The 288,358-nt window shown below is 36.2% G+C and overlaps 1 protein-coding gene and 1 pseudogene across 1 annotated transcript; both read left to right on the top strand.

The window, feature by feature from the left end:
* The first annotated feature begins 11 nt into the window (after positions 1 to 11).
* LOC129551776 (zinc finger CCHC domain-containing protein 17 pseudogene) lies at positions 12 to 706 on the top strand (annotated as a pseudogene).
* Positions 707 to 19,532: 18,826 nt separating this feature from the next.
* Positions 19,533 to 136,840, top strand: SI (sucrase-isomaltase). The gene is made up of 47 exons (XM_088843151.1): positions 19,533 to 19,650; positions 21,979 to 22,073; positions 23,870 to 23,987; positions 24,273 to 24,382; positions 25,308 to 25,459; positions 26,674 to 26,845; positions 28,076 to 28,175; positions 29,353 to 29,465; positions 32,012 to 32,137; positions 34,598 to 34,729; positions 34,815 to 34,934; positions 37,837 to 37,950; positions 45,156 to 45,240; positions 49,101 to 49,218; positions 50,640 to 50,811; positions 54,516 to 54,632; positions 56,515 to 56,669; positions 57,637 to 57,721; positions 58,614 to 58,670; positions 59,343 to 59,467; positions 61,262 to 61,350; positions 66,088 to 66,137; positions 67,076 to 67,246; positions 72,475 to 72,630; positions 82,101 to 82,307; positions 83,940 to 84,094; positions 85,554 to 85,722; positions 86,774 to 86,870; positions 86,984 to 87,096; positions 87,183 to 87,308; positions 88,632 to 88,760; positions 89,495 to 89,605; positions 98,907 to 98,969; positions 100,912 to 101,028; positions 102,450 to 102,537; positions 103,494 to 103,632; positions 107,090 to 107,223; positions 108,146 to 108,180; positions 108,268 to 108,384; positions 112,029 to 112,177; positions 114,358 to 114,442; positions 114,525 to 114,581; positions 115,186 to 115,310; positions 118,355 to 118,443; positions 133,310 to 133,359; positions 133,829 to 133,996; positions 136,772 to 136,840. The coding sequence occupies exons 1-47, from the start codon at positions 19,533 to 19,535 to the stop codon at positions 136,838 to 136,840; spliced, it is 5,442 nt and encodes a 1,813-aa protein (XP_088699277.1).
* Positions 136,841 to 288,358: the final 151,518 nt, after the last annotated feature.

A 288,358-nucleotide genomic window follows, 5' to 3' on the forward strand; every position in this document is an offset into this window, starting at 1 on the left:
GAACATTAAGGATGAATTCAGGAAGACCCGAGACCATGGAGAACTTGCCTGCTCTCTACACTGTTTTCCAAGGAGAGGTTGCTAAGTCACAGACTATGGAAGCTTTATCAAAATTCCATGCTGTTGGAAGCAATGTCTGGTTCAAATTCACATGTCATCCTATCTCGTGGATAAGCCCTCTGAGATAGTAGATGTTGGAGACAAAGTGTGGGTGAAGCTTACTGGCCGAGAGACAAAAAATGATAGGATAAAATTATCCTTCTCCATAAAAGCTATCAACTAAGGGACTCGGAAGGACCTTGATCCCAATAATGTTATCATTGAGCAAAAAGAGAGGTGGAGGCAGTCCTTCCAGGGTTACACTGGGCAGAAAAATCACCCTTGAGGCTGTCCTGAAAAGTACCTGCAAGAAGTGTTGCTGTAAAGGCCACTTTACAAAGGATTGTTTCATGCAACCAGGTGGGACCAAGTACTCTCCTTTGAGGAAGAGGAGAAGGAAAAGGCAAAGTCAGCAGAGTTTGAAAAGCCTGACCCCATGAGAAATTCTTCTAGAAAAAGAAAAGTGAAAAGTAAACATAGAGACAGGAAGCCATCTGACTCTGACAGCTCAGACTCTGAGAGTGATACAGGCAAGAGGGCAAGGCACACATCAAAGGACAGCAGGTAAGCAAAGAAGACGACAAAGCAGAAGAAGCACAAGGAGTGATAATGGAGAGTAGAGGGGGTGGTTGAAAGAAGGACCCAGGAGCATGTGGTTTGAAGCCCTGGCTCCTAGAAAGACTCAGTAGTGACAATATGGCCTCCCACCCTCTTTTCTCCCATGGGCAATGGCATCCCTCGTGCCCCAGGCAAGTTTAGGAGTTAGTTATCAAAAGTATCTGCCTGAATGAGTTGTTTCCTTATCACTCTTGGTCTCTTTGCAAGTGACCCCTGCAGCTCACCCATTCATTCACCCAATTTCATTTAGCAAGAGGTCTTATTACGCTCTCCAGCTGCCACTTCCAGAGCCAGATTCCTGCACAGGAGTCCAAGCTAGAGCCACAGGAATTGCTGTAGGGGTGAGTCTGGCTGTAGATGAACAGAGTGATTGGCCCCTCCCTGTTGGCCTACCTACCCTGGCCTGATTGGTCGATGGTCTCTGCTACATCCAGCATACAGGCAGAGGGAGACTGGCAGTATGAGGGAGAATATGGTAAGAAGTGGTGCTCATTTTTTCCATTCCCCTAAAATGATTCTGCTAGGTTAGAAGTGAAGGCTGGTGGTCACAGCCAGGAAACGATTGTTTGCAGTGACTTAGCTTGTTTGTGACATTCCATCAGACCACTGAACCAGACATCTCAAGCCAAAATCATTGGTTTACTTTGTATTTACTTCAGTGTGAGTCAACTGGTTCCATTTCAGGTTTCTGCTTAAATTCCTAGTACTAAAAAAGACTCATTATTTGCCATGTCAATAGATTTGACTGTTAATATCTCTCCTCAGTATAAGCTATGCATGCAGTTCTTGTTTCTGATGTTATCCAAGTCATATCTGACCAATATCAGTAGTCTTTCTAATCTATAAAATGCTCAAATAGTAATCCTTTTATTCAATGTCTTCCCCCTTTTGTCCATTTCAGTTATCCTAACTGCAAAATTTAATGTAATTGTTAGTAGACATAAGTGGGCATATTAGCAGTAGAATTATAGAACTGAGGTAAAGAAAAGGGGCTGGTGATCCAGAAAGTATATAAGCATCTTTATAAAGAACAAAGATATAGAAACAAACCCTCTTGTCTTGTTGGAGGACCACTGAGACCAACAGAATGCCAGTAAGAATCTTGGATTCCACTCATAAAGAGCATATGTACACTGGCACCCCAGGAAGGGTAGAGAGAGGTCACTGTCCAATCACACACCTTAGCCTATAAGCCAAGTTAATGCTCAGGCCCTGCTCACAGCACAGCACTGGATCTAGGGTAGCCATAATTGGGGCAGAGACTCAACAGTGAACCACAGAGGTGATCCAGTTGTAGGACAAAGTCTAGGTGGGGTGGCAGAGGGCACAGAGGATCCATGCTACCTCACTGAAATCCTCAACCCATATATGCGCCTGCTGGTACTTGCAGGGTCTGAGTGCTGAACCCTGGGCTTCAGAGGACTGGGGCTGGCGTCACAGAAACAACCTGAAGTGGCTGGAGTGTGATATAGTCCACAAGGGGTTGGATAGGGCGTGGTGGGGAGGTGTACATGGAGAAAGCATGGCCCCATCACAGAAGCAAAGTCTCCTCACTAAGGCGTGCAAGGAGGGAGGGCCAGGGTCCACCATAGCAGCCTCACTTTTGGCATGCTTACAGTACAGTGGGCATGTACTGCCACTGAAATCCCACTATTAATGCACAAGTGAGGAAAGGGCTAGATCCACCATAGCCACCTCTTTCTTGTTGCTGCCTCTATGAGCTCTACCAGCAAGATAACAGCTACTCCAGTGTCTGGGATGGGTCCAGCCTCAGAATCTGTGGACTTTGTGGGAGTGTGCACACAGAAGCAGGGCGAGGGTCTGGGTTGCTTCCAGTGCTCCTGCAGCAGGTCCAGGTACTGTGCTCTGGGTTCCTGACTTCTTCAACGGATTGGCACCCAAGGATCCGTGCTGGCAGCTTTGTGAACACAGCAAGCTGAGGGACACTGGGAAAGATTGCCTGCATTTCAGCAGTGGAGGTGGGGCCAATGGCAGTGCTAACAACAGTGTACTTTGTGAGCACAAACAGGCAGCACCACAGAGCACACTCCCCAGTGGACAGCTCTGGGAAAGGCATACTCAGAGGCTCCTCTGCCGGTGGGAGTGCTCCAGTCCTAGCTATCTCATACCTCAGAATGGATCTGAGGGCTGCTACGCTAATAAATAGGAGGCAGACCCGACCCCTGATAATGCGGTGATAACTACAGAGCAAAGAGACCTGCTCAGTATACAGTTCAGACTCTCAAAACCAGTCACACCTGCTATCAACAACATAACAATCAGCACACATTGAGTAAAGATTGCAGTAGATAATCGTTTATCCTAAATTCAGGGAGTAAAAGAAATATAAGTAAAATGAAGAAGCAGAGGAACCACTCCCAAAGATCAAGATAATTCCCCTGAAAGAACAAACAATAGAAGGGGACTTTGGGGGAGAAGGGATACATGTATATGCATGGCTAAATCTCTTCACCGTATACCTGAAACTGCCAGAACATTGTTAATCGGCTATATCTTAATGCAAAATTAAAAATTTAAAGTTTGAAAAAAAGACAAATCAATCCTGACTCTTTTTAACTTTCAAAAAAGAAAAAAAAAAAGAAACAGACCTGTTCAGTTTAATAGATACCAATTTCAAAAAGGAAATAATGAAAATAAGGAAGGAATTAAGAAAGGCTATTGATAGAAATGAAAGTTACTGTTAAACAAACTAGAAATTATAAAGAGGAACCAAGAAATGTTGGAAAATTCACTCACCAATTCAAAAGCTGAGCTAAAGGCAGTGAATAGCAGAATGAACAATGTAGAAAAACAAGTCATCTAAAAGATAGAATAATGGAAACCACTCAATTAGGACAAGAGACAGAACACTAAATTTAAAAAAAAAAAATGGAAGCAATAAAGGATTGGGGGTGGGAGGAGAAGGGGACGACAGAGAATGAGATGGCTGGATGGCATCACCGACTTGATGGACATGAGTTTGAGTGAATTCCGGGAGTTGGTGATGGACAGGGAGGCCCCGCATGCTGTGATTCATGGGGTCGCAAAGAGTTGGACACGACTGAGCGACTGAACTGAACTAAACTGATGGGATAATAGAAAGCATGCCAATCTACACATAATAGGAATCCTGGAAGGAAAAGAAAGAGAACAGGGGACTGAAAGCGTATTTGAAAAAATTATGAACGGAAACTTCCCAAAGCTAAAGAAGGAAACAGATATCTAGGTATAGGAAGCATTCAGGGTCCCAAACAAGATATCTGATACCAGAACCAGACAAAGAAACTACCAAGAAATCAGTCAAAAAAATCTTTGATGAATATAGAAGCAAAAAATTCTCAACAAGATATTTAGCAAACCAAAGCCAACAATACATAAAAAAGACCATACATCATGACCAGGTTGGATTCATCCCAGTATCACAAGGATGGTTCAGCATAGGCAAATCAATCAGTGTGATATACCACATCAACAAAAGAAAAGACAAAAACCACATGATCATCTCAAGAGACGAAGGAAAAGCTTTTGATAAAATTCAACATCCATTCATGATGAAAGTGAAAGTTGCTTAGTCATGCCCGACTGTTTGCAACTCCAGGGACAATACAATCCTTGGAATTCTCTAATCCAGAATACTGGAGTGAGTAGCCTTTCCCTTCTCCAGGGGATCTTCCCAACCCAGGAATTGAACCAAGTCTCCTGCATTGCAGGTGTATTCTTTACCAGCTGAGCCACCAGGGAAGCCACCATTCATGATTTAAAAAAAAGCCACTTAATGGAAGGGGAACAGTGACAGACTATTTTGGGGTGATCCAAAATGACTGCAGATAGTGACTGCAGCCATGAAATTAAAAGACATTTGCTCCTTGGAAGAAAAGTTATGCCCAACCTAGACAGCATATTAAAAAGCAGAGACATAATTTTGCCAGCAAAGGTCCATTGAGTCAAAGCTATGGTTTTTCCATACACATCATGTATGGATGTAAAAGTTGGACTGTAAAGAAAGCTGAGCACCGAAGAATTAATGCTTTTGAACTGTGGTGTTGGAGAAGACTCTTGAGAGTCCCTTGGACTGCAAGGAGATTCAACCAGCCCATCCTAAAGGAGATCAGTCCTGAATATTCATTGGAAGGACTGATGTTGGAGGTGAAACTCCAATACTTGGGCCACCTGATGTGAAGAACTGACTCATTCGAAAATACCCTGGTGCTGTGAAAGATTGAGAGTGGAGGACAAAGGGACGGCAAAGGGTGAGATGGCTGGATGGCATCACTGACTCAATGGACATGAATTTGAGTAAACTCCGGGAGTTGGTGATGGTCAGGGAGGCCTGGCATGCTGTAGTCCTTGCAGTCGCAGAGTTGGACACAACTGAGCGACTGAACTGAACTGAACTGAATGGAAGTGGGTATAGAGGGAAAATATTTCAGCATAAGAAAAGTCATTTATTGTCCATTGACTGAGGAATTGATAAAGAAGATGTGGTAGTATATACAGTGGGATATTAGTCAGCCATTAAAGAAGAATGAAATATACTAACACATATATATGGAATTTAGAAAGATGCAAATGATAACCTTGTATATGAGACAGCAAAAGAGACACAGATGTATAGAACAGTCTTTGGGACTCTGTGGGAGAGGGTGAGGGTGGGATGATTTGGGAGAATGGCATTTAAACACGTATGTTGTCATATGTGAAACGAATCACTAGTTCAGGGTCGATGCATGTTATAGGATACTCGGGGCTGGCATGTGGGGATGACCCAGAGGGAGGATAAAGGGAGGAGGGAGGTGGGAGGGGGGTTCAGAAGTGGGAACTTATGTAAACCCGGGGCGAATTCATGTCAATGTATGGCAAAACCAACCAATATAATATTGTAAAATAATTTGCCTCCAATAAAAAATAAATTAATTACTTAAAAATAAAATAAAATAAAAAGAAGCATCCCTGCAAACAAAGTTAGTGGAAGTGAAGAAATTTCAGCTTAGCTATTTCAAGGAAAAAAAAAAAAAGAATGAAATAATGCCATTTGCATCAACATGGATAGTTCTAGAGATTGTTATACTAAGTGAAGTAAGTCAGAGAAGGAGAAATATAGTATGATATCCTTTATATGCATAAGCTAAAAAGAAATATAAATGAACTTATTTACAGAAACAGACTCACAGACTTAGAGAACTAACTTACGGTTGCTAGGGGAAAAGGTAGGCAGAAGGGATAGACAGGGAGTTTTGGATCAGCATGTAAACATTGCTATATTTAAAATGGATAGCCAACAAGGTTGGTAGCATAGGGAACTCTACTCAATGTTATGTGGCAGCCTGTATGAGAGGGGACTTTGTAGGAGAATGTATACATGTATTCTTGTTTCTGAGTCCCTTTGCTGTCCACCTTAAACTATTACATTGCTAATCAGCTGTATTCCAATATAAAATTAAAAGTTTTAGAAAAAGAGGGAGGACTAGAAAAATGGCCCACATTAAAAAGAATCTTTTTAAAAGAGCCTGTGAATAGGTACAAATGTCCCTTGTCTTTGGCTTTCAGGGTTATTTTCACATTCAACCTCTAGCAATTCAGTACAAATTTTAGCTGAATTTTCCTTATTGGCTTGTGTGACAATGGTGTCCATGTAATTTGTTTAAGCAAATGTGTTCTGCCTCCTTGCATTCTTCTAACTTCAATTTCAAGTTATTAATCTTACCTGTTACCAATGAATTCAAGAAATGTTATGGTTTTGCAGGTTAACTGATTTTTGTTGTTTTAAAATTGTTATCATTATGATCTTTCCAGATTTCTATATTCTAAGCAGAAGTCCAGATTCTGAAGTATAAATAAACTTTTTTTTTTGAGAAATCATATTGTTAAAATTGACCTGTCATAAAATAGAATTCCTTAGCAACTCAGTGTTCATGGAAGAAGCTGATAAAGTATGTCTTGGTGCAAGTGTTCAGTTTTGTGCTGGCAACCTTGTGGCTTTCCAAAACATTACATATTTTGAGTTGTTTTCCTGTGCTACTTGGGAAAGAGCAGAACAGTTCATCAGATATGTATATTACAGGTAACATACAACACATGTATTCTTCTTGGATTAGAATTTCTGTTAATATAATTCAAGTAATGTAGTCCAATCACCATTATATCTACTACTGTGGGCAGGAATCCCTTAGAAGAAATGGAGTAGCCATCATGGTCAACAAAAGAGTCCGAAATGCAGTACTTGGATGCAATCTTAAAAATGACAGAATGATTTCTGTTCGTTTCCAAGGCAAACCATTCAATATTACAGTAATCCAGGCCTATGCCCCAACCAGTAATGCTGAAGAAGCCGAAATTAATCGGTTCTATGAAGATCTACAAGACCTTTTAGAACTAACACCCAAAAAAGATGTCCTTTTCATTATAGGGGACTGGAATGCAAAGGTAGGAAGTCAAGAAACACCTGGAGTAACTGGCAAATTTGGCCTTGGAGCACGGAATGAAGCAGGGCAAAGGCTAATAGAGTTTTGCCAAGAGAATGCACTGGTCATAGCAAACACCCTCTTCCAACAACACAAGAGAAGACTCTACACATGGACATCACCAGATGGTCAACACCGAAATCAGATTGATTATATTCTTTGCAACCAAAGATGGAGAAGCTGTATACAGTTAGCAAAAACAAGACCAGGAGCTGACTGTGGCTCAGATCATGAACTCCTTATTGCCAAATTCAGACTTAAATTGAAGAAAGTAGGGAAAATCACTAGACCATTCAGATATGACCTAAATCAAATCCCTTATGATTATACAGTGGAAGTGAGAAAAAGATTTAAGGGACTAGATCTCATAGATAGAGTGCCTGATGAACTCTGGACGGAGTTTCGTGACATTGTACAGGAGACAGGGACCAAGACCATCCCCATGGAAAAGAAATGCGAAAGAGCGAAATGGCTGTCTGAGGAGGCCTTACAAATAGCTGTGAAAAGAAGAGAGGCAAAAAGCAAAGGAGAAAAGGAAAGATATAAGCATCTGAATGCAGAGTTCCAAAGAATAACAAGGAGAGATAAGAAAGCCTTCCTCAGTGATCAATGCAAAGAAATAGAGGAAAACAACAGAATAGGAAAAATAAGAGACCTCTTCAAGAAAATTAGAGATTCCAAGGCAACATTTCATGCAAAGATGGGCTCGATAAAGGACAGAAATGGTACAGACCTAACAGAAGCAGAAGATATTAAAAAGAGGTGGCAGGAATACACAGAAGAACTGTACAAAAAAGATCTTCATGACCAAGATAGTCACGATAACATGATCACTGACCTAGAGCCAGACATCTTGGAATATGAAGTCAAGTGGGCCTTAGAAAGCACCACTACTAACAAAGCTAGTGAAGGTGATGGAATTCCAGGTGAGCTATTTCAAGTCTTGAAAGATGATGCTGTGAAAGTGTTGCACTCAATATGCCAGCAAATTTGGAAAACTCAGCAGTGGTCACAGGACTGGAAGACGTCAGTCTTCATTCCAATCCCAAAGAAAGGCAATGCCAAAGAATGCTCCAACTACCACACAATTGCACTCATCTCACACGCTAGTAAAGTCATGCTCAAAATTCTCCAAGCCAGGCTTCAGCAGTATGTAAACCGTGAACTCCCAGATGTTCAAGCAGGTTTTAGAAAAGGCAGAGGCACCAGAGATCAAATTGCCAACATCCGCTGGATCATGGAGAAAGCAAGAGAGTTTCAGAAAAACATCTATTTCTGCTTCATTGACTATGCCAGAGCCTTTGACTGTGTGGATCACAATAAACTGTGGAACATTGTGAAAGAGATGGGAATCCCAGACCACCTGACCTGCCTCTTGAGAAACCTGTATGCAGGTCAGGAAGCAACAGTCAGAACTGGACATGGAACAACAGACTGGTTCCAAATAGGAAAAGGTGTACGTCAAGGTTGTATATTGTCACCTTGCTTATTTAACTTATATGCAGAGTACATCATGAGGAACGCTGGGCTGGAAGAAGCACAAGCTGGAATCAAGATTGCTGGGAGAAATATCAATAACCTCAGATATGCAGATGACCCTACCTTTATGGCAGAAAGTGAAGAGGAACTCAAAAGCCTCTTGATGAAAGTGAAAGAGGAGAGTGAAAAGGTTGGGTTGAAGCTCAACATTCAGAAAACAAAGATCATGGCATCTGGTCCCATCACTTCATGGGAAATAGATGGAAAAACAGTGGAAACCGTGTCAGACTTTTTTTGTTTTTGGGCTCCAAAATCACTGCAGACGCTGATTGCAGCCATGAAATTAAAAGACGCTTGCTCCTTGGAAGGAAAGTTATGACCAATCTTGATAGTAAATTAAAAAGCAGAGACATTACTTTGCCAACCAAGGTCCATCTAGTCAAGGCAATGGTTTTTCCCGTGGTCATGTATGGATGTGAGAGTTGGACTGTGAAGAAAGCTGATCGCCGAAGAATCGATGCTTTTGAACTGAGGTGTTGCAGAAGACTCTTGAGAGTCCCTTATACTGCAAGGAGATCCAACCAGTCCATTCTAAGGGAGATCAATCCTGGATGTTCATTGGAGGGACTGATGCTAAAGCTGAAACTGCAGTACTTTGGCCACCTCATGCGACGAGTTGACTCACTGGAAAAGACTCTGATGCTGGGAAAGGTTGGGGGCGGGAGGAGAAGGGGACGACGGAGAATGAGATGGCTGGATGGCATCACCGACTCTGTGGACATGAGTTTGAGTGTACTCCGGGAGTTGGTGATGGACAGGGAGGCCTGGCGTGCTGTGATTCATGGGGTCGCGGAGAGTCGGACACGACTGAGCCACTGAACTGAACTGAACTGAATGTAGTCCAAACCTAAAATTTACCCCAACTATTAGTTTGACTTTATATTGTAGGTATAAATTCTCAGACATTCTGGGGGAAATAATTACAGTATTTGTATTGTAAGCTTGTTTTATATATTTTGAAAACATCAGAGAAGTTTGCTAATAATATAAAACATTTTAACTCTGGTTTGTTTTCTCATTTTAATTAGGCAATTTTCCTATTGTGTCATAAACAGTTTCGTAACTTAAGACTTTTGTACCTAGTGCAAAGTCTCACATATTTTATGAGGCACTGAGCATAGAAATGGGAGCACCATTCATCACTTTATCCTCTTTAATGCATAGCTGGCATATGGCAATGTATCAATGGATTAGAATGATCATAAAAATCTCAGAATTTTGAATGTTAATATTAGAGCTGGGTAGAATTTCTTAGTTCAATGGTTGCTCATTGCCTTGGAAAACTTATGAGTTAAATGAGCTTTGAGTCTATATTTTCCTCCTAAAACTATTCATGAAACTATTTCTGATATGGGTGAATACTAAAATGAATATTGGAAAATATCTGATGTAATTTTAGCTGAAAGTGTAAAAAGGTTACATCTTGGAGATGCTCACTCATAGGGGTTACTTCATTACCTTCAAATAATTTATATTTAAATTTATTTAAAATTCTCTATTAGTAATTGCCAGCTAATAAATATTTCAGCTAATAAATATTACATTATGGGTGAAGAAATAAGAAAATGAAGTGTTTAGTCCATGTGTCATTGAAAACTTACTGTCATTGTTGAAACCTTCACAACAATGTGTAACTTTACTGATTATTCTTAATATAGAAATTACTTCAGAAAGGTTTAGAAAGTTGGTTTCAAAGAAGGCTTCAGTGTTCTTATTTTATATGCCAAAGAAAAATGACTTTAAGTCTCTAGTAAATATTTATTTAAAGTGAGTAGATCTTTCAACTTTGCTGATTATTCTTAATGTAGAAATTGCTTCAGAAAGGTTTAGAAAGTTGGTTTCTAAGAAGGCTTCAGTGTTCTTATTTTATTTGCCAAAGAAAAATGACTTTAAGTCTCTAGTAAATATTTATTTAAAGTGAGTAGATCTTTCAGTGCTAAGCGGATCAGATTCATCTTAGAACATCCTCTAGTCACTTTATTTTTTTTTTTTATTTACTGTTATGCATGAAACTACTATTTCAGGAATATATAATTAGTAGCCATTTGAAATAAATCATAGTCTGTTTACTTAAATATGAATGAATATTCCATCATCATAAAGTGATTTTTCCTACAAAAGATTGCCTAGAATCAAAAATATGGAAATAGGGTCAAATAGTTATTAATAAGTTGGAAACTTTAGGACAGTTTTCATAAACCAAATATCATTTTGATATTTATATAGTTTCAATGATATTTGCAATAAATACAATAATAATTAGATTACTCTCAGGCATTCATTTTTATTAGTTGTTCCATTTTATGTCAACTGCATTGACTGGCATTACACAGACAAAATATATTTTACTATCATAAGATTGGAACTTAATAGATGACAATCTATCACGTCAATTTTTTCCAGTGATGACTGAATGACATTTTTCAAATTTTATTTTTTTTTTTGTCTACTCTGGATCTTTGTTGCTGTGCGCTGGCTTTCTCTTATTGTGGTGAGTGGGGATACTCTTTGTTGCGGTGTGGAGGATTCTCATTATGGTGGCCTCTCTTGTACATAGAATGGACTCTACCTGTGCAGATTTCGGTAGTTGCAGCACATTGGCTCAGTAGTTGCAATTTGTGGAATCTAGAGTGGTGGCACATGAGCTTTGTTGCGCCACATGCTGTGGAATCTTCCTGGACCAGAGATTGAACCCAAGTCCCCTGAATTGCAGGGCAGATTCTTATCCACTGTACCACCAGCTAAGTCTTAAATGACTTATTTTGAAAATTAAATTACTAGTTCTTCAAGAACTTATATTCAAAATGACCCAGTCCCTTCCCATCCAAATCACTCTTCACATTTCAAGAGTGTAAATTTGACAGAAATAAAATCTTTCCCCCCAAAATAGCAAAGCATGAGTAATAAAGTATAATGAATTTTTATTTCAATTTGGCAATCCTTTGCAGTGATTCTGTTAGTCCCTTTAATATTTTATTATCTATTAGTTCTAGATATTTATGCATATGTATGCATATAGTTTCCTGATTTGCGAAAATACTTGGCAAGCCACACAATTGAAAGCCAAAGGAGGTCACAGATAGTACACATAATCCAACTAGCAACCTTTTGATTTATAGTGGATACTCTTAACATTTTATCATTAGAATTTACAATTCAGTAGCCACTCCAGTACTCTTGCCTAGAAAATCCCATGGATGGAGGAGCCTGGTAGGCTGCCGTCCGTGGGGTCGCTAAGGGTCGGACACGACTGAGCAACTTCACTTTCAATTTTCACTTTCACACATTGAAGAAGGAAATGGCAACCCACTCCAGTGTTCTTGCCTGGAGAATCCCAGGGACGGGGAGCCTGGTGGGCTTCCGTCTATGGGGTCACACAGAGTCGGACACGACTGAAGTGACTTAGCAGCAGCAGCAGCAGCAGCAGCCAATGTCTATTCTTACCATACGTGTTAGATGTGTATAAAGTGCTCTAATAAAGATGCTCAAATCTTCAGTGATTTAAAGCGGACAGATTATTTTTCTCCCATTTAACATTTAGAGGAAATTTAATGATCCAGGGTAGATAGGTTCGTCTGGTCTACAAGGTGATCCTGGAGTTTAAATCTCTCCTAACTTCTTGTCTACTGGGGATACATGCTCAAAGCTGGCTTACATAACCAATATATGTCTGACTCATAGAAAGAATTAAACAGAGGATATGGAGGGAAGCAGTTTCTTCTTAAAAATGTAATGTGAAAGTTGCATGCATGAATTCTGGTCTCATCTCACTATTAATATAAGTTAGTTAATTGTAGAAATTAACATCTGAGAGATTGGAAAACGTAGTCTGTAGGTAGATATGCATGTACTTTATTAAATTTAGGGGACTAATGGCAACCCACTCCAGTATTTTTGCCTGGAGAATCCCATGGGCAGAGGAGCCTGGTGGGCTGCTGTCCATGGGGTCGCACAGAGTCGGTCACGACTGAAGCGACTTAGCATGTATGCATTGGAGAAGGAAATGGCAACCCACTCCAGTGTTCTTGCCTGGAGAATCCCAGGCTTGGAGGAACCTGGTGGGCTGCCGTCTTTGGGGTCGCACAGAGTTGGACACGACTGAAGTGACTTAGCAGAAGCAGCTGCCTTAGAAGAAGAAAACAGAAAAAAAAAACTGAAAAATTGACTCTGCTGCTGGTAAGACTGATAAACAGTGTTTTTAAGTAGGCCACATTGTTGCAAAAATTGACTTTTGAATGTTCCCCAGCTCCACTTTGTTCTTTCCACCTCCTGTACCAGGATTAATTACTGAATTCTCTTCACTGTTGGACATTATCCAATCAAGGTATAGTTCCTCCCTCTTCTCTATTTTTAATCGTCATTTAATATAAGTCTGGGATTCCCAGGTGGTGCTAGTGGGAAAGAAATCACCTGCCAGCACAAGAGACTAAGAGACATGGGTTCAATCCCTGGGTCAGGAAGATCCCCTGGAGGAGGGTATCACAACCCACTCCAGGATTCTTTGGCCTGGAGAATCCCATAGACAGAGAAGCCTGGCGGGTTAGAGCCCATAGGGTCGCAAAGAGTCGAACGTGACTCAAGCGATTTAGTACGCACAATGTAAGTCCAGGTAACTTATATTTTATATATATGTATATATTATATTCGGAGAAGGCAATGGCAAGCCACTCCAGTACTCTTGCCAAGAAAATCTCATGGATAGAGGAGCCTGGTGGGCTGCAGTCCGTGGGGTCGCTAAGGGTCGGACACGACTGAGTGACTTCACTTTAACTTTTCACTTTCACACATTGGAGAAGGAAATGGCAACCCACTCCAGTGTTCTTGCCTGGAGAATCCCAGGGACGGGGGAGCCTGGTGGGCTTCCATCTATGGGATCACACAGAGTTGGACACAACTGAAGTGACGCAGCAGCAGCAGCAGCATATATTATATTGGGGCTTCCCCAGTGGCTCAGTGGTAAAGAATCTACCTACAGTGCAGGTGCCACAGGAGACATAGGTTCAATCCCTGTGTCTGGAAGATTCCCTGGAGGAGGGTATCACAACCAACTCCAGTATTCTTGCTTGGAGAATCCCATGGAGAGAGGAGCCTAGCGGGATACAGTCCATAGAGTTTCAAAGAGTGGGACATGACTGAAGCGACTTAGCACAGCATGGCATATATATTATATTATATTATATTATATTAATAAAAGTCACTTAATATAAGTCCCTTAATATAAGGCTTAATATAAGAATCTGCCTGTCAATGCAGGAGACCTGGGTTCAAACCCTGGGTCAATAGAGTTGAACAAGATTGAATATCATGCACACACACACAGTGTAAGTACAAATTCTACAGTAAACATTGCCAGCTTTGTCTGAGACACCCTGCCCTTCCTTGTTTGAATCCAGTCATGTTCCTGATGGTTTTTGCTGTTGAACTTTGACAAGGGAAGACTGATATAGATATACAGTTTACAGTCACTGCTATATGTTGCTCCATAAAATGTTGTGTGTAGTGTTGTGAATTAAGTGAAGAAGTCATTGTCCTTGCTAAGTGTGCTCAGTCTCATGTGGGCAACATAATCAAGCATGCTGTGCTGTGTGTGCTTAGTTGTGTCCGACTCTTGCGACCGTATAGACTGTAGCCTGCCAGGCTTCTCTGTCCATGGGATCCTCCAGGCAAGAATACTAGAGTGGGTGGCATTTTCCTTCTCCAGGGGATCTTCCCGACCCAGGAATCAAACCTGGCTCTCCTGCATTGCAGGCAGACTCTTTACCGACTGAGCTAGGAGGGAAGCCCTAAGGAAGCATGGATAGTGGTAATATATAACCTAAAGCAGTACTGTAACACAGTTGTAAAATTCAGTTATGAAGGGGAATGGGAAAATATTAACTAATGCTCTTGAGGACAAGTAGAAGAATTCAAATAGTCCCTTTGATAGAAAAGTGATGTCAACTGATACTACAAAGATAGATAGAGCTTGAACTGAAGAAAGGCAATCCAGATTCTGGACCAAGTAAGCACAGGTGTGAGAGTGAGAAAGGAAGAATTTAACAGATAGCTATGGCAGGAAAGGGGGTTGACTGAGGATGTCAGATGAAATGGCAAACACAAAATTTAGAGTGTAAATATAAAGTTGAGAAGTTTAGATCTCTATCTCCAGGCAGTAGGTGCTATTGGAATACTGCACTGGGATTAAAACAAGTTGCATTATTTTGTTGGGGAGTGGTAGATGAATACTTTAGGGAAAGAGAGAGAAAATCAGACTAACTGGATTCTGGAAGAGAAGTTAAGCCCCACCTGGGAAGCCCCATTCATTTATATCTCTCTAAATGTGTATATCTATTTCTTTCTATCTACCTGTATGTCTGTATTTTAGTTTCATTGTTCAATCATTCATTACTGTTTTATAGGAGCATGATTGACCTTTGTATATCAACCTTATATTCTGTGACCTTGTTCCACTCACCTCTTGGTTCTAGAAGATTTAAGTTGATTTAATGAGATTTTCCACTTAAATAATTATATGCTATATGAATTGAGAGGAAATCACTTTAATCTTATTTCCATATCAATGATATTTATGTACTGAAAGTTCTCCTTTATATCTCCCCAGGTTTTAAGAGTAATCCATGTGTACCCTTCTTTTACTGTTTCTGTTTAAACTCATATTCAGGATCAAGAAACTAGTTACTCTACTCTGTGTGACCACATTATTTTAATATAAATTACTTTGAAAATGTAGTGCCCTGACTACATGCAGACCTTGTACTAACCATTTCAGAGTCAAATTGTACTCTGTGGTAGCAGAGCTGTAGTAATGATAATGGACTTGTGAGCACATATAATTCTTATAATGACCCTATGGGTAAATGTTTTTATTTCTAATTTGTAGATAAAGAGACTGAGTCTTGACATAAATTAACAAATGTGCTCAGTTTCTAGACATATGTGTTACAGCTGGTATGTGTACGCAGGGCTCTTGTTTCAAGTCCTTTGCCCTTTAACATTATTTTAGCTTAAAACAATAGTGTAATAATTGATATCCTCTATTTTTTCTGTATGAAAAGTTAAGTGTTTGCAATAATTTTTGATAATAAAATAAATGTTATAAGTAATAAATAAAATGCTGTTTTCATTTCTGTACTACTTATTTATATATCTATACTTTTACACTTCATTCTTATAGATTTTGTTAGTTCTTCAACTTTAAGTTTAAAAACAAGACACAAGAGATAACTTATTTAATCATGGCCTTTTATGAAATATTATCTGCCAGTTGTCAGTTCCTACAAGTGTTTTTCAAATTCTAGCTTACAAGTATGTTTCAACTTTCCAGTGAGAGTTTAAATTTTGCTCAATGAGATAAAACTGTAAATGAAACAGCATCTATATGGTAAAAGAAATACAATCTTGAAAAGGGAAATAAACACAATAAATAAGTACTTTTATGTTCTTAGGCTAGTTCATAGCTTCCAGAAATCAGACTGAGAGCACAATTATTAATTAACCTAGATTCCCAGGGAGATTTACACAACAGTTTTCAGGGTTAAGTCTTTTTATGATTGCACATTGAACAGAAGTTTATTAAATACTGATAGGCTGGTTAGAGTGCAATAAAACTTTATGAGTAGCTCAGTTTATAGCTGAGCAGTTTTCCCTGATCATTACTTTGGCAGCCTTACTGAACTCTGGTACATCAGAGCAGAAAGAACAGACTATGAAATAAGGTAAGTTTACCTATCATATTTCTTTGTTACATTTGAGTTTTCAAATAATTGTGTGTTCCTTTAATTCATGTTAGCAATATTCCTATCTTCAATTGTTTAAAATAGCAATGATAACATATTTTCATTTGCTATAAATGTATAGCCCCTTGTACTAAAACAGGAAAAAAAAAACATTTTTTAAAATGTTTTAAAGATAGAAGAATATTTTCTTTGCACAGTTATTCATTAAAAGTGTCAGACCCAAGTAAAATGATAGCAAGTTTAGTTGAATTGTTCTATTTAGATGAAAATAAATATAAAATGTATTTTGAAATTTAGAGATATACTGTAGACAGGATAAATATATATTTAAGAAAAATATATGCAGAATGGAATGCTACACTTATAAAACACTTAAATCTTTTCTGGCTAATTTTTAAAAGACCAGTCATTAGTGATCTTTAATGACATTGAGACATGTATATTATCATATGTGAAATGAATCGCCAGTCCAAGTTCGATGCATGATACAGGATGCTCAGGGCTGGTGTACTGGGATGAACCAGAGGGATGGGATGGGGAAGGAGGTGGGAGGGGGGGTCAAGATGGGGAACATATGTACACCCAGGGCAGATTCATGTCAATGTATGGCAAAACCAATACAATAATGTAAAGTAATTAGCCTCCAATTAAAATAAATAAATTAAATAAAAATAAAAAAATAAAATTAGTAGTATTACTCAGTTTGAAAATAAACATACAGAGAAAGGGCATCAGTATACAATTTCTCCAAAAATATTTTGCTTAAAATTACTGCAATCCAAAATACAATTACTGTAATTACCATCTACAGCTTATGAACAATTTTAGTACTGATCATTTATAAGTACTCATATAAATAATTTAATTTTGGTACATTTTTGTTCTGATTTATTATTTTGTTCTAATTTATTTTATTGTTATTGTAATTTTGGTACATTTTTGTTCTGATTTATTTAAATTAAAGAGGGTTAGCATCATGACATGGAGAAGGCAATGGCAAGCCACTCCAGTACTCTTGCCTAGAAAATCCCATGGATGGAGGAGCCTGGTAGGCTGCAGTCCGTGGGGTCGCTGGGGGTCGGACACGGCTGAGTGACTTCACTTTCACTTTTCACTTTCCACTTTCACACATTGGAGAAGGAAATGGCAACCCACTCCAGTGTTCTTGCCTGGAGAATCCCAGGGACAGGGGAGCCTGGTGGGCTTCCGTCTATGGGGTCACACAGAGTTGGACACGACTGAAGTGACTTAGCAGCAGCAGCAGCAGCAGCATCATGACAATATGCCTTTTTGTTTTTTTTTATATTTCCCTTAACAAAAGAAAAGAACAGTCATTTTTATTGGCTTCTTGATCTCAAAATGAAATTACTTTGTGTGAGAGTTAAACTTATTTCAAGTTAAACATTAAATGCATTTCTGTTGTTTCTCACATAACATTGAGCAACCGTGATTCATTTTCTAAACAGCCTTTTAGATCATGTTGCTTTATTTAAATTTAGCTTACATTCATTCAAGTTCCCTGAAGATTACTGATACAGTAAACAGCTTACATATCTATAACAGGAAATCATAAGCTAAAATTGAATGCTAATCTTTAAACTTTCAATCATAAGGTATATTTCTAAAATTGAGCTTATACTAATTTGATGTTAGGATCTGAACTACTTTCATGATTCTTGCTATTAGGAATATAACAATACAATGGAGGAAATTAACACGTGCTTAAATAATTGCAATAGATACACTATATACTGTTGTAAAATGGGAAGAGAATAGATTTAACTCTGCTTCTAAAAGTAAGAAAACTTTCACAGATGACATACTATTTGAACTGGGCATAAATTGGAACTAGAAGAGTAGGTATGGAAGAACCGAAGAAAGATTAAACAGCATGTACTAAGACATGTTATCCAGAAAAAATATTTCATTGTTGGAGATAAGGGTAAAATTCTGAAACTATTCCGGAAGTAGAATCAGCAAGACTTGTTGAGTGCTTTATTGTGGTAGAAAGATATGGAAGAGAGAAAAAAAAAAATTTAGATCGGGACAACTCAGTATATGAGTTGGAGAAAGGGCGAGTATAAGAGGGCAAAAAGAAAAATTGATTTTTAAAACCAGCAATTTATAATAGCAATTACTGTGAAAATTCTCAATTTCTATCTAGGTATTTTCCATCGAATTAAAACATATAACAACATAAAATATAGAAAAATCATGGAAGCTTAAAAATAAGGACAGATTATGATCAAAACTAAGTTAAACAAATAGGCTTTAAATAATTACTAGAGAAGAGCTCTTCCCTACCTCCATTTAGGCACCTCTGGATGGTAACCCAAATACATAATGTTATCTGAAATAAATACATTTTTGATTTGAGGGTCTGGTATATTTTGCTATTTGAGAGCAGAATTTGGTGATCATGTAGTTTAAATGCTTTTTGAAAGCAACAACTCCTAAATATATAGCATATATACATATATATACATGTGTGTGTGCATGTGTCCTGTATATATGTATTTTCTACAACATTTTATATTTGTATTCTTTTATATGTTTATATCTATTTTATTTTCCCCATATTTATATTTATATTCTTTTCCATAATATACTTATAAGAAAGCAGTGCTGGAATTGCAAAGCAATAGTTATAGTAGGAAGTACTGGGTTTTTTTGACTTTGAAAAATATTTTCTCTAAGCCTGAAGTTCATAAAATAACAGCATCTCCTTCATACAGTTGTTGTGGAATTAAGGAACACAATACAAGTATAAGCTTTCCTTGACTTGAGAAATGATCTAAAATGAGAAAGCAACTAATCCTTCTTGGAGATCTTTTTCCTTTTATATTTTCATTTCAGTGTACTACTATAATGTCCATCGCTAATTCTATCTTTTTACTTGAAATTGCATGTGTTGTTTACCCTTTTGCAAATGTTCGTTATTTTAGATTGTAAACTGTTAGAGCTGTCTGCAGCTCTGCTTGCATTATGCTTAGTAGAAAAAATATGCAATTTTATGATAATTATGGTCACTAATTGTATATTCTACATTTTCAAATGTATATTCTTTTTCTTTCTTTAGATGGCAAAGAAGAAATTTTCTGGATTAGAAATTACTCTGATTGTCCTCTTTGTTATAGTTACAATAATAGCTGTTGCCCTAGTTGTTGTTTTAGCAACTAAGACACCTGCTGTTGAAGGTAAATTATATTGAATATACTTATACATTATAATGAGGTTGAGATAAAGTTTACTCTATAATAATTATGTATCTTGAAAAGTAATCTATAATATATAATCTATATAAGATGAAATACTTGAAGAAAGATCTCAGGTAAGTTACATTTACTCTAACTTTTTCTAGCCATTATATTAGAGATATTTCAATGAAGTGTCATTGCAATTAAGAAATTCGTATGCTTTGATATTAATGGCCTTGCTTTAGAACTAGCAAATAGGCAAAAGAAACAAGATATTAATAAACAGCACAGTAATCTTCTGTAGTTACCAGTGAGGTTCTTCTAACTAGCGGAAAATCTCATTAGTCGGGTTTTGCTCTAGCTTTGAGACACTTGCAAGCTGGGTTAGGAAATTTAAGGGGTTGCTTCATTGACTATGCCAAAGCCTTTGACTGTGTGGATCACAATAAACTGTGGAAAATTCTGAAAGAGATGGGAATACCAGACCACGTGACCTGCCTCTTGAGAAACCTGTATGCAGGTCAGGAAGCAACAGTCAGAACTGTACATGGAACAACAGACTGGTTCCAAATAGGAAAAGGAGTACGTCAAGGCTGTGCATTGTCACCTTGCTTATTTAACTTATATGCAGAGTACATCATGAGGAACTCTGGGATGGAAGAAGCACAAGCTAGAATCAAGATTGCTGGGAGAAATATCAATAACCTCAGATATGCAGATGACACCACCCTTATGGCAAAAAGTGAAGAGGAACTCAAAGGCCTCTTGATGAAAGTGAAAGAGGAGAGTGAAAAGGTTGGCTTGAAGCTCAACATTCAGAAAACTAAGATCATGGCATCCGGTCCCATCACTTCATGGGAAATAGATGGAAAAACAGTGGAAACAGTGTCAGACTTTATTTTTTTGGGCTCCAAAATCACTGCAGATGCTGATTGCAGCCATGAAATTAAAAGAGGCTTACTCCTTGGAAGGAAAGTTATGACCAACCTAGATAGCATATTAAAAAGCAGAGACATTACTTTGCCAACGAAGGTCCGTCTAGTCAAGGCTATCGTTTTTCCCGTGGTCATGTATGTATGTGAGAGTTGGACTGTGAAGAAAGCTGATCGCCGAAGAATTGATGCTTTTGAACTGTGGTGTTGGAGAAGACTCTTGAGAGTCCCTTGGACTGCAAGGAGATCCAACCAGTCCATTCTAAGGGAGATCAATCCTGGGTGTTCATTGGAGGGACTGATGCTGAAGCTGAAACTGCAATACTTTGGCCACCTCATGTGACGAGTTGACTCACTGGAAAAGACTCTGATGCTGGGAAAGATTGGGGGTGGGAGGAGAAGGGGACGACAGAGAATGAGATGGCTGGATGGCATCACCGACTCTGTGGACATGAGTTTGAGTGAACTCCGGGAGTTGGTGATGGACAGGGAGGCCTGGCATGCTGTGATTCATGGGGTCGCGGAGAGTCGGACACGACTGAGCGACTGAACTGAACTGAACTGAACCTCTTTGTCATAGACTTTTTTTTCTTTTAAAGAGTGAGGTCATATGAGAGAAACAGAGAGAAGGTGAAACAGGCTTGAAGTGTTTATCATTTTTCCTGAATATTTATATCCTAATTTAGAGTTGATGCATGCTACTTTCATCCACCTGATCTACTTTTTCTTTCTTTATCATTCTCATCTGATTAAATCAGAAGTGGAAAATGTATTGCAAATTATCTTATAGTCTAACAGGAGTTAATGTTTTCTGCTGCCTCTTGTTTTATCATCTTCTAGTAAACTGAAAGCTTGCTACATTATGAAGCAATCAAATTTATCTTCCCCATCTCTGGTTGCTAGCAACCAGAGTTGGGATTTTTCTTTTTCTTTTTTTTTTTTTTTACCATTCTCTTCTTTCTCTTCTGTTTAAGTATCTTATTCCTCCTAACCTTTTTTTTTTTCTTCTCTAATTCTTGTCTCCTTCTCTGCATCCTCTCCCCATATATATTCCCCATATATATTTCTCCATCTTCCTTCTTCATCTCTAAAACACAGTTTGTGAGTATGGTGCAGGAAACATTTTGTTTCCTTTTGAGTCTACTTTTTAAGACCTTCTGTGAATATACTTTGATTTTCTTAAGGAACAGTCAAAGGGCTTTATACAGTTTTAAATATTGTTTGGATCATTTCTTTTTGGTAATTAGGACTTGAATTTGTAGGGTTTTTTTAAGTTTAATTTCATTATATATATATATATATATATTTGTGTTTACTTTCAATGTATTTGTTACTTGAAAATTTGAAAAGTAAACTTAAAACCATGTTTTGTTTTATTGACCTGTTTCTTTCTCAGAAATCAGTGATTCAACCCTAGGCACATGCCCAAGTGTACTGAATGATCCTATCAACCAGAGAATAAACTGCATTCCAGAACGATCTCCCACACAGGTCTGCAACCAAAGTCTTTTATATTTTTATGAATAGATATATAGTAAGATAATTATTCAATATTGGATATATTCCATATTTTAAAAAGTATAGCCTTTAATTAGGATGCATTTCTTTTTATTTATGTATGAACAGATGAGAGATAATGGAAATTACTGAGCCTGCTTTTTTGTACTTCAATTCAAATTAGCAAGTTAATATTTTTCCATACTTAAAAAGCTATTGTTAAATTTATAATTCTTATGAAATTCTATCTTCTCAAACTACTTCTTAAAAAGTATGACCTTTGATAAATATAGAACTTTTAAGAAAGAATATCTATACTCTATGAAAGTGTTTGTGATGATGACATTAACAAGAAGAATCTGTGCAAAATAAAGTAACATTGATTCTTGTAACTAATTTTTTAATTTTTAAAACCTTTATTTTTTTTATTATTTGGGGAGAAGGAATTCAACTGGAGAAAACTAAGTGTAAATAAATGGATTCACCTAACCCTAAGTTGACTCTTCCTTAGCCATGATAACTGGTATGGGATTAAAAGGTCAATGAGTGAATATGTGTATCTGTGTATTCCCATTTTGTTATGTTTATATCAAAAGTTACATATACTTTAGATTCTGTTAGGTAATGACCCTCCAAAATGCTCAGTTCCCATTAAACTATCATTTTTTATAACATGTATGCATGTGTATGTGTGTGTGCATGTATGTATGTATGTGTGTATGTGTGCTCAGTAGCTCAGTTGTGTCTCAGTCTTTGCGACTCCACAGACTGTAGCCTGCTAGGCTCCTCTATCCATGGGATTTTCTAGGCAAGAATACTGGAGTGGGTTGCCATTTCCTCCTACAGGGGATCTTCCCAACCCCGGATTGAACCTGTATCTACTGTGGTTCCTTCATTTACAGGCAGATTCTTTACCATTGAGCCACCTGGGAAGTCCCTGTGTATATATGTACCTGATGCCACTTTAATTTGATGTTAAAAATGGGAGAGAATTTAACATATGTACCGTTAACTGGTAAACATGGAGATTTAAAATTTTTTTTTCAAGGCAAATAGTCAAGATAAAGGGCTCACAAGTATTCAAATTATGAAAATATGTTACACTATTAAACTTAAATATTAAGTAGATAATTTATTATACCAATGTTAACACACAGCATCACCATGTGACTCAAATTTTACTATAAACATATATATTTTTTCTTTCCCTTCATGTAATCTTTCCATATAGATTATAATATTAAGAAGAATTTATTATTTTACTTTATACGTTAGATGTAATGGCAGCCACTAGTTGCAAGTTTAAATAATATCAAGCTAATAATTATCTGGAAATAAAGACCTTAAATATTTTACCTAGGCTAAAATGTAAGACCATATCTTCTTTATAGCCTCACCTGCAACTTGATACATAATTGGTGCAGAATAAATATTTTAGTTCTTCTTCACTGACTACATGGCAACAGAACAGACTACAATTAATTATCTGGAGGGCAGGAATCTTGAAAATAACATGACCTTACAATAATGTGTATTCATATGTAAATTTGATAAGTCACAATTCAGAACATCAATCTCTGATGTATTTCAATTCATCAAATATTTACATTTCTTCAAAGTGAAAGGAACAAAAGAATAAATGATATTTTAGTACATTACATATTTGAAGAAATAAATTTTTAAAATATATTCATTCACAATTATTGGAATGAGTGAATGTTTAAGAAATAGAGACCAACACATAAGATAACGTACTAATCCTATAATTCCTTTAATAAATGTTTTATCAGACACTTTGTGCAGCTCGAGGTTGCTGCTGGAGGCCATGGAATGATTCTGTTATTCCTTGGTGCTTCTTCGTAAATAACCACGGCTATAATGCTGAGAAAGTAACATCAACAAATGCTGGTGAGAAGTGTTCTATCCTGGTGATCCAACATATTTTAAGTTGAATAAAAAAATATTTAAATTTTTTCTTTGGAAAAATATCTTAAAATCAAATAGGAACATGTACACAGAATGTTCAAATTTGGTATGTTTAAGAACTTGTATTTCATGATTCTATCTTCCAAATTAAAATAAGAAAAGGTTATTTGTGAGACCTACAATAAAATTAGAAAAAATATGAAAATATTTAGTGATTGCTAATCATTATAAATAAAACCATAATTCATATAATTTTTTTTCTTTAAGGACTTGAAGCCAAATTAAAAAGGAAAGCTTCACCTACACTCTTTGGAAATGACATTAACAGCGTTCTCCTCACAACTCAAAATCAGACACGCAATCGTGTGCGGTTCAAGGTTTGGTTTTTGAGTTTCCTAAAGAAAAGTTAATATTAAAGAGCATGTTATGTATATACCCTGTAACCCACCAAGACATTTTCCATCTTAATAAATGTCTATTCCAAAGAAAATAACTTATTGGAATAGTTACTCCACTTCTCTGAGCCTTCTACTCGGACAGAACACAAGAACTAGTTCCTCTGGCAGTAGTTTTTAGAGAATTTAATAATATAGTCAATGCAAAATATTTGATACAGTGTCCTGAGAAGAATTAACACTCAATAAACTGTAGTAATTTTTGTTATTGAACTACAGACTGTGATAAAATATTAGTTTAGAATTTAATTTAAGGAAGCTGTTAATTGTTCTATATATGTGTGAAACACTCACAAGTTCTTTTTACTGGTATCACTTCTAGTCATGATTTTAAAGAAACTAATTTCTGCTTTACCAAATTTTTTGCGAGTATGGTCTTTTGGATTGGCAGTAAAAACAATATATCCTTTGTAAAATATCTTTCAGCAACAATTTCACAAAAAGTGGTTTTTTTTTAAAACAAAATTCAAAATACTTTCAGGACTTGTTAGTGAGTGATCTCAAAATACTGCATGGATAATTAATATTTAAATTCACAAAAATCTACTATTTAAGAATCAATATTTAATAATAGTCTCATGTTTTTTATAATGGTCAATAAAATTTTTATTTGATATAGTACCTTTATAATTAACTAATTCTATTAATTCCTTAACAGTATTTACAATTTATTCTTTGCATAGCCATTCAACAATGTAAGTTGTTTATGACTAGATTAATAACATCTATAGAATCATTAAATTTATTGTTTTGTATTTGGAACTTGTATTTAATACCTAATTCAGAACTGAAAAATTCAGTAACAGTTTTGAATCAAATAATGCTAATTTAAAAAAAATCTTTGCAGATCACTGATCCAAATAATAGAAGATATGAAGTTCCTCATCAGTTTGTAAAAGAATTTAGTGGAACTGCAGCTTCTGATCCACTGTATAATGTGGAGGTTATACATGATCCATTTAGCATTAAAATTTCTAGAAAAAGCAATAATAAAATTTTGTAAGTAATTATCTTATATTTATGTAAGTTTAAATAATTGGTCAATTTTATTGTATTATCATAGAACCACAAAAGTCTCATTTTTAGGGCATTTTCAGAAAGAATAAATTTCCTTCCAAAAGAAGGTGGGTATACATGTTTTTAAATATTATAATATCAAAGAAGCTTTAATTTCTTATGGATGAAGTGTACCAGAATATGAATGGAAGTATAGAATGGGCCAACCAAAGTTGAAATGAAGAGTGCCACTGATACAATTTTAGCCTTGCATATATTTTGCATACCTAAAAATCCTTATATGTCTTTTCCTTGTTACCTATCATATGTTCTTTCATTTGGTAGGATCAAATAGTTACTATTCAGAGAGGGACAAATTTCCATAGTATTAGAGGATTTTTCATATATGTGTATGAAATTAATTGAATAAATTTACACATAATAAATTTAAATAGCCATATATAATAATTGAAACATTATCTGAATGCCTTCATTATAAATGTATTTTGAGGGATATTTCTGGCAAAAAGTTAGTAATTTTCAATATTACTGCTCTTGAATTTCCAAGAAAGTTTAATTGGATGATTATCAGGACTTAATCAGAGCAATTACTTTTCTTAAATATATTTTAATAACTTGAAGTTGATTTTATGTTAAATCACAAAAGAAATGCTATTTGACATTTCTCATATATATTTGATATATATAAAACATGAAACCTTTCTTTTTTGGGAAAAATTATTTTGAACTTAATTTTAATACATGTATAGAGGTATACATGTAGAGAAACTAGTATAGTACTATAGTTTAAAACTCTGTCTCTGAAGAAAGTCAAAACTGGGTTTGAAATTTGGCTCTGCTGCCTACCAGTTTGTCATCTTGAAAACATGAATAAATTTGTTCATATTGTTCTATTTGTGAAATGAAATTTATAATAGTGGTTGTGCTTTAGTATTGTAGTAAAGATAAAAGGAGATAAATGCATGTGAAGAATCATATTGTTGATGATGAAGCAAATTGTATTGATAAAATTAACAAGTTCTGGTTATGGTACAATTCATTTGTTCCTAAGAAGTAAACACAGCTAAAGACTGACATATTTAAAATGAAATATTCTGGATAATAAAATAATAAATAATAATAATAAAATAAAATAGATCCATATTTAGTAGAGCATTTTATATATTTTTAGCTCTTTTATTTATTTCATGCTATAGGTTTGACACCAGCATTGGTCCCCTCGTATACTCTGACCAGTATTTACAGATCTCAGCCAGACTTCCCAATGAATACATTTATGGTCTTGGGGAACATATTCATAAGAGATTTCGTCATGATTTATATTGGAAAACATGGCCAATTTTTACTCGGGATCAACTTCCTGGTGATGTAAGGAACTATATTTCTTGTCATAAATAAAATAATTATATTTGACAGGAGATTATTCTTACATTTTTGAAATCATAATTTTTTTGTTGTCAGTGATAAATATTCCAGAAGCTTCTTTACTTTAGGGGTGAGGATTCATATCAAAGTCCTAAATTAATAAGTGAACAACAGATTTTATGAATATTTTAAAAGGTATTTCCAATTTATGAATATTTTCCTTTGACTTTTCACTTTTATATTTTATCAATCACTTTTCAGTTACTCTTGTATCTACACTATCTAGGACTAGTTATTACATAAGAACACTTCCAAACGCATACCATGTTCGACATGGCTTTGTATATGTGCTGTCTGTCTATCTAGTGGACATCATGTCCTGCCTCTATACCTACTTTTTCTTCTTCCATAACACGATAATCTTTCTTAGGTTCACATATTTTCACAAGAAGTTAGTTCTTTATTATTTTTATACATCATTGATAGCTCATTTGATCTCACCTCATAAGAAAAATTCCCAAACTCCTCCATGCAGAATTAATCTTTACTTTTTAATGCTTTATTCATATTTTGTTATGACACCATCACAGTTATTATTTGTATATACATATTTCTGCATTTCAGAAGTATGCAATTTTTTATACAAATACAATAGCATTAAAAAATATTTTATTTAGTTGGTTCATGATTGCTTTGAGTCAAATGTTACTGATTTTTAAAATTCTAGTGCTACTTAAATGAATGTCAGTTGTTTTAAAGATCCTTATTTGGTACAAAAGTATTAATAAATTTTGCCACCCCTCAGCTCTCAACATCTATACTGAAAAACTTATATAAAGTAGATATCATCTTGGAATTCCTGGCAATACCTTGGGGCGCACATGAGACATGATATATAAACATTCCATTACCATATCACAGATAGCGTAATTTTTAGTTGAAATATAGTTGATGAATGGCTTATTAAAACTCATTTAATCATCATAAAACATAAAAGAAAGTTAAATAATCTATTAATAGCATGACATATAGTTATATACTTATATCTTAATGTATTAATATGTAAAATAAGTTTTGTGCTATAATATTTCATATGGTATATAGTAGAGAAAATTATTATAGAATATAAGGAGTAAATTACAGAAAAATATAGGAATACATAAAAGCCATTTAAGTATACTTTTTTATTTTAAATGTATTTTAAGTTTTAATTTTCAAATTTATGCCTTATAGAATAATAATAATTTGTATGGCCACCAAACATTCTTCATGTGCATTGAGGATACTTCTGGAAAGTCATTTGGTGTTTTCTTAATGAACAGCAATGCAATGGGTAAGAGTGATTTATTTGATAATATGTTCAAATGAGACTTGAAATGTTTTAACTGCTTTATTTATTCCAATCATAGATATATTATAGCAGAATAAATTTTGTTGTTAGTGATTTAGAATGTGAAATTATTATAAGCAGGTTTTATAGTTAGTGAGGGCTTCCTTTGTGTCTCAGGTAAAGGATCTGCCTGAAATGCAAGAGACCTGAGTTTGATCCCTGGTTTGGGAAGATTCCCCTGGGGAAGGGAATGGCTACCCACTCCAGTATTCTTTCCTGGAGAATTCCATGGACAGAGGAGCCTGAGATATGGATTTTTGTGTGTGTGTGCTTCTATTTTGGGGGAAGTATGCTATATTATGGTATACAGGCACTTCCTTTTCCCTCCAGAGCAACATGGAATGTATCCATGTAAATGACTGTTCCCATTTCCATAGCCTTGATTGTTAAAATAAGTTCTTATACCCTGCAGATTAAAAAAACAAAGGTCTATATGGGGATAAAAAGAGAGAAGAATCATGTTTCAGTTTATCATAACTCAAGTAACGTAGAACCTTTTATTTTCTAATGTTGTAAATAATGTAATACCTATATTTGATAGATGAAACAGTGATAATTAAAAAAAAACTACAAAAATAATAATATTCCAGCAAGAGCAGTGCTCCACATGGTTATCCAGACAATTACTATGTTCAACATATAGAAAAATTAAAACCTTCATAGTTTTATTTTATAGAAATCAACATGTGATATGATCTTTCACAAAATCTTCAATTAAAATAGCTCATTGAGATGCAACTTTAAAACGAAATATTTTTTATTGTAAAAGGACTGACCCTCTATTCCCTGCTAAGCAGTTTCTAGGGGAGCTTTTGCCAACATCTATAAAAGGAATATCTGGAATAACCTATCATAAACTTCATATATGGTGGCATTTCACTTTTCTCCTGTATTCTCATCTTCAGTTCAGTTCAGTTCAGTTCAGTCGTATAGGACTCTTTGCGACCTCATGAATCACAGCACACCAGGCCTCCCTGAAATATCATATTTTATCTTAATAGTTAAAAAGATTCTAAAATTATGTGATTAATGTGGAGTACTTTAAGTAGACATTGCAATTATTTTCTCATTATGTACATTTTTACTATATACATATGCTTTTCCAATTTTTGTTTTGTAGAGATTTTCATCCAACCTACTCCAATAGTAACTTACCGAGTTATAGGTGGAATTCTGGACTTTTATATCTTTCTGGGAGACACACCAGAACAAGTAGTTCAACAGTATCAAGAGGTGTGTTGCAGGTCTATTTTAAAATTATTTTCTACCATACTTTTCTTTCATCTAACATATTGAAATGATTTTAGCTTAGCTATTGGAGGCCTCTTAGTTGAATATATTTTTATATCTTACCATTTTTCTTATATGAGAAGATACTTTTTATTTTTGTTTTTCTTGTATGATGGCACCTAGGTATATTTAGATGTCTATATTTCTGATAACAAATTGTTTCTTGCTTCCAGGAGCTGAGTTCAGTATTTGAATTTCTTTGTGATGTTACATATTAAACCATGACCTTATTTGATGGGATAAAACAGAATGGGGTATCTTATCTTCATTTGATAAGAATTTTGGAGCAACTGAGTTTTAAAAAAGGGCTAGTGACACTTGCTGTTAATCTACAGTAGGTGAATCCCAGTAAAATTGGCTCTGACACTCAGATTTAGAAAGGCGGATTTTGAAAACACAGTCTGAAGTCTTACACCTTAAACATACTATCTAAACAGCTTTCGTTTACCTATTAAATAACATGCTATTGTACATGAGCCCAAGAAGGACTTTAGAAAGGTGAAGAACTCAGGACTTCTTACTTTGAACCTGACTCTAAATGTTTCTCCCATGTAAATTGTTATTCTGTGACTATTAGCATGTATAAATCTTGGTGTTATCATGAAAAATAAATCATTTTTGTAGACATAAAATTTAAGAATCATGCCTATTTTTAAAATCTCATTTTATTGATAAATCTTCTGACATATAATTCCCATTTCCTAGAATAATCTCAAAAGAGAAGCAATTACTATCAAAAATTTAGTTATGATCTAAAAACCTGAACTAACAGTAGCTAGAGCTTTACCCAATTGAATAATTTACAAAGTCTTGCAGTTCCCAAATTGCTGTTCATAAATGTGAATTTCAGAAATGCACACAAAATTTACAGTCTCCATTATATGAAATCATAGTTATTGTGTATGGTTGTCACACTATCAAAACAGGGGACAGGACATTTTTGAAAGAGTTTTAGATTTGATTTGTGAAATATTAGTTGGGATAGTTGTCTATTACATGCTGAGTAAAGTCTGTGGTCAGCACTACCTGAACTTGAGTCATGTTTGACATGCCAGTGCAGCATTCATTCATTAATAATACAGTTATCCACTTGCATACATCATTTTATGGGTAGACCTGTAAATTCTTGAATTTAAATTAAAAAAAAAGACGTGTAGAATATAGCACTATTAATCAGTGCTGAATTTCAATGGGGTCACAAATTAGATAGAGAATAGGTAAAAGTAACTATCTCTTGTTTGAAGAAGAACAAACTATCCTTTCTGTACAAATTAACTCAATGGTGTCAGGATGTCAAAATTGAAAACTTTAATGCATTTTAATGACCAGATCATTTTATACATTTTAAAGATGATATATACATATAAAGTATAAGATGAATAGTACATAAATTAATATAATATATAGCAACACCTATTTTATATACTTTTATGAAAATAAATTGTGTGATATATATAACATTCACACACAAAAATTTCAATCACATGTGTAAATCTTTAAACTTTTATGGAACATAATATGTTTATGAATAGTGTAAACACACTGAGTTTTGGCAGGGTTTTATTTGATACCAAGTTTTAAGAGAGAAATTTAATGCTTAAATTGAAGAGAATACAATGACCCAACATTAGTATTTTTAAAAAATTTTAAATAGTAGTTTTTAGACGTACATGATGAAATCACAGTTCTTTCCCCTAAAATGTATACCTTAACGAGAGAAAAGCCATCATGCCATATAAAGTTATTTGTTTTAATACAACCTAATACTTTGTTTTTAGTGAAAAAAATACTATCAGTTGCACTCGTATATCCATGTGCAAAATCCTGTGCTCTGTTGCGATAAGATACTGGTGGTCTATTGCGACTATGCACTGAGCCTGCTTGGGCTACCAGAGAGTGGGAGGGGAAGGGCCCATTTAGTCCTTGGGGGAAGGAAGAAACCAAGGCCCTACATGTGACTATCAAAAGTACCTTATGAAATACTTTGTGGGGAGCCTTGTAGGCATATATTTTATTAATATTTTTGCAAAATAGGAGAGAAATAAGTGTCAAAATGTAACAGAATAGGAATTGTATACTTTTAAATTACTTTTCTTACATGTTATCATTCATTCATTTTGTTGCTGCAGGAAGTGGGAGTGTGGTAGACAGTTTTATTGTTCTCTAATCTCTTTAATGCTATCCTTTTATTCTCTTCTTTAACTTTCCATGCACAGCAAAATACACTTTTATAAATGCTACTTTTTAAAGTGCTACCTTTCTGATGTTTTAACACAAAATAAAAGATGAGTGACTGAACATAAACTTGCTAAGTGTTTCATAACACAATTCTAAGAGAATATCTATTTTAGAATGCAGATACAACAAAATCTTTGTTTAAAATATGTAGTTAAACTCAAATTGATACTAGAGATACATAATTAAAATCATGTTAATATTAGTTTCTAGTGTTTGTTATTGAAAATAATTAAATATCCATTTACTTCAAGCTCATTGGAAGACCAGCAATGCCAGCTTATTGGAATCTTGGATTCCAGCTGAGTCGCTGGAATTACAAGACACTTGATGTAGTGAAAGAAGTGGTACAAAGAAATCGGGAAGCTGGCATACCATTTGTAAGTAGGATGAAGGGTTTGTGGGAATATATATAAAGTTAAATATTTTCACATAATAATAAATGCAGGACATTGTCAGGATTACTACCATATTTGCCAAATATGAGTTCAGTTCACTCACTCAGTCGTGACCAACTCCTTGCGACCCCATGGACTACAGCATGCCAAGCCTCCCTGTCCATCACCAACTCCTGGGGTTTATTCAAACTCATGTCCATTGAGTCGGTGATCCCATCCAACCATGTCATACTCTATTGTCTCCTTCTCCCACCTTCCATCTTTCCTAGCATCAGGGTCTTTTCAAATGAATCAGTTCTTTGCGTCAGGTGGCCAAAGTATTGGGGTTTCAGCTTCAGCATCAGGCATTCCAATGAATATTCAGGACTGATTTCCTTTAGGATGGACTGGTTGGATCTTCTTGCAGTCCAAGGGACTCTCAAAAGTCTTCTCCAATACCACAGTTCAAAAGCATCAATTCTTTGGCACACAGCTTTCTTTATAGTCCAACTCTCACATCCATACATGACCCCTGGAAAAACCATAGCCTTGACTAGACGGACCTTTGTTGGCAAAGTAATGTCTCTGTTTTTAATAAGCTGTCTCAGTTGGTCATATCTTTTCTTCCAAAGAGCATGCGTCTTTCAATTACATAGCTGCAGTCACCATCTGCATTGATTTTGGGGCCCCCCAAAATAAATCTGTCACTGTTTCAACTGTTTCCCCATCTATTTCTCATTAAATAATGGGACCAGATGCCATGAGTTTTTTGAATATTGAGTTTTATGCCAACTTTTTCACTCTCCTCTTTCATTTTCAATAAGAGGTCTTTAGTTCTTCGTTTTCAACCATAAGGGTAATGCCATCTGCATATGTGATGTTATTGATATTTTTCCCAGCTATCTTGATTCCAACTTGTGCTTTATCCAGTCCAGCATTTCTCATGATGTACTCTGCATATAAGTTAAATAAGCCAGGTGACAATATACAGCCCTGTTGTACTTCTTTTCGTATTTGGAACTAGCCTGTTGTTCCACATCCAGTTCTAACTGTTGCTTCTTGACCTGCATACAGATTTCTTAGGAGGCAGGTCAGGTGGTCTGATATTTCCATCTCTTTCAGAATTTTCCACAGCTTATTGTGATCCACACAGTCAAAGGCTTTGGCATAGTCATTAAAGCAGAAGTAGATATTTTTCTGAAACTCTCTTGCTTTTTCGATGATCCAGCGGATGTTGGCAATTTGATATCCGATTTCCCTGCCTTTTCTAAATCTAGCTTGAACATATGGAAGTTCACAGTTCACATACTGTTGAAGCCTGGCTTGGAGAATTTTGAGCATTACTTTGCTTGCATGTGAGATGAGTTCAATTGTGTGGTAGTTTGAGCATTCTTTGGCATTGCCTTTCTTTGGGATTACAATGAAAACTGACCTTTTCCAGTCCTGTGGCCACTGCTGAGTTTTCCAAATTTGCTGGCATATTGAGTGTAGCACTTTCACAGCATCATCTTTTAGGATTTGAAATAGCTCAACTGGAATTCCATCACCTCCACTAGCTTTGTTTGTAGTGATGCTTTCTAACGCCCACTTGACTTTGCATTCCAGGATGTCTGGCTTTAGATGAGTGATCACTCCATCGTGATTATCTGGGTCATGAAGATCTTTTTTGTATAGTTCTTGTATTCTTGCCACCTCTTCCTAATATCTTCTGCTTCTGTTAGGTCCATACCATTTCTGTCCTTTATTGTGCCCATCTTTGCATGAAACATTCCCTTGGTATCTCTAATTTTCTTGAAGAGATCTCTAGCTTTTCCCATTCTATTTGTTTTCCCCTATTTCTTTGCATTGATTACTCACAAAGGTTTTCTTATCTCTCCTTGCTCTTCTTTGGGACTCTGCATTCAAATGGGTATATCTTTCCTTTTCTCTTTTGCCTTTCACTACTCTTCATAGCTGTTTGCCAAATATAGTTATAGGTTACTAAGTTGCTTATTAATGGTGAAGTACACTTTATGTCCATACACAATGCCCAGGTGTACCTGAATTTTGAGAACTGATTATGAGTTATACTAGAATAGAGCATATGTTGAAGTACGAACAAAATTATATTGTTTTTTAACTATACTTTTAGAATTTGTATACTTTTAACGTAATAAAATTTTATGTATTTTATTTAATGTGAAGATTTTTGTTATTTTATGCAATGAGCCCATATATGTACATATACATGTGTATATGTCATAATACATACCGAGTTATCATCATTTAAACAAATGTGAATAATCATTAGAAAAACTAGCTTTATAAGACATATCATTGTGTTTTTAGTGAAATAAAAGAGATCTAAGTTCATTTACCTCTTAATCATTAAATTTATAATAGAAATTCTTTGGACTTTAGCGTTGATGTGATTAGAGGATTCTTTCAGTACTGTTTATTGAAATATACTCTGCTAATTTTTAGGATACACAAATCACTGATATTGACTATATGGAAGACAAGAAAATCTTTACTTATGATCAAGTTGCATTTAATGGCCTCCCAGAATTTGTTCAAGATTTGCATGCCAATGGGCAGAAATATGTCATCATCTTGGTAATAACTGAACATATGTATTAATTTTTAGTATTTACACATTTGAAAATTAATTGATTTTCTAGTTTCTTCTCTCTATTATTAGGACCCTGCAATTTCCATAGAGAAACGTGTGAATGGGGCACCATATGAATCCTACGATAGGGGAACTGCCCAAAATGTGTGGGTAAATGAGTCAGATGGGACTACAGCAATTATTGGAGAGGTAAATAATGATATTCATTAAATTTGTGTTGCTCAGATTTTCTATTGTACAACAACAATTGTTTCTGAGTTGTGTATGTATGTGTGTTTCTCAGAGAATTTGCTTACTTTCAAATCTAGATTTGCTATTTTAATTGCATAAAGTTTTAGGGTAAATATTCCAATTATCTCTAAAACAGTTTTTGTAAGAAGGCAGATAATTTTCAATGATAAGCAATGAAATTAATTATACAAATATGATAAATACTTTGATTACAGAAATTTTCATAATGTGATGTAAAACAATTGCATGTATAAATTGAGTAATTACATGTTGGATAATAGGATTTATGGTGTACATCTTTACAATAAAAGCATTAGATATCTATGATTAATGTTATTTTTAATACTTTATATTTGAATAAAATCCAATTTGAGATGGCTTTAACATTTAAATTTCCTTTTCCAATTTTAACTTTCCTCATATCACAGAACTAAGAAAGAGCAGTGTGAAGAACATACCCAGCTCCCAAAGGCATAATTTTTAATCAAGATAAATATTCTTCTAGATATAGCTTTATAAGATATACCAAAAACCACAATGTGTAGATACTTTGACCTGATAATTCCAATTCTGTGATTTAGTCAAGGGAAATGAAACAGGAGAAACTATCAACTTATAGAAACATATTTATTATAGCTTTATTTACAAGAATAAAGACTAAATAAGACAACAATCAGTTCAGTTCAGTCGCTCAGTCATGTCCCACTCTTTGCGACCCCATGAATCACAGCACGCCAGGCCTCCCTGTCAATCACCAAATCCCGGAGTTCACTCAAATTCATGTCCATCAGGTCGGTGATGCCATCCAGCCATCTCATTCTCTGTCGTCCCCTTCTTCACCTGCCCCCAATCCTTCCCAGCATGAGTCTTTTCCAGTGAGTCAGCTTGTCGCACGAGGTGGCCAAAGTATTGCAGTTTCAGTTTTAGCATCAGTCCTTCCAATGAACACCCAGGATTGATCTCCTGTAGAATGGACTGGTTGGATCTCCTTGCAGTCCAAGGGACTCTCAAGAGTCTTCTCCAGCACCACAGTTCAAAAGCATCAGTTCTTCAGCGATCAGCTTTCTTCACAGTCCAACTCTCACATCCATACATGACCAAGGGAAAAACCATAGCCTTGACTAGACGGACCTTCGTTGGCAAAGTAATGTCTCTGCTTTTTAATATGCTATCTAGGTTGGTCATAACTTTCCTTCCAAGGAGTAAGCGTCTTTTAATTTCATGACTGCAATCAGCATCCGCAGTGATTTTGGAGCTCAAAAAAATAAAGTCTGACACTGTTTCCACTGTTACCCCATTTATTTCCCATGAAATGATAGGACCAGATGCCATGATCTTTGTTTTCTGAATGTTGAGCTTCAAGCCAACCTTTTCACTCTCCTCTTTCACTTTCATCAAGAGGCTTTTTAGTTCCTCTTCACTAAGACAACAATAAGACTAAATACATTTATTTAAAACAATAAAGACTACATTAACCATCACTTTTTTAAAATCACATTCACCAAAGTTAAAATTTCTGATGAAACTTTTCTTGATTATGAATTCCATCAGGAAACAAAACCCAATATTCCTCCCCTAGTGTCATTAATGGAGAAGGTAATGGCACCCCACTCCAGTACTCTTGCCTGGAGAATCCCATGGATGGAGGAGCCTGGTAGGCTACAGTCCATGGGGTCGCTAAGAGTCTGGACATGACTGAGCGACTTCACTTTCCCTTTTCACTTTCATGCATTGGAGAAGGAAATGGAAACCCACTCCAGTATTCTTGCCTGGAGAATCCCAGGGACAGGGGAGCCTGTTGGTTTGCCGTCTATGGGGTCACACAGAGTTGGGCATGACTGACGTGACTTAGCAGCAGCAGCAGTGTCATTAATATCTTAAAAAATACATTTTGTTAAGACCTGTACCAGGGCTTCCCTGGTAGCTAAGTCGGTAAAGAATCTGTCTCCAATACAGGAGACCCGGGTTCAATCCCTGGGTCAGGAAGATTCTCTGGAGAAGGAAATCGTAACCCACTCCAGTATTCTTGCCTGTAGAATCCCATGAACAGAGGAGCCTGGCAGGCTACAGTCTATGGGGTTACAAGAGTCGGACGCGATTTAGCTTCTAAACCACTACCAAGACCTGTTCTATTGAATATGGACAGATCTGATCACTAATATGCATAATTTGAATATAAAGCAATATTATTTGTCCCAATACATCTGAAATTGAATTTATCTTGCTGAATGTCATTATTTTACATGGTAAGTAAAGTAATATGAAGACACATATATCATAAAGAAGCATCTAGTGTTTAGCAGCATGGAACTGGATATGAGAGTGCCTGGATATGTGATTGGATATGAGGTTCCCTCTGTAATACTTATTAGCAAGTGACTTTGAAAAGCTCTTCTGTTTATCACGTCTTTCATCAGCAAAATGGGTTTAATTATACTACTTACCTCATCTGTAAAGCGATGATAAAAATAGTACCTAGTTCCTAAAGTTCCAGTGAAGATTTAATGAAGTAATAATTAAAAACAGTTAGAGTAGTCCCAAGAACATTATAGTTGAGTGACTAAGCACACACACAAATATAAATAAATACACAAAGAAACCTTTTACCTTAAATTTCTTGGGAACATATGCCTTTGGAAATGCACTAATATAATTTCTTTTATCACACAGTGAATATGTCTGTGCTTTCAAGTAGACCTAAGATTATTGTAAATATAGGTGGTCCAGGGATCACACATACCTAAAGAAGTACAATGTCACAATTTTAAGAATTTTTTCTCTTCCTCTTCACTCAGTCTTAATTTCCATTATTTATGTTTTCTTTTACTTTTGTATATATGGGAATAATTTGTTCTTCCAGGTATGGCCGGGATTAACAGTATACCCTGATTTCACAAATCCGAGCTGCATAGAATGGTGGGCAAATGAATGCTACCTTTTTCATCAACAAGTAAAGTATGATGGACTTTGGATTGTAAGTAGTTATTTTAGACTTGTGATTTTGGACAATGAACATAGAATTATTTTTCCATGAAATAAATATAAGCTCAACAAGATGTACTTTATAATGTATTAAGCATAAAATAATGCTATAATTTTTCTAGAATGTATAAATATCATACCTGTCATGTTCATGGATCAGAAAAAGAATAAAAACTAAAAACTATTAATTGAGATTTTTATCATCTACTAATACTCTTTATAGAATAAAGCTTATTTCTGTAACTAAAAGCAGGTTTTAGAAAAGGCAGAGGCACCAGAGATCAAATTGCCAACATCCGCTGGATCATGGAGAAAGCAAGAGAGTTTCAGAGAAACATCTATTTCTGCTTCATTGATTATGTCAAAGCCTTTGACTGTGTGGATCACAGTAAACTGTGGAACATTCTGAAAGAGATGGGAATCCCAGATCTCCTGACCTGCCTCTTGAGAAACCTGTATGCAGGTCAGGAAGCAACAGTCAGAACTGTACATGGAACAACAGACTGGTTCCAAATAGGAAAAGGTGTACGTCAAGGTTGTATATTGTCACCTTGCTTATTGAACTTATATGCAGAGTACATCATGAGGAACGCTGGGCTGGAAGAAGCACAAGCTGGAATCAAGATTGCTGGGAGAAATATCAATAACCTCAGATATGCAGATGACACTACCCTTACGGCAGAAAGTGAAGAGGATCTCAAAAGCCTCTTGATGAAAGTGAAAGAGGAGAGTGAAAAGTTTGGCTTGAAGCTCAACATTCAGAAAACAAAGATCATGGCATCTGGTCCCATCACTTCATGGGAAATAGATGGGGAAACAGTGGAAACAGTGTCAGACTTTTTTTTGGGGGGCTCCAAAATCACTGCAGATGCTGATTGCAGCCATGAAATTAAAAGACGCTTACTCCTTGGAAGGAAAGTTATGACCAACCTTGATAGTATATTCAAAAGCAGAGACATTACTTTGCCAACCAAGGTCCGTCTAGTCAAGGCAATGGTTTTTCCCGTGGTCATGTATGGATGTGAGAGTTGGACTGTGAAGAAAGCTGATCGCCGAAGAATCGATGCTTTTGAACTGTGGTGTTGCAGAAGACTCTTGAGAGTCCCTTATACTGCAAGGAGATCCAACCAGTCCATTCTAAGGGAGATCAATCCTGGATGTTCATTGAAGGGACTGATGCTAAAGCTGAAGCTGCGATGCTTTGGCCACCTCATGAGAAGAGTTGACTCACTGGAAAAGACTCTGATGCTGGGAAAGGTTGGGGGCGGGAGGAGAAGGGGACGACGGAGAATGAGATGGCTGGATGGCATCACCGACTCTGTGGACATGAGTTTAAGTGAACTCCGGGAGTTGGTGATGGACAGGGAGGCCTGGCGTGCTGTGATTCATGGGGTCGCGGAGAGTCGGACACGACTGAGCGACTGAACTGAACTGACTGAAAGGGTTATATTTTTATGACTAATAATTTAAGTTGAAAACATTTAACAAAATTTGTAGTGCAATTTCAAAAACATTTACTAATGGCTGCAGTAGTTAAGCAATTGCAGCAACATGGGGTTGAACAAGCTCTTATCCTTTAGAAACTTTCTTTTAATAAGCTAGGAGTAGAACAAATCAATACTGGCAATAAGTTAAATGTTTTTTTTCAAGACAGATGATAACAATAAACAGACAAAATTGTATGTTTACTGGTAAAGTTATTAGAGGAACACACTAATGTTTAAAAGTTTCTTTGGATAAAATTTTGTATCTGTAGCTATTGATACCTGCTGGTAGGTTTATGATTTAAAATAATAATGATTATAGTCAATGATTTAATGTCTTTTGTTTAAGACACTTGGCTTCCACTGTGGCTCAGTGGTAAAGAAATCCCCTGCAATGCAGGAGACACAGGTCTGATTCCTGGGTTGGGAAGATTCCCTGGAGAAGTAAATGGCAACCCACTCCAGTATTCTTGCCTGAATGGACAGAAGAGCCTGGCAGACTATAAAACTATAACAATATTTGGGGAATGAAATTACTTGGTAATCCGAGAACTCTGTATTTCAGGGGAAAAAATCAAATAATTTTGGACACTGAACATAAGCCATGTTTTACAAAGTTATTACAGCTGTACAAAATTTTGGAAGGAAAAATAATGGATATCTGGGGATAGCTAAATTTTTTGACCTTTGAGGTCATAGCATCTCCATTTTCCTGAAATTTTCACTATTAATTCAATCATTGAATTATTCATCTAATCATTTATTTACCCAATCAATTACAGTTGTTTATTTTTCACCATCATGAAAACATGGAGTTGACTAAAAGATTAGTATACCCTTCAGAATTCTTATGATGATAACAATGAAAATGGAAAGGCATTTAGTTATTTGACAGAAAATTAGTGAGATTGCAATGATGATATATAGCTGCTGGTATTTTATTTACATGATTTACTTTCTGTCTTTTTAATAAAATTTCAAATTATCAGATGCTCCACACAACACAGTTATTGGTGAGATAACTACAATTTCACCCCAAAATTCATGGCATACTGTCATCTAGCAATCCTCTCTTTTGTCTTTTTACCAGTTAAATTTCCATTTATCCTCAGTGAATACTCCATTTTACCAACAACTCTTATCTATAGAGAGGATCTTTCTTTCTCCTTTATAGAGATAATTGAAGACTATGACATGAACTGTCTCCACTTCCCACCACAACCCATCAAAAGCTAGCATCCCTCCTCTTTTTCTTCATTTTCAATTGATGAACTGGCTCTTACTCCAGTCAATATCTGTCCTCCCATGTGGATTTTTCTTCCTCTTCTGTGCAGTTTGCCTCCTATATTTTTAAACTCTTTTGCTAATGATTTATTTTACTTTATTCTATTTAAGCCTTCCATATGATGAAGAAAAAAGTGGGGTAGGGAATCCTTGACCATACTTGTCACCATCAATCCTACCTCATTTCTTTATTTCCTTTTTTTGGCCACAATTCTTGATAGAATCAACAACACTCAGTGCTGGTAGAAATGACCAAAAAAAAAAAAAAAGCAATCTGCTCTTGACTTTTGTTTTCAATTCTAGCTCCAATTTCAATTGCTTTATTTAAATTAGAAGTGCCTTCTTGCTTTCTTTCCTTTCTTTTCCTTTCTTTGTTTCCTTTTTCCCTCCCTTTCTCCCTTCCTTCCTTCCTTCCTTACTACCTTTCTTTCTTTTTTGTGCATAGGAAACAATTTGAGTCCATTGGATCAGTTACAAGTATAAATGACATTTAGCCATAGTGCAAGAGAATTTGACTGTGCTATAAAGAGAAAATACTCCATTTCCCAAGTCTATTGAAGACTGAAATACTTGATTCATATCCAAAGAGAGGGAGGGATGGGAAGAAGAGCATCTGAGCAAGTCAGAGTGGTTATGACACTAACACAGAATAATTTTGACTAATTAAAAAAAAACAAAAAACAAAAAACCCAAAACACAACATGATAACCAGTATGATTTCAAAGCTCATTAAATATCACCAAATTCATATATACTCTGTTCGTGTGTATGCTGAGTTGCTTCAGCCTGTCCAACTCTTTGCAACCCTATGGACTATTCTCTTCCAAGCTCCTCTGTCCATGGGCTTCTCCAGGCAAGACTAATGGAGTGGGTTGCCAAACCCTCCTCCAGGGGATCCTCCCAACCGAGAGATCAAACCCACATTTCTTAAGTCTCCTGCATTGACAGGCAGGTTCTTTACTCTTAGCGCCACCATACATTTGGTTTATGTAGTGGATATTCTGTTTCCAGCTCTTACCTAAATAACTGCCAAATTCTAGTGCTAGTTGTTTCTCTACTTTTTCATTTTAGTCAGATTATTTTTCTGACAATGAATATACAGTAAAGGAGTATTATTTAACTCAGGAAAAATTATTTTCATGTTAAATTTTAAAATATTTGTATAATTTTATAATTTGGTAGATTTTCCATATAGATTAAATGCTAATGCTTTTTAAGTGTTAAAATCACTTCGTAAATGTTATGAGCTTAATTGAAACTGAAAAATAGATTTTTTTGCATATAAGCATACATTACAGTTGAATTATCTTTTTTGTGTCATTCTTAAGATAATCTCCTAATATTTTAGAAATAAGAGCCAACTGTATTTGGTACAATTAAGACTAAAACTGTGATTTCAAAATAAAATATTAGTCAATAGTTTTAAAATTCAAAGAACATTTCCATTTTTTTCTGAAAAAATAGGCATATTTTTATAATTACATTGTTATTATGGTTTTATTCTTTAAAACCTGAACAACTGAGTTTTCCCATAAGGAATTCTAATAATTTAATATACAGTGTTGGGAAATTCATCGAGAATTAAAATTCATTGAGAAAATATATCCAAACATGTTCAATGTATCCCCAATAACCGAAGGCTTAACTGGATATGTTCTCTCTACATTTCATAAGATTCTTAGAAAAAATTGATTATTTAAATTTCTTTGAAAATAAGGGCATTTTCAATTAGATTTCTGGAGAAGGAAATGGCAACCCAATCCTGTACTCTCGCCTGGAAAATCCCATGGACAGCGAAGTCTGATAGGCTAAAGTCCATAGGGTTGCAAAGAGTCACACACAACTGAGCTATTTCACTTCACTTCATTTAGATTTAGTTTAAATATGAAGTTATGTAATGTCACCAGATTATTATACAATTTTCAATGGACTTTATAAAGTACCCCTAAAAATGCCATTGCCAATGTCTATAAACAATCATTACTAGACTTGAGATGATTTTAATGATACCTGAATATCTGTAGGAGTACATCTTACTATCAATTCACTGAGTTCTTTGCCTCAAGACTTACAAAACTTTCAATCTGACTCTAATGTTGAAAATGCTAATCAAATTCACTTTTTACGTGACATTATATAAATGTAACATCACTTAAATCATTTTAATATGTTTGAGAAAAATATTTTCAGAATTCTGAAAAAAATACAAAATACATTAAAAGAAATATCAATTCCTTCAAAATATGAGTAGTAAGTTTAGCTTATTAATAATATAATCTTGCCAAATTAAAAATATTATTAATTAAAAATAATCAAATATCAATGCTATTCATTTGTTGTAGAATATAGTTCCGTCCGTTCCGTTCCGTTCAGTCGCTCAGTCATGTCCGACTCTTTGTGACCCCGTGGACTGTAGCCTACCAGGCTTCTCCGTCCATGGGATTCTCCAGGCAAGAGTACTGGAGTGGGTTACCATTTCCTTCTCCAGGGGATCTTCCCGACCCAGGGATCGAACCCGGGTCTCCCGCATTGGAGGCAGACATTTAACCTCTGAGCCACCAGGGAAGCCCAGAATATAGTTAAAACCACATAAATGATTAAATTTCATTTTAAGTTATTTTATTTTTATACTATATTGTTTTATTTACTCTTAAATTGAATAAGATAAAGTATATTTTGAGTGAATGCCTCAATTTTATTGCAAGTTTGCAAATACACAGTTCAAGTAGAATAACATTAACATCAGAGTTAAATGTTTGAGCTTGTATTTCTTCAGTGATTTTATATACAAGAGTTAATAAAATATTTTAGAAAAAGACTTAAAATTTAAAATAATACAACTCAGCTCCATTTATGAATTTCAATACTTAATGCTATGTTTAAATTTAATTCAATTTGTGCAATCAAGAAGAAAAAATATTTATGTTTATCTAAAATTATTGCCTGTTCAAATATAGTATCTCTTTGTATTAATTTTACTGAACATATGACAGCAAAATTGAATATATTAGGTAATTTCAGTAAAATAACCCCAACGTATACTTTAGAATAACTACTTAATTGTTTTTCTTTGTGGCTCTTAAGAAAACAAAAATGTGTATCAAAATGAGAAATTATATCTTCTCCCTGAATGGCCTTAATTTCTTACATTAATTCCATCTGAGCATCATGTGGATTGAAGAAGGGAAGAGTAATGAAGAGAATATGCTTCCTCTGAGGAAAACCAAATTAACAAAGGAATTGTTTGAGTTTGATACCTTTGTGAGAGCAGAAACAACATATTGTAGATATGTGGGAAATAAGACTCAAAAATGTATGGAAGTTTGGTGCATTAACAGAGAAGGAGAAAGACACATTTCTTGAGCATGTTATAAATGATTTTATATGAATTATCTTTTTTAGTACAAATATTTTACTCAACTGTTTGTAGGCATAGGACTTGTAAGTAGGAAGACAATATTGAGGCTTCAGTTTACAAAGAAAATCCATAGATACAATACCCCACAGCTCTGACTCCAAAAGGTATCTAGATCACTGGTTCTTATAATGTGGTCCAGCAGCCCTAGGGTTCCCTGAAACTCTTCGAGGGATTCAATAAGGTCATAGCCATTTTTATTAGAATACTAAAATGCTATTCACCTTTTTTGTATTTTCTCTAATTTCTCTCAGTTCACTTTCTCATGAAAGTGTAGGAATTGTGTTAGTCACTCAGTCATGTCTGACTCTTTGGGACCCCATGGACTGTAGCCCACCAGGCTCCTCTGTCCATGGGATTTTCCCGGCAAGAATACTGGAGTGGGTTGCCATTCCCTTCTCCAGGGGATTTTCCCAACCCAGGGATCAAACCCAGTCTCCTGAATTGCAGGCAGATTGTTTACCATCTGAGCCACCAGGGAAGCCCAGGCAAAAAGTGCTGTGTCTATCTGCTAGCAAGGCACACAATAGAAACTAGATAAATGCCAGTTGAAATTAATACACTATGCTAAATAAATGAATGTCCTGGAAATACATACAATGATAAGTTCAGTGAGAAGATCAATACAGTTATATTAAAAAACAGTTGCTTAATATATTTAATGTAATATAATTAATGCTATATATGTATTTTAAACAAGGTAAATCAAATATATTTTGGTTGTATATAATCCTTTAATCCCATCAAAATACCTCTATTATCTGGTATATACATTTATGCAAACACAAGTAATATTTTTTCTGACTATAATAACTTGTTCATACAAGAGTAGAATCAAGTAGTGGAAATAGTGAAACAAGCTTGTTTGTAGGTTGGTAGGTTATATTTGTCTTCTGGGAGTAGAAGAATGTCATGGTTGCTCTTGATAAAATATTTACAAATAAATAGAGACCTTCTGCATATATAATTTACAACTACTTAAAATATGCTGTTCTTTACCTTATATTCATTCAGGACATGAATGAAGTTTCCAGCTTTGTTCAAGGTTCAAAGAAAGGATGCATTGCTAACAACCTGAATTATCCACCTTTTACTCCTGGTAAATTTCATTTATCTCCTACAGTTAATTCAAAAACACTATATTTACTTACTGGTAAATTCAAGCATATATTTCTAAATTACAGATGTTGATATAATTTTGAGACCCTGAAATAACTGTGGTGTTTATTTTTTTGCAAAATATTTATGCCTAAGGAAAGGAGCACATTTTTAAATTTTGGTGTAGAATATTTTGTTCTTACCACTGATAAATTGCCCATGATTAAATGATAAATGAAAGAAATACAATTTGTTTGAAATCATAATATAAGTGATAAACTTTTTTCCCTTGAGCACTATGCTGTAATTCTGTGTCATTACACAGTTAAGTTCAGTCACTCAGTCACGTACAACTCTTTGTGACACCATGGACTATAGCACACCAGGCCTCCCTGTCCATCACCAACTCCTGGAGATTACTCAAACTCATATCCACTGAGTCAGTGATGCCATCCAACCATCTCATCCTATGTTGTCCTCTTCTCCCGCCTTCAATCTTTCCCACTGAAGTTTCAAATGAGTCAGTTCTTTGTATCAGGTGGCCAAAGTATTGGGGTTTAAGCTTCAACATCAGGCCTTCCAATGAATATTCAGGACTGATTTCATTTAGGATGGAAAGGTTGGATCTCCTTGCAGCTCAAGGGACTCTCAAGAGTCTTCTCCAATACCACAGTTCAAAAGCATCAGTTCTTTGGCAGTCAGCTTTCTTTATAGCTCAACTCTAACATCCATGCATGACTCCTGGAAAAACCATATCTTTGACTAGATGGACCTTTGTTGGCAAAGTAATGTCTCTGCTTTTTAATAAGCTGTCTCAGTTGGTCATAACTTTTCTTCCAAGGAGCATGCATATTTTAATTTCATGGCTGCAGTCACTGCATTGATTTTGGAGCCCCCTAAAAATAAAGTCTGTCACTGCTTCAACTGTTTCCCCATCTATTTCTCGTTAAATAATGGGACCAGATGCATTGATTTTGGAGCCCCCAAAAATAAAGTCTGTCACTGTTTCAACTGTTTCCCCATCTATTTCTCATTAAATAATGGGACCAGATGCCATGACCTTAGTTTTTTGAATGTTGAATTTTAAGCCAACTTTTTCACTCTCCTCTTTCACTTTCATCAAGAGGTCTTTAGTTCTTCTTCGTTTTCAACCATAAGGGTGATGTCATCTGCATATGTGAAGTTATTGATATTTTTCCCAGCTATCTTGATTCCAGCTTGTGCTTCATCCAGTCCAGCATTTCTCATGATGTACTCTGCATATAAGTTAAATAAGCAGGGTGACAATATACAGTCCTGATGTACTTCTTTTCCTATTTGGAACCAGTCTGTTGGTTCCAGTCCAGTTCTAACTGTTGCTTCTTGACCTACATACAGATTTCTTAGGAGGCAGGTCAGGTGGTCTGATATTTTCATCTCTTTCAGAATTTCCCACAGTTTATTGTGATCCACACAGTCAAAGGCTTTGACTTAGTCAATAAAGCAGAGGTAGATACATTTCTGGAACTCTCTTGCTTTTTTGATGATCCAGTGGATGTTGGCAATTTGATCTCTGATTCCCTTGCCTTTTCTAAATCCAGCTTGAACATCTGGAAGTTCACAGTTCACATACTGCTGAAGCCTGGCTTGGAGAATTTTGAGCATTACTTTGCTAGCATGTGAGATGAATGCAATTGTGTGCTAGTTTGAGTATTCTTTGGTATTCCTTTCTTTGGGATTGGAATAAAAACTGACTTTTTCCAGTCCTGTAGCCACTTCTGCTGCTGCTGCTGCTACAGATGCTAAGTCACTTCAGTTGTGTCCGACTCTGTGTGACCCCATAGACGGCAGTCCACCAGGCTCCCCCGTCCCTGGGATTCTCCAGGCAAGAACACTGGAGTGGGTTGCCATTTCCTTCTCCAATGTGTGAAAGTGAAAAGTGAAAGTGAAGTCACTTGGTCATGTCTGACTCGTAGCCACCCCATGAACGAGGCTACCCTACCAGGCTCCTCCGTCCATGGGATTTTCTAGGCAAGAGTACTGGAGTAGCTTGCCATTGCCTTCTCCGGTGGCTACTTCTGAGTTTTCCAAATTTGCTGCCATATTGTGTGTAGCACTTTCACAATATCATCTTTTAGGATTTGAAATAGCCCTGGAATTTCATCACCTCCACTAGCTTTGTTCAGTGATGCTTCCTCAGGCCCACTTGACTTGCATTCCAGGATGTCTGGCTCTAGGTGAGTGATCACATCATCATCATTATCTGGGTCATGAAGATCTTTTTGTATAGTTCTTCTGTGTATTCTTGCCGCCTCTTCCTAATATCTTCTGCTTCGGTTAGGTCCATACCATTTCTGTCCTTTATTGTGCCCATCTTTGCATGAAACATTCCCTTAGTATCTCTAATTTTTTGAAGAGATCTCTAGCTTTTTCCATTCTATTGTTTTCTTCTGTTTATTTGCATTGATTACTGTTGAAGGCTTACTTATCTCTCTTTGCTATTCTTTGGAACACTGCATTCAAATGGGTATATCTTTCCTTTTCTCCTTTGCCATTATTACATGTAGCTAATATGAATAATTCGGAGAAGGCAATGGCAAGCCACTCCAGTACTCTTGCCTAGAAAATCCCGTGGACGGAGGAGCCTGGTAGGCTGAAGTCCATGGGGTCGCTACAAGTCAGACATGACTGAGCGACTTCACTTTCACTTTTCACTTTCACACATGGAGAAGGAAATGGCAACCCACTCCAGTGTTCTTGCCTGGAGAATCCCAGGGACGGGGGAGCCTGGTGGGCTGCCGTCTATGGGGTCGCACAGGGTCGGACACGACTGAAGTGACTTAGCAGCAGCAGCAGCAGCAGCAGCAATATGAATAATTGGGCTTCCCTCGGGAATTGGTGGTAAATCATCTGCCTATAAATGCTGGAGGCACAGGTTCAATCCCTGGATTGGAAAGATCCCCTGGAGAAGGAAATAGCAATTCCAGTATTTACCTGGGAAATCACATGAACAGAGAAACCTAGTAGGCTACAGTCCATGAAGTCTCAAAAGAGTTGTACATGACTTAGTGACTAAACAACAATACCTAATGTGAATAGCTTTTTCTCACACATTTTCACCATTAATACTGGTAAAAAAATGTAATGTAAAGACAAGTAAGTGCTCTTAGGGAAATAGATTGTGATAAGGACATCTGAAGAAAGACAACAATAATTATTACAATGCCACATAAACCTGCAAATTAAAACACAATAAAAACTGAAAAGCAGAGATTTAAATGATTTGCCATTTGGCCACCTCATGTGACGAGTTGACTCACTGGAAAAGACTCTGATGCTGGGAAAGGTTGGGGGTGGGAGGAGAAGGGGAGGACAGAGAATGAGATGGCTGGATGGCATCACCGACTCTGTGGACATGAGTTTGAGTGTACTCCGGGAGTTGTTGATGGACAGGGAGGCCTGGCGTGCTGTGATTCATGGGGTCGCGGAGAGTCGGACACGACTGAGCGACTGAACTGAACTGAACTGAACAAGTCTACATTTTGGAATTAGGCTATATTTTAAAAATTATACAATTTTCAAATTGTGCTATATGATTTATAATACAGATGTATATATTTCCATATACATGTTAAAGTCTGTTTTTTCCATGAACTTATTTATTACTGAAGTTTAGAAACATAATATGTATTACTTTAAGTGCAAATGTAACAGTCAACTAATGAGAATAAAGGGTGAAGACCCAATTGGAACTTAGCATAAAGTGATGTCTTTCATTATTTTTTAATTACATGTGGTATTACATAGCCCATCACTTAAGAATTATGAAGCTTAAAATGGCAAAATATTTCTTAATAATTATTTCTTATATATTTTTCTAAGATATTCTTGACAAACTCATGTATTCCAAAACAATTTGCATGGATGCTATGCAGTACTGGGGGAAACAGTATGATGTTCACAGCCTCTATGGATACAGTATGTCTATAGCCACAGAGAAGTAAGTGAAATTCCACTCAGAAAACTCTCTAATATTTATTGTCTAGAAATATATTTGGTAATTTACATATATTGGATAATAACAAGTGTAGGAAAGCAAAGAAAGATAATATTTTAAATGTTAAAAATGAAGGCATAAAAGCATCACCTCTTTTATTAAATATTCACATATTTGAAACTTAATTATCAAGAACTACATGATGTATGTACTTAACTGTGATACTTTATTAATTCATAGACTGAAATTATCCTTCTAAATTTTGATTCAGCTTGGTGTCTCTGAACATGTGTTCTAAGCATGAATCTCATAATTGGCCTAAGACAATGGTGCTTTTTGAACAAGTCATTATTTTTTTTAAAAGAGTGTTTCATTTAAAATGTGGTTTTCTATATAGTATCTCATAAGTAATTCTGTAATAGAATGTGCTTGCTTATGTGTAAAAAAGTAGCATGATACAAAACAAAGAAAGAATATAACCATACATCAATTACCTACTATTTTTCAAGCATTGTATAAGGACCTATAATGCAATAGTAAGTAAAAAACAAATTCTGGATCAATAAATTTTAAATTTTCTCATAATTAAACAACTGTGATCAAGTTTTAATTCTAAACCGTATTTCGTCCCAAAGCATACCAGGATATCAAAATTGTATATGCTATCTTCATAGCGTTTACTTCACTTGAGAGCATTGTATATCATAGAGTATAAGTAAATAAATTCTAGGAAGAAAGAACATTATGCTTCATATAAAGGTGATTTCAGAAAAGCACCTCAGAATACTATTATATTTTTATGAAGGTAATCAAGCAAATTAAATTTTTATTATCTTTTTTCTGATTATTTTCCAATTATGGAATAATCTGTCAACAATATTCAGGTACTAATAGATTTGAGATGAATAATCCTAGTATTGTGGGTGATGAAATTCTAAAAACAAAATAAAATGCTTTGCAAGCATATATGTTTTACATCAACATTGCTAGATAATATTTGAAAATATAGACATTAATGTATGATTAACATCACTGAATTACAAAAAATGTGTTTTAGGTTCAAGTTTGGACTACTGTATTTTATATTATAAAGAGATTTTTCAATGGGTTTAAATCATGTATTTCAAAAACAAATATTGATTTGTTTTCTGGGTACAAAAAAACTCATGTTTAATTTGGTAAAGAAAATTATTCAAAGTCTAAATCATTTCTAGAAGATTTTTTTCTATGTTTGATCTGAATATATTTTACTAAGCAAATATTAATATCTAAATTCAAAATTAATATAAAATATTGATAAAATAGTTGCAACTATTATAGTTTGGCTCTAAAAACTGTAATATATGCCTTAAAATTAAGATTTTAGAATTTATCATATCAATATTATTTTAAAATAGATGTTATTAATTTTATTTTGTTATTAGAGCTCTAGAAAAAGTTCTTCCTAATAAAAGAAGCTTTATTCTCACTCGATCAACTTTTGCTGGATCTGGAAGCCATTCTGCACATTGGTTAGGAGACAATACTGCTTCTTGGGAACAAATGGAATGGTCTATTACAGGAATGCTGGAGTTTGGTTTGTTTGGAATACCTTTGGTAAGTAGTTTTTACAATATTATTTATGAACACTGTAATTGAAAATTTTGTAATATTGTCATCTTGATGATTTTCAGTTAAATGATTAAAGGTATATGACAGAAAATTTCAATTTCTATTCCTAGAGAATTTTGAGAAAAATGATTGTGGATGATGTCTATAACATTAAAGCGCAAAGAGAGAATGAACAAAATTCAGTCAAATCACTAATTCCTAAAACAAAAGTCAATATAAGCAAGCACAGAAAAATCTTATATAATAAATACAGAAGCGCCAGAGAAAACCGTAGGGAAAAAATCCAAACTTGGCATTGTAAAAAAAAGTAAATATCAAAAGTCTAGATATATTCGAAATTCTCTAGATTGTCATTTTAGGTTAAGAAGATAATAAAGCTCTTTCTTCTAATTAAAAGAGAAAAGATGACAGAAATATTTCAAATTTTTAAAGCAGAGAAAATTATATAGGCTATTCCAAATGTAAGAAATAAGGTAAGTCTCTAATATCAAGCAAAAGCAGAACTGTGTAGTGTTGATTTTCAGCAGTAAGGAGTATCATTACATAGCAAAATAAATATGAAATATTTATAAAATTATAGTGATTCATTTATTGTTTCATATATATCGAACAAAATGAAAACCAGAAACAAATCAAACCAAAACAAAAAAGCTACCACACACACACACACACACACCCCCACACCATCTTGAATTTGGAAAGTAAAATAATCGCATTACCAATTGATTCACCAAAATAAACTGAATGGAAATAAAGGGGAGAAACCGTAGAATTGATTGCAAAAAATTGTACTTCATATCAGAAATTTGGGACACCGGACAAATTGGTATTTAGAGGAAAATTTTTAGCCTTAAATGCTTAGATTATAAACAAAGAAGTTTTGAATATTAATTAGTGAAGTACATGAGTTAAGAAAAAGAAAAACAATAAATCTAATCATATAGCTAATGAAAATAAGAAATGAATGCAATGAAAGCAATGTCTCTAGAGAAACAAATGTCAAAATAAAAAGGTGACTCTGAAATTTTGAATAAAATAGACAAATATATGGCAAGTTTTGTCCAAAAAAATAAAAGAAAAAATAAGCAAAGTTGCAACGTATTCCAAGATAAGGTGTTATGTATAGTATAGCAACTAACAAGCAATAACCAGGAGTAAATATTCAAGCTATGTGTGGGACTTTTTGAGAGCAATTGTAGTAACTTAGTAAATTAAAGATACACCATGTTCATGGACAAGAAGTCTCATAGATATATGCTTTCTCACAAAACTGTTATCTAAATTCAGTGATATTCTATTTTAAACTATAAAAAGAATTTGAAGAACATATAAACTTCATGTGGAAGACAATACACTTTAAAGACATAGAAAAGAGCACATGGATTTTGCCGTATCAGCTAAAATAATAATATAATGCAATGATACTTAACTGTGAATAATCAAATAAGTTAGTATTGCAAAATAGAACATGGGTCCATACATTAATAGAAATTTATTTAATGGTAGCCCTATCACTGTAGCTCAGTGAATAAAGTATCAACCATTCATATGGACAACTGATTATCCATTTAAAATATAAAGTAAAATGACTCTCTGTCTCAAATAATACGTAACCTATGTGTAAAAAGTAAACTTTAAGCATCATAGAAGAAAATATAAGTGAGTAACTTTATGACGTAAGGTTAAGAGTTGAATTTCTTAAACAGAGCACAGAGGTACTACTAATAAAGAAACAAATTTGGTTACAAAATGAAAATTTTGGTTCATCTAATGTCTATTTTATAAATTAAAATAAAATGTTTACTACTACTGGAAAATTATATTTTCAATTCATATAAGTAAAAAATGATTAATATTTAATTTAAAGAAACTACTATAAATCTGTAAAAGGTAAAAACAGTAGAAAAATCAGCAAAGGATATATCAAGCAATTCTATAGAAAGAGAAATACATATGAATTAAAAAAATGTGAAAAAATTCTTAACTTTCCTAGTAATCAGAGAGGTGCAAGTAAAAACTTTGGTGAAATGCATTTAATATATATAGGTGGTAAAAATTAAAAGTCTAAAAATATAAAAAAATGAAGCAAGTGGGAACATCCCTGTACTGTGACTGTACTTATTATAAATAGTTACTGTTGGGGTCCTTTGATGGACCGGAACCTGGTGATCCAGAGTGGACGATAAGAAAGTGAAAGAGAGAAAGAGAGAGAGAGAGAAAGTACAAAAGACACGGGACCTAAGCTCTGATGGAGCTGTTGCTGCTGCTGCTGCTGCTAAGTCACTTCAGTCGTGTCCGACTCTGTGTGACCCCATAGACGAAAGCCCACCAGGCTCCCCCATCCTGGGATTCTCCAGGCAAGAACACTGGAGTGGGTTGCCATTTCCTTCTCCAATGTGTGAAATGTAAAAGTGAAAGTGAAGTCGCTCAGTCGCGTCGGACTCTCAGCGACCCCATGGACTGTATTAGACAGAATGAAATTTTATCAATAGCCACAATATGGATAGTCTAATACATACAAGGTCGCTGACGCTGAAAAGAGTCACTGCATGTCTCATCCTATGACCTCAGTGCTGAGAACTGTATGCAGCTCTACTCCTTCTTGGAATAGGAACTGATAAGGAACAATCATTGAGAAGTAGAAAACAGCATGCAGGAATCCTCCTGTTAAATGTTCCCTGACAAGTTACAACTAGTTTTGATTTTAAAAAACACACTTTTCCAATAAGTCAGGAATGTAGTCTTATATACATATATATTCACAAAGAAACTTATATACACACTTCATACAAGCATATTTTATAGTGATGGAATCCCATACAATAGAGAACTGCAGCCATATTAACCTAATTGAATCTCACAAAAATAATTATTTGAGAAGAAAAGTGAAATGCAGTGTAACACATACATGTCATTTATATAAAGGTAATAAGAATGCAAAAGAGTATTATATATTGTTTATAGATACATATATCCGTTCCGTTCTGTCGCTCAGTCGTGTCCAACTCTTTGCGACCCCGTGGACTGTAGCCTACCAGGCTTCTCTGTCCATGGGATTCTCCAGGCAAGAATACTGGAGTGGGTTACCGTTTCCTTCTCCAGGGGATCTTCCCGACCCAGGGATTGAACCTGGGTCTCCCGCATTGGGGGCAGACGCTTATACCTCTGAGCCACCAGGGAATATATATATACCACTTATAAAAACAAATAAATGCTTGTAAACATTAAATACTGATAGTAAATTAAGTATAGTCATTTTTTGAAGAGTTCTTGAGGGACAAAAAGTGCAATTATATGTGATCATACATCTGGCAATATTTGTACTCTTTTACTACTACAGTAATATAAATCAGTTCAGTTCAGTTCAGTCGCTCAGTCATGTCCGACTCTTTGAGACCCCATGAATCACAACACACCAGGCCTCCCTGTCCAAGGAAAGTCAAATCACAGGTGGTGAGTTTTGGATTAAGAAGCCACACATTTTAATAACTCAGTTTCAGCTTTATACATTGAATTAGAGGCAAGTATGTGGCAAAAATTCAAAATCAGACTAGGCCAAGGAAGAGTAGTGAGAAGACAGTAAAACAAAGACTGTAAGTTGGTACAGATTAACCAGTTGTATAAATGTGATGCCCTGGGGAAATTTGAGAATCTTTACAATATAAATAATAGATATATATGCTATTTAGGTTGGAGCAGATATTTGTGGGTTTGTGGCTGAGACCACAGAAGAACTCTGCAGAAGGTGGATGCAACTTGGAGCTTTTTATCCATATGCCAGAAACCATAATGCTGATGGATATCAGGTAAATGCCTCTTGTTCTCCATGCTTCAAAATAAAACATAAGCCTATTTTTAGCAATATACTTAAGTGTATATGTGTAGAGATCTGGTCTGAAAGTTTGTGGTATAATTCACAAAGAAGAGTTGGAAGTCTTCCTCTCAACGTCTGTATTTTGTATATAAAAATATGATCAAATAAGAAAATCATGACAGTATTGCAGAAATATTTTAAGCCTAACACATATACACATGTGTGAAATCACAATGTTTTAAGTTAATGACAAAGCTTTTTGAGTCTGAATTCTTACATTCTAATAATAAGTTCCAGGTAACTTTTCTTTCATAAAAATAGAATATATTCTTAAGGATTTATTTTTCTTTTATTAAAGATACACAAGAAATTAAAGACACTGGCAAAGTAGTTTGGGTCCATAATTTTTCTTTAATAAGTAAAACTGTAATGACAGGTGGGGAAAAAAAATAAAGCTAACACTTTGTAAACATGCATCTGAACTGGTGGAGGTTAATCTACAAAGGCTGAGCTATGGGCTCTCATAGGCATATTTCTTAGAGGGAATGAGAAAATTAGGTGAAAGCATTAAGTCAATTAAGCGCATACTGGTTAATTATTCACTGTACACACAATGGGGCTTAATTCTCTTTGAGAAGAAGGACAGACACTCAGTGCTCCACCTGGAAGGAAGCATGACAATACAGAAGTAAAAGGTATAAACTGGATAGTCATTATTTCCTAATCCACCTAAGTGATGCTTCAAGAAATTTGTGTTCTTGGGAGATCCTCATGTGAATTAAATTATACGTGTGTTCATTTATGTCCTCCAAAAAACAGATGCCAAGACAGAGTTAGAAATATTAGCAATTTATTGCTGAAATACTTGTGGTAGATAAAGGAGAGGAAGGAGAAAGTGGAGAGAGCCTTCAGATCACAATTCAGGCCTAAATTTGATGCAGATGAAGGCAAAGAAGAAGATTTGATAGACTTATATTCTACAGCCCATTTCAAAGGAAATTTTGGCTCGTCCAATAGGGAGTCCTCAAGGCAAGGTTGACCACTGGGAAAGACCTGTATCTCCTTGGCATGGGTCTTATATATCCCACCAAGCTCATTGATTTCCTGCGAGCAGCCAAAGGAAAATGTGGCTTTGGTATAAACATGATGGTGTATCCAGGAAGGCAGTAGCTGGTTTCAGGAAATCTAAGCAGGTTTGTGTACATCATTATACCTTGGCTAAGAGTCAACTAAGCTAGCTTGGGCTCAGCAAGAAGGCTGTCCTTCAGGTTGAAAGCCTACAGGCTGACCAGATGGCTTTGTTCTTTGTGTCCCATGGTTTGCAGACTGAGCTTATTGTACTAACAGCAGTGACAAGGTGCAAGGCAGCAAATCCTTAGGCAATCCAAGCACGCTTCAAGCCCTTACTTGAAGGTGTCACATGTCCTAAGACTACATTGGTCAGAGTATATCATGTAGCTGAGCACAAAGTCACATAGTGGGGAAATACACCACTGTTAGAGGCAGATACTAAGAGTCATATAACAGAAATTGTGGGTACAAGGAGGCATGAAAATTGGGACCAATAATTCCATCTACTGCAAATAATAGAAATGAAGAAGACTTTGTTAAAATATGTCCTATCTTCTCCAAGAATGTGTATTCAAAAGGGAAGTGTCCACTTTAAAATGAAGTTTAATTAATATATATATCCAAATGAAAACATAAAAACTAGAAATTCATATACTTCAATGATGAAATAGGAGTCATCTCAACTTTTTATAAGCAGGTTAAAAAGTACACATTTTGGTTTTCAAAAATAGAGTAAATGCTTATGTTTTAATTTTTATTCATATTTTAACTTTCTTAATTCAATTTCTCTGTTTATCCCACAGCATCAGGATCCAGCATTTTTTGGACAGGATTCTCTTTTGGTTAAGTCATCAAAACACTACTTGAATATTCGCTATGCCTTGTTACCTTTCCTTTATACTCTATTTTATAAAGCCCATATGTTTGGAGAAACAGTAGCAAGGTCTTTTCTTCATGAGTGAGTACTATGTTCAAGAATTTCAGTCTTTCAAATTATATTGAGACAAATAATAAAAAATTAATGAGTAGATCAAGATGACATGTGGATTTCTCATGTTTTTCTTGACATTTATGTAAATTATTTGGTGAAATGTGAAATTATAGTAGTAAATATAATTAATTTGGTGAAATGGACAAGTTCAATCTAGAAATGTGATAATTGTATAGAACTTAAAAGGAAAAAATATGTAGAATATATTAGAGTAAGTTTATCAGTAAGTAATGTTAAGCATAGAATTCTAAAACATGTATTAAATGTTACATATATTAACTATCATTTAATATTATTTATTAAATACAACATTAATTATAAATAAGCAAATATTAAAAACATAATCATGTATATTGTGAAAATTATATAAATATAGATCACATATAGTATAGTTATAAAACAATGAATTGTGCTTGTCTTTGTATTTCTTGACCAAAACAAGGTCGTTTCTCAAGAAATGACTAAAGATCCCTTCAAGTCCAAGTCAAATTGAAGTTTATAAGGAAAAAGTATAAAAAGGAGGAAAGTAGAATATGAAGGATTTCTGATAGTTCATGAACCTATTTTACAGGAAAAATGAATTAGAATAATTGTTTGTTATAGATTTTTTATTTTTATAGTTGTTTATTTATCACATGATAGACTTTTTTTTTTGAGTCCCAAATGAAGTAATTTCCTCTCTCCCACCTTTCTTCACTTTCTCTTTTCCTATGTTTCTTTTTCTTGAGTGTCAGGTGTACCATAAGGATGCATTAATAACTATAGATTCAAAATTACATATTAAGTCAGTTTTGACGTTATAAAGTCAAATTTACATATCAAGGTAAATTAACGACAATGATTATTCCCAGGGAATAACTTAAAAGATAATAAATTGAATTATTTGGATTAACATTTTTTATCTTTATATTATAAACACTGTCATTGTTCTTAGGTTTTATGAAGATACTAATAGCTGGATTGAGGATACTCAGTTCTTATGGGGCCCCTCATTACTTATAACCCCTGTATTGAAACAGGTAGGATATAATTTTAATAAATTTTAAAGGGAATTTTGTGTAATCAAATCCACACTAAATTACAAAACATCTGGGTAATAAATGTTACTCAGAATGCGTCAAACTGATAAGTGTTTAATTAAATTCTAAAACATAGAAGAAATTTTGAAAAGTTATAAGCATATTAATTAGATTTATGTTTTTCAAGTATATAATATGTACTGGGGAGAAGAAATTGTGTAAAATTAGTATTCTTCCACAGAAGAAAGCTTTATTTATGAAACATATCAAATCTTATAATAGTAACAAATAACTGTCATTCATGTAGTCATAGATATTGAAATTTTGCTATACTATAAATAAAGGAGAACTTGAAAACCAATAGATCATATGAAAATGCTGAAAAAGTAGTGGAATGAAATATTTGGATTTTGCCTGTTACTTAAAAGTTGGTATGTCATGGAAATATGTAGAAATGAATGTGTTCACACTCATATTTGCCATGCAGATAATAATGATACAAATATATGCATCCATTTTTTTAGTTGCCACTTAAATTTATTTCATCTTTGCTTTTGGAATATTGTATATTATGAAAGTATCTAAAACTTTTCAAATAGCCTTTTGTTATATATAGAAAATATTGTAGTGTAACATACAAAGGAAGTTTTTCACTTCACTATGAAAATCCAACAACATGTGATGTGACTCTCTTCTGTTACACATGGAAGTAAAGTATATATATCTACATATAAATTGTTATTGTTTAGTTGCTAAGTTGTGTCTGACTCTTTGCAACACAATGGAATCTATAGCCCACCAGGATTCTCTGTCCATGGGATTTTCCAAGCAAGAATATTGGAATGGGTTGCCATTTCCTTCTCCACATATAAATTATCTTGTTTTATCTTAGGGCGCAGAAATAGTGAGTGCATACATCCCTGATGCTACTTGGTATGACTTTGAAACTGTAAGTAAACCTAATATAATAATAGATCAAAAAAATAACAATTTCAGATTTCAATAATGCATAAAAATCTGCACAGGTATATATTTGCTTACATGTGAGCAGGTATATGTCCCATTGCACATGATTAATATGAAGTATATTCTTTAGTGTAAAAAGTTATCCATCTTAAATTATGGAAATAAAAAGTCAAGAGTAACTCTAAGAAGAATTGGTAACTTATTTTAATACTTTTTCTATTTTACATATTCTTCCAGAAAAAAATTGTTTATTTTAAAGGGAAGTATTTTGCAGTGCACTTATATTTGCTAATCAGGCCCTTTATTTTTTATAAGAAAGAAGTTTTTTTAATCCTTTCAAGAGACCTGTTTAACTGAAAACAAAGAATAAAATAGGACTAATTAAGAATATTGTTAACTATTGTAGAAAGAAAATGGATTTCTCTATGTTGATTTTTTTTTTTTGTAAAGCTGAATTTATTTTTAGCCAAATTTCTTCAGTAAACTGAAGAAGTTTCTTTAAAAGTTAGAAAACAACATGTTACTATTCACTAAAATGACATGAATGGCTCATAAAAAGAATTATTTCTCTGTAAATTCTATGTGTAATTCTTGTGAAATGGGCTTAAAATCTTTGAAATAATTAAAAAAAAATCTTTTATTTTCCAAATATTAGGGGGTAAAAAGGCCATGGAGAAAACAACGTGTTGATATGCAGCTTCCAGCAGACAAAATAGGATTACATCTTAGAGGTGGTTACATTATCCCCTTTCAACAACCTGCTGTAACTACAACAGCAAGGTAAAATTAAAAAGCATTAATTGAAATCTGAACTATAATTTAATTTTTCACATATTTATTAAAAATCAATGATTGAAATTTAGCTTTTTAACCAGAAGATATTTAATGCAAGGGATTCTTGCATATAACTATCATAGTTATAAAAAGAAGCAAGAATCAAATTACGTATTAATATATTACAACAAACTTCTTGATTAAAAAAATGAGCATAATTATATTAGAACTTTATCTCCTGTGTCAAAACTGTACTGATTTATTTCTGTAAAGAATATATATAATTAAAGTTAATTGCTGATTATTACTAAATAATGAAATATTAAATGTTATATAATTGATTCAAGTGTCAGTTGTTACCTGTTTGAATTGTCAGTACATAAATGTCACAATGATTGTTTCCCAGGTAAAATGTTTTAAGTCAATAAATGAGGTAGATATTTCTGTATAGGTAAAGAATGATATAGAAATTAAGTTGTTCAGTAAGAATAAATTTTAGAACAATTTAGGAAAAAGAAGAAACTTGAAAATTCTGGTACTTCATCTTGCAAAATTCATTCTGGGTATATGGACAGAATGTGTCATATTGCATCTACATATTTCCCCATTTTTTACAACACCTCAACAGATAGCCACTCTATGCTCCTTACCCTGATTTATTTTCTTCATAGCATTAAGAATATATGGAATTATATCTTTACTTGTTCTTGTATGTAGTATGTCTGTTCTCCTCAACTATATACTCCATGAAGGCAGGGACTGGACTTTTCACCGTTTTAGTTCACATACCAATAGTGTCACCCTATTATGGAATGAAAGTGAAAGAAAGTGGAAGTGAAAGTCGCTCTGTTGTGTCCGACTCTTTGTGACCCCATGGACTATACAGTCCATGAAATTCTCTCTAGGCTAGAATACTGGAGTGGGTAGCCTTGGGGGATCTTCCTGACCCAGGAATCAAACCAGGGTCTCCTGCATTGCAGGCAGATTCTTTACCAACTGTGTTATAAGGGAAGCCCTACTATGGGATAAGCTCCTGGTTTTCCCCAGATATTTGTTGAAGGTACAAATTCATGAGTGAATGAATTAAACTAGTTAGTCATGTAATTAGGTTTGTTTCTTAGAATTATTTTCATATTGTCAATGTTTCATGATTATGTTCTCAAAATCATTAGTTATATTCTAGAGATGTATCAAATGAGAGAAACATGCTCTGATGGGTGCATGATGGAAAGAATATATTCTGTATACAGTAGTTACCTGGACTATATAGCCTCATTTTAAGTTTAGAAACCAATAATAATATACAACTAAAATAAATATTAATCATACTTCATTTCACATGGTATAATTAGCTTCATTTGTATGATTATTAGAGATTCTGCTTGGCATTTAAAGGTTTATTTTATAGTTTTTCATCGTTTTATAACCTTGATGCATTGCAATTCAGGGTTAATATATTTGTGGCAAATAATGTTGAATATGGTGTTTCATAAGATATATTTAATTTGGTTGTTTGAGTTGAAATATTATTTTACAGTTTCAATTTAGATGGTGGTGCCTTAGCCTCCAAGAAATTCCATACTATATTTATTGTATTTATTCCTTTCATTTATTTTCCAATTATATAAATTATTTTTCTCATTGATAAATTATTAACAAATATAGGCATTAATTTTATTAATATCAATGTTCTCATGCAGAAATCCTACAAATCCTTATGTTGAAATGGATTTATTTATAGGATATTTCACTATTATAAATTTATTTTTAATCATACATACACCCAAACTTACTTAACAGCCGAAAGAACCCTCTAGGACTTATAGTTGCATTAAGTGATAATAACACAGCAAAAGGAGACTTTTTCTGGGATGATGGAGAAACTAAAGGTAAGTTTCAAAGTGATATGCTTTAAAATGTTTATTTTGATGATGGGAAGTTTTACTTTTATTATGAAATTACACAATTTAAAAATATCACAAGTTTTCATTTTTAATTTGTTTTTATAGCTATCTTAAGAGTTTAGGTAACTTTATGTAATTTAGCATTGCTATTTAAATTATGTAAATTTAATTACAACATTTAGTTTTCTCTCTTGGTTTATTGTAAAAATCTTTGACAAGTGTAGATACCTTTATTAGATTATTAAATAAAAATTAAAATAGTTAATAAGTTGACAGATGTATAAGTTGCATCCTATTTTCAACTATCTTTGATGATTATAGTGGTTAAAACTAAAATTTTATTACTGTAAAAGAAAACCAACATTAAATTTTACTCTGTGTAGGAAGGAGGGATAAATTGGTAATTTGAGATTAACAAATACACAGTACTATATATAAAATATATAAACAACAAGGACCTAGTATATAGCACAGGGAACTATATTCAGTATCTTTTAATGAATTATAATGGAAAAGAATCCAAAAAAGAAATATACACATATGTATATATGTTTAACTGAATCACTTTACCTGAAGGGTTGTAAATCAACTATACTTCAATAAAAATATTTAGTTAATGTCAAATTATTTGAGATAAGGATTTTACCATATGTCATCATTTATTTCAATTATTAAATGTCTTCTATTTAATTAGCGCAAAAGTTGAGAATTCAGTACACAAAGGGAATAAAAACAGAATAATTTTTTTCTAATATTAAATTATGCTATAGAAAATTAATCTGTTTGGATTTACTTAGTCAATTACAACCAGTCTCATAAATTTAAGGTGTTTTAATCTCATTTTTTAATAGAGGGCTCTTAGATATATGTTTTATATATGTGTGTATATATGTGCTCAGTCATGTCCTACTCTTTTGCAACCCCATGGACTCTAGCCTATGAGGCTCTTCCATTGGATTTTTGAGGCAAGAATACTGAGTTGCCATTTCCTCCTCCAAGGGATCTTCACAACCCAGGGATAGAACTTGCGTCTCTTGAGTCTCCTGCATTAGCAGGCACTGAACCACTTGGGAAGCCCATTATAGTATATGAAGCATCCAATATCTCTAACTTAAATATATGTATTGGTGTGTTCTCTTACAATTTGAAAAATATGGAATCTTTGAAATAGTCTGTTCTTTTCGAAGTCTTACCTGCCTGTGAATATGTAAATTACCACAGTATATCTGCTCCACTAAATGCATTGTCTTCCAATTGTCAGTTGATGGTAACTTCATCTCTACAAGATGCCTATGACTTTACAGTTCACTCTTATCTAGGAATCTCTTTTGGTTTTATCTTGATCTAGGAATCTTATCAATGCCACCATTATCATCATCACTACTTTTCATTCTAATTACTGTGATAGTTCCTTAATTGTTCTATAGGTTGATGACTCTTGTCAGCCCCCTCTGTTTACACTCTCTTTACCAACTGGCAGATAGAGTAAGACCTTTAGAAAATGATTCAAATTATCTCTTTCTGCTCACCTCTTTGGTCCAAACCCTCTAACAGTTCACCATTATATTCAGGAGTCACTGTCTTTACCAACATCCAGAGCACTCACCATGTCCTGTAGATTTAACACACACACACACACACACATGCACACATGCACGCTCACACAAATTGTTCCTTACTGTTCTCCATTTCCAGGGCTTCCCTGGTGGCTCAGTGGTTAAAGCATCTGCCGGCAATGCAGGAGACCAGGGTTTGATCCCTGGGTTGGGAAGATCCCCTGGAGAAAGAAATGGCAACCCACTCCAGTATTCTTGGCTGGAGAAACCCATGGATGGAGGAGCCTGGTGGGCAACAGTCCACGGGGTTGCAAAGAGTCAGACATGGCTGAGCGACTTCACTTTCACTTTCAGCACACCAGACTTTTCTTTCTTACTCAAATATGTTAGAGTCTAAGAAGAGGTGGCAGGAATACACAGAAGAACGGTACAAAAAAGATCTTCACGACCGAGATAGTCACAATAATGTGATCACTGACCTAGAGCCAGACATCTTGGAATGTGAAGTCAAGTGGGCCTTAGAAAGCATCACTACTAACAAAGCTAGTGGAGGTGATGGAATTCCAGTTGAGCTATTTCAAGTCTTGAAAGATGATGCTGTGAGAGTGCTGCATTCAATATGCCAGCAGATTTGGAAAACTCAGCAGTGGCCACAGGACTGGAAGAGGTCCGTCTTCATTCCAATCCCAAAGAAAGGCAATTTCAAAGAATGCTCAAACTACCGCACAATTGCACTCATCTCACACGCTAGTAAAGTCATGCTCAAACTTCTCCAAGCCAGGCTTCAGCAGTATGTAAACCGTGAACTCCCAGATGTTCAAGCAGGTTTTAGAAAAGGCAGAGGCACCAGAGATCAAATTGCCAACATCCGCTGGATCATGGAGAAAGCAAGAGAGTTTCAGAAAAACATCTATTTCTGCTTTATTGACTATGCCAAAGCCTTTGACTGTGTCGATCACAATAAACTGTGGAACATTGTGAAAGAGATGGGAATCCCAGACCACCTGACCTGCCTCTTGAGAAACCTGTATGCAGGTCAGGAAGCAACAGTCAGAACTGGACATGGAACAACAGACTGGTTCCAAATAGGAAAAGGTGTACGTCAAGGTTGTATATTGTTACCTTGCTTATTGAACTTATATGCAGAGTACATCATGAGGAACGCTGGGCTGGAAGAAGCACAAGCTGGAATCAAGATTGCTGGGAGAAATATCAATAACCTCAGATATGCAGATGACACTACCCTTATGGCAGAAAGTGAAGAGGAACTCAAAAGCCTCTTGATGAAAGTGAAAGAGGAGAGTGAAAAGGTTGGCTTGAAGCTCAACATTCAGAAAACAAAGATCATGGCATCTGGTCCCATCACTTCATGGGAAATAGATGGGGAAACAGTGTCAGACTTTTTTTTTTTGGGCTCCAAAATCACTGCAGATGCTGATTGCAGCCATGAAATTAAAAGACGCTTTCTCCTTGGAAGGAAAGTTATGACCAACCTTGATAGTATATTAAAAAGCAGAGACATTACTTTGCCAACCAAGGTCCGTCTAGTCAAGGCTATGGTTTTTCCCGTGGTCATGTATAGATGTGAGAGTTGGACTGTGAAGAAGGCTGATCGCCGAAGAATCGATGCTTTTGAACTGTGGTGTTGGAGAAGACTCTTGAGAGTCCCTTGGACTGCAAGGAGATCCAACCAGTCCATTCTAGAGGAGATCAATCCTGGATGTTCATTGGAGGGATTGATGCTAAAGCTGAAACTGCAATACTTTGGCCACCTCATGCGACAAGTTGACTCACTGGAAAAGACTCTGATGCTGGGAAAGGTTGGGGGTGGGAGGAGAAGGGGACGACCGAGAATGAGATGGCTGGATGACATCACTGACTCTGTGGACACGAGTTTGAGTGTACTCTGGGAGTTGGTGATGGACAGGGAGGCCTGGCGTGCTGTGATTCATGGGGTCGCGGAGAGTCGGACACGACTGAGCGACTGAACTGAACTGTAGCATACTAAGGTGAACTCTGACCTGAGTATAGATTCCAAACACTTATTACATAGAAATTCAATAAGAGTGGATTTCAGCAGAAGCATTAATAACTGTTCATAATCATCAGGTAAAGAATGTTGTTGAGACAATACCTTTATGGTAACAGGTGAGATTTAATTTTAAGGTTATGCTTATTTCTCAAATTATTTGTTTCCAAGTTCATTACTTTTTTCCTACTTGCAAAAATTTACCTATGGCTGATTCATGTTGAGGTTTGGCAGAAAACAGCAAAATCCTGTAAAGCAATTATCCTTCAATAATAAATAAATTAATTAAAATTATGTTGATAATTTAATTCATATAGGATGGTTAAAATATGGAGTTATGATTTAATCAGTCATCTAATATGATGACTATATACTTAAGTGTGTTGAAAAGTTAAAATCAGAATTTTCTGAATAATCAGTCAAATATACAAATAGCAAAATAACCTTCAATTCAGATTCTGATTTTAATTTTATTCCCTAGGATTAAAATTTTAAGTAAATTAATGTTACTCAAAGTAGTCTATATAAATCCTAGGATTCCCTTTATATTTTCCATTCTAGTTTCTCCCAAATATTTTAGTTATAATCTATAGTTTCCTGTTAAAGAAACATGTTGATTAAAATGCTATGTTTCATATATGATGCAGAAAACAATTATTTTCTTCCATTTTTCTCATTAAAGTGTACTTGAATCGTTAATATGTCTCCACATTCAGTCCTTCTTCAGATAATGAAAAAAAAAATGAAAGATGCAAAACAATATTGTGGTGTCCCACGTCTTCCCAAGATAAACTTCTTGTTACACAATTTACTAGAGAGAGATAAAATATCATTCAAAACAATAGTTATAATTATATATCTTTTACTACAAATTTGCATTCTCTGAGTTTCTAGAACTATTTTAGCAGTCTGAAAAGTTAAACTGGGCAAAGATGCATTCATTACCTTTACTTCCTGAGAAAATAAACTACCAAAGTTATTTTATTTAAAGATAATAAGTTTAATGAAAAGAATGTATTTAATTTGCTTAATAAATAATACTTACTTTAAAAAAATTTCCTGTATTGTCTAACTGTAATAATAAAATAAGAATTTAACATTATTTTGATCTGATAACTTATTTTTCTCCCATTACAGATACCATCCAAAAGGGCAACTACATTTTATATACATTTTCAGTTTCTAATGTAAGCATTCTCCTTGGACACATGGTTAAATATAATAGCTTGTTAATGTCTAGATTGTGCTTTCTCTTGGAAAGATTTTGCATTTCTCTCCAAAGATCAGTGGAAAGAAATGAAATAAATTATTTAATTTAAATTATTAAATTGTATATGAATTACCTTAAATTTTTATGTTTCAATATAATAGTATATTTCAATATAATAGATGAATTTCTGATGATGAAGTTTTATACAAAATCATCAGACTTCTTGTAAGCACTATGTCTTGTTTAAGCAGATCCTAGGAAAATAATCTCCACATATTTGACAATATTTTAATATACCAAACATAGCAGTGACTGTCATGGATTTGGGGTGAAAATGAAAATGCTTTGCACAAGGTTAAATTTTGATAATTAGTAGCTATGCTTCTAAGTTAGATTTATTCATATATTCTTTTTGTTAAAGCTAAGTTATTCTTCACCAACATTTAGGGCTAGAATGAGAAGGGATATGCATGATTTGCATCATGCATCATTTATCTCTGAAAATAATTTTATGGCATATACACAAAAAATTTTTTTAAGAGTCGCTAATAAGTATATTTATATCGGGTATTTGAACATGAAGAGCCGTTGAGAATGTAGGGATAGATGATTGGTTATTTTCTTATTATATATATATAATTAAATACTATATCAGTGTAAATGAATTCTAAATTATGTGAGATTCAAAATATTTTCTTAGAATTTTATCTAATTCTTATTCCCTTTGGTCCAGACTTTTTCACTTAGCAATTTTAATAAAAATATGTGTTTGTTGATTGTCTTTATTTAGTAAATAGACTATAATTTATATATATTTAGAACTATAAGATTTAATCAGTTTGTTGTAAATACACTTGTATTGTTATTTCTGATTTGTATGCAATGACCTTCTACTTGATATATAATTTTTTTCAGAACAAGCTAGATATCACATGTATGCATTCATCATACCCAGAAGGAACTGCTTTAGCATTTGAGACTATAAAAGTCCTTGGGTTGATAGACACTGTTACAGAAGTTTCAGTGATAGAAGATAATCAACCACTGAGAGCTCACTACAATTTCAGTTATGATGCTTCTAACCAGGTAAATATAACCTCTTAAAATATTTTAGTGTCATATTCTGTCATATTTAACATAAAATCATTCTGGCTCTTGGTTTTGTGATTTTTTTTTATTCATTACATTTCTAGTTTTATTTTCCTTTTGCTGTCAATATCCTAATTTAGGTCATTTCAATTTATATTGAGTTATCAACCATAAGGTGAATTCATGCTACTCCCTCTCTATTCAATTTTTTCTTGGATATCACTTATCTCTGCCTTCCTAATATATTTTTTAATCCATTTCTCTAATTTATCTACTGCATACAATAAAAAATGTAAATGTTTTAACTTCTTATCTAAGACTCCCTAAGTTATTGATTGAATTCATTTCTTCAGTTTTCCCCACTTCTCCTTTCATGAGCTCTCTTCGTCCTCAACATATCTTGTATCAGTATTCTTTTTCAAATTTTTGTTAACACTCTTCCCTTCTAGTGGTCCCTTTCTTACCCTCAGTCTTTCCTCCTTTGACAAATGTACTAGAGAGGGTAAAGAAGTAGCAGAACTAGGTTCAGCTCTAGCCCTGAAGTTTGTGCATTTCAACAATAGATTAATATCTCAGCTTTCTCATATGTAAAATGAAATATTTAATCATAATGTTGCTTAACTATGTTAGACAAAATAATTTAAAACATAGAAGTGATTTTTATTGGCATTTACTTTCGTACCATTTCTATAACCCTAATTGTTAGTAATGTTAGCATAAATTCTAAATTAAGATATAGAACATGATATTGGAGTGAATTGTCTAGCTCCTAAGCCCTCTAGCCCAGAGTTTTCCATGTAGGAATTTCCATAAAATATGTATTGGTTAATTTTTTTATTTATTTAGTAAATGTACTATAAAATATATATACCTGTGACTATAAGAACTCACCAATATAAATTAAACAATGCAAGCTTATTGAGAATTTTATAAATCTAGTAAAGATTATATGGGGGCACAATACAAAATCATTTTATTATATGGTTTTCACAATTCCAGCTCATATTTATTTCTAGCTTTATGCTAATGTAGAGATTTATGCGGGCTTGGTGACTCAGCAGTAAAGAATACTCCTGCCAGTGCAGGGGACAAGGGTTTGATTCTTGGGTTGGGAAGTTTCCCTGCAGAAGGAAATGGTAACCCACTCTAGTATTCTTGCCTGAGAAATCCCATGGGTAGAAGAGCCTGGCAGGCTATAGCCCATGGAGTCACAAAAGAGTTGGACATGATTTAGCAATTAAATAACAACAAAGATTTACAGAGACACTTGGAGGTACATCTTTCTAATTCTTCTAAGCTTGGACTAATTTTATATGACTTTTTATTTCTAAATTAGAGCTATGAAGGATAACAAAAAAGAAACTATGCAGATGAAATTGGGACAAATTTTGTCAGTGTCATCAGTTCAATTCAGTTCAGTCGCTCAGTCATGTCCGACTCTCCGTGACCCCATGAATCACAGCACTCCAGGCCTCCCTGTCCATCACCAACTCCTGGAGTTCACTCAAACACATGTCCACAGAGTTTGTGATGCCATCCAGCCATCTCATTCTCTGTCGTCCCCTCTCCTCCCACCCTCAACCTTCCCCAGCATCAGAGTCTTTTTCAGTGAGTCAACTCGTTGCATGAGGTGGCCAAAGTATTGCAGTTTCAGCTTTAGCATCAGTCCTTCCAATGAACACCCAGGATTTATCTCCTTTAGAATGGACTGGTTGGATCTCCTTGCAGTCCAAGGGACTCTCAAGAGTCTTCTCCAACACCACAGTTCAAAAGCATCAATTCTTCAGCTATCAGCTTTCTTCACAGTCACATAAACAATAACTAAACAAAAATTTGAAATATCGTAACAATGAAAATACATTCATGGGATTCTCAAGGCAAGAATGTTGAAATGGTTTGCCATTCCCTTCTCCATTGCACCATATTTTGTCAGAACATTGAATATTAGGCAATGATCAAAACCATCCCCAATAAAAAGAAATTCAAATAGGCAAAATGGTTGTCTGAGGAGGTCTTACAAATAGCTGAAAGAAGTGAAAGGCAAAGGAGAAAAGCATTTCATGCAAAGATGGGCACAATAAAGGACAGAAACGGTATGGAGCTAACAGAAGCAGAAGAGATTAAAAAGTGGTGGCAAGAATACACATAAGAACAATACAAAAAAGTTCTTAATGACCTAGATAAGCACAATGGTGTGTTCATCCATCTGGAGTCAAACATCCTGGAGTGAGAAGTCAAATGGGCCTTAGGAAGCATCACTAGGAACAAAACTAGTGGAGGAGATGAAATTCCAGCTGAGCTATTTCAGATCTTAAAAGATAATGCTATGAAAGTTCTGCACTCAATATGCCAGCAAATTTGGAAAACTCAGCAGTGGCCACAAGACTGGAAAATGTCAGTTTTCATTCCAATCCAGAAGAAGGGTAATGGCAAAGAATGTTCAAACTGCAATCCTCCATGCCATGCTTCAACAGCCCATGACCAGAGAATTACCAGATGTATAGACTGGATGTAGAAAAGGGGGAGGAATCAGAGATCAAATTGCCAACATCCGTTGGATCAAGGAAAAAGCAAGAGAATTCTAGTAAAACGTCTACTTTTGCTTCATTCACTACAGTAAAGCCTTTGTGTGGATCACAAGTTGTGGGAAATTCTTAAAGGGATGGGAATACCAGACTACCTTACCTGCCTCCTGAGAAATCTGTATGCAGGTCAAGCAGTAGCTATTAGAAGCAAACTCAAACAACAGACTGATTCAAAATTTGGAAAGGAGTGCATCAGTATATATTGTCACTCTGCTTATTTAACTTATATGAAAAGTACATAATGTGAAATGCCAAGTTGGATGAATCACAAGCTGGAATCAAAATTGAAAATAAATAAATAAATGAATAAAATTAAGATATGCAGATGACACCACCCTTATGTCAGAAAGTGAAGAAGAACTAAAGATCTTCTGGATGAAGATGAAAGAGGAGACTGAAAAAATTGGCTAAAAACTCAACATTCAAAAAACTAAGATCATGGCATCTGGTCCCATCACTTCAAGGCATATAGATGGAGAAATAATGGAAACAGTGACAGACTTTATTTTCTTGGTTCCAAAATCATGCAGACAGTGACTACAGCCATGAAATCAAAAGATGCTTGCTCCTTGGAAAAAAAGCTATGAGAAAGCTAGACAGCATATTAAGAAGCAGAGACATTACTTTGTCGCCAGTCTATGTAGTCAAAGCTATTATTTTTCCAGTAGTCATGTATGGATGTGAGAGTTGGACCATAATAAAACTGAGTGTTGAAGAATTGATGTTTTTGAACTGTGGTATTGCAAGGAGATCCAACCGTTCAATCCTAAAGGAAATCAACCCTGAATATTCATTGGAAGGAATGGTGCTGAAGCTGAACTTCCAATACTTTGGCTACCTGATGCAAAGAGCTGACTCATTGGAAAAGACCTTATGCTGAGAAAGATAAAAGGCAGGAGGAGAAGGGGATGACAAAGAATGAGATAGTTGGATGGAATTACAGACTCAAAGGACATGAGTGTGAGCAAGCTCCAGGAGATGGTGAAGGACAGGGAAGTCTGGTGTACTCTAGTCCATGGGGTCCCTAAGAGTGGGACATGAGTGAATGACTGAACAGCAACAACAACTACGAAAATAATAGTGTATGGAATATACATATGTATACTCCATGTTTATGGAGTATATAGTATACATTCCAATACACTATTTTATATATATATATATATATGTATATATATGTATCAGTTCAGTTCAGTTCAGTCTCTCAGTCGTGTCCGACTCTTAGCGACCCCATGAACCACAGCACGCCAGGCCTCCCTGTCCATCACCAACTCCCGGAGTTCACTCAAACTCATGTCCATCGAGTCGGTGATGCCATCCAGCCATCTCATTCTCTGTCGTCCCCGTCTCCTCCTACCCCCAATCCCTCCCAGCATCAGACTTTTTTCCAGTGAGTCAACTCATTGCATAAGGTGGCCAAAGTATTGGAGTTTCAGCTTTAGCATAAGTCCTTCCAATGAATACATATATACACACTGCAATATACTATTATATTTGTATACATGTATACATTATGTATACATATGTATATGTTGTGTGTGCTTAGTTGATCAGTTGTGTCCAACTCTCTGCTACCAAATGGACCACAGCCCACCAGGCTCCTCTGTCTATAGGCATTCTCCAGGCAAGAACACTGGAATGGGTTGCCATGCCCTCCTCCAGGGGATCTTCCCAACTGAGAGATCAACTCCAGGTCTCCTGCATTGCAGGTGAATTCTTTACTGAGCCATCAGGGAAGACCATACATATATTGTGTATATGCATATATTTGTGCGTGCCTACTAAGACGTTTCAGTCATGTCCAACTCTTTGAGACCCTATGGACTGTAACCCTCCAGGCTCCTCTCTCCGTGGGATTCTCCAGGCAAGAATACTGGAGTGGGTTTCTTTTTCCTCCTCAGGGAATCTTCCCTACCCAGGGATCGAACCTGCATCTCTTATGTCTCCTGAGTTGGTAGGCAGGTTCTTAATCAGAAGCATACCTAGAAAGCTTATATGCCTATCTATCTAAGTTTGTATATATATTGTGTCTGTACACTTCAATACACTATTATATATATATATATATAAAACATTATCCTCTCATTTTTTTTCTTTTTGTGTATTGCCATATTATTTCCCAATTTGTACCTCAAATATTGTTAGCAGTGGATTTGACTCGGGAAGCCTCCAAATCAACCACAGTGTCAACTTTGTTTTCATTGAAGAAATTAATATTTATTTCACACCTGATATTCCAAGCCTTGTGCCCCAAGCATTGTATGTGTTTTAAATTTCACATATTATTTATTTGTTAATCTCAATTTATAGAGGGAGGAAATTGAAGCTAAAACAGACAGATGTTTCTTGAGACTCATGAGCATTTATTGGCAGAACTGAGAAGTAAACTCATGTCTGGATTTAAAGATGTTTTTTATCAGTATTCTGTAATTTCTCCTAGTTTTCCTGTCTTGAGGTCCTAGCTTTTCCAGTGGCATGACATGTTTTCTCCTATCTATTCTTTTCTTTTAGTATTGCATTAAAATTATTAAGAATTGATTTGAAGAATTGATGATGGGTTGCTTCATTTTATAAATGTTAACTATTTTTGAATGATCCAATGGTCAGAAATACTCTTTACTGTTTTCTTTGTCTTCAAAGATTCTACTAATTTACAATCTGACATTTAACCTTGGAGGAAACTTTACCGTTCAATGGGATCAAACTTTTTTGGAAGTTGAAAAGTTTACTTGTTATCCAGATTCAGACACTGCAACTAAAGAACACTGCGAAGAACGTGGCTGCTTATGGCAAAAGGTAATAAGATTTTTAATTATTCTGAAATGGATTTCACATAAGAATTTCAATGTAAACTGTACATATTAAAATTTTAATTCTACAGCATACAAACTAAATTCATCTAGAGAAGCATTTGGAATTTGAAATTAAACTTTTAATAGGTAATTATCTTAATTAATTCTCCAAAGATATGGTTTAGTACATGCTATCGTCTGTTCCGTCCCGTCCCTCAGTCGTGTCCGACTCTATCCAACCCATGGACTGTAGCCTACCAGGCTTCTCCGTCCATGGAATTCTCCAGGCAAGAATACTGGAGTGGGTTACCGTTTCCTTCGCCAGGGAATCTTCCTGACCCAGGGATCGAACCCGGGTCTCCCGCATTGGAGGCAGAAGCTTTAACCTCTGAGCCACCAGGGAAGCCCCTGCTAAATGTTAAATAAGCAAGGTAACAACATACAGCCTTGACGTACTCCTTTTCCTATTTGGAACCAGTCTGTTGTTCCATGTACAGTTCTGACTGTTGCTTCCTGACCTGCATACAGGTTTCTCAAGAGGCAGGTCAGGCGATCTGGTATTCCCATCTCTTTCAGAATTTTCCACAGTTTATTGTGATCCACACAGTCAAAGGCTTTGGCATAGTCAATGAAGCAAAAATAGATGTTTTTCTGGAACTCTCTTGCTTTTTTGATGGTCCAGCGGATGTTGGCAATTTGATCTCTGGTGCCTCTGCCTTTTCTAAAACCTGCTTGAACATCTGGGAGTTCATGGTTCACATATTGCTGAAGCCTGGCTTGAAGAATTTTGAGCATGACTTTACTAGCGTGTGAGATAAGTGCAATTGTGCGGTAGTTTGAGCATTCTTTGGCATTGCCTTTCTTTGGGATTGGAATGAAGACTGACCTTTTCCAGTCCTGTGGCCACTGCTGAGTTTTCCAAATTTCCTGGCATATTGAGTGCAACACTTTCACATCATCATCTTTCAAGATTTGAAATAGCTCAACTGGAATTCCATCATCTCCATTAGCTTTGTTCATAGTGATGCTTTCTAAGGCCCACTTGACTTCACATTCCAAGATGTCTGGCTCTAGGTCAGTGATCACACCATCGTGATTATCTTGGTCGTGAAGATCTTTTTTGCACAGTTCTTCTGTGTAATCTTGCCACCTCTTCTTAATATCTTCTGCTTCTGTTAGGTCCATACCATTTCTGTCCTTTATTGAGCCCATCTTTGCATGCGACGAGTTGACTCACTGGAAAAGACTCTGATGCTGGGAAGGATTGGGGGCGGGAGGAGAAGGGAATGACATAGAATGAGATGGCTGGATGGCATCACCGACTCGATGGACGTGAGTTTGAATGAACTCCGGGAGTTGGTGATGGACATGGAGGCCTGGCGTGCTGTGATTCATGGGGTCGCAAAGAGTCAGACACGACTGAGCGACTGAACTGACTGACTGATGCTAAAAGTATGTGTAAATTGCTCTCCAGGTACTTTAGAAATAGTGTAACTTTATTTAATAAAATAGAACTCTATTTGTTGCGATCTCTTAGATGTTGGTTGTGACTGACTAGCTTAGTTCAGTAAGGTATTTTGCCAATAAGGAGTAGTCTTTCAAAAGCATTGTCTCAAGTAATTAAAGCTTCTGAAATTGATTGATGAGTTGTAACTGGCCCACTAAGAGGTGACAGTTTCTGCCAGTAATTCTGGTCAAACCTTCAAAAGCAATGATGGTCATTAAAAGTAGAAGTTTTTATAGAAGTGTATATGAGAAGAGTACACTCATGTGCTTATTTTATTTTATAAATTCTGAGCTTTTGGTTACATCATTGGGATTTGTCAGGAAAAAGAAAAAACACATTTATTTCATGTTCAGTTCAGTCGCTCAGCCATATCTGACTCTTTGGGATCCCATGAACCACAGCACACCAGGCCTCTCTGTCTTTCACCAACTCCCGGAGTTTAACCAAACTCATGTCCATTGAGTCAGGGATGCCATCTAACCATCTCATCCCCTGTCGTCCCATTTTCCTCCTGCCTTCAATCTCTCCCAACATCAGGGTCTTTTCAAATGAGTCAGCTGTTCGCATCAGGTGGCCAAAGTATTGGAGTTTCAGCTTCAACATCAGTCCTTCCAATGAACACCCAGGACTGATCTCCTTTAGGATGGACTGGTAGGATCTCCTTGCAGTCCAAGGGACTCTCAAGAGTCTTCTCCAACACCACAGTTCAAAAGCATCAATTCTTTGGCGCTCAGCTTTGTTTACAGTCCTACTCTCACATCCATACATGACTCCTGGGAAAACCATAGCCTTGACTAGACAGACCTTTGTTGACAAAGTAATGTCTCTGCTTTTTAATGTGCTGTCCAGGTTGGTCATAACTTTCCTTCCAAGGAGTAAGTGTCTTTTAATTTCATGGCTGCAATCTCCATCTGCAGTGATTTTGGACCCCCCCAAAATAAAGTCAGTCACTGTTTCCATTGTTTCCCCATATATTTGCCATGAATTGATGGATCTGGATGTCATGATCTTAGTTTTTTGAATGTTGAGTTTTAAGCCAACTTTTCCACTCTCCTCTTTCACTTTCAGCTAGAGACTCTTTAGTTCTTGATTTTCTGCCATAAGGGTGTTGTCATCTGCACTTCTGAGGTTAGTGATATTTCTCCCAGCAATCTTGATTCCAGCTTGTACTTCATCCAGCCTAGCATTTCTCATGATGTACTCTGCATATAAGTTAAATAAGTAGGGTGACAATATACAGCTTTGACCAAGTACTCCTTTTCCTATTTGGAAATAGTCTGTTGTTCCATGTCCAGTTCTAACTGTTGCTTCCTGACCTATATACAGTTTTCTCAAGAGGTAGGTCAGGTGGTCTGCTATTCCCATCTCTTTCAGAATTTTCACCAGTTTATTGTGATCCACGCAGTCAAAGTCTTTGGCATAGTCAATAAAGCAGAAATAGATGTTTTTCTGGAACTCTCTTGCTTTTTCGATGATCCAGCGAATGTTGGTAATTTGATCTCTGGTTCCTCTGCCTTTTCTAAAATCAGCTTGAACATCTGGGAGTTCATGGTTCATGTATTGCTGAATCTTGGCTTGGAGAATTTTGAGCATGACTTTATTAGTGTGTGAGATGAGTGCAGTTGTGAGGTAGTTTGAGCATTCTTTGGCACTGCCTTTCTTCGGGATTGGAATGAAACTGACCTTTTTTAGTCCTGTGGCCACTGCTGAGTTTTCCAAATTGCGTATTACCAACAAATTAAATGCATGTCTTATTACACCAAGAAGAGTCTAGACACATCTGCCAGAAACTTCCCAGAAATGTCTGCACTTATATGAAGAATACATAGAATACCTGACCCAAGAGAAATGGCCCTCATTCCTCTTCATTGCTTGGTAAAAGTACATAATCTTTACCATTCAGAAAGTTTATGAAAGAACTGAAGAAAACAAGTGAGAAGAAAAAAGATTCTGAAATCAATAAAAACAAATAGTGAAGTATCATTGCAGTATGCCTACAGTATCTTCTTTATAAATTGCAATTCTTCTTTCAAACCCATACCCATCCTCCATTGAGTTCAGTGTATGGTCACTTCTGTTATCAAAATGAATCTAAAGGATGGTACTAAAGCTCCAATAACTTCTAATAAAGTTTACTCTTCCCATTACTATTACTCCTCATGTTCAACACCTTATAGATTTTTAAGTCAAATAAGTGGAGCTCTAACATTAGAAGTTTATTAAATATAATTTAGAAAATTTATGTTTCTTTAGACCATACTGTTTATTCATTGATTCATTTAACAAATACTTGAGAGCTACTATGTTCAAGGCACTGTTCTAGGAGAACAAAATAAAAGAAACTGTCTTCTCTGTTAGAGATTATATTTCAGTGTGGGAAAACAAGCAGATAACTTAAAAAGTTGTTTTAGGGACTTTCCTGGTGGTCCAGTGGTTAAGACATTGTCTTCCAGTGCAGGGTCTGTGGATTCAATCCCTCTTCAGGGAGTTAAGATCCCACATGCCTTGCAGCCAAAAATCAAAGCATAAAACAGAAACAGTATTTTAACAAATTCAATAGATTTTAAAAATGGTCCACATCAAAAAATATTTTAAAAACTTAAAAAATAGAAATTGTGTTCTATTTTAGATAATTATTTCAGAGAACAAAAAGCAGAAAAGGAAAAGGGAATATGTGGGATGCCAGTGGTGTAACTATAATTAGTGTACACAAAAGGTTTCTTTGAGAAGGTGGCATTTGTTAAAAGAGATGAAGGAAAGAAAGGAAGGAATAATATTCCAGAAAGAAAATAAATCAGCCTGAATTGAACCTGAAGCAAAAATGTACCTGGTAGAGTCTACCAACAGCAAGGAGGCCATCATGTCTGAAACAGAATGAGTGAAAGGAAGAACAAGAGATAAAATTATAGACATATGAAAACAGATAATATAGATCCATTACTAGACCACATTTAAGAATAAAGTTTGGACTCTGAGATAGAATTCTACTGGAGAGTTTTGAACAGACAAATAAATTTCCATGTTAATGGAATTATAATGGTTTCTGTGTTGAGAACAGACTGTAAGACTAAGGCAGGGAGACCAGGAAAGAGGTTACTGCTGTAAACAAAGTAAAATATTGGTAGATTGAGCCAAAGTGGTACCGGTAGAATTAGTAATAAGTGTTTGACTTTGTGGTGAGCTTCCCAGGTGTCTTATTGGTATAGAGTCTATCTGCCAGTGCAAGAGACCCAGGAGACTCAGGTTAAATCGCTGAGTCAGGGAAATCCCCTGGAGGAGGAAATGGCAGCCCAATCCAGTAGTCTGGCCTAGTAAATCCCATGGAAATAGGAACCTGGTGGGCTACCGTCCATGGGGTCACAAAGAGTCAGATACAACTTAGTGACTAAACACACACATGACTGACTTTTTTCCATATTTTTAACATAAAACTAGAAAATGTTGTTCTTTGATTGGGTATGGGATATGAGAGAAGAGAAGAGTAAAATGACTTCAAGTTTTTTATGTAAACAGCTGAGAAAAAGAGAAAGTATTTAGTAACACACTGTCAAAACTATGGGGAAACAAACAAGAAGACGAAGAGTTTTGTTTTGGACAAATTAAAATTGAGACACTCAATACAAATCAAAGTGAGGCTTTCCAATTGTGAGATATAAACTAATGAACACAGAAGAACTATACAAAAAAGATCTTCATGACCTGAATAACCACGATGGTGTGATCACTCACCTGGAGCCAGACATCCTGGAATGTGAAGTCAAATGGGCTTTAGGAAGCATCACTATCAACAAAGCTAGTGGAGGTGATGGAATTCCTGTTGCGCTATCTCAAATCCTAAAAGATGATACTGTCAAAGTGCTGCACTCAATATGCCAACAAATCTGGAAAACTCAGCACTGGCCACAAGACTGGAAGGTCGGTTTTTACTCCAAAGAAAGGCAATGCCAAAGAACATTCAAACTACTGCACGATTGTCCTCATCTCACATGCTAGCAAAGTAATTCTTAAAATTCTTAAAGACAGGCTTCAACAGTACATGAACTGTGAAATTCCATGTGCTCAAGCTGAATTTAGAGAAGGCAGAGGAACCAGAGATCAAATTGCCAACATCCTTTGGATCATAGAAAAAGTAAGAGAGTTCCAGAAAAACATCCACTTGTGCTTTATTGATTACATCAAAGCCTTTGACTGTGTGGATCACAACAAATTATATCTGCCTCCTGAGAAATCTGTATGCAGGTCAAGAAGCAACAGTTAGAACTAGACAATACGCAGAGTACATCATGTGAAATGCCAGGCTGGAAGAAGCACAAGCTGGAATAAAGATTGCCAGGAGAAATATCACTAACCTCAGATATGCAGATGACACCACCCTTATGGCAGAAAGTGAAGAGGAACTAAAGAGCCTCCTGTTGAAAATGAAAGAGGAGAATGAAAATGCTGGCTTAAAGCTCAAGATTCAAAAAACTAAGATTGTGGCATCCAGTCCCATCACTCCATGGCAAATAGATAGGGAAACAGTGGAAACAGTGGCAGACTTTATTTTCTTGAGTTCCAAAATCACTACAGATACCTAGTGCAGCCATGAAATTAAAAGATGCTTGCTCCTTGAAAGAAAAGCTGTGACCAACCTAGACAGCATATTAAAAAGCAGAGATATTTCTTTGCTGACAGAGTTCCATCTAGTCAAGGCTATAGTTTTCCAGTAGTCATGTATGGATGTGAGAGATGGACTGTAAAGAAAGCTGAGCACCAAAGAATTGATGCTATGGAACTGTGGTGTTGGAGAAGACTCTTGAAAGTTCCTTGAACTGCTAGGAGATTCAACCAGTTCATCCTAAGGGAAATCAGTCCTAAATATTCATTGGAAGGACTGATGCTGAAACTGAAACTCCAATACTTTGATTACCTGATGCGAAGAAATGATTAATTGGAAAAGACCCTGATTTGGGGAAAGATTGATGTCAGGAGGAGAAGGGGACAGCAGGGGATGAGATGGTTGGATGGCATCACCAACTCGATGGACCTGAATTTGAACATGCTCTGGGAGTTGGTGACAGACAAGGAAGCCTGGGGTGCTGCAGTCCATGGGGTTGCAAAGAGTCGGACACGACTGAGTGACTGAACTGAACTGAAAATAATGAAACTGAAAATTTTACATCATTGGTAAGATATAAAATGCAGAATCAGCATATATATATGTGTATATATATATATAGTTTTTAAAGTTATGTAATACAGTGACATCATCAAAGGAAGGAGCTTGAAAAGGGTAAAGTTCAAAAACTAAACTTCTGAATCATCCAATGCTTTGACTCAGGGAAATGATAAAAATAAGTAAAGAGACTGAAAATAAATTGAAAATGAATTAGATTGAAAACCATCTAATTGTTGTTCTTGTCAGCCAAGCAAACAAGGCATTTCAAGACAGAGAAAATTACCAATTGTGCAAATTATGCTTTTAAATTAGTAAGATAAGAACTGGAAAGTGACAAGGATTTGGCATCATGGAAGTCTTTGGTAACTATTACAAGAGAAATACTGATAGAGTTCTGGGAATAAAAGCCTCATCAGATTGAAAATGAGATTCCATTAACACTGAAATCACAATGTAAATATAGAGAATATGGTGAGCTTTTTGTATTTGGCCATAAGGAAAGCTTAAAAAATACAGCAGTAATTGGAAAAATTAATGAGGTGACAGTTTCTTTAAGATGCATGCATGCTAAGTCACCTCAATCATATCTGACTCTTTGCAACCCCATGGACTGTAGCCTGCCAGCCTCCACAGTCCATGGGATTCTCCAGGCAGAAATATTGGAGTGGGTTTCCATTTCCTTCTCTAGGGGATCTTCCCAACCCAGGGATCGAACCTGCATCTCTTGAGTCTCCTACATTGGCAGGTGCAATGTTTACAACTAGCACCACAGGATGGGAAAAATCAAATCAGTTTATGTCATTGGGAATAACCTGTAATGAGTGGAATATTAGTGATACAGGACAGAAAGTTGAGAATTGCAGGAGAAATGTTTTTGCTAGCAAAGAGGCATGGTACTGGGTGCACAAATGAAATGGTTTTCCTTATACAGAATCACAGGCAGAACATATTGTGTAACAGGAAGTAAAGAGGTGGTCGGGTAGTTGTCTTGTTTCATTCTGATATTTCTTCTGATTGCTTTCCTTTTCATACTGAAATAATAAGGAAAATCATTAGGAGATGATAAGAATAGGGAGGATTTTTCACGAAGACAAAAGGAAAATGTTATCCAGGGCAGTGTGATAGTGAATGAACTAGGCAAATATAGCACGATTGTGTCTTATGGACCCACTCTAACTTTCATGATTACGTAAAGGGAGAACAATCTGCATGATTGCCAGCATTTTTCAAGCCACATTCAGCCACACAACTTAGGCACTGAGATTTAGAAAGAAAGTGAACGTGTTAGTCACTCCATTGTGCCAGGCTCCTCTGTCCCTGGAATTCTTCAAGCAAGGATACTGGGGTGGGTAGCCATTCCCTTCTCCAAGGGATCTTCCTGACCCAGGGATCTCCTCAGTTCAATTCAGTTCAGTCACTCACTTGTGTCCGACTCTTTGCCACCCTTTGGACTGCAGCATGCCAGACTTCCCTGTCCATCACCAACTCTTGGAGCTTACTCAAACTCATGTCCAATGAGTTGGTGATGTCATCCAACCATCTCATCATCTGTTGTTCCCTTCTCCAGCCTTCAATCTTTCCCTGCATCAGGGTCTTTTCCAATTAGTCACTTCTTTGCATCAGGTGGCCAAAGTATTGGACCTTCAGCATCAGTCCTTCCAATGAATATTTAGGAGTGGTTTTCTTTAGGATGTACTGGTTGGATCTCCTTGCAATCCAAGGGACTTTCAAGAGTCTTCTCCAAAACCACAGTTCAATAGCATCAATCTTTAAGCACTCAGTGTTCTTTATAATCCAACTCTCATATCCATACATGACCACTGGAAAAACCATAGCCTTGACTAGATGGATCTTTGTTGGCAAAGAAATGTCTCTGCTTTTTAATATGCTGTCTAGGTTGGTCACAGCTTTTTTTCCAAGGAGCAAGCATCTTTTAATTTCATGGCTGCAGTCACCATTTGCAGTGATTTTGGAACCCAATAAAATAAATTCTGCCACTGTTTCCCCATCTATTTGCCATGAAGTGATGGGACCTGATGTCATGATCTTTGTTTTTTGCATGTTGAGCTTTAAACCAGCTTTTTCACTCTCCTCTTTCACTTTGAACAAGAGACTCTTTAGTTCTTCGCTTTCTGCCATAAGAGTGGTGTCATCTGCATATCTGAGGTTAGTGATATTTCTCCCGGCAATCTTCATTCCATCTGGTGCTTCATCCAGCCCAGCATTTCACAGGATGTACTCTGCATATAGGTTGACATATGTACTATGCATATAGGGTGACAATATCCAGCCTTCATGTACTCCTTTCCAATTTGGAACCAGTCATGTCTGGTTCTAACTGTTGCTTCTTGACCTGCATACTGATTTCTCAGGAGACATGTTAGGTAGTCTGGCATTCCCATCGCTTTAAGTATTTTCCACAGTTTGTTGTGATCCACAAGTCCAAGGCTTTGGCGTAGTCAATAAAGCAGAAGTGGATGTTTTTCTGGAACTCCGGTGCTTTTTTGATGATCCAAAGGATGTTGGCAATTTGATCTCTGTTTCCTCCTGGATTGTGAAAATTTCTGAGTCTTGTCTTTTATAACTGAAGATTACTGGCAAGGTTTGTGGTAGAATGTCCCTCAGTTTGGGTCTAGTTGATGTCTTCTGAGGATGGTGGCTCAGATGGAAAAGGGTCTGCCTGAAGTGCAGAATACCTGGGTTCAATCCCTGGATTGGGAAGATCCCCCTGGAGAGGGAAAGGCTACCCTGATAGATAATGTTGCCTGATAGATATTTTGTGTTATGATTGCACTTTTTATGTTTTTAGGCTCATTTAGGATCCAAAGCACCTGAGTGTTACTTTCCTAAAGAAGAGAACTCTTATTTAGTCCACTCAACTCAGTACTCATCAGTGGGTGTAACAGCTGACCTCCAGCTGAATACTGCAAATCCTCGAATAAAGCTACCTTCTGATTCCATCTCATCTCTTCGTGTGGAGGTGAAATATCACAAAGATGATATGTTGCAGTTTAAGGTATGCTTATTATAAACTATCACAATGCATGATTCATCTCTCAAGAAAAATTTTAAATAGATTAGGTGCTTGGGTTTTTCATGTAATATTAAGGATTATTAATTGGATTGATGATCTTTTGGTTCTATAAAGCTTTTTTGGTCTTCCTACAGAGCCCATAGCTAGATGCAAAATAAGTAAAACTTTCTGTTTTTGCTAGCTTTTTGAATAATTAAACATATAGTGGTGATTTTTAATTATTTAAATTCTTGATAAATTGATAGATCATTTAGTTGAACTCTGTTGGTTGTCCCATTCAAGTAAACCAAATAAGACAAAACAAACACAATAAGATCCTTATTGTTTCCATTTGTTTTAAATAGTGATCCGAAGTTTATGGCAAATACAGTAAGAAATACGAAAGAGATAATTTCTTTCAATAGTTATACTTAGCAGTTGTTTTTTACTTAAGAACAGTGAAGAACTCCATTAAGAAAACTATTAGAAATTGTACTGACTCATATATGACAAATGGAAAGCAATTTCAACCCATACATGTGCAGACATTTAAATGAAGAAATACAATCTGGAATAAAATATTAAAATACTTAACACCCTTTTTAAATATAAATTATTTTAATTGGAGGCTAATAAAAATGAAAGAAATTAAAGACAAATACAAAAAATAAGAAAACTAAGTGTTTATCCTCATCAGGAGGAAATAAATGGCAATTTTAGAAAAAAGGTATTTTTTTTTTGTTTAACAAAGAATATTATTAGAGTACATATTTTAATGAGAATGTTCATTAATATACTAATTCTGGAAAATAGTTTTCCAATAGATATCAAGGTTCCTACAAATTGTAATATATTCTGACCTAATATTATCACTTGTAAGTAATATACCATGTAAAGATGTGAATGAAGATAAATTACCATTAATATTCAAAATAAAATCATACATAAGGCAAAAATATTGAGGCAACTGGGTTTAACCATGAGTGGTAAATACTTCTGTGTATCCATACAAGTGAATATCTAGCTCTGAAATTTCTCTTCTTTAAGAGTTCTTACTATATGGAAAAATGAGTTACAAAACATTAAAACAGGTAAAATACAGTACATAATTTAATTCATTATATGTCTATATATCTTTATGGAATTTGAAATAGATATATGGGCCATGGATAGAAAATTAGGAATTATGTAAATAAGAATTTAAATGTTCTTCTTTTAAGCATTATTTAAATTATTTAATGATATGTACCTAAATATGTTGGGCTTCCCTGATAGTTCAGCTGGTAAAGAATCTGGCCTGAAATGCAGGAGACAACAGTTTGATTCCTGGGTCATGAAGTTCCCCTGGAGACAGGATAGGCTACCCACTCCAGTATTCTTGGGCTTCCGTGGTGGCTCAGATGGTAAACAATCTGGCTACAATGTGGGAGACCTGGGTTCTTGGGTTGGAAAGATCATGGCAGCTCGCTCCAGTATTCTTGCTTGGAGAATCCCCATGGACAGAGGAGCCTGGCAGGCTATAGTCCATGGGGTCGCAAAGAATCAGACACGGCTGAGGAACTAAGCACAGCACAGCACCTCATATGTCACCATTAAGAACTAAGCAGATCTCTTTTCATTATTTCTCTATAATAGATTTATGATGCCCAAAATAAGAGATATGAAGTTCCAGTACCATTAAACATTCCAACTACACCAACAAGTACTTATGAAACTAGACTTTATGATGTTGAAATCAAGGAAAATCCTTTTGGCATTCAGATTCGAAGAAGAAGTACAAGAAGAGTTATGTAAGTGATTGAATTACTTGATATGAAGGATATTTTCATTTTAGCTTAGGTGGCAAAGTTGGATGATTATTTTCACAGCCTTTACTGTGCTACTGTGTCATCACATCAAAAGTGGTTTTAAAGGTATTAAATAATTGGCTTATTTTAACATTCAAAAACCAAAGTTAGCGAGCCGTTAACAATTGGTCTAAGATTTTATTGACACTTTGGAGGTGATGAATTTTATTATTAAATATCAGACTTGTTCTTCTATTCAAGCTGAGAGCAAAAATAAAGACTCTTGTTGAAAGCCTGATGAGTGTTGTCAAAATAAGTATCTATAAATGTGTTTAGAAATATGTCAATATTTTATTAGAATGATTGAAATTAGAGTTTTTTGGTTCTGGATTTTGATCAAGTTAATACTATCTCTATCAGGAACTGATGAAAGGAAGTTTAAATACATATATATAGATATGATTTTTATGTTCAATGAATAAATTTAATTTTTAAAATATTTCCTTTATTTTAGTGAAAAGTTCTACAAAGTACACTCCTATGTATTTTCTATTACAAAATGCTTCTGTGTAATTTAAGCTTGCCCTGCTATTCTTTACAAGATGTTGTCATGATGTTTTCAGGTATTACAGTATGGATACAAATAATGAAGAAAAACATGTTATATTGTTTCAAAATGTTGAAGAGTTTCCTTCCAAAGGTTAAAAGGCTAAATGATTTTGTGGAAAATCCCTGGTACAGAGACATTATTTATTGTTATTCAGGAAGCATTATTCTTTAGCAAATATTTTTCTAAAATCATTAATATAAAATATGAATATGTTCCAAAATCTTTGTAATAATATGTTTTCTTTCCCTGCCAACTTTCTTTTCCTCTTCTTTTATCTTCTTATTGCAAATGACATTCTATGTAACACATTTCTTCTGGATTTCTTTGTAAACACATGTTTTTACAAATATAAATTAAAAGATGAAAATGATTGGGTAAAGTAATAGAGTTTGAAATTAAAATATACATTATGTGTTATTTATTTTGATATTGATTTCTTTTTATTCTATGTGTAGTAAAAGTTTGCTGTTTCTCTCAAGAGAACAGGAAAAAAAATGAAGGACTTTCAACTCTTAGGACATATATTACTTCTAGGTCATATATTATTTATAGATTTATATTGATTTTATTTTAAAAAGTGATATATATCTAAAGACACACATATAGCCATAATAAGATTATGAATTTGTGAAACATTTTGATATTTGTTATAGTAAACAAAAAAATATTGGAATAATTATCTATTTCCATCTATATCTGGGTATGATAAGCCCTATATAGGGAAAAATACTACTGATTTTCACATCACCTAAGAAAGAATTACCATTATTATTTGTGATAGTATTTGTATGCATATACAAATATCAATATGTATGCATATACAGGAATAAAATTGCTTTCTTTTGTTTTCAGTTGGGATTCTCGCCTTCCTGGTTTTGCTTTTAACAACCAGTTTATTCAAATATCTACACGCCTGCCTTCAGAATATGTATATGGTTTTGGGGAAATGGAACACACAACATTTAGGCGTGACCTGAACTGGCATACTTGGGGAATGTTCACAAGAGACCAACCCCCTGGTGTAAGTAACCAGTATTTGACTAGCATAAGTGGCAACTAAGACAAGGCCTTTGTTGATTTTTGCTATGGTCTCTTTTGTTTCTTTTGCAATTATTTCTGCCCTAATTTTTATGATTTCTTTCCTTCTAACCCTGGGGTTCTTCATTTCTTCCTTTTCTAGTTTCTTTAGATGTAGGGTTAGGTTATTTAGTTGACTTTTTTCTTGTTTCTTGAGGTGTGCCTGTATTGCTATGAACTTTCCCCTTAACACTGCTTTTACGGTGTCCCAGAGGTTTTGGGTTGTTGTGTTTTCATTTTCATTCATTTCTATGCATATTTTGATTTCTCTTTTGATTTCTTCTATGATTTGTTCATTATTCAGCAGCGTGTTGTTCAGCCTCCATATGTTGGCATTTTAAATAGTTTTTCTCCTGTAATTGAGATCTAATCTTACTGCATTGTGGTCAGAAAAGATGCTTGGAATGATTTCAATTTTTTGAATTTACCAAGGCTAGATTTATGGCCCAGGATGTGATCTATCCTGGAAAAGGTTCCATGTGCACTTGAGAAAAAGGTGAAATTCATTGTTTGGGGGTGAAATGTCCTATAGAGATCTATTAGGTCTAACTGGTCTATTGTATCATTTAAAGTTTGTGTTTCTGTGTTAATTTTCTGTTTAGCTGATCTATCCATAGGTGTAAGTGGGGTATTAAAGTCTCCCACTATTATTGTGTCATTGTTAATTTCCCCTTTCATACTTGTTAGTAATTGTCTTACATATTGTGGTGCTCCTATGTTGGGTGCATAAATATTTTTAATTGTTATATATTCTTCTTGGATTGATCCTTTGATCATTATGTAGTTTCCTTCTTAAAAAAATAAGTAAAACAAATGAATAATAAATAAATTTTTTAAAAAAATGTGTTTGTTTTAGTTCAGTCATAGTTTGGGTGTGCAATGAAGGAATATTTAAATTCCTAAGCTCAATCTGATAGTGAATTTAAATATTACATTGACAAAAATTCACGCTATTATTATTTAAATATACATTATGTTTATTTTTTCAATTTTAGTACAAACTTAATTCCTATGGATTTCATCCCTATTACATGGCTCTGGAAGATGAGAACAATGCTCATGGAGTTCTCTTACTTAACAGCAATGCAATGGGTAAAACAATTTTAAAAAATTTTAATTTTTTTTAAAAAAATCATATTTTACATGACTCAAATAAAATAATAACTTATATATAAATAAAATGTAATCACATTTTGGATTTCCAGATGTTACATTTCAGCCAATGCCTGCTCTGACATACCGCATAATTGGAGGAATCTTGGACTTTTATATGTTTTTGGGCCCATCTCCAGAAGTTGCAACAAAGCAATACCATGAAGTATGATTGTGTATTTTAAAAAGAGATAAAGTTTTCTTTACAATATAAAGTATTTATCTTAGTTCACAAGGAATTTTTTTTCAAAGGTAATCGGCCAACCAGTCATGCCACCTTACTGGGCTTTGGGATTCCAGTTATGTCGTCATGGGTACAGAAATACTTCACAAGTTGAAGAAGTATATAATGACATGGTGGCTGCTCGGATCCCCTATGTATGTATATCAATTTTTAAAACAGTGTTAAATTTGTCATCTATAAAAGCAGAATGAAATAATTAAACACACACTTTAAAATTATTTAAACATTTGACAAAAAAGCAATGCTTAGTTTGTTAGTAGCACGAACTGAATTGGATATCAGTTTATACTGATGGTCTTTAGCAGAGGTATAAATAAAAGGCTAATACCATTATTTTTCTTTCTTTCTCATCAGTCTTAGGACTGTGAGTTGTGCTAAACAAGTCACTATTCACTTGCTTTTCTCTGAGAAACTCTGTGTCTCATAGATAGTCAAACACATTTATTGTCTTCTTTCAAATGAGAGTAAGAATCCAGGGAACCTATTTCATCAACTGATATGACAAATTACAGAAAAACAATTTGAGATGAAAAAATTATTTTTGCCGTGGACTTGATGACAGTTGTCATACAGAATCAGTGGTCTTGCAGAATATCCTTTTCCCTCAATGTGTGGGAAACTAAATATTTTTAACTATTCAGAAATAATCAGTTCCTGTGATTTTTATTTTTTAGCAAGATCAAGAAATCTCAGCTATTCTCCTGGTAATATTTAAAAATTGAAATCTAGGATGCTTTGTATATAAGAACTCACTCTAAGAAGAATAAGTAGGGTCTCATTTATAAGACATCAGGACATACAGTAGAATCCAACATATGGTTCCTGAATACATTAGTATAGGTAAATTAATTGTATAGGTTAATGATTTAGTGATAGGAAAGTGAAAAAAATTTTTGAAGAAGATTTTTTTTGTTATTAGTTCTATGTTATCCATATTTTTTGTAATATCTAGAAAAATAAATTGTCTTTAACAGAAAATAATTTTTTAAAGTAATTTAGGCTTAAAAATTTAATAATATAATGAAAGCATTTAGTCATGTAAATATATTTGTAAATATCTACTGGTAAAAAATATTTTGCTTTTTTAAGCTTAGGCTCTTATTTTGAAAATGACTTTGGTGGATGATAAAATAATAAAATAATCGATGAATTTATTAATAATTATTTTTTCTCCTTTTATAATTTTAGAATTATTGAAATTATCCCATATTTGCTTTTTGTTTCCAGAAATAGAGCAATACTTATTTCTGTATACTTTGCAAAAACATAACATTTATATGAACTTGTTCTTAGGATATTTTGCATCTATACATGCTATTTTTATTTCTTGAATATTGCATTAATCAATTCTCTTAAGCATTGACACTTTCATATTACTATTACTTTTATAAACATGATAGAATGTGACCAACTCACTCTGCTGATTCTTACCCCACTACAATTCTCATATCTTTCAGGATGTTCAGTACACAGACATTGATTACATGGAAAGGCAACTAGACTTTACAATTGATGATGAATTCCTTGACCTTCCTCAGTTTGTTGACAAAATAAGAAGTGAGGGAATGAGATACATTATTATCCTGGTCAGTATTTATATTTTATCTTCTACCTGAACCTTATTATCTTAGTTTTGTTTAGATTTCTCTTCTGAATGAGGGAGGAAAAGGTGTTTAAAATATGAAGTATGTAAGTTTGAATTCTACTCCCAAATCTAAAGCTTTCTTCCTTTAACACTTCATTTACATGGGCAGTCAGGAGGCTACCTTCATTCTTGGGTTTATCCTTAGAGACCTAAGACTAAATAAAGCTGGGAGTCAAAGACAGGCTGTTTCTTAATAATCACCCAAGCTATAAACTGACCTCATTTATAGACACTATCACAAGTGATGATGGATTTTTCTATTCCTATAAGATTCTCATATCATTCTCTGGGACTGCTTCTTAGCTTGTCATGTTTAAAAATTTGCCTTTAAGTAGTGATTCAATGGGGAGAATATTTCATCAATATATTACAAAAAGCAAACTAGGCAGTCAGAAATCCCACTGGGGAAATAAAAGCAAAAGGAAAACACTAGTAATCTTGCTTGTAATCATAGCTAACACATTTTCAAAAGTTCTTAAATTTTCCTTCTAGAAAATTAAAAAACAATCAAGGTAGAAAACAAAAATTTATATCATCAGTCCATCTGTCAGTCCATGTGATAATAAAATATAATGATAATTTAATAATGGAAAATTGTAATATTTCATAATGGCTACCCAGGTGGCTATATTTCTATATCGTAGACACCTGTTTTGTATTTCAATTTCATTTTAGGATCCAGCAATTTCAGGAAATGAAACGAAGCCTTACCCTGCCTTTGAAAGGGGACAGGAGAAAGATGTCTTTGTCAAATGGCCTAACACAAATGATATTTGTTGGGCAAAGGTATTGAATTGATAGTTTGAAATAAAATAAGTGTAAAAGTGCTATTTCATTGAAAGTTTCTACTTAATTAAGCAACTGTTAAGGCATATTCAGAAGAAGAGATATAATGATTTAATAGCTAATAAATAATAGATACTCTATGAGTTCAATCCAAACTATAAGAAACAGAAAGAATTCATACATCATATGTCCAAATACTATTCATTTCATCTTTAATTTGTTTTTTATTGTATTTCTTGGTACCTTTGTGTTTTATTTAAAATTACCACTAATAAGATGGTTATAATTATTCTATACTACAAAAGTCATTTAATATTTGTAATTCTCTTTAAAACATCTTGTATAATTGTAAAAGCTATACTTATATTCCTTATTTGAACAGGGAAAATAATTCATTGTATTTTATTTAGACAATAATATTCAGATCTGAGTATATTAATACATTGTAGAAAACATCTTCCTTTGGATTATACATGAAGAGTAAAGATACTCAATACTCTATAAAAACCTAAATGGGCAAAGAATTTCAGAAACAATAGATACATGTATATGTATAACATAATTACTGTATACCTGAAACTAACACAACATTGTTAATCAACTATAATCCAATATGGAATACATCTTTTTTTTTAAAGAGTAAAGAAAAAAATCCACCAGTTACAATTAGAATGAAAATAATTTCCATAGTGGGAGATGTAATTAAATGCAATGTGCAAGTCTATTTGGATCTTAGACCAAAAATATCAACGTTAGGTGAAATTCGACCATGGCCTATAGATTAGTGAGTAATATTCTATTAATGTTAACTTCTTGGTTTTGATAATTGTACAATGGTTATAAATATATTATTAGATGTAGAGTTAGGTTATTTAGTTGACTTTGTTCTTGTTTCTTGAGGTGTGCCAGTATTGCTATGAACTTCCCCCTTAGCACTGCTTTTACAGTGTCCCAGAGGTTTTGGGTTGTTCTGTTTTCATCTTCATTCATTTCTATGCATACAATTAGAAAAGGAAGAAATGAAGAACCCCAGAGTTAGTAGATGGAAAGAAATCATAAAAATTAGGGCAAAGATAAATGCAAAAGAAATAAAAGAGACCATAGCAAAAATCAACAAAGCCAAAAGCTAGTTCTTTGAGAAGGTAAATAAAATTGACAAACCACTAGCCAGACTCATCAAGAAACAAAGGGAAAAAGAACCAAATCAATAAAATTAGAAATGAAAATGGAGAGATCACAACCGACACCACAGAAATACAAAGGATTATTAGAGAATACTATCAGCAGTTATATGGCAATAAAATGAATAACCTGGAAGAAATGGACAAATTCCTAGAAAAGTACAACTTTCCAAAACTGAACCAGGAAGAAATAGAAAATTTAAACAGCCACATCACAAACACGGAACTAGAGGAAGTAATCAGAAATCTTCCAGCAAACAAAAGTCCAGGTCCAGACGGCTTCACAGCTGAATTCTACCAAAAATTTAGAGAAGAGCTAATATCTATTCTACTCAAACTCTTCCAGAAAATTGCTGAGGAAGGGAAACTTCCAAACTCGTTCTATGAGGCCACCATCACCCTAATCCCAAAACCTGGTAAAGATCCCACAAAAAAAGAAAACTACAGGCCAATATCACTGATGAATATAGATGCAAAAATCCTTAACAAAATTCTAGCAATCAGAATCCAACAACACATTAAGAAGATCATACATCATGACCAAGTGGGCTTTATCGCAGGAATGCAAGGATTCTTCAATATCCACAAATCAATCAATGTAATACACCACATTAAGAAACTGAAAAATAAAAATCATATGATTATCTCAATAGATGCAGAGAAAGCCTTCGACAAAATTCAACATCCATTTATGATAAAACCCTCCAGAAAGTGGGAATAGAAGGGACATACCTCAACATAATAAAAGCTATATATGACAAACCCACAGCAAACATTATCCTCAATGGTGAAAAACTGAAAGCATTTCCCCTAAAGTCAGAAACAAGACAAGGGTGCCCACTCTCACCACTACTATTCAACATAGTTCTGGAAGTTTTGGCTACAGCAATCAGAGCAGAAAAAGACATAAAAGGAATACAAATTGGAAAAGAAGTAGTAAAACTTTCACTGTTCGCTGATGACATGATCCTCTACATAGAAAACCCTAAAGACTCTACCAGAAAACTGCTAGAGCTAATCAATGAATACAGTAAAGTTGCAGGATATAAAATAAACACACAGAAATCCCTTGCATTCCTATAAATTGATAATGAGAAAATAGAGAAATTAAGGAAACTATTCCATTCACTGGTGCAACGAAAATAATAAATACTTAGGAATATATCTACCTAAGGAAACAAAAACTTGTACATAGAAAACTATAAAACACTAGTGAAAGTAATCAAAGAGGACACTAATAGATGGAGAAATATACCGTGTTCATGGATTGGAAGAATAAATATTGCAAAAATAAGTATACTACCCAAAGTAATTTATACATTAAATGAAATCCCTATCAAGCTACCAATGATATTTTTCACAGAACTAGAACAAATAATCTCACTATGTATATGGAAATACAATAAACCTCGAATAGCCAAAGCAGTCTTGAGGAAGAAGAATGGAACTGGGGGAATTAACCTGCCGGACTTCAGGCTCTACTACAAAGCCACAGTCATCACGACAGTATGGTACTGGCATAAAGACAGAAATATAGATCAATGGAACAAAATAGAAAGCCCAGAGATAAATCCATGCACCTATGGACACCTTATCTTTGACAAAGGAGGCAAGAATATAAAATGGAGAAAAGACAGTCTCTTTAACAAGTGGTGCTGGGAAAACTGTTCAGCCACTTGTAAAAGAATGAAACTAGAACACTTCCTAACACCATACACCAAAATAAACTCAAAATGGATTAGAGAGCTGAATGTAAAACCAGAAACTAGAGGAGAACGTAGGCAAAACACTCTCCGACATAAATCACAGCAGGATCCTCCAAGACCCACCTCCCAGAATATTGGAAATAAAAGCAAAAATAAACAAATGGGACCTAATTAAAATCAAAAGCTTCTGCACAGCAAAGGAAACCATAAGCAAGGTGAAAAGACAGCCTTCAGAATGGGAGAAAATAATAACAAATGAAGCAACTGATAAAGGATTAATCTCCAAAATATACAAGCAGCTCCTGCAGCTCAATTCCAGAAAAATGAATGACCCAATCAAAACATGGGCCAAAGAACTAAACAGACATTTCTCCAAAGAAGACATACAGATGGCTAACAAACACATGAAAAAATGCTCAACATCCCTCATAATCAGAGAAATGCAAATCAAAACCACAATGAGATACCATTTCACACCAGTCAGAATGGCTGCTATCCAAAAGTCTACATGCAATAAATGCTGGAGAGGGTGTGGAGAGAAGGGAACCCTCTTACACTGTTGGTGGGAATGCAAACTAGTACAGCCACTATGGAGAACAGTGTGGAGATTCCTCAAAAACCTGGAAATAGAACTGCCATATGATCCAGCAATCGCACTCCTGGGCATACACACCGAGGAAACCAGAATTGAAAGAGACACATGTACTCCAATGTTCATTGCAGCACTGTTTATAATAGCCAGGACATGGAAGCAACCTAGATGTCCATCTGCAGATGAATGGATAAGAAAGCTTTGGTACATATACACAATGGAGTATTACTCAGCCATTAAAAAGAATGCATTTGGAGGGAGATGGAACAAGATGGCGGAGGAATAAGACGGCAAGACCACTCTCTCCTCAACAAATTCATCAAAAGAACATTTGAACGTGGAGTAAAGTCCACAAAACAACTTCTGAATGCTGGCAGCGGACGTCAGTCTCCCAGAAAAGCAGCCCATTGTCTTCGAAAGGAGGTAGGAAAAAACATAAAAGATAAAAAGCGAGACAAAAGAAGTAAGGACGGAGCTCCGTCCCGGGAAGGGAGGCTTTAAAAAGAGAGAAGTTTCCAAACACCAGGAAACACTCTCACTGGCGAATCTGTGGCGAGCCTTGGAAGATCAGAGGGCCACATAACCCTCTTTTTTTTTTTAAGATTTTTTTAAAACCCACAGACTACCCGCCAAACGGTAACTCCCAGCGGAGAAGCAGCGCAGACGCCTGCATACGCCATTAGCAAGCGGGGGCTGGGCAGGGAGGAGCCGGCTGAACTGCTTAGAGAGAGGACTGGGCTTGAATGCTGCGAGAACAATTTGAGAGAACTGGGGAGAGCAAAGCAGACTGTGGGATAGGTTCCCCACGAAAAGGCGGAAAGCTCTAACCTAAGATTCGGCCAGCCCTGCTCACAGAATAAAGGACTGAGCAGAGCGAGCTGGCTGTGGTCGGCCCATCCCCCATCCCCCGCCGAGACAGGCAGGGAGCGCAGCCAGAGCCGGAGCGGGCAACCGCGGCCCCAGAAAGGCATCTGATACAAATTGCAGACAGGCTTGTTGCTATTCAGGACTTCTTGGGCTCGGGCCGGTCGATACCCCCCTGAGAAGGTGTGCCGGTTGTACACCCAGAAAACTGAGTGGCGGGGACTGGGGAGGCGATAAGTCACAGAGACAGCACTCGCCGAACACCTGGTCCCCTGAACTGCTCGGACCAGGGAAGGCACAAAACGCAGGCCCAACCAAGTCTGCGCCTTTGTCGAGTACCTGAGAACCTGAACTTGAGCCGCTCAGACCTGGGAAGTGCATACAACCCGGCCCCGGCCTCGGACAGTTCCCGGCAGAGCAACCTAGAGCCTGTACAGTGTAGACTGGGACAGCACATGCGCTGCGAGCAGGGGCAAACCCAGTGTGGCCGAGTCGCTGTGAGCACTCCCCACAGACGCCAGAGATATTTGTCTGCAGCGTTCCTCCCTTCCCAGAAGAGGACTGAACAACTGAGCCTTAAAAAGTGTCCACCCACCCCCTAATATCAGGGCTGAAATTAGACACTGAAGATACCAGCAAATAGAAGCTAAAGCAGAGGGAACCACCTTGGAAATGACAGATAGAGACGTCTAGAGGCTACTCCAAGAATAAGACCGAAAACCAGAGGCAAGAGGCTTAAGCCCAAATCCTGAGAACACCAGAGAACTCCTGACTCCAGGGAACATTAATCGATAGGAGCTCATCATACGTCTCCATACCTACACTAAAACCAAGCACCACCCAAGGGTCAACAAGTTCCAGAGCAAGACATACCACGCAAATTCTCCAGTAACACAGGAAACTAGCCCTGAGCTTCAAAATACAGGCTGCCCAAAGTCACTCCAAACCCACTGACATCTCATAACTCATTACTGGACACTTCATTGCACTCCAGAGAGAACAAACCCAGCTCCACCCACCAGAACACCGACACAAGCTTCCGTAACCAGGGAACCTTGAAAAGTCACCTGTCCAACCCCACACACAGCGAGGAAACTACATAATAAAGAGAACTCCACAAATGGCCAGAAGAGGGAAAGGCCATCCCAAGCAAAGCATTATAAGCAAGATGAAGAGGCAGAGAAATACTCAGCAAATAAAGGAACAAGATAAATGCCCACCAACACAAACAAAAGAAGAAGATATAGGGAATCTACCTGATAAAGAATTTCAAATTTTGATGGTGAAAATGATTCAAAATCTTGAAAGCAAAATGGAATTACAGATAAATAACCTGGAGAAAAAGATTGAGAAGATGGAAGAAAGGTTTAATAAGGACTTAGAGTAAATAAAAAAGAGTCAATATACAATGAATAATGCAATAGATGAGATCAGAAACACTCTGGAAGGAACAAACAGTATAATAACAGAGGCAGAAGACAGGATAAGTGAGTTAGAAGATAGAATTGTAGAAATAAATGAAACAGGAAAAAAGAAAAACAAATTAAAAGAAATGAGAACAATATTAGAGACCTCTGGTACAATGTTAAACGCTCCAACATTCAAATCATAGGAATCCCAGAAGAAGAAGACAAAAAGAAAGACCATGAAAGAATACTTGAGGAGATAATAGTTGAAAACTTCCCTAAAATGGGGAAAGAAATAATCACCCAAGTCCAAGAAACCCAGAGAGTCCCCAACAGGATAAAATCAAGGCGAAATACTCCAAGACACATATTAATCAAATTAACGAAGATCAAACACAAAGAACAGATATTAAAAGCAGCAAGGGAAAAACAGCAAATAACACACAAGGGGATTCCCATAAGGATAACAGCTGATCTTTCAACAGAAACTCTTCAAGCCAGGAGGGAATGGCAAGACATACTTAAAGTGATGAAAGAAAATAACCTACAGCCCAGACTACTGTACCCAGCAAGGATCTCATTCAAATATGAAGGAGAAATCAAAAGCTTTACAGACAAGCAAAAGCTGAGAGAATTCAGCATTACCAAACCAGCTCTCCAACAAATGCTAAAGGATCTTTTCTAGACAGGAAACACAGAAAGGGTGTATAAACTCGAACCCAAAGCAATAAAGAAAATGGCTACGGGATCGTACTTATCAATAATTACCTTAAACGTAAATGGGTTGAATGCCCCAACCAAAAGACAAAGGCTGGCTGAATGGATACAAACAACACCATACACAAAAATAAACTCAAAATGGATTAGAGAGCTAAATGTAAGACCAGAAACTATAAAACTCCTAGAGGAGAACGTAGGCAAAACACTCTCCGACATAAATTACAGCAGGATCCTCCATGACCCACCTCCCAGAATATTGGAAATAAAAGCAAAAATAAACAAATGGGACCTAATTAAAATCAAAAGCTTCTGCACAGCAAAGGAAACTATAAGCAAGGTGAAAAGACAGCCTTCAGAATGGGAGAAAATAATAGCAAATGAAGCAACTGATAAAGGATTAATCTCCAAAATATACAAGCAGCTCCTGCAGCTCAATTCCAGAAAAATAAATGACCCAATCAAAAAATGGGCCAAAGAACTAAACAGACATTTCTCCAAAGAAGATATACAGATGGCTAACAAACACATGAAAACATGCTCAACATCCCTCATAATCAGAGAAATGCAAATCAAAACCACAAGGAGATACCATTTCACATCTGTCAGAATGGCTGCTATCCAAAAGTATACATGCAATAAATGCTGGAGAGGATGTGGAGAGAAAGGAACCCTCTTACACTGTTGGTGGGAATGCAAACTAGTACAGCCACTATGGAGAACAGTGTGGAGATTCCTCAAAAACCTGGAAATAGAACTGCCATATGATCCAGCAATCTCACTCCTGGGCATACACACCGAGGAAACCAGAATTAAAAGAGACACATGTACTCCAATGTTCACTGCAGCACTGTTTATAATAGCCAGGACATGGAAGCAACCTAGATGTCCATCTGCAGACGAATGGATAAGAAAGCTTTGGTACATATACACAATGGAGTATTATTCAGCCATTAAAAAGAATACATTTGAATCAGTTCTAATGAGGTGGATGAAACTGGAGCCTATTATACAGAGTGAAGTAAGCCAGAAAGAAAAACACCAATACAGCATACTAACGCATATATATGGAATTTAGAAAGATGAAAATGATAACCCTGTATACGAGACAGGAAAAGAGACACAGATGTATAGATCAGTCTTTGGGACTCTGTGGGAGAGGGTGAGAGTAGGATGATTTGGGAGAATGGCATTGAAACACGTATGTTGTCATATGTGAAATGAATCACTAGTTCAGGGTCAATGCATATTATAGGATGCTTGGGGCTGGCATGCGGGGATGACCCAGAGGGAGGATAAAGGGAGGAGGGAGGTGGGAGGGGGGTTCAGGAGGGGGAACTTATGTACACCCGGGGCGAATTCATGTCAATGTATGGCAAAACCAACCAATATAATATTGTAAAATAATTTGCCTCCAATAAAAAAATTAATTAAAAAGAATGCATTTGAATCAGTTCTAATGAGGTGGATGAAACTAGACACTATTATACAGAGTGAAGTAAGCCAGAAAGAAAAACACCAATGCAGTATACTAACGTATATATATGGAATTTAGAAAGGTTAAAATGATAACCCTGTATACGAGATAGCAAAAGGGAAAGATATGTAGAACAGTCTTTGGGACTCTGTGGGATAGGGTGAGGGTGGGGTGATTTGGGAGAATGGCATTGAAACATGTATGTTGTCATATGTGAAACGAATCACCAGTTCAGGGTCGATGCATGATAGAGAATGCTCGGGGCTGGTGTGCGGGGATGACCCAGAGGAAGGATAAAGGGAGGAGGGAGGTGGGAGTGGGGTTCAGGAAGGGGAACTCATGTACACCCGGGGCAGATTCATGTCAATGTATGGCAAAACCAACCAATATAATATTGTAAAATAATCAGCCTCCAATAAAAAAAAGAGAAAAAAAAATAATACTATTAGGAGAAGCACAGTGAAGGGTATAGAAAAACACTAGGTATATTGTTTGTGACTTGTCTATAAATCTGAAAGTATTTCAAAATAAAAAGATAAAAGTAAAATAGAAAAAAATTCTGTGGTAAAAGGTGAAAAATCACATTTTAAGAAGCATGCAAGTATAGAATATTGATTATTAAAAAGGATTGTTTCCCTCCTACTTTCTTCTAATTCTATATTTTTTTACATTTTCTCATTTTTCTACCTTTTAAGCACTATTCTCTATCAGCAGCTAATCTCTTATATGTAATTACCCTTCTGCGGACTCTACTTTCTACAACATAGATTTAAATCCCAGAACTTCTGGAATGATTCAATTTGAGTCCTGTTTTGTGTTTGTGATTGGAGTAGAAGAAACACCGGTAGGCTAAGAGGCAGGGACTGGAGTAGGAATATGGTGGAGAGAAGGATTTTAGTACTACTGTGAAAACCAAAAGGATTATTTGCCTCAGTATGGCATCATCCAACTCAGATATTCAATTCCTTTCATATAAAAAAATATATATGTATTTTTTGTTTTTCAATTGTTATCCTGGAGTATGTGTAGAAACAATTTTAATATATCACATTAAATTAAATTTGATGCATGTGTTTCAAATTAATTGTTGACTAGACAATTTGGTTGCATACATTATTTTAAAAATCACTACCTAAACCAAGGTTGGATATTTTTTATTTTCTATATTAAAGAGAAGATTAATATGGAAAATGGAAATAGTTTGCAAATGATACATATGCCAAAACACAAACTAAGCAAATAATTGAAGGAATTATTTTTTATTATTTGCTTATAAAACTTTATTACACTTTGTTTACAAAAGTTATACAGCACTGAATTTATTTTGAACTGGTTTCTCGTTTCTTCTCTTTTTGTAGGTTTGGCCAGATTTGCCTAATGTGACAATAGATGAAAGTCTAACTGAAGATGAAGCTGTTAATGTAAGTTTCATATTGATTAACTGTAGACTGAAAGAAATTCAGCACTTAGATTTAATAATTAGTGATTTCACTGTTCTGCATGTGAATATCCAGTTTTTTCAGCACCATTTGCTAAAGAGACTATCTTTCCTCATTGCATATTCTTGCACTCTTGTCAAAGATCAGTTGACTATACATGTGTGGATTGATTTCTGGGCTCTTCAACTGTGCCATTGGCCTATATGTTTATTTTTATGCCAAAACCATGCGTTTCACTACTGTAGCTTTGGAATATATCTTGAAATCAGGAAATCTAATGTCTTCAGCTTTATTCTACTTACTGAAGATTATAAAGGAACAATTAAAGGCCTTTTGTGGTTCCAAATAAGTTGGAAGATTGTTTGTTCTGTTTCTGTAAAATATGTCATTGGGATTTTGATGGGGGTTACATTGAATCTATGAATTACTTTCAGTACTGTGGATATTTTAACAATATTATTTCAGTCCATGAACTTAGGTTATCTTTCTATTTGTCTGTTTCTTCTTAGATATCTTTCAATAATGCTTTATAATTTTTAGTGTACAAATCTTTTATTTCCTTAGTCAAGTTTATTTCTAAGTACTTTCTTATTGCTTATTGCTATTATATATGGGATTACTTTCCTAATTTTCCTTTCAAATAGTTTATTGTTAGTGTACAGATGTATAACTGAGTTTTGCATGTCAATTTTGTATTCTGCCAACTTCACTGAACCTATTTATTAGTTCTATTAGTTGTGTGTGTGTGTTCTTTAGGGATTTCTAAGTATAAGATTACATCATCTACAAACAGAGAAACTTTCAGTTCTTTTTTCTGATTAAGACGCTTCTTTCCCCCTTATTTATGCTTAATTATTCTGGCTAGGACTATGTTACATAGAAGTGGTGAGAGTGAGCAGCCTTACCTTGTTTCTTATTTGAACTGAAAAACTGAAAGTGTTTTCCTAAAGAGTCTGATATTAGCTGTGGGCATTTAATATATAGTCTTCATCATGTTAAGGTAATTTCTTTCTATTCCTAGTTTGTTGAGAGAGTTTTTTTTTTATAATGAAAGAGTGTTGAATTTTATCAAATACATTTTATGCATTGTTTATTGATATGCTTATGCTTAGTCATTCAGTTATGTCTGACTCTTGGACCCTTTGGACTGTAGCCCACCACGCTTCTCTGTCCTTGGGATTTTTCAGGCAAGAGTACTGGAGTGGGTTGCCAATTCCTTCTCCAGGAGACCTTCCTGACCCAGGGATCAAACCCACGTATCCCATGGCTCCTGCATTGCAGGGGGATACTTTACCCACTGAGCCACTGGGGAAGTCCTGTTATTGATATGACCATGTGATTTTTATAATTTATTCTGTTGATGTGCTGTATCACAGGAATTGATTTTTGTGTGTTATATAATCCTTGCCTCACAGGGAAAAATCCCACTTATTCATGGTGTATAATCCTTTTGATGTGCTGTTGAATGTGTTTTGCTAATAGTTTGGTTGAGGATGCCTTTATCTCTACTCATCAGATATTGTTAATTTGTGTGAAACTAGGAATGTATCCATTTCTTCTAGGTTATCCAGTCTGTTGTATAATTATTTATCATGGCCTCTTACCATCCTTTCTATTTCTGTGGCATCAGTTGTAATTCTCATCTTCCATATCTGATTTTATTTAACTTTCTTTTTTTCTTAGTCTAGCTAACAGTTTGTAAGTTATATACATGCTGTCTATGAGAAACTCAGTTTAGATTTAAGGACAAACATAGACTTGGTTGTTGGAGGAAGATCATGGAGATTCATTCATTAGAGTTGAGATCAAGTTGCCTTTACTATCACTTGTTCACAACTTGTGAATCTGATAGATAAATCTCTTACTGAAATATAAGATTTCTCTTACGACCTCCTACATGTGGGTCTAATTTTTGTTTTTACAGGCTTTCAGAGCTCATGCAGCTTTTCCAGATTTCTTCAGGAATTCCACAGCAGAGTGGTGGGCAAGGGAAATTATAGATTTTTACAATAACCAGATGAAGTTTGATGGATTGTGGATTGTAAGTAAACGTTGATAAATTTATATTTTAAGTTATTTATTGTGTACTGATTATGCAAAAATTGTACTAAATTCTAATAATCTTAGCAAAGTATTCTTTATGAAATTATCTCACTCATTTTTTTCTGTAGAACTTTCTTATGTAAAGAACTGATAAAATGCAGTTTTAACAATTCAAGTATTTCGCTCCTTTTTCCTGAATATTAAAATTGAATTTCAGCTTTACCGAGAAACCAAAATAGTCTCTTTAATGATTTATAAGTGCTTATAAATATTTACTTTATTTTCATTCAATGTAGGAATAAATCTCACACTCAACTCTCAGTCTTTGCTTTAAGAAGTCATAGTCTCTTACAGATGTAGCAAAATCATCCTTTAAATAATATTCTAATTTTATTTGTAACTTTAAAGTGTTGATATAAGAGTTTTAATAATAAAATTTTGAGATAACATAAGATGAATTTACTATATCACAAGTAAACATTTAATACAGGAGATTTTACATAATACTTCTCTAGATTTTTGTAGGGGAACTTATCTGTTGATTATTTAGCATGTCTGCATTAAATTACTTTCTTTTTTAGTTAAAAAATTATAGAGGTGATATTATGTACAAGCCTTGAGGATATAAAATTGTATGTATTTTTTAAATTAATGGAAATACAGTTTTATTTTACATATAAAGTTGTGCACTATAAGGGATTTTATTAAATAATCCCCAAGAATTATATCTTGTTCCAGAAATAATAACCTTTTTATGCTAAAGGAATCACTTTTAAATGTGTGTGTTAGTTTCTTCTGTTGCATCCAACTCTTTGCGACCCCATGGACTGTAGCCCACCATGCTCCTCTGTCTGTGGGATTCTCCAGGCAAGAATACTGGAGTGGGTTTCCATTTCCTCCTCACCTTTAACTGGCAACTAATTTATATATGTATATGATGGTCTCTTTATATGTGGCTACTAAGATTCTAAAATGTGTACTCAATAGAGAGAGTTTTTGAAGTTTTCTGTATTTGTAAAATATATCTTGCAGTTTTAAAAACCATAAGGTATTGTTCAAAAATAAAAATTATACAAAGTTCCAGGGCAGAAGTGGAGGGAAAAACATGGGGGAATATACACTATTATAATTTTGTTTTATGTCTAGAACACAGAAAACAATTCACTTTTACATGTAGGTTTTATCTACGGAGAAAAATAGGACATTTTATATTTTAAAAAAGGAAACATGAACTGTAAAATGTTAAGAAATATTGAGTATACTAAATTCTTTAGTATTGTTGAGATTATCTTATATTTTTGCCTTTTAAAAAAGTTTTATTTGGATATGCTATTTCAATTTATTGAGTTTCTGAATTAGTTCTTTTAAGAAGATATGCCCTAAATTTGTTTTTTGTTTACTTTTCTTTCTCTCTTTAAGGATATGAATGAACCATCAAGTTTTGTAAATGGAACAACTACTAATCAATGCAGAAATACAGAGCTAAATTATCCGCCTTATTTCCCAGGTACAATATTGCTGTTATACCTTTGATGTTATAATGTTATTATCATTCATTTATCAGGTTTATATACTTTATGATCCAGAGAACAGGATTCACATTCCCAATTCTCACTACCCATTTGCACACTGGACCACACCTCACCTCATTATCAATATCATCTAGATCATCTAACATTACTTTGAGAAAAAAAAAAGTCAAGAAACATACTTTACCTATATGAATACATTTCTAAATTTGATTACTTTGATTTTCTTATGAATCTTCCCAGATTTGAGAATCCTCAGTATTGTTTGAATAAAAATCTTTTATAAAGTTTTTTTTTTCTTAAGTTTTTCTTTACTAGGGAAAAATTGAAAGAATGCTAACAACACTTCCGCCTTGTCCCTGACCTGGGAGAGAAAAGTACAGTCTTTTGGCATTCATCCACATAGTCCTACATAGGCAGTAAATTGAATAAATGGTTAACATCTAAAGTGATGGCAAAGCTCTGAAAATTTTAATCTGAAACTGAGAAAAAATTGGATCAAGAGATAGTGCTGTTATAGCATTTGCCTGGCTCTTTATCCCAGGGCTTTATGTTAGCAAATGAAGTCTTTAAAAAAAAAAATCTATTTAATCAGTATTTCTCATCTAAATGCATAAAATATAGTAGATTTTAAGGAGTACATTTTTCATGGTTTTATGAATTCATATTAATTATTAGCATTTTTGCTACTAAATAGAGTAAAATTTTGCACATATTTTCCAGTCACAATTGTAACTGCAATCACTTACAATTGCAGACAAATTTTTAATTTAAAATTAGCATAAACAAAGTGCACAAAGTACACAATTGGTTAAAAAGTACTCTTTTCAAACAGTGATCAATGTTTTACCAAAATAGCTTATGACTACAGGTTGCACACTTCAATATAGATGACTTTATAACATATTAATGTTTTTTCATTGATTCTCCCCAGAACTCACAAAAAGAACTGATGGATTACATTTCAGAACCATGTGTATGGAAACAGAGCAGATTCTTAGTGATGGATCATCTGTTTTGCATTATGATGTTCACAATCTATATGGATGGTCACAGCTGAAACCTACCTATGAGTAAACAGTTTTCAAAATCATCCTTTCTATTATTTGTTAGATATTAATGTTCCTACTTTGAGTCCTTCCCTGCTGACCTTACCTTACTTTGTCATTCAAAGCACTTAGAATAGTTTTTTCTCTCTCTATCTTTGTATATTTATTTAAAATTTTCATCCTATTCCCAAAGGACCCTGAATCATTTTATTTTGTTCCCAAGCATGTACTCAGCTCATAGTAGCACCATGCTTCAGAAATAGTAAGTGCTCAAAGAATAATTTTTAATTAGTATTTGAGTAAACAATATATAGTTTGATGTCATTAATTAAAGCATAAATGCTAGGCTAAATCTGCTGTTTAAATCCATTATTAGCGAATAAGAAACTATGTAATTGACTTTGAGCTTCTCAGACTTTAATACTCATACTTGTGCTCAGTCATATTTGACTCTTTGCGACCCTATGGACTGTAGCCTGCCAGGCTCGTCTGTCCATGGAATTTTCCAGGCAAGAATACTGGAGTGGGTTGCCATTTCCTATTCCATGGTATCTTCCCAACCCAGGGATTGAACCCATGTCTCTTGAACTGGCAGGTGGATTTTTATCACCACAACATCTGGGAAGCCCACTAATAGCTCTATTAAACAAATTCTTATATGAGTCTAATAATGATGGAACATAGTCTATTCTTTAAGTATCAAATCTTTATTGACACTGTGCAACAGATTTTTCTGCAATGATAGAAATGTTCTATTATTCTGGATTGTTCAATATGGTAGCTGCTAGCCATATATGATTGTTGAACAATATGGCTAGTGTAACTCAGGAAAAGAATTTTAAATTTTATTTAATTTTCATAAATTTAAATTAAACAGTACCATGTGGCTTATGGTCACCATATTACACAGTGCAACTCTAGATCATTGGCTCTTAACCACACATTGTAAACAACTGGATATTTTTTAAATTTTATTTTATATTGGAATATAGTTTATTAACAATGTTGTGTTATTTGTAGGTGTATGACAAAGTGATTCAGTTATACATACATATATATACCTATTCCTTTTCAAATTCTTTTCCCATTTAGGTTAATATAGAATATTAAGTAGAGTTACCTGTTCTATACAGTAGGCTTTTGTTGGTCATATATTTTAAATATAGTACAAAATTGGAGATTTTTGTACTATATAAATTCTGATTTTAATTAATCTGAACTGCAGCCTAAGCATCTGAATTTTTTAAAGTTCCCTAGGTGGTTATAATGAGCATCCAGGATTGAAAACCAGTACTCTAGTAGATGACTAAAGTTGGTAAAAGAATGACAAGCATTTTGCAGTAAAGGGTATGGGTAATATTTCCTCATTTAGTGAAACACACATCTTATTTCCAGGACCAAACTCTTTTCAACCTAGAATAGGTGAATTATTTAAGATATTATTACATGAATATTGACTATAGATTTGTTCACGAAATCCCAATGTGAGGGCATTCAGAAAAACTAGTATTTCTTAAGAGTAATGCTTTTTTATTGAGACAAATGCTTCTTCAGTTAACCCTACTGGAACATAATATGGAACACAATTATCTTCCCTAACCTCACTTCACCATAAAACTATAGATATTAAAAATATTGAGAGGTGACTGGTGAACCCGTTAGCAAAACTTATATAACTTGAGATGAAAGTACGTACTTTAAGGGAAATGAAAAAAAAATTTTTTCCCACAGAGGACAATAAATTGAATTTCTGGAACACATTATAGAATCTAGCATAGTTCCTGACACACTGTGGAATGTTCTGTATGTCTCAGTGAACCAGTTTTATCCTACCACAGTTATTAAAATTGTATAAATAAATTCAGGGAAAAAATAGGTAAATCTCTAGATAGTTGATATATTGCTATATGATATGTTATAAGTTATTTGGGGACATTAAAATTCATTTTCAGCTCTTAAATAGCATTATGAGGAAGATATAGGTACAGTTTTCCAAAGAACATGCATTTAATGTTAATTTTGTTCTTGTACATAAAGTCTTTCAGTAAAAGTTTAACCATATTTGTTGTTTAAATTAAAAGATTAATAAGTTTTAAATGTTGAGTTAAATAGCTCAATTTATTCATAGTCATAGACTTTTTATATCTTTTAAATATTCTTACTATTTAATTTTTTCAGTTATATCAGAATAGAATTATTGAACTTTTTCAGATATAGAGATTAAATATAGTCATTATATATTTATAGATCTTCAAATGTAAAAAGATGCTATAAATAAATTACATTTAAACAAATGATGGAAAGTAAGACTTTTTAACATTGGAAAAAACTGAAAGAATGGAAAGCATAATATTTTTCTTCAGGTTATTCAGACTATACCATTTTCAGTTTCATTATTTCAGTTTCAATAATTCTGTTTCCTATAAGTTTGAGATATTCATTAATTCAAAAAGTAATTATATGCCAAGCACTATATTAGGTATAAGGAGTACAAATAACATTAAGGCACTCCTTAAACCTCCAGAATCTCAAGGTCTCATTGAAGAAGTTTTATGTATAAAGAAATCAGTACAAACACTGTGATCCATCTTTACCAATGAAATTATTACATACAGTTGATAACATGCTTGTAGGTTACAAATCTGCCTAATTAAGAATTTGAAATATTTTTCCAATATAGTTCTATAGTCCCTATTCATATACAATTTATTTTGAATGATAAAATAAAAACAATTATTTTTATAACTAATACAATAGTGATTTTTTTACATTTTTGGTACATTTATAATTAGAGAGATACAGATAATATATTGCATTATTCTTAACACTAGCATGTTTTAAATAAATATAATAAAGTCAATAAACTTGTTCTTCAAAGGCTGAAAAGAGAGGAAAAGAAAAATATATGATCTAATTTCTAAAACCATTCTCTTGAGATCTGGCTTTGAACAAATTCTATGCTTAAAATAGAATAAATATTTTTATTTTTAAGACCTAGAGAAGCCTTGCTATCTTTAAACTACCATCTAAAATAGGGAGTATTATAGCAAAGATTCTCTGCAGAGTGATATGGAGATTAATTGTTGACAAGTTATAAATAAGAGTTGAAGCATTAATAGGGCCTAAACTTTATTAAGAGAACACGCTTTAGTAGAATGAAATGAGTTCATTCGAAAGCTCATAATATAATTAGTTGAGTTGATAATATCAATAGTTGGCTTGTATTCACCGGGCAAATAGCAAAAGGGCCACTTAGGCATGTTGCTCTGCTAAATGGTGGAAGGGAAAAAAGATGTCTTCCATGTTTGTGAGGATTTTATAGTATAATGAGAGAAGACTCACTTGTAAAGAGCTAACTATAGCAAGAGACAACATAGACACCATAAATAAAATACTTTTTTGTTTAGTGAAGTGGTCCTATGTAGAAATATATGAAGAAAATATCATATAAGAACTAATAGTTCCTCTCCATCTATATTAGTGCATTGCAAAAGGCAACTGGCAAAAGAGGAATTATTATTTCTCGTTCCACATATCCCTCTGCTGGACGATGGTCAGGACACTGGCTTGGAGACAACTATGCAACATGGGACAGTTTGGAAAAATCTATCATTGGTATGTTAGAGTCACCATCTTTCTCATTATTCTTTTGAAGATTGTATTAGCTATTCACTGTTGCTAGTTCATATACTTTATAAGTCTTCCTTTGAATATGCTTTTGGCACCATGTTCTTTGACAAATAGCATAATGAAAAAGCAGTGGGCCAGAAAGCAGGATTTAGCTTATTTTGAGAAAATAGTTTTGTCCCTTTTGGTCTCATTTTTCTTTTGTGAAAGGGCAGAAACTGGGAAAGATAACATATAGAACTAAGAAAAGAAATGGATAGAAATTCTAGAGTCTAGGGAATAAGAATATCTTGTAGATACTAAAGTATGAAACATCTCAAACAAATTTTGAAAGTTTTCTGACTATATTTGGATAAAGAGTAAATAAAATATTATTTTGTTAAAGGGATTATTTTTCAGTTTCAGATATAGACTTAAAAATTCTTTATATGTGTATTAGGATTCAAGGAAAACACTTAATCAATGTTTAGAAATATTCCTTTAAAAGAAGAGCTGGGAATTCACATACTTTCTATTTCATGAAAATGATCTCTCCTCAAGGGATTTTATCTAATAAGGATAATTCAGTTTGTTTCAAATGATAAGATCTATGGCTAATAATTACAGAAACAGTCTTTTATTTTAATAATAAAACCAAGGAAGCCATTAACATGTTCTTATACTATAATTTGTTCATAATAGTTTTGTGATCTAAGTGTGTCATCTTGAAAGAGTCAAGGAGTCTTATTTTTATGAATGTCGTTAACACTATAAAGTAAAAAAATACATACATTTTATAGGAAGAAAAAATAAAAAGTGTATAAATAATCTGAAAAGCTGTTTATTGAATTAGAGGTCAGTATTAGAAAAAATATAGAAAAAAGCAAATATCAAAATATTGATTTCTGCAATTTTCTTTTCTAATTCTTAGGTATGATGGAATTTAGTCTCTTTGGAATGTCATATGTAAGTAGCTCTATTCCTCTTATCTTCATCACTTGTGAATATTAAAAAACAAACTATTAACACTCATTAAATATAACTGTATTTTAGACTGGAGCAGATATCTGTGGTTTCTTCAACAATTCAGAATATCAGCTCTGTGCCCGCTGGATGCAACTTGGAGCATTTTATCCATATGCAAGAAATCACAACAGTGCATTTACTAGAGTATGTAATTACTGCATTTACTTTCATTCTTTTCTCCCACCTAACCTTAAGCATCTTTGACTAGAATTCACCCTTCCTGACTGATTTCCAGATGAATGCTTTGAATCTCTTTACATTTACTGAAGGCATGTCAGCCCATCAGTTTAAGAATTTTCTGATTTGGATTTTCTTTATACTTTGGGCTTCAAGACTTGGTTGGCTGGCATATGTACTGCTGCTCTATATAATTTTGGAGAAGCCAGGGCAAAAACTGCTTCTGGAAATCCTTACAAACAATTTAAAAAAATTCTTCAACTAAATAATTAGAAAAAGTCATTTAAAATACTAGTATCAATGCATGAAATGGGCAAATTTAAACAGCAAACATTTTAAAAATGGGTTGAGAAGAAATAAAAGGAAAAGGGAATCAGGAGAACTAATTTATATGTGGTGGCACTATATACTTTACATATACTTTACCAAACTGGAAGAACTTTTTGAGTGAGGTGGTTGGTGGTGTTAGTGGTAAAGAACTTGCCCGCCAGTTCAGAAAACATAAGAAACGTGGGTTCAGTCCTTGGCCTGGAAGATCCCCTGGAGGAGGATGGCAACCTACTCCAGTATTCTTGCCTGAAGAATCCCATGGACAGAGGAACCTGGAGGGCTATGTTCCACAGGGTCGCAAAGAGCTGGGCACGATTGGAGCAACTTAGCACATAGCTCATGGAAAAGTATAAACAATTGAAGACAGTATCTAATTAAGTGCTAAATTTTGTGATATTCACTTTCGGTGAAAAAGTATAGAAAAAAAGATAAATTATCAAAATGCACCTCATGGAAGAATTGTAGATGGAGCTGGTCTTTTAAGGATGCACTCTAGCCATAATAACTGAATGGCAGAGTTTATCATGTGTTGTGAATTCTTCATGTCACATCTGGGAAATTTTAGTCAAAATAGAAGGAAAAATTTACATTACAATATTAAAATATATACAAGATTAAAGGCAATATGGGGCCACATTTTGGGAGAATTTGTAATTCTTTGTAATAATTTGTAATAAGTTGGGATATAGAGAAGTTGATAAGATAGGAATATTTTAATAGGATAACATTATGTCAATAATGCAATTCAGAAAGCTGTATTATTGGGAGATTGAGGCCTGAATGAATAAAATCTTAAACAGGGATTCTTAATAATTCTTTAATTCTTCTTTCATTCAAGAAGAATTCATTGAAAATCTATTATTTAATAATTTACGAAGTCCTTGTGCTATATGATTTATATAATGCAAGAAGGATAGAGATAATAGACAATTTTATATACATATATATATAGAACAGCAAGTCCAAATAAGTCATATGAGGGAAAACTTGAGTAAGCTCAAATGATAAAGAGTTATGAGGGTTCTATTTTAGAGGGTGTGCTCAGGGAAGTGCTCTTGGATGAAGTGACATTAGCATTAGAGCAGAGACTTGAGTTGGAGAAAGAAACAAATTTAAACATATGGGGATGAATTTCAAGTCAGGGGAACAAGTGAAAGACCACAAGGTGGGAATGTGGCTGGAGTTTTGAAGACTATGAAATTGGAGAGGGAAAGACTGATGAAGTATTTCTGAATGAAAATGTGAAGAACAGAAGTCTCAAGTTTAGGAGACAGTATAATTGAATTTAGGAATGTATGGTTAAGGATTAAATGCTTATTTTCAGTATGTAAAAGCTGAAATAACGTCAACAAAGTCCGTATGCAACAGATATGGTCTTTGCCTCTTTCTTCTGACTTGACTTGGAAACTGGTAATAGTAGGAGAAGACAGAGCTTAATAGTTCTTGGATCATTGTACTTTCAAGGTTTTGCTTATTCCAATTATGCATGCACCAATGTAACAATTGGTCACCATTCAAACATTTTTACTACTGAAATCTAGAAAAGTTGGAATCTTCATAGACAAGATACAACTCTAAAAACTCTGTTCCTGTTGATAACCACAAAAAAACATTGAAAGTGTTGTCCACTGGAGTTATGAGACAGTCTTGTTTCCTTGATATAAAGTAGAATGTAAGATAGTAATCAATTTCCCTATTATTTTTTAACCAGTAAGTGCAATAACATTGTTTGAGTGTGTGCATGGGTTGTGCAACCCCATGGACTATAGCCCACCAGGCAATTTCCCAATCAAGAATACTCAAGTGGGTTGCCATTTCCTTCTCCAGGGGATCCTCCTGACCCAGGGATTGAACCAGCGTCTCTTGAGTCTTCTGCATTGGCAGGCAGATTTTTTTACCACTGAGCCACCAGGGAAGCCCACAATAACATTATTTAGAATTTTTTACTTTCCAGTATCAATTTTAGGCTTTTTACCTGGAGAGTGATTCCAGAGATTTGGTGGGCATGTTCTTTTTTGTTCCGTTCCGTCGCTCAGTCGTGTCCGACTTTTTGTGACCCCGTGGACGGTAGCCTACCAGGCTTCTCTGTCCATGGGATTCTCCAGGCAAGAATACCGAAGTGGGTTACCGTTTCCTTCTCCAGGGGATCTTCCCGACCCAGGGATCGAACCCGGGTCTCCCGCATTGGAGGCAGACGCTTTAACCTCTGAGCCACCAGGGAATTTGACCTTCTCTTCTTCCTATACTATTAGTTCTTCAGTACCATAGTTTATTCATTTCTCATGAGATCAGAGTGTGCAGGGTTACTGTGATGGACTTTGCATGTTACTGTTTATTTCAATCCACTTTTATATAGCATTCTGTTTCTCCCCTAGATTTTTCATCATATAGTGAGTATCACCACAGTTGACAAGGGTATTTGTCACCTATTCAAATATGAACTGCTCTTTAAGTAGGTTCACCTAAATCATGTATGGGCTTAATCTGCATTTTCTTATTAGATTGTTAATATTATGCTCTGTCTTTCCATCATATGAGATAGAAATATTACTCCAGAAGAATTTTGTGAAGAATGTATGAAAATCACTGCGGATGCTGATTGCAGCCAGGAAATTAAAAGACGCTTACTCCTTGGAAGGAAAGTTATGACCAACCTAGATAGCATATTAAAAAGCAGAGACATTACTTTGCCAACCAAGGTCCGTCTAGTCAAGGCTATGGTTTTTCCCGTGGTCATGTATGGATGTGAGAGTTGGACTGTGAAGAAAGCTGATCGCCGAAGAATTGATGCTTTTGAACTGTGGTGCTGGAGAAGACTCTTGACAGTCCCTTGGACTGCAAGGAGATCCAACCAGTCCATTCTAAAGGAGATCAGTCCTGGGTTTTCATTGGAAGGACTGATGCTAAAGCTGAAACTGCAATACTTTGGCCACTTCATGCGAAGAGTTGACTTACTGGAAAAGAGTCTGATGCTGGGAGGGATTGGGGGTGGGAGGAGAAGGGGACGACAGAGAATGAGATGGCTGGATGGCATCACCGACTCAATGGACATGAGTTTGAGTGAATTCCGGGAGTTGGTGACAGACAGGGAGGCCTGGCGTGCTGTGATTCATGGGGTCGCAAACAGTCAGACACGACTGAGCGACTGAACTGAACTGAACTGATGTAGTAATGATGGTGATTCAAATTATTCCCTACTTTTTATCCTTCAAATATGTATTTGAAAATTATCATTTAACCAAGGACAGAGCTTATGACTATTTAATTTTGCTTTGTTTCAGAGACAAGATCCTGCTTCCTGGAATAAAACGTTTTCTGCAATGTCAAGGGATATTCTAAATATTAGATACACTTTACTGCCCTACTTCTATACACAGATGCATGAAATTCATGCTCATGGTGGCACTGTTATCCGACCCCTTTTGCATGAGTAAGTTCACATTATCTTTTTCCTACCACAAAGATATTAGCTTTTCTTTGTTTTATTCAATAATCAATATAAAATGGGCTTTCCCTGATGACTCAGCTGGTGAAGAATCCGCCTTCAGTGTGGGAGACCTGGGTTTGAACCCTGGGTTTAGAAGATCCCCTGGAGAAGGGAATGGCTATCCACTTGAGTATTCTGGACTGGGGAATTCCATGGACTGTGTAGTCCATGGGATCACAAAGAGTCAGCATGACTGAGTGACCTTGACTTTCACTTTCCAATCTACTTTCACTTCAATATAAAATATTTTAAACTAAAGCACTTTTTGTTATTTTTTAGTGTACATTTGGATTAATAAGCATTTACATGTAGAAATCTGCTAAAAAGCAGTCTAATAAGTGCCATTAAAGATGAAATACATTAACCAGTTTTTAAAAAGTAATAATTTTTAGAAATAACTACTATATACCAGGTATTATTTTAGATTACTTACAGACTTTATTACATTGCGTATTTTTGAAAATATTTGGAAGTAAGTAATATTATCTCTGTATTATAATTTATTAAACTGAAGTTTACTGCAATTCAGTAAATGTACCACATACAATTGCCTGACTGAAGAAGACCATCCTAACTCTCCCATTCTCTGTAGAAATTGTTTTAGATTTACTCTTTAAATCTCAAACTGATATATGACCAAACCTTGAAATTCAATTCTATGAATATAGTTGCAAAAATGTTAACTTGTTCTGTTTTTAATGCAAATACAAGTAACTTCATATGGATGTTACACAAAGTAAAAAACAAACACGTATCCAAACCAAAAAAAATTGAAATAATCATGATATTCTTATCTTCTTGTGTGCCCTGTATTATCAGAGGAATTGGATGAGGTGATTTGTTAGATTTCACTATTCACAAATCAGTAAAAAATACACAGAGACTATTTACTCAAATTAGCAGTAGTTTCTAAGATAAAATTACCAAACTAATAAGTTGATCAATATGCCTTCTATTCTAATAATAAGATAAAAGGTCCAACTTAAAAAAAAAAAAAAGAAAATACTTCCTAGATTTAAGTTATTCTCCAGTAATTTGTTATTTCTGGTAACATATTAATTTCTTGCCTCTTTTATTTCTAGATTTCTCCTCTTTGTCTTCTCCCTATTAACTTTTAAGAATAGCTGGACTATCAACTCTGGCCTGAATCCCCCAACCTTGTTATTAGCTATGCAAACTGTTGTCCTACTGAGAACTCACAATTCACAATTCAGTGAGCTTAATTGACATAGAATAAGCAAACTCTTCTTAAAGTTACCAAATTAAAAAGTTTTTATAGCACACGTGCCTCACACTTTTCTTCCAGAGTGTCTGTATCTTTGTTTCCTGTTTTTTGATCTTCTATTTAGCAAAGTTAATATTTGAACCTATCAAAGTTCACTTCAAAGGAGATTTCTCGCTCAGTTGGTCTTACATGTCCATTGCATCTCTGCATTTTGTCAGAAGGTTTAGTCATGCTCTAGATTTACTCGTAAAATATTGTACCACTGCATATTGAATTCTGGGGCTTCCCTGGTGGCTCAGCTGGTAAAGAATCTGCCTGCAATGCCAGAGACCTGGGTTCAATCCCTGGGTTGGGAAGATCCCCTGGAGAAAAGAACAGCTACCCACTCCAGTATTCTGGCCTGGAGAATTCCATGGACTGGGGTCACAAAGAGCTGGACATGACTGAGTGACTTTCACATATTGAATTCCAAGTGATGAAACTGTTTTTGATCTTTTATAGTTTGATTTGCATTTCAATCCACAAAAGTTCATACTTCAAAATGTGATTTTAAGAATTACTTTATGGTATTTGCTGCTGCTGCTTCTAGTTGCTTCAGTCGTGTCCGACTCTGTGCGACCCCATAGATGGCAGCCAACCAGGCTCCGCCGTCCCTGGGATTCTCCAGGCAAGAACACTGGAGTGGGTTGCCATTTCCTTCTCCAATGTGTGAAAGTGAAAGTGAAGTCGCTCAGTCGTGTCCGACTAGTAGGGACCCCATGGCCTGCAGCCTACCAGGCTCCTATGTCCATGCGATTTTCTAGGCAATAGTACTGGAGTGGCTTGCCATTGCCTTCTCCGTTATGGTATTTAGAAGAGATAAATTTCTTTGATTTAACTTTGTATATATTTTGTCCAGGTTTTTAAATGAAAAACCAACTTGGGATATATTCAAACAGTTTCTGTGGGGTCCAGCATTTATGGTCACCCCTGTATTGGAACCTGTAAGTCCTATCACATATTTTTGTTCACAAAATAATATTCTTTGGTTTATACGTTTTTAATGACTATATTTTTAAATTCCAGTACGTTGACACTGTAGAAGGCTATGTCCCTAATGCTCGGTGGTTTGATTACCATACAGTAAGTAATTAAGGAATTCTGGGGGATTGACAAAATAGAAACGGATAACAATTTGATTATAGCCTTTTTATTAATGACATACTTGTTTTCCTTTCCACTTAAAAATAGTAAGATGTTTCATGCTAATTATATTTGATTCAAATTAACAAACAGTGAGAGAGTTAAATTTATTCTGCCATAGATTGTTATATAGTCATAGATTTATTGTACTAAATATATGTCAAAATTGTACATTGTGCACAAAAAGGTCATTGCCTTTTATTAAGTATGCAAGAAGACTGTTAAAAGTACTGCATTCCTTCCAAGAATAATATATGTGACAAGTCAGGAATAGCTTTTGTGACCCATCAAACACCCATGTATTTTCTGCATGTGCGTACTACAAAAAATAGTAGTAAGTTAATTTCAAAGCTATAAATAAACTAAGGAATAAAGTGGTTTATCCTTTAAACAACATAACTTCCTGAATAAATGTGTGTGGTTTCATTATTTTTTAAATTAAAAAGTATATTATTTGACTCTATAAATGTGAACCCTCAAGTACCAATATTGCTGATGATTCTCTTATTGCTTTTGTTCTTTCTTGCAACTGTCTCTTTTCCAGGGCAAAGATATTGGTGTCAGAGAAACATTTCATACATTTGCAGCTCCTTTATATGAAATAAACCTACATGTCCGTGGTGGTTACATCCTACCATGTCAGGAGCCTGCTAACAACACATTTTACAGGTAAGTGAAGTGTAAGTCTTGAGAGTCCCTTGAACTGCAAGTCGATCAAACCAGTTAATTCTAAAGGAAATCGAGCCTGAATATTCATTGGAACGACTGTTGCTGAAGCTCCTTTTTGGCCCTGTATGCGAAGAGCCAACTTATTAGAAAAGACCCTGATGCTGAGAAAGACTGAAGACAAATGGAGAAGGGGGCAGCAGAGGATGAGATGATTAGAGAGTATCACTGACTCAATGGACATGAAATTGAGCAACACCACGGAGATGGAGGACAGAGGAGCCTGGCGGCTACAGTTGTAAAGAGTTGGACATGATTTAGCAACTGATCAACAGCAACAACAACAAAGTGTTTACAGAACTCAGATTAGATTTTCAGATACATAATGCTAGAATTGTCAAGAACCAGGAAAGGTCTGAGATTTTATCCTACTTCCAAGTTTACAGGTTAGCCTGCCACAGTTTCATGCCTACTGTGTCTGAGACAAAGGTCTTACTCATGGCACAGCAAGAAATATGAGCTTCATGTTTGCTTCAGTTTCACTTGACCCCCAAATCCCCTGTGGGTGAGTGACATCAAGTGACCCAGGTGGATACTGTCCGTGCAGGAGGTTTGTGTCACAATGAAGGAATGCCAAGTTTTGGGAAACAACATTTTATAATAGACTGTGAGTAAATTATCCATTATTTGCTTTGAAGGGAGAAAAATTGTCAGTGCTTAAATATGTAGAAAGTTGACTCATGGAAAATTGACTTCCAACATTATAGGAATGTTTCCCAGACTGAAAAAACAACTGAAATTTAATGTCTTTTATATAAACATGCAAAGGTCTTGTATTTTAAATGGCTGCCTCACCTAAGACTCATTATTTTTTCTGAGTCTGATATGTGGAAAGAAGTATTATTTTATTCATTAAATGATATTTTTAAAATTAACTTTTCTATGAACTTGACTTCTCTTTCATTCTGTCTTTTCCAGTCCCCCTTTTCTTCCTCCAGCAGTACTATGACACATTCCCTGATTCACTTTAGTTTATGGAAGGTAGATATCCATTGACAATATCACTACTCCTTCAAACTGCTAAGTCCTCTGCTGTCCATAGAAGAATCACATCTGTTTTTATCAATCTTGTCCCATTTTATGATGAGAGGTAATTCAGATTTTCTATCCATTACCATTTATAACTGAACATCTTCATTATCTCCCTATTGTTCAACAATGTGTCATATCTACCAGGGGTTGTGGGTCCATTCTGTCTCCTATGACTGATGTAAGAATGAATCTCTGATACCAATCACAGAATCTATTTCCACTGTTAAACTCCTGGCTTAGATATTGAGATTCTAGAGGACTGAGTTCTGTTTCTCTTCTCATCTCCTGCTGTACCTCCTCTCATGGCGATCCATGTGCTGACAACCCCAGCTGGCATGAATAGGTTATTTCTATCTCTTAAAGTCATCCAGATCCATTTCTAGAAACACCTTATCTTGTGCTGTGGATAGTCGCTCAGTTGTGTCTGACTCTTTGCAACCTCATGAGCCGGCTAGGCTCCTTTGTCCATGGGGATTCTCCAGCAGGAACACTGGAGTGGGTTGCCATGCCCTGCTCCAGTACTTTATATTGATATCAGTTAAAGAGGAGAAAAATGATTGCACTTGAGAAGTGAGAGTCTCGTGAAGGAGACAAGTTATAAGTCGTGCCTTGAAGAATCCCTATGCTATTAATGAGGACTAGAGAGGCCATTCTGTGTGTGTGTGTGTGTGTGTAGATGGGTAAAGTAAATAAGATATTTAGGTATACAGTTAACCTTTGAACAACATGGGTTTGAATTACATGAGTCCACCTATATGTGGATAGTTTTCAATAATAAATAGTACAGTACTACTCAGTCCATGACTGGCTGAATCTGTGGGTGCAGTGGAACTGTGGTTACTTGGATATATGTTGTTCAAGGATAAACTGTATATACAGGGTAGAATAAAAGTTGTGAAGCCTCTCAATCTCATTTTAAGTATGTTGGGAAATTATGTTAAATCAGATTTTCATGTTGCTAATAAGATCCACTTATCTTTTAATTCAGTGACAGTGAACTGAAATATATATATACATACTTGCTAAGACATGCTAAAATCTTTACGTGGAAAATATAAAGTTGTTATGGAGATTTGAACTCTAGATATTTTGGATATTTTAGGAGACTTGCATAGCAGTACAGCCTTTAACATTTGTGATCAGAAAAGGCAGAGAGCTAAGCATAATTAATCCTTCCATGGCAGTATGAGGCTGTCAAACCAAGTCATTTGTATACTGAGCATGGAAGCAGATATTTAATTCAGAAATAAGCATATTATAGGCAGAAGATGGTAAGTATTGCTCAATCCAAGGAGAGGATTTGCAATTTTCTACTCGCTACTCTTCACATTCTTATTAACAATTGCCAATGATAATTAAGTTATTTATATATGGAAATATGAGGATAACTTAAGTCATAAGGATTAAAACATACTACTGAAATAGCTTTATGTTTAATGGTCAATGGCAGAATTATCATAAAAAGTATAAATAAATATATTAATAAACAACATGGTTTTAATTATAAATGAGGTCATTTCTGATTTTCTATAGTACGTGAATCCTTGATATCAAATATATGCATGACATTTTCTATTAAATATGAAGGATTTTGTGGTTTGTATACTTTCATTCTTGGTAGTCACTCAGTTGTGTCTGACTCTCTGTGATCCCATGGACTATATCCCACCAGGCTCCTCTCTCCATGGAATGCTTCAGGCAAGGATACTGGGTTAGGTGGCCATTCCCTTTTCCAGAGGATCTTTCCAGCCCGGATTTTAACCTAGATCTTCTGCATTACAGGAAGATTCTTCACCATCTGAGCCAGCAGGGAAGCCAGGAAAATCCTTTTATTTTCTTTTCCTAAAACAATTTGTATTGTCCTTAATTGATATTCTTTTTTGTGTTCTTTTGGACACATGCAATAAAACACTTGATACTCTATAAACGTTGATAAACTTATATTCTTTTTACAGCCGACAGAATTACATGAAGCTCATTGTTGCTGCAGATGATAATCAGATGGCACAAGGATCTCTGTTTTGGGATGATGGAGAGACTATTGGTAAGTGTTCCATATAGGAGCGTCAGGGGAGCATGCAATTTCCTCTATTCTGTCTCACCGCAGCAAAAATTTGAAGCAATAGACAGATCAGTTTTACAGCCTGGTGATACAGCTCAGTTACAGCTCAGTTTCATTTGGCAAGCAAAGGAAAATACATCCTTGAATCGTGAGGGTGGGCCAACCCAAAATAAGCGAAGAGAAGAAAAAAGGCAGAGGCTCCTCTTTTTACACGTTTTTTTCTCCTCCCCCTGAGCCTGCCCTATGTAAATTAGGCTAGCCAGGAGGGCTGTTTGCTTCACCTGAGGTTCTTACTCTGGTCCTCAGATCTTCCTTTGTTCTATTTTTGCAGTCTTTTTCTTTGTCTTTTAGCCACTGCTATTTTTTGGACTCCTTTTTCCTATTCTAACTGCCTAAAATTCCCCCCTCAAGAGATGGGAGGTGCAATTATTTGGGAATAGAGGCCTCCATCAAAGTCTGTCTGGCTACTTCCTGCTGAGTTGGGATGGTGAAGGGTATTGTGCCTCCCCCTCTTGCTAATCTCAAGCATCAGAGTCATTATAGTAGTGTCCATATAAAGGTGAGTGATATTTCCCATGGTCAGGTGTAGTTTTATATATCATTGTTGAGTTGGCACTGCATGTTTTAGCTTATTGACCTGGGCAGAGATAAAATGAGTTACACAATTGATAATACATGGAGCAAACATAAGCAGCATCAATATTGTGATAACAGGGATTACTAGGGGCATTCAGTTCAGTCCAGTTCAGTTCAGTAGCTCAGTCATGACTGACTATTTGCGACCCCATGAATCACAGCATGCCAGGCCTCCCTGTCCATCACCAACTCCCGGAGTTCACTCAAACTCATGTCCATCGAGTCGGTGATGCCATCCAGCCATCTCATTCTCTGTAGTCCCCTTCTCCTTCTGCCCCCAATCCCTCCCAGCATCGGACTCTTTTCCAGTGAGTCAACTCTTTGCATGAGGTGGCCAAAGTATTGCAGTTTCAGTTTTAGAATCAGTCCTTCCAATGAACACCCAGGATTGATCTCCTCTAGAATGGATTGGTTGGATCTCCTTGCAGTCCAAGGGACTGTCAAGAGTCTTCTCCAGCACCACAGTTCAAAAGCATCAATTCTTCGGCGCTCAGCTTTCTTCACAGTCCAACTCTCACATCCATACATGACCACGGGAAAAACCATAGCCTTGACTAGACGGACCTTGGTTGGCAAAGTAATGTCTCTGATTTTTAATATGCTATCTAGGTTGGTCATAACTTTCCTTCCAAGGAGTAAGCATCTTTTAATTTCCTGGCTGCAATCAGCATCCACAGTGATTTTGGAGCCCCAAAAACTAAATTCTGACACTGCTTCCACTGTTTCCCCATCTATTTGCCATGAAGCGATGGGACCAGAAGCCATGATCTTTGTTTTCCGAATGTTGAGCTTTAAGCCATTAGCCAGCTCCAAATCCTCCACTGCCAAAAGAAGGATCCACATAGAGAGATTGTAGCCACTCCGAGAACTCTCCAGCTCATTCTTTGTGATCCTGTAGGATCTGAATGTTTTGTTTTTCTTGAGAACTGTGAGACTTTCTTTAACTTTAGCTGGAGATATTTACCCAGAAACAACATGTCTCATCCACGATGGCTCAAGTCCTTCCGTGTTCAAGAATCAGGAGATCTATCTCTTGTCTATTTTGGAGTACAACCCTTGCCAAGCTGTTTTGGCTTTCTAGAGCTATCCTGAGAAATTTTACCCCAGAAACTTAATTTCAGCCTGGTCATTAGAATGGCACTCATTTGCAGTCCTGAATAGGTATCTGAGAACTCCCAGGGGCTCACAGGTGTACTGATTGTCCTCTTCAATTTTCTTCCATGGCTTGACTCATGAGTAGTGAATCCAGGAGTCGTGTCCTGTTAACTTGGCTGCTGTGGGGGTAGAAAGTATTACAGGGAAGGGGCCCTTCCATGTGGGCTGGAGTTGAGCCTTTGGGGACCCATCTTTCCAGATTTTAATTAGGACTTGAGTCTTTGGAGCATATAGTGGTGGTTCTTTAGAATCTTTTGGGTCCTGGTTGACACCCCACAATTGTATATATTGTTGGAATGCCCAATGGCCTTGATATAAGACCAGAGGGTTTGAGCCTCTGAATCTAGGAAGAGGTCATTGACATAAACAAATGGTCTCCCATATAGCATCTCAAAAGAACTAAGACCAACCTGTTCCTTAGAAGCAGTATAGATGTGGAGGAGAGCTATTGGTAAAGCCTTCTATCCCAGGGAAGTCTCCTGGGTTATCTTTTTAGTCGCTGATTTTAATAATTGTTTGGCTCTTTCTACTTTTCCTAAAGACTGAGGCCTCCAGGCACAATGGAGATAATAAGTAATGCCCAATGCTTTAGAGACACCTTGGATGACCTTAGAAGAAAATGATGTCCCATTGTCACTTTGTGATGATCTGGGCAGACCAAATCTCAGAATGATTTCATAGAGCAGTTTTTTTTACCACCACCTCGGCCTTCTCAGTCTGGGTGGGAAAGCCTTCAATATATCCTGTGAATGTATCTATCATGACTTAAAGGCATTTATACCCTTGAGAAACTGGCATCTCAGTGAAGTCAGTCATTCTCCCAGTCCTCTCCTGGGTAGGTACCACATCATTGGGCAGGCTGGGCCAGCTGGTGTCTTCAGGCTCCTTGGGGATTTTTTAACTGGCAAGTGGGACAAGAGGAGAACACTTGCCTTCTAGTTGTTTGGAGGCCTGTTCCTCTGAAGGACCTTTCTAGTAATCTTTGGAGGGCCTTTTCCCCTAAATGAGTGGTGGCATATAAGGAGTTAACCAACTTCCATTGAAGGTTCCCAGGCAGAAAAAGGAGTCCCTCCTTTTGGAACCACCCCATATGATCTTTTTGAAAGCCCTCACTCTTAGCTTTAAGAGTCTCACCTTCAGTTTATGAAGGAGTTTCTGGCAAATAGTCTGTGGAACTAAAGTAGCAACCCCTATTAGGTCATTGTTCTGTAATGCTGCTCTCTTAGCTGCCTGATCAGCTGCCTGGTTCCCTCATACTACTTCCATGCTCCCTTTTTGGTGTCCTTTACAGTGGGAGACTGAAACCTCAATGAGCTGATGGACTGCCTTCAAGAGCCTAAGGATTTGATCACCATATTTGACTGGGGACCCTCAGGTGGTCAAGTGCCCTCTTTCTTTCCAAATAGCAGAGTGTGTATGTAGCACCACAAAGGCATACATGGAGACAGTGTAAATGGCTACTCTTTTTCCTTTTCTCAGACTTAAAGCTCAAGTCAGAGCTATGAGCTCAGCTAATTGGGCTGAAGTAACTGGTGGCAAACATTTAGCACCTATGGCCTCAAAATTGGAGGTTACTGCATATCCAGTTCTTCTTTTTCCATCCAAGACAGAGCTGCTTCCATCAGTGTACATGATTTCCTCAGGATTGGTCAAAAGATCTTCTGACAATCCCTCTTGGGTTTTGTCCAGTAGTCCAAGGTTTCTAGGCAAGAGTAAAAGGGAAGAGAGTCCTCAGGGGTAGGCAGGAGGTTAGCAGGGTTAAGAACCTCACAAGGGGATATAGTCAGGCCTGGATTTTCCATCAGCACTACTTGCTATCTGAGGATCCTTTGATCAGACATCCATAAATGGCCTTTCCCATTGAGGAGTTGTTTCACTTGGTGACTGGTAAAAATAGTTTGCCCTCAAAAGAGAGTTTTAAAGCATCTTCTATCATGACTGCAATAGCTGCAAGATTTCAAAGGCACGGAAAAATCTCTTTCTAATAAGGGAGTAGGACACTCAGGTACCACCAGAAACTGGTGGGAAAATATTTGTCCATCCCAGCAACAAAGAAGTGCTCAGGTGAATCTTTTTGTAACTTTCCCTGTAGCACCCAAAATGGTACAAATTTGGAAGGTGAAGGCTCCAGAGTCAGGACAGACTAGGTAGCCCCTGTGTCAACCAAGGAATTCTCAGACCTACCTGCCATATCCCATTGCACCTGTGGCTCCAGCCCCATGATGGTTATCTGTGACATGCGGGCTGGCTGGAGTGGGCTGCTTCAGGCCTGTTGAACAATTGTAAAGGAAGGCTTGGTGCTTGACTTTGAGGCTCTTGGGTCCCAAGGGCACAGTGCCACCCAATGTCCCAACTGTTGGCATTTGTAGCAAACGATTTTAGGAGACTTGTCACAGTTTGGACACTTTGGCCTCATGTCCCACTTGTCTATATTTAAGGTATTTGCCTCCTGCCTTGTCCTTTAAGGACTGATTGTTTGCCATAGGGCTTCCCTGGAGGGCAGTCAGAACCTGGGCACACATTGTCTCTTTCTTTTTCTCCCTTTCCTGGCCCTTGGCCCCTCCCTTTCCTGTTCTCTGTTATAAAAGGTATGGTGGCTGTCTGGACCTTCTTATCTAAAGAGGCAGCGGGGTCCTGCTGCTGTAGCTGTTGTAACTTTATCCTGGTGTCTGATGCACATTGGGACAGGAATTTGTCCTTTAAAATCACCTGTCCCTCTTAAGAGTCTAAGTCCAGATTGGTAAACCTTGGAGGGCCTCTTTTAGCCTTTCCAGAAAGGCAATGGTGTTCTTTTTGGGCTCTTGAGTAATCAGACATAGCTGACTACTTTTTGCTGGGCTGCTTTTAGTCCTGCCTTTACACAGATTAGAAAATGATCCCTTTCTCAGATGTGCTAGGGTTATTATAATTCCCATATTATATATTATTATAATTCCAATTAAGACCTGATGAGGGGACTGCAGTTTCCCCAATTGGGTATTTATCACTTGACCTGTGAAGCCCCCTAGCATACCTTCAGGCTTCCTTTAAGACCCCAGCATACTCAGGGTCAGATAAAGTTTGACTAAATATGACCATGATGTCCTTCCACATCAAATCAAAGGCTAAGGTAATGCGTTGGAATGTATCTGTATATTTGCCTGGGTCATCTGTATAGCTTCCCAGCTCTTGTTTGATCTGTCTTAGTTCTCAGAGGGAGAAGGGCTTATGGACCCAGGTTGGTCCGAATTCTTCTCCAGTTTCAACGAAGGGATGTACTCGAGTTGGTTTTTGTGGAGGGGCTGCTCCTGGATATGGGGGCACGTTTGAATACAAGGAAGGAGCACCGGGAAACTTGGGAGCATGGGAGGTAAACCTTCATGGGGTGGGGGTGGGGCTTCCTTCTCTTGTTTGTCTGTGCCTAACACCATTTGCCTAGTAGGCTCACTTTTAGGTATACAACAATCCCATACTTAAGAGAGAGATCCTTTATATCTCTTAGTCAGAAGAAAATTTGGACAGGGTATCTCTGTCCACTTCCCTTGTCTTTTGCAGAATAAGTAATCATATTATAATTTAAACTTCCATCCTTAGGCAAGAGTTCCTTATCCCCAAGGATACCATGACCAGGCAGTGGCACAAAAGAATTTTAAGCTACTTCTCCTTAAGGTTAGAGGACTGAACAGCTTCTGGTTATCAAGGATGCATCTCAAGGGTGTCTGTCAGGAAGTGGATTGGTTATTTCCCATTTAAAAGATAGTGATGACAAATAGGGGAAAAAAAAGAATAGGCCTCCTTCAATTTTTCCGGGTGGACTTCCTTAGGGGTGAATCTTTCTGAAATGTATCCTACCAAGTTCTGTTGCAACCTGAGAGCCAGGCTTCTTGAGGTCAGGGTGCAGATCCCCAGACAGGCTGATACATGACAGCCTCATGAAGATCAAATCCCCAGGCAGGTCGAGGCATGTCAGCCTCCCAAGAATTGGATCCCTGGGCAGGTCGAGACATGTCAACCTCCTGGAACCCCTGGATTTGGCAGATCTCTGAGCAGATTGAGGCATGACAACCTCCCAGGGACCAGATCCCTAGTCAGGTTGAGGAAGGTCAACCTCCTGGGACCCCAGGCTGGAGTTGGACATCCCCAAGATATCGAACATGACTAGTGCTACTTAGGATTAAGGGGTTGTAATCTTAACTCATTGCCAGTTTCTTCGCCACGGATGGGAATAGATACCATGATGTAAAGCAATACAAGCCTGTGGCCTGAGACCGGGAACCTGGGGAAATAACCATAAGCTTTATCCTGTTATTGCTCTGAGGGAGTGTAAGTCACTGATTTCTTCCTCTATTCCTCCATAAGAGCAGTTTAGGGTGTTTCCAATGGTAAACATTTCATTGTCATAGGCCCACTTTAGGTAATAATAAGTAATGACAAAGGATTGGGTTATCTGATCCTGTTAGGGGCATTAAGAATATTTTAATCATAAGTGGGGTGAAGCAATGCCAACAAGGGGGCAGGGTTCTGGTTGAAAGAGTTAGTAAGTGGCTTAAGAACAAATTTGTAAGAAGCAACAGACCAGATGTTCCATAAAAGTGGAGTGGAGATTTGATCTGGGGGTACGTTTGTAAATTTAAGAGAAGGGTGGTAAGGGTTTGGGCCCAAACGGCCTGCAGGTCTAGCTCACAAAGTGGCAAACATTATCCATGGAAGCCCAATTGCACTTAAAGGGATGCCACAAACAGACAGATTTCTAGCAGGCATTGTGTGCCTGTTACAAGCCCTAGTGAGTTCACTGAGAGATACTGTTTTTGCACATGTTGTAGGAAACATGGAAGATGAAGGCTGAAATATCTAGAGAGACTGGATATTATGTAGTATTTCCCTCCCAAGGACCAGCTATTTTCTGGTTTTCCCTCCAGGAGGTTATAGAGGCAACATTGTGGGCCCTGATGGGGCTCAGGAAAAGAGCATGAAACAGGAGCAAAGGGAGCAGGGCACAAGCTTTGAAAGAATCACATCAGTTCAGTTCAGCTAAGTCATGTCCGACTCTTTGCGACCCCATGAATCACAGCATGCCAGGCCTCCCTGTCTATCACCAACACCCGGAGTTCACTCAAACTCATGTCCATCGAGTCGGTGATGCCATCCAGCCATCTCATTCTCTTTCGTCCCCTTCTCCTCCCACCCCCAATCCTTCCCAGCATCAGACTCTTTTCCAGTGAGTCAACTCGTTACATGAGGTGGCCAAAGTATTGCAGTTTCAGCTTTAGCATCAGTCCTTCCAATGAACACCCAGGATTAATCTCCTTTAGAATGCATTGGTTGGATCTCCTTGCAATACAAGGGACTCTCAAGAGTCTTCTCCAACACCACTGTTCAAAAGCATCAATTCTTCGGCGATCAGCTTTCTTCACAGTCCAACTCTCACATCCATACATGACCACGGGAAAAACCATAGCCTTGACTAGACGGACCTTGGTTGGCAAAGTAATGTCTCTGCTTTTTAATATGCTATCTAGGTTGGTCATAACTTTCCTTCCAAGGAGTAAGCGTCTTTTAGCTTCATGACTGCAGTCAGCATCTGCAGTGATTTTGGAGCCCCCCAAAATAAATTCTGACATTGTTTCCATTGTTTCCCCATCTATTTGCCATGAAGTGATGGGACCAGATGCCATTATCTTCGTTTTCTGAATGTTGAACTTCAAGCCAAACTTTTCACTCTCCTCTTTCACTTTCATCAAGAGGCCTTTGAGTTCCTTTTCACTTTCTGCCATAAGGGTGGTGTCATCTGCATATCTGAGGTTATTGATGTTTCTCCCGGAAATCTTGATTCCAGCTTGTGCTTCTTCCATCCCAACATTCCTCATGATGTACTCTGCATATAAGTTAAATAAGCAGGGTGACAATATACAACCTTGACGTACTCCTTTTTCTATTTGGAAGCAGTCTGTTGTTCCATGTCCAGTTCTAACTGTTGCTTCCTACCCTAGGTCTAACATAAACTGATTAAAATCAAATGGGTCCAAGATGACACACAAGTCAAATTTAACTAAACCTTGCTTTTCAATCTTCAAGCTAAATGATACATGTAGAGGCATCATGACTGTTCCAAGGCATTGTCAAAAGACTGAGGAGTAGGTGGTTCAAAAATGGTTGGAATGATCCTCCTACTCATTAGCATATGAAATCACCCAGCTCAAGAAAACTAACCACACCACATTCCATGGCCACAGCCCTGGAACTTGCCCTCTGTGATGGCCCACACCCTGTGGAGTGTTCTCTCTAAATCCAAACAAATCCACCTCTTACCTATGGCTGTGTGTCTCACTGACTTTTCTGCAATGAGACATCAAGAGCCTAAGCTTTATTAGGTCCTAAGACGAGGCACTCTGCATTTTGGCTAAGCTCAAGTCCCAGTCAGATGCAACTGATTGACTAAGCATAGCACAGAGTCCCTGCCATGTAGATTTGAGTCCCAATCTTAGGTAATCAGTTTCAAGCACAACCTTCAGAATTAGAAAGATGATGACCTGCCCAATATTTTGTAAACAGTTGCATAGATGGAGAGAGCTGAAGGACAGGAGGAAAAAGCAGTGGGAAAATTGTGTCAAGGAATCCCCTTCATAACCTGCTAGAAAATCTGCTAAATACCTGACCTGTGCTCACAGTTTTAATTGGCCTGACCCTTGGCACAGAGCAGGTTAAGGACAGAAGAACTCCCACTTGCTTGGGCAACAGCTACTAAGTAGCCCCTGCCAGAGTCCCTCAGTTGCACACACTGCTGCTCACCTGTTTGCAAAGGGTTCGAATAAACAAGAAATGAGAGATTATAAAGGAATTAAGTGTGGTGACCCAAGGACAAAAGAGCAGCTAAAACCAAGGAGGATCTTGGAATGCAGGAATGGAAAAACCAGACCCTTATCATCCTTCCCACCCCCGTGTTGTATCTATTAACAGATTTCAGGTCCTCCTGAGCAGTATAACCTGTCTCCCCTCCTACCTCATAGGGAGAAGATATTTGCCTTACTCTTCCCCACCCCACACCCAGTATATGTGCATCATCCAATCAGCAAATGACCCACAAGACCCTTATCCAATTCTTTGTACCCTGGGTATAAAAGTGGACTAAGGACCCCTGTTCAACATTGATTCCCCCTTGAGCTGGCCCACTCTTCTAACAGTGTCTCCCACTCTAATAAACTTTATTCTCCTCTCATTCTGCCTCATGTCTGCAAATTCTTTTCCAACCCACACCCAGACCACAACATTAAGATTTTGTTAGCCATATGTCCTTCCAGCCATAGGATCAAGGACCTCCTAACTTAACCCCTAAACAGAGTCTTTTGAAATCTGATACTGAGCCATGTGAGATTTCTGCCAAATTTGTTTTTGTTGTCCTGGTTTCCAGCACACTGGGTTTCCTGTCAGTTCCACTGGGCTGGGTTTTCTTTGCGTTCAGCTTCTACCATGGGAGCTTTCACTGAGTTGGGCTTCTGCTGTGATTGGCCTCTGCCTCATGAGTTCCAGGCTGAGGTTGTTTCAGCCAGGTTAAATCTGAGAAACAGCACCAGAGATGTCAGGAGAGTGTGTAATTTCCTTGGTTCTGTCTTACTGGAGCAACAGTTTGAAGTGACGGATGGACCAGTGTTACAGCTCAGTTACAGCTCAGTTTTATTTGGCAAGCAAAGGAAAATACATCCTCAAAGTGTGAGGGCAGATATGAAGGTAGGCCCACCCAAAGAAGCAAAGAGAAGAGAAGCCAGAGGCTCAATTTTAGCTCCATTTTTTATGTGTTTTTTTCTCCTACCCCTAAGCCTGCCCTATGTACATTGGGCTAGCCAGGAGGGCTGTTGGCTTCAACTGAGGTTCTCACTCTAGTCCTCAGACCTTCCTTTGACCTATTTTTGTGGGCTTTTTCCTTTCTTTGTCTTTTAGCCTATGGTATTTTGCACTCCTCTTTCCTACTCTAACTACTTAACAGGAGATTAAATATAACTGATAACATACATATTATCTCACATTATTTTTTGGTTACCTATTATTGTGCTTTGGAAGGTGATTAAAAAAAGGCCAATAATGTTATTGAGAGCTAAAATAGATTAATAAATGGTTGATTCAACTTAAAAATAGACTTACAAATATTTAAAGACGTTCTTCTTATCCTAAGTATATGTAATCCCTATGATCAACGTCTAGATAACAAAGAGATTTGTGTGGACAGGGATGGTATATTGATCATCTTTGTATTCCTAGAAATTAGCCAGTTCTGTTTGATAATAGACAATCAGTATGTGTGAGGTCAGCTGAGTTGAAAAGCCACGTTCCCATGTGCCCATATTGATGCATAATGGATGCCTTTAAAACATGAGATAGTTCAGAAACAAATTTGAACTTAGTCTGTGTGATTTATGGCTATAGATTTTGCTCTTTTCTGTTTTTGTTTGTTTTTTAATGTTCTACAGTTTTTTACATGAAAAGTTTAAGGATTTAAATTTAAATCTTTGTTTACTCAATGGCTATTCCTCAAAATCAGACTGAACTGCTAAACTATTAGCAGTGTGTGCTCTGCTTCCGACCCTTAGCGACTTCACTTTCACTTTTCACACATTGGAGAAGGAAATGGCAACCCACTCCAGTGTTCTTGCCTGGAGAATCCCAGGGACGGGGGAGCCTGGTGGGCTTCCGTCTGTGGGGTCACACAGAGTCGGACACGACTGAAGTGACTTAGCAGCAGCAGCAGCAGCAGCTCTGCTTCCTGCGTAGTTTGTAAAGAATGGATATACTAAGGCCATCCAAATTCCATTAAGTTAAGGAGAGGCTCAGAAATCTGCCTTTGAGTCAAATGCCCCCAGGTTATTATTTCACTGTTAAATAAACACTGTTAGAGGGTTAGCAGAGAAGGCAATGGCAAGCCACTCCAGTACTCTTGCCTAGAAAATCCCATGGATGGAGGAGCCTGGTAGGCTGCAGTCCGTGGGATCGCTAAGGGTCGGACACGACTGAGCGACTTCAGCAGCAGCAGAGGGTTAGCAGTGTCAGCTCCCTTAGATGGGGATCTGAGCATTCTCTTGACATGGATCTTAGTCATAGCAACTAACATCTGTGTGGAGAGGTAGGACAGTTTACTACAATTTAAATACATTATCCATAGATGAGAGATTTTTCATTAATTGCAAAGACATCTTTATTTCATCTTTTCAGGTTAATCATAGTTAATGTGCTACAACCATAAGAAATAGGAATCTATTAGTAAGTAATCTATATCAGAAAGAGATATAAGAATCATATGGTAATAAGCAAGCCTCAAAATAAATAAATAAGCTCTTCCTAGTATTTTGTGAATTAGAAAGTAACTCAACTTTTATTAATTAAATAAAATCCTATGTTTTCAGAGCCCTGAACTTCATTAACACATTAACTGATATTCTACAAAGTTTACAGCCTTTCTTCCTCACTAGGAGGCACTTTGAATTTGCCTACAATTCTCCAGGGGTGTAAAGCTGAGTTATGCATAATTTGCACGCTTGTCTTGGGATATTTGAATCTCACTTTCTAACAAATTTAGTTAATTCATTTTAACAGTAGGGAGACAAAGCTTCTCTTAGTTTTTTTTTTTTTTTTTTTTTAATACAGCGCTTTCTATCAAACTAAGATATAGATGAAAGAACTTGGTAAAAACCTTTACTCTGTTGAAGTTTCATGGCAGATTTTTCTTTTATCACTGAAAAGTGAGCAGAATTCATATATTTCTCTATGTTCTCTTTATGCATACATACAAAGTTGTTCTGACCCGTTATACCTACTATTTTGGTTATGTTCCACAATCTCAGTGTATTTGTTATAATTAACTATCAAGGTTTCAGCAAATCCTCTGAAATTTCTTAAGTGAACAGTAACAACAATACATAGAAAATGCTTGGAATCTTTGGATTTATTATATCAAAAACTCCAAAAAAGTTTTATTTTACAACAAGCTTGCCAACCTATTCAATAAACAGATATCTAAATAATTTTTTCTTTTAAGTACATTTAATTTTTAAGGGATACTACTGGAACTGTAAAAATGTGTTTTGGGAGACTCAAAGCAACTCCAGTTCTTTATGTTTCAGAGTAGAAAGAATTAAGCAAGAGGATCCTTAATAAGATGCAAGAATAGGACTCGTGAGGTTTATAAGCAGGTGGGCAAGAGGGTTTGCACTGAGAACTTAGTGGGCTACTGTTTTATAATCAAAGGAGAGGTGGGGAAGAAGAAAAGATCAGCTTCTTCCTCATTCTTGAGTAGACATCAAGCTTCCAACAGCAGCTCCTCCTCCACATCAATCAAGGGAGGGAGTTTTCTTGCCCCTACATAGTCAAATGGGGGCTGTCACGGCACAATGGAAATAAGCAATATAGTAAATTATCTCAGCTTTCAGTATAATGTCATCTTTTTCTTATATTTTTGTTTTTAGTGTGTGCAGAAAAGCTTGTCCTAGGAATCATTAACTTACTGATCTTACTGAGCAGGGTGTGGGTTTCACTCCACTACTGTTTTATTCTTTAGGACCATGTCTCATTCTTACAGTGTATGGTTTTGTTGCTAAACAAGCCCTCCTGATTTTGTAGTTAAGCAAGCCTATTTTCCTGAGTGACCATTAGCTTACAGGATTTTTTTTTTTTTTTTCACTTAAAATTCCCTAGTGGAATTAACTATGAATCATCTATCTGGTCCTTTTTCTCTGTCCCAATCACTTTTATTTGTACACATGTATTTTTCTTAAAAAACAAACAAAAAAGATAAAGAAAAATAAAATTAAACTTATTTTGAAATGTGGGTATATTAAGTAAATTTTCACTGTTTTAGCTAAAAAGGCGGAGATGGCAATTGCAAGCCACTCCAGTACTCTTGCCTGGAAAATCCCATGGATGGAGGAGCCTGGTAGGATGCAGTCCCTGGGGTCGCTAAGGGTCGGACACGACTGAGTGACTTCACTTTCACTTTCACACATTGGAGAAGGAAATGGCAACCCACTCCAGTGTTCTTACCTGGAGAATCCCAAGGATGGGGGAGCCTGGTGGGCTTCCGTCTATGGGGTCACACAGAGTCAGATACGACTGAAGTGACTTAGCAGCAGCAGCAGCTAATAAGGTTGTAGTTTAGTAAAATATTAATTTGTCTTACTCATCTTAGTGAAATAGACATATGTCTACCCTGAAGTAAGATCATATGTGGTATCTTTCTCTTATTCATTAAAAACAAAAAAACTGTTCATATGCTCTTAATAGCTGTCACCTTTGCTTTTTTTAAATCTCATAGATCAGTACTTAAAAATTGCTCTTAAAAACTTGTTATACTTATGTATTTTAAAATTACTCTGAATTTTTTGTCTCAAAATGTGTTGTTAAAGTCATATATGAATTAATCTATTTATAGAGAAAAAGTTTACAGATAATATAATTTAATTTTAGTATAAACAAAATTATTCTCAAATTAAGCATTTTATTTTTTAGAGAATTAATGAATACAATGCTGGTATGTGTAATGGAAGAAGGAATTTGTTACTTTTTCTTTTTTTATTATGATCTTTTTATTTATAAAATTTTTTATTAGATAACTGAAATTTACAATGTGTTTATATCACTCACTAAGTACATGCCTTTTAAAAACAACATCATTACAGAAAGAACAAAAATACAAAGTCTTAAAACCTATGGGATATGGAAAATATTATCTACTGAAGCCTTAAATGTAGTTGACTTTACATAAAAAGGAAAAACAATGAGTTTACAAGTATACAGCCAGTTTAAGAAGCTAGCAAAATAAGCAGATAATCATAAAGAAAAGAAAGCAACTAATACATAACAGGTATTAATGCAATAAAAATAAAGATAAAATTGAGAGGCTCAACAGAGTCAAAGCTGCCTTAAAAAGCTTCTCTAAAAAGGGAAACATCAGGTAACAATAATCAACAAGAAAATTCATGCAAATAAACAATACTCAAAATGGGAATTACTCATAGAAGCATTAAGAATATAAATAATAGAAACAACTTTATGCCTATACATTCGAAGATTAGTTGTCTCGTATACAGGGTTATCGTTACCATCTTTCTAAATTCCATATATATGCGTTAGTATCCTGTATTGGTGTTTTTCTTTCTGGCTTATTTCAAATTAAGCATTTTATTTTTCAGAGAATTAATAAATACAATGCTGGCATGTGTAATGGAAGAAGGAATTAAAATTTGTTACTTTTTCAGTGTTATCCTAATACTTGTTTTCATCATCCCTTTGATTCTATTTTTGCCTGTCTTACACGTTTGTTTGGTTTTACATATGAACACAATCATAGAAATCAGATAGAAAACCAGACATAAGTTCAGACTTGATATTAATTAGTTGTTTCACTTTGAGCTATTTATTTAACTTCTCTGGGACTCCTTTCTCTCTTCTATACAGTAGGACAAATAATAATAAATCTCTTATAGCATTGTGATAAAGTAGTTAGAATTTGACAGATACTAAATAAGTTTTAGCTCTAAGATTACATTTTTAATTGATTTTCAGTATGGTAAGATTATACCTAATTTAAAGTGATGAATATAAAGCCTATGTTTAATCCGTTTGATTTCAGTTGTCCTGTTAATAATCTCTAACAATGCATATTTTTCTCAAATGACACTAGGGTAAGTTGCCATCATACTCTTTTTCCTTTATATTGTTATTCTCAGCCTTCAAGATGGCTAGGAAGTGTCGATGATTATCACACCTAATTCTGTTTATTCTTATGCTTCTTCCACCCTCCTAGAGAAGTGTTTAGACCTGTGTCTCCTCTAGAGTTACTGTCCCATACACAAACACGCACACATCAGTCTACCCATCCATGCAGGACTCTGTCTACATGGATACGTGACTTATTCTTCATACTTCAGTGCTCCTCAGACTGTGTTTGAATAAGATACATAAACTTAGATAGAATTAGATACACATTGATGGTATTTGGTATTCTTCATACTGTAAAAGAAAAGCAAAATATCCTAGTATTTACTGTAGATTATTTTTTGTAAATATAAATACATCACTCTTTTTTTCCCTGTAGACACCTATGAAAGAGACCTATATTCCTTCGTACAATTTAATTTAAATAAGGTATGTATTCATTACAGATCATTTATATGCAATTGTGTTAAATAATATTTGAAGTTTTATGCCATGTTTTGTATTTACATACTATATATGTTATACAATATACCTATTTTCAAATATATAAATAAACAATATGTATACTATGAAATATTGATACATTTTTGTTAACAGATATATGGTTTTAAATATTTAATGGGGCTTCCCTGGTGGCTCAGTGGTAAAGAATCCACCTGCCAATGCAGGAGACATGGTTCAATCCCTGGGTTGGGAATATTCCCCTGGAGGAGGGCATGGCAATCCAGTCCAGTATTCTTGCCTGGGAAATCACATGGACAGAGGAGCCTGGCAAGCTAAAGTCCATAAGGTCACAAAGAGTTGGACATGACTTATCAACTAAACAACAACAACAAAAGATTTAATTGCTTTTACTAGATGGAAGGTTCAAATGATTTCTTTTTCTTTGTCTTCATAGACCAGCTTGACAAGCACTATACTGAAAAATGGTTACATAAACAGAAATGAAATGAGGCTTGGATATATCCACATATGGGGGAAAGAAAAGATGCGTGTTAGTGAGGTTACTGTCACACATAATGGAAATAAAGAGTCTGTTAATTTTACTGAAGACCCAAACCTGGAGGTAATTGACAGAAGAAAATGTTTCATTTTAAATGGAACTATTCAAAATATCTGTGTTAACCTCTTACATTTCTTAGACCTAAAAAAAAAAAGCAAAAACTATTACTGTCCTTATTTATTTATTTTCATTAAACTTTCATACTTATTTCTATATTATCATCCTTGGCAACTTTTCATATAAATCAACCTAATGTAATCTATTTTATAATTGTTCTGACATAATCAAAACAAAATTAACATTAAATCTTTAAATTATTTTCATCCCTTTATGGTAAAGTGCCTCAAAACCTAATACTTTTCTAAAACAAAATGCTCACATTTGAACATTTAATATGTCTTGGATAAAATATACTTGAAAGCCCTTTCAAAATGAATAGAATTATCTATTAAGATCTATGAATAATATGGCATACAGTACAAGGATATGATTCAAACATTAAATAAGGAGTCAGGATTCTATGTTAAAGTCCCTTTGCTGCTAGTAATGAGCTTTTTACTTTGAGTGAATAATTTCAGTACTTCTTTTTCTTTCCTATTAAATAAGAATATTCAAGTAAACAATCTCTTAAACTCTTTCTTATCCTAAATTATACAAAAATAGATTTCAAAGAACATATTTTAGAATCCATGAACTGTTTTGTTTGATCCAAGTTCAAGGCTACATCTATTCTGCTAAGATTTTGAGTGTGAGTACACATACCTGTTTTGTGTTTAAAGCTGAATAAAAACTGGCTTTTTAATCAACTGACCACTTCAGTGAACATAATTTACAAAAACAGCTAGTTGTTTGACTGGTTACAACTGAAAAAGAAAATAATTGTGTCTTGGACACAATTTTAGGTTTTCATAAATTTTACAAGATGTGAGAGTTGAACAGCACCTGAAAAGTCATTTCATCCTGTTGAAATTTAGCACCTATCCTGTTATTACTGCTATTCTATAGGCAATCAGAATTTCCCCTTTCATATATAACTAAGTCTTGAATACTACTTTGACATTAAATTACTTTAAATTCTATCGAATTTGGGAAATTAGAGTTTAATGTATTTTGTGTCCATCTATGGCAAAATAAAAGTTGATAACTTAGCACCTCACCCCTATTTTCCTATTCTTCTTAAATTTTTACTGGTCTATAAAATTCTAATGTATGGGGATCAGTGATTTAATCCAGTAGTCTTATATGACAGTCTAGGAAACTGAGCTTAAAAGGGAAAATTAATTCCCCAAGAATAAACAGTCAATGACTATCCATCATAATTAGAAATTAGTTTTTTTCAATAACCCAGTTTTCAATGAGATTAAAGAATGATGGTTTCCCTTATTTATTTTCTTGTTCTTTGTTTACTTCTACAATGGTGAAAAATAAAGCTCACAGCTTTTACTGTTAAACTAAATACAGTCAGTTAAGCAATGTCACATAAGGTATTTTAACATATCAAGTATTATTTCAAGTTAATTTTGACCAAATAATTGGCATTAAAAAATTCACTATTTATAATGAAAAGTTCATTCCACACCTTTAAATATAAACAAAGAATTTTAAGTATTAAGAATAATTTTTTAATATTTTATAATCTCAATGATTCTAAAAGAAGATGTTAACTTTACCAAAAAATGGAGCAATCCCTTCTAAGTATATTTAAATAGAACAAATATTTATGAACACCTCCTGTTTTCTAAGGTTTTATAAATATATGGGAAAAGGAAGGAGTGATCAATTCTTTATCTTGATGACCCTTGCCCATGGGTGTGGGAATTACATAGAAAAGATGATTTAATTGCTGTATCAGTGCAATTTAAAAAATATTTACCTAGCAACAATTACGCCCAGTTGCCATCTATGCAGCTATTAAGAGCTATGAGAGGCATGGGTTGTTTTTCATGTTTGATATAAAAGAATTTTGATAGGTTTTTGTATAAGATGGATCAGTTTCAAATCTGGCTGTTAGATACTAATATTATTTACCTTTTACATTTTAAACTCTTCTACTATAAAGTGTGGGAAATTCTAAGGTGCTTTAATAAAGAATAAATTGTATAATGTCCCTACGTGCATACTTGTTATTTGGTTAGCAGTAAAGGAATGCTCATTTTCTTGTTCTTCTCTTAAATATTTGATGATTGAATCCAACTTTCTGAGCTAAAGGCACTGAGAGTCATGTGAGTGTATCAGAGCAATGGAAAAGTCTAGTGAGTTAATTATATTACAGATGACTATTTAAGTACAGCTGCTTCATTAGTCACCCCGCTACTTAGTCCCTATATGGTCTGCTAGAGATTCTCTCCAGTGAAAGAAAGTAACATACATGTAATGAGATTATTGGCAATAAATTCAGCATAAAGCCCTTGGAGACTGATGTAAAAGAAAGCATATTATTAAAATCTAAATTCTGTGTGTAGATGACTGGATAATGTTTGAGGGCAGAAAGCTTAGAGGTATATGTAATGCAATTATAATTGAGTATTTAAGAGTCAGAGAAAGAGAAAAGTTGTAGAAATAAGAATAACTCACAAATAGTCTCAGTTTCTGATTGTGTTTTGACAGCTATTCTCCCTCTTTGAGACTTATTTTCATCATCTGTATAATGGGTGGGCTGGCTGGAAGTACTACTGAAATGGTTGCAAACTCTCTGAAGTAAAAATTCATCAAAATGGGAAAGAAAAACAAGCTACAATATGTTTACTTATACAGCATTTATTTATGGAATTAGTTTTTGTTGAAAAAAAACCACAGTTCTGATTAAACAATTAATTGCTGTTTTTTTTCTTTTTTAAGATATTAGATATTGATCTAACAGGGAATAATGTTACTCTAGATGAACTAATAGAAGTCAACTGGTCATGAAGATCACCACCAGTCCGAGTTGTCAAAGAGAAATTAACATCTGGATTTAAGTTTCACCACCATACTTATAATTTACCCTCTTCACTTGTTTCTTATATTGTTTAAAATATGATTTTAATAACATCTATCTAAAGTTATTGCAGAGTGTTCATCAATAGTAATACTAATTTTATAATATTAATATGGCCTAGATTCAATGTTTAAATATATTTAGTAGAATTTAATGGTTCTAGTTGCTTTTACTAAGTATCAGCCGAAACTGCAATTACTAAATACATGTGTGTGTAACTAAGATATAATTAAAACAGGTGATTTTTAAATTAAGCAAAAATTTTGTAATTTTATACGACATTTTCTTCAATGTTTAGTAGATTTAAGTTGCATACCACCAATTGTCATCAAATTATTTCTTATTCTGTACATTTAATTAGAAAACAAAAAATAAAATGCATATAAATATAAATAATGTACTTTTTTTTTTTTTTATTTTCCAAAAGGAAATTGTCTTAGTTTGGGTTGCTGTAAGAATTTACCATAGATTGTGTGGCTTAAACACTAAAAATGTATTTCTCAGAGTTCTGGGAAGTTTGAGATCAAGGCACCAGCAGATTTGGTGTCTGGTGAGGGCCCTCTTTCTGTTTTGCAGACAGTCAGTTTCTCCTTGTGTCCCCACATAGCAGAAAGCAAAGAGAAAGGACCTGAGCTCTCTGACATCTCTTCTTATAGGACACTATTTCCATTAATGAGTGCTCCACCCATATGACTGTATATGTCCCAAAGGTGCCATATCCAGATACCAACTTGTCAGAAATTAGGAGTTCAACATATGAATTTGGGGGAGAGGGACACAAGCTTCAGGCCATAGCAGAAATCTAGATTTCTTCCTCTAGCTTTCCTTTATGGATAGGAGAAAAAAAACATTATTATCTATTTAATTAGCTCAACAAATTACCTTAACTCATTCATTCTGGTTGAATGACACTCTAAGTCATGATTTAAAATAATATTCATTGGTATTTTTTAACACAGGTTTCTTTGAGTCTACTCAACCAACTAATATCTGGAACAATATCATTTTTCCTAATTAAACATTTTTTAATGTTGCTATAATTGAAATATTTAAGGGAATTCATAACTCAGAATCATTCAGTCACATGCTCAGATGTGTCTAACTCTTTTCAACCCCATGGACAGTGGCCCACCAGGCTCCTATGTCCATGGAATTTTTTAGGCAATACTGGAGTGGGTTGCCATTTCCTTCTCCAGGAGATCTTCCCGACTCAGGGATTGAATCCACATCTCTTGTGTTTCCTGCATTGGCAGGTGGATTCTTTACCACTGAGCCACCAAGGGAGCCTCCATGTTACACTTGATCTTAGCCAAAAGGCTCGGAATACAAGGATGCCATAATGATAATCATGGCTATAATCAAAAACACAAGAAATACGTGTTTGAGAGGATGTTGATAAAAGGAAACTTTGATAGACTATTGCTTGGTGGGTGATAAATTAGAAAAAAGTACATACATACAATTTTGAATAAATGTAAAGAAAGTGGCTTTTTTATCGCATAGATTTGAGAAAGGCATTCCAAATGAGAAGAAATACAAGATTAAGGGAAGAGCAAGTTAACTGGTACCAAGATCTCTGCAGGGAACAAAATATATACTTAGTCTAACTGAAGTTAATATTTTTATTAACTTAAATCAAAGGTGTGATAGCAACTGCACATTACATACAGAGGACTCTCTCTGGGAGATTTTCTGGTTCAACTAGGCAGGAAATGTTGAGACATCTTTTGAGCAGTTGAAAGATTGCAGAGGAGATTGTGGTGTTTTATCTTTTGTCATGACAAATTTTTATGAATACAAGTTTCAAAATTGATACAGTTTGCGTAACATTAGGGGAAATGAAATATTATGTTACTACCCTATATATGTTTTGCTTTTCCAGATAACAACTCTTAGACTCCAGAGCTTGAATGTAGTCACAAACTAATCAAAAAACAAATCTCACAGTCTCTCTTGAGAGCATGTATCGAATCTTATGGTTACTGAGAACTATAGATTGTGGTTGTCCAAAAGAAATATTCTTCTCTTCTCAAAATTTAAATATTTCTCTTCTTATAATTTCTTTAAGTGAAATTGTTAGAGAAATTATTTGAAGTTTATTCTTTCATAAAATTTGTTTTCTTCTGCTTCTTGTCTATTTGTATAGCTCCTTGTTATATTTTTAGGTATTTCAGTAATTCTGGAAATTATCTGAATAGTTGGATGTAAATTTGTTTCTTTTTAAACTTGATATATCATATAGGACTTGAAATTATCAGCCATTTGTTCAAATAATTATTTCCTTAATTACCTAGTTCTTCCACATTTTGTTCCTGATGTATGTTACTGCCATATCTGACTAAGCTTTTTCTTTTCCATGTATTTTGTTTATTAATGTCATATTAGTAAACATTTTAAAGATCTTTGATATAATTTTGTGTTTACTATGGATATGAAAATTGCTTCACTTTTCATATGAATACTAATATGTAGTGACCACATGTCATTTTATTTTAAAATGGGATTACAATGAAATAGGTTAAGTGGAAAAAAAATCTATTAGTTTATTTCAGTCCTTTCATCACTGTGGACTTTATAAAATCATCAACTAGTATTTCATTTCTCAACACTGAGTTTGGGAAAAAATTATAGCTTATGTGAAATTTATATGTGAAAATTCTAGCTCAAGTAGGTGAAATCCTTACTTGAAATATCTGATATATTATGATATAATGTTCAAAGAAGTCACAGTGTATGAATTGAGAAAAATAATTATCTAGAAGTACAATAAGATTAAATAGCATTGAATCAAAACATTTACCCTTAAATTTCATCTGATGTGATAATTTAAATGTGAAAGCTAGTATCAATACACAGATGTTATTGTAAGATAAATTTTAAGAATTTGGAAGTAAGATGTCTCTAAAATCAAGTTGCAATGGTTCAGAGCAGAAATATGTAAATTAACTTTAGAGGCATTCCATATCCCTCAAAGGCTAGCTACATCCTTTTCCCTTCACAGGCATTTACTCCTCTACTTCCTACTCATTCTCTGGGCCATTTCAGCTGCACAGTCAGTAAATGACCAGATCCTTCCACTGCTCAGAATATTCCCTCAGCACGTTTTGCTATCCTTAGTGGAAGCTTGACTTCCCCCTTGGCACTGCTTCTCTAGTGCTTTATTGCTTCAACCTTCAGCAATCTGAACCTCCAGGCCAGATCTCCATGTGGGCTTCACACCTGTGTATGCAACTCTTTTCAGTAGTTCTTTGGACATCTCACAAGCCCTGCAAATGGGAACTGTTCATATCTGAATTCACGATCTTCCCCAACCTCTCAACTCCAATTTAATTGCCAAACTAGCTCTTCATCCACTCCTTTTCAGTTCAGAAAATGGACCCACCATTCACCCAGTATCTCATGCCAAAATTAGGAGGTCATCTTTGACAGTGATTTCTTCTTTATATCCCAGAATTAATATGTCCCCAAATTCTGTAGATTCTAGGTCTTAAATTTTTCTTTCAACTCTTTATCTCTCTAGCTCCTGACATAGTACAATTCATTTTTATGGCCCATCTGGAATACCATAATAGCCCATTAATTACTCTATCTTCCTCAGTTTCCTCAATTCTTGCTCCCCCACCCCAATTCTCTTTACAAAAGCCAACATGTTTAATAAAAACAAATACAATTACACTGCAATCATGCTTACTCATCAATGGCTTCCCTTTTCTCTTAGGGTGGAAATAAAGCCATCACATGAGGCTTCCTGATGTGGTATAGTTCTGGTTCTCATACTCACCTGGTGCCACACTATCCTTCACTTTCCCTGCTTCAATTATACTTATCTTCTTTGTCCTCCTAGAAATGCTATGCTTCTTCCAACTTGAGCCATTTGAACATACTCTTCTATGGGACATTCCCCTCCCTAGCCACCATGGGGCATGGCATGCAGTATCTCCATGGAGTAAGAAATGACAACCCACTCGAGTATTCATACCACTAAAAATTCCATGGACAGAGGAGTCTGGCAGGCTACAGTCTATGGGGACACAAAGAGTCAGACATGACTGAGGGACAGCTTGGGTGGGCATGCAGTATTTCAGTTCCCTGGCCAGGGAATAAACCCAACCCCCCTACAGTAGAGTCTTAACCACTGAACCACCAGGGAAGTCCCTCTATGGGTACTTCTTGTTCTCCATGTGTAATAGCACATCTAATTCCCTCACTTCCTTTAGGTGCTTGATAGTGGTTGCCTTCTCAATGAGGTCATCCCTGACCACACTGCTTTACTTCTTACCCCTCTTCAATGGTTCATCTTTAGCACATTTTACTGTAAAACACAGTATAATGTTTATTCGTGTATTTTTCTACCTGCTTGTCTACCTGCCCCTGGAATGTCAGCTCTTTGATGCCCAACCCCTGGAAAAGCACCTGCCAATGAAGAGATAATAAATATTTTTGGAGACATTAATTCACCTTCTTTAACTCTCCTGACAACACAACATTTATATAATAGTCTCTATTTTTTTTTTAATGAGGAATCTGTTAAGTCCAGCCAGCATGAAAGTGGCAGATCAGTGATTTGAATCTCAGCTATTTCGGCTGCAAGGTATTCTGGTTTGATACTCTCGCATGCGTTTGCTTGAATCAGGAGTGGCAGAAAAGAAGGTGTTTCCTCCAAAAGAATGTTTTTTTCAGTGTTTTCCATTGACATTTGTTGTTTCTATTTTAAATGATGTCTATTATAAGGAAACAGCAATCAGAATTATTTACCTTGGCACTAATGGGTTTCTGCATATAACCAGACATATCTGTGGCAAAATTTAGCTGGCCCAAGGAGAATTCTCACCCTCTGAAACATCAAAACACAGAAAACATTTGTATTTGACATGCTGAAAATATTGATATTTCCTTTTTCAGTTCAACACATTCAAATAAGTGTAAATTGGTTAAAAGCAAAATTCAGAAATGTGTTTTATCTCTTCAAATACTGTTAATTTTTAAAAATAGGCATTTTTTTAATAGAAACACAAATTGTTTTGCTAGAAACAGTGTTATGAAATGAAAACTTTGGAAACTGCCTCCTATATACAATATTTACAATATTGAAGTTCCCACAAAATACTGCCACAGCTATCATCACAACAATTACCATACCAAATACATTTTTTTTGAGGGGGGGAAACTTGGCATATTTACTCAAATAAGACCATAGTAATCAGATAGTAATCAGACAGAGGAAAACAATAGAATGGGAAAGACTAGAGATCTCTTCAAGAAAATTAGAGATACAAAGGGAATATTTCATGCAAAGATGGGCTTAATAAAGGACAGAAGTGTTATGGACCTAACAGAAGCAGAAGATATTAAGAAAAGGTGGCAAAAATATACAGAAGAACTGTACAAAAAAAGATGTTCATGACCCAGATAATCATGATGGTGTGATCACTCATACTCACCGAGAGCCAGACATCCTGGAATGTGAAATCAAGTGGACCTTAGGAAGGAACAAAGCTAGTGGAGGTGATGGGATTCCAGTTGAGCTACTTCAAATCCTAAAAGATCATGCTATGAAAGTGTTGCACTCAATATGTCAGCAAATTTGGAAGACTCAGCAGTGGCCACAGGACTGGAAAAGGTCACTTTTCATTCCAATCCCAAAGAAAGGCAATGCCAAAGAATGCTCAAACTACCACACAGTAACACTCATCTCACAGGCTAGGAAAGTCATGCTCAAAATTCTCCAAGCTAGGCTTCGGCAATATGTGAATTGTGAACTTCCAGATGTTCAAGCTGGTTTTAGAAAAGGCAGAGGCACCAGAAATCAAATTGCCAACATCTGCTAGATCATGGAAAAAGCAAGAGAGTTCCAGAAAAACATCTGTTTCTGCTTTATTGACTATGCCAAAGCCTTTGACTGTGTGGATCACAATAAACTGTGGAAAATTCTGAAAGAGATGGGAATACCAGACCACCTGACCTGCCTCTTGAGAAACCTGTATGCAGGTCAGGAAGCAACAGTTAGAACTGGACATGGACCAACAGACTGGTTCCAAATAGGAAAAAAAGTATGTCAAGGCTATATATTGTCACCCTGCTTATTTAACTTATATGCAGAGTACATCATGAGAAACACTGGACTGGAGGAAGCACAAGCTGGAATCAAGATTGCCGGGAGAAATATCAATAACTTCACATATGCAGATGACATCATCCTTATGGCAGAAAGTGAAGAAGAACTAAAGAGCCTCTTGATGAAAGTGAAAGAGGAGAGTGAAAAAGTTGACTTAAAGCTCAACATTCAGAAAACGAAGAACATGGCATCCAGTCCCATCACTTCATGGCAAATAGATGGGGAAACAGTGGAAACAGTGTCAGACTTTATTTTTCTGAGCTCCAAAATCACTACAGATGATGATTGCAGCCATCAAATTAATAGACATTTTCTCCTTGGAAGGAAAGTTATGACCAACCTAGACAGCATATTAAAAAGTGGAGACATTACTTGCCAACAAAGGTCTGTCTAATCAAGGCTATGGCTTTTTCCAGTAGTCATATATGGATGTAAGAGTTGGACTAAAAGAATACTGATTGCAGAAGAATTGATGCTTTTGAACTGTGGTTCTGGATTAGACTGTTGAAAGTCCCTTGGACTGCAAGGAGATCCAACCAGTCCATCCTAAAGGAGATTAGTCCTGAGTGTTCATTGGTAGGACTGATGTTGAAGCTGAAACTCCAATAATTTGGCCACCTGATGCAAAGAGCTCACTCATTTGAAAAGACCCTATGTTGGGAAAGATTGAGGGCATGAGGAGAAGGGAACGACAGAGGATGAGATGGTTGGATAGCATCACCAACTCGATGAACATGAGTTTGGGTAAACTCTGGGAGTTGGTGATGGACAGGGAGGCCTGTTATGCTGCGGTTCATGGGGTTCCAAAGAGTCAGACATGACTGAGCAACTGAACTGAACTGAACTGAATTAGATAGTCACCCAGTTAAAGGTTAGTGATCTAAAATCTTTATCTTTGGTCTATTTTTTATACCCAATTTTGATAGGCAGAATAATACCCATCCCAGAGATGTCCAGGTCCTTATCCTCCAAACCTTAGAATATATTATGTTACACAGCAAAGGAAAGTAACAGTTGTAGAAGAAATTAAAATTTCTAGCCAACGAACCTTGATATTTAAAAATTATCCTGGGTTACTTGAGTAGTTCCAGAGTAATCACAAAAATCCTTATAAGGGGAGGAGGGAGGCAGAAAGATGTCAGTGTCAGGATGCTGTGACTGGCAATTTTTGGCTTTGAAGATGAAAGGGAGCACAAGAAATATATCACAGGAACTCTTGGGCAAGAAAGTCTGGGAAAGGTTTACAGGCCTAATGCCCTTGCGGTAAGAGTTAAAAAGATCGGTGGGATACCGAATACCAACAAGCATTACTGTGACTATTAAGTGCATGACTTTGGGCAAATTATGTGATTATTTTTATCTGTAAAAAGGAATAATGATAGTATCTACTTTGTGCATTTATGTGGATTAAAGGAAATAATAATTGGAAAAAAATTAACATGTGATACACTTAAAGATCTTATATAGTTTAGAAATTATTTTAATTTCAGAAGAATGTATTAAAATAATATATGTAAAACTTAGGTGGTCATAGATTTGTCTTGATTTCTTTATCACTTACTAGTTTTACACATTTGCTGTGTTACTTCATTCTCTAACCCTTCTGTTCTTCAGCTGTAAAAAATAGACACATCCATCCATGAGTTAATGCATGGCAAGCACACTTTGTGACCAGTATATTAAAGTCAATGTTATGATTAAAATTAATATAACATACTAAATTTGAATTACATAAATATTTTCTGATTAGATAATTTGTTTCATATATCAGTAAATGAGTTGTGGTTGTTCAGTGGCTTGCTTGTCTCTGACTCTTCACAACCTCATGGACTGCAGCACACCAGGCTTCCCTGTCCTTCACTCTCTCTTAGAGTTTGCTCAGACTCATGTCCATTGAGTCAGTGATGCTATCCAATCCACTCAATAAGTGAGTTGAATACAAATACATAAAATGTTAAGTAGGACTCATGATTATACAGTTCAGTTCAGTTCAGTCGCTCAGTCGGGTCCGACTCTTTGTGACCCCATTAACTGCAGCATGCCAGGCCTCCCTGTCCATCACCAACTCCCAGAGTTCACCCAAATTCATGTCTGTTGAGTCGGTGATGCCATCCAACCATTTCATCCTCTGTCATCCCCTTCTCCTCATGGCCTCAATCTGTCCCAGCATCAGAGTCTTTTCAAATAAGTGAGCTCTTCACATCATGTGGCCAAAGTTAGAGTTTCAGTTTCAACATCAGTCCTACCAATGAACACTCAGGACTGATCTCCTTTAGGATGGACTGGTTGGATCTCCTTGTACTCCAAGGGACTCTTAAGAGTCTTCTCCAACACCACAGCCCAAAAGCATCAATTATTCAGTGCTCAGCTTTCTTTATAGTCCAACTCTCACATACATACATGACTTCTGGAAAAACCATAGCCTTGACTAAATGGACCTTTGTTGACAAAATAATGTGTATGCTCTTGAATATGCTGTCTCTGTTCGGTTCAATTCAGTCGCTCAGTCGTGTCCGACTCTTTGCGACCCCATGAATCACAGCACGCCAGGCCTCCCTGTCCATCACCAACTCCCGGAGTTCACTTAAACTCATGTCTATCGAGTCGGTGATGCCATCCAGCCATCTCACTCTCTGTCATCCCCTTCTCCTCCCACCCCCAATCCCTCCTAGCATCAGAGTCTTTTCCAGTGAGTCAACTTGTTGCATGAGGTGGCCAAAGTATTGCAGTTTCAGCTTTAGCATCAGTCCTTCCAATGAACACCCAGGATTGATTTCCTTTAGAATGGACTGTCTAGGTTGGTCACAACTTTCCTTCCAAGGATAAGCATCTTTTAAGTCCAGCTTTATCTTGAAAAGGTATGTTAAAAGAGATAATTCATTAAGAACACTTTCTCCCTATTCTCACTCCAGCCAAAAATGATTGTGTACTAAACTTAATTGACTTGAAACCTGGGTTTTCTATTAAATTTAATGAATGATAAAAGATCACAATAAAACAAATCTTTAGAATGCCAATATAATATTTAAAGTTATTAGAAAGGATTTTAATTTTCAATTGTCTATTATTTAAGAAAATATAGTGCATTATTTTTTAATTCAGCAAAGCATAAAAATACTAAGAAATTTTAACCACCCAAAATCACACCACCCAGAAATAGTATTATGACCACTATTCTAGAGATCTCAATATTTATATTACAGAAAGATACCAAAAACTGTTTCTTACTGAATACTTCAATTTCATTGTTAGTATCAAAGCATAACAACTTCATTAGCTTTTATATTCTTTCTGTCCTTTAGGATTTTATAAGTAGCACTATCTTAGAAAAATATATAGACTTGTAATTACAGTAGTTACCACACTACAGTTTTGTTTAAAATTGTCATTTTAAAATGTTTTGCTCAGATTATCATAAGAAAGTGTTAAAGAAGATAAGATTTTATTACTTTACTTCTAGAACAAGGAAACAAAAATCACTTTCCCTTTAATTTTGATTTTGCCCTTGGATGAGCATAAAGCTCCAGCACAACAGGTTGTGTGTTCATGTATGTGTGTTATTTTCAGAGAGAGATTTACTTAATTCTAATTTTTAGTAGGAAATAAAAATCTCTAAGCCCATCTCCTTCAGGATTCAAATCTCCAAAATTTATACATACAACTTAATAATGAAAAGTTGAAGTAACAACCTTCAGCCCAGTACTGTTTGAGAGCAGACACAAGTGGAAAAGAGAGAAACTGCATTGAATTTTTGATGCTGTGTAGTAAACCCGGCTCAGTTCCCAGATGAATGTCTCTTTTCCACATTTAAGACTTCCAGCAGGTGTATGACTCGAATTTGTTTCTGTAAAGTTGCAAATTACCATGCCATAGACTTTCTGAGTCATTCATGAATTGTCCAAACCAAGAATGCAAATGAGAGGTTTTATGGCATCCCATTTCGGATATTTATATTTGCACTTCTGGCTTGAATTTCAAGAGGTTGTTTTGAATTATTTAAAGAAAGCTATAACTTTTACTTTTCAGACTACTTGAGAAAAATAAATCCATTCTTGGTAACATGACAAAAACCATTCTCTTGAGTTTGTGAAACTGTCCGGCAAGTTCTGATACATGGCCAGTTCCGTTAAGGGAGACTAACTTGCACCTCCACTTACTGACTTCTCCAAATCACCATGGGCAAGGTGACCAACTTTCTTCTTACTAGAGATCTAAAAAATGTGCATTTCAATTTTAGAATTGAAAACTATCAGATAAATTTATTATCGTGCTTGACAATGGAATTTGCTAGCTCTGAGACTAAGATCTGGTTGTTTTAAATTTTTATAAACCATTTTGACATAGTTGCTCTATGTTTTATTTTGCAGAAATGAGAATTTCAGTGTTGTTAAGAATTTCAGCACAAGGTGATTAATTTCCAGGAATACAGAATCAAAAGACAGCAGAAGTGGAGAAGAGCTGGCTTAAATTAGGGCCGTGTGATTTTCTTGTGTGGTTTAATAACTGGAAGATGGTGGTACCATCATCTGAGGTATTGAGATGATGAAGTAGGGAAATCGGGGAATATTCCATAAGATAGAAGAGGGGCTGATGGAAAGATAAGTTAACAAACATTTGTAAAATAAACAATGTGTTTTTAAGAGGAGCTGGATAGCCACCTTAGCATTAATCATTGATAAATTATTTTAGTGCCGTCAACACTCTTTCCATGTCTATATTCACCATCTAGTTACAGTCTTTAACTACATTGTTTGTTATGTTGGAGATATGATTGGGAATGTGTGGCTTTTAGTAGCTTCCATAAATCATAGAAGATAATATCATAAATAAACAACATGCTAATTGCTAAACTGTTTCTTGATTATCATTATCTAGATGTTTTATATCTGTAATATTATTCAGCTATTAAAATATATTTTGAGGGCCTACTATGTTTAGCATTGTACTAAAGCTTGGAATGGTGAAATATGACTTCTTTTTTTCATAGAAATAATGAGGTAGGACACAAGACTGAACTGTTAGTGCAAATGAATATGTGTACAAGTGACAAGAGTTGCTCTTTCCACTCAAGGTATCACCCATTATCCCAAGTAACTACTTAAAATTACCCAGAATTCCATCTTAGTGTAGTAATTTGCATCCATTCATCCATTCTGCTTTAAAATTCCTGGTAAGCAAGAATTAATGCATTTTAATTTTCCAGATTGAAAAATTTATTTTCCAGAGTGAAAAAGGTGGCTTAAAACACAACATTCAAAAAACTAAGATCATGGGATCCAGTACCATCACTTCATGGCAAATAGATGGGGAAACAATGGAAACAGTGACAGACTTTATTTTCTTGGCTCCAAAATCACTGCAGATGGTAACTGCAGCCATGAAATTAAAAGCCGCTTGCTCCTTGGGAGAAAAACTATGACCAACCTAGACTGCATATTAAAAAGCAGAGACATTACTTTGTCAACAAAGGTCTGTCTAGTCAGAGCTACCGTTTTTCCAGTAGTCATGTATGGATGTGAGAGTTGGACTATAAAGAAAGCTGAGCACTGAAGAATTGATGGTTTTGAACAGTGGTGTTGGAAAAGACTCTTGAGAGTCCCTTGAACTGTAAGGATATCCAACCAGTCCATCCTAAAGGAAATCAGTCCTGAATATTCTTTGGAAGGACTGATGTGAAACTGAAACTCCAATACTTTGGCCACCTGATGCAAAGAAGTGACTCATTGGAAAAAACGCTGATCCTGGGAAAGATTGAAGGCAGGAGGAGAAGGGGATGACAGGGGATGAGATGGTTGGATGGAATCTTCAAATTGATGGAGATGAGTTTTAGCAAGCTTCAGGAATTAGTGATGGAAAGGGAGGCCTGGCATGCTGCAGTCCATGGGGTCTCAAAGAGTCAGATATGACTGAGTGACTGAACTGACTGAATTTTCCAGAATGCAGATCAACAAAATACATTTTCTGATTTGGACCCCATATATGTCTTCTATCATTTATGAGATAGTTTTCCCATAGTTTACTTGTCATTTCTTTTGTTGAACACACATTATGCCAGCAAAAAGCAGTAAAATTTGATGCCACCTATGGTTCTGGGAATCTGGCTGGCAGTGGGTAATGATGAAATCTCTGTCTCTGTGCAATGGTACCACATCAAATCTCAGTCAGAGTTTTGGATGAAGTAGAGAAGAATGGTTTATTGCTTTGCCAGGCAAAGGGGGTTACAGCAGGTTCTTGCCCTTAAAAGTGTGTCCTGACCCAAGAGGTTTTGGTGAGAAGTTTTATAGCAATGGTTGACGATCGGGGTTGTGGATAAGGTAGAGGGCCTGAACTCCTTTAATCTGGCCTCAGGAGGACTCCTGATGAAATTCAAGTTCATCAAATTATCAATATTATATACATATATACATATATATATTATTTCTCATAATTATTTCCATTGTGGTTTATCATAGGATATTGAATGTAGTTCCTTCTGCTATACAGTAAGACCTTGTTGGTTAGCTCCAAATTTCTGTTAGTATATTCCTTAGGATTTCTTTTTTTCATTAACGGGTAAGGGGTGAAAGAATATGAAGAAAGGGAAGATTCTCTTATGTATCTTCAAAGAGCTAAAAACAACTGTGTTATAAGACTAAGATGATTTTACTTCATTTACATTTAAAGTGTTAGTGAAAATATATAGTGGTAGTTATGTACAATTTCATTACATATATCATAAATGCAGTATTCTGATACTGCAATGTTACTTAAAAATATTTAGCAGATCATTAATTGCTTCTCTCTAAATTTTAAGTGTTAATATTTAACACAGCTTCTAAAGCCCCTATAAGTTTGGGTAGTACTTCTCTCTTCTTTATTCTCACTTTCTGTCATTTCTTTACACACAAATCCATATTATATTCTCTAGTCATATTTCTAAACAGTATCAGTTAAACTATCTTTTGCATGACTCATGTTGCTCTAGGTTTGCCTATGAATTAAGGCAAAAAGTTTGCAGGATAAACTGAATTTAGTCTAAGTTCCTTGAACTTTTCCTTCATCTTGATTGTGCAATATTTTCTTGTGGTTATACATTGTGGTATTTTTAATTTAGTAAGTTCGAAAATTAGGTGGTGGTAATTTAGTCGCTAAGTCGTGTCTGACTCTTGAGACCCCATGGACTGTAGCCTGCCAGGCTCATCTGCTCATGGGATTCTCCAGGCAAGAATACTGGAGTGGGTTGCCATTTCCTTTCCCAGGGGATCTTCCTGACCCAGGAATCGAACCTGGGTCTCATTCAATAAATGAAAATTAGAGAAGCAGTCATACGATTTACTCTTATAAATGCAAAATGGTAAATTCTGAGATATGCAATCGCTTAGCTATTGAACACCATAGCTTAACATCAGTTTTTATGTCTCTTTACTACTTTCAGATTTTGAAGATGAAAAAATATATACACTTTTATTTCAGCAATTTATAGAGTCTGTACACTATTGTTGAGGACATGCAGAAATATCCTTGACAATAGAAAGGAATTAGAAAGACAGCAGTGCATCTGGTAAGAAAAGGTACAGAATGGCATATGCCATCTACGTGTGCTTGTGGTTAAAAAAAGACAAGGTCACAGCAGTGAAAATCAAATAAAAACCACAAGTGGAATTATCTTAGAAAACAGTGAAACATAGCTTTTGCAGATAGTACTTATTATCCACAGCATTTAATGACAGATAACATTTAAAGAAGATAAGTAGTAGAATGCTCTGATAAAGAATGGAAAACACACACACATGCACACACACACACATACACAAACTAAAAGTATTTAATTATTGCTTAAAAGGTTAGATAAAAAGGATCAGGAATGTGAGTCACAGATTTAAGCCTGGTTCACCAATTCACCGCTTGGCTTGAGTCAATTTCACATAATTAACTTTTTGGAAAAATAAACTGGGAAAATGGAATAATATGGGTACTTACGGCCCATACATTCGGAGAGGGCAATGGCAAGCCACTCCAGTACTCTTGCCTAGAAGATCGCATGAACGGAGGAGCCTGGTGTGCTACAGTCCATGGGGTCGCTACTAGTTGGACAAGACTGAGCGACTTCACTTTCACTTTTCACTTTCACACATTGGAGAAGGAAATGGGAGCTCACTCCAGTGTTCTTGCCTGGAGAATCCCAGGGACGGCGGAGCCTGGTCGGCTGCTGTCTATGGGGTCGCACAGAGTCGGACATGACTGAAGCGACTTAGCAGCAGCAGCAGCAGCAGCAAGGTCCATATATAGAAATGATTTTGTGATGAAATCTGGCCTGTCAGTAAAAAAGCAATCTGATATGAGGAAAGCTGATAATCATAAATGAAACTAAAACTTGAACCATTAAAAGGAGAGGGATACTAAATATCAACATCTAATAATGAAGAGTCATTTCTGGGGATCTAAAAATACATTACATGAATTTTAATGTATTAATTATCTGTTATTCAAGCATAAAAATAGTATGATTGCTGACCATTCAAAATGTATTTTGTGTAAAAGGAATACTGCTCTATAAAGGATTAGGGATTTTCCACTCAGTCATTGAAAAAATTATGAAAAATATTACAAAAATACAAAGGTAAGAGTTTCTAGAACTGTTTAGAATAATATTAACTTATCTTTTGGAAGCCTGTAATAAATTAATATTTATAAAGTAGATATAAGTAGCTCTGGACTTTGTATATGTGAGTTATTTATAGCTTACTTCTACTTCAACCAAAGCTTTCCTAAAAATTATGCTACTTCTATGTACCATATAGTGCTTCCCTTGTAAGTCAGCTGTTAAATAATCCATCTGCAATGCAAGAGACCCTGGTTCCATTCCTGGGCTGGGAGTGTACCCATATGTACTATATGATACTTGAAATTTGTTTCAGATTTTCTAAAAGTATGTTCATTCAGCCTATATCAATAAGAGCTTACAAGATTATTGGAGACATTCCAGATTTTTTTTTTCATTATTTTTGTGAGAAATAATCCAGAAGAATTAGTAAAATAGCATATTGTATGTAATAAATAATGACTATGTAATAATGAACCTAATGCTTCCTTCACTGTTCATCCTAGCTTTTGTAACATCTAATACTTATTAAAATTGTCAGGTTAAGTAAAAGTATACTAGGTAACTTTGAACCTGATAGGCTACAGTGCATGGGGTTGCAAAGAGTCAGACATGACTGAGCGACTTCACTCACTCACTCACTCACTTCACCGACCATTTTGTCGCTTTTCTGCTATATATTCCTCATTCTTTATATTAATATATCATACATTTATTTAACTTCTATAATTATTAACTTTTTTATGAAATCATTTTTTATAAAACTTTAATTTCTGAGACATTTGAAGTCATATTAATATTTTGAATCCAAATTTGTTTTTTTCCCCCTTTGGTAAAATGTTTTTAATTTAGAATCCAGTATTAGAAATATTGGGGCTTCCCAGGTAGCGGTAGTGGTAAGGAACCTGCCTGCCAATTCAGGAGACATAGAGACATGGGTTCGATCCCAGGTCTGGAAGATCCCCTGGAAGAGGAAATGGCAACCCACTCAGTTTATCTTTGCCTGAAGAATTCCATGGACAGAGGAGCCTGGCAGGTGACAGTCCATGGGGTTACAAAGAGTCAGACATGACTGAAGTGACTTAGCAAATGAGAAATTAGAAATATTAGTAACATAGTTACTTTAATAGGGAATTCACTTTAAAGAATTACCAATATGCATTTACCACTCCTCTCTAAGATTTTCAATGGGAAAAAATCATTTCTCCAAATTGCCAAAAATGTTTTTGTATATTCTAGATAAAATAATATTTTTCTAAGGTGAGTTTTTGCTGGCACTCACATAGAACAGTGGTATATATTTGAGAAAAGAAATTTAATGATATTGATGATGATAATTTTTAATCCCATGTGACAAAGTTTTTGTCTTGAGTGAGGTTATACAAAAATAACCTAAATTCAACTGCCATAGATAATTATAATATTCTTATTAATACCAGCATTATATTTGCATATTTCTTGAGTAATAGACTTTTACAATGTCATCTTAAGACAGCACATATGGGAAAGGAAATGTTCTGTGAGATATGATTTTAACTAATTTAATTTGGATGAATACAAAAATTTTGAAGTGAAATACTAATTAAATGCCTTTATCTGAACTAAAGGAAATTTTTTCTGATCCCAATGTTTTGGTCCTTCAGAAGTCAGTAGTATGCTTGAACTTAAGACAATTTACTTACTAAATATGGGGAACCTAGAAAATAGTGTTTATTATCCCAAATCATAAATATACATCTTTATGTATATATATATACATATATATGTAATATATATTTATTTACATTTAAATATAAAAACTGCAGTGTAGAGCATTAAATATAATTAAGTTTTATTGAGAGCTAACTATTGACCAAGTACTCTTCTAGACCAGATACTACTCTAAACTCATGATTATTATGTTTAATTCTCAATCCACCTGCAGTGCAGGAGACCAGGGCTTGATCCCTAGGTTGGGAAGATCCCTTGGAGAAGGGAATGGCAATCCACTCCAATATTCTTGCCTGGAGAATTCAGAGGAGCCAGAGGAGCCTGGCAGGCTACAATCCGTGGGGTTGCAAAGAAGTCAGATAAGACTGAGTGACTAACACTTTCACTTTTGATAGTTGCTGAAGTAAAAGAAAACAGATATTCCTGTAAGAAAAGCCTTTTTTTGCCCAAGCTTATTGGACCACTGATATCTTCAAACTGGATACTTGAATTCCATTTGAGCCATTGGCATTATTTAACCATGCATGATGTGAAGAAATGGTAACTAGAAATTTCGAAAGAGACATTTATTTGGTTTTGCTTGGTAACTAAGTACAGTATGGAGTGTTGGTTTTATTTTTAAAAAGCAATTTTCCTCAGAGAAAGTAAGACATCTGAATTTAAATAAAGATACCTTAGAGAAGATAGTGCTTTTTAGGGAGATTATACACTCTCTAGCCACCGCCAAGAGAGAATAATAATGAACTGCATAAATAAATGGTAAACCAAGCAATATAAACTCTTAAAATGTCAGTAAGTTATTATTTAATCATGCATATTCATCCATGGTTATATGTTGCTCTGGTATTGACAACAGACTAAATGTCATTTCAACATTCCTCAAAGTAGTATATTGGGAAATAATAGAAGAAAATCTAAACAAAACAAACCAATGCAGCTTACATACATACATACACACAACACTGATCTGTTATAACGAAAAGACATTTCAACAAATAAAGGAAACATTGGTACAAACAACTGAAGAAATAACTTTACAGATGGATTTCTCAGATGCTTTCATCTATTTATTTTTTTTTTTAATTATTGATTTTTAGCCTTTAAACTATTCTAATTTTGCTCATTTAGCTGCATTGTGCAGCTTATGAGATATTATTTTTTGACCAGGATCAAACCTCTGCCACCTACACTGGATGAGTGGAGTCTTAACTACTGAATCACTAGAGAAGCCCCTTTGGATGTTTTAATTTATAGTGCTATTATGACAATGTGCACTGAAGATCTCCAAGAAATACGCACTCTGAGTGTCTTCACAAACATGCATATTTAGGGAATGCTGCTTCAGGTCACTCCTCTGGACATCTCTCAGAAGAGGATTACTGATTTGCATCAACACATTACCTATATGTGGTTTTAGAAATTGATGTATATTAAAGATGTATAGTTAAGTACCCTATAGAGCAAAATTCAGTAATAACTAGTCTAATTGTGGCAATGTAGCTAGATGATTATTCTCAAAGCTTTTATGCCAATAAGAATCTGTTATTTTGCTATTAAGGGATAGGATTTGTAACTAACTGAACAATTAATATTGAATATTAACAAAAAAAGGAAAGACAGAGAGAATATATTGTGATATGGAAGTTATGATAGAGGAGAAAAGATGAAGTTTGTCATCAATTTTTTAAAACATTTTATGTAAGATACTTGAAAAAAAACAGATTAGAAGCTAAAATTTAAGAATCATAAAAATTAAATGATAGAATTAGTGTGCTCTGGTATATTTTCCCCTCTCAATAAGAAATATAAATTATGCAAAGTAATGCAAACTACATAAATAATTTTTCTATTCAGTCCTAGTGAACGATAACTTTAATAATAAGCTTGTACATTCTTTTAAAAAGTACAATAAAAACATGATCTGTGAATAAACACTAGATATGGAGAGAAATTTTAGAATCTCCAGAAGATGCAGAAAGGTTTACTTTAGCAAGAAAATTTAGTGGTCATAATTTTGACTAATTATCACACACCCATACTTTCCTTTATCTTAAGTTTTATTTTGAAACACATACCTGGACTGAAGACATTCAGTTCTTATGGGGCTTGATACACTTTATCACTTCTCTCCTGAAACAAATAAGTACAGTAAGCCCTTCATATCTGGAGGTTCCACATTGAAAGATTTAACCAACAGCAAATGGAAAATGTATTTTTTTAAAATTCCATGTATTTTCAAAACACAAAACTTGAATTTGCCCCTGCCAGCAACTATTACAAAAGAATTACATTGTATTGACATTCAGTTCAGTTCAGTCGCTCAGTAGTGTCCGACTCTTTGTGACCCCGTGGATCACAGCACACCAGGTCTCCCTGTCCATCACCAACTCCCGGAGTTCACTCAAACCCATGTCCATCGAATCGGTGATGCCATCGAGCCATCTCATTCTCTGTCATCCCCTTCTCCTCCTGCACCCAATCGCTCCCAGCGTCAGAGTCTTTTCCAGTGAGTCATTCTTCGCATGAGGTGGTCAAAGTATTTGAGTTACAGCTTTAGCATCAGTCCTTCCAATGAACACCCAGGACTGATCTCCTTAGGTCATTATAAAATAAGAGACTTGTGCATCCATGAATTTTGGTGTGAAGGAGGGTCATGGAACCAATGCCTTGCCATAGCTATATGAGTTTTGGAATATTTGTGTATGTCTCCATATAAAATTTCTTCAGTCAGTTCAGTTCAGATAAGTTGCTCAGTCGTGTCTGACTCTTGGCAACCCCATGAATCACAGCACACCAGGCCTCCCTGTCCATCACCAACTCCCGGAGTTCACTCAAACTCATGTCCATCGAGTCGCTGATGCCATCCAGCCATCTCATTCTCTGTCGTCCCCTTCTCCTCCCGCCCCCAATCCCTCCCAGCATCAGAATCTTTTCCAGTGAGTCAACTCGTCGCATGAGGTGGCCAAAGTATTGGAGTTTCAGTTGCAGCATCAATCCTTCCAATGAACACCCAGGACTGATCTCCGCTAGAATGGACTGGTTGGATCTCCTTGCAGTCCAAGGGACTCTCAAGAGTCTTCTCCAGCACCACAGTTCAAAAGCATCAATTCTTCAGCGATCAGCTTTCTTCACAGTCCAACTCTCACATCCATACATGACCACGGGAAAAACCATAGCCTTGACTAGATAGACCTTGGTTGGCAAAGTAATATCTCTGCTTTTTAATATGCTATCTAGGTTGGTCATAACTTTCCTTCCAAGGAGTAAGCGTCTTTTAATTTCATGGCTTCAATCAGCATCTGCAGTGATACTGGAGCCCAGAAAAATAAAGTCTGACACTGTTTCCACTGTTTCCCCATCTATTTCTCTTGAAGTGATGGGACCAGATGTCATGATCTTTGTTTTCTGAATGTTGAGCTTCAAGCCAACATTTTCACTCTCCTCTTTCACTTTCATCAAGAGGCTCTTTAGTTCTTCTTCACTTTCTGCCATAAGGGTGGTGTTATCTGCATATCTGAGGTTATTGCTATTTCTCCCAGCAATCTTGATTCCAGCTTGTGCTTCTTCCAGCCCAGCGTTCCTCATGATGTTAAGTTAAATAAGCAGGGTGATGATATACAACCTCGAAGCACACCTTTTCCTATTTGGAACCAGTCTGTTGTTCCATGCCAGTTTTAACTGTTGCTTCCTGACCTGCATACAGATTTCTCAAGAGGCAGGTCAGGTGGTCTGGTATTCCCATCTCTTTCAGAATTTTCCACAGTTTATTGTGATCCACACAGTCAAAGACTTTGGCATAGTCAAAGAAGCAGAAATAGATGTTTTTCTGGAACTCTCTTGCTTTCTCCAGCAGATGTTGGCAATTTGATCTCTAGTTCCTCTGCCTTTTCTAAAACCTGCTTGAACATCTGGAAGTTTATGGTTCACATATTGATTAAGCCTGGCTTGGAGAATTTTGAGCATGACTTTACTAGCATGTGAGATGAATGCTATTGTGCAGTAGTTTAAGCATTCTTTGGCATTACCTTTCTTTGGGATTGGAATGAAGACTGACCTTTTCCAGTCCTGTGGCCACTGCTGAGTTTTCCAAAGTTGCTGGCATATTGAGTGCAGCACTTTCACAGCATCATCTTTCAGGATTTGAAATTGCTCAATTGGAATTCCATCACCTCCACTAGCTTTGTTCATCGTTATGCTCTCTAAGGCCCACTTGACTTCACATTCCAAGATGTCTGGCTCCAGGTGAGGGATCATGCCATCGTGATTTGCTTTGTCATGAAGATCTTTTTTGTACAGTTCTTCTGTGTATTCTTGCCACCTTTTCTTAATATCTTCTGCTTCTGTTAGGTCCATACAATTTCTGTCCTTTATCGAGCCTATCTTTGCATGAAATTTTCCCTTGATATCTCTAATTTTCTTGAAGAGATCTCTTGTTTTTCCTATTCTGTTGTTTTCCTGTTTCTTTGCATTGATCGCTGAGGAAAACTTTCTTATCTCTCCTTGCTATTCTTTGGAACTCTGCATTTAGATGTTTATATCTTTTCTTTTCCCCTTTGCTTTTCACTTCCCTTCTTTCCACAGCTATTTGTAAGGCCTCCTCAGACAGCCATTTTGCTTTTTTGCATTTCTTTTCCATGGGGATGGTTGGTCCCTGTCTCCTGTACAATGTCACAAACCTCCATCCATATTTCATCAGGCACTCTATCTATCAGATCTAGACCCTTAAATCTATTTCTTACTTCCACTGTATAATCATAAGGGATTTGATTGAGGTCATATCTGAATGGTCTAGTGGTTTTCCCTACTTTATTCAATTTCAGTCTGAATTTGGCAATAAGGAGTTCATGATCTGAGCCACAGTTAGCTCCTGGTCTTGTTTTTGCTATCTGTATAGAGCTTCTCCATCTTTGGCTGCAAAGAATATAATCGATCTGATTTCAGTGTTGACCATCAGGTGATGTCCATGTGTAGAGTCTTCTCTTGTGTTGTTGGAAGAGGGTGTTTTCTATGACCAGTGCGTTCTCTTGGTAAAACTCTATTAGCCTTTGCCCTGCTTCATTTCATGCCCCAAGGCCAAATTTGCCTGTTACTCCAGGTGTTTCTTGACTTCCTACCTTTGCATTCCAGTCCCATATAATGAAAAGGACATCTTTTTTGGTTGTTAGTTCTAAAGGTCTTGTAGGTCTTAATAGAACCATTCAACTTCGGCTTCATCAGCATTACTGGTTGTGGCATAGACTTGGTTTACTGTAATATTGAATGGTTTGCCTTGGAAAGGAACAGAAATCATTCTGTCGTTTTTAAGATTGCATCCAAGTACTGCATTTCATGGGGTCGCAGAGAGTCGGACACGACTGATCGACTGAAGTGAAGTGAATTGAACTGCATTTCGGACTCTTTTGTTGACCATGATGGCTACTCCATTTCTCTAAGGGATTCCTGCCCACAGTAGTAGATATAATGGTCATCTGAGTTAAATTCACCCATTCTAGTCCATTTTAGTTCGCTGATTCCTAGATTGTCTATGTTCACTCTTGCCATCTCCTGTTTGATCACTTCCAATTTGCCTTGATTCATGGACCTAACATTCCAGGTTCCTATGCAATATTGCTCTTTGCAGCATCAGACCTGACTTCTATCACCAGTCACATCCACAACTGGGTATTTGTTTTGCTTTGGCTCCATCCCTTCATTCTTTCTGGAGTTATTTCTCCACTGATCTCCAGTAGCATACTGGGCACCTACCGACCTGGGGAATTCCTCATTCAGTATCCTATCATTCTGCCTTTTGATACTGTTCATGGGGTTCTCAAGGCAAGTATACTGAAGTGGTTTGCCGTTCCCTTCTCCAGTGGAGCACATGCTGTCAGACCTCTCCACCATGACTGTCCATCTTGGGTGGCCCCACACGGCATGGCTTAGTTTCACTGAGTTAGACAGGGCTGTGATCCATGTGATCAGATCAACTAGTTTTCTATGATTATGATTTCAGTGTGTCTGCCCTCTGATGCCCCCTCGCAATACCTACCGTCTTATTTGGGTTTCTCTTACCTTGGTCCTGGGATATCTCTTCACAGCTGCTCCAGCAAAGCGCAGCCACTGTACCTTACCTTGGACGTGGGGTAGCTCCTCTCGGCCACGCTTCTGTGTGTGGTTGGTTGCACTGGAGCTGGCGTCTCTCGCATCTGTGCTGCCGGAGCCCATACGTATATAAATTGCTGATAGGTTTTCAATAACAATTGTTACTGAATTATCTTAATTTTATCTGTATCAGTTTACTAGAATATACAATATTACAGAACAATTCTATGGCTTATTCTACGTTCCTCTTCTCTACCTTGAATTTTGTAATTCTTACTTTATTTTTTGTATTTCTTAAAATAGTTGTGAGAAATTATATTCAGAATCTACTATCTGGATGATAGTGTGCTTGTTATTCATGGAATTGGCCACTGTTCCCACACCTATTGTAACGAACAGAACTAGAAAATATGCATAATTTAAAGGTGGAAGTATGTTGGGAATTATATTGATATTTATAATTTAAATGTAGAATTGTGTGGTTTTATTAAATCCTTAATATATTGTAACAGGAGGTAAAGAGGCAGGGTACAGTTTTTGAAAAAATGACATAACCCAAGGACACAACATAAACTGATTGGAATCAAATGGGATTAAGTTGGCAGATAAGACTGGACCTTGATCCTCAATCAGCAAGTGAAATGACACAACCAGAGGTGCCATGACAGTTCCAAGGTACTTCTAAAATACCAAGGAGTGAGTGGTGGTCCAAATCCTGGAAATCTCTACCCATTCCCCAAAATAATCTTCCCACTCATTAGCATATGAAACTCCCAGCTTATAAAAATTAGCCATGCCAAATTTCGGGGCCAAAGTTTCTCTCTGCAATGGCCCACACTCTGTCTATGGAATGTGCTTCTCTCTGAATCTGAATAAATCCACTTCTTACTTATCATTTTGTCTCTCACTGAATTCTTTTTGTGATGAGACATCAAGAATCAGAGCTTCATTAGGTCCTGAAACCAGGCACCTTGGGTTTTGGATTGATTTGAGTTCCAGCTTTGTGAATTCAAGTCCCCAGCAGGGATTTGGCTGGGTTCGAGTCCCAGTCTGTGGTAAACGGTTTCAATTTCTTCTATTTTCTCTTACACTTAAAATATTAGTTCCCTAGACTGGTTCCAAATAGGAAAAGGAGTACGTCAAGGTTGTATATTGTCACCCTGCTTATTTAACTTATATGCAGAGTACATCATGAGGAACGCTGGGCTGGAAGAAGCACAAGCTGAAATCAAGATTGCTGGGAGAAATATCAATAACCTCAGATATGCAGATGACACCACCCTTATGGCAGAAAGTGAAGAGGAAGTCAAAGGCCTCTTGATGAAAGTGAAAGAGGAGAGTGAAAAGGTTGGCTTGAAGCTCAACATTCAGAAAACAAAGATCATGGCATCTGGTCCCATCACTTCTTGGGAAATAGATGGGGAAACAGTGGAAACCGTCTCAGACTTTATTTTTTGGGGCTCCAAAATCACTGCAGATGCTGATGGCAGCCATGAAATTAAAAGACGCTTACTCCTTGGAAGGAAAGTTATGACCAGTCTAGATAGCATATTAAAAAGCAGAGACATTACTTTGCCAACCAAGGTCCATCTAGTCAAGGCTATGGTTTTTTCCTGTGGTCATGTATGGATGTGAGAGTTGGACTGTGAAGAAAGCTGATCGCTGAAGAATTGATGCTTTTGAACTGTGGTGTTGGAGAAGACTCTTGAGAGTCCCTTGGACTGCAAGGAGATCCAACCAGTCCATTCTAGCGGAGATCAGTCCTGGGTGTTCATTGGAAGGACTGATGCTAAAGCTGAAACTCCAATATTTTGGCCACCTCATGCGGCGAGTTGACTCACTGGAAAAGACTCTGATGCTGGGAGCGATTGGGGGTAGGAGGAGACGGGGACGAAAGAGAATGAGATGGCTGGATGGCATCAGCGACTCGATGGACATGAGTTTGAGTGAACTCCGGGAGTTGGTGATGGACAGGGAGACCTGGCGTGCTGTGGTTCATGGGGTCGCTAGGAGTAGGACCGGAGAAGGCAATGGCAAGCCACTCCAGTACTATTGCCTAGAAAATCCCGTGGATGGAGGAGCCTGGTGGGCTGCAGTCCGTGGGGTCGCTAAGGGTCGGACACGACTGAGCGACTTCACTTTGACTTTGCACTTTCCACTTTGACACATTGGAGAAGGAAATGGCAACCCACTCCAGTGTTCTTGCCTGGAGAATCCCAGGGACGGGGGAGCCTGGTTGGGCTGCCGTCTGTGGGGTCACACAGAGTCGGACACGACTGAAGTGACTTAGCAGCAGCAGCAGCAGCAGGAGTAGGACACGACTGAGCGACTGAACTGAACTGAACTGAACTGAAACATTAATTAAACTATTTGCTATGCTTATTTCATAAAAAGATATTGTCTCTAACAGTATCACTAAAAGCTGTTTAAGATTTTTTTTCCCAGTTATTTTTATTTACAATCAAATTTTGCCCTTTAAGCTCGCTTAAAATAGTTCCTCTCTGCATGGTAGAGCTATCAGCTCAACTTTAATTATTCTGTTTTGTTCACAGATTTTAGGGGTTGCTTTTTTTCCTTCTTTGATTTAGTTTTGTTTTATAATTATGCAAAACTTTTACATGCTTCTAATGCAAAATCTACAAAAGAGTATATTCAGAGAAATGTAGCTTCTGTTTCCTAATTCTTGTTTCTGTCCTCCATATCACCAACTTAAGCACTTAATGAATTATTTTTTCCAGTTTAAAAAGGTAAGCAAATAACGATAATTTAAAATTTTATTTCTAAAATACCTTTTGCCATAAATAATGTTTTAATAATTTGCACACTTTATTTTATTATAACATCAGAGTCTCATGAGACTCAAAATTGCTCTAAATGACATTAATTCAGCAAAAGGAGACTTCTGGGATGGTGGCTGTAAAGGTAGACATATTATATGTAACATAGTCCTTGGTCAAAGGAAATAAGTTGTTAAGTGCTCAAAAGGTATAATAAAACTTGTAGCGAAGCAAAATAATTTTGTTTTGTTTAAACTTAAAGATGACAAAATATAGCTAAGATTGATTTTCATGTGTGGCTTATGGGTCAAGATGTAATGTCCGATCGTCAAATGTTATAGAGAAAATTAATCATGTTTTCACATATATGTATGCAGGTAAAGATAAAAGTATAAAATAATAAATAGAAATAGAAACTAAGATAATTTAGTGTGTATACACATACACAAACAGATAAAGATAGAGAGGGAGAGATAAAGGAAAGAGTTGAAAGCAGGAGAGACATAATTAGAAATCAAAAAAAGATTTATACTAAAAAGTATATGCTTCATAAGTCTGTAATATTTATGGAATGCAGATTAAATATTTGACTTTGTTACTCTTTTTCTATTATTGCTTGAAGTGTAATTGATATGTCGTATTAGTTTCAGGTGCACAACATAGTAATTCAATAGTTTTATAGATTATCCACCACACAGTTTTTTTATAACATATTTAGTTATAAACATTTTGCACTTTATAAAAAGAATTTAGTTTATATAATTCAATATTACTATGCCCACTAAAGAATCCTTATAGGCTTAGTAGAACTGAGAATATATAGAAATGTTCCAATATTATATATGTATACATATGGCTGATTCATGTTGAAGCTTTTCAGAAAACAACAAAATTCTGTAAAGCAATTATCCTTCAATAAAAAAATAAATTAAAAAAACAGAATTTCTTTTTCAGTAAAATGTAAAACACATTTAAATAAACATTAGGAAAAATGTCACATGGGCTTAGCTGCCCTGTGGTGTGGAATCTTCCTGGACCAGGGATTGAACCCATGTCCCCTGCATTAGCAAGTGGATTCTTTTTTTTAGAAAACTGAAATTTACAATGTGTTTATATCACTCACTGAGTACATGCCATTTAAAAACAACATCACTACAGAAAGATAACAAAAATATAGAGTTTTAAAACCTACGGGATGTGGAAAACATTATCCACTGAAGCCTTAAATGTAGTTGACTTTACATAAAAAGGAAAAGCAATGAGTATACAAGTATACAGTCAGTTTAAGAAGTTAGCAAAATAAACAGAATAATCATAAAGAAAAAAAGCAACTAATACATACCAGGGATTAATGCAATAAAAATAAAGATAAAATTGAGAGGCTCAACAGAGTCAAAGCTGCCTTAAAAAACTTCTCTAAAAAGGGAAACATCAGGTAACAATAATCAACAAGAAAAATCTTGCAAATAAACAATACTCAAAATGGGAATTACTCATAGAAGCATTAAGAATATAAATAATTGAAACAACTTTATGCCTATACTTTCGAAGATTAGTTGTCTCATATACAGGGTTATAAAGTAGTCACTTGCATAAGATATGAGAAATTTCTTTTGTTTTACTTTTCTTTTTTTCCAATTTAATTTGGTCCCCACCTTCATTTACAATGCTTTGGAACCTTTCCTATTTTTTTCCCCATAATTAAATGGTTCTGGAAATCCCTTTTGAAATCAGATTCAGTTGCAATTTGGAAACTGACTCAAACTAGCTATGTGTCTATGGGGAAGTCATAACTTTTATATGATTTACTTTCTTCTCCTGTAAGACGATGATTTTTTTAAAAAGCCTCAAATAGTTACAACAAAAACAAAAACAATCATTTAATATATGCAGTAAATATGCTCCAATTTATAACATTTTCTATGGTTCTTATTAAAGTAAGAATTAAATTGAGAGACGTGAAGTTATTTTAAGTAAAATTAAACGATAAAATTATCTTGTGTTTAAACGCATAGTTACAGCTGCAGGGAGAGAGTCCTCCTCCTCCCTACATACAATAGTGTTTTTCTTCTGAAGAAAAGGAAAAATTCAGAAATCCTGAATTTATTAAGAATGTACTTTTCATTTTGGACAAACCTATCCATTCAATAAATCTTACCTGGCTTCTTTCAGTTAACTTACCTTCTTTAGAAATACTATCTTAATAAACAAAAATTAAGTCCCCCGCCTCTAGAAATTCACTAGCCCCAAGGTCCGTCTAGTCAAGGCAATGGTTTTTCCCGTGGTCATGTATGGATGTGAGAGTTGGACTGTGAAGAAAGCTGATCGCCGAAGAATCGATGCTTTTGAACTGTGGTGTTGGAGAAGACTCTTGAGAGTCCCTTATACTGCAAGGAGATCCAACCAGTCCATTCTAAAGGAGATCAATCCTGGATGTTCATTGGAGGGACTGATGCTAAAGCTGAAACTCCAATACTTTGGCCACCTCATGAGATGAGTTGACTCACTGGAAAAGACTCTGATGCTGGGAAAGGTTGGGGGCGGGAGGAGAAGGGGACGACGGAGAATGAGATGGCTGGATGGCATCACCGACTCTGTGGACATGAGTTTGAGTGTACTCCGGGAGTTGGTGATGGACAGGGAGGCCTGGCGTGCTGTGATTCATGGGGTTGCGGAGAGTCGGACACGACTGAGCGACTGAACTGAACTGAACTGAACTTTGGAATATTTTTTCCCATGAAATGGAATAATTTTATTGCTCATTACTTTTATAAATGACTTTTATTGTAATGAAAATGTGAATTTTTGTAGCATTGTAAAAAGAAATACATGTATAGTAATTTACAGTTTACAATTTCTTCGTGGTGCAGTGGTAAAGAACCTGCCTGCCAAAGCAGGAGACAGAGACATGGGTTCGATCCCTGGATTGGAAAATCCACTGGAGTAGAAAATGGCCACCTGCTCCAGTATCCTGGCTTGGAAAATCACATGGACAGAGAGCCTGGTGGGCTATATAACCCATGGGGTTGTAAAGAGTCAGACATGACTGAGCACATACACAGTTTTAAAGAAATTGATGTACTACAACTGTCATATTATTCCTAAGCATTATTACTCCTCATAGTGTTAATTACTCAGTTGTGTCTGATCTTTGCAAACTCATGGACTGATTGTAGCCCATCAGCTCCTCTGTCCATGGAATTCTCCAGGCAAGAATACTGGAACGGGTTGCCATGCCCTGCTGCAGGTGATATTGCTGACCCAGGTCTCCTGTGTTGCAGGCAGATTGTTTACAATCTGAACCACCAGGGATACTCATGACTTCTCTTGGGCAGTTGTAAAAAGAAGATGTATAATCAGTTATACTCTACTTGGAGGGAATATATATTTAAACATATTTAAGGATGTCAGAATGTGGCAGCAAAATTTCCTTATGCCTTTATTTTATGTTCTCAATAGATAACCTAATAGTTTATTTTTTCTTTCAGATGTAGCATTGACTTAAACCCAGTAACAATATCTACAGGAACAAACATGAGTTTTTCCAACTTTAAAGTACTTAGAAAAGAGACCAGACTTACATAAAATGCTGTTAAACAAAAATAAATCAATAAAAGACACCTGCTTTTGCTTTTCACATAATGGTGTGAATAAAGTGAATAAAACCTATATATTGTTTGTCTGTATTTTATATCTAGTTCTGGGCAATCTAGATTTGCTGCTTAAAAACACATAAAGAATATTTTAATGATTTTTTCATACCATTCTAATTTTCAACTATTAATTTAATTTTTAATTATTTTATTTTATATTCAATTCAGTTATCATAGTAGCTTCTATCTTTCAATAGCCTTGTTAATTATTAAATTTCTCTTAGACTGTATCAATATCTTCCTAAACAGCTTATTTGAATCCATACTTATCATGATTAGTTGATATAATTCCTAAAATATTACATTCATAAAATCATCCACTTTGTAACAAAAAAACATACTGTGTGGCCCAAATATGTATTGGATGAAAATTCAAGTGAATTGTGCTGGAATTAAGAATCTCCATTACCTGTGTCCAAAGAATAATTCTAAAGTGTTTGCTAGGAGCAAATATTTAATGTCACAAATTTGTGTACTTAGTTGCCTATTTAGTAAGTCATGTGTAATATAATAGTATGAGCTATCATAGTTGTTAAAATAATCATAATCAGTTCAGTTCAGTCACTCAGATGTGTCCGACTCTTTGTGACCTCATGAACCACAGCACACCAGGCCTCCCTGTCCATCACCAACTCCCGGAGTTTACCCAAACTCATGTCCATTGAGTTGGTGATGCCATCCAACCATCTCATCCTCTGTCATCCCCTTCTCCTCCTGCCCTCAATCATTCCCAGCATTGGAGACTTTTCAAATGACTCATCTCTTCACATCAGGTGGCCAAAGATTTGGAGTTTCAGCTTTAAGATCAGTACTTCCAATGAACACCCAGGACTGATCTCCTTTAGGATGGACTGGTAGGATCTCCTTGCAGACCAAGGGGCTCTCAAGAGTCTTCTCCAACACCATAGTTCAAAAGCATAAATTCTTCAGTGCTCAGCTTTCTTTATAGTCCTAATCTCACATCCATACATGACTACTGGAAAAACCATAGAATGACTAGATGGACCTTTCTGGCAAAGTAATGTCTCTTCTTTTTAATATGCTATCTAGGTAGGTCATAACTTTCCTTCCAAGGAGTAAGTGTCTTTCAATTTCATGGCTACAGTCACCATCTGCAGTGATTTTGGAGCTCAGAAAAATAAAGTCTGACACTTTTTCTACTGTTCCCCCATCTATTTGCCATGAAGTGATGGGACCGGATGCCATGATCTTAGTTTTCTGCTTTAAGCCAGCTTTTTCACTCTCCTCTTTCACTTCTTCACTTTCTGCCATAAGGGTGGTGTCATCTGCATATCTGCGGTTACTGATATTTCTCTGGGCAATCTTGATTCCAGCTGGTGCTTCTTCCAGCCCAGCATTTCTCATAATGTACTATGAATATAATTTAAATAAGCAGGGTGACAATATACAGCCTGATGTACTGCTTTTCCTATATGGAAATAGTCTGTTGTTCCATGTCCAGTTTTAACTGTTGCTTCCTGACCTGCATATAGGTTTCTCAAGAGGCAGGTCAGGTGGTCTGGTATGCCCATCTCTTTCAGAATTTTCCACAGTTTTTAGTGATCCACACAGCCAAAGCTTTGGTATAGTCAATAAAGCAGAAAAAGATGTTTCTCTGGAACTCTCTTGCTTTTTGCATGATCCAGCAGATGTTGGCAATTTGATCTCTGGTTCCTCTGCCTTTTCTTAAACCAACTTGAACATCTGGAAGCTCATGGTTCACCTATTGCTGAAGCCTGGCTTGAAGAATTTTGAGCATTACTTTGCTAGTGTGTGAGATGAGTGCAATTGTGGCAGTACTTTGAGCATTCTTTGCCATTGCCTTTCTTTGGGAATGGAAATAAAACTGACCTTTTCCAGGCCTGTGGCCACTGTTGAGTTTTCCAAATTTGCTGGCATATTGAGTATAGCACTTTCACAGCATCATCTTTCAGGATTTGAAATTGCTCAATTGGAATTCTATCACGTCCACTAGTTTTGTTCTTCCTGATACTTCCTAAGGCCCACTTGACTTCACATTCCAGAATATCTGGCTCTAGGTGAGTGATCACACCATCGTGATTATTTGGGTCGTGAAGATCTTTTTTGTATAGTTCTTCTGTTTATTCTTGCCTCCTCTTCATTATATCTTCTGCTTCTATTAGGTCCATACCATTTCTGTCCTTTATTGAGCCCATCTTTGCATAAAATATTCCCTTGGTATCTCTAATTTTCTTGAAGAGATCTCTAATCTTTCCTATTCTATTGTTTTCTTCTATTTCTTTTCATTGATCGCTGAGGAAGGCTTTCTTTTCTCTCCTTGCTATTCTTTGGAACTCTACATTCAAATGGCTATATCCTTCCTTTTCCCCTTTGCTTTTCACTTCCTTTCTTTCCACAGCTACTTGTAAGGCCTCCTCAGACAGCCATTTTTCTTTTTTGCATTCCTTTTTCCTGAGGAGGGTCTTGATCCGTCTCCTGTACAATGTCATGAACCTCCATTAATAGTTCATCAGGCACTCTATCAGATCTAGTCCCATAAATCCATTTCTCACTTCCACTGTATAATCATAAGGGATTTGATTTAGGTCATACCTGAATGGTCTAGTGGTTTTCCCCACTTTCATCAATTGAAGTCTGAATTTGGCAATAAAGAGTTCATGTTCTGAGCCACAGTCAGCTCCCCATCTTGTTTTTGCTGACTGTATAAAGCTTCTCCATCTTTGGCTTCAAAGAATATACTCAATCTGATTTCAGTATTGACCATCTGTTGATGTTCATGTGTAGAGTCTTACCTTGTGTTGTTGGAAGAGGGTGTTTGCCATGACCAGTGTGTTCTCTTGGAAAAACTCTATTAGCCTTTGCCCAGTTTCATTCTTTACTCCAAAGCTAGATTTGCCTGTTACTCTATTGACTTTCTACTTTTACATTTCAGTCCCCTATAATGAAAATTAAATGAAGTAGACTGTAGGATAATATGCTATCCTGCCGTCTATTTCATTAATTTTGTACTGTCTCTTGAGAGTCCCTTGGATTGCAAGGAGTTCAAGTTAGTCAATCTTAAAGGAAATCAGTCCTGAATATTCATTGGAAGGACAGATGCTGAAGCTGAAGCTCCAATACTTTGGCCACCTGATTTGAAGAACTGACACACTGGAAAAGACCATGATGCTTCAAAAGATTGAAGGCAGCAGGAGAAGGGAACGACAGTGACTGTTTCACTGACAACACAATTTAATTTTTGTAATCAAACCCTGAAGTTATTTGAATTTCAAGAAAAACCCAACAGATATTATTTATCTTTGCAAAATTTGGAAAGTAATAGTTATGGCTAATGAAGACCAAAATAAGAAAACTCAATATTGAGAAACTGAATATTCAGCTTATGAAATATTCATAAGTTTGAATTAGTGAAAATTAACATCTCTTTACTTGCAAAAAGTAAATTTAAAATACATTGTTAATGAAGTTTTGAAAATATAAAAGAGGCATTGTTAAAATCATGTTATAGAAAAGAAAACCAAGACTGAGGAAACCTACTGATAACTAGCCCCAACTCAGATAGTGACAGATGGTAGTGACAGAGATTGCATATCATCCTTTGAAACGCTGAACTATGTTCTTTTTAAAGGGATAAATCAAAGTAAACTGTGGCTCAATAAGGGATAGTTTTTCAAGCCTAATTTAATCTGTACTCATTTAATAATGTCTACCTTGTTTTTTACTTCTTATTTTATTATATAAACCATTAGCTTAAGTCAAAGTCAAATTTGTTTCTAGAACACTTTTTAAAAAGTTGAAATACCGTCAGTTACCATATTCTATCTTCTGGAGTTTCTAGCTATTGAATTATTATTTGCAATTCAAGGATGTTTCAAATATAATTCTTCTAAGGGATTTCTATCCTGACATCAAAATTACTTAAATGATCCTAAGAAATAGCTCAGTAGCTATGTGACTATTAGCAAATTATTTCTTTTTCTCAGTCTTGCTTTATTCTTCTACCAAATGAAGTGGTTGAATCAAATAACCCCAATATTATCTTTTGTAAATATTATGATTGTCAATTAATATTCAAATTAGTCTTTCTAATTAATTACTTAATCTGTAAATGTATATAATAATAGTGCCTACCATACAGGGCTATGAAAATTAAGTGTGACTTTATTTGTAAAAGGATTAAACAAGAGAATTGGGCCTAATGAGTATCAACAAATGGAATTATTATTTATTATTTTTGGGTCTTTGTCTTCCTTCAGGCCAATTATCTGATTTCTTTTTCCACACCTGACCTAACTTGGGACCCTGCCTGGGTGTGCACACACCTCTCAGCCAAGATGGGTCTCATAATGAAGGATTCTGGGAGGGGCAAGAATCACTATAACCTGGAGTTACCCACTGATTTTTGACCTACAAGGAATCTTTCTGCAGGTCAGATCAGTTGAGTTGAGTTCAGTCACTCAGTTGTGTCCGACTCTTTACGACCTCATGAATCGCAGCACACCAGGCGTCCCTATCCATCACCAACACCTGGAGTTTACACAAACTCATGTGCATTGAGTCAGTGATGCCATTCAGCCATCTCATCCTCTGTTGTCCCCTTTTCCTCCAGCCCCCAATCCTACCCAGCACCAAAGACTTTTCCAATGAGTCAACTCTTCAAACAAGGTGGCCAAAGTATTGGAGTTTCAGCTTCAGTATCAGTCCTTTCAATGAACACCCAGGACTGCTCTCCTTTAGGATGGACTGGTTGGATCTCCTTGCAATCCAAGGGATTCTCATGAGTCTTCTCCAACACCAGGGTTCAAAAACATCAATTCTTTGGTGCTCAACTCTCTTCACAGTCCAACTCTCATATCCATACATGACCACTGGAAAAACCATAGCCTTGATTAGATGAATCTTTCTTGGCAAAGTAATGTCTCTGCTTTTGAATATGTTATCTAGGTTGGTCATAACTTCCTTCCAAGGAGTAAGCCTCTTTTAATTTCATGGATGCAATAAACATCTTCAGTGATACTGGAGCCAAGAAAAATAAAGTTAGTGACTGTTTCCGCTGTTTCCCCTATCTATTTCACATGAAATGATGGGACCAGATGCCATGATCTTCGTTTTCTGAATGTTGAGCTTTAAGCCAACTTTTTCACTCTCCTCTTTCACTTTCATCAAGAGACTTTTTAGTTCCTCTTCACTTTCTGCCATAAGGGTGGTGTCATCTGCATATCTGAAGTTACTGATATTTCTCCCGGCAATCTTGATTCCAGCTTGTGCTTCTTCAAGCCCAGCATTTCTCATGATGTACTCTGCATATAAGTTAAATAAGCAGGGTGACAATATACAACCTTGACGTACTCCTTTTCCTATTTGGAAATAGTCTGTTGTTCGATATCCAGTTCTAACTGTTGCTTTCTGACCTGCATACAGGTTTCTCAAGAGGAAGGTCAGGTGGTCTGGTATTCCCGTCTCTTTCAGAATTTTACACAGTTTATTGTGATCCACATATTCAAAGGCATTGGCATGGTCGATAAAGTAGAAACAGATGTTTTTCTGGAACTTTCTTGCTTTTACAATGATCCAGCAGATGCTGGCAATTTGATCTCTGGTTCTTCTGCCTTTTCTAAAACCAGCTTGAACATCTGGAAGTTCACAGTTAATGTATGGCAAGAATGAACATCAAGTCTCCCTTGTTACAAAAGAGGGGTAAGGAGGTACCTTAATCCTTTACTCAAATAGGGTTTTACACCTATGTCTTTGTCATGACTATTACTTTAAAGTGTTTACAAGAGATAAACGCTAGCTATTTGCTGTTTCAGTTTTTACTTCCATTTCAGAGGGCAAACAGAAGGCTGATTATAAATGTCTCAAATCACCAGATGGTCGACACCGAAAAGGGAAGCTCTATACACAGCAAAAACAAGACCGGGAGCTGACTGTAGCTCAGATCATGAACACCTGATTGCCAAATTCAGACTGAAGTTGAAGAAAGTGAAGAAAAACACTAGACCCTTCGTGTATGACCTAAATCAAATCCCTTATGACTATACAGGGAAGTGAGAAATAGATTTAAGGGACTAGATCGGACAGACATAGTGCCTGATGAACTATGGATGGAAGTTCATGACATTGTATAGGAGACAGGGATCAAGACCCTCCTCAAGAAAAAGAAAAGCAAAAAAGCAAAATGGCTGTCTGAGGAGGACTTGCAAATAGCTGTGGAAAGAAGGGAAGTGAAAAGCAAAGTGGAAAAGGAAAGATATACCTATTTGAATGTAGAGTTCCAAAGAATAGCAAGGAGAGAAAGGAAAGCCTTCCTCAGCGATCAATGCAAAGAAATAGAGGAAATCAATAGAATGGGAAAGACTAGTGATCTCTTCGAGAAAATTAGAGATAGCAAGGGAAAGTTTTATGCAAAAATGGGCTCAATAAAGAATAGAAATTGTATGGACCTAATAGAGCAGAAGATATAATGAAGAGGAGGCAAGAATAAACAGAAGAACTATACAAAAAAGATCTTCACGACCCAGATAATCATGATGGTGTGATCATTCACCAAGAGCCAGACATCCTGGAATGTGAAGTCAAGTGGGCCTTAGGAAGACTCAGAGAGAACAAAGCTAGTGGGGGTAATGGAATTCCAATTGAGCAATTTCAAATCCTGAAAGATGATGCTGTGAAAGTGCTACACTCAATATGCGAGCAAATTTGGAAAACTCAGCAGTGGCCACAGGACTGGAAAAGGTCAGTTTTCATTCCAATCCCAAAGAAAGGCAATGTCAAAGAATGCTCAAACTACTGCACAATTGCACTCATCTCACACGCTAGTAAAGTCATGCTGAAAATTCTCCAAGTCAGGCTTCAGCAATACGTGAACCGTAAACTTCCAGATGTTTAAGTTGGTTTAAGAAAAGGCAGAGGAACCAGTGATTAAATTGGCAACATCCGCTGGATCATGGAAAAAGCAAGAGAGTTCCAGAAAAACATCTATTTCTGCTTTATTGACTATGCCAAAGCCTTTGATTGTGTGGATCACCACAAACTGTGGAAAATTCTGAAAGAGATGGGAATACCAAACCACCTGACCTGCCTCCTGAGAAATCATTGTGCAGGTCAGGAAGCAACAGTTAGAACTGGACATGGAACAACAGACTGTTTCCAAATAGGAAAACGAGTATGTCAAAACTGTATATTGTCACCCTGCTTATTTAACTTATACGCTGAGTACATCATGAGAAACACTAGGCTGGAAGAAGCACAAGCTGGAATCAAGATTGCCGGGAGAAATATCAATAACTTCAGATATGAAAATGACACCACCCTCAAGGCCGAAAGTGAAAAACTAAAGAGCCTCTTGATGAAAGTGAAAGAGGAGAGTGAAAAAGTTGGCTTAAAGCTCAACATTCAGAAAACGAAGATCATGGCATCTGGTCCCATCACTTCATGGGAAATAGATGGGGAAACAGTGGAAGCAGTGGCTAACTTTATTTTTCTGGGCTCCAGTATCACTGAAGATGTTGATTGCAGCCATGAAATTAAAATAGGCTTACTCCTTGGAAGGAACATTATGACCAATCTAGACAGCGTATTAAAAAGCAGAGACATTACTTTGCCAACCAAAGTCCATCTAGTCAAGGCTGTAGTTTTTCCAGTGGTCATGTATGGATGTGAGAGTTGGATTATAAAGAAAGCTGAATGCTGAAGTATTGATGCTTTTGAACTGTCATGTTGAAGATTCTTGAGAGTCCTTTGCCCTGCAAGGAGGTCTAACCATTTCATCCTAAAGGAGATCAGTCCTGAGGGTTCATTGGAAGGACTGATGTTGAAGCTGAAACTCCAATCCTTTGGCCACCTGATATGAAGAGCTGACCCATTGGAAAAGACCCTGGTGCTGGGAAAGATTGAGGGCAGGAGGAGAAGGGGACGACAGAGGATGAAATGGTTGGATGGCATCACCAACTCAATGGACATGGGTTTGGATGTACTTCAGGAGTTGGTGATAGACAGGGAGGCCTTGTGTGCTGTGGTTCATAGGGTCACCATGAGTCGGACAGGACTGAGTGCCTGAACTGAACAAATGGAACCCACCTATCCCTTGTCTCAAGAAATGCAAACAGGAGGCTAGTTGTAAACCTCTAAACTGGTACCCATAGATCCCCTACATCAGACTGAAAAAAATTGCCCACACTGAGAGGTTAACAGGCAGGAAGGCAAGAAGAAATTGGCTACAAGTGTCAGACATTTTTTCTCTCTCTCTTCTGGCAGGAGGAAACAGACAAATGTTAACATTTTTCTCCCCCTTCTCTAACACAAATTTAAAAAAAGGTTTCTCTTAAAATTCTGTGTTGCCGTGAAGACAACCTGAAGACAACCTGAACTTAACTTTTCTCAAACCTTGAGTTAACCAATACCTTATTCTTAATGAAATGTTTATATTAAGCTATGTTAATGAACTATGTATTTACGCTAGACTCTCGTCAAGTCTTTTAGAATTTGAAATTGCTCAACTGGAATTCCATCACTTCCACTAGCAATATTCTTCTTGATATGATCATACCATCATGATTATCTGGGTCGTGAAGATCTTTTTTGTATAGTTCAGGGTATTTTTGCCACCTCTACTTAATATCTTCTGCTTCGGTTAGGTCCATAACATTTCTGTCCTTTATTGTGCCCATGTTTGCATGAAATGTTCTCTTGGTATTTCTAATTTTCTTGAAGATATCTCTAGTCTTTCTCATTCTATTGTTTTCCTCTATTTCTTTGCATTGATAACTGAGGAAGGCTTATCTCTCCCTGCTATTCTTTGGAACTCTGCATTCAAATGGGTATATTTTTCCTTTTCTTCTTTGCCTTTAGCTTCTCTTCTTTTCACAGCTATTTGTAAGGCCTCTTCAGACAACCATTTTACCTTTTTGCATTTCTCTTTTCTTGGGGATGGTTTTGATCCCTGCCTATTATATAATGTCGTGAACCTCCGTCCATAGTTCATCATGCACTCTGTCTATCAGATCTAATCCCTTGAATTTATTTCTCACTTCTATTGTATAAGCATAAGGGATTTGATTTAGGTCATATCTGAATGGTCTAGTGGTTTTCCCTACTTTCTTTAATTTAAGTCTGAATTTGGCAATAAGGAGTTCATGACCTGAGCCATAGTCAGCTCCCAGTCTTGTTTTTGCTGACTGGATAGACCTTCTCCATCTTTGGCTGCAAAGAATATAATCAATCTGATTTCAGTATTGACCATTTGGTGATGTCCATGTGCAGAGTCTTCTCTTGTGTTGTTGGAAAAGGAAGTTTGCTATGATCAGTGCGTTCTCTTGGTAAAACTCTTATTATCCTTTGCCCTGCTTCATTCTGTACTTCAAGGCCAAATCTGCGTGTGACTGCAGATATTTCTTGACTTCCTTCTTTTGTATTACAGTCCCCTACAATGAAAAGGACCTTTTTGGGGGGCTGTTAGTTCTAGAAGGTCCTGTAGATCCTCATAGAACCATTCAACTTCAGCTTCTTCAGCATTACTGGTCGGGGCACAGACTTGGATTACTGTGATATTGAATAGTTTGCCTTGGAAATGAACTCCAATACTTTGAAACTCCAATACTTTTGCTACCTGATGTGAGGAACTGACTCATTTGAAAAGACCCTGATGCTGGGAAAGATTGAAGGCAGGAGGAGAAGTGGACGACAGAGGATGAGATGGTTGGATGGCATTACCAACTCAATGGACATAAGTTTGAGTAAACTCTGGGAGTTGGTGACGGACAGGGAGCCCTAGCATGCTGCAGCCCATCGGGTTACAAAGTGTTGGACACGACTGAGCAACTGAAATGTCTTCAAGTCGGTTCCACCTAAAAATCAGAAACGACTTGACTAACCAGTATGTTTTACCCATACAATGTTCTCCTAATCTATGTTAATGAAACTATATTTACTTGGAAACCTGCCTTCTTCAAGATTCATGTAATCATTTTATGGCCTGGAATGACTCACCTGGTGCCATTGTTATCTCAAAACGCATGTTGTGGGTGAGGGGCTTGTTGCTGCTGTGAGTTTTGAGACATCTCCTTTTTATAATTAACAGCTTGCTGGGTTTCCCTGATAGCTCAGTTGTTAAAGAATCTGCCTGCAATGCAGGAAACCCTGGTTCGATTCCTAGGTCAGGAAGATCTGCTGGAGAAGGGATAGGCTACCCACTCTAGTATTCTTGGGCTTCGACTGTGGCTCAGCTGGTAAAGAATCTGCCTGCAATGCGTGAGACCTGGGTTTGAAGCAACTGAGTACGCATGCCATCATGTTGGGGTTTCCCTGGTGGCTCAGAGGTTAAAGCGTCTGCCTCCAATGCGGGAGACCCGGGTTCGATCCCTGGGTCAGGAAGATCCCCTGGAGAAGGAAACGGTAACCCACTCCAGTATTCTTGCCTGGAGAATCCCATGGACGGAGAAGCCTAGTAGGCTACAGTCCACGTTGTCGCAAAGAGTCAGACACAACTGAGCGATGGAACGGGACGGAGTAGCTATATAACACTGGGCTAAAGACTAGCCAGGGGGCACTCTTTCTTCCCTCTTCTGATGTCTATGTCAGAATCTTTCTCTATCTCTTTTATACTTTAATAAAACTTTATTACACAAAGCTCTGAGCAATCAAGCCTCGCCTCTGGCCCAGATTGAATTCTTCTTCTTTGGAGGCCCAAAAATCCCAGCATCTTTCATTGTTCAGCAACAACCTTTCAAAACTAAAAGTTGAGATTATGTTTTATTCATCTGTCTTTCTGAAGACTTCCAGCCTAGAAAGCAATTTTTCAGACAGCTCAGAGGGACTGATTCTAATAGGTAATGGAGGAGCCAGGATATATAAACATTTTTGCAAAAAAGACCAGAAAGCTGTTACATCAAAAGAGAAAGAAAATGTTGCTCAGTTGTGTCTCATTCTTTGAGACCCCATGGACTGTATCCTGCCAGGCTCCTCTGTCCATAGTATTTCCCAGGCAAGAATGCTGGAGTGGGTTGCCATTCTCTTCTACAGGGGATCTTCCCCACCTAGGGATTGAACTCAAGTCTTTTGCATTGCAGGCAGATTCTTTACTGTCTGAGCCACCCGGGAAAAATAAGTACATCAATAAATTACTGCTGAAAACAAACAAACAAATAAACAAACAAAAAATCCCAGACATCTCAAGTTAATGAATTTAGCATTTTTTTATGTATGAGAAAATGTCAAACTTTGGGCTCATTGAAATCATTTTTTTGATATGCACGTTAGCTATCTAGGACCAGTATGTTTCCCAGCCTGAGTTCCCTTAAGGTTCACCTTGTGATGACTGCAGTGGCTTGGTATCTGCAACATCCTTTGTTTACTGATCTGGCAAGCAACATTTCTCATTCACAAAGCTGTACCATTTTCTGCTGGAAAGACTTTTCTTATCTTTAGGATACTATCTGGAATGATTTTCCTCCTATTTTTTACTTGGACAGTTTCATCTAATCCTTCAAGTCTTATTTTAAATTTCAGTTGAGTCAGGAGGAATTCTCTGTTCACTTGATTTGAAAGCCTAATCCTCTCCCTCAGGTCTTTTCTCTATCTAGTCCCCTTTTTCTCAATGCATATTATCTCTGTTTATTTATATAATATTTATCAGTGCTCTTACCTTTTATTTAGGTTCCTGTGCAGAAATCATGCTTGTTTCATTTTTCAACAAATCCCCAGTGATTAGCACTGTACCAAACTTATATAAATTGTCAGGTATGATTTGTGTAGTGAAGCAGTACATGAAGCCTGAAATTCCATCCCGTGGTGGTGTTTTCTTACATTAATAGAATGATAGAAACTGTCCAATGAGAATTCTTCCAAATTTCTACTTTTCACTTCAAATTTCTCCATATTTTAAATTATTTCTCCTCTCTCCATTTTCAGAGAAACACTTAGATACTTGAATGACTGGTCAGTGTCTGCCAACCCTCCCAGAATTTTTCTTTTCCCTTTGTATTTTTAGGTTCTTTCTTTTCCTCTAGTGACCTTGGCTTCTAAGAACTCAAGAAATTCAATCCTTGACTATGCTCTCTTTCTTGCCATTCTATACTTTGAAAGCATAGGCTATACCCTATAATATTTTACAACCCACTCTATCACCTAACATGGCCTCTGCCAACAGCCCTCTCACTAAAATGTTTCTCAAAAAAAGATTGATTTATCAATCACAAACCTCTCTCTTTGGGTTTATTCTGGCTAGTCTTTCTATTGCATTTGACTCTGAGGCTGCAAGTTTGAGATCCTTGTGGTAATCTTAACTTTCAATTGATTTTCTTCTGTATCTTTTGATAGTTTCTCTTCTTACTCTGAATCTAAAATGTGGACACGTTTCTACTGTAAATTCTGATCTTTTTGTTTTTTTCAGCAATTCTCTGTCAAGCTATATATTGATTTCACTGTTCAACTTTGTATATAACAATTTCATTCATTATTATACTTTATATATGAAAAGTTTTCAATAAACATTTCTTAAGTAGAATTGATTTAGTGTAGTATGCTTTATTCTTAACTGTAGTTTTAGATTTGAATCTGTTAAATGGTACTGATATGGTCACCCTCAAAATATCTGCTGTATCAATTAGATAAGTGGGACATAACATGAGTCAATGAGCCCTTCTTTTAAAGATGATACAAGCTGCAAAAGAAATAAAACCCTTTTCTACAAATTTCCTACATTAGATAACCATATTAGTCACTTCTCTGAAATAATGAAGAAAAATAAATATAAAGAGGACAGCTAGAGATAGCATTGGTTTTATGCAATAATCATATTATCCTTTTAATATTGAATAATGGATGCTGGTAAATGTTCAATGTTAAATTAAGTATACAAAATCTTATAGATCCATTTTAAATCTAATTAAACATAACTCATACCAGGTAGAGTTGGGGTCCTTCTACCATACGGCATGCACACCTCCCCCACTGATATTTTCTCAAGCATTCTGAGACCTGAGCCATCTTTAGAGATACTGCTACCTATGTTACACTAATACTGATACTTATAAACAAATTGTTCTACTAGGTCTCAGTCTTAATTGAGTTCTCTGGTATTTGTAGCTTTCAAATATATATGGAGATGATAAAAGATACAACATAATCCTTATACAGAGAAATAAAAAGTATGTGACTAGGAAAAGTTGCTTTAAAAGTGGAAGGAGAGATGGAAATTTCCTAGTGGTCCAGAGGGTAAGACTGAGCTCCCAATGCAGGAGACCCACATGCATGCTGCAACTGAGTCTTAGGATAGACAAAATAAGCAATGATGTCTTAAAAAATGGAAGGAGATTGGATTAAGGTGGTAGAGTGAGCCTGTGAATCAATCCTAATCAAAACCACAGGAAATATTTACAAAAAAGAGCCATCATAGCTTTAAAAAGACAAATATCACAAATAGACTTTTTGAGGTATACCTAAAAGAAAGTTGTAAGTCCACAGAGACAGAGAATTTCAAGGTACTTGAATTACCGCCTGGATCAGGTAGATAAAAATAGAATAATTCTTGGCCACAAAACAACTAACACCATAATGTTTGGGGCATTACTAATTATCTTCATGATTAACTAAAATATTGCCTTTTAGAAAACCTGGTTCAGGGGGATCCCAGCCTTTCTCTTATATATGCCAGTAGGTGACATTAAAGATGGTTGGTTACTCTAGCTGAAGCACTGGTTGCTTCTACTTTCCAAAGCTTGTGAGTAAAAGACTAGGTAGGTGCTGAGTAGTTTTACTTTGTGTGTATGCTAAGTTGCTTCAGCCATGTCCCAGTTTTTGCTGCCCTATGGACTGTAGCCTGCCAGGCTCCTCTGTCCATGGGATTGTCCAGGCAAGAATACTGGAGTGGGTTGCTGTGCCCTCCTCCAGGGAATCTTCCCAGCCCAAAGACTGGACCCATGTCTCTTATGTCTCCTGCATTGGCATGCAGGTTCTTTACCACTAGCACCATCTGGAAAGCCCAGAGTCTCACTTTGCACCTTCACTAAAACAATAGAAGGAATGGAAATGGAAAAATGATTAATCTGTGTATTTTCTTTCTGAATAATAAAGTGGTTTTAACTTAGAGTGTTGCTAGAACAGATACTGGGGATATGGAAAGAGAAAAGTACCCAGACATAAAATAACCTAGACGATTATGAACTTTGATAACCATAAATCAAGTTACATGTGTATTTTGCCACTTCATCTCATATGTCCACCATTACCACATTAATACTAACTGTAAGATCCTGTAATGGGGAGCTCTGTTTACCACTGAATGTACACTGATTTTCATTTAGGTGACAACATATGTTTACCTGCTTCTGACTTTAAGTATGATAAAAAATCTAAACATATGTAATGCAAGTCACCAAAAGTGAGGAGGGCAATCCAATGAAAAGAGATTGTTAACTCTCAGAACTGTAAAATAGATCTCAGTGAAACAGTTAATAGAGGAAATACTTTTAAAAATATAATTAAAATATCCTCAATATGATTCTAACCTAGATAATATTGAATCTACAGAAAATTATCAAATTATCATAAAAGTCTCCATATAAAAAAATCAAGCCAGAATATATGGATAAATATTTTTCCTAAGGGAAAAATGTCTTTACAAAGAGAGACAAAACATGACTGAATTAATGAGTTAGAAAAGGGAGCTGATGGATTTCTGAGAAACATAGTCTCTAAAACTCTCAAACATGTCTTTTCAAAATGTCTCAAAATACCTTTACAAAAAGGCAAAGACATAAATACTGAAAGAGAAATAAGAGGAAACATGAAAATTTTTTGAATACGTATGGTAAAAAATCCATAAGGGAAAGCAGACTTGATAAGATAACAAATAAGAAAAAAAATTCAAAAAACATTTCTATCAGTTGAAAATAAGAATAAAATTATGGTTTGAAAGGAAGATGAAACAGAATTTCCAAATAACGCATCACACTTGAACATGTCTCCCTTAAATTACAAATTTACAAGATAGAAGAAAACTCCTTAGTTTCTTTCATGTGAAGGAGGTTATGAATAATACGAGATGAGGTTCAAGGGTAGTTTTAATGTATTTGATGCAATTACCTATTAGAAGACAATTAAAGTTGCTGGTCATTATACTTTATATAACTTCTACTAAAAATATGGTTAGACTTGTTGAAACTAAATCTTATATTTAATATTTACTTTATAACAGTAAACAAAATAGTTACATGTAAAATGTATTTAAATGTATAGCATTCATTGTTTTTTTCAGGAAGTATGTGTACTTAGGGAAATTTATCAACAATGTAAAAAGCATATTGGGAAAATCTAAAAAGATAAAGTAAAACTCTGTTAGCAGTCTATATCAATAGTTTAAAATAGAATTTCCCAGCTCTGCATATGAATAACCCCTGGGGAGATTTAAAAAGTATCACTTCTAAAAACCTGCTTCCAGAGATACTGATTAAATTGTATTGGATGGCCCCCCTGGAATGACAACTTTTCAAATCTCCCAAGAAATTCTAATGTTCACCCAGGAATGAAAAATACTGATAGTAATTAACAGTATAGGTTTTAGTCACTTTTAGTATGTGTGTTAATCACTATAAGCACGCGCAGTATTAACACTATTAGTGACATAGTCACTAATATCATGAGGACCTCCTTCTTTCCAGCACCTTGCTCCTGTCCCCAGTCAAGTTTCCCCTGGTACACCTAGAAGAAAATTTGGTACCATTTGTATATGTACTGATCTGCCTTCATACTTTTATTTATCTTTAGAATTAAATAATTTATTTTCTTCCTCAGTATGTTGCATTGCTTTGCTCAGCAGAGGAATGATGCAGGAAAGAAAGTGCTTTTACTTCTTGCATATCATCCCCACAATGTTAACTTTGAGAAAATATACATGTGCCTTTATGTGGATCTGTTTGTGTGGAAGCTTTCTTTTATATCTTTTGATAATGATCAGAGGAAGCAGATGATAGATAAAAGAAACAAAAAGCCAGCTAAATGTTAATATTACATATTAGTCTTCCCAGAGTTTGTGGTAGAAGTGGACGAATGGGAGGTTTGAATAACTGGGATTTTCATTGGCTCATCATGGGCACACCCATAATCTTATTTTTGGTTACTTCTCTGGGAATTTCCTTTCTTTCATGTGTGATAGCAGTTGCAATTCATTATCAGAAAAACTAGGACTCAGAAAAAGAAGTCTTGAAAACATGACTCATATTTTATAATTCAAAAATGAGGACATTTGATATTAAAAATGATGGTAATAAGTGAAACAAGTTACAATGGTGTTAAGCATAAATCGTTTTGATGAATGTGAGCATGGATAAGATAATGAACATTAGTGCTTTTTAAAGTAAGATTTTTTTGTTCTCATTTTGGTAGCACATAAACTAAAATTGGATCAATACAGAGCTTAGAATGATGCCTGCTCAATGTTGACATGCAGAGAATTCTGTATTTTGTGATGATAGTTAACAATGCTGTGTTGTATACTTGAAATCTGAAGAGAATAAAGATTAATCCTTTTCCACACATGAAAACAAAATGGTAACTATGTAGAGGTGATGGATAGAGTAATTAGCTTGATGTAGTGATTATTTTACAATATGCACATATATAAAAAAATCATGTTGTACATCTTAATTATATGCAATTTTATATGTCAATAAAGCTGTGTGAAAATTTTAAAAATCAGACCTTTTAAAGATAGTGTTTGTTGTTTAGAATGCTTATTGCACTATTTCTAAAATCTCATAGATTACTTATTCTAAAAATCAGACACTATAATGACATAATTAATGCTATCTTGTGTTAGATATTTCATGTGCTATTTTGAATCTGTGTTGACAGAAATATATAAATTGTAATGAACAATTTTTATTATATGAAAACATATTTCTAATTTTCATTTTCCTTTATATGTGGTGTCATTTTTATTTCAGTAAAGAAAAAATGTTTACACAATTAATATTTATGTCAATTGGAAAAATCTGACTTAATTTTCTGTGAATGACCAACTCTCATTCACTTGCACTTTTGAGATCACTGCTATAATCTGGAGTGAGAAGATACTTATTTTCTTTCATGACATCTTCCATATTTTGATGATTGTTCTAGTCTTTTTATCTTAATTTTAGGGAAATTCCAGAAACTTTTTATTCATTTTCAGGTATTAGTAAAGGGTTAGACGAAAGGAAAAAATACTTCCAAGTGTCCTGAAAATTATCTCTTGTCTAAAAATTTCAAAATCCAACAAATCTCCCAGATCGGATGCTGAGGGCAGAATTAAGAAGAGAATCTCAGAACTCCCTCAAGCTTATGGAATTAGGTATGTTTAATTTTCTCTAGCAATATGTGTCTTTTAGTAGATGGCTGAGTGGGAACTGGACTTCCCAGGTGGTGCAGTGGTAAAGAATTCACCTGCCCATGCAGGAGACGCAGGAAATGCAGGTTCGATCCCTGGGTTGGAACGATCCCCCAGAGAAGGCCATAGCAACGGACTCCAGTATTCTTGCCTGAGAAATCCCATGGAGTCACAGGGTTGAACAGGACAGAGCAATTGAGCACACTGAGCATGAGTGAGAACTGAGGCCTCAGTTACTCCAGGTTTTTCCAGTGGTCATGTATGGATGTGAGAGTTGGACTGAGAAGAAAGCTGAGCACCGAAGAATTGATGCTTTTGAACTGTGGTGCTGGAGAAGACTCTTGAGAGTCCCTTGGGCAGCAAAGATACCCAACCAGTCCATCCTAAAGGAGACCAGTCCTGGGTGTTCATTGGAAGGACTGATGTTGAGGCTGAAACTCCAATACTTTGGTCACCTCGTGCGAAGAGTTGACTAGTTGGAAAAGACCCTGATGCTGGGAGGGATTGTGGGCAGGAGGAGAAGGGGACAACAGAGGATGAGATGGTAGATGGAATCACCGACTAGATGCACTTGAGTTTGGGTTAACTCTGGGTGTTGGTGATGGACAGGGAGGCCTGGCGTGCTGTGATTCATGGGGTCGCAAAGAGCTGGACACGACTGAGCGACAGAACTGAACTGAACTGAGGAAAATTGCTGGCTGACACCTCTTAATTTTATCCCTTTCCAGGTACTGGCCTCAACTCAAAAGATCTGCTTTGTCTAAATCCACACTGTCTTTGCAGGGCAGCTAGATTCTGAGGATTGGGTTTATAGGAGTTCATAGAAGATAACCCTTTTCTTAAGACAGGTTGATTCTGTAAGGCCATTGGAGCTTGAGAACCCTCAAGGGGTGTGCTAAGGCCTTTACGGTGTTTGTCTTGTGGTTCTCCTTCCCCTGCTCAACCCAACTCCCCTTCTCCCTTTTAATAGATCGAATAATCTTACTGCATGAAATTCTCAGAGTCAGCTTCCCAGAGAAACCTCCCTGTGACATGGCTGTATAGATAAAAGAACAAACGCAAAAGCATATGTTCACACCATGTGTTTTTTTTTTTTTTTTAAATCTTCTGGGGACAACCTCACCGTCAACACCTCTTGAGGCCCCAAATGAAAGCACCCAGAACTGTTCACATACATTCTAAGAATTTCTTTTTGACCTTCCCACAGAAAATGAACATGTATGAATACAAGCTTTGCTGTCTATTCTATAAAATCATCTTCAAGACTAAAAACTGTAGACTCGTTTGTGCAAATAACGTATTTATCAGGCAGATTAAGGATCTCCAGTAGCTAAATGACAGCTCTGATTTCTAGGTATTAATACATACTGAGATGGATTCCTACTCTCTAGAAAAAAAAAAAAAATTGAAAACATGTAACAAGTTGTAACAATCAAGCAGCAGTGGACAGTTCCTGGTAGTTCTGTATTATCAATTGTACATCCAGGCTTTTAGGCATATTATGGAGCTTGCATTTGCCTTATGTCTTTAGAGCTCTAGAGTAAAGGTCTTAGACTGAAAAGAGGATAAAGAAAAATAAACAATTGTCCTTTGGTTTTGCTTAAACTGCAATGTGTAGCTAAGTGGCTTTTAACTAGACGTTTTTGCTCCCAGAGGACATTTGAAATTATATGGAGACATTTTTGGTTGTCTCAGTTTTGGAAAGGAGAATGCTATTGTCATCTGGTAGGCAGAGACCAACAGTGCTGCGAAGTATCCTACAATGCACAGCACAGAGCACTAAATAAAGAACTACTTGCTCCAAAATGCCAATAGGTTGAGGAAATCTGCCAGAAACACTCAGTTAATTAAGGAACGGACAGATTTATTCTATTCCTTCTGTGGACAACTGCTAAATTGGCCAAACAATTTCTCTAAATGTGGCACTATTATGTAAACAAGTCCACAGCTATTTTTTCTTCTTTCATTTTTATGTTGTAGACTTCCACAGTTTATACAGTTTTTCCAGAATTCTTAACATCAACAGATGAAGGAAAAATGAGGAAAATTGCATAAATATGCAATACCATGCCGATCTGCTATTTGTTTTGAAGTTGTATATATAACTTACCATCAAACATGAGAGTATAAGATATATATATATATATATATATATATATATATATATATATATATATAACTTATCTTTCTGTTATTTTTTACATTTGAGGTTAAGTGAAAGAAAAATCTTTGGCATTAGATAATAATGCTGGAAATATGACTTCTGTAAAAATAAGACTATGAATTTTTCCAGCAGCCATTTCTTGTAAAAATGCTGGTGAACTGCTGCTCCAACACTTCAATTCAATAAGTATTTATTGTGCTTACAACAGATGTTGTTATGGAGGCTGGATAGAGTAGCATATCATTCCAGCCTGGACAATTTACATTTTTCCACATGGCTGACTGCTTCGAATTGGAACAATCTATCTGTCTAAACAAACTTAAAATTTATTTTCTTTGTATAATCTGCTTTTAGAGAAACAAAAAGGCGGCTTTATTTTTCTAACTCAAATCATTAACACTAGAGGATGAACCTCAGAAGAGTCTAAACACAGATATGTTTTCTCATTATAAAATACTACTTGCAGAAGGTTAACTGATCACCTAGTTGGATCAGTTTGATTTCTTTATTTTGCCAGAGAAATAGTTAATATAGTTAAAAAAATCTTGTAATAGTCTATTTATTTATTAAGTTAGATAAGACTTAAAGTTATTAATCTAAATGTAAAGGTAAAGAGTCAATCTCAGGTTTAAGGGTTGATTCTCTCCTAGCAATTTGACAGCTCCACTACAAAAGTCATGATGCTCTGAATTAGTTACTAGCACCACATACACAGTCCTCAGAAATTTGATAGTCTTCCCTGTGAAATGTTCATTGTTCACAAGAGAATACAAGGATATTTGTTAAAAACTAATTCTCCATTTAGACCTCAAAGATGGTTTAGTGGTCACCAGGATGATACTTTGTTACTAGTCTATTAGGTATTGATTATAATGTTTTATTTATTTGTTCAGCTTGGACCTGATAGGCCATCCAAAGTCAGGACGTGTCTTTGGCTTGAGGAAAATAAACAAAAGACACCCTTGTAGATGGGCAGGCAAAGGTGTTCAGTCCTCAGAGATGGGCAATAGAAGAAAGTTGAAGTCGTCGGAAATTTACAGAAGGAGCATTTGGGTCACATTGCCTGTCAGGTGGAGGATCCTTTAGGCAGGTTTTACTAAGTACCAGCCAGTAGATCTGTACCTATTATAAGAGCTAGCAGGAAAACATCTGAGGATCATTTATCTTTAGTGAAAGCTGGTAATGGGACGTTCCAGGTGACACTAGAGGTAAAGAACTCGCCTGCCAATGCAAGAGATGTAAGAGACGTGGGTTTGATCCCTGGGTCAGGAAGATCCCCTGGAGGAGAGCATGCCAGCCCCCTCTAGTATTCCTGCCTGGAGAATCCCATGGACATAAGAGCCTGGTGGGCTGCCATCCACAGGGTCAGAAATAATATATCCTAATAATAAAAAATAAGTAGCAGATTATCCAGATTGCCTGTGTTCAAGTATCATCTCCACCACTTACTAGCTATATAGAGAAACAAACATCTTAAACTTTCTGTATCTTACTTTCTTTACCTGGAAAATCACAGTACATCTCTGGTTGTTAAAAAGATTAGAAGAGTTAATATATGTAGCATTAATAGTTTGCATGTTAGCTGGTATTACTGTAAAATATTTTAACATCAAATGCTAGCCTCTGAAATTGGAGAATTAGCTATGTTTTATTTCACAAACTTGTTTGAAGTTTGTGTTAGTATAGGCAATAAAAAATAGCTTATTAAAAACCAGGGTCATTACTTTGCCAACCAAGGTCCATCTAGTCAAAGCTCTGGTTTTTCCTGTAGTCATGTATGTTAAAGTTGGACTGTAAAGAAAACTGAACGCTGAACGAGTGATGCTTTTGAACTGCGGTGTTGGAGAAGACTCTTGAGAGTTCCTTGGACTGCAAGGAGATCCAACCAGTCAATCCTAAAGGACATCAATCCTGAATATTCACTGGAAGGACTGATGCTGAAGCTGAAGCTCCAATACTTTGGCCACCTGCTGCGAAGAACTGACTCATTTTAAAAGATCCTGATGATGGGAAAGATTGAAGGCAGGAGGAAAAGGGGATGACAGTGGACGAGATGGTTGGATGATATCACCAACACAATGGAAATGATTTTGAGTAAACTCTGGGAGTTGATGATAGACAGGGAGGCCTGGCATGCTGCAGTCCATGGGGTCTCAAAGAATTAGACAGGACTGAGCTACTGAACTGAACTGATAGGCAATAAAATGATTCTAGTTAAAGACAAATCATCCTCTTTACCTCAACACTAAAGTAAATCTCAGATAGAGTTTTGGATGGAGTAGAAAAGAACAATTTTATTGCTTTGCCAGGCAAAGGAGCCACAGTGGGCTAATGCTCTCAGAACTATGTGTCCCAGCTAGAAGTGGGTAGTGAGAAATTTTATAGTAATGATTCAATGAAGGTGTGATTAGCTTGTGAATTCTTCTGATTGGTTGGTGGTAAGGTAAGTAGGATTCAACATCATCAACCTTCAAGTTCCTACTAATCTGGGGCCTACATGTTTGTGGGCAGCATGCCACCATTAACCATTAATCCTTCCATCTAGTGCGGGTATCATGTGTGTGTGCCCTGTTGTGTCTGATTCTTTGCGTCTCCATGGACTGCAGCTCACCAGGCTCCTCTGTCCATGAGATTATCCTGGCAAGAATACTGGAATAGTTTGCCATGTCCTCCTCCAGGGTATATTCCTGACCCAAGGATTAAACCTGTGTCTTCTGCATTGGCAAGCAGATTTTTTTACCACTGAGCCACGTGGGAGTAGAGGCTTCAGTATCTGCAAACCAGCTAAGAGACTGTTGTTTCTCCCTTGACTCACATCCTCTCCCTTTTCTAATTAATAACTGTTTGAATCTGCCCCTTGGAACTCAGGGAAGTTCAGGGAGACTGAATGAAACCTATTTCCTGTAATCAAAGAAATGGGGGACACAGAAAGGATTTTGTGTACAGGATCGCCACAGGGCACTGCTTGGTATCAAAATAACCTAAGGTTTAGGTTTTACTCTTAAGTAAGAGTGGTTCAAATTAAATAGGACCTAATTACTTAGTGTTTTCAAGAAAATGGATGAAAATATTAAAAATGGAGCTACATTGGATGTGAAACTAATCTCCAAATAGAATTCTAGAATAAAGACTTGGCCTTGGGATTAAATGGAGAAAATAAGTGTTTAGTACTTTCATGGATATCATTAGGAAGGAGTTTAAAAAGAAATTCTAAATAGGCTCAAGAAGAATTTACATAAATCATAAATAATGCACCAAAGGAATTATGGATATTTAGGCTATATAATTACATGCTAAGATTTTTTAAAGGAAAATTGCTTGAAAGGAAATGTTAATTCTCTTCCCAAAGCAATCTTTATTGCTTCTGTTAGAGACAAAATATTATCCCAGTTGGATTATTTTAAATGAGCATGATGTTTATCATGTACATAGAAATTATTAGTGAATATTACACCCTGCAGTATAATAGAAAGAAGGGTGAATATGAATCAATGTGGATTTTTGATTGACTTCTGCTGTCTGGCTTTTGCTCCTATAAAGCTATGTAAGTAAGGCAACACAATTTATTTCTATGAATCTTTGTTAGAGTTAAGGTGAAAAATAATTCCTATCCTAACCTTATAATTTTAATCAAGACCAGATAAAAGCAAATTTATAGGTCTTTGTAAAATTAAAAAATATCAAATATAAGTAATAATAATTATTATTATTATAATTTTACCTTAATTAACCAGGAAAATCAACCATGGTCAATTACCATGGTCATTTCAAACAAATCACATCCATCCCAAAATACATAATGATAATTTAAGATATTTATAGTTGGTAGAGATTGATCTGAATGACTTTATAAAATTCAAATTTTAGATAAATTTTAATTAAATGATGAAACAACCTTTTTGAAAATTTTAAATAGCTAAATACCTCAATTTTTATTTTAAGCTTCTTTAGGTGTGAAAAATATATAATTCAAAATTCAGAAATTTTATTATAACCTCAACTATCTGAGAAATAGGTAACTTGAGGGAAAATTGAGGTGGTTCACACTAATGGATAGACTATGTCCTAAGAATATGGACCATTTTTGGAAGTGAGAATTTCAATTCACTAAACTTAATTTGAACATATATAAATTTCTCCAGTTTTCTAAACATCATTCAGTGACTTTTCTGAGGTTAACATTAGTTCTATTTATGTGATCATTTTACAGGAAAGAGAAATCATCAAAAACATTCTTAACAGCTCATTTTCAAATCATTTTCAAATAATATCAAGAAAGAAAAAAAAAATACATATGGCAAGTCAAGAGACCAATTCACTGAAGCACTTCAGGCTACAAAGATTCTGAATTTTTTTCTCTAGATAGCTCTATTTTCATCTCACTTTCTAAATCTGCATATATACACAAGTCAGTGTGCCTGTTCAGTCATGTCCAACTCTTTGCAAGCCCATGGGATATAGTCTGCCAAGCTCCTCTGTCCATGGAATTTTCCAGGCAAGAATACTGAAGTGGGTTGCCATTTCCTACTCCAGGGAATCTTCCCAACTCAGAGATCAAACCCATATCTCTTGCATCTCCTGCACTGACAGGCAGATTCTTTACCACTGTGCCATCTGGAAACCTCATTCCTCTCACTTCACACTTCTAAATCTATATATACAAGACATTTACAGTAAACATTGTATTGTTGCATACATAAAGAAAAAATATATATATATATATTATTTTGCTACTCCAAAATTCTGTAATAGCCTCTCCTTCAATGAGGTGAACAAGTTCAATTCCTTTTTCTATTCTCCTGATACCTTTCTCAGTGAAGCTACATGGGTCCCCACTGAACAGACAGTGAGCCACGTGCCCCATCCTTACTATTAGTTGATTCCAAAGAATAGATTCTGATTCATACTTGACTAACCTGTTTTTCTGTCTATGGAATTGGAAATTGTATTGAAGATACGTTAATCCTACTTAACCTGTAACAGTACTAGAACTAGGACTTGGCCAAAGAGGCAAAAAAAAAAAAAAAGAAAATAGAGAAAGAAAAAGAAAAATGAAACAAACAAAAAAAGCAACAAACAAAATCAGGATTAAACTCAAAACACAGCAGAGAAGAAACCAGGAAGTTCTAGAAATGCTATTTTTCTTGTAGATTGCTAGTTCAATGCAAGTCCCAAATTTACTTTCTGCTCTCAGTTTAATTACGGTACACTTCCTTCCCTTACATTAAATTTCCCTTTTCTGTTTAAGTCAAGAGGAGTAAATTTTAGTTACTTCCAACAAAATAACTTGCCTGTGGAATAAAAAATAAATAAATAAATAATTTGCACAATTTTATATTTACAATTGAAGCAATTGATATACAGCTCTGAAGAGGTGGATTCTCAGGTCACACTACTTGTCAATATAAAGCTGGGTTAAGACTCAATTATTCCACTGCTTCTTCTTGGTCAAGGTTCTTTTGATGCAGTCCATTTTATTTATTTCATATTATTTTTCTGTTTAAATTCTTTTATTCTTTCCCCAGTCCCATTAGGTCCCATATAGCAAAGATAAAGACCTATAATTTGGTGAAGAAAAATAAACCCAAAGCAAAACACTGCAAACATTTTATGAATTTTCAATTAGAGGAATATAGTTTTCAGAACACATATTTTTTTAAAGGTATGTTTTTAATTGACTGTAAGGTTCTGTAGCAGAACCTTCCTGGAAGATGTAGTATTGCATTCTTACCATTATTCCTGTTCAGGAGATCTCTTTGAAATGTAAGAAATTATAAATGATGAATAGTTGATTAAGTTCTGACAGAAAAAAAAAGAGATCAGAGATAAAGATTCACTCATTCATGAACAGTTCTTACTAATTTTCTTATAAGAGAAGACTTCAGATTTAGGGTACAAAGAATAAGATCCAACCAACAAGCATTTTCAGCACCTTACAATTAAGATCAAAGACTTCAAAAATCCAGCTGTGAGTTTCTTTTAATTAGTTTGCTACTCAGTATAACACATACTGCAAGTATTCCTTCTTGAATAACTTTCTTGAATAATGCAGCTGGGAGTATAGTCAGTTGAGCATTGATGCAGCTGGGTAGCTTGAAAGATGAAAATCAAATGTGAATTCTGATGAAGTAATTTCATTTTGAGCCTTTCATATTTCTTCCCCCCTAAATTAAAAAGAAATGAAACCTTGAGTTCAGCTGGTTCACTGCCTACTCCATGCCAATTCACATTTTTAGATAATAAGAGTATTTTGCCAAAAATGAATACTAAACACAAAATTATATTTTCTCATCTAATAGTGAGAAAAAAATGTTTATGTATAGAACTCATAGTAATTTGCTGTGAAAATATAATAGCTGACCTGCTTTGTTAAGGGAGGTGAAAATGTTATTATTGCTAATAGAGTATAATGTTGCTGTAATGTTTTATCATGAGATGTTGTCATCTTTATAAACTTCCAGTTATAGTATGTTCAGTTTTAATAAGAATTCTATTGTAAAATAACTATAATGATTATTCTGGGATAATCTTTTTATTATGAAATCACATTGGTAAGTTTTCATGGACCATTTTCTTACTATATATTTGTAATGCAATGAATACAATGAAATTTAATCAGCAGATAACTGAGCTATAGCTATGAAATTCAATGAAAATAATGGAAATATCTCCTTGTTTTAGTTACATTTATGATAGCTTATTTAATTACAGTATAGATTGTATTTTTAGCTAACATTGTTTTGTGTTAATTTAATAATTAGATATATTGGACCTTAAAATTTTATGTCAATTAATTAATTTACTCATCAATTAATTAATTAATTAATTAATCCAACATATATTTATTGAGGACACACTATGTGCCAGGTAGTAGATTAAGGACAGGAAATACAGAAAAGAATAATACAAAGGTTAGCTTTCAGATCCAGCTTCTTCTTTTTTTTCTTTTTTTTAAAGAAAAGACAACCTTATAAACAAAACTAGCCTACATACCTATCAGATTGGCTGAAAAAGAAAAGTGACAATACAAAATGATGTCAAGGATATGAAGAAATGGGATCACTCACACATTGCTCAGTTCAGCCACTGTAGAAATCTGTTTGTCAATTTTTTATAAAACTAATCAAGCAACTACCTTATAACCCAGCACTTGCACTCCTGGGAATTTATCCCAGAGAAGTGAAGACTTGTCTTCATACAAAAATCTGTATATGAATGTACATAGCAGTTTTATTTGTAATAGTTGAAAACTGGAAACTGTCCATATTACCTTCAAAAAAGTAAAAAATTAAACAGTGATACATGCATATCATGGAAACTATATCAACAAAAAGGAAATAACTTTTGAATCATGTAACAATGTAGATGAAACTTTGTTGCGGGAGAAATGACACAAAGACAAGACACACAAAAGACAGACAAAGACACAACTCCGGCCAGAGGAAAAATTCTGTGCAAGCCCCCTTGCGGTTTATGTTTATACCCTGGTAGCTGGACACATACCAAAATCTAAGCAATGCATTCTTCTACCAAATAAGGACAAAAAGCCAAGCACATTTCAAGGACAGGAGGAACAAAGGGAGGAAGTGACCACATCATGTTTACTAAGAAGCCTGCCCAGAACTCCAGCCTCTTCCTTATTTTTAAGGAGGGCGTGCTCCCTCGTATGCGAGTGGACCATTAACCTTGGATATTGTGTGCAGGCTTCCTGGCAGAACATCCTGTTTGCAAGCATGCTCTGCCCAAGCAGAGAGTCTTGTTTGCAGGCACATCTCTGCTTCCTTAACCATTCTTTCTTGTGGTCACTGTCGGGCTCCTACTAAACTTTAGGGAATTACACTGAGTGAAAATATCCAATTGCTAAAGCTTGCAAACTTCATTATTCCACTTCCATAATATTTTTGAAATTATACAATTAAATGGAGAAAAGATTAGTGGTTGCCAGTGGAAGGGAGGTAGGTGTCTTTATTAATGGGTAATGTGAAGGACTGTGATGGACCTTTCAGTATCCTAACTGCTGTGGTGGATTCATGAACATAGAAACGTGATAGAACTGTATAAAATTAAATGCATACACACATACAAGTGAGTACAGATAAAATTGGGGAAATATAAATAAGATCAGTGGATGGAATCAATTTCAATATTTTGGTTGTGATATATTACAGCTTTCTTAAAATGTCAGTATTGGGGGAAACTGAGCAAAGTTTACATGGAAACTGTATTATTTAATGTAACTACATTGACTGTACAATTATCTCAAAAATGTTAATAAAATAGTACAATGAAATATGAAGTTGTTTTCATGGAAGTCTGCATAAAATATAGTAGGAATAAAAGGAGAATGGAGTACATGAATGCACTGTGACTATGTGCGTTTTCTCCATTGTTGCTTTAATTGATTCACCCACTAATTTGGTATGTATTTATTGAGCACCTAGTATGTTCTAGGCACAGATTACATAACAGTGAATGAAACACATAAACATTCTTGGCCTCATGTTATTTCTATTCTAGTGGAGAGAAAAAACATTTTTAAGTGAGTGAAACACATAATATATTAAATTGTGAAAAGTTATATAATGAAAAATAAATCAAGGGATGGGGAAGAAAAATAAAGTAGGAGGGGTGGAATTGGGTAGATGAGAAATGTGATGACATTTACTATGAATGAAAATGCTGCTCTTGGACAGAAATACTATTTTAGTTTATTTTTGTTTATTTTTTGAAGATTAACATAATTGCACAAGTCATAAGGTTAAAGCTGGATGAATTTTTACTGAGCCTATTATGCAGTCAATACCCAGATAAGAAACAAAATCCACCTCAGGGAGCTCACTTTATGCTACCCTCTGGTCATAGAAAAACTAGCAGGGAAACATATGTACAGATGAAATAAAATTAACTCCTCTAGTTTGGAGGCTATATTGTAGATGTGCAGACAAAGATCTATTTCTGAACCCTGGCTCCATCTCTACTTTTTCTCAAATGGCCTTCAGTTGTCTTATTTGTTAAATGATATTAATGAACTTAGTCCACAAGATGTTATGAATGCCAGGGATAATGAAAGTACCCTAAATTTTATTAAGTCCTGTATACATTGCTCCTTAGAAGAAAAGCTATGATCAACCTAGACAGCATGTTAAAAAGCAGACACATTATTTTGCCAACAAAGGTCTGTCTAGTCAAAGCTATGGTTTTTCCAGTAGTCATGTACAGATGTGAGAGTTGGACTATAAAGAAAGCTGAGCACCGAAGAACTGATGCTTTTGAACTGTGGTGTTGGAGAAGACTCTTGAGAGTCCCTTGCACTGCAAAGAGATCAAACCAGTCCATCCTAAAGGAAATCAGTCCTGAATATTCATTGGGAAGACTGATGCTGAAGTTGAAGCTCTAATACTTTGGCCACCTGATGTGAAGAACTGACTCATTTGAAAAGACCCTGATGCTGGGAAAGATTGAGAGCAGGAGGAGAAGGGGATGACAGAATGAGATGGTTGGATGGCATCACCAACTCGATGGACATGACTTTGAGTAAATTCCGGGAGTTGGTGATGGAAAGGAAGGCCTGGCATGTTGCAGTCTATGGGGTCACAAAGCTTCAGACACGAATGAGTGACTGAACTGAATTGAACTGGACTGATACATTATAACTTTTATTAGAACAGATAGAAGGTTTGATTTACTTAACAACTACAAGACCAATTTTTAAAGGAAATTTATTATTTGAGAGTTATATTCAGGTATTTTAATTCCTGTTTAACTCTTGCACTCTACTGGTAATTCAGGTATCATTTAATTTGCTTTTCATTAGTATTTTTCAACATTTAGTATTTAATAACATGGCTTTCTCTAGATATGTTATTGTGATTGACAGATTTTGATCAATATGCCTGTTTTTAAAATGTACCAATTAAATGTGACCAAAGCTGTATATTTTGTCCCAAGGTAAAACTATGTGATATGATTTCTTTCTGTTATTCTATTTTGCAGGTGATATGCATTTCACATTTCATAATATTTTCCCAAACATAGTAATATGGTGTAGTAGCCAAGTCTTGCTTCTGATTTATAACTTACTTAAACCTTTCCTTTTTTAATCAAATTGTAACTGTGTTATTTGTAATCATTTTTTCATTCAAACTGAAAAGAACAATATAACCAATAGTCCATAATGTTTATTATATTTAACTGTAGGATTATATTTTGGAATAAGTTTGGGTGTTTCAATAGTCCTTAAATTTAAGTTAAATTAAACCAATCAGTATCAAGGTAAATATTAAGTGTTCAAACGTGCCTAGTGTGTTATGTTTCCTACTAAACAACTTCTCAGATTGAAAGTGAAGTTGCTCAGTTGTGTCCGACTCTGCAACCCCATGGGCTGTAGCCCATCAGGCTCTTCTATCCATGGGATTCTCCAGGCAAGAATACTGGAGTGGATTGCCATTTCCTACTCCAGGGGAACCTTCCTGACCCAGGGATCTAACCTGTGTCTTTTGTGTATCCTGCATTGGCAGGCAGATTCCTTACTGCAAATGCCACCTGAGAAGCCCAACATGTTGGGGGTTAAGAATAAGAAAAGGAATAATTTGTTCCAAAAGAAAGCCAACACCCTAGTGATAATTGAGACTTAACTGCCTTATTACAAAATCTCCAAAATAACCTAATCTAATTTTATTATTTACATGAAATAAAATTAAACCAAATAGTTTGTCAGTCTACTTTCCCAAGAAATATCTAAGATAAAGCCCATATCTTCATATCAGCCTGCTCTCAGTTTATATGTCAGTCTGTTTTCCCAAGAGTTATTAAAGATAAAGCCCGTATCGAAAAGCAAGAGAGTTCCAGAAAAACATATATTTCTGCTTTATTGACTACACCAAAGCCTTTGACTGTGTGAATCACAACAAACTGTGGAAAACTCTTCAAGAGATGGGAATACCAGACCACCTTACCTGCCTCTTGATAAATCTATATGCAGGTCAAGAAGCACAGTTAGAACTAGACATGGAACAGCAGACTGGTTCAAAATCAGGAAAGGAGTATGTCAAGGCTGCATATTGTCACCCTGCTTATTTAGCTTACATGCAGAATACCTCCGGAGAAGGCAATGGAAAGCCACTCCAGTACTATTGCCCAGAAAATCCCATGGATGGAGGAGCCTGGTAGGCTGCAGTCCATGGGGTCACTAAGGGTCGGACATGACTGAGCGACTTCACTTTCACTTTTCACTTTCACACATTGGAGAAGGAAATGGCAACCCACTCCAGTGTTCTTGCCTGGAGAAACCCAGGGACGGGGGAGCCTGTTGGGCTTCCGTCTATGGGGTCACACAGAGTCGGATACGACTGACGTGACTTAGCAGCAGCAGCAGCAGAATACCTCATGTGAAATGCCAGATTGGATGAAACACATGCTAGAATCAAGATTGCTGGGATAAATAGCAATAACTTCATATGTGCAGATTACACCACCCTTAAGGCAGAAAGTAAAGAACTAAAAAGCCTCTTGATGAAAGTGAAAGAGGAGAGTGAAAAAGTTGGCTTAAAACTTAACATTCAGAAAACTAAGATCAACTATAACATCTAGTCCCATCATTTCATGTTAAACAGATGGTGAAAAAAATGGAGACAGTGAGAGACTTTATTTTTGGGGGCTCCAAAATCACTGCAGATGGTGACTGAAGTCATGAAATTAAAGGAAGCTTGCCCCTTGGAAGAAGAGCTATGGCCAACCTAGACAGCATATTAAAAAGCAGAGACATTTCTTTGCCGACAAGTTCCATCTAGTGAAAGCTATAGTTTTTCTAGTAGTCCTGTTTGGATTTGAGAGTTGGACTATAAGGAAAGCTGAGCACTGAAGAACTGATGCTTTTGAACTGTGGTGTTGGATTGAGAGTCCTTTGAACTGCAAGGAGATCAAACCAGTGCATCCTAAAGGAAATCAGTCCTGAATATTCATCTGAAGGACTGATGCTGAAGCTGAAACTTCAATACTTTGGTCACCTGATGCGAATAACTGACTCATTGGAAAAGACCCTGATGCTAGGAAAGATTGAAGGTGGGAGGAGGGGGTGGCGACAGAGGATGAGATGGTTGGATGGCATCACTGACTTGAAGGACATGAGTTTGAGTAAGCTCTGGGAGTTGGTGCAGTTCATGGGGTCCCAAAGAGTTGGATACTACTGAGTGACTGCACTGAACTGATATCTTTAAGTTTATTCTTTTAAAGATAAAGTAATTTTATTTCTCAAATTTGTACAGATTAGGTATACAATTTTAAGTATATTCATGGTTTCCTTATGTACTTAATTTATTTTCTCATATTAATTCTGTGCATAATGCAAAGGAAATGGGGAATATCTCATTTCCTGCTTAAAACAGCAATCATTTAACATTTATATCATTTTAAGAGTTATTTTCTCTTGATGATTGAATTTAAGTAAAACCTAAAGGATTTAAAATATTTACAAAATTAGGTTCATTCTATTTCTATAAATTGACAGTTTTCTTCAACAATTACTCTTGATAAAGATTTATTCAATAGTTTCAAACAATGGTAATCTCAAAATCTAGACTCATAAATAGTGACAGAATTTCTTTTCAATTTAAGAAAATAATTTTTAATGCATTGTAAAAAATTTTATACTTACTTTACTCACATAAGAAGATTGTACATGTTAGCCCTGACCACTCTCCCTTACAAAAATAAATTTAGATCAAGATGTATAAATTACACAGAACAATGAAAATATTTCAAATATCACAGTAATGTCCCTCCCAAGAATTATTATAATTACAATCATGTAAAATTTCTGAGATTAAACCAGGAGGTGACAATTAGAGATTATTTACATTGAAGTCACCATGTTTGTTTTATAGCAATAGATAGTCTAGAATCTGAAGTCTAGACAGCAATCTGTGCGGTAGTCAACAAGAAGAATACACTCAACAGGATTTCCTCGGAGGAATACAAACTCAAATGTTTATAATGGCCAAATAATGCTTTTTATGTTCGTGATTTTGTTGAAAAGTATTTCAGCATTGGCAAGGCTATATCGTGTGTGCACATGCACGCATGTGTGTGTATGTATGTGTACGTGTGTGTGTATATGCACGTGCTGGTTAGTTTCGGTTACACCCCAGGTAAATTTGTTGCTCAGATCAGTTACTCACCCTTTAGGGAAGGTATATAATCAGTAAGTCCTTATATGAGAGATGGTTACTTTAAGTACTTCAAGCTACTTATCTACACATGAAGTTTCACTAGTTAGCAAAATAATTGTCACGGTTTTCTTGTGAAAATATTATACTTCATATTTTTATGCCTAAATATTCTTCATGCCTAAAATATTCTTAGAACACCCTTGCAAGAGATACTTCTTGTGACATACCTCATATCCCCTTAGCTTCACCTTTCTTCTAGCAGCTACTACAATAATCTTTCTAGACAGGCTTCCATGCAGTTTATAATGACCAATATTTTACTAAATTTGATGTGTCCCTCTATTCACTTTAAGAAGGAATATGATCAAAGTATATCATACATCAAGAATTTATAGTCATATTTAGCTTACTAATAATGTGTGAAACACTGCTTTCTGTCAGGTGTTAAGTTGGTTTTTTAGTGTGCTTAAATATGTTAAGAAAGCAATAGTTAAAGTTAAATAGGTTCATTTATTTTAAGGAAAGACGGAATCCTCAATATGTAAAAGAACATTGTGGATTTCAAATAAGAGATTCTACACAATGTAATATTTCTCCCACCCGGAGATATATGCATAAACACAGTCAGGGAAGAAACTATAGTCAGATATTAAGAGCATTTGCAGCCACCTTTAAGAAGTATGGATAAAAGAATGCAAATCAGACCAGGGTTTGGCCAGTTTTCTGTGTTTTGCTTTCTTTTCCTACTAGTTTCTACTCTTCTTAAGGTTTAATTGATCTGCACACTTTCTCCTGAATATACTAGTTTACTTGCTTGAAATATCTTGATCTACTCAGGAATATTTATGCTATAATAGATGTTTAATAAGTTGGAAATTTCAGTGTGCAGCCCAACTTTGATGACTTTTCAAATTAACGCATCTGCTGCCATCTCTGAGAAAGGAAAACGATAAAATGGACTGTGAGTTTTGTCTTGTAAAACAATACTCTATTCTGAAGTTGCCTTGAACTGCTCTAGTGTTTTCACAAAGCCTCATGCATTTTTAAATTGTATTTCTTGACTTTAGTTGCCTATATTTTAACAGATAAGTAAATTTGGTAGTCTTAAGGCATCTACATCCAAATAATGGGCTATATTCATTGTAAGAAAACACAGACATAACATTATATTCCTAATCTTCAGAATAATAAAGAGACAGTTTTCACAAAAGAATAATTCTCCAGGGCATATATAGTATATAAACTTCTATCAACTTCCTCAAATTAAAAAAATGACAATGTTAATTCAGGTTTTCTGCTGTTTTTTAATTAGGTTGTTTGTTTCCTTGGTGTTGAGTTTATGAGTTCTTTGCATAATTTGGATATTAACCCCTTATCAAATATGCTGTCTGCAAATATCTTCTCCCATTAAGTAGGCCACATTTTCATTTTGTTGACAATTTCCTTTGCAAAAGTTTTTGCATTTGATGCAATCCCATTTATTTTGTTTGCTAAGCCTGAGACAGAGCCAAAAAAAATAGGACTATGACCAATGTAAAAAGTTGTATTATCTACATTTTCTTCTAGAAGTTTTCCAGTTTAAGGCATAACAGTTAAGTCTTCAATCACTTTTGTGTTTATTTTTGTATATGCAGTGAGAAAATAATCTAGTTTGATACTCTTGCATGTAGCTATCCAGTTTTCCTAACACCATTACTGTAGAGGCTGTCTTGTAGATTAATTTTGCCCCCTTTGTTGTAGATTAAATGTGGGTTTATTTCTATGCTCTCTATTCTGTTCCATTAAATTCTTTGTGCAAGTACAATAATGTTCTTATTATTGAAACTTTGTACTAATAGTTCAAAAACAGGAGTGTGGGACTTCCAGCTTTGTTTTTTTCTCTCAAAATTGCTTGAATATCTGGGGCATTTTACATTTCCATATAAATTTTAGGATTATTTGTTCCAGTTCTGTGAAAAATGTCATGGGTATTTAGATAAGGATTGCATTGAATCTGTAGATTGCTCTGGGTAGTATGGTCATTTTAATGATGTTCTTCCAGTCCAGAAGTATGATCTATCTCTTAATTTGTCTGCATTATTTCATGAATGTCCTATAGTTTTCCAAGTACAGGCCTATTTTTCAAAGAAGATATGGAGATGGTCAATAACACACGAAAAGATGCTCAATATTACTATTCAATGAGAAATGCAAATCAAAATAACAAGGTACCACCTCACATTTGTCAGAATGGCTATCATTCAAAAGACAACAAACAATAAGTATGCCAAGGATGTGGGAAAAATTGGGAAACTCCTTTCACTGTTGCTGATATTGTGAATTGGTATAGGTGCTATGAGAAACAGTATGGTAGACTCTCAAAAATTAAAGATAGAAATGTCATCATTTCAGTCCAGTTCAGTCGTTCAGTCATCTCTGACTCTTTGCAACCCCATGAATCACAGCATGCCAGGCCTCCCTATCACCAGCTCCTAGAGTTCACCCAAACTTATGCCCATCGAGTCGGTGATGCCATCAAGCTATCTCATCCTCTGTCATCCCCTTCTCCTCCCACCCTCAATCCTTCACAGCATCAGAGTCTTTTCCAGTGGGTCAACTCTTTGCATGAGGTGGCCAAAGTATTGGAGTTTCAGCTTCAACATCAGTCCTTCTAATGAACACCCAGGAATGCTTTCTTTTAGGATGCACTGGCTGGATCTCTTTGCAGTCCAAGGGACTCTCAAAAGTTTTCTCCAACACCAAGTTCAAAAGCATCAATTCTTTGGCACTCAGCTTTCTTCACAGTCCAACTCTCACATCCGTACATGACTACGGGAAAAACCATAGCCTTGACTAGATGGACCTTTGTTGGCAAAGTAATGTCTCTGCTTTTTAATATACTATCAAGGTTGGTCATAACTTTCCTCCCAAGGAGTAAGCGTCTTTTAATTTCATGACTGCAATCAGCATCCGCAGTGATTTTGGAGCCCCCCGAAATAAAATCTGACACTATTTCTACTGTTTTTCCATCTATTTCCCATGAAGTGATGGGGCCAGATGCCATGATCTTCGTTTTCTGAATGTTGAACTTCAAGCCAACCTTTTCACTCTCCTCTTTCACTTTCATCAAGAGGCTTTTTAGTCCTCTTCACTTTCTGCCATAAGGGTTGTGTCGTTTGTATATCTGAAAGTTTAGAAAGTTTAGTCGCTCAGTCATGTCTGACTCTTTGCAATCCCATGGACTGTAGCTTACCAGGCTCCTCTGTCCATGGGATTTTCCAGACAAGAGTACTGGAGTGGGTTGCCATTTCCTTCTCCAGAGGATCTTCCCAACCCAGGCATCGAACCTGCGTCTCCCACATTGTAGGCAGACACTCTACTGTGTGAGCCACCAGGGAAGTACATATATGAGGTTACTGATATTTCTCCCGGCAATCTTGATTCAAGCTTGTGCTTCTTCCAGCCAAGCGTTCCTCATGATGTACTCTGCATATAAGTTAAATAAGCAGGGTGACAATATACAGCCTTGACGTACTCCTTTCCCTATTTGGAACCAGTCTGTTGTTCCATGTCCGGTTCTAACTGTTGCTCCTTGCCCTGCATACAGGTTTCTCAAGAGATAGGTCAGGTGCCATATGATCCAGCAATTTCACTCTGGGTATTTACCTGTAGAAAAGAAAACCACTAATTTGAAAAGATATATGCACCCCAAATGTTTACTACAGCATTCTTATATTACAAGATATGAAACAAACTATGGATAGTGGTAAAGAAGATGCTACATATATACGTATGTATTTGATTATTAGCCATAAAAAAGGAAATCTTGCCACTTGAAACAGCACGGATAGATCTAGAGGGTATTGCTGCTGCTAAGTCACTTCAGTCGTGTCCGACTCTGTGTGATCCCATAGATGGTAGCCGACCAGGCTCCGCCGTCCCTGGGATTCTCCAGGCAAGAACACTGGAGTGGGTTGCCATTTCCTTCTCCAATGTGTGAAAGTGAAAAGTGAAAGAGAAGTCGCTCAGTCGTGTCCGACTCTCAGCGACCCGGTGGACCGCAGCCCACCAGGCTCCTCCGTCCATGGGATTTTCCAGGCAAGAGTACTGGAGTGGCTTGCCATTGCCTTCTCCACTAGAGGGTATTATGTTATGTGAAATAAGTCAGGCAGAAAGTGACAAAAATTCTGCAAAATTGTACATATATAAGGAATCTAAAAAACAAAACAAGCAAACTAATGAAACAGGTTGCAAATAGACTCATAGACACAAAGAACAAACAAGTGATTGCCAGCTGTTAAGAGATGTGTGGGAGTGGGCAAAATGGGTGAAAGATACTAGGAAGTACAAATCTCCAGTTATATAACAAATAAATGACAGGGATATAGCATAAAACATAGAAATATGGTTAATGATATATAATAAATTTGTATGGAAACAAATGATGGCTAGACTTATAATGGTGATCATTTTATAACATAATCAAATGTCAAATCATTATGTATGTACCTAAACTAGCATAATATTATACATTAACTATATTTCAATAAAAAGTAAAATAAATCTGAATGGCAATGTTTTATCTAAAATTAGCTTTATGTCATGTCTTATTAAATTTTTCTTTGTAATGTCTTATAGAATCAAGTTTCCAGATGTTTTCTTATTAAAAAATATTAGAGTGGGGTTGCTTAATTTAAATGTTATTTTTACCAAACATTTGCTTATTTTGCAATATGATAGACAAGCTGGTTGCTTAATGTATCCACAGATACTTCCCATATGGAGAAGCTGTACTTTACATCCCATGGTGCCTGAATCTGGCACCTTATGTGTTACAGCTATAGCCAGGTTCAGAGAAACTATCAGATTATTGCAACTCAGTGGCTATTGCCTGCATGAATGAATTCTTATTACAACATCACAGATGGCTAGAACATTTCCTTATTGATTGTTATAATTAACAATGCATCAGCTTATTGTGGCATGAACTGTTTTTGCAAGAGAAAGAATAAAGTAAATGACCAGATGTATTAATAGTATACTTTTAATATCTAGACTTTCATATGAAGAATAGTTGTTGGAAATCTATACTATTAAAAATGAATGTTTTTTAATTTAATAAATACTAGTTTAAAAAAATTATAAAGTCTGTACTTAATGTGGAACAAGAATAATTTTCAAGGAATTTGGTTTGATGATTTATCACTACATATCAATTAGCTAAACTTCGTAATACAGAATAGCGTATATATATTTTCATTGAAAATAGAGTAGGGATAGTATAACTAAAATGGTGAGTCTGTTGTAATACATATGGGAATAATTTATAATGGAATAATCAGGTAGAACACTACATTTAGATTGTGTTTTCTTCTAAATTATCAGTTGGACAATGGGGCACCTGGAGTTGTAAACATGTATAACCAGTACACAAATTTGTTATTTATGTGTTTGAGTTTGCACTTTTGATAGTAATGTAGAAATTGTAAATAATCTAGGTAAATTGGATAATTTGAAATATAATCTGAATGGATAGCTGATTGACTAGAAATATTGGGTGAATTTGTATTAGTCATAAATCGTGATGAATTGCAGTGACCAAATTTGCTGTTTTTCTACATCTTGGAAGAAAAATTAATAAGCATTTGATAAAGCTGAAATTATGGAATTGGGGACAGTAATAGTTGCAGGAAACCAGAACAGTTGGAGAATTCTGGTTTCCTAAACTCTTCTAAAGTGCTCCCTAATCTAAACCCCTAAATCAACATGGATGCGACAAACCCGGATATTTATAGAAAGAGATATGATCCCAAATCACGCTACGGTGACCCAGAGTGTATCAGAGAACACAAAGAGTGAACCAAACATTCTAATCCATCAAAGCAAGTGCAGAGTATCATAAGGTACTGATAAAGTAACCAGAGATTGAGGAATGACTAAACATAAGTGACCTGACAATTCACTGGTGGCCTTCTAAACTTTTGTGAGGGTAATGACACCTTTAGAATGATTCCAAGCCTGGGACACAAGAGCTCTTCTTGATTGCATAGTATGCCAAATGTGAAGCATATACAAAAGGTAATACCAGTGGGAAGTGGACTAAAGAAATAGTATACCCTTTGGGATGTAGCTTCAAGATTCTGTAAACCAAGAAACTGATTTGGCCATCAAGATAGTAAGACCATGAAATAATCCATTTATTCACTCATTAAGTTAAGAAAAAGTGATTTTGGATACTTAAGATATGCATTATGATAGATTCTGGAGACATAATAGTAACCAAAGAAACATGATCTTATAGAATTAACAGGTGAATAAGGAAGATAAGCAACAAAAAAAATAATAAAAAAGAAAATAATCAGTAATTCTGCTAAGTGAGAGAGACAAGTAAGAGAATTTAAAAAAAAAGTGACTGAATTTAGATACTAGGAACAAAGAATGGACTTTCTGAGAGAGTGACAGATAAGGTGAAAAATTAAAACAGGTTATCCACAGGAAGAAGAGTGGCATGAGGTGGACAGACTGTCAGGATGAATATTCTGTTTTATTTTATGAGAAAATACAAGCATTGTGTTAAAAGAATTTGTATCTGCTTTAAATCCTAATTTCTATATATTAAACATGCTTACTAAAATAACATAAATTTATTGGATTATTGAAAATTATCACATCTCTAAAAAAACTAAATTTAAATATTCAACTGAAGTACATATAAATTATTCTATAAGTGCATTCTTAAAATTTTATTTGAAAATTGACACATTACAATGTGTGTACATTGTAAAATATCAATGAATTTTAATTTAATACTAGTTTGATCTCACAAAGTATTTATTTTCCTTGTTTTTGTCCAAGGCTTTTTCAAAAATTTGTTACTATTTGTATAATGATTTTATTTTGTTTTAGAACATCAGAAATAAAAAGATTTAGACATTTGAAATTCATATCAAAGAGACAATTTGATAATAGGGTTGTATTAAAAGGCTCCAAATTTCCTATAACTCCCGAGTTTTTGAAATCTTTCTCCAGAATAAGCACATGCACTAAAATTCACTAAAACAAACAAACAAAATCCTGAATGCAATTTGAATGGAATTTTCCTGACTAAAAGAGACATCTTAAAATTCCTTATGGGGGAAAGAAGAAAAAAGAATGTTGCTTGGTAAACTCAGAAATAAGCTGACACTAACAAGGCACAAACTGGTGCAATGAAATAAATATGACATGCTCAGTCTGCGTTTATTGCTGTAAGCCTCAGCTTCTTTAACTTGTTTGTTTCATTTCTTTGTTTTTTTCAGCCTCTGCTTCTTTAAGGGATGGAAGTTGGAAAATTAAACCAAATACCAACAGAATTCAATGTCTCTAAGATTCCAAGTGTGTGTTCTCAGGAGCTAGCACAGTTTTGTCAGTCATGCAGCATCTTGCTGCTTAATGTATGGCAGTTCCAACGAACTGTGAGGTGAGAAGTCTCCCAGTCCTAGGAAACCAGAGATATAAATTTTTGCCTTTTGTCCCTTTGGACTTGGAAGAGGGTGGGTTGTCAAAGGGACATCAGTTTATAGCTGATGTCTATAATCTAACACTGAAATTACTTTCTGGCTATGCCAACAAGTCTGCTTGTGTTTTCAGTCTCTACCTGATTCACCAGTGGATTTTCATACTCAATTCTTTACAAACCATTGGTTTTCTTTGATGTCATATCCAGGGTTTTCCAATCATCATAATAATCAGGTTGAATAATTTATGTAGTTTGGTTTTGTTCATTTATAACTCCCTTTTCTAAGTAGATTTATCTCTGAAAGTTGGCTTTCAGTATTATCTTACTACAAGGGTTGCAGGATTTTCATGTAATTTCTTTCAGAGAAAAGTTCTCAAGTATATCCTATCCCTTCCTTCTCTCCCTAACTACCATATCCTGTTCTATACCCCGTGAATATTTGATGGTTTGCAATATCACATTCTATATTCAGTTTCCTTTCAAGAATCTAAATAAACAGAAGTGTTGCAGGAAGGGGGACCCCTTCCAGGGCCCGAAACTGAGCTCTTGTCTAACGCTCGAAATGAATTTTCTGAGGAGACACATGTGCTAACAAAGCAAGAGATTTTATTGGGAAAAGGCACCTGGGTGGAGAGCAATAGGGTAAGGGAACACAGAACAGCTCTGCCACTTAGCTCAGAGTCTTCAGTTTTATGGTGATGGATTAGTTTCTGCATTGTCTTTAGCCAATCATTATGACTCAGAGTTCTTCCTGGTAGTGCACTCCTTGTTCAGCCAAGATGGATGCCAGAGAGAAGGATTCTGGGAGGTGGTCAGGCATGTGGTGTCTCCTTTTGACCTTTCCTGAACTCTTCTGGTTGGTGATGGCTTATTAGTTCCATGTTCCTTACCAGGACCTCCTGTCGTAAAGCAACTCATGCAGATGCTTACTATGATGCCTGGCCAGGGTGGGCAGTTTCAGTGTGCTTCCCCTAACAGAAGGAACCTAGATGTCCCTGAGAAATTTGACTTTCTCCTGCTACTTCATGACTGAGAGGCCAGCAAGTTGGTGCAAATAATTAGACCAGCTATTTGTGTAAGTAATCCTTTAATTACTGATTCCTTTCCCTGCACCCACACCTCTTCTCCACACTGACAAGATATGCTTGTAATTTGAGCTTTGGAGATTCCCAAGTGGTAAAGAACTGGACTACCAAGGCAGGGAACCCAGGAGATATGGGTTTGATCTCTCCTCAGGAAGAGTCTCTGGAGAAGGACATGGCAAACCACTCCAATATTCTTCAAGGGATAATCCCATGGAGAGAGAAGCCTGGTGGGCTACAGTCCATGGGGTCACAAAGAGCTGGATGCAACTGAGTACTACTAATACAACAATTTGAACTTTATTGCAAAGAATCTGGGCTATGATATCCTCTGTCTATATTCATTGATATAGACACTTTTGTGTTCTGTCAAGAATTCAGCAAATTGCTTGCTTCTTAGATGCCTCCATTCTCAATGGTTTTATGGATTTGACCTTTGCATATAATTTATGTAAACAGAATTCGGGAAAGTAAATTCCTGTGTTCAGCCCACCATATTGAGCTAAAAATCACCTTTTCATAAATTTAATCATCATCTACCTATCACCTATTTTAAGCTCATCTATTTTGATTACTTTAAAAAAAAGATTCCCATATAAAATTTACTGGCCTTTGAAATACAGAATTATTTAATGCAGAGCTCACCATATATGAAGAAAAACACAAATATCAAGTTGAAATAAGGAGAAAAGTTATTAATGACTACAGATAATCCCAGACATGATTTTTTGACTTTATAAAGGTGTGAAAAGCTATGAATTCAGTTGAACTATACTTTTACTGGGCTAGTGAAATGCAGTCTGATGCTCTCTGGTGATGTGACAGCTCCCTGGAAGCCATGAGATCTTGAGGGTAAAAGGTAAAGTGAAAGTCACTCAGTTGTGTCTGACTCTTTGTGACCCCATGGACTATACAGTCCATGGAATTCTCCAGGTCAGAATACTGGAGTGGGCAGATCCCAACCCAGGGATTGAACTGAGGTCTGCCTCATTGCAGGAGGATTCTTTACCAGCTGAGCCACCAGGGAAGCCTGATCTTGACGGTAAACAATCTATATACTTAGAACAATTCTGTACCCATATAATCATTCTATTTTTCACTTTTAAAACTGTATTTAAAAAATTACATGAAATCTTTAATATCTTATTATAAAATAAGGGTTTGTGTTAGATGATTTTTGCCCAAGTAATATAAGTGTTCTGAGGACCTTCAAGGTAGATGAGGCTAAAGGATAATCTTCCATGTATTTGGCATGTTGTTTTTATTGTTTAGTTGCTTAGTTGTATCCAACTCTTTTGTTACTCCGTGGACTGTTAGCCTACCAGGCTTTTGTCTATAGGATTTTCCAGGCAAGGATACTGGAGTGGGCCTTGATTTCCTTCTCCAGAGGATTTTTCCAATCCAGGGATGGAACTCATATCTCCCGCATTTACAGTTTTTTTTTTTTTTTTTTAACCACTGAGCTACATCGGAAGCACACATTAGGCATATTAAACACATTTTAATTTAAAAATGGGTTTATTATGAGGTAACATCATAAATTTAGGAAGATCTGTATTTTCATTATTTCCTCAATCTCACACTGAAAGAATACATTCAGAAGGGTGCATCAACTAAAGCAGATATGTGTGCATACACATCAACTTCACTAATTAATATTTAAAGTGAGGAAGTGATTATAAAATATTGTAAAATTGTTGTAAATGGAACATTGAGGGTTCTGTCCAATATCTTATTAAGGATCTTCTACTTCAAACTCCTTTGGTTAATTTCCTTCAGAGTTAAAAGATTTATTAAGAAGCAGAAAAATTTCCAAAACTGATTTTTTTGGGTAGATAATAAGATATTATCTAAAAATTTTCCCCTCTCCCTTAACTTTTCTTAAGTTTGGGACTATTTCCTACTCAGTGGTGTTTGCATGTTAAAATTCTGCTTTTTAAAACGCTTTTTTGTTTGTGTTTTTATTATAAGTCATTACAAAGACTTCTTTGGCAGTTGGTAGTGTATGAAAGTATAAATAATTTCTGTTTACACTTATAGATTTTATTCAATTTTTTAATTTATAGATTAAATAAATTTTTCTCATTCTTTTTGTGGGTGAAAGAAAAATATGTGAAATAAATTGTTTAATTTTCTGCAAAGAGTGAGTGGATGTGTTAGTCACTCAGTCATATCTGACCCTGCGACCCCATGGACTGTAGCCCACCAGGCTCCTCTGTCCATGGGATTCTCCAGGCAAGAATACTGGAGTGGGTTGTCATTTCCTTCTCCAGTGAGTAGATTCAGTTCAGTTCAGTTCAGTTCAGTCTCTCAGTCGTGTCCAACTCTCCACAACCCCATGAATAACAGCACGCCAGGCCTCCCTGTCCATCACCAACTCCTGGAGTTCACTCAAACTCATGTCCACAGAGTTGGTGATGCCATCCAGCCATCTCATTCTCTGTCGTCCCCTTCTCCTCCCTCCCCCAACCTTTCCCAGCATCAGAGTCTTTTCCAGTGAGTCAACTCGTCGCATGAGGTGGCCAAAGTATTGCAGTTTCAGCTTTAGCATCAGTCCTTCCAATGAACACCCAGGATTGATCTCCTTTAGAATGGACTGATTGGATCTCCTCGCAGTCCAAGGGACTCTCAAGAGTCTTCTCCAACACCACAGTTCAAAAGCATCAATTCTTCGGCGATCAGCTTTCTTCACAGATTAGTTTACTTTAAATTAATAAGAAGGGGGTAATCAGATAATTTCCCTTTTCTCTGTCATCTTGGGATAATTTTTCTTTGAGGATTCTGGGCTCTTTGATCTTATTTGTCTTTTTGTACATTTTAGGCAACAATAAACTCCTAAGTTATCATCCATGCCCAAAGGTTTTTAAACTGGATAAAAATATTTTAAATGCTTTTCTCATATTCTTGTCACAATGAATGTGACTAATTTAAAGAATGTTTCTAAAATAGTCTTTTTTGAGGAAGCTAAAGTTTGTATTAATGTTAATATAAAATGTTATTTCCACTTGAAGGTCAATTCATTCACCTAAAAATTAAAGGAAAATGAATTTTTATGGATTTCTTTAGAGTAATGGATTATCAAATTTATGGAGTGGCAATCTCAGGCATCATGACAAACCTTTAAAATGACTACTATCATTTAGCATATGTTAAAGAAATTAATATAATTGGTCACCATAATTTATATATAAAGAAGTCCATTTGGAAGTACAATGTCAAAGGATTTTCAACCACCACAGTGTCCAATGGGGCTTCCTAGGTGGCTTAGATGGTAAAGAATCTCCCTGAAATGCAGGAGACCTGGGTTCGGTTCCTGGGTCAGGAAGATCCCCTGGAGAAGGAAATGGCAACCCACTCTAGTGTTCTTATTTGGAGAATTCCATGGACAAATGAACTTGGCAGGCTGTGGTCCATGGCATCGCAAAGAGTCAGACGTGACTGAGTGACTGACACTTTCACAGTGCTTAATATAATATAAGCATATAAGAAATCATAATTAAGATATATGCTCATAACATTTGGTATTTAAAAAATATTCACTATCTTTCAAAAGAAAGAGTACAAAGGGAAGATGATTAGTTGGCTAATAATTAATTATTCTGATAAAAAATCTCCACATATAGGACAGACACTGTAGAAATAAAAAACAGTCACTCTTAGAAAATGCATTTACTGTTCACACCATAATAGTTAAATTTAAAGATATGCCATGGGTTATTTAAGAAAAAAAAAAATAGAGGGCACAGAACTTTTTGAGCAAGTATCAACTTCTGTCATTTTTAGCAAATATTTTACACTACTAGTTTCTCAATTATCTACAAATAAAGCTCTTGTTATTAGTTTTACTCAGGGATTCATTAACATCTAAAATATTTTTGGGGTTAATGGCCATCTCCAACAACTAAATACTAGGACAATAGGATGGCACCATTATGAATTTTTAAAAATATGATTTTTAGAGCAGTTTTGGGTACACAGCCAAATTGACTTGAAGATATAAAGATTTATAGTATTTCCCCTTCTCCTGTACATACACAACTCCCTTTCTATCAACATTCTGCACAACAGTGGTACATTTATTATAATTGATGAATCTATATTGACACATCATCCACAAAGTCCATAGTTTATATTAGGGATCACTCTTAATGTTGTACACTCTATGAGTTTGGAAATAGCATGTGTCTGACATCATTGTATCATACAGTATATTTCGTTGTCTTACAAATCCTCTATATTCTGCCTATTTATCTTTTTCTCCCTAACCCCTGACAGTCCATTCTAAAGGAGATCAGTCCTGGGTGTTCATTGGAAGGACTGATGCTAAAGCTGAAACTCCCAATACTTTGGCCAACTCATGTGAAGAGTTGACTCACTGGAAAAGACTCTGATGCTGGGAGGGATTGGAGGCAGGAGGAGAAGGGGACGACAGAGAATGATATGGCTAGATGGCATCACCGACTAGATGGAGATGAGTTTGAGTGAACTCTGGGAGTTGGTGATGGACAGGGAGGCCTGGCGTGCTATGATTCATGGGGTCACAAAGAGCTGGACACGACTGAGTGACTAAACTGAACTGAACTGAACCGACAATCATTGATATGTATACTATCTCTGTAGATTTTCTTTTTCCATACTATCATATAGTTGAAAAATGTAATTGGAATATTAATAGGGGTTGCACTGAATCTGTAGATTAGCAGTTGGTAGAATGGACATATTAACAATATTAATTCTTCAAATCCATGAATGCAGGATATTTTTCCTCTTAATTGTGTCTTCTTTGGTTAATTTCCTTTGATTGTTTAAATATAATGTTTTACTGATAAAAGAAATGCATATTCTGAAAATCTCTTTTCCTTCATCTTTGTGTTGACTTTTGATGTTTTCATGGCTTTTAAAATTAATTGAGGGAAACCAACTTTAAATGTATTCCAGATAACAAAATAGTATTTCTGAAAAATAGTTTAAAAGTTAACAAAAAATATCTTTTCTGTTGACATTTTGACAGATGACATACTAGAAAACCTCTGGTCATAAAATTTAAGATGCTGCAATGAATGACAGTTTCTCCTCAGCTAATTGACAACTAGGGACAAAAATAAATCAAAGGAAGTACATTACAATATTACTCAGAGGAACAGTCTTTTAGGAAATGTAGTGTTTTTTCTTTTTTGAAAAGAAGACTGAATTTTTGAGTTATAACAGTGAGCAGTTGGTTATCTCTTGTAAAGATAAACATTTGCCACAAAAATGGTGATTATCCAATAAGAAACTAATAGGAAGTGCTAATATAAACAAGAAAGTCATTCCTTGAAGGATTTAATGTGTTTTATTTAAGCAATGTTTCAGAATTATGTGCATTATATTCAAATTCTGTGTATGACTCAAAATTATAGTCAAATATCATTACATAGTTTTTGTAGTTAATATTTTCACTCAAGCATAATAATCACCAAATTTCAAAGTTTCATAGAAGTCTCATTGGTGTCTTGATTTCCACCTTTATTGTTTTTCCTTGTAATACACCTTATACAGATTAAAAAATAAATTGCATTTTCCCAAATGAAAAGTTTTTGAGGAAACTGTGTGAATATTAATTAAAAACTTACCCTTGAGTCTCATAATGTGATATAGGAAATGTAATAACAATAAAAATAAGTGTTTATATTTGTCTTTGTCTAAAGAGTGAGTTGGGAAATTCCAATCTTTTCCAAAATAAAATAATTTTTCTCCTGAAATTATGTAGCTAATTGCATCATTAGAAACTAGAAATAATTAGGTTTGAACACCTGCACTGTAGTTTACATTGTGCTTCATGCATACTGCTCAATTCATGACAAAATATTCAAAAGTCCAAAGCAAGATAAAAAATAGCATTATGCAGATTAGCTTTTTGAATGGATAAGTGTTCTAAGCTTATAAGATTTTATTTTTTGCTCCAAGTTGATATCATTTTTTGCTATTAAAGTGATTTTGTTTTTATTTTATGATAATACATGATAGTTGTGGAATGTGCTTTCATTTGTATTTAGAAGAATGTAAAATCTGCTACACAAGTCCCTTTAGGTTTTGGAAAGTGCCATGGTTCCATGGAATGTAAAATTATGGATGCTGATATCCTCACAGGGTATCTTTAGAATATTTACCATTATCCCAATAGAATAGATGATAAATTGAGGCTCAAAGAAATAACAAGCTTTTTCAAGGCCATCCTACAAAAGATAAAGAGGTGATGGAAAATTCAAAGAGAAACAAATTTAAATCAGTTGGAAGCTGATGAATGAATCTATCAGCTACCATTGATTGAACTATTCATGGGTAGCATTTCTTTCCTGGAAAAGTCAGATCATCTTTGAAAGTGATACATAGGATATTTTTTGGTAACATTTCTTAGAGACAGTTTATGGTGTTCAAATGTGATATCTTGGCTGCCCTCCCTGGGAATTGTCTCTTCTTGTTTTTCTCAAATACAAATTTGGTGACTCGATTGTGATGTGGATGCTGGTAATGGAAGGTACAAGTGGACATTTGAGAACATACACATTGAGAGGTATAGATTGATTATCTTTCCTTGAGAGAAAGACCAGAGGTAAGTTTAAAAAAAATAAATAAAAATAAAAAATCATTGAAATAAGGAAAGTCATGGTATGAAATGAGAAAAGTTGCTCACAAGGCAATTAGCTACAATTCAAGCTAACTATAAAAACAATGGTAATCATCACAGCAGGGAAAAATCCAAGTCTGTGGAAATCCAGGCAAATGTAGTAAATGAGGCAGGCAGTCCATGATGGATAGGAGAGTCTCCTTTGTCTGGGGAGCTGAGGTTCAGGGCAAAAAGAAAAAAAAAAAAAATCTAGTCCCTGGGGGCAGGAGGCTTAGTTTGAAATTCAGTCACAGGTGAAAATAGAAATCATTGAGCTACTAAGAATAGTAACTGCCTAATTCCTAACTACCGCACAATTGCACTCATCTCACACACTAGTAAAGTCATGCTCAAAATTCTCCAAGCCAGGCTTCAGCAATATGTGAACCATGAACTTCCAGATGTTCAAGCAGGTTTTAGAAAAGGCAGAGGAACCAGAGATCAAATAGCCAACATGCGCTGGATCATGGAGAAAGCAAGAGAGTTCCAGAAAAACATCTATTTCTGCTTCATTAACTATGCCAAAGCCTTTGACTGTGTGGATCACAATAAACTGTGGAACACTCTGAAAGACATGGGAATACCAGACCACCTGACCTGCCTCTTGAGAAACCTGTATGCAGGTCAGGAAGCAACAGTTAGAACTGATCATGGAACAACAGACTCGTTCCAAATAGGAAAAGGAGTAGGTCAAGGTTGTATATTGTCACCCTGCTTATTTAACTTCTATGCAGAGTACATCATGAGGAACGCTGGGCTGGAAGAAGCACAAGCTGGAATCAAGATTGCCAGGAGAAATATCAATAACCTCAGATATGCAGATGATACCACCCTTATGGCAGAAAGTGAAGAGGAACTCAAAACCCTCTTGATGAAAGTGAAAGAGGAGAGTGAAAAGGTTGGCTTAAAGCTCAGCATTCAGAAAACGAAGATCATGGCATCTGGTCCCATCACTTCATGGGAAATAGACGGGGAAACAGTGGAAACAGTGTCAGACTTTATTTTTTTGGGCTCCAAAATCACTGCAGATGCTGATTGCAGCCATGAAACTAAAAGACTCTTACTCCTTGGAAGGAAAGTTATGACCAACCTAGATAGCCTATTAAAAAGCAGAGACATTACTTTGCCAAACAAGGTCCGTCTAGTCAAGGCTATGGTTTTTCCCGTGGTCATGTATGGATGTGAGAGTTGGACTGTGAAGAAAGCTGATTACAGAAGAATTGATGCTTTTGAACTGTGGTGCTGGAGAAGACTCTTGAGAGTCCTTTGGATTGCAAGGAGATCCAACCAGTCCATTCTAAAGGAGATCAATCCTGGGTGTTCATTGGAAGGACTGATGCTAAAGCTGAAACTCCAATACTTTGGCCACCTCATGCGATGAATTGACTCACTGGAAAAGAGTCTGATGCTAGGAGGGATTGGGGGTGGGAGGAGATGGGGACGACAGAGAATGAGATGGCTGGATGGCATCACCAACTCGATGGACATGAGTTTGAGTGATCTCTGGGAGTTGGTGATGGACAGGGAGGCCTGGCGTCGCAAAGAGTCAGACACGACTGAGCGACTGAACTGAACTGAACTGAATTTCTATCTAGGATAAGGACTATTCTGAATCTGGGGAAAAACTGATTACATTGCCCTAAAGGGGCACTTGTAGGAGTTCCTAATTTTAGTTCCTAATTTGGAGTAACAGTTCTACCCTGATTTGCACTTTAGCATTAGCTGGATTATTTATCTCCTTCTTTCACTCTATCTTTTTTTCAAAATGTGCATGCCCAGAGAACCTCACAGGGGGCAGACTGTGTGAAGTCAACCACAGATGACAACAGAATTCTATAATAATATACTTGATGAATATTAATATGATAATTTTCTCCTGTAAGGGGTAAGTGACCAATTTTATAAACATAAATGGATATATTTGATAGCATAAATTTCAGAATAATCTTTTTTGGAGTTTATGACAGCAAATTATCTTTCAAGGATTAATTTTTTCATCTTTTCATGAAAATTGAGGTCTTATACATCCCAGAATCAAAGCTCCATGGATCAAAACTCTGTTTAGAAAACTGGTGCAGTTTGATATGTGTGTTGGGGATAGGTTCTAGGTTATAGAATAATCTATACACATTATAGAACAAAATTCCCAGCTTTGTCCAAACTACATTCATTGTAACAAGCAGAATGTTTATGGGATGAATGACTAGGCTTTATTTCTGTGTGTTACAAGGGCACTGATAGGAAGAATCTTAAATATGTTTTAAAAAATTACATAAGCTTTGGAGGATTGTAAATATTCAAAAAACAGTAACTGTCTGATCTTTATAATGTATATTGGCTCTGATCATGTATATTTACATCTAAATAGGGTGGGAGGAAATACAATGTTAAGAAACTGCAAATAATAAAATTCAAAAGAACCATTACTATAAAATGTCTGTGTGACCCACAGTGCAAGATGTGAGCAGGATTGGTCATAGTACGAAGAGTGGGACAAGAATGGCAGCAGGTTCAGTGTGATATTCATCAATGCATTAACAACAGAAGTTCAACACTTGCTGATGACTTTGTCATCACTGCACATTAACACTCTGACTGTAAAACCCAATCTTTTAAATTTTGGATTCACAAATTTGCACTAGATAATAGACAGTCACAGCATCAGTTCACGGGTGACTTCAGGGGGCCTCAATATCACCTCTTCTAGTTTTAGTATCAGTAGAAATTGAATTCATAGCTTGGTGAAGGAGCAATAGAATAGTAAAATAGCAGTCATATGTGTCAGAAGATTCATTATAGGAGACTAATCCCTCTAGACTGACAAAACTATCTTGTCAGTTAAAGGACAAGGGCTATTTAGAGGAACTGGTTTTCCTACAAGTGTGGAAGCAGAACCATACTTGAAAACGTGTACTCGGTAGCTGAAAAAAGTACTTGGTAGAAAAAAGTACTTGGTAGCTGACATTGATATCTCTAGATTGGCAGGATCTAAGAAAAATATATAACACATTTTTTTTTAACAGAAGAAAAAATATATTTTATACATGCTTTCTTGTAATTTTTTCATTAAGGAACATCCCTGAAGACCTAAAAATCCTAATTGAGAAGAGAGGAATTTAAAAAAGAATCTGCCAAAGTTATGAATTCTAAAATCAACAGTATGAAAAAGCTTCATTTGGCTTGGAAATTGCTTATTGGGAATGACAAGTTGTTGGATTTGAGGAAATATATTTGTACTGTCAGGAGAAAAGTAAAATGTGAATGACATGATGAACAGCACTCAGCTTCTGTGCCTAAGAAGTATTACCAAAAGGAAATTGAATAAAGAAAGAAGTGAAGAACCTTTTTTCAGCAGTCAAAGCAGGTATATGAAGAACTGATATTAATATTAAAAATAAAAATTTTCAGTCTACTTGGAAATAATTTTATAGTGGTAATTAAATAATAGAATAACTTTCTAAACAGCTTGGAGAATTGAAATTTACCCTTTTCTTGCCTGTTTTAATTTTTCTTGACACTATAGAAATATATGATGGCACATAATCTAATGAACTAAATTTTAGAGAAATGGTGATTTTTTTTTAGAACCAAGTAACTTTCCTATAATTACAAAAAGTATTCATATTTATTAGAAAATTAGACATTTTTTTAAACTTTTTTCCACATTGATCTATTATGCTGGTAAAATTATAATTTGTTATCAGAGGTCAGAACTATGGAAAACAAAACTGAAGACAGAAGGTAAGAATTCTTCATTAGTTAGTGTTTTCTATGACTCTAATATTACACTAAGTTACTGATAAAAATTAACCACTAGTAGAATGCTTTATATTGTCCAGCTTCCTCAGCAACTTCAAAAATTAACAGTGTTGCCAATATTTTAAAATTAGAATTATATACAAATTAGGAAAATAGAGGTGGCCTTGTCATTTCTTTCCTGTTTTTGGTGGAAGACACATATCTTTCTCAAGGATGTGTCACGGGCTCTGCTAATCTGCGAGAGCGAGAAAGCAAAGTCGTCAAGTGTCAGAGTAGCCAATCAAGCCTTTTTTCACTTACTGTGATGGTATATGCAATAGTCTAAAGCTGGAGGAAGCACTGAGTTCCCTGTTCTGAACCCTAACTCTTCCCCCAATAGCAAAAAGGGCAAAGAGCAGGTATATCAGTTCAGTGGTCATCTCAGTTCTTAGGGAATGCAGAACAAAAGGTTCTAGGTTCAAGGGGAGGCTAAGAGGGAAAAGTTAGGGGTGCATTAATTAAATATTGAGTACTGAGTTAGAGCAAGGTAAGATGTCTTCAAGATTTCCTCCTTCTCTGTCAGGAAATCTCAGTAGAGGTGCCTGAAGGAAACCTCTCCCCAAAGCCTAATTTTGAGCACATACTTCCTGACATTATTGATGGAGAGTTAGAGACTGTTAAGCTCTAACAGTGGAAGTGAGAAATAGATTTAAGGGACTAGATCTGATAGATAGAGTGCCTGATGAACTCTGGACGGAGGTTCGTGACATTGTACAGGAGACAGGGACCAAGACCATCCCCATGGAAAAGAAATGCAAAAAAGCAAAATGGCTGTCTGAGGAGGCCTTACAAATAGCTGTGAAAAGAAGAGAAGTGAAAAGCAAAGGAGAAAAGGAAAGATATAAGCATCTGAATGCAGAGTTCCAAAGAATAGGAAGGAGAGATAAGAAAGCCTTCCTCAGCGATCAAAGCAAAGAAATAGAGGAAAACAACAGAATAGGAAAGACTAGAGATCTCTTCAAGAAAATTAGAGATTCCAAGGGAACATTTCATGCAAAGATGGGCTCGATAAAGGACAGGAATGGTATGGACCTAACAGAAGCAGAAGATATTAAGAAGAGGTGGCAAGAATACACAGAAGAACTGTACAATAAAGATCTTCATGACGAAGATAATCATGATAACGTGATCACTGACCGAGAGCCAGACATCTTGGAGTGTGAAGTCATGTGGGCCTTAGAAAGCATCACTACGAACAAAGCTAGTGGAAGTGATGGAATTCCAGTTGAGCTATTTCAAATCTTGAAAGATGATGCTGTGAAAGTGCTGCACTCAATATGCCAGCAAATTGGAAAACTCAGCAGTGGCCACAGGACTGGAAAAGGTCAGTCTTCATTCCAATCCCAAAGAAAGGCAATGCCAAAGAATACTCAAACTACCGCACAATTGCACTCATTTCACACGCTAGTAAAGTCATGCTCAAAATTCTCAAGCCAGGCTTCAGCAATATGTGAACCGTGAACTCCCAGATGTTCAAGCAGGTTTTAGAAAAAGCACCAGAGATCAAATTGCCAACATCCGCTGGATCATGGAGAAAGCAAGAGAGTTCCAGAAGAGCATCTATTTCTGCTTCATTGACTATGCCAAAGCCTTTGACTGTGTGGATCACAATAAACTGTGGAACATTCTGAAAGAGATGGGGATCCCAGACCACCTGACCTGCCTCTTGAGAAACCTGTATGCAGGTCAGGAAGCAACAGTCAGAACTGTACATGGAACAATCGACTGATTCCAAATAGGAAAAGGAGTACATCAAGGCTGTATATTGTCAACTTGCTTATTTAACTTATATGCAGAGTACATCATGAGGAACGCTGGGCTGGAAGAAGCACAAGCTGGAATCAAGATTGCTGGGAGAAATATCGATAATCTCAGATATGCAGATGACACCACCCTTACGACAGAAAGTGAAGAGGAACTCAAAAGCCTCTTGATGAAAGTGAAAGAGGAGAGTGAAAAGGTTGGCTTGAAGCTCCACATTCAGAAAACGAAGATCATGGCATCTGGCCACATCACTTCATGGGAAATAGATGGAAAAACAGTGGAAACTGTCAGACTTTATTTTTTTGGGCTCCAAAATCACTGCAGATGCTGATTGCAGCCATGAAACTAAAAGACGCTTACTCCTTGGAAGGAAAGTTATGACCAACCTTGATAGTATATTAAAAAGCAGAGACATTACTTTGCCAACAAAGGTCCGTCTAGTCAAGGCTATGGTTTTTCCCGTGGTCAGGTATGGATGTGAGAGTTGGACTGTGAAGAAAGCTGATTACAGAAGAATTGATGCTTTTGAACTGTGGTGCTGGAGAAGACTCTTGAGAGTCCCTTGGACTGCGAGGAGATCCAACCAGTCCATTCTAGAGGAGATCAATCCTGGGTGTTCATTGGAAGGACTGATGCTAAAGCTGAAACTGCAATACTTTGGCCACCTCATGCGATGAGTTGACTCACTGGAAAAGACTCTGATGCTGGGAAGGATTGGGGGCAGGAGGAGAAGGGGACGATAGAGAATGAGGTGGCTGGGTGGGATCACCGACTTGATGGACATGAGTTTGAGTGAACTCCGGGAGTTGGTGATGGACAGGGAGGCCTGGCGTGCTGTGATTCATGGGGTCGCAGAGAGTCGGACACGACTGAGTGACTGAACTGAACTGAACTGAACTGAACTAAACAGTGTAGTTATATAGCTCAAAGACTGTTAACTAACCAAGGCAAGTTAAAAACAAGAACTTAAAGGAAGAAGCTGGTGTTAATAGACTGCATTCACTGGTTGCCTCTAGGAAACTGTAGGCCTCACCTTTACCCTGACAGCATAATGATACCATACAGACTAGACAACCTAAGAGGAGACAGTAGGTTTAAAATTCTAAAGGGGATGCAGGATAAAAACCAGTGATATTTTTCAAGTAACAGAATAGTAAAACACCACTGAAGAACTTATTGAGAGGAAATCAAGAAACACATATTTGTTGGATCACATTAAACACAGTTCAAAGGACTTCCCTGGCGACTAAGATGGTAAAAGAGTCTGCCTACAATGCGGGAGACCAGGGTTCAGTCACTGAGTAAGGAAGATCCCCTGGAGAAGGAAATGCAACCCACTGCAGTACTCTTGCCTGGAAAATCCCATGGACAGAGGAGATTGGTAGGCTACAGTCCATGGGATTGCAAAGAGTTGAACACGACTGAGCGACTTCACTTTCACTTTTAAACAGAGTTTAAACATATTATACCTCTCACAATTGTTTCTGATTTAAATTTGCTAAGAACAATTTATATAGAATTACAGAGCTAAGAGTTGGAAATTACTATAAGAAATGACTAGATAAAATTTCAGAAAATTAAACAACTTCTATTGTTTATGTATTATTTATTAAGTGTTCTTTGAAGAATTGGAGACTGAACCCAAAACTAAATAGACTGTAAATGGTAAACACATAGTAAAAGATATAAATGGACCAATTTCACAAACTATATATTGAAGCTTTTTAGTTCTTTTTCTATGACAATCCACACTAAAACTTAATTTATATTTTCCACTTAAGAGTGATTTTTCTGGTGGTTAGAATTTCAATATAAATAATATTCTTATATGTCTATTTCAGGAGAATTCTTCCTTTACCAATTTATGAATGACCCTTTTCCTTTGGTAAAACTTGTGTAACATGGCTTTAACATTTGGTTCCAACTTAAGCCTACTCATTTTATAAGAGAAAAAATCCAGTCAGTGCATCCCTTCTATTCCAAAAGCTCTTTGAAATTAGGTATATATCCAAATCCTTCAATTATATAAAGGTCAATTTGATGTAATGATCTTTCCAGTTTTATAAAATATTCTATTCCTTACCATTGTAGATTTACCATTATTAGCCAAGGAATGTTATTTTATTTTGTATTGCCTATCACAGTAAAAATTACATGTGTGTGTGATAGGTCACTCAGTCTTATCTGACTCTTTGTGACCCCATGGACTGTAGCCTTCCAGGCTCCTCTGTCCATGGGATTTTCCAGATAAGAATTCTGTAGGGCATTTCCATTTCCTCCTCCAGGGGAATCTTCCCAATCCAGGGTTTGAACCCGTGTCTCTTGACTCTCCTACACTGGCAAGCAGATTCTTTACCACTGTGCCACCTGGGAATATTTTCAAATCAATTTAAAAGCATTCTGGAATAAATCAAGTTATGATAGTATCTGTGATTTTAACCACATATGTAATGTTGTGAGCTTCCCTGGTGGCTCATAGTGCATGTTACAAGCTTCTCCTTTGCATCTAGCCTGGGGCTTGTCTATTGATGTGAAAGTGGAGGAACTGAAAACAGCTCATGCATTTCTGGGCTCAGTCCTTGGGTTGGGAAGATCCTCTGGAGAAAGGAATAGCTACCCACTCCAGTATTTTGGCATGGGAAATTCAATGGACGGTAGAGTCCATGGGCTTGCAAATAAACACAACTGAGTGAATTTCACACACATGTGTAACGTATAAATACATGAGTGTGTGTGTCTATATATAATTTTGAGTCATTATTTTGATAACTCAAAAATACAATAGTACAATTGTATACAAAATTATACAGATGTTTCTGACACTACTGAACGACTTCAAAATACTAAATAAGTTACTGTATCATTTAATTGGCAGTGTCTTGAGAATTATCATTTTGGGGATTATTTTTACCAGATAATAAATATTTCCAAGGATTTCTGATATTTTCTCACTCAGTTCAGTTCAGTTCAGTCGCTCAGTCGTGTCCAGCTCTCCGCGACCCCACGAATCACAGCACACCAGGCCTCCCTGTCCATCACCAACTCCCGGAGATCACTCAAACTCATGTCCACAGAGTCGGTGATGCCATCCAGCCATCTCATTCTCCGTCGTCCCCTTCTCCTCCCGCCCCCAACCTTTCCCAGCATCAGAGTCTTTTCCAGGGAGTCAACTCGTCGCATGAGGTGGCCAAAGTATTGCAGTTTCAGCTTTAGCATCAGTCCTTCCAATGAACACCCAGGATCGATCTCCCTTAGAATGGACTGGTTGGATCTCCTTGTGGTACAAGGGGCTCTCAAGAGTCTTCTCCAACACCACAGTTCAAAAGCATTGATTCTTCGGCGATCAGCTTTCTTCACAGTCCAACTCTCACATCCATACATGACCACAGGAAAAACCATAGCCTTTACTAGACGGATCTTTGTTGGCAAAGTAATGTCTCTGCTTTTTAACATATTATCAAGGTTGGTCATAACTTTTCTTCCAAGGAGTAAGTGTCTTTTAATTTCATGGCTGCAATCATCATCTGCAGTGATTTTGGAGCCCAAAAAAATAATTTCTGACAGTTTCCACTGTTTTTCCATCTATTTCCCATGAAGTGATGGGACCAGATGCCATGATCTTTGTTTCCTGAATGTGGAGCTTCAAGCCAACCTTTTCACTCTCCTCTTTCACTTTCATCAAGAGGCTTTTGAGTTCCTCTTCACTTTCTGCCATAGGGTAGTGTCATCTGCATATCTGAGATTATTGATATTTCTCCCAGCAATCTTGATTCCAGCTTGTGCTTCTTCCAGCCCAGCGTTCCTCATGATGTACTCTGCATATAAGTTAAATAAGCAAGGTGACAATATTCAGCCTTGACGCACTCCTTTTCCTATTTGGACCCAGTCGGTTGTTCCATGTACAGTTCTGACTGTTGCTTCCTGACCTGCATACAGGTTTCTCAAGAGGCAGGTCAGGTGGTCTGGGATCCCCATCTCTTTCAGAATGTTCCACAGTTTATTGTGATCCACACAGTCAAAGGCTTTGGCATAGTTAATGAAGCAGAAATAGATGTTTTTCTGGAACTCAGTACAAAGTAATAAGTATAGATTTCCATTGCTGAAAGTGAAAAGTGTAAAGATCCCATTTCGACTCAGTTTTTACTGCCACTCCCCTTGCTAGTCTGAGGCATCCAGGAAAATAGTCACCCTGATTGTATCCTGTCTTTGAAAGTAGCAATACCCCCTTTCAAATTTAGATGAATTAAATCCAAATTATGGTGGGTGGGGTCAAGTATATGATTTCTTAAATTCTTGGGCAATGTTAAAATTTTTAAATTTACTGAAGTGATTCAAATACGAATCTAGGGGTTAGTTCCACTAGTTCAGAACAATATACTGTATACTACTGCTGTGGCAGCTCCCCTGAGAGAAGGCTCAGGTTCTTACATGATATGCACTCTCTTAAGTTAGCTACAATATTTTGGTTTCCTAGGATAACAGCTAATAATAGACATAACGGCCAAATAAGGCAATCACTAGTCCATAGTACATTTTCCCATAGATATAGCTTCAATCATACAAATTTAAAGAAACAAAAACAAAAAACACTGCATATGCATGAGCAGGAAGAACATAGGAAACTTATACACTGTTTCCTACTACTCCCCATGTACACACACACACTGACACATTCTTTACTCTTTTTATGGTAGAAAGATTGTCTCCTTTTTCTAAATTGTAATCAAGACAGTACATGCATCATATATCGTGAACACATAATAGCTAGCCTCCGGCACCTGCATCTTGATTTAAAATGACCCTACAGTTTTTTCTTGGAACATCACATGGGTAATCAGTACTTATTTTTCACTGAGGTACTTATGTTGAGGACTTTTCCAAAAGAAACTGATCTCATAGTTCTATAACTTGATTTTAAAAACAGCAAACACTGAAATTAAACATTAACTATGAGCAAGGGCTGCTCTCAGGACTTGACATGTATCGATTCATTTACTATTTAAGAGAACACTATGATGTGGGCTTTCCAGGTGGCACTAGTGGTAAAGAATCTGTCTGCCAACCTAGGAGACATAAGAGATGTGGGTTTAATCCCTGGGTCAGGAAGATCCCATGGAGAAGGTCATGTCAACCCATTCCACTATTCTTGCCTGGAGAATCCCATGGACAGAGGAGCCTGGCAGGCTACAATTCATAGGGTGTCAATGAGTCAGACATGACTGAAGTGACTTAGCATGCATGAAGTAGGCTTTCTGAGGATCTTTTCAGGTAAGGAAACACAGGCAAAGAGAGAACTTCCCAAAGTCATAGAGGTTAAGGAGGACAAACTGATGTCTATCCCAGTAGTCTGACAGCAAAGCCTTCCTTCCCCATAACATATTTATCTCTTTTGAGTCTTCACTATGCAAACTGCCAGAAACTTCCCAAATAAATACCTTTGTTCTGGCACTGGGCATCTTATTATGTGGAACTGAAATCTCTGTGAATTAAATACAAATGATTAACGTGTAGATGAAATTCTAAAATTTTTACTAAATAGTCATTCATAAGCATTTTAAAAATGGAGCCCAAGACTTCATGGTAACATCCCACTGTCATACAACTCAGAAATAACTTGTGCTTCGTTAATTTGTTGCATAATTTTGCTATCAAAATGTCTTGATATATTTCCTTTTATTCTCCTTTGTAAATTGTCTTCATGTTTTATTAATATTATCTAATCTTATTTATTATATTTTCATGGTACATTCACTCATTTGCTCTTTGGAAGTAGATGGAATGCAAATAAGTCAATACCTTGATTTAGAAAAGATTACCTCAATTTATAAATTGCCTTGATTTATAAAAAATTAAGTCAATTATATAGCAGCACTCTCTGCAGTACGACAGACATCCAAAAGTAGAGAAAAACTTCCTGACAATGGAATTTTTTATTAGTCTTTAAGTGGCTTGGTGTCATTTTGCCATTAATTGATTTGATTCTTGTGACTGAGCAAACCTTCTTTAATTTGCAAAGAACAGAGTTATATTTACGGTGGCACATTCATGTGGCAGATTTGGAAAAATGCATTATTATTCCATTTTACCTGGGAAGGAGCTAAAATTCAGGCATTCAGTTGGTGCCAGTACCTGCAGCTTCTAAGTAATAAAATCAGTGATTAGGACAAGATACTTTGATGCTAAACCCATGTACTTTCCACATCATGAGTGCAGACAAATAACTCAGCTATTTTTATACTCTAAAGGCTGATAGAGCACAGGAGAAATTTCAAGCAGGGGACCCAGAAAGGTCCAGGAGATAAATATTAGAGCAGAATCTACACATGACAGGTACAAATGAACCACATGTGGCATTGTAGATTGGTAAATATATTGATGGAACTAAAACAAAGTGTAGATGATTCCAGTCACTTCTGCTGAATGGGTGACCTACACGAAGAAGAGCAATGTTAATACATCTGGATAATGAAAATTCATTTCAAAGAGTTAAAAAAACAAATAAAATACCTCCCTACCCTCAGACACTCAGTATTTGAGAATTCTTAGTTTTGAGAATTACCAATGTGTTTTTAGTGAGATGATACCTATAGTAGAGTCATGACCAAAACTAGGAACTTTATTTCATAATTGATGATCTCACTCTCCTCAAAAACTCCTTTTACCTTCTTTACATGAAATATCATAAACAAAACAATAAGAGTTCTGCACATGTTAGGGTATTACATCTTCCCTGAATATGGTCCAGATTAAATTTTTATAGTTTTATGTACATCTGTTATGTAGCTGTCTCACATTTTCCAACCATTCACATGTAACTTTCTGGTGCATACCTGCTCTCTAAACTCAAGGGTGAGACCATAAGTGAAATCAAGTGGTCATTACTAAAATTGTTTGGTCTGTATCTGAGAGTTCAGGAACTTTCTGCCTCACCTAAATATTTGTTAAAGTGATAAGAATGTATTGATGTTCAGTCCCATGATGTTTAGTTTCCCATGAGGAAAAAGTCATTTTCTCTTAGGGAAAGTCTCAGTAATTCATTTGGATTTTATTTTAGTAGGAACATGCTTAGACTGATAATATTGTAATCAGAAGAGTTTAAATAAATTAAATTTGTAATGGAATCAGCAAAAAATTTCCTGAAATATTAACTTCCACTTTAAAAATAATGAAAGTAATTTCAGTGGCACTGGGATTCTTTTGGGATGGTGGTTTAGTCACTAAGCCATGTCCGACTCTTGTGACCCCATGGACTGTAGCCCTCCAAACTCTTCTGTCTATAGGTTTCTTCAGGCAAGAATACTGGAGTGGATTGCCATTTCCTCCTCTAGGGGATCTTCCCAACTTAGGGATTGAATCAGTGTCTCCCGCACAGCAGATGGTCTCCTACATGGCAGAAAGATGCTTTACCACTGAGCCACAAGGGAAGTCACCTGGCTAAGATGCCCTCCTCTTCCCTGATAATTCTGGGAGAGCTGCTTTTTATGCCAAGTTTCCAATTCTGATTTTATGATAGAACACCCCTTCTATCCTTTTATAAATCTATTCTTCCTAGAGTGAATTAAAAGTTCAGTTACCTTGGGAGGTATTTGAACTCTCTCAGGTGATTTTCCATTTCTTTGCTCCAGTTCATTATGCCAAATCTGTACAAAGTATACTTTCTTTCTCCTTTTTTTTTTTTAATTAGTAGAAGGGAAAGGAGATATAAAGTAGCTTCCAAATTCTGACAAATATAAGAACAAAAACAAGCATAGGCTTTTTTTTACTGAGTCCAATTTCATGGTATTTCATAGTTTCTTCATGAAAAATTGTTTATAGTCCTATCAAACTCTGACATCCTTGAAAGGAGAGAGCCTATCAGTAACCATCTTTGTAATCCCACTATGTATAGCATGGTATATGCATGTATGCTAAGTCACTTCTGTCTTGTCTGACTCTTTGCCACTCTATGGACTATAGCCTACCAGGCTCTTCTGTCCATGGGATTCTCCAGGGAAGAATAATGGAATGGATTGCCATGCCTGCCTCCAGAAAATCTGCCTATCTCAGGAACTGAACCTGCATCTCTTACATCCCTGCACTGGCAGATGGGTTCTTTATGCCACTAGCGCCACCTGGGAAGTCCCATGTCATATAGGATAGGCAACTAAAATACATGCACTGAACTAATAATCTACATTATTAATATAGCTCTCAAAATATTATTCATTAAATATTGTTGTCTTTCACTGCTATGTTACTGGGTATGTGTATGTGTATAAAGTGGGAATTTCCCAGAGAGCATTTTAAACATGTATTATATAACAGAATGTTATATGAGTTGACTCACTGGAAAAGACTCTGATTCTGGGAAGGATTGGGGGCAGGAAGAGAAGGGGACGACAGAGAGTGAGATGGCTGGATGGCATCACCGACTCAATGGACATGAATTTGAGTGAACTCCGGGAGTTGGTGATGGACAGGGAGGCCTGGCGTGCTGTGAATCATGGGGTCGCAAAGAGTCGATCACGACTGAGCGACTGAACTGAACTGAACTGAACTGATATATTATATTATCAAAGTATACAGCAAAACAGAGTGATCTATTGACAACAAAAGGAAATATCTTTCAAGTAAGAATAAATGGGATAGCTCCTGGTATTTCCAGATACTTATATAGCAATTGGTCAAATATGTAGCAGTAAGGAAGGACATTTATTTATAAATAAGGATGTGGTGAAACATACACACTGGAATTTCCTATAAAGACTACATACATTAATTCTAAATTGAAGGTAAAAACAGCATTTGAATTGTGTCTTGAAGATTTTAGTAAGTAATTTAGAATTTTGGTATAAGTCTTCTATAGAATGTAGTTTATTAATAATTATATTTGGTTTTGGAACTCAATTCTCTCAAATGTATATTCACCAAAGATTGTGAGCATATCATATTTTAGAAAAGTCTAATAATATTTTATGTTATGAAAGTTTGTTCATCATGCTTTATCAAGTTGGATTGTTGTTAGTGATGTGCAATCACATAATTAAATTACACTCATGTCTGCTATTAAAAATAACCACAAAGAAATGTCTTGTGATTCATAGTATCAGATATTGTAACATCATGCTAATATATTTTGATGAGATTAGTATTATTTAATATATGATGAGTCATCCAATAATGCCAGATGAACTAGGACAGATCAACAAGTCCTGAGGGTATATAGTAATCATGTAGAGGAGGAAATATAATTACAAATTATAATTATATTTAACTTGAGTTTCTCAAGGAAATGAATAAAGCATAATTACTATTTAGATATATACTTGTAGTTAATGAAAGTTTGTTTCATGAGTAGAGAAAATAAGAAGGGATATCTTACAATAAACACCAAAGGCAAGAAACTGTGAATTAAAAAAAGGAAGGAAATTTTTGTTACAAATAAGATCTTAGATTAAACTTGCTCACAGAAACACCAGTTATGATGCAAACAATTGTTTATCTCTAGACTCTCAGTAAGATTCTAAGAACAAAGCAGTTACATAAATAAATAAAACTCAGTACTTCAGTGGATATTTATTACATTGCTCCAACAATTCTGGTGAAGAGTATACAATGTCTACTAGTTCCTAAATTGAGCAGACTGACTGATGGTCTATGTCTATGCAACAGTCAGATGAGAAACCCTGGATTATAAAAATGGTTTTCTTTTATCTCTCCATTCTTTGGTAATACTAGCCAGATGAACCATGTTCTCCAAATTCAAGATTTTACTATTGAAGCATTAGTAACACAAGTTATAAAATCCAAATAAGATCATTATATGGTTACAAAATTTGGGAAGGCAGGAATCTTGCTAAGTCTGTCTCCCAAAATGTTAAATCTTTCTGTCACATTTGGAATGGATGTATGAGAAACCAGTCCTGCAGTCGTCTAAGGATAGTTCCTTTAATTTGGATAAATTGTCATCCATTTCCCTGTAAATGTGGATGAGAGCACAACTTCTTTAGCTGTTCACGAATTATCTGTTCTGTTTAAGGAAACAGGTTGGAGGATCTGGTGGTCAACCCCTGAGTCTACTTCATGTTTTAGCCCAAATTCATCCTGTAAGAGTCCTATACCATCCACACACCATGTAGCTAGGAAAGCAGACATGATGAAGGGGCCTGATAAGGAAATAATTGAGAACCACTATAAAAGACCATGTGCCCTCATATGAGGGCAACAGGATGGAGAGTAGTTGAACTAATTACTTGAAAAAAGGCAAATAAACAAACTATTAAGCTGATAAATATCAACATGGGAAAGAAAACCAAAGTGCTACAACAGAATATACATTTTTATTGTTTCAATGCATGGAAAACCAGCCCTTCCTATTTTGATTATCAGGAAAGCTGATGCCATTGAGAAGATTCCCAGAATTCTTGGATTGTCCACATAACTCTCTCCCCAATAGATATTGCCCATTTAAAAGCTTCTATTCATTCTGTGGAAGTCTTACTAAGAATGTTTTCAGTATATGACCTCGTGCGTGGAGACATGCACTGGTTATTGCATTAAATTCAATGTCCAGCCAATTTTTCACTTTCAACAAAGCAAGTACAGTGGGGTCCATAAGATAATCACATTAAGGGATATTGTGACCAAGGGAAGGACTACCCAATACCTCATCAGAAACCCATCAGGAGGGGTTGCCAATAGCAATACTCAAACTTTTCAGTAAGCTGGAAGAAGCTGCAGTGATACACTAAGAAAATCAATCGCCATTGATTTTCAATACCATTTTGTTGTGGCTCAAAATTCACAGACATGAACCCTGGGATGGATCAAAAGCACATTCTAGTCTTGTCAAACTTTGGACTCTCTTGCCAACTATTCAAACACCAGTATCTATCAGAAGAGGCAAGGATAGATCAGCCAGAGGAAAAGCTATCAACATATATGTTTCATAAGTGACTACCTCCAAAATTTCCTACTCTGTCAGTTTTGAGTCATTTGTCAAATGTTTCCTGATGATTTTGTCCTAACCTATGTGGATAATTATTGATGATAAGGACATATAATTATTATTGTCCTGACTACAAGTACTCAGTTTTAGGATGATCTAGAGAAAGACAAAAAAAAAAAAAAAAACAACAACATAGAGAGAAGAAATTAAAGACAGTTTAACTTGCTTCTCAGTTAGAACTTTTAGTAAATGAGCTAACCACTACACTGGCCAGTCTATAAAGTAAGGAATGAAAGAAGGGAGATTGAAGGTCACTGTTGCAAGAAGCAAGGAAGACTTAGATGCTGGGAAAGATTGAAGGCAGGAGAAGAAGTGTATGACAGAGGATGAGATGGTTGGATGGCATCACTGACTCAGTGAATGTGAGTTTGCACAAATTCCAGGAGATGGTGAAAGAGGGGAGCCTGGTGTGCTGCAGTCCATAGGGTTGCAAAGTATCAGACACAATTTAGAGATCGAACAACAATAACAAGGATGTCAGAAGAAGGATTATAGCAAAAAGCTGTGTAGGATGCAGGAACTACAGATGTGAGAAACAGGAAAGCTTTAGGACAAAATCATCAGGAAACATTTGACAAATGACTCAAAACTGACAGAGTAGGAAATTTTAGAGGTAGTCACTTATGAAACATATATGTTGATAACTTTTCCTCTGGCCGATCTATCCTTACCTCTTCTGATGGAAATTTCCTCAGAAATTTCTTGTTTTCCTTTACTGTAGGTCAATACAGGTTGTATTTTGGGTGAAACTTCTACTTTTTTTTCCCCACTGTTATTTCCATACAAGTAAGCCTTCTTACTGAAGAACATGCATTCTAACTTTCTCCTGATTCTCCTATAAATCTTTGGAGGAGAGTCCTGCTGTGCAGCTTAAAACTACCATATTCTTTAATCTGGATGGAGTGTCTATTGAGCTCTTTAGGGTAAAAGACGATGAATTGGTTATTATGTGTGTTCTTTCTTTTAAATTAAGATGGGAGAGGGCATGGAAGAGAGTTTCAGTCTCATACTATGCTGGAAATCACCTTTATCTGAAGTAAATTGAAGCATGAAACCTTACGGAATAATAATACAGGTCAAATTTGAGATCGAGACCTGTAAATGTAGTTTACTAAAACAGGCCAGCGTGAGCAGTCCTAAGATGGCAAAGGAATAGGACAGGAAGATCACTTTCTCCCCCACAAATTAATCAAAAGATCAATTGAATGCTGAGCAAATTTCACAAAACAACTTCTGAATGCTGGCGGAGGACACCAGACATGCAGAAAGGCAGCCCATTCTCTAAAAAGGAAGTAAGACAAATTATAAAAGCTAAAAAGAGAGATACAAGAGTTAGGGACTGTGACTCGTCCCAGGGAGGGAGTCGAGAAGGAGGAGAAGAAGTTTCCAAACACCAGGAATCCCTCTCAGCAGCGGGTCTGTGGGGAGCATTGGAATCTCAGAGGGCAACATAACCTGGAGGTGGGGAAAAAAAATAACAACCCACAGAGTACGCGCCAAACGGCACTCCTAGCAGAGAAGTAGCCTAGATGCTCCAGTCTGCCACCAGCAAGTGGGGGCTGAACAGGGAGGTCCGTGCTGCATGCTTAGGGTAAGGACCAGGTTTGAATGCCCTGAGGACAATCTGAGGGAACTAACGTGAGGTAGCAATCCAAACTGTGGGATAGCCAGAGGGAGGAAAAAAAAAAAGAGAGAGAGAGAGAGAGAGAGAACTTCCCTGTGGAAAACTCTAACCTAAGGCAATGCTGGGCTTGCTCACAGAACAAAGGACTGAACAAATACCAGAGAAGAGCTAGCAAGCTGTGGACTGGCCCTTCCCCACACTGAAGGCAGAGAGGCAAGCAGGTGGCAGCCAGAGCCGGAAGGTGAGGGGCAATTTCGGCCCCAGAGATGGCATTCTCTACCAAACTGCAAGCAGGCTCCAAGTTGCTAACCAAGTCTTCCTGGGATCCTGTACCTGTTGACATCCACCAGGAGGGTCGCAGTCAGAGATCAACTCCCCAGAGGAGATACACAGCACACCTGAGATGGCGCTCTCGCTGCACACCCAGGAAACAGCGGCCGAGACCAGGGAGGTAATAAGATGCACCACACACCTTCGAGAGTGAGTCTGCCAAGCACCTGGTCACCTGAGTTGCTTGGACCTGGGAAGGGCACAAAACACAGACCCAACCAATGTGTGCCTTTGTGGAGTACCCGAGAAACTGAAGCTGAGCGGCTTAGACCTGGGAAGTGCATGCAACCCAGGGCCCTCTTTAAACAGTTCCCCTGCAAAGCAACCTGGAGCCTGAGCAGTGTAGAACAGGGAAACACATATGCCATGAGCAGGGTCAAACCCAGTGTGACCCAGACACTGACAGCACTCCCCACACACACCAGTGATATTTGTTTGCAGTGTTCCCCCCTCCCCCACAGGACAACTGAACAAGCGAGCCTAAATAAGTGACTGCTTTTGCCCTCCTTGTGTCAGTGTGGAAATTAGACACTGAAGAGACTTGAAAACAGAGGAAGCCAAAATAAACAAAGAAGAGGGAAATGACAGGTGCAACAGATTAAAACCCTGTAGTTAGCATTGACTACATTGGAAGGTGCCTATAGACCTTGAGAAGAAGTATAAGCTGGAACAAGGAACTATCTGAAACTGAACTGACCCTACACAGCTCTCAACAGCCTAGAGAAATTCCTAGATATATTTTACTATTATCATTTTTTAATTTTAATTTTTTAAAGTTCTTTAGTACTCCTTTAATTTTCATTTTTATAATCTACTATTACTTTGCAAAAAAAGACCCTATTTTTAAAACAAATTTCATATGTATATTTTTTATAATATTTGTGATTTTGCATTTTTTTTAATATTGTATTTTTGAGAGTTTAACCTCTACTCTAGATTTTAATCTTTGCTTTTTGGTATTTGTTATCAATTTTGTACCTTTAAGAATCCAATCTTCAGTACCCATTTTTATGTAGGAGTGTGATTACTGGCTTGATTGCTCTCTCCCCTTTTGACTCTCCTTTTTATCCCCAGGTCACCTCTATCTCCTCCCTCCCCCTTATCTTCTCTACCTAACTCTGTGAATCTCTTTGTGTGTTCCAGGCTGTGGAGAACACTTAGGGAACTGATTACTGGCTAGATCTGTCTCTCTCTTTTTGACTCCCCATCAATGGCAAGCCACTCCAGTACTCTTGCCTGGAAAATCCCATGAATGGAGGAGCCTGGTAGGCTGCAGTCCATGGGGTTGCTAAGAGTCAGACACAACTGAGCAACTTCACTTTCAATTTTCACTTTCGTGTATTGGAGAAGGAAATGGCAACCCACTCCAGTGTTCTTGCCTGGAGAATCCCAGGGACAGGGGAGCCTGGTGGGCTGCCATCTATGGGGTCGCACAGAGTCTGACACGACTGAAGTGATTTAGCAGCTTCTCCTCCTGGTCACCTCTATCTTCTTCTTCCCTCTTCTCTTCTCTGTGTAACCCCATGAATCCCACTGAGTGTTCCAGACTATGGAGAGCACATAGGGAATTGATTACTAACTAGATTGCTCTCTCCCCTTTTGATTCCCCCTCTTTTCCTCCTGGTCACTTCTATCTCCCTCCTCCCTCTTCTCTTCTCCATGTAACTCTGTAAACCTCTCTGGGTGGCCCTCACTATGGAGAATCTTCACCATTAACCTAGATGCTTTATCATCATTGCTGTATGGATGGAGAAGTCTTGAGGGTACTGTAAGAATAAGACTGAAATCAAGAGGCAGGAGGCTTAAATCCAAAACTTGAGAACACCAGAAAACTTCTGACTCCAGGGAACATTAATTGACAAAAGCTCATCCAAAAGCCTCCATATCTATACTGAAACCAAGCTCCACCTAAGAGCCAACAAATTTCAGAGCAAGACATACCAAGCTAATTCTCCAACAACGCAGGAACATAACCCTGAGCATTAAAATACAGGCGGCCAAAAGTCACTCCAAACCCACAGATACCTTAAACTCACTACTTGACACTTCATTACATTCCAGAGAGAAGAAATCCAGCTCCACCCACCGGAATACAAACACAAGCTTCCCTAATCAGGAAACCTTGACAAGCCACTCGTCCAACCCCACCCACAGGGAGGAATCTTCAGAATAAAGAGGAACCACAAACTTCCAGCATACAGAAAGGCCACCCCAAACACAACACTCTAAAGAAGATTAAAAGGCAGAGAAATATTCAGCAGGTAAAGGAACATGATAAATGTCCACCAAACCAAACAAAAGAGGAGGAGCTAGGGTGTCTACCTGAAAAAGAATTCAGAATAATGATAGTAAAAATGATCCAAAGTCTTGAAAACAAAATGGAGCTACAGATAAAAAGTCTGGGGACAAGGATTGAGAAGATGCAAGAAATGTTTAACAATTTAACAATGTTTAACAAAGACCTAGAATAAATAAAAAAGAGTCAAGCAATACTGAATAATGCAATAATTGAGATCAAAAGCTCTCTGGAGGGAACCAACAGTAGAATAATGAAGGCAGGAAATAGGGTAAGTGAGGTGGAAGATAGAATGGTGGAAATGAAGCAGAGAGGAAAAAAGAAAAAAGAATTAAAAGAAATGAGGGCAACCTCAGAGACCGCTGGGACAATGTTAAATACCCCAACATTCAAATCATAGGAGTCCCAGAAGAAGAAGACAAAAAAAAAAAAAAAAAAAAAGCCATGAGAAAATACTTGAGGAGATAATAGTTGAAAAATTCCCTAAAATGGGGAAGGAAATAGGCACCCAAGTCCAAGAAACCCAGAGAGTCCCAAGTAGGTTAAACCCAAGAAAAAACACCCAAGACACATATTAATCAAATTAACAAAGATGAAACACAAAGAACAAATGTCAAAAGCAGTAAGGAAAAACAACAAATAACACACAAGGGGATTCCCATAATGATAATAGCTGATCTTTCAATAGAAACTCTTCAGGCCAGAGGGGAATGGCAGGATATACTTAAAGTGATGAAAGGGAAAAACGTACAACCCAGATTACTGTAACAGCAAGGATCTCATTCAAATACGAAGGAGAATTCAAAAGTTTTACAGACAAGCAAAAGCTAAGAGAATTCAGCACCACCAAGCCAGCTCTTCAACAAATGCTAAAGGATCTTCTCTAGACAGGAAACACAGAAAAGATTTATAAATTCGAACCCAAAACAACAAAGCAAATTGCAATGGGATCACTCTTATCAATAATTACCTTAAATGTAAATGGGTTGAATGTCCCAACCAAAAGACAAAGACTGGCTAAATGGGTACAAAAACAAGATCCCTATAGGACACTACATAATGGTCAAAGGATCAATCCAAGAAGAAGATATAACAATTATAAATATATATGCACCCAACATAAGCACCGCAGTATGTAAAGCAAATGCTAACAAGTATGAAAGGGGAAATTAACAGTAACACAATAATAGTGGGAGACTTTAATACCCCACTCACAGTGTGGATAGATAAACTAAACAGGAAATTAACAAGAAAACACAAACTTTAAATGATGCAATGGACCAGTTAGACCTAATTGATATCTATAGGAAAGTTCTCCCCAAAACAATGAATTTCACCTTTTTCTCAAGTGTACACAGAATATTCTTCAGGATAGATCACCTCCTGGGCCATAAATCTAGCCTTGGTAAATTTTTAAAAATTGAAATCATTTTAAGCCTCTTTTCTGATCACAATGCAGTAAGATTAGATGTCAACTACAGGAAAAAAAAAAACTATTAAAAATACAAATATATGGAGGCTAAACAACATGCTTCTGAATAACCAACAAATCACAGAATAAACCAAAAAGAGAAATCAAAATATGCATACAAATGAATGAAAATGAAAACACAACAACCCAAAACCTATGTGACTCAGTAAAAGCAGTACTATAGGGAATGTTCAAAGCAGTACAAGCTTACCTCAAGAAACAAGTGAAAAAAATCAAATAAATAACTTAACTCTACAATGGCACCCCACTCCAGTACTCTTGCCTGGAAAATCTCATGGACAGAGGAGCCTGGAAGGCTGCAGTCCATGGGGTCGCTGAGGGTCGGACACGACTGAACAACTTCACTTTCACTTTTCACTTTCATGCATTGGAGAAGGAATGGCAACCAACTCCAGTGTTCTTGCCTGGAGAATCCCAGGGACGGGGGAGCCTGGTGGTCTGCCGTCTATGGGGTCACACAGAGTTGGACACGACTGAAGTGACTTAGCAACTAGCAACTACACCTAAAGCAACTATAAAAAGAAGAAATGAACAACACCAGGTTAGTAGAAGGAAAGAAATTGCAAAAATAAATGAAAAGGAAACAAAGGAGACCATAGCAAAAATCAAAAATCAAAAAAGCTAAAAGCTGGTTTTTTGAGAAGATAAATAAAATAGACAAACCATTAGCCAGACTCATCAAGAAACAAAGGGAGAAGAATCAAATCAACAAAATTAGAAATGAAAATGGAGAAATCACAACAGAAAACACAGAAATACAAAGGATCATAAGGGACTACTATCAGTAAATATATGCAAATAAAATGGACAACTTGGAAGAAATGGACAAATTCTTAGAAAAGTATAACATTCCAATACTGAACCAGGAAGAAATACAAAATCTTAACAGACCCATCACAAACATGGAAATGAAAACTGTAATCAGAAATCTTTCAGCAAACAAAAGCCCAGGACCAGATGGCTTCACAGCTGCATTCTACCAAAAATTTAGAGAAGAGCTAATATCTATCCTACTCAAACTTTCTAGAAAATTGCAGAAGGTAAACTTCCAAACTCGTTCTATGAGGCAACCATCACCCTAATACTAAAACGAAACAAAGATGCCAGAAAAAAAAAAAAAAGAAAAGAAAAGAAAACTACAGGCCAATATCACTGATGAACATAGATGCAAAATCCTTAACAAAATTCTAGCAAACAGAATCCAACAACATATTCAAAAGATCATACATCATGACAAAGTGGTTTTTATACCAGGGATTCAAGGACTCTTCAATATTCACAAATCAAACAATGTGATACACCACATTAACAAATTGAAAGATAAAAACCATATGATTAACTCATTAGATGCAGAGAAAGCCTTTGACAAAATTCTACATCCATTTATGATAAAAAACATCCAGAAAACAGAAGGAACCTACCTCAACATAATAAAAGCCATATATGATAAACCCACAGCAAACATTATCCTCAATGGTGAAAAATTGAAAACATTTCCCCTAAAGTCAGGAACAAGACAAAGGTGTCCACTCTCACAACTACTATTCAACATAGTTATGGAAGTTTTAGCCACAGCAATCAGAGCAGGAGAAGAAATAAAAGAAATCCAAATTGGAAAAGAAGAAGCAAAACTCTCACTGTTTGCAGATGACATGATCCTCTACATCAGTTCAGTTCAGTCGCTCAGTCGTGTCTGACTCTCCGCGACCCCATGAATCACAGCACGCCAGGCCTCCCTGTCCATCACCAACTCCCGGAGATCACTCAAAGTCACGTCCATCACGTCCATCCAGCCATCTCATTCTCTCATTCTCTATCATCCCCTTCTCCTCCCGCCCCCAATCCTTCCCAGCATCAGAGTCTTTTCCAGTGAGTCAACTCGTCACATGAGGTGGCCAAAGTATTGCAGTTTCAGCTTTAGCATCAGTCCTTCCAATGAACACCCAGGATTGATCTCCTTTAGAATGGACTGGTTGGATATCCTTGCAGTCCAAGGGACTCTCAAGATTCTTCTCCAGCACCACAGTTCAAAATCATCAATTCATCGGTGATCAGCTTTCTTCACAGTCCAACTCTCACATCCATACATGACCACGGGAAAAACCATAGCCTTGACTAGATGGACCTTGGTTGTCAAAGTAATGTCTCTGCTTTTTAATATGCTGTCTAGGTTGGTCATAACTTTCCTTCCAAGGAGTAAGCGTCTTTTAATTTCATGGCTGCAATCAGCATCTGCAGTTATTTTGGAGCCAAAAAAATAAAGTCTGACACTGTTTCCACTGTTTTTCCATCTATTTCCCATGAAGTAATGGGACCAGATGCCATGATCTTTGTTTTCTGAATGTTGAGCTTCAAGCCAACCTTTTCACTCTCCTCTTTCACTTTCATCAAGAGGCTTTTGAGTTCCTCTTCACTTTCTGCCATAAGGGTAGTGTCATCTGCATATCTGAGGTTATTGATATTTCTCCCAGCAATTTTGATTCCAGCTTGTGCTTCTTCCAGCCCAGCGTTCCTTATGATGTACTCTGCATATAAGTTAAACAAGCAAGGTGACAATATACAGCCTTGCTGCTGCTGCTGCTGCTAAGTCGCTTCAGTCGTGTCCGACTCTGTGCGACCACATAGACGGCAGCCAACCAGGTTCCACCGACCAGGCTCCGCCGTCCCTGGGATTCTCCAGGCAAGAACACTGGAGTGGGTTGCCATTTCCTTCTCCAATACAGCCTTGACGTACTCCTTTTCCTATTTGGAGCCAGTCTGTTGTTCCATGTACAGTTCTGACTGTTGCTTCCTGACCTGCATACAGGTTTCTCAAGAGGCAGGTCAGATGGTCTGGTATTCCCATCTCTTTCAGAATTTTCCACAGTTTATTGTGATCCGCACAGTCAAAGACTTTGGCATAGTCAATGAAGCAGAAATAGATATTTTTCTGAAACACTCTTGCTTTCTCCATAATCCAGCGGATGTTTGCAATTTGATCTCTGGTCCCTCTGCCTTTTCTAAAACCTGCTTGAACATCTGGGAGTTCACGGTTCACATATTGCTGAAGCCTGGCTTGGAGAATTTTGAGCATGAATTTACTAGCGTGTGAGATGAGTGCAATTGTGCGGTAGTTCTAGCATTCTTTTGCATTGCCTTTCTTTGGGATTGGAATGAAGACTGACCTCTTCCAGTCCTGTGGCCACTGCTGAGTTTTCCAAATCTGCTGGCATATTGAGTGCAGCACTTTCACAGCATCATCTTTCAAGACTTGAAATAGCTCAACTGGAATTCCATCACCTCCACTAGCTTTGTTCGTAGTGATGTTTTCTAAGGCCCACTTGACTTCACATTCCAAGATATCTGGTTCTAGGTCAGTGATCAGATTATCGTGACTATCCTGGTCGTGAAGATCTTTTTTGTACAGTTCTTCTGTGTATTCTTGCCACCTCTTTTTAATATCTTCTGCTTCTGTTAGGTCCATACCATTTCTGTCCTTTATCGAGAACACCTTTGCATGAAAGACCCCACCAGAAAATTGCTAGAGCTAATCAATGAATATAGTAAAGTTTCAGGATATAAAATTAACACACGGAAATTGCTTGCATTCCTATACAATAACAATAAGAAAACAGAAAAAGAAATTAAGGAAACGATTCCATTCACCATTGCAATGAAAAGAATCAAATACTTAGGAATAAATCTACCTAAGGAAACAAAAGACCTATCTATAAAAAACTATAAAACACTGATGAAAGAAATCAAAGATGACACAAATAGATGGAAAAATATACCGTGTTCATGGATTGGAAGAATCAGTATAGTGAAAATGAGTATATTACCCAAAGCAATCTATAGATTCAATGAAAAACCTATAAAGCTACCAATGGTATTTTTCAGAGAACTAGAACAAATAATTTCACTATTTGTATGGAAATACAGAAAACCTCGAATAGCCAAAGCAATCTTGAGAAAGAAGAATGGAATTGGAGGACTCAACCTGCCTGACTCCAGACTATACTACAACGCTACAGTCATCAAGACAGTATGGTACTGGCACAAAGACAGAAATATAGATGAATGGAACAAGATAGAAAGCCCAGAGATAAATCCACACACCTATGGACACCTTATCTTTGACAAAGTAGGCAAGAATACACAATGGAGAAAAGACATTCTCTTTAACGAATAGTGCTGCGAACTGGTCAACTCCTTGTAAAAGAATGAAACTAGAACACTTTCTAATACCATACACAAAAATAAAATAAAAATGGATTAAAAACCTAAATGTAAGACCAGAAACTATAAAACTTCTAGAGGAAAACATAGGCAAAATATTCTCTGACATAAATCACAGCAGGATCCTCTATGACCCATCTCCCAGAGTAATGGAAATAAAAGCAAAAATAAACAAATTGGACCTAATTAAAGTTAAAACCTTTTGCACAACGAAGGAAGCTATAAGCAAGTTGAAAAGACAACCTTCAGAAGGGAGAAAATAATAGCAAATGAAGCAACTGACAAATAATTAATCTAAAAAATATACAAGCAGTTCCTGTGGCTCAATTCCAGAAAAATAAATGACCCAATAAAAAAATGGACCAAAGAACTAACCAGACATTTCTCCAAATGAGACATACAGATAGCTAACAAGCACATGAAAAGATGCTCAACATCACTCATTATCAATGAGAAATACAAATCAAAACCACTATGAGGTACCATCTCAAGCTGGTCAGAATAGCTGCTATCAAAAAGTCTATAAACAATAAATGCTGGAGAAGGGTGAGGAGAGAAGGGAACCCTCTTACACTGTTGGTGGGAATGCAAACTAGTAGAGCCACTATGGAGAACAGTGGAAATAAACTGGAAATAGAACTGCCATATGACCCATCAATCCCACTGCTGGGCATACACACAGAGGAAACCAGAATTGAAAGAGGTACGTGTTCTCCAATGTTCATCGCAGCACTGTTTACAATAGCCAGGACATGGAAGCAACCTAGATGTCCTTCGGCAGATGAACGGATAAGAAAGCTGTGGTACATATACACAATGGAATATTAATCAGCTAGTAAAAAGAATGCATTTGCATCAGTTCTAAAGAGGTGGATGAAACTGGAGCCTATTATACAGAGTGAAGTAAGTCAGAAAGGAAAACACTAACACATTATATTAACGCATATATATGGAATTTAGAAAGATGGTAATGATGACCCTATATGTGAGACAGCAAAAGAGACACAGATGTAAAGAACAGACTTTTGGACTCTTTGGGAGAAGGCAAGGGTGGCATGATTTGGGAGAATAGCATTGAAACATGTATATTATCGTTTGTGAAACAGATCTCCAGTCCAGGTTCAATGCATGAGACGGGGTGCTCAGAGCTGGTGTATTGGGATGACCCTGAGGGATGGGATGGGGAGGGAGGTAGGAGGTGGGTTCAGGATGGGGAACACATGTACTCCCATGGCTGATTCATGTCAATGTGTGGCAAAAACCACTACAGTATTGCAAAGTAATTAGCCTTCAATTTTTATTAATGAATTAATTAAAAAAAAAGAACAAGCCACAGCTATGTGTAAAAAAAATATTTATTGAGAACTGAATTAAAAGGAATAAAACTGGTTTTAGAAGTATTATTAAGAACAAGGAATAATTTGAAAAGGAGCTCTCACCCTGTAATTCCACACTTTGAGTAAAGAAGGATGATACATTTAATTAAAAATGATCGACCCCAATATAAATTTGTACATAATCCTAACCATTCATCTCCGTAGTTCCTTTACTATTCTGAACAAATCTGACTTTGTTCTGAACAAATCTGACTTCCAACTTTGGTATCACTGTCTACAAAATTTATCTCTGAACTTGATCTTTGCTCCACAATTTCTTCCCTCCTCCCTCCTTCTCCCCCTCTATCCACTGCTCCCTTCCTTCCTTCCTTTCTTCCTTCCTGTTGATTTCATAGACAAGCCAAAATGCTTGTGGAGGTCAGTATTTATGATTGGAATTTATAAAAGATTTCACCACTGATGACAAAGGACACTTTGAGAATTTGGGGAATTCTTATTCTGTTTTCTCTAGTTATTTACAAAGAGAAGCACAGAAAATTTGTGGCACTGGTAGAATATCGTAGACAATGGACTCAAAATATTTTGTAGCAAACAAGATTTCTGAAAGAACATTTGCATGATAATTTACTACATCCTCTGGTTTTTGTCCTAGAATTTGAAGAGGTTTTCAAACAACTAAAAGTAGCAATAGACTCCCCTCTAACTTTGGAGATCACAGTTTTGAAAAACCCATTCTGATTTACCTGATATCCTTATTCCTATTGCATATTTGATAATACTGACCAATAGGTCATATACTTGGGATATATGTAACTCACTTAATCTTTCTATGTTGAGGTAACATCTTAATACCTTGAAACCTTAACTTTTGTCTGGAATTAAGTCTGTTCAAGCAGAAGAGTAAATAGTAGTTATTATAGCTACAATTCTTGATTCTGGGTTTTAATTATCTAGCTAGCTAGTTATCTGGCTAGCTATACAGCTAACTTTTTGTTTCTAGCATACAACACAGAAAGATTTTTTAGCTATAGAATTTTCTGCTTCAAATGATAACTAAAATATCTCCTGAAAAATTTATAGCAGCTTTGTCAAAAACTTTACAACTACCTGTTCAGATACCAACCATTCACTGTAGAACTCACATAGAGCAGAAAGACAAAGCTTTTAAAAGGCAGTAATTTGCTGATAGAGTTGCAAAAGTTGCTATTAAAACATGATAGTCTTTAAACATATAAACTCCAGTTTTAATACAATGAGAAATTTTTTTCATTTTCAAAACTATGTTCCATGAAAGAAAATAGTCAAATGCATTATAAAGGGAACTAAAAGAGATTTGACAAGACTGTGGGAATTACTTGACAAATTATTTCTACACCATAGTCCCTATTTGCTTGGTAAGTGTTCATTAAAAAAAGTCTGAATAAAAGAAGAATTTTAAAGTCACAAGATTCTTACTATACTTATCAAAAAGAATAAAAAAATAAAATGTATTAAGAGGTTTGTGATTTATTTACAGAATTTTTTACACATCATTCTCAAGGTAAACAGAGAAACTTCTCCCTAATCAACCTTATCAGAAACCTGGTAACAGATGGATTTCACTGAACTAACGCTTGTAGAGTTAAGAAACATTGTCTCATTTTTATATGCTTGATGCCTGGATAGTTTGAGATCTTTCCCTCTTCAAAAGCTGATGTTCAGACAGTGGTAAATGCTCTTTTAATAATTTCTACTTTGGAATGCCAGATAATTTGCATCAGATAGAAAAAGTTGTTTTATTTCCACTGTCATTCAGGAATGATGAAATATTTACAGACCCTGAGCCTAAGTAGTACCAACCTACAGTTTAGATCTTAGCACAAATATCATTCATTTGCATCCCATTTTATAGATTTAGAAACAGGTATATTTTCTTCATAGCTTTACAGTTAAATTCTCATTTATATGTATTTGTATGTGTGTACAGAAGCTAATGTTTATATAAGTAAGTTGTGCATAGATTACATATAATTACAATATTAATTATCAGTTCAGTTCAGTCATTCAGTCATGTCTGGCTCTTTGCGACCAACATGGACTGCAGCATGCGAGACCACCCTGTCCATCACCAACTCACAGAGTTTACCCAAATTAATGTCCATTGAGTCGGTATGCCATCCAACCATCTCATCCTCTGTTGTCCCCTTCTCCACCTACCTTCAATCTTTCCCAGCATCAGGGTCTTTTCAGATGAGTCAGCTCTTCGCATCAGGTGGCCAAAATATTGGAGTTTCAGCTTCAACATCAGTCCTTATATTTAATCATAATTTGCTTTTACACTGAAACTTAAACTTCCATAAGAGCAGAAATCAGTTAAGATAATGCCTAACAAAAATAAGTGCTTAATGACTAGTTAATGAATGAATGGGTTTATGAATGACTACTTTATTTTTCCTGTTTTTTAGCAAAAAATTACTTATCTAACAGTGTGGCTATGACTTTTTTTTTTTTTTTTTGGTGTTTTTATTTTTTCTTTATTTTTTTATTTTTTTGTAATTAATTTATTTTTTATTGGAGGCAAATTATTTTACAATATTATATTGGTTGGTTTTGCCATACATTGACATGAATTCGCCCTGGGTTTACATAAGTTCCCCCTCTTGAACCCCCCTCCCACCTCCCTCCTCCCTTTATCCTCCCTCTGGGTCATCCCCGCATGCCAGCCCCAAGCATCCTATAACATGCATTGACACTGAACTAGTGATTCATTTCACATATGACAACATACGTGTTTCAATGCCATTCTCCCAAATCATCCCACCCTCACCCTCTCCCACAGAGTCCCAAAGACTGTTCTATACATCTGTGTCTCTTGCTGTCTCGTATACAGGGTTATCATTTGCATCTTTCTAAATTCCATATATATGCGTTAGTATGCTGTATTGGTGTTTTTCTTTCTGGCTTACTTGACTCTGTATAATAGGCTCCAGTTTCACCCACCTCATTAGAACTGATTCAAATGTATTCTTTTTAATGGCTGAATAATACTCCATTGTGAATATGTACCAAAGCTTTCTTATCCATTCGTCTGCAGATGGACATCTAGGTTGCTTCCATGTCCTGGCTATTATAAACAGTGCTGCAATGAACATTGGAGTACATGTGTCTCTTTCAATTCTGGTTTCCTCGGTGTGTATGCCCAGGAGTGAGATTGCTGGATCATATGGCAGTTCTATTTCCAGTTTTTTGAGGAATCTCCACACTGTTCTCCATAGTGGCTGTACTAGTTTGCATTCCCACCAACAGTGTAAGAGGGTTCTTTCTCTCCACATCCTCTCCAGCATTTATTGCATGTAGACATTTGGATAGCAGCCATTCTGACAGATGTGAAATGGTATATCCTTGTGGTTTTGATTTGCATCTCTCTGATTATGAGGGATGTTGAGCATTTTTTCATGTGTTTGTTAGCCATCTGTATGTCTTCTTTGGAGAAATATCTGTTTAGTTCTTTGGCCCATTTTTTGATTGGGTCATTTATTTTTTGGAATTGAGCTGTAGGAGCTGCTTGTATATTTTGGAGATTAATCCTTTATCAGTTGCTTCATTTGCTATTATTTTCTCCCATTCTGAAGGCTGTCTTTTCACCTTGCTTATGGTTTCCTTTGCTGTGCAGAAGCTTTTGATTTTAATTAGGTCCCATTTGTTTATTTTTGCTTTTATTTCCAATATTCTGGGAGGTGGGTCATGTGATCCTGCTGTGATTTATGTCGGAGAGTGTTTTGCCTACGCTCTCATCTAGGAATTTTTTATAGTTTCTGGTCTTACATTTAACTCTCTAATCCATTTTGAGTTTATTTTTGTGTATGGTGTTAGGAAGTGTTCTAGTTTCATTCTTTTACAAGTGGCTGACCAGTTTTCCCAGCACCACTTGTTAAAGAGACTGTCTTTTCTCCATTTTATATTCTTGCCTCCTTTGTCAAAGATGAGGTGTCCATAGGTCCGTGGATTTATCTCTGGGCTTTCTATTTTGTTCCATTGATCTATATTTCTGTCTTTATGCCAGTACCATACTGTCTTGATGACTGTGGCTTTGTAGTAGAGCCTGAAGTACGGCAGATTAATGCCCCCAGTTCCATTCTTCTTCCTCAAGATTGCTTTGGCTATTCGAGGTTTTTTGTATTTCCATACAAATTGTGAGATTATTTATTCTAGTTCTGTGAAAAATATCGTTGGTAGCTTGATAGGGATTGCATTGAATGTGTAAATTACTTTGGGTAGTATACTCATTTTTACAATATTTATTCTTCCAATCCATGAGCATGGTATATTTCTCCATCTATTAGTGTCCTCTTTGATTGCTTTCAGTAGTGTTTTATAGTTTTCTATGTACAAGTCTTTTGTTTCCTTAGGTAGATATATTCCTAAGTATTTAATTATTTTCGTTGCACCAGTGAATGGAATAGTTTCCTTAATTTCTCTTTCTATTTTCTCATTATTAGTGTATAGGAATGCAAGGGATTTCTGTGTGTTGATTTTATATCCTGCAACGTTACTGTAATCATTGATTAGCTCTAGTAGTTTTCTGGTAGAGTCTCTAGGGTTTTCTGTGTAAAGGATCATGTGATCAGCGAACAGTGAAAGTTTTACTTCTTCTTTTCCAATTTGTATTCCTTTTATGTCTTTTTCTGCTCTGATTGCTATGGCCAAAACTTCCAGAACTATGTTGAATAGTAGTGGTGAGAGTGGGCACCCTTGTCTTGTTCCTGACTTTAGGGGAAATGGTTTCAGTTTTTCACCATTGAGGATAATGTTTGCTGTGTGTTTGTCATATATAGCTTTTATTATGTTGAGGTATGTCCCTTCTATTCCCACTTTCTGGACGGTTTTTATCATAAATGGATGTTGAATTTTGTCAAAGGCTTTCTCTGCATCTATTGAGATAATCATATGATTTTTATTTTTCAGTTTGTTAATGTGGTGTATTACGTTGATTGATTTGTGTATATTGAAGAATCCTTGCATTCCTGGGATAAAGCCCACTTGGTCATGATGTATGATCTTCTTAATATGTTGTTGGATTCTGATTGCTAGAATTTTGTTAAGGATTTTTGCATCTATGTTCATCAGTGATATTGGCCTGTAGTTTTCTTTTTTTGTGGGGTCTTTACCAGGTTTTGGGATTAGGGTGATGGTGGCCTCATAGAATGAGTTTGGAAGTTTCCCTTCCTCAGCAATTTTCTGGAAGAGTTTGAGTAGAATAGGTGTTAGCTCTTCTCTAAATTTTTGGTAGAATTCGGCTGTGAAGCTGTCTGGACCTGGGCTTTTGTTTGCTGGAAGATTCCTGATTACAGCCTCTAGTTCTGTGCTTGTGATGGGTCTGTTCAGATTTTCTATTTATTCCTGGTTCAGTTTTGGAAAGTTGTACTTCTCTAGGAATTTGTCCATTTCTTCCAGGTTATTCATTTTATTGCCATATAATTGCTTATAGTATTCTCTAATAACCCTTTGTATTTCTGTGTTGTCAGTTGTGATCTCTCCATTTTCATTTCCTATTTTATTGATTTGGTTCTTCTCCCTTTGTTTCTTGATGAGTCTGGCTAGTGGTTTGTCAATTTTATTTACCTTCTCAAAGAACCAGCTTTTGGCTTTGTTGATTTTTGCTATGGTCTCTTTTGTTTCTTTTGCATTTATCTCTGCCCTAATTTTTACATTTTCTTTCCTTCTACTGACCCTGGGGTTCTTCATTTCTTCCTTTTCTAGTTGCTTTAGATGTAGAGTTAGGTTATTTAGTTGACTTTTTTCTTGTTTCTTGAGGTGTGCCTGTATTGCTATGAACTTCCCCCTTAGCACTGCTTTTACAGTGTCCCAGAGGTTTTGGGTTGTTGTGTTTTCATTTTCATTCATTTCTATGCATATTTTGATTTCTCTTTTGATTTCTTCTATGATTTGTTCATTATTCAGCAGCGTGTTGTTCAGCCTCCATATGTTGGCATTTTTAATAGTTTTTCTCTTGTAATTGAGATATAATCTTACTGCATTGTGGTCAGAAAAGATGCATGGAATGATTTCAACTTTTTTGAATTTACCAAGGGTAGATTTATGGCCCAGGATGTGATCTATCCTGGAAAAGGTTCCATGTGCGCTTGAGAAAACGGTGAAATTCATTGTTTTGGGGTGAAATGTCCTATAGATATCTATTAGGTCTAACTGGTCTATTGTATCATTTAAAGTTTGTGTTTCCTTGTTAATTTTATGTTTAGTTGATCTATCCATAGATGTAAGTGGGGTATTAAAATCTCCCACTATTATTGCATTATTGTTAATTTCCCCTTTCATACTTGTTAGTAATTTTCTTACATATTGCGGTGCTCCTATGTTGGGTGCATAAATATTTATAATTGTTATATCTTCATCTTGGATTGATCCTTTGATCATTATGTAGTTTCCTTCTTTGTCTCTTTTCACAGCCTTTGTTTTAAAGTCTATTTTATCTGATATGAGTATTGCTACTCCTGCTTTCTTTTGGTCTCTATTTTCATGGAATATCTTTTTCCAGCCCTTCACTTTCAGTCTGTGTGTGTCCCTCGTTTTGAGGTGGGTCCTTTGCAGACAACATATATGGGGGTCTTGTTTATGTATCCATTCAGCCAGCCTTTGTCTTTTGGTTGGGGCATTCAACCCATTTACGTTTAAGGTAATTATTGATAAGTACGATCCCGTAGCCATTTTCTTTATTGCTTTGGGTTTGCGTTTATACACCATTTCTGTGTTTCCTGTCTAGAAAAGATCCTTTAGCGTTTGTTGGAGAGCTGGTTTGGTAATGCTGAATTCCCTCAGCTTTTGCTTGTCTGTAAAGCTTTTGATTTCTCCTTCATATTTGAATGAGATCCTTGCTGGGTACAGTAGTCTGGGCTGTAGGTTATTTTCTTTCATCACTTTAAGTATGTCTTGCCATTCCCTCCTGGCCTGAAGAGTTTCTGTTGAAAGATCGGCTGTTATCCTTATGGGAATCCCCTTGTGTGTTATTTGCTGTTTTTCCCTTGCTGCTTTTAATATTTTTTCTTTGTGTTTGATCTTTGTTAATTTGATTAATATGTGTCTTGGAGTATTTCGCCTTGGGTTTATCCTGTTGGGGACTCTCTGTGTTTCTTGGACTTTGGTGATTATTTCTTTCCCTGTTTTAGGGTAATTTTCAACTATTATCTCCTCAAGTATTCTTTCATGGTCTTTCTTTTTGTCTTCTTCTTCTGGGATTCCTATGATTCGAATGTTGGAGCGTTTAACATTGTCCCAGAGGTCTCCAATATTGTTCTCATTTCTTTTAATTTGTTTTTCTTTTTTCCTCTCTGTTTCATTTATTTCTACAATTCTATCTTCTAACTCGCTTATCCTGTCTTCTGTCTCTGTTATTCTACTGTTTGTTCCTTCCAGAGTGTCTCTGATCTCATCTATTGCATTATTCATTGTATATTGACTCTTTTTTATTTCCTCTAAGTCCTTATTAAACCTTTCTTCCATCTTCTCAATCCTTTTCACCAGGTTATTTATCTGTAACTCCATTTTGCTTTCAAGATTTTGAATCATTTTCACCACCAAAATTCGAAATTCTTTACCAGGTAGATTCCCTATATCTTCCTCTTTTGTTTGTGTTGATGGGCATTTATCTTGTTCCTTTACTTGCTGGGTATTTCTCTGCCTCTTCATCTTGTTTATAATGCTTTGCTTGGGGTGGCCTTTCCCTCTTCTGGCCGTTTGTGGAGTTCTCTTTATTATGTAGTTTCCTCGTTGTGTGTGGGGTTGGACAGGTGACTTGTCAAGGTTCCCTGGTTATGGAAGCTTGTGTCTGTGTTCTGGTAGGTGGAGCTGAATTTGTTCTCTCTGGAGTGCAATGAAGTGTCCAGAAATGAGTTATGAGATGTCAGTGGGTTTGGAGTGACTTTGGGCAGCCTGTATATTGAAGCTCAGGGCTAGTTTCCTGTGTTAATGGAGAATTTGCATGGTATGTCTTGCTCCGGAACTTGTTGACCCTTCGGTGGTGCTTGGTTTTAGTGTAGGTATGGAGACGTATGATGAGCTCCTATTGATTAATGTTCCCTGGAGTCAGGAGTTCTCTGGTGTTCTCAGGATTCGAGCTTAAGCCTCTTGCCTCTGGTTTTTGGTCTTATTCTTGGAGTAGCCTGTAGACGTCTCTATCTGTCATTTCCAAAGTTGTTCCCTCTGTTTTAGCTTCTGTTTGCTGGTCTCTTCAGTGTTTAATTTCCTCCCTGATACTAGGGGGTGGGTGGACACTTTTTAAGGCTCAGTTGTTCAGTCCTGTTCTGGGAAGGGAGGAACGCTACAGACAAATATCTCTGGCGTCTGTGGGGAGTGCTCGCAGCGTCTCGGCCACACTGGGTTTGCCCCCGCTCACAGCACGTATGCTGTCCCAGTCTACACTGCACAGGCTCTAGGTTGCTCTGCCGGGAACTGTCCGAGGCTGGTACCGGGTTGTATGCACTTCCCAGGTCTGAGTGGCTCAAGTTCAGGTTCTCAGGTACTCCACAAAGGCGCAGATAGGCTATGACTATATATACAACTCACCTTCAAAATCAACAACTAACTGTATCCATCTTTAAAACTCATACTGAATGAGTTGAACTTAATTTAAATATACTGATATGTAATGGAAACCTTTGTTGTTTTTATGGTTATTGCTTTACATGCATATATATATATATATGAAAGTGAAAGTTGCTCAGTTGTGTCTGACTCTTTGTGACCCCATGGACTGTATAGTGCATAGGGGACTAGAGTGGGTCACCTTACCCTTCTTTAGAGGATCTTCCCAACCCAGGGATTGAACCCAGGTCTCCGCACTCCCGGCAGATTCTTTACCAGCTGAGCCACAAGGGAAGTGCAAGAATACTGAAATGGGTAGGCAATCCCTTCTCCAGGGGATCTTCCCTACCCAGGAATGGAACTGGGGTCTCCTGCATTGCAGGCTGATTCTTTACCAACTATTAGGGAAGCCGGATAAATAGATAGGTAGGTAGATAGACGGGTATATAGATAGATAGATTTCAAGTAGCATATAATCAGATGAGAAGAACACTTCCAGCTCACAGAGTATTTTAAAATACGTGCAGTCACTTGTGGGCTGCTTTGTGTTATAAATTCTTCTATAAAAATTTAAACCTAATTTTTCCCTCATATAAACATTAACAATTTTGATTTCTACACTGTTTTTTTCTGTGCTAATATTTCAGTACATTATCCCCTGTGTTCCTATTTCACAGTTCTCCCATTTAAGCATCCACGCTCCTGTTCACTCAAATGAACCTTCAGAATAGAAAAAGAAAAAAGCCACAGCAGCGCTGACAGACTTGTTTCCTCAGACTGAAGTAGATAGAAACTGACTTTTTTAAACCTATATTTAATACTGAAAGCAAAGCATTCCTCTGTCAAGTTAGAGGTAGAGGAGGCTAAAGAGGCTTTTATCCTTAAAAGTTCTTGGTCACTTTATTTTTCTGATGAGAAATCAACTTCTATTGTGAGAAAATGGAGCAACATGAGACTTTTGTGCTCCTGGACATAGGACTGAGATGGAATTACCAAAGCCATACAAGAGAAAAAGAAAGGAAGGGTGATTGGGCTGTGGGTCCTTATGGCAACCAGCATTGAAACTTCTTTTGAGACAAGTCTCAGGTTGACTGGGGAAAGGCGGTTCTGGGTCTGTGGAGAGTGTAAAGGACCAACATGAGTCAGCTTTGTGGAGACCAAGGGTGGCTGCTGCCCCAGGTAGTTTATCTGAGCTCCAAGTGCACACGATCATCAGGATTAGAACCCTTGCCAATACTTCACTTAGAATTCATCACAATCTGCTGCAAAGGCAATATCTGAGGAAGACCTTCCAAGCTCCATGTTCTGTGGACTCCATCCATCAATCCATTAAAAGAGCACTTAGGTAAAAGAGCGAAGAGTAGGTAAATATGAATCAAGGAATAGCTATTTTAAATTTCCAGAATTAATTTTTAAAAATACTTATACTTAACCACCTTTCTAATGTTTGACCCCTAAAAAAATGAAAGAAAGAGGAAGGGAAAGAGGGAATGAAGAAAGGGGGAAAGAAAGGAGGTAGTAGCTGAGCAACTAAGGCATAGCATCATAAAATGTCAAAATGTCTGAAATAAGGAAACACCCAAAATTATTTCAGAAATATATACAATAGACAAGAAAAATGAACAAAAAATAAATACTTACTAAAGGAAAATATCGTACTAAATCACAATGAGGGACTTCTGTAGTGGTCCAGTGGTTAAAACTCCATTCTTCCAATGCAGGCAGCTCAAGTTCAATTCTTGGTCTGAGAACTAAGTCCCACATGCCACAGCGTGTGTGCATGTTCATTCACTCAGTCATGTCCGACTCTTTGTGAACCCATGGACTGTAGCCCACCAGGCTCCTTTGTCCATGGAATTTCCCAGGCAAGAATACTGGAGTGGGTTGCCATTTCCTTCCCCAGGAGCTCTTCCTGACCCAGGGATCAAACCTATGTCTTTTGTGTTTCCTGCGTTGGCAGGCAGATTCTTTACCACTGAGCCACCTGGAAAGTCCACATGCTCCACAGCACTGCCAAAAGAAAAGATTCACAGTGATAACTTTAGTCTTAATAACTGTAAGACAATGGAATAATACCTTACAAATTCTGGAGGTTGCGCTGTTATGCTCCCTGAATCTCATGAACATTCCAAAGGAGTCCAGGGAGTTAATGACCTGGGAAGCACCGAAAAATCACAGATGGAAGTTAGTGGAAAAGTATTTCAGATTTCTTGTCCTAGAGTGGGGCAGCTCAGAACCAGATTTCATGTATATTTTCAGAAGTCACCAGTGGGACTGAGTCTTGGTTGCCCTCAGAAGGAATTTGCTCACTAACCACCTGTATCTGCTTCTTTCCCTTCTCTGTCTCATTTCCCCATGATCTCACCAGTGCCTCCAGGAGTCACTTCCTTATTCAATTGTGTGCACGCAAATAATTGTCAACTTCAGTGAAAATCCAACCTAAAGCAACAAGATTTTATTTAATTCAGTCAAGCTTGTGCTACACAATTTTCTACACAAACCTATAAATATTACATAACCTATTTTGTATAAAGTCCCAAAGTCAATGTTGAAGTGTTGCATTATCAGTGTTATTTGTTGAGGCATGAATTTATATGTGACCAATTTCCTTTCCCTCTCTGCAGCAAATATTGACATCAATGGACACACATCATGTAATATCTTCATTTCATATTCATTTTCCTTTAGATGAATAGGCGTGTGCATAATTTGGAGGTTAATAAAGGGTTCTTGTTGCCAATGTTTATAATTTCAGATGTGGAGACGCAAATGCCAACTCACATAAAAGACATTCATAAGGGCTCACATTTTAACACCATGCTTTTGGAAGCTTCAGTCTCTTTAAAATCTACTCATGCACTGTAGCCCTCAAATCTGTTTTAACTATTGAAATTTTAAAATTAATTTTAACATGTGGTATGCATCTTATTTAACAGCAGAGGCATTACTTTGTCAACAAAGGTCCATCTAGTCAAGGCTATGGTTTTTCCGGAAGTCATGTATGGATGTGAGAATTGGACTATAAAGAAAGTTGAGAGCAGATGAATTGATGCTTTTGAACTGTGGTGTTGGAGAAAACTCTTGAGAGTCCCTTGGACTGCAAGGAGGTCCAACCAGTCCATTCTAAAGGAAATCAGTCCTAAGTGTTCATTGGAAGGACTGATGTTGAAGCTGAAATTCCAATATGTTGGCCACTTGATGTGAAGAACTGACTCATTTGAAAAGATCTTGATGCTGATGAATGTGGGAGGAGAAGGGGACAACAGAGGATGAGATGGTTGGATGGCATCACCGACTCAATGGACATGAGTTTGAGTAAACTCTGGGAGCTGGTGATGGACAGGGAGGCCTGGCATGCTGCAGTCCATGGGGTCAGAAAGAGTTGGACACAACTGAGGGACTGAACTGAACTGAACTGAACTGATGCATCTATTCTTCCTTTTCAACTTTTTTGGCTATTTTAAAGATCTATTACTTCATATTAATCTGATTATAAATTAGCCAAGTTAAAAATAGCAAATTCAAATCTATGAAGACTTTGATTAGAAATGTATTACTCTTAGGTAGCAGATATGAGATGATGAAATTTTTATATTTTTAAATCTTTCTGCCCAGCCTCATACTATGTTTCTTCTTTTGTTCAGATTTTCTTATACGTCCCTTGATAACATTCTTATGTGTCTCATGTATGGTATTTATTACAAATACTTTTAGATTTTGTTAATATAGTATCATATTGTATTATTTTCCTTCCATTTTATAACAGGAAGGTGCTTATACTAAACAAGGTAAAAAATTATTCCTGGTATCCCTTGCTCTTCATCTTCACATCACCAAGGAATTGACTTTATACACAAAGAGAAATGCTGAAATTATATTTCTGATTTACCCTCCTTGTCAATATATGCATAGTTCTTATGATTATGGAATTAAATTCCAAGGGTTAAAGGCACACATGTACTTTCTTTTGACTGATTCATTTCAGTTGAGAATTCACCATTAAAGTGTCTTAGCAGTAATCAGCCATAAATAAAGTTGTGTTCCACAATATTCTTACCAGTGAGTAAGCCAATAAAAGGAATTTGAGCAATCCAAAGGACTGCTGATCCGAAGGTGTCTGATTTTTACTGTGAGCTGAATTCTCCCTATAGAAAAACAAATGTCAGCTTCTGAAATGTCAGGTTCCTTTGATTTTATGATAAACAAGGAGAGAGAGCCATGATTATAGCAGTCAGTGACCAAGAGTTTAGCACCACTTCAGGGTTAATGCTACTCCCTTTTTTTAAGTATTAGAAGCAGTCTCCTGAGAGTAAAGTTTACTTCATAGAGACAAAATCAATCAAAACTGCATCTCAGGACATTGTCCTTTTACTAGTTGAGAATTTTTATAACATCACTCTGGAATGGACAGCTGGAATATTTGTCCAGCTATAATCAAATGAGTCAGAGATCAGGTAACATAACTCTACTTACACTTGGTGGCTGCTTTGGGATTTTTGAAGATCAATAACTTCAGATATGCAGATGACACACCCTTATGGCAGAAAGCAAAGAGGAACTAAACAGCCTCTTGATGAAAGTGAATGAAGAAAGTGAAAAAACTGGCTTAAAACTCAACATTCAAAAAACGAAGAACATGACATCTGGTCCCATTACTTCATGGCAAATAGATGGATAAACAATGTAAACGATGACAGACTTTATATTCTTGGGCTTCAGAATCACTGCACATGGTGACTGCAGCCATGAAATTAAAAGACATTTGCTCCTTGGAAGCAAAGCTATGACCAACCTAGACAGTATATTAGAAAGCAGAGACATGACTTTGCTGACAAAGTCTGTCTAGTCAAAGCTATGGTTTTTCCAGTAGTCATGTGAGGATGTGAGATTTGGACCATAAAGAAAGCTGAGTGCCAAAGAATTGATGCTTTTGAACTGTGGTGTTGGAGAAGACTCTTAAGAGTCTCTTGGACTGCAAGGAGATCCAACCAGTCCATCCTAAAGGAAATCAGTAATGAATATTCATTGGAAGGACTGATGCTGAAGCTCCAATATTTTGGACACCTGATGTGAAAAACTGACTCATTTGAAAAGACCCTGATGCTAGGAAAGATTGAAGGCAGGAGAAGAAGGGGACAACAGAGGATGAGATGTTTGTATGGCATCACTGACTCGATGAGCATGAGTTTGAGCAAGCTCTGGGAGTTGATGATGGACAGGGAGGCCTGATGTGCTGCAGTCCATGGCATCACAGAGTCGGACATGACTGAGCAACTGAACTGAACTGAACTGAAGATACAAATTCTAGCAATGTTCTCCCTTTTCTCTTGAAATAAATTTTATTGATACATTTCATTGCTTTTCATGGATAGAAGTATCACTTAATGTAAAGTGTGAGATTTTTTATAAGATACATTATCAGTTCAGTTCAGTTCAGTTCAGTTGCTCAGTAGTGTCCAACTCTTTGCGACCCCATGAATCACGCAAGCCAGGCCTTCCTGTCCATCACCAAATCCCGGAGTTCTCTCAAACTCATGTCCATCGAGTTGGTGATGCCATCCAGCCATCTCATTCTCTCATTCTCTATCATCCCCTTCTCCTCCCGCCCCCAATCCTTCCCAGCATCAGAGTCTTTTCCAGTGAGTCAACTCGTCGCATGAGGTGGCCAAAGTATTGCAGTTTCAGCTTTAGCATCAGTCCTTCCAATGAACACCCAGGATCGATCTCCTTCAGAATGGACTGGTTGGATCTCCTTGCAGTCCAAAGGACTCTCAAGAGTCTTCTCCAGCATCACAGTTCAAAAGCATCAATTCTTCGGCGAAGAGCTTTCTTCACAGTCCAACTCTCACATCCATACATGACCACGGGAAAAACCATAGCCTTGACTAGACAGACCTTGGTTGGTAAAGTAATGTCTCTGCTTTTTAATATGCTATCTAGGTTGGTCATAATTTTCCTTCCAAGGAGTAAGCGTCTTTTAATTTCATGGCTGCAGTCAGCATCCACAGTGATTTTGGAGCCCAAAAAATAAAGTCTGACACTGTTTCCCCATCTATTTCCCATGATACTTTATAAGGAAAATCAAATTTCCAAATAAAGTTAAATGATGTTGAGTGCCTTTTACGTAGGTTTGAAATTAAGTATCAGTAATTTCAAGAATCTTCTTCTCCCTTGATACCAAGACCCCTGTGTTAAACATATAATATGCACTATTTCAAACACACAGAGTCACTGCTGCAGCAATTGTTATATGTGGGCTTTGCCTAGCTTTGCCTGCAGGGCCAGTCTGAGGATATTTAATCTCAGGTTCAGGACTTATCCCTGTACCTCTCTCCCTAGGGCTTCTCAGTTAATATTTGCTGTGGCTATGGATTTGCCTTCTTAGATTGCACGATTTCTGCCATCATCACAATCCTGCTGTCCCAAGTCTCCCAAGGAGTCAAATATATCGATGAAGTATCACACACAACACTGTCTCACAGCAGGAGAGACAGTTCTTATGGTGAAGGGAATGACACAGAGGGTTCAAGGCCATAAACTTCACTGGCTTTTTCATATATTCCAACATTCAAATGAAGCTAATTTAATAACACATGAAGTTCAGCTCAAAGCTTTGTATTAAAGGGAATGTACCAAAGTTTTCACTAAACTTAAAGCCACAGTACCTGATCATATTAGGGTTTTAATGCAAATTATCCAGCAGGCACAGAAAATGTTAGTATTGTGGCAAGAAATATGAATCCTGATTTCCATTAGAAGCCAAGGTATCTGATAAACAGCCAGAGGATGGAAAAGTACATCCCAATAAAGAGAACTAAGGGGCAAATGCATAATTAAAGACATCACAGTTTGACAAAGGGAAAGCAAGTAGGGACTCAGATCCCTTGAGGGCAAAGGCAAGCAATACAGATCAACTGACTGAAGGTGAAAGCAAATGACATTGGGAGATGGAGAAGAGAGATGGGTATTCCAACAAACAGATGCAGCAATGGAGATTTGCTCCCATAATCCTCTTACCATAAATCTTTTCAGACTGACCTTCCCTTTGTGTCAATCCTGTGATGAATTAGACTTAATAGAGGGTGTGGTACGTCTTAGATTTATGAGAGAAATTAATAGGGAACTTCTCTTATGCATTACTTAAGAAGCTCTTGCCCTTAAAGCTTCTTATTTGAGTTGCTGCTACAAGCAACATAGTATATGTTACAAGCTTCCTTTGCATCTATCCTGGGGCTTTGCTGTTGATGTGAAAGTGGAGGAACTAAGAACAGCTCATGCATTCCCGTGTTCTATCCCTGGGTTGGGAAGATCCCCTAGTGAAGGAAAATACTACCCACTCCAGTATTCTGTCCTGGATAATTCCATGGACTGTGTAGTCCATGGAGTTGCAAAGAGGTGGGCACAACTCAGAGACTTTCATTTCTTGCAAACCTGCATTTCTTAATTCTGATGTTTATGTCCCTTTGAGGACAACATTTGACCAATGGTGTATAATAATTTTCCTCTTCATTTCCTTGAGGTTCAGTCCTGAGATGCATTTATTGACTCTTCAGTATATTTATTGAAGTTATGATCTTTCTTTGTACATGAGAAGCAGTCCTGAGCTACTCATTGCCTGAGTCTATGTGGTTTAAAGGGTTTAGGTGGTTCTATAGGTCAAGGAATCCACTTCCTTCACTTGCTAAGATTAGAACCAGCATTCCCATTACAATTTTAAGGGTGCTTATTGACTAATCTCTGAAAATCACAACCTCCACCTCAACTTTCAGACTTGTGTTCCATGTGGTAATTGGATATACTTCCAGCCAGGCAGTCATTGCCTTTGTACTTTTGACTAGGAGAATTCAACTTTCTCTGAGATCTGGCCCCTTACTCTTCTTCAGTTCTTGGCAGCACTCACAGACCACTTGGATAACTGCCATGAGCATAGCCTTTAAAAATGTGATACTTTTAATCACTCTTGAGATAACAAGTCATTTTTTTTTTGCAGACCTAGACTATTGGATGTTTTCATTTTTCCCTAAAGAACTTAACATTAGGAAATAAAACAACTAATTTCCCCCATTTTTTTATTTCACAAAATTTGGTGGGGAAGCATAGTTTAATTTTGATGTGGAGAGAAGAATATTGGACTTGAGAACTAGATATGATATTGATTTTTCTCTCTATTTCTTATGAAGTGTATACCTTTGAGTAGGTCTGAGCCTCAGTTGTCTTACCTTTAACTTGGGAACGATAATATCTATACTATAGGATTGTTCAGAGAAGGCAATGGCAAGCCACTCCAGTACTCTTGCCTAGAAAATCCCATGGACAGAGGAGCCTGGTGGATTGTTATGGAGAAAGCAAGCAATAATATTTGTGATAATCTGCTTTCAATTTACAGAAATGTTCAGTTCAGTTCAGTGACTCAGTCGTGTCCAACTCTTTGTGACCCCATGAACCACATCAAGCCAGACCTCCCTGTCCATCACCAACTCTCGGAGTTCACACAAACCCATGTCCATTGGGTCAGTGATGCCGTACAACCATCTCATCCTCTGTCATCCCCTTCTCCTCCTGTCCCCAATCCCTCCCAGCATCAGAGTCTTTTCCAGTGAGTCAACTCTTTGCATCAGGTGGCCTAAGTATTGGTGTTTCAGCTTTAGCATCAGTCCTTCCAATGAACATTCAGGACTGATCTCCCTTAGGATGGACTAGTTGGATCTCCTTGCAGTTCAAGGGACTCTCAAGAGTCTTCTCCAGCACCACAATTCAAAATCATCAATTCTTCTGTGCTCAGCTTTCTTCACAGTCGAACTCTCATATCCGTACATGACCATGGGAAAAACCATAGCCTTGACTAGACGGACCTTTGTTGACAAAGTAATGTCTCTGCTTTTCAATATGCTGTCTAGGTTGGTCATAACTTTCCTTTCAAGGAGTAAGCGTCTTTTAATTTCATGGCTGCAATCACCATCTGCAGTGATTTTGGAGCCCTCCAAAATAAAGTCTGACACTGTTTCCACTGTTTCCCCATCTATTTGCCATGAAGTGATGGGACCAGATGCCATAATCTTAGTTTTCTGAATGTTGAGCTTTAAGCCAACTTTTTCACTCTCCTCTTTTACCTTCATCAAGAGGCTTTTTAGTTCCTGTTCACTTTCTGCCATAAGGGTGGTGTTATCTGCATATCTGAGGTTATTGATATGTAGGAAGTTTCTATTATTATGAATATATAAAATCCATGTTGACACAATGTTGACTATATCCAAACATTTTTGTTCAAAAAGAATGTTATATATTAAATAAAAATGCATTTAATGGCATACAATCATGGAGTCTGTCACTGAGTCAGAATGACTAAAAATGTGCATTGCATCTATTTGAACAAGTAATAGAAGAAGGAAATGCTGCTCAAATAGATGGGGGGGTGTGTTTCTGTGCATTGTGAAGATCTTCTATATAATAACATACATTTATATGTTATTTATAATGCCAAAGTTAAAGAAAAATATGCATTGAAATTAAACATAACATTATTGCTTTCTATATTAAAAATAATTTTTTTCTTACCTGATTAAATTTTAATATTTACCCTTCACTTTACTTATCTGTAAAATGGCTATGAGAACATCTACTTTAGAATGATTGATTTCTCCTAATTTCTCACACTTTGAAGTGCAATAAATATTTAAGGAATGTTTCCTGAAAAATTTCTCATGAAATTATTAAAGGCTATAAGGACCTAAGAAAACAGAAAATGCAATTTTCTTTTAAAGTATATCTTTATACATGCATTGTCCATGATCAGAAATCTTTAAATGGAATCATTGAATAATCAAATCATATAAAATGAACTTAAAACATCACAGTGGTTTTTTAAAACCATGTTTATTTCTTTGATATACCATACTTTCCTTATACTTGATTAGTAGAGTATGACAGGAATGATATCAGTAAAAGAGAGTTGTCTCATTTCATGACTATCCACTGCTGACTGACCTCATTACTTGAATGTAAGCTTTCATTCTCATTTCCTTTAATAGCCTTAAGGGAAATCCAGATGTTCATGAATGGAAAATTAAGTGGATTGCATTTTTTATATTTATGAAAGTGTGTAGAATTCCATTTGATTTGTATATCGTAGCCAACAAAGCTTAAAAGGCAACTTTCTACACAAATTAGGAAAGATAGAATATGCCTTGCTTTTAATCATCTGCATAATTAATTTTGACTTTATTTACAATGTTCCAACCACAATAGAGAAATGAAATGGATTTTTTTTTAAAGAGCATGATAATGTTGTTTGAATGCCATTATTCTGCATAAGTAGATTATATTTTCACTTTTATCAGTGATTAAAAGAAAAAAAAAACACAGCTTTCCATAAGTCCAGAAAAATGGCACATTGCATGGGTACCATGGAAGGAAAGAAAGATTATTTTTTCACTGAAAATTCACATTTGTGAATTCACAAATGTATCTGGGTTGTTTAGAAGTAAAATGTCAAAAATCATTTTAAAAAAGAAAGTTGCAGTGTTTGAAACATTAATTAAGCCTCCTTTTTCTGATATGTCATTCCACTTTACAAAAAGCATTTTATTTTGAAAATTTATCAAACTTGTGGAAAATATTTAAGATGAGTAGAGATAACTCCCATTTTATTTATTTATTTGTTTGTTTTTCATTTGTAAGACCCTACATCTAGATTCGCCAATTAAGACGTCTTTACTGAAGGAATTTCCAATGAAAATTTTAAAGACTATGAACTAAGAAAATGACAAGCCATTATTTTGCTACATGTGTTTTGTCACTGTTCTACACACACAAGTGCACATCCACATGTTACTATTATTATTTCTTACAAACCATCTGAAAATTGTTGTCATGACCAAAGGTTGAATAAAAGTATTTCACATTTGCATGAAAATTTCGTCTTTGATGAACTCTCTAGCTCTGTTCCTTTGGTTATCTGATAAATGTTAGATTGTCAACTGTGTTTCTAGATACTTACAGGAAAATAAAATGACTTCAAATTGGTAAACTGCATGAATACTCAACAGTAAACCATATCATGGGTTTCCAAAAACGTGTTGACTCATAACTGACATATTCTTTGGCCTGGGAAGCACTGCTTATGAAATTCTCATTGGAGATACTGGCCCTGTGGAGCCTGAAACTTTTTAGCTACATCAGTTTCTGTAATCTCTTGATTTGGGTCATGTCTCTCAGCCTTTGGGCTGAAGCAAGGACTCCTGGAGAAGAGCCATGCCTGATGCTATCCTTCTGCAAGCTGTGATTCCCTCTTTGCTCTTTCTGATTAGTATGGTGCTAAGGGTGGCCTTTAAGCTCTTGGTGCCAAGTGTGGCCTTTAACGTTCTCATGAGACTGAATGTCAAGTTGAGTCTGAGAGTTTCAAGCTACATATATCAACCCCTTTGATCCTTAAATTTTTCAGTGTGTATTTCCTCAAACAGAGATATTTTCTTACATAACCACATTCAAACTTTGCAAGTTCAGGGAATTTAAAATTCATACAATAGTTTTTCAAATTTACTGACTGTATTTCAATATTTTATATGATGAATAGAAAGTAAATAGAAAGTATACAGATTGTGAAGGAAGAAATTAAATAGTCTTTGTTCATAGGAGATACAATCAGCTATATAGTGATGGGCATCTGGTCCCATCACTTCATGGGAAATAGATGGAAAAACAGTGGAAACAGTGTCAGACTTGATTTTTTTGGGCTCCAAAATCACTGCAGATGCTGATTGCAGCCATGAAATTAAAAGACGCTTGCTCCTTGGAAGGAAAGTTATGACCAACCTTGATAGTATATTAAAAAGCAGAGACATTGCTTTGCCAACCAAGGTCCGTCTAGTCAAGGCAATGGTTTTTCCCGTGGTCATGTATGGATGTGAGAGTTGGACTGTGAAGAAGGCTGATCGCCGAAGAATCGATGCTTTTGAACTGTGTGTTGGAGAAGACTCTTGAGAGTCCCTTATACTGCAAAGAGATCCAACCAGTCCATTCTAGAGGAGATCAATCCTGGATGTTCATTGGAGGGACTGATGCTAAAGCTGAAGCTGCAATACTTTGGCCACCTCATGTGACGAGTTGACTCACTGGAAAAGACTCTGATGCTGGGAAAGGTTGGGGGCGGGAGGAGAAGGGGACGACGGAGAATGAGATGGCTGGATGGCATCACCGACACTGTGGACATGAGTTTGAGTGAACTCCGGGAGTTGGTGATGGACAGGGAGGCCTGGCGTGCTGTGATTCATGGGGTCGCAGAGAGTCAGACACGACTGAGAGACTGATCTGATCTGATCTGATATAAAAAAAAGGTCTGAAAAACAACTGGGGAAAATCTCTTGAAACTATTTACAGGTTGAAAGAAATAAACTACTAACATAGTAACAGCAGGGCTTCCCAGGTGGCGCTACTGGTATAAACCTTCCTGCCAATGCAGGAGGCATAAGAGAAGTGGGTTCAATCCTTGAGTTAGGAAGATCCCCTCAAGTAGGGAATGGCCACCTACTCCAGTGTGCTAGCTTGGGGAATCCCATGGACAGAGGAGCCTGGCAAGCTGCAGTCCATAGGATCACAAAGAGTCTAATATGACTGAAGAGACTTAGCAGGCTTACTTTTGAACTGTGGTGCTGGAGAAGACTCTTGAGAGTCCTTTGTACTGCAAGGAGATCCAACCAGTCCATTCTAAAGGAGATCAATCCTGGGTGTTCATTGGAAGGACTGATGCTAAAGCTGAAACTACAATACTTTGGCCACCTCATGTGGTGAGTTGACTCACTGGAAAAGTCTCTGATGCTGGGAAGGATTGGGGTAGGGAGGAGAAGGGGACGATAGAGAATGAGAGAATGAGATGGCTGGATGGCATCATCGACTTGATGGACATGAGTTTGACTGAACTCCAGGAGTTCATGATGGACAGGGAGGCCTGGCGTGCTGTGATTCATGGGGTCGCAAAGAGTCGGACACGACTGAGCGACTGAACTGAACTGAACTGAATTGAACCGATGCACGTAGTAACATGGATGAATCTCAAAACAATGTTTATTTATTTATTTTTTTAAAATTTTTATTGGAGGCTAATTATTTTACAATATTATATTGGTTGGTTTTGCCATACAGTGACATGAGTCCGCCCCGGGTGTATGTGAGTTCCCCTCCCAAACCCCCCTCCCACCTCCCTCCTCCCCTTATCCTTCCTCTGGGTCATCCCCGCATACCAGCCCCGAGCATCCTGTTACATGCATTGACCCTGAACTGGCGATTCGTTTCACATATGAAAATATACATGTTTCAATACCATTCTCCCAAACCATCCCACCCTCACCCTCTCCCATAGAGTCCCAAAGACTGTTTTATACATCTGTGTCTCTTTTGCTGTCTCGTATACAGGGTTATCATTTGCATCTTTCTAAATTCCATATATATGCGTTAGTATATTGTATTGGTGTTTTTCTTTCTGGCTTAAATAATAGCAAATGAAACAATTGATAAAGGATTATTCTCCAAAATATACAAGCAGCTCCTGCAACTCAATTCCAGAAAAATAAATGACCCAATCAAAAAATGGGCCAAAGAACTAAACAGACATTTCTCCAAAGAAGACATTAAGATGGCTAACAAACACACGAAAAAATGCTCAACATCCCTCATAATCAGAGAAATGCAAATCAAAACCACAATGAGATACCGTTTCACACCAGTCAGAATGGCTGCTATCCAAAAGTCTACATGCAATAAATGCTGGAGAGGGTGTGGAGAGAAGGGAACCCTCTTACACTGTTGGTGGGAATGCAAGCTAGTACAGCCACTATGGAGAACAGTGTGGAGATTCCTCAAAAAACTGGAAATAGAACTGCCATATGATCCAGCATTCACACTCCTGGGCATACACACAGAGGAAACCAGAATTGAAAGAGACACATGTCCTCCAATGTTCATTGCAGCACTGTTTATAATAGCCAGGACATGGAAGCAACCTAGATGTCCATCTGCAGACGAATGGATAAGAAAGCTTTGGTACATATACACAATGGAGTATTACTCAGCCATTAAAAAGAATGCATTTGAACCAGTTCTAATGAGGTGGATGAAACTAGAGCCTATTAAAACAATGTTTAAAACAATGTTTGAGATTTAAATCTCAAAACAATGTTTAAAAATGACAATTATTATACTGAGCCAAAAAAATTAGATTAAAGCAACATATATTGTATATATTCCTTTGTATAAAATTCTAGAATATCAAAACAAATCTATAGTAACAGAAATGACTCATTGTTTTCCTGTAGATGAGATGAGGGTACAGGGAGTGGTGAGAAGGAGATGTTAGAAAAGTGATTTGGGAACTTGTTGAGGATGATGGATATACACATTATCTTCCTTTGGTGGTTTTACAGGAATGGGTGTTTATTAAAATGAATTACATGCTTTAACATGTGCAATTTATTTTGTGCCAACTTTCTCCCTACAGAGCTGTAATTTTTTAATTTAAAATTGCCTTTAAAAAGAACAAAAATAATTTATTTTTATAATAAATTTTATAATAAATTTTTATAATTTATTTTATAATTTAATATTTCATATTAAGTTATTTAAAATGTTAACAGTTTCATAAAAATAGCTTGTATGGACCTCTATTCTACAGACCTTAACTTCTTAATATCAATGTAGATTTGATAGCTATTAGTTCATCCATATTAAATCTCTGGGTACAATACTTTAGAAAAAACTTATTTCTGAGTTTGATGACTATTCGTCAAATTAAACTTACTGCTCTCTCTGTCTTCATGTCCCAGTTCAATTACTAAATTTCTATTTGTTCTGAGATATACACTCTGCCCTGTATTTCAGCTTTAGTTAATAGAATGTTTCTTTACTTACCCAAATTGGGGCCATTATTTGCATATTTTGCTCTTTACATCTGCTCTGTGTCTCATCTGCTCTGTCTACTATATTTAGAACCAAGTGTCAGACCCTGTGCTGTAGCATCTTTCCTGATTTGTTTTTTGACTGCCCCAACACTTTTTCTTGCTGCACTCTATCAGCCTTTTTCTCATGTGTTTTGTCATTTCTTGCAAGCTATTCCTTATGCATATGCTCTGGACTTCCACGCATTATTTTTTCTGGATATTGCTTTACATATAACTTTCAGGGACTTAAAGATGACTCAGGTTTCCAATAACACATACTAGCCATAGGAAATGTGGAGTTCAAGCTCAAAAATTTCTAAGTTGTCCAATTTCACTGATATTTGTTATCTCATGCCACAAGAGATAGCATAGGTCAAACAACAGACTTACTGAAGAGGTCTCATAAATGGGTAAAATGGGTGTTAAATTGGATCAAACAAATTATTTATTATTAGCCTTGTTGAGTTTCTCATTTCTAAGTTTGAGAAAAAAGTAATGAAGATTACAAAAATATAATTATTGATCAATGTTTGGGAAGTTTGATTCATATTCCATAAAGAAAAAAAATAATACAAGCCCAATTCTTCAAATATGCCACATAATTTTAAGAACTCATCTTTCATTTCTTCAAATTTAAATTAAGACAATATGCCCTAAAGAAATTGGTAGAACATAAATTCCCTGTGGGAACTGTGTGACCGAGAAGCAGATTTTTAGTTGAATTTCCTTTAGGCATTATTTTCTTAATTTAAACTTGGAATAATGAAGGGTGATTTGCAAATTTATTATGCAGGTTTCTTGTTTTAACATGAATTTAAAAAATTCTATGTGACACCTGCATAGTCAGCACAAATTTAGATAAATCTTTGGTGTGCTGTAGGTCTGAATAACCCATATACTTAAATCTGCAAAGGGAAATGAACTAGAATCAGGAAGACCTCTGCACAGATAATCTCTTGCTGGCAAGTGCCCTTGATGAGATTTGAAAATTATCATAGATACTTATAAAGCTCATTAAATATATAAAACTAGTAAATAGTACTTGAAAACTTTACCTTTGGGGATATTATAGATCTTTGTATCATAAAAGGAAAGAAGTGAACTGAGATTTTAAGGATTAAACTTTTAGATAGCACATGCTAACATTATCTGATCCACCAATGTAAAGACCACTGTAAATAACTTTTAGAAACCTGGTTAAATTTACTTTATCATGTGATTTTAGGTAAATATCATGGTAGACAGTTTTTAAAATACATTTTTTTTTAAGGAGCAAGTGATTAAGTTGGCTTAAAGATTTTTTGGAGGCTTTTTTTTTTAAGTAAAACATCAAAGAATTGGGGGTTGGCTAGAAATGATAATCAAATTAAAATATATGGATCAGTATATTGGAAAACTGCATTAAATGTTTTATATACTCTTAGGGAATTCATAAATATTCTAGCAAAAACGTAAAAAAGAAAAAATATCTTTCCTCTCAATCTCTCTTCTTTGAAAACCTGATAGGTAAATTGGAGATGTCCGCAGGAAGAAGTGGATTTTCTTCCCACTAAAGTATCATATGAAATATTCTTATACATATCAGCTATGAATGCATAAGATGAAGCTTTCTGTCTGAGAAATTAAACGTGGGTAGTTAGCAACAGTTAAAACTGGACATAGAACAACAGACTGGTTCCAAATAAGAAAAGGACAGAGTACATTATGCGAAATGCTGGGCTGGATGAAGCACAAGCTGAAGTCAAGACTGCCGGGAGAAATATCAATAACCTTAGATATGCTGATGACACCACCCTTATGGCAGAAAGTGAAGAAGAACTAAAGAACATCTTGATAAAAGTGAAAGAGGAGAGTGAAAAAGTTGACTTAAAACAGCATTCAGAAAACTAAGATCATGGAATCTGGTCCCATCACTTCATGAAAATAGATGGGGATACAATGGAAGCAGTGAGAGACTTTATGTTTTTGGGCTCCAAAATTACTGCAGATGCTGATTGCAGCCATGAAATTAAAAGACACTTGCTTCTTGGAAGAAAAGATATGACCAAGCTAGACAGCATATTAAAAGGCAGAAAGATTACTTTAACAACAAACGTCCATCTAGTCAAAGTTATGGTTTTTCCAGTAATCATGTATGGTTGTAAGAGTTGGACTATAAAGAAAGCTGAGTGCTGAAGAACTGATAGCTTTGAACTGTGGTGTTGGAGAAGACTCTTAAGATTCCCTTGAACTGCAAGGAGATCCAACCAGTCAATCCTAAAGGAAATCAGTACTGAATATTCATTGGAAGGACTGATGCTGAAACTCCAATATTTAGCCACCCGATGTGAAGAACAGACTCATTGGAAAGACCCTGATGCTGGGAAAGAATGAAGGTGGGAGGAGAAGGGGATGACAGAGGATGAAATGGTTGGATGGCATCACCAATGCAATGACATGATTTGAGTAGGCTCCAGGAATTGGTGATGGACAGGGAAGCCTAGCTTGCTGCAGTCCAATGGGATTGCAAAGAGTTGGACATGACTGAGCGACTAAACTGAACTGAGTTAAGCTTTCATTGATACTCAATTTTCCTGAAACCTTAAGTCACTGATACAACTTAAGGGTGTACATAAAGGGGAAAAAAATCATTGTTCATATAGATCAATCAGTTCCAGGGACATAACTGATAGACTAACTCTATTTTTTGAACTAAACTTGACTGTATGGAAATAACCAGTAGTGTCAATAGATCCTTGTCGTCAAGGAGAATGCAGTCTGAGAAGAAGTATCACTGGTCACCTTTAAGAAAGCCGTTTAATAGAGTGGTGATAAAAGAAGGCAAGAAGCAAGGGTTTAGAAGTAAACAAGTGATAGCATGTTCAGCCAACAAACCTCACTTAGAATAGCAAAATTAAAAAAAAAATGTACTTGTAAACTGAAAAGAATTTAGTGGCTGAATAGAAAAACCTGTGGAAGAAAAAGGAAATTGCTAATAAAATCAGAAGAAATAAAATGCACACTTTTTGAAAAGGTGAGGGAAAATCTTTAATTTCACAAGAAAAGCAAAGAAATTTTGAGGTGGAAAGAAAAAAGTGAGAGAATTTACATGAATTTCCTAATCATCTCACTGCAATAAGAGAATTGCCATGTGCAGAGAGAAAAGGGTCAGATTTTTGAAAGGTGGAAAAGGTTTAAATAAGTTCTGGGAAATAGAGTGAGCAATCATTCAGAAATTAAGGCAAAATAGGTCTCTTTCTGAAGAAAGGTACAAAAGACAGCATCTTCCCTGATAAACAGGAATTACCTCAGAAAATTTCTTGTGTGGCTGAATGCTACATTTGTTTGCATGTGTGCCAAGTCTCTTCAGTCCTGTCTGATTCTTTGCAACCTTATGAACTGTCAGGCTCCTCTGTCCATGGGATTCTCCAGGCAAGAATACCGGAGTGTGTTGCAGGGTCTTCCTCAGTGGGATCTTCCTGACCCAGGGATTGAACCCGCATTTCTTAAGTCAGGAAATGTTAAGCAAAAGGTAAAAATGTCAAGAAAATTAACTTTGTACAGAATAGAAATCTATTCAAGAAGCCATTGTAGCATAGCAACACTAGTGTACTGGAATGAAATTTTAAAGTGTTCATAAAATGGGAATTAGGAAGAAAAACAGGGTCGATTAATGGGATATTTGCAGTAATTACACCAAAAACTAAGCTTCTACAAAGGCGAAGGCTGAGTAGAAGCACATAGACGTCTGCAGAGCCTGTGATGCACATACTCAGCGGAGAACTGCCTTAAGATAACTCATTTGCTTCAACAGTCTTGGACAGAGTCAGTCAATGATCTATAGAGAGTGCATAAATGGAGTATTTATGGAATTTTTTTAAACAACCAAATGCTCATAATTCCAATCAATAACATTTTTAAAAAGTAAAACTAGAAAAATTAAGACTTTTTTTTTCTGCTTCCTCACTCAATACACTACTTTCATCTGCTTTAAGTTTGGAGGAGGAGGCAATGTAAAATTACGGGAGTAGAAAAATATACTTATTAACTGATACTATCATAAGCTGATTAGTTGATTTCTGTGTTTCTTGGGCTTGGCAGGGTTTAAAACTAAACCTTTCTCTTCTGTCTGCTTCTCTCTGTTCTTCAAAAATACTCCATCAGTGGTCATTTTTCACCTGAAGTTTTATTTTTTTAATATTGAGTGGTGCAATTTTTCCATCTGGTCATCTGCCTAATTGCTTCCTTTGGCATCTAACTTCCTTTTACTGAGAGCTCCTTGACCTCTAAGCTAGTCTTGCTGGTCAGAATCCAAAAGAACCTCCTGCCAGCTGTCTTCAGTACATATGGTATCAAAAAAAAAAAAAAAAGAAAAAACACATGTATCCTTTCTCTCCTGCTCCCAACTCCCTAAAAATAATTTGGAAGACCCCATTTCAACAATTTATTTTTATCAGAAGAGCTTGACTACCCACCATTCCCAGTCCTTTAGATTTCACAAATATAAATCAAAAACTCCAAGATATAAATCAGTTACTATGAGTGCTGCATTACAGCACCCTTCCTAGGCTTGAACTGATAGTAATAGCACAATTTATAATTTCTTCATAAGGAAGGGAGGGAAGGAGATTAGTAGAATACCAAAGCTTTCCCTAAGAGTCTCCTAAATTGCTTACACACTATATAGTTGGTCATAATATTGTATTACAGAGAGTTGTACAATAAAAGTAAAAAGTTAACAATGAAGAAACTGGAAAAAATTGGCTACGAGAAAATAAAAGAGGAATGCAAGATCAAATATTAAGTACTAAATTAAATGCCAATTCATGTTAGATATAATATTCACTACATTTTCCCATGCCTCTGAAAAAAAGTTCTTGGCATTTAAAGAACTTGTTCCATATTTTCTTGGGTTTAAGCCAAAACTATTTTAAGTAATAATGTAAAAATATTGCAGCTGATTGGAATATTTGAACATTTTTATTTTTCTGTATTTTTTATAACATTTAAATGTATGTGCCTGTGCTTAGTGACTCAGTTGTGTCCAACTCTGTGACTCCATGGAGCCCACCAGGCTCCTCTGTCCATGGGATTCTCCCAGCAAGAATAGTGGAGTGGGTTGCCATGCCCGCCTCCAGGGGATCTTCCCAACCCAGGGATCAAACCCAGGTCTCCTACATTGTGGGCAGATTCTTTACCATTTGAGCCACCAGGAAAGCCCTTTAAATGCATGAGGATTGCTAAAGTAAATGGTTTTGCTGAATAATGATTAAAGAAATGGGACATAGAAAATAAGTATTGCTTAATTGCTGGTTTATGTTATCTTTTTGTGAAATAGTACATATATTTTAAAGTTTTATTTGAATTAAGAACATCATTAAACACTTTGTATTGAGCAGTATATCTGAGTTGAATTTTCTTAAATATCCTTCCAATCATTTTGTTCATTCTACTTCTGACTGAAAATTTTCTATGAATCTTTTGAAAATAACTTTTTCTCCTGCTATTTAGTCCACACAGTGTATTTCTTAAAATTTTAGATATTCTAATTTTCTGTTCTAAAATATCCATTTTGGTTGTCTCTGTATCTTCCAATTATCTGCTTATATTCATTTGTATCATATTTCCCTTTCATTTTTGAGACTTTATATAATGAAGTGAAAGTCAAAGTGTTAGTTGCTCAGCTGTGTCTGACTTTTTGCAGACCCATGGACCATAGCCTGTGAGCCTTCCCTGTCCATGGAATTATCCATGCAAGAATACAGGAGTGTGTAGCCATTCCCTTCTCCAGAGGATCTTCCAGACTTGGGGATGGAACCCAGGTCTGAACCACCAAGGAATATCATTATATGATAATATAGTCTTTAAAATCCTTGTCTGCTATGTTTAACACATGCATTTTCTTGGGATTGGTTTCTGTTGGGTGTCTTTTCTTTTAAGAATAGATCGCACTTTCCTGGCTTTTCTTACATTGAAAATAATGTTTATTGCATCCCAAATATTGTAAATGTGATATTCTGGAGATTCTGGATTCTATTTCTTTGAAGTACATTGATTTGTGGTTGTTGTTTGTTTTTTATAGAAAACAATTAGCTTGGCTGGATTCAAATTGCAAATCTTGTCTTCTGGGCAACTGCTCAAATTGCTTTCAGTTGCTTTATCCTTAGCTAAGCTGCTTTGACTTATCCAGAGATGTTTATTCTCTGTGTCATACAAAAACTTGAGCAGAGTTAATAAAGAGAACTTGAAATTCCCTTTCTATCTCCCTCTCTCTTCTCTTCTATAATTCTTCATTTTTTAAAAAATCAGAGTTTTAGCCATTATGGGCAGTACCTGTTGTAACTGTCCATCAAAATGGATAATTCACCTCATGCTATTTTATTCTTCCAAAGGTTGGATTTCCAATAGAATATACCTCATTCTGTCTCCTTTCTGGGGCCTTCAAATATTAAAGAAACATTTTTAAAATCAGGATTTATCATTACAATCTGAAGTTTGATAAGGTAGAAGCTTATTTGGTCATACCAGAAACCGAGTTCACAGTTCATTTTTACAAAATATAATTATCTTAGAATATTTATTTCTCCTATGCCTACAAAATTATGATTATTAAGGTAATATTCTAACAATAAAAACAGATATAGTCTGCTGAATTTAGAAATGTTTGCTTCTTGATATAATGTATTACTATGAGATAGCTACAATGACTTCTAAAGCTTTGTTTACAAAATGATAATTTTTAAATAGTCCAAATTCCTTATCAATTTTACAATACTTGCACAACACCAAACTATTCCCTCCCTCAACACTCTGAAAATCCATTCTCCATAATAAGTTATGTGGCACTATAGTAAGAGAAGAAAATAAGTAAATTTAGGTGTTGTAATACATATTTTTTTTCGTAATACATATTAATATCTTTCTACTTTGGGGTTTAATACACTTTGATTAGTGGGGCTTTCCAGGTGGCACTAGTGGTAAAGAATCTGCCTGCCAATGCAGGAAATATAAGAGATGGGGGTTCAATCCTGAGTTGGAAAGATCACCTGGAGAAGGAAATGGCAACCAACTCCACATTCTTGACTGGAAAATCCCATGGACAGAGGGAAGGCTACAGTCCATAGGGTCACAAAGAGTTGGACACGACTAAAGCAATTTAGCACAGTATACTTTGATAAGCAGTTTCAACAATGATTCCCAACATCGGTATATTGTTCAAGTACTTTTAGAAGTCATGTGTCAAAACTAATAATATCCTGGTTAGGAGAGTTTAGTATAGTGAATAAGTAGAATCTGACAAATTTCTATCTTAAGTATGTTTAGAGTTTAGAGATATTCACAAGATATTTCACAATCAAGGAGAATGCAAATGTCTAAGAGAAGAATTTTAGGCTTTTAAACATCACCAAACAACCTAATGTAGGGCAAAGGTCATCCACCAAAATAATGTACAGGAGGAGGAATATAGGTCCAAACCATAAAGCAAATCTTAGTCATCAACTTTAAACTTTTTGAGACGGAGGCTGGTAAACACAAATGGACTTTACTTTTTTAAGCCATTCAGAACTTAGTAAATAAAAAAACACTATCAGCACAATAAAATAAAATAAAATACTATTATCAACAAGGAGCCAAAGTTTTCTAGTGGTGGGTTAGTCACTCAGCTGTGTCTGACTCTTGTGACCCCATGGACTGCAGCCCACCAGACTCCTCCGTCCATGGGATTCTCCAGGCAAGAATATTGGAGTGGGTTGCCATTCCCTTCTCCAGCAAAATGTTGTAGTCACCTCAATACCAGAACCGTGGGACACTTGGAATAATATAATACTAATCTTCCCTGGTAGCTCAGATGGTAAAGCATCTTCCTACAATGGGGGTGACCCAGGTTCAATCACTGGGTTGGGAAGATCTCCTGGAGAAGGCAATGGCAACCCACTCCAGTATTCTTGCCTGGAAAATCCCATGGACGGAGGAGCCTGGTAGGCTACAGTCCATAGGATCACAAAGAGTCGGACACAACTGAGTAACTTCACTTTCACTTTCAATTCTTGAACAATATAAAGAATGTATAAATGACATTTTCTAAATTACAGTATTCACTGTGGGGTGTTCACTGGGGTCCTGATACTCATTGGTCTTAAAGAAAGTAATCTCAGTTAAGAAAAAGTACATTCTAAAATATCTTCAAGATATTTTTAAGTAGTTTACGTATTTGTTCAGTCCTATTTTTGTTATTTTCAAGTGACTGGTCACAATATGATATGTATAGATTGAAAGAGAAGATATAATATTGCAAACTATATATCAAGTAATTGTGCTGTGATGTTTGTCTGAGAAATACCTTAACCTAGGTTCTGATCTCATTATATAAAAGCATCTATTGTCAACAAAACTGGACAAAGTTTTGGGTAAAAACAAGTGAGAACAAAGAGAATTGTGTAGACAAGTATCTATTCATGGTTTTATTAGGTGAAACCATATGAAATTTACATTTTGGGGAGGTCAAAGAAAATTGAGTATCAACAATTTGGGAGGGCTCACTCTAGTTACAGTTTAATACTGAATTTCATGTGGCACTGGTTTATGTATGAGACATCTTTCTAATCCACCTTTATAAGCCTGAGAACTTCATGTCATACAAAAGCTTTTTATATCACCAGATCAGTCCTGGGTGTTCATTGGAAGGACTGATGCTGAAACTCCAATACTTTGGCCACCTCATGTGAAGAGTTGGCTCACTGGAAAAGACTCTGATGCTGGGAGGGATTGGAGGCAGGAGTAGAAGGGGATGACACAGAATGAGATGGCTGGATGGCATCACCGACTCGATGGACATGAGTTTGAGTGAACTCTGGGAGTTGGTCATGGACAAGGAGGCCTGGCGTGTTGTGATTCATGGGGTTGCAAAGAGTCGGACATGACTGAGTGACTGAACTGAACTGAACTGAGGCAACCTTAAGTCACACAAAAATATTATATTCTCCTTCTATTTATATGAAATACAACCTGGAGTAACACGCATATTGTCTGTTTATCCCATTTTATGACTTTCTTCTTATATGATTAAAATGTGACATTATACAGGGAACTAAAAATTATAATTAATATAAAGCTTAAATTATTTGTGATATAAGGCCGAGTCTCCCTCCCCTTTTCCCCCAAATAGCAGAATCCATCATATAAAATCTCATTTATTATGATTAACTCAATGTCTCTGCTTATAATTTCACAATTAGTAGTATATCTAGGAAAGCTTAACATACTGTACCACACCCAAGGAAATGAGGTGTTCCATATAATTTGGGAGGCAACATGACACACATTAAATATTCAGACTAGACCATACGTGTCAAAATGAATTAAGTTCCATTATCTTTTTAAAATGTATGATGCCAAACAACTTGACATAATCTGACACTGGAAAGAGCAGGGTTTATCTCCATTCAGTCTGGAAATCTCACCTAGTACTTTCATTTCCCAAATAATTGCTCTTGTCACAATTCAAATAAATAGGAATAGAACAGTTTCTATTACTGATTATTCAGAAAAGAAATGGACATGAAAGAAACTATTCTTCAGTTTTAAAACTAATAGCTTTACCATAAAATAAATCTCATGTCTGAAATAATAATACAGGGAGTAAGGGTACACATGTGGGATCATAGCTTTATAAATTCATTTATATTTTTATTGAGCATCTTTTTAATACCTCATTTCATAATGGCATAGAAGTGTTTAAATAAATAAATAAAAGAATGACTTTAAAATTATTGTGGCTTGATTTTTTACCAAGGCACTTGGGAGAAGAACTTCCTGAAGGTAGGACTCCTAATCTGCTTTACGGTTCTTTACACAGATCTCTGGAGTTGACTTGTCACAGTAGAATAATTATGGCTTGAAAAATCACTATGACAAATTGGTATCTCAGAGTATATAAAAAAAACTAGAGGCTTCTGTGGTAATAAGGTCTTTTCTAAGTCAAAGTATAAGTGGTTCCATACTTTTTAGTGAAGATGGGTAGTGTATTAATCTGCCAAATAATTTCATAGTGGGATTTATATAAATCATTTCCTTTGTTATGCAATTTAGGACAAAATAGAGTTTAAGAAATAATCCTTAGTAAATTGATAACAAGTTCTATGAAACAGATCATTTTATAGTTCAAAATAAAAATGCAACCAAATATCCTTGTTATGTATCACTGAGTACACTTCTACTTATTACCTATTATGTCAGGATAACTGTGCAGAAAAGGATTTAGTTAGACTAAAGAGTTGTTTAGCCTTTGCCCTTGGCTTCTATGTATTAATTTTCTGCCTATTAAGAGTGTCTTTGTTTACCTGGTGACATTTGGCTGCCTGATAAGCTTTGATAACAATATGGTTTGTAATGAGGGACCTTGGACTACTTGGTGTAGGTTCAACCATGAAAGAGTTGGAGACTAAGGTCAGCCTTAGTCACAGTGGTCAACTGTGTCTATATGATTGAGCACCAATAAAAATTCTGTTACACCAAGGTTCAGATGAGTTTTCCTGGTTGGCAAAGCCTATGCATGTTGTCCATGTCACCGCTGGAAGTAATAAGTCCTTTTTGTACTGCTCCACTGCGGGAAGACAACCAAAAGCTCTGAACCTTGATGTCCCCTGAATCCTGTCCTCTGGACTCTCTCCTCTGCTGGTTTTAATCCATATGCTTTCTCTAAGATAATCCTTAACCATGAGTTCAAAAGCTTTTCTGAGTTCTGTGACTGAATCTAAAACTGATCTTGGACCTTAAAACTCGCAGTTGATGTCAGATGTGAGAGTGGTGTTGATATTCTCTAACTCTGTACTCATCAAATCATGAATTCAATCCATTTGCTGGGAGCAAGTATTTCTGTAACTGTTTTTTACAGGGATGGGAGAAGGGAGAGAAGCTGCTGAATCTCTGTCAATCTCAATTTTCTTATCTGTGTAATAAGAACAAATATTAATTACATAATTTTTGTGTAACCAGTAAGTTTTTACAAATATGTAAATGCACTATCAAATAAGCCTGAATACATTTCATAATAATTTATTGAACTTTATAGTCAATTTACTTTGATTTGTACAAAAAGAAAATTCTTTTCTTTGCCTAATATTATTCAGCTGTATTGATTTTACTCAAAGAATTTTCTGCCCCTGAAGTTGAAAATTAACCTGTGTGGGTACTAAATTGTGGAGAAATATAAATAAACATTTTGGTTTTTATGACTATTCTGTTTCCATGACTTTGTGGTGAGTCTACATACCTGCATAACAGCATTCTGCTGATTTTTCTTTTGAGAGGCTTTAAAGTTATGTAAAGAAAAAAATATATCTAACTCTGTGCAGTTCTGAGACCTGCCAAGATTGTGCTGGGAGTTATTTACAGAAGATCTATTTCTTCTGTTGAGAATACATAGCACAAGTTTTCCTTATTGTTCTGGACATCTCACCCACTAAACCATTTGTTTTCTCTGAGGACAGAAGTAAATAGCACAATTTGTTCTCAAAGATGACTAGCTGTTTCTAAAATGTGAGGAAGCTCATGGTAAACTGGGAGAATGTTAGAAATAAATAAGAAAAATGAGGCAGCAGAAATAAATCTTTTATGATGCCTTCTCTCATTCATTTATATGGAAGCAGCCTTTTGCCACAGCTACAGGTGACAAGAAACAACAGAGATTGCCAGTTCGACATATTCCTGAGAAAAATAGCTTTAGCATCAAAGTAATTTCATCAGCAGCCTCAAATGGCACTTAAGTGAAGCTTTTTAAGAAGTGCAAACTAAAGATAGATTTCCAGAGAACATAATTTCTTTCCTTACAATCCTGGTAATGTTATTTTATTATTATTGAATTTAATTTGCATGATCTTTTTTGTTTTTTCATTAAGTAGTATATAATTCAGGTAACAAAGATGAAAGAAAGAAATATCTAGACTTTCAAAAATACAGTAATACTTTTTCCCAATAGAATATAGCTACTTACAGGCTTCCCAGGCAGCTCAGTGGGAAAGTATACACCTGCCAAGCAGAAGACATGGGTTGGATCCCTGGGTTGGGAAGATCTCTTGGAGAAAGAATGGCAATCTACTCTAATATTCTTGCCTGGGAAATCCCATGGACAGAGGAACCTGGCGGACTACAGTGCATAGGAATCACAAGAGTAGGACATGACATAGTGACTGAACAACAGTAGCCACTTATAAATTGTAGCATTTTATTTGATAGACAACAAATACTTTTTGAATCAATATTGCCCCAGGAAATACTTTCTTAACACTCAAAGTGAATGGAACAAGATAAACTGTCTTACCTGCTGAACAATTAAATAAATAAGGCAAACAACAGCCACAACAACATGAGCCAGATGGATAGAATTAGGACAGCTCAAGCTCAGTCATGTGACTTTATGACCCCATGGGCTGTAGTCTGCAGGCTTCTCTGTCCATGGGATTCTCCAGGCAAGTACTGGAGTGGCTGGCCATTTCCTACTCCAAGGGATCTTCCCAACCCAGGGATTGAACCCGTGTCTCCTTCCCTGGCAGATAGATTCTTTACCACTGCACCACCTGGGAAGCCCAGAATTAGGATATGTACATTGTTATTTAAACTAAAATGATTGTGTAAATTATGCTTTCCAAAGCTAGCCACAGCCATATGTATTCCATCCATTATGTCCTTGTATTGTGACATCAAATTCCACTCCCCATGAGTATGAAATAGCCGTAGTAACTTCCTTCTACTAAATAAAATACAGCAGAAGCAACACATTGAGATTTCTGAGGAAAGGTCTTAAAAGACAATACAGCTTCCATATGGTTAATTTCTTTTGTGAGGCTCACTCTTGGATCTCAGCTGCCACATTGTGAAAAAATCACACTGGGTTTTCTGGTGGCAACTCCACTTGGTAAACATCTTCAGGTACCAGTCATGTGAGTAAGTGAGTCTCTGATGAATTTAGCTGTCAGTATCTGATTCTCTGATGCCAGATAATGAGACAGAATGAGTTGCCTCAACTGAAGCCTTTCTTGAGCAAAATAAATGTTATTATTGTTTTAAGCCATTGTCTATCATTTATTTACTTATTTATGTGGGTGGGGGGTGCAGGGTGGCTTCCCTGGTAAAGAATCTGTATCTTTACCAGAATAACCCAATTCGATTCCTGGGTCGGGACGATCTGCTGGAGAAGAAATAGACTACCTACTTTAGTATCCTTGGGCTTCCCTCATGGCTCAGATGATAAAGAATCCACCTGCAATTCAGGAGACCTGGGTTCAACGCCTGGGTTGGGAAGATCCCCCCTGGAGAAAGGAAGGGCTATCCACTCCAGTATTCTGACCTGAAGAATTTCATGGACAGAGGAGCCTGGTGGGCTGCAGTCCATGGGGTAACAAAGAGTCAGACACGAATGAGAGACTTTCATGTTCACTGTTTTCAGATCAGATCAGATCAGTCGCTCAGTCGTGTCCGACTCTCCGCGACCCCATGAATCACAGCACGCAAGGCCTCCCTGTCCATCACCAACTCCCGGAGCTCACTCAAACTCATGTCCACAGTGTCGGTGATGCCATCCAGCCATCTCATTCTCCGTCGTCCCCTTCTCCTCCCGCCCCCAACCTTTCCCAGCATCAGAGTCTTTTCCAGTGAGTCAACTCATCGCATGAGGTGGTAAAGGATTGCAGCTTCAGCTTTAGTATCAGTCCCTCCAATGAACACCCAGGATTGATCTCCTCTAAAATGGACTGGTTGGATCTCCTTGCAGTATAAGGGACTCTCAAGAGTCTTCTCCAACACCACAGTTCAAAAGCATCGATTCTTCGGCGATCAGCCTTCTTCACAGTCCAACTCTCACATCCATACATGACCACGGGAAAAACCATTGCCTTGACTAGACGGACCTTGGTTGGCAAAGTAATGTCTCTGCTTTTTAATATACTATCAAGGTTGGTCATAACTTTCCTTCCAAGGAGTAAACGTCTTTTAATTTCATGGCTGCAATCAGCATCTGCAGTGATTTTGGAGCCCAAAAAAATAAAGTCTGACACTGTTTCCACTGTTTTTCCATCTATTTCCCATGAAGTGATGGGACCAGATGCCATGATCTTTGTTTTCTGAATGTTGAGCTTCAAGCCAACCTTTTCACTCTCCTCTTTCACTTTCATCAAGAGGCTTTTGAGTTCCTCTTCACTTTCTGCCATAAGGGTAGTGTCATCTGCATATCTGAGGTTATTGATATTTCTCCCGGCAATCTTGATTCCAGCTTGTGCTTCTTCCAGCCCAGCGTTCCTCATGATGTACTCTGCATATAAGTTAAATAAGCAAGGTGACAATATACTTTTTAAGCCATTGCATATCATTTATTTATTTTTAAATCTAGCAATAGATAACAGAATCACTAAATTTGAGGCAAAAAGTTTTAAGATAAGTCCTCTGTGTCATTCAGTAATAAAGACAGCACTTTGGTTTTTAGTAGCTAAGTCATGTCCAACTCAAATATTTATACTCAATATATTTACATTCAAATAAAAATATTTATACTCAAATAAAAAGAATCTATTTTATTGAAGAGGGTAATCTTGATTGTGCTTTATATAATCATGAATCCAATGAGAGAAATAGCTATGGATGATATAACTATGTTCTAAGTAAATGGAGATAGGTCTTCTTTCTTTACCCACTTACCCATAGGTTATCAATGGTTTTGTCACTACTTTTTGGTTCATTTCCTCTTTTGTGACCTTAATAGTGCATGGTTGAACAGCAGGAACTTTTACTAATCTTATTCTAGCCTTGTGAGCAAGGAAAGGAGAGAGAGGAGCAGTACAGTACCCTGTATATGCATATTATATTTTCTGCATAGTTTTATTCCTCAAGCAGGGAGCTTCAATAGGACACAGTCCAACTGAGTTCAAAGAACCAATAGAAACTTTCCTCAGCACTTAGAAAAGAGTAAAGCATGGTGCCAGTGATAGTACAGGGCTGCTTAATACATCAAAGGTTGCATTGTATTTTTCCTTTCCAACATAAGAAGGTTCTCTTTGTAAGCCATTCTGTTTCCTACTTTTTTTTTCCTACACTTTTTTATTGCATTTTACTTATCTCAAGCAAAATGAACAAACAGATTTCAATTATTTGTATAGTCTTTTCAGTCCCCTTGACAAAAAATAATTATAACACACCAATGATGTCACAGGCATCAAATTTAGATAAAGCCTTCCAGTGAGACCAAAATACTTTAACTTTCCCCTTGAATATCTTCAGACAATCCAGAAAAATAAGTAAAAATTCTTATTCCTATTTGAAAGATGAAAAAAAATAATTAAAATGAATTATTGGAAAGTAAAGTAATTGTAATGCAACAGCAAAGCAGACAATTTATTATTAAGAGGGTTTCTTGTTAATGGCTTATTTAAAAGGAATTACTCATCATCAAAAAATCTGCAAACAATAAATATCAGTTGGTATAGACACTATGGAGAACAGTATTTAGGGTCCTTTAAAAGCTAAAAAAGCAGATGCTGATTGCAGCCATGAAATTAAAAGATGCTTACTCCTTGGAAGGAAAGTTATGACCAACATAGATAGTATATTAAAAAGCAGAGACATTACTTTGCCAACCAAGGTCCATCTAGTCAAGGCTATGGTTTTTCCCGTGGTCATGTATGGATGTGAGAGTTGGACTGTGAAGAAAGCTGATCGCCAAAGAATTGATGCTTTTGAACTGTGGGGTTGGAGAAAACTCTTGAGTCCCTTAGACTGCAAGGAGATCCAACCAGTCCATTCTAAAGGAGATCAATCCTGGGTGTTCATTGGAAGGACTGATGCTAAAGCTGAAACTGCAATACTTTGGCCAACTCATGCGACGAGTTGACTCACTAGAAAAGACTCTGATGCTGGGAAAGGTTGGGGGCTGGAGGAGAAGGGGAAGACAGAGAATGAGATGGCTCGATGGCATCACCGACTCTGTGGACATGAGTTTGAGTGAACTCTGAGAGTTGGTGATGGACAAGGAGGCCTGGTGTGCTGTGATTCATGGGGTCACGGAGAGTCAGACATGACTGAGTGACTGAACTGAACTGAACTGAAAAAGCTAAAAACATAACTAACATATGACCCAGAAAGCCCACTCCTGGGCATATATTTTGAGAAAATCATAGTTCAGAAGATAAACGTACCCAGATATTCATAGGAGTACCGATTACAACAGCCAAGACATGGAAGCAACCTAAATGTCCATCAACAGAAGAATGGATAAAGAAAAAGTGGTACATATATGCAATGGAATATTACTCAGACATAAAAAAGAACAAAATAATGCCATTTTCAGCAACACAGATAGACCTAGAGATTTTCATACTGAGTGAAGTAAGTCAGAGACAGAAAGACAAATATCATATGATATCACTAATATGTGGAATCTAAAAAAAAAGGGTACATATGAACTTTTTTTTTTACAAAACAGGAGTCACAGATGTAGAAAACAAACTTATGGTTACCAGGTGATAAGGAGGGGAGGGATAAATTGGGAAATTGGGACCAACATATACACACTACTATATATAAAATAGATAACTAACAAGAACTTGCTGCATAGCACAGGGAAATACTCAATACTCTGTAATGGTTTATATACTAAATGAATCTAAAAAAGAGTGAATATAAACAGATTCACTTTGCTCTATACTTGAAACTAACACACTATAAATCATCTGTACTCCAAAAAAAATATTAAAAAAAGAATGGTACAATAGTATAATATCTTATCTTATCATTCATGGTAGTTGTATTCTATAATGTCTTTAAAAAGTTTAGATATTTTGTTTTATTTTCCATTGTAAAAGAAAACAGCTATGTAATATAGAGCTAGATATTATCTGAATCAGTGGTATGCATATTAGCTAAAACTCAGAAGACAATGAATGACTAGATGTATAAAAATCAAAAGGCAATATAGTTTAGCAATGTGAGCTATTAGGTCTTGCTGAAAAGCAAACATGCCTAACACTGTTCCACATTATGAACTTTTTATCTGGTATTCTCTCTGCAAGTAATTCTCTCTACCCAGGTGTCTGCATGGTTTTTTTCTTCACTTTATTCTAGTGAAGAATGACCCTAAGTTTAGTGTCATTATCTCAGAGGGCCCTTCTCTAAAATAGTGCAATGTTAGAGCTCTGTTTTGTTTTTCCTAAATGTGTTTACTACAAATATAGCATTATGTACTTATTTGACTTTTCCCTTAATATTGTAGAAACTTCATAAGGGCAGGTGATGATTCCATTTTATTCACTGAAGTGTTATCAGTGCCTACAATTGTGCCTGGCATATAGTTGGCACTCAAAAAAATATATGTTGAATAAATGAATTGTGCCTTTGAGTGTTAGATGATGACAAATGCATATTGAAAATGAGAAGTCAAGAGATATTGAAATGGATATGATAATGTATTTTAATTTTACCTGTGATTTCTACTTATCACAACATTAATTCTATGAGTGAACTAAACTTACAACTTTTCTGCCCAGGTCCCTTCTAATGTAAATTATTCTGATGGTACTTAAACTGTGACAGATTTGTCATAGTATTCTTGCCTGGAAAATCAAATGGATAGGAGCCTGGCAGGCTACAGTCCATAGAATTGCACAGAGATGGACACAACTGAAGTGACTTAGCATGTATGCATACATTATTTTAGATTATATATCAGATAAATATACACATTTCAGTGCCATTCTCCCAAATCATCCCACACTCGCCCTCTCCCACAGAATCCAAAAGACAGTTCTATTGTAGAAATAAATAGAGGTTGAACACTTAAGCCCTACCTCTCATAAAATTTATTATTCCTATTTAGCTAAATAGAGTGTTAGGCTGGAATTTTGAAAATTAGTTGTTATAATTTTATTTAATTTAATACATATAAATGTAAATAATTACACAAAATTATAGTAATTTGTCATAGTTAGGCCATTGAACAAAGATTGTGAAATTAGAAAAAAACATATGCACTAACAGTTTGTTATATAAATCTACACTTGTGTAGTGTCTGTGTGGTCACTGGGTAAAGCCAAGAAGGCTCTCTTCCCCCATCAAATATTAATAAAATCCAGAAAATGAAAGGATAGGCACTGAGCTTTCAGAGTTACAATTAAGGATGGGCTTTGCCATTTAGGATCCTGTTATTGGTAAAATTTGTATTAACACGTATATACAGAAATGAAAAGCTGCATATTTTAGGCATGTGCTTCTGCTTGCTAAGTTACTTTAGTCGTGTCCAACTCTTGGTCCTGTAGCCTACCAGGCTCCTCTGTTCATGGGATTCTCAAGGTATAAAATTAAATGTATAAAAATGTCTAAAAGGTAACAGGCATTTATTATCTACAGGAACACATGTACATCCATGGTGGATTCATGTCAATGTATCGCAAAACCAATACAATATTGTAAAGTAATTAGCCTCCAATTAAAATAAATAAATTTATATTAAAAAAAAGAAAGAAAAGCAATGTCTCTTATTTTGTGCAGCAAGTAAGTGCTTTGAGCACTGTTTCATCCCTGAACAGGTTTTGTTTTGTTTAGCTTTTTGCTTTCTCTTTGAAAAGTTAAGATTTCCATTGTGGAAATTATCTCAGAAAAGTAAATATTTTCCATCAAAGAAATAGGCTTTTTTCTCCTCGTCACAGGAAGGTTGGCAGAAATTCTGGATGCTGATTTCCAGTGTGAAAGAATTTTCTCTTCACCTTTTTATCAAAATGGTTAATAATTTACATGTTCAGAATTCCAACCAGTTGGACAATCTTAGGACAGAAGCAATCACTGTAACCAACCTGAGGACATATACCTCAGCTCAGAGCTGTGATTAACATCAGCTCTCACTCCAGTATTTGTGCCTGGAGAATCCCATGGACAGAGGAGCCTGACAGGTTACAGTCCATGTACTTTAAATAGTCTTACTTAAAATATTTATCAAAATAGAAAAAATGTATATGGTAGTCACAGCAAAAATTTAAACTAAATTTAGTCTTCATAACAGGTTCACAATTTAAGTCTTCTCTAACAAGCTATCCTGCTTTTCCTAAATAATGTTTTGTTTTTTTTTTTTCTCTTAAAGAATAAAGTTAATAAGTGACTTATTTGGGAGAATGCTACCCATTGTTCTAAAAAATAGTGAGCCATAATATAGAAGAGTTCTATATTATGCTTTTTAAAAAATCAAAATATTTTATGAAAGAAAAATTGAACCACAAAACTAACCATTTCATAAATAAATCATTTAAATCTCAAAATTCAGTGTAGTAGTTAAACCTGAAGAAGATGAGATACCTCAAAGTAATATTTTATGCTTTTGTTTGAATATTTGTACTGCTTTATTTTATTGAAACCATGATTTTTTTCAGCTCTTAAACAATGTTATTTTGTTTTACTGGGAAAGAAAATAAATCTACCAATTATAGTAGTAAAATTCCATTTTTTTAAAATTAATCTTTTTTTATTGGAGGCAAATTATTTTACAATATTATATTGGTTGGTTTTGCCATACATTGACATGAATTCGCCCCGGGTGTACATAAGTTCCCCCTCCTGAACCCCCCTGCCACCTCCCTCCTCCCTTTATCCTCCCTCTGGGTCATCCCCGCATGCCAGCTCCGAGCATCCTATAACATGCATTGACTCTGAACTGGTGATTCGTTTCACATATGATAACATACATGTTTCAATGCCATTCTCCCAAATCATCCCACCCTCACCCTCTCCCACAGAGTCCCAAAGACTGTTCTATACATCTGTGTATCTTTTGCTGTCTCATGTACAGGGTTATCATTTGCATCTTTCTAAATTCCATATATATGCGTTAGTATACTGTATTGGTGTTTCCCTTTCTGGCTTACTTCACTCTGTATAATAGGCTCCAGTTTCGTCCACCTCATTAGAACAGATTCAAATGTATTCTTTTCAATGGCTGAATAATACTCCATTGTGTATATGTACCAAAGCTTTCTTATCCATTCATCTGCAGATGGACATCTAGGTTGCTTCCATGTATATATTCTTATTTCAAAGATGCCATATTATGAAAACATGAGTGCCTTAGAGTTGAATATAATTTCATCAGTTTTAGGGAAAACTATGAGCCTGCAAGGAGAGCCAACGAGTCAATCCTAAAGGAAATCAGTCCTGACTATTCATTGGAAAGACTGATGTTGAAGCTGAAACTCCAATACTTTGGCCACCTGAGGTGAAGAGTTGACTCATTTGAAAAGATGTTGATGCTGGGAAAGATTGAAGACAGGAGAAGAAGGGGAAGACAAAGCATGAGATGGTTGAATGGCATCACTGACTCGATGGACATGAGTTTGAGTAAGTTCCAGGAGTTGGTGATGGACAGGGAAGCCTGGCGTGCTGCAGTCCATGTAGTAACAAAGAGTCAGACATGACTGAGTGACTGAACTGAACTGATAACAAAATATTGTACAGAAAGACAAATGTATTCACCTATCAACTAAAAGACAAAGAATTCATTGTTAGGACTTATCTTAAACAAGACATTTACTGACTTAATTTTTCAGAATATTTATGTGCAAACAGAATATGCATAATATATTTCAACAGAAAATCAAGATGTTTCAAATAAATGTATTATTTTATAAGGTAATTTTAAGAGGATATTTATTTTTTTATTCTTTAATCTTATTAAATTGCTATCTTTGGTAGTGTCAAATACTAGATGGTGAGAATAATTTTGAAAAGATCAGTCAGTGAATATCTTAAATAATAATGAAGGACATACTTCAGTGATATGGTATAATAACATAAAAGAATCAAAGAAATCAATATTCAAATCCTTAGCACACTTGTAATGAAAATAAGAAGAAAAAATGGAATTCATTCTCAAAATAAATCTTATAATATGGATGTTATAGTTCCACATATATATATATGTATATATATACACATATTTTCCCCCTCTGGGGTTGAGCAATCATTAATGGTAAGCTTATCAAATCAAACATATATATATATATATATATATATATTTCAGCACAGTATATTTGAATAAACTTATTCCCTCTACTTGTTTTCATTTGTGTTGTGATTGTATCATCAAAATGGTTTGTGTAAGTCTGAGTATCTTTTGACAATCATGGAGATAGCCAATTACACCACAAAAAGTATATTATTAATATTTTTCAAAAACTCTTTTAAGTCTAGTTAGCAATCAAGCAATAAGCCTCAAGTAGAATCACCTTAAAAAAATTGCAACTAGATGATTATGTTGAAATAAAAAGTTTAAATAACACTCATTCTGCTAATTGCAGCAAATCTACAATAATTCAAATGTCTAGTCAAACTGGTGAAATCAGGTAGAAAGAGCTGGTAGAAAGGTAATGAGGCAGCTACATATTTTTTATCCCCCTTTCCCTTTATAAAATAAATTAAAGAATCACTATGTTATATAAAATTTCTAGTTGCAATTTTGAAAACATCTTAAATTTTGACTTGTGTAATCCATTTTTAAACTTGTTTTTAAAATATTCATTTCAAATGGTGGCTTTCTGTGGTCAAAAATTTACATATAATTGTTTTGAGAATGGATATTAAATGAACTAAAAGAATAGCAAGATGCAAATAAACTTTATCTTCCTTCTCTAAGTGCTCATCAGTAATGTAATGTTTAAGTAATATAAATACCTATTGCTTCTTCCTCCCCTCACTTGAGTCAACTTTAAGTTAATGGTGTTCTCAATTTAAAGTTTGTCTTAGGTTTTTAATTACAAAAGCATAGGCATACATCATAAATCAGATATGATCCAAGTCTTCAAAGCATTTTAATTGGAAAGGTTACAAATTTCGTATAAAATAGGGAACGAAATATACAAGACAATCCATGACAAAAGACTGAGAAGGATGCTAGAAAAGTGATGACAAGAGACACACCAGAAGATACGGTGGTCCCTGAGGAACTAATAGGCACTGGGACACACAAGTCAGCTTCCAGAATGTCCACGTCTCATATCATTTAGTCTTTCTTTGAGTTCACCACACAGAGTTGAAGTATTCATACAACAGCAAACTCTATAGATCATGGAGTACTGGGACAAATTATGCAGAGGACAATCCTGAGTGAGGTTGGCCTGAGAAAAAGTAGAAAAAAATCCATCCTCGAGTATGCCACAACTCCTGAAGTGCATTACTTCTGTACAGAGAGTAGGTTGAAGGAAAAAGGAATTCCATTGGCATACCTGCACTGTCATGCCCCATTATCAGCTCACTGTGACATCAAACCCTTTGATAGGGAAGTTGACATGGACTGTGCCTGTGAAAAGGTAGAAAACAAGGATGAGTTGGAACTCTGCCAATGACTTGAAGTGGGCAATTTTCTCCTTACAGATAAAATTGGCACTATTGATTATAAGTTTTTCTTAGTCTAATATGTATGCCTTCTCTACTATAAAAAAAAAGAGCCACTTAAAATCCTTTCAACTTTCTGCACTGTCCCATTTTCTAATTAATTTTTTAAATGTTTGATTTGCAAGAAAGAAATTTCATGAGATGTTTTTAATTTAAACTCTAAAGCAAAAGCACAGAATAAGAGAGTGAGAGTTTGCCTGAGTTAAAAGCAAGAAAAGCAAAGCAAAAATAAAAGCGAGAAAGTAAAGTAAAAAACTTACCACAGTGTTTTGTCATTAGCCTAAGGAAACCATGTCTGGTTTGTCAATTTAAATGCAGGAGTCGTCTGTCTAATGATTTCAAAATGTAGGTAGATTTTCCCATTCCTCCAAGATTCCAATTCAAAGGATCAGTAGTCCTCTAGCTTCACTGTTGTTACTAATTCAGAAATATAGTAGCAGATTTGAATTAGGACTTCTGGGAATCAACCATCAGGAATAAAGTTTGAAAGGAAGAGAGAAAAAATAAATGGGAAGTTCCTGTTAAGAGCAAATCTTTACCTTTGAGGTCTAGATTACTTTCTCCCAGTATCAGTTTCAGGGACTTGATCTCTACTTCTCTATTAAAGTAAAGATATCAGTGTTTATCTATTAAATATTACCAAGTGGATAACAATCTACTACAATTCTAAGGAGATGCATTCAGTTTCAGACATATCTTGACCCAAGGTCATCAATCTCCATTTCAAGATTCTTGGTAATGTTTTCAGGAAACCAGTCTCCATGGTGACCAGCCAGATTGTTAATGATAGTTATATGCCTCTATTGCCTTCACAACTCCTTTCCTGAAAAATAATAGTTTGGCAAAAGTTTCAGAAACACTGATTTATCCATTTGGTTTCAAGTATCCAATTATTATGAGTGAAGGTTAG

The sequence above is a fragment of the Moschus berezovskii genome, chromosome 1 (genome assembly GCF_049115385.1).
Source record: "Moschus berezovskii isolate FMDL1 chromosome 1, NW_MosBer_1.0, whole genome shotgun sequence".
Classification (NCBI taxonomy): Eukaryota; Metazoa; Chordata; class Mammalia; order Artiodactyla; family Moschidae; genus Moschus; species Moschus berezovskii.

Excerpts from the sequence above, each read along its gene's own strand:
- SI (XM_088843151.1), top strand. The coding sequence starts at position 19,533 with ATGGCAAAGAAGAAATTTTCTGGATTAGAAATTACTCTGATTGTCCTC. Across the intron at positions 89,606-98,906 it reads ATGATATTTGTTGGGCAAAG|GTTTGGCCAGATTTGCCTAA; the intron begins GTATTGAATTGA and ends CTCTTTTTGTAG. Across the intron at positions 133,360-133,828 it reads TACAATTTAATTTAAATAAG|ACCAGCTTGACAAGCACTAT; the intron begins GTATGTATTCAT and ends TTGTCTTCATAG.